The 263,574-nt window shown below is 39.3% G+C and overlaps 16 protein-coding genes across 37 annotated transcripts; 10 read left to right on the top strand and 6 right to left on the bottom strand.

Moving 5' to 3' along the window:
- Positions 1-29,283: 29,283 nt before the first annotated feature.
- On the top strand, positions 29,284-42,868 carry LOC112564114 (ceramide synthase 2-like). The gene is made up of 10 exons (XM_025238717.1): positions 29,284-29,504; positions 32,222-32,351; positions 32,634-32,740; positions 33,408-33,465; positions 33,872-33,922; positions 34,333-34,431; positions 34,861-34,989; positions 35,425-35,531; positions 36,151-36,307; positions 37,061-42,868. The coding sequence occupies exons 1-10, from the start codon at positions 29,320-29,322 to the stop codon at positions 37,208-37,210; spliced, it is 1,173 nt and encodes a 390-aa protein (XP_025094502.1). The 5' UTR covers positions 29,284-29,319; the 3' UTR covers positions 37,211-42,868.
- LOC112564115 (TM2 domain-containing protein CG11103-like) lies at positions 39,700-49,116 on the bottom strand. The gene is made up of 5 exons (XM_025238718.1): positions 48,672-49,116; positions 48,336-48,429; positions 47,949-48,064; positions 46,916-47,004; positions 39,700-46,487 (listed from the first exon to the last, which is right to left on the bottom strand). Exons 1-5 carry the CDS (start codon positions 48,839-48,841, stop codon positions 46,363-46,365), a joined length of 594 nt encoding a protein of 197 aa, XP_025094503.1. The 5' UTR covers positions 48,842-49,116; the 3' UTR covers positions 39,700-46,362.
- Positions 49,117-49,537: 421 nt separating this feature from the next.
- On the top strand, positions 49,538-69,229 carry LOC112564404 (ATP-citrate synthase-like). 3 transcript variants are annotated; one of them, XM_025239191.1, is made up of 31 exons: positions 49,538-49,747; positions 52,496-52,584; positions 53,022-53,209; positions 53,478-53,600; positions 53,946-54,008; positions 54,264-54,362; positions 54,533-54,624; positions 54,858-54,937; positions 56,088-56,218; positions 56,530-56,648; positions 57,193-57,329; positions 57,959-58,020; positions 58,376-58,493; positions 58,716-58,861; positions 59,281-59,531; positions 59,736-59,788; positions 60,241-60,356; positions 60,798-60,902; positions 61,203-61,294; positions 61,524-61,628; positions 62,202-62,283; positions 62,405-62,515; positions 62,840-62,967; positions 63,799-63,892; positions 65,568-65,722; positions 66,034-66,184; positions 66,355-66,498; positions 66,897-67,010; positions 67,228-67,310; positions 67,421-67,497; positions 67,780-69,229. In XM_025239191.1, exons 3-31 carry the CDS (start codon positions 53,060-53,062, stop codon positions 67,875-67,877), a joined length of 3,279 nt encoding a protein of 1,092 aa, XP_025094976.1. In that variant the 5' UTR covers positions 49,538-49,747; positions 52,496-52,584; positions 53,022-53,059; the 3' UTR covers positions 67,878-69,229. The 3 variants fall into 3 exon arrangements, with proteins under 3 accessions (XP_025094976.1, XP_025094975.1, XP_025094977.1); XM_025239190.1 differs by lacking the exon at positions 52,496-52,584; XM_025239192.1 differs by lacking the exons at positions 49,538-49,747; positions 52,496-52,584; positions 53,022-53,209; ... (3 more) ...; positions 54,533-54,624; positions 54,858-54,937 and adding an exon at positions 55,289-55,316.
- On the bottom strand, positions 69,157-72,941 carry LOC112564405. 3 transcript variants are annotated; one of them, XM_025239193.1, is made up of 5 exons: positions 72,807-72,941; positions 71,987-72,087; positions 71,285-71,423; positions 70,167-70,467; positions 69,157-69,822 (listed from the first exon to the last, which is right to left on the bottom strand). In XM_025239193.1, exons 1-5 carry the CDS (start codon positions 72,893-72,895, stop codon positions 69,676-69,678), a joined length of 777 nt encoding a protein of 258 aa, XP_025094978.1. In that variant the 5' UTR covers positions 72,896-72,941; the 3' UTR covers positions 69,157-69,675. The 3 variants fall into 3 exon arrangements, with proteins under 3 accessions (XP_025094978.1, XP_025094980.1, XP_025094979.1); XM_025239195.1 differs by having other exon boundaries at positions 72,770-72,874; XM_025239194.1 differs by having other exon boundaries at positions 71,987-72,089; positions 72,760-72,863.
- Positions 72,942-73,303: 362 nt separating this feature from the next.
- Positions 73,304-80,077, top strand: LOC112564999. Of its 2 annotated transcripts, none has more exons than XM_025240204.1 (6): positions 73,304-75,441; positions 75,689-75,831; positions 77,602-77,722; positions 77,856-77,954; positions 78,420-78,585; positions 79,033-80,077. In XM_025240204.1, exons 1-6 carry the CDS (start codon positions 73,635-73,637, stop codon positions 79,052-79,054), a joined length of 2,358 nt encoding a protein of 785 aa, XP_025095989.1. In that variant the 5' UTR covers positions 73,304-73,634; the 3' UTR covers positions 79,055-80,077. The 2 variants fall into 2 exon arrangements, with proteins under 2 accessions (XP_025095989.1, XP_025095988.1); XM_025240203.1 differs by having other exon boundaries at positions 73,306-75,441; positions 79,030-80,077.
- Positions 80,078-81,194: 1,117 nt separating this feature from the next.
- On the top strand, positions 81,195-97,752 carry LOC112564635 (PAN2-PAN3 deadenylation complex catalytic subunit PAN2-like). The gene is made up of 29 exons (XM_025239591.1): positions 81,195-81,250; positions 82,055-82,346; positions 82,578-82,759; positions 83,167-83,287; positions 83,584-83,661; positions 83,935-84,053; positions 84,418-84,562; positions 84,737-84,875; positions 85,466-85,542; positions 86,104-86,234; positions 86,409-86,578; positions 86,789-86,943; positions 87,355-87,483; positions 87,789-87,938; positions 88,236-88,441; positions 88,848-88,886; positions 89,141-89,274; positions 89,416-89,528; positions 90,601-90,699; positions 91,121-91,257; positions 91,936-92,050; positions 92,428-92,628; positions 94,041-94,131; positions 94,361-94,515; positions 94,758-94,843; positions 95,099-95,156; positions 95,365-95,544; positions 95,788-95,881; positions 96,060-97,752. Exons 2-29 carry the CDS (start codon positions 82,080-82,082, stop codon positions 96,347-96,349), a joined length of 3,861 nt encoding a protein of 1,286 aa, XP_025095376.1. The 5' UTR covers positions 81,195-81,250; positions 82,055-82,079; the 3' UTR covers positions 96,350-97,752.
- A 1,693-nt stretch (positions 97,753-99,445) lies between these two features.
- On the top strand, positions 99,446-128,096 carry LOC112563487. 5 transcript variants are annotated; one of them, XM_025237395.1, is made up of 24 exons: positions 99,446-99,636; positions 100,963-101,048; positions 101,307-102,802; positions 103,040-103,228; positions 104,142-104,402; positions 104,829-105,056; positions 106,951-107,229; positions 107,687-107,962; positions 108,714-108,992; positions 109,680-109,913; positions 110,236-110,478; positions 111,181-112,872; positions 113,046-113,143; positions 113,527-113,757; positions 114,432-114,653; positions 115,120-115,183; positions 115,698-115,748; positions 116,620-116,783; positions 122,001-122,183; positions 122,357-122,448; positions 123,204-123,348; positions 123,953-124,104; positions 124,853-125,024; positions 125,594-128,096. In XM_025237395.1, the coding sequence occupies exons 3-21, from the start codon at positions 101,311-101,313 to the stop codon at positions 123,319-123,321; spliced, it is 6,396 nt and encodes a 2,131-aa protein (XP_025093180.1). In that variant the 5' UTR covers positions 99,446-99,636; positions 100,963-101,048; positions 101,307-101,310; the 3' UTR covers positions 123,322-123,348; positions 123,953-124,104; positions 124,853-125,024; positions 125,594-128,096. The 5 variants fall into 5 exon arrangements, with proteins under 5 accessions (XP_025093180.1, XP_025093177.1, XP_025093178.1 ...); XM_025237392.1 differs by having other exon boundaries at positions 115,695-115,748; XM_025237393.1 differs by lacking the exon at positions 100,963-101,048 and having other exon boundaries at positions 115,695-115,748.
- On the top strand, positions 123,994-125,877 carry LOC112563947 (poly [ADP-ribose] polymerase 15-like). Its single transcript, XM_025238422.1, has 3 exons — positions 123,994-124,104; positions 124,853-125,024; positions 125,594-125,877. The coding sequence occupies exons 1-3, from the start codon at positions 123,994-123,996 to the stop codon at positions 125,875-125,877; spliced, it is 567 nt and encodes a 188-aa protein (XP_025094207.1).
- A 1,506-nt stretch (positions 128,097-129,602) lies between the features above and the next one.
- Positions 129,603-142,248, top strand: LOC112563488 (poly [ADP-ribose] polymerase 14-like). Of its 2 annotated transcripts, none has more exons than XM_025237397.1 (19): positions 129,603-129,939; positions 131,150-131,208; positions 131,511-131,702; positions 132,101-132,379; positions 133,018-133,248; positions 133,549-133,791; positions 134,161-135,792; positions 135,994-136,073; positions 136,358-136,597; positions 136,897-137,118; positions 137,403-137,445; positions 137,791-137,841; positions 138,121-138,284; positions 138,603-138,785; positions 139,262-139,353; positions 139,703-139,851; positions 140,291-140,445; positions 141,098-141,278; positions 141,766-142,248. In XM_025237397.1, exons 2-19 carry the CDS (start codon positions 131,160-131,162, stop codon positions 142,053-142,055), a joined length of 4,476 nt encoding a protein of 1,491 aa, XP_025093182.1. In that variant the 5' UTR covers positions 129,603-129,939; positions 131,150-131,159; the 3' UTR covers positions 142,056-142,248. The 2 variants fall into 2 exon arrangements, with proteins under 2 accessions (XP_025093182.1, XP_025093183.1); XM_025237398.1 differs by having other exon boundaries at positions 131,037-131,208.
- Positions 142,249-143,953: 1,705 nt separating this feature from the next.
- On the top strand, positions 143,954-154,764 carry LOC112563489 (poly [ADP-ribose] polymerase 14-like). Of its 2 annotated transcripts, XM_025237399.1 has the most exons (17): positions 143,954-144,324; positions 145,098-145,164; positions 145,930-146,142; positions 146,538-146,780; positions 146,952-148,169; positions 148,365-148,432; positions 148,700-148,939; positions 149,426-149,647; positions 150,049-150,091; positions 150,417-150,467; positions 150,629-150,792; positions 151,176-151,358; positions 151,805-151,896; positions 152,336-152,475; positions 152,907-153,052; positions 153,506-153,686; positions 153,889-154,764. In XM_025237399.1, exons 2-17 carry the CDS (start codon positions 145,104-145,106, stop codon positions 154,176-154,178), a joined length of 3,555 nt encoding a protein of 1,184 aa, XP_025093184.1. In that variant the 5' UTR covers positions 143,954-144,324; positions 145,098-145,103; the 3' UTR covers positions 154,179-154,764. The 2 variants fall into 2 exon arrangements, with proteins under 2 accessions (XP_025093184.1, XP_025093185.1); XM_025237400.1 differs by lacking the exons at positions 143,954-144,324; positions 145,098-145,164; positions 145,930-146,142 and having other exon boundaries at positions 146,586-146,716; positions 153,889-154,763.
- A 380-nt stretch (positions 154,765-155,144) lies between these two features.
- On the bottom strand, positions 155,145-190,381 carry LOC112563491 (hemicentin-1-like). 5 transcript variants are annotated; one of them, XM_025237402.1, is made up of 11 exons: positions 190,016-190,381; positions 167,867-167,994; positions 164,677-164,936; positions 163,625-163,793; positions 163,054-163,224; positions 160,864-160,971; positions 159,981-160,221; positions 159,609-159,790; positions 159,045-159,149; positions 158,544-158,738; positions 155,145-158,341 (listed from the first exon to the last, which is right to left on the bottom strand). In XM_025237402.1, exons 2-11 carry the CDS (start codon positions 167,967-167,969, stop codon positions 158,295-158,297), a joined length of 1,581 nt encoding a protein of 526 aa, XP_025093187.1. In that variant the 5' UTR covers positions 167,970-167,994; positions 190,016-190,381; the 3' UTR covers positions 155,145-158,294. The 5 variants fall into 5 exon arrangements, with proteins under 5 accessions (XP_025093187.1, XP_025093190.1, XP_025093188.1 ...); XM_025237405.1 differs by lacking the exon at positions 190,016-190,381 and adding an exon at positions 184,378-184,521; XM_025237403.1 differs by lacking the exon at positions 190,016-190,381 and adding an exon at positions 182,664-182,759.
- Positions 190,382-202,182: 11,801 nt separating this feature from the next.
- LOC112565348 (multiple epidermal growth factor-like domains protein 10) lies at positions 202,183-203,402 on the top strand. Its single transcript, XM_025240755.1, has 3 exons — positions 202,183-202,543; positions 202,799-202,905; positions 203,294-203,402. Exons 1-3 carry the CDS (start codon positions 202,226-202,228, stop codon positions 203,388-203,390), a joined length of 522 nt encoding a protein of 173 aa, XP_025096540.1. The 5' UTR covers positions 202,183-202,225; the 3' UTR covers positions 203,391-203,402.
- A 10,073-nt stretch (positions 203,403-213,475) lies between these two features.
- On the bottom strand, positions 213,476-220,892 carry LOC112563666 (ectonucleotide pyrophosphatase/phosphodiesterase family member 5-like). 2 transcript variants are annotated; one of them, XM_025237882.1, is made up of 6 exons: positions 219,560-219,671; positions 219,333-219,482; positions 217,615-217,832; positions 217,269-217,394; positions 215,858-216,100; positions 213,476-214,808 (listed from the first exon to the last, which is right to left on the bottom strand). In XM_025237882.1, exons 2-6 carry the CDS (start codon positions 219,442-219,444, stop codon positions 214,506-214,508), a joined length of 1,002 nt encoding a protein of 333 aa, XP_025093667.1. In that variant the 5' UTR covers positions 219,445-219,482; positions 219,560-219,671; the 3' UTR covers positions 213,476-214,505. The 2 variants fall into 2 exon arrangements, with proteins under 2 accessions (XP_025093667.1, XP_025093666.1); XM_025237881.1 differs by lacking the exon at positions 219,560-219,671 and adding an exon at positions 220,572-220,892 and having other exon boundaries at positions 213,481-214,808.
- Positions 220,893-221,467: 575 nt separating this feature from the next.
- LOC112563667 (ectonucleotide pyrophosphatase/phosphodiesterase family member 5-like) lies at positions 221,468-231,001 on the bottom strand. 3 transcript variants are annotated; one of them, XM_025237886.1, is made up of 6 exons: positions 230,870-231,001; positions 226,007-226,156; positions 225,379-225,593; positions 225,023-225,148; positions 223,655-223,897; positions 221,468-222,835 (listed from the first exon to the last, which is right to left on the bottom strand). In XM_025237886.1, the coding sequence occupies exons 2-6, from the start codon at positions 226,116-226,118 to the stop codon at positions 222,527-222,529; spliced, it is 1,005 nt and encodes a 334-aa protein (XP_025093671.1). In that variant the 5' UTR covers positions 226,119-226,156; positions 230,870-231,001; the 3' UTR covers positions 221,468-222,526. The 3 variants fall into 3 exon arrangements, with proteins under 3 accessions (XP_025093671.1, XP_025093670.1, XP_025093669.1); XM_025237885.1 differs by lacking the exon at positions 230,870-231,001 and adding an exon at positions 229,846-230,855; XM_025237884.1 differs by lacking the exon at positions 230,870-231,001 and adding an exon at positions 228,279-229,352.
- A 1,217-nt stretch (positions 231,002-232,218) lies between these two features.
- Positions 232,219-239,223, top strand: LOC112563946. The gene is made up of 7 exons (XM_025238421.1): positions 232,219-232,361; positions 234,605-234,747; positions 235,023-235,186; positions 235,831-236,532; positions 237,443-237,645; positions 238,762-238,870; positions 239,053-239,223. Exons 1-7 carry the CDS (start codon positions 232,234-232,236, stop codon positions 239,221-239,223), a joined length of 1,620 nt encoding a protein of 539 aa, XP_025094206.1. The 5' UTR covers positions 232,219-232,233.
- Positions 239,224-248,098: 8,875 nt separating this feature from the next.
- LOC112563668 (mitoferrin-2-like) lies at positions 248,099-260,534 on the bottom strand. Of its 4 annotated transcripts, none has more exons than XM_025237889.1 (5): positions 260,277-260,534; positions 259,044-259,263; positions 257,814-257,870; positions 256,734-257,321; positions 248,099-255,549 (listed from the first exon to the last, which is right to left on the bottom strand). In XM_025237889.1, the coding sequence occupies exons 1-4, from the start codon at positions 260,397-260,399 to the stop codon at positions 256,741-256,743; spliced, it is 981 nt and encodes a 326-aa protein (XP_025093674.1). In that variant the 5' UTR covers positions 260,400-260,534; the 3' UTR covers positions 248,099-255,549; positions 256,734-256,740. The 4 variants fall into 4 exon arrangements, with proteins under 4 accessions (XP_025093674.1, XP_025093675.1, XP_025093672.1 ...); XM_025237890.1 differs by having other exon boundaries at positions 248,099-253,750; XM_025237887.1 differs by having other exon boundaries at positions 256,745-257,321.
- Positions 260,535-263,574: the final 3,040 nt, after the last annotated feature.

Genomic DNA, 263,574 nt, shown 5'->3' with positions numbered 1-263,574 from the left:
CTTGAGCTGCCACAAACTGCGTCACAGCGACACAAACAGGACACTTCGGGTCGAGCAGTGCGATTCCCTTTCTCTTGATAACTGCACATAATTATAATCTACTCAAAATGTCACAAGTGCGGTTAAAAACTCCCCGATTTCAAATGAGATTTTACATGTTTATTTCCTTTGAGTTCTTGCCGGGTGTTTCCTGATAAGTTTTGTGTGTAAGAGTATCTTCATGTATTAATTCTTTCTTATGTGTACAACAATGAGTGAAAGAAATGCATTACTGCAAGAAGATGGTCAAAGGGAGATAACTATTTCTTAGACAGAAGTAGTTTACGTTTCTCGACTACCTCCCCTGTTCTACACCAGTCGGACGAGATTACTGCCAAACTAGAACCAAACCTCGAGAGAACAGTTTTTATATTTTTGTATTTGTATCCGTGAAGTTTCTTCGACAATATTTGCACAGGTATTCAGAAAACCAGATGACTCAAACTGTCTATTCTTCTCACTCCTCGTTTTTATAAATGCGTGAGACTATGAAGGCCCGTGCGCGCTCGCACGCACACACTGACAAAAATAAGAAAGAGAGAGAGAGAGAAGATTGAGATAAAAAAAGGAAAAAGAAACGAAGAATTTTTTATCTAGTCAGAAGACAGAGCAGCAAGGAAGAAAACAATTTCAAAAGATTTCTTTTGCAACTACCTAAAAGGGCAAAAATATTAATTTTTTCTGACTTCGGCTGACTATTTCTGTTGTAATATCAAAGTTTTATAAAAATGTGATTAAATAAGCAGACAATAGCGCTACCCTATCAATTAACCACAGAGTAAGAAGCAACTGAAAAACTCAGAAACCGACAATTTAAAGTGAAGTAGGAGCAACAGAGGGACATCGATAAGAAGACAGGGTGCATTGATGCAAAAAAAAAAAAAAGTCAGACGTTCATCTTGCGTGAGATGTGAATGTGAGTAAAATAACAATATTATTTAAAATGTCTGGGGAAAACACTTTAATACCGTATAGACTTTAAGCTTCCATCAGGGAAAACAAAACAAACGAAACCAACTTCAAAGCTTTATTTTGTGTACCTCAACAAGAAAAGATATTTAAATTTCAGTATCACTGAGCATAAAAATCGTGACTGAGCAATGCCAGATATGTCCGAACATGTTTAACTGGAGTTTAACAAGATAATTCACTGTTGTGCACTTCAGTTTCGTTTAGGAAGCATATTCTACGATCAGTTGGGTGACTATGGTTATGGAGAAAGGCGAAGATGAAATTGGATACACTTGCTCCCAATCTTCTGTCGAACCAATCAGTCGCTGGTTGATCTGTCAAGGGTTTAAGAACAATTAGATGTAAGACTTTTATGCGTCGTTTAATGGATCTTTTAAAGTGCAGATTAAAAGCACGTCGCATTATTTCATCGCAGTTCTACGAGACTGAAAAAATAAAAATTGAAGGGAATTTGGTCCAATCCTTTGACGGAGGATTAATAAATCCGAATCTATGAAATCACACACACACACACACACACACACACACACACACACACACACACACACACACACACACACACACACACACACACACACACACACACACACACACACACACACACACACACACACGCGCAGATTAAACATGTCTATGAAGCATTATACAGGTTAATTAAAAGGTGGAGTTATGTGGTGAATACAATAGTGCATAGGGGAAACAACAATGTATAGACTAAAGTTATATTCACGACACAGATAATACAAGATGCCTGGACAAGAAATGTTGATGTAACGGAGTGTCTGGGGAGAGTGATGTTAAATAGTTTTTTAAAAATTTGTGTGATAGCAATTTCACAGAGGACGTGAAAGGACCAAGGCAAGAACCGCCGTTAATGAGCAAACGTAGATTTGACACTGCATCGTCTGCTCACTTACCCCCCGTCCCAGCATGTGTTCAGCGCTTGCCGATGTTGTTGAGGTTGGGCAGGTTGTAAAGCGTGTCCAGGGTACCTCCGTTTCGCTTAAGTGACGATCCCAGATCAAGCGGGTGTTCACTCATAGCCAGTTTGATGATGCGTGCAGCGTATGTGATGATGTCCTAAGACAAACAACGACCAGGGGCATCAAAGCCACACAACAAACTCTCCTCCCTCCCCTCATGTATAGCTCTTAAGAACTCTTCCATATGTGCATGCTTATTCTGCATGAGCGAACACGAAAGGACACACTTTCGTGCGAGCGCGAGTAAAGTATTTGTGTAGGCGCTGTCATTATTTGTGGTTACGGGCACAATCGCAAAAGGGGAACCACTCAGTCACAACACGTCAGTCCTAAGCAGTTCATGATTATTTCCCCTCGCTTGGAGCTGATTTGCCCCCTTACTCTTCTCGCTCTCCCTACCCTCAAGCGAACTTATGTGCTAGTCAGCTAGTGGCATCGGCGTACAGATAATTATTTCAAGAAACAGGTGCGGATGATGTTCTTCAGTTTTGTACTGTCTGATGTACTATTTTCTTAATTCCACTGAGAGAGCAGCACCCACTTCCATCATCTCCCCTTGCTCTCTCAAACTTTTTTCTTTGTGAATACTTGTGCGACATTTCATCTTAAACTGGGAGGCTTAACATCATACCAAGGGACACTACGGGTAATTAACCTCTCCTGTATTCTGAGATGTCTGTAACATCTTTCTACAACTGAAGGAGGGTCACTAGTTCTGAATTTCACATCTTTTTTGCAGGGTACAGAAGCTGCGATAGCAAATCTGATCAGCATCATGGAGCGTGATGAAATGGACTATTGTACAGTCGGTTTCTGTAAACATATCTGTGTTTGTGAAATATACTTCAGAAATGAATGAAGTGATGAATGCGAAGCTGACAACTAGAACGAGAAGTGTGTGGGCTTTCATCTTCACAAGTAAACCTTGTCTGCCACGAAACCTGTGTAGCACGAGAAGCTCTTCACATGTGAGAACTGCATCTGATGAGTTCCCGCCAGTCAAACACTTAGTGTCTAGCAGAGGGCTTTCGGTGAGGAAAGGGTTTTTGGGTGATGTGATAGGCGTTTGCTTATTAGCTGAACTTTGTGAAGCCTCGAAACAGAGATCAGGCTGTAATTGGTATGGACTGTGAAGGATTTTAGAGGACAACACCACAAGCGACCTTATGGGAGGGAAATGGCCTCGGCTGAAAAAAAAAATACTCTTCTCTCCTTCTTTCTTTAATCATTATAACTAGATTAGGAAGAAAAGACCTGTCTTTCATCCGGTTCTTATAATGTAACAGTAAAGTCATACAAGTGATTTTGTTCTTGTGCAGATTCTTCTGCCGGCTGCGGCCCTTCACATCACGGTAGGACACGACAACCTACACCTAATGATGGATCGCAGGCTTCTGGTTCTGGTCTCATTTTACTGCACGCTAGTCCTCCTGCAAGTTGACAAGCCATGGTCACCGCCACGCAGACCTCTCTGTAACCCTGACAGATTTTACTGAGAAGGTTTTACTCTACATTCAGTTTTTGTTGCTGGACCTACTCTAAATTTTGACACTTGCTTTTTTTTTTTTTTACTGCCTTACTCTAATCGAGACAGTTTTGACGAAAACCTTGACATCTTTTTTATGCAAACCTTTCTTTTGGCATCTATTGTCAACACGTCTGCCGAGAGACTACGACAGCCTGGTGTGGGAAACATCTGCCAGATAAAGACAGGTAACTATAGTAACTAAGAAATGAATTTTTTTTTTACTAGCATTCACATCATGGCTATAAGGTGTGGTCCAAGATAAATCAAATCCACAATGTCTCCATCAAGCTGATCTTGTGCAGTCAATACAGAGCATTAGTAAAATCATAAACCATTGTAATAGTAGCTGAGGCTGACAAGTACAGGGTGAGCCTTCACTGCACTGCCTCTGGCGCGGGCACCATCTTCTGCTCCCTGTCCTATTGCTAATTATTTCTTTGATATATATCGGAACCCAGCGTTTTCTTCGCATAGTATTGCTTATCACATCATTGTGTACCTGTCTGGCTCTCTCCTCCAATCCTGCAGGGTAGGGTGCAAGGGGCGTGGCTGCAGTCTCTTGTGCCACCCAGCTCACCATTAGCGTCACCATGGCGACCAAGACTGCGATTTTGTGGAAGGATGACATAGTCTGAAAGGAAAAATAACTAAACTTATGCAACTACCTTGCTAGCATTTGTTTCCTGGACTTACTGGTAAGACTTGTTGGTCAAAAGGGAGGAAGAAGAACCAAGAAAAGAACAAAGAGCTGATGGAGCAAGAGAAAAAAAGTATAAAGGGCTATTTAATTAATTAGAGAGCGCGTGCAGGTAGGCAAGTGCACAGACAGGGTGCAAGGAGTCACATAGATACAAGATATGTTGACCCGATTCACAGAGGGAGACAATCATCAAAATTTATGTGAGTGGCATGGCTAACCTAGAAAAGAATTAATGCGTCGGTTGAAAAGGCAAAAGATACACGAGAACTTAAAATTTCATGACTGTATTCAGTAAGAAATTGTAGAGATGTATTAAGTGTTGATTTACCACAACATAAAGTAAGAACAGTCTGAAGTTGGAACTACGAGACAAACTGAGAAAGAGTTGGAGAGCGAGAGCGAAAGGACGGTGGCTCTTGATCTCCTTAGTTGCTGTGTAACTTGGTTTTATTTCGTGATAAATAAATTTTGGAACTATATTTTGATAAAATATGGTCTTTGCCTTGTTGAGGAAAATTGTGGCTCGAATTTTATCTATATCTCCCATACATCTCCCCTCACCCTTTCTTTATGCTTTCTCTTTCTCTTCCTAGTCTATCCTATCCTATAGATTTATTCTCTAGTTTTATTTCTGCATGTAATGAAACACGCACTCCGAAACTCTCATTGTGAAAGAAAGAAACAAGACTTGACATTTTGTGATACCGAGGGTTTCCTGAGGTTTTATATTGTTCAAAGGCGCCCTTCTCTTTCTAAATATAATGTTTGCAAATAAGTTTGATTCATACCGGACATCAGCACGGGAACAACAACAGCAGCAGAAACAACAAAATCATCTCTCCCTGTGACCAAAATCGAACCGCCTGCTTACCCGCGGTGCACGGGTCGGCGAGGCATCAGACTTCAAAGCATTTCAAGCACAATGCGCCGGCATCCTTGCGCCCCTTCGGACCAAGGCCTCTTCGTTTTTTTGAAGTCCAGTTAGCTCACCCTTCAGAGAAAATTGTATTTCTTTGCTGGAATTTCAAACCTCTAGAGTATAAGCGTAAGGCTGGCTTCCTTTTTAACGGATCCTTCGATCTGAGGTTCGGTCTGTTCATTTTAAAGTCTTCCATTTCCCCGGCGTGAGATCCTTCAGAGGAGAAGCGACAGTTTCAGACATGTGCTACTAGGCATTGAATTTTCCATCTCGATCTCATGTTGGGAAGGCGCGAAAGCTAATTAATTTACTATCTTAGCTTAATTTTTGTTTCCGTGCATTAGTCTTGAGATAACTGAATGACGGTCATGTGACGGGATTTTGAAGTTGTGGGCGAACCACTTGAAATTTGAACTTTTGTTTTATGTTCTCAATTGAATAATGAGTATTCCTTGTTTAGTATTGTGTCTATTTCTGTGTTTTCTGTCTTGTTTTCTGTGGCTTTAATTCAGTATTCCGTGTTCTGGAAAAACTGCAAGGCGATTCCTGCACACGGTTAATGGGTTAAGGATGATGTTAAACATACAGATGTAAAGCATTGAATCTTAAATCAAAAGCTTGTATTTTTCGGATTGATTTTTCTGTTTACAAAAGAAACCATAAGAAACCGTACTACCGTGAACCAGCTCTTTCCTAGGACGTGCAGTGTGGAGGACTGCCAGAGCCTCACTTGTTTACTACCTTGCAGTCCAGGTGTCTAATGCAAAATACAAAGTCCTCTGGTGATGTCATTTCAGGAGCGGATAACTCAGTCACTGAATAATATTATCGTCTGATCATGTGGAAACTACTAGCTTTTGCTCGACACACAGCAGTAGTAATTAATGTCTTAAACTTCTAAACTGACATTTTTGTTCAAAGGTTTGGTTTAACCATTTTGTAAAATGCTTTGATCATAAAAGGACACCAGAGTTATTAAAAATCTGAAAACAACGAAGCAGAAGCAGGAGGAAGAAAAGAATTTATGTAGAAAGTAATACACTGTACAACCAAAAAAAATTATACAATCGGTATTCTGCTCAATTCAATCTCCTACAACACACGGGGGAACACGATACGCAAGTCGTTTTGTGTATTTCTGCCCAGATCAATAGTCAGTTATTCAGTAAACACAGCCACACATCACTTGTTAATCCGGTCAAAGAACCCAGAGGAAAAGGCCAACAACTCGAGAGCAAAAGAGAAAAAGAACTCGGTAATATTTCCCAAATCTGTTTAGTACTCAGGGCTCCTTGTGAGGCTGTTTGACAGCAAATCCTGGCAAGGCAGACAACTCCAGCGTCTTTACGGCTGGGGCAGACCACTCGCTGTGCGCCGCGAGAGCATCCTTAAATTGAAGCAGTGTGTGGAGTAGGCGGTGAGAGACAAAGCAGTCATTTCCGAGATTTCCTCCGAGCACTCCCCATGAAAGCCCAGCTCTGGTCCACTAGGCAGCCCTCACCTTCAAGTATCCGATTAAGTCCCTTTTATCGCTCTTGTATCTGATTACGTGTTGTCAGCATAATGATCATAAGTAATCAAGTATAAATAAGTGTTCACCAACAAAGTGTACAAGCAGTATCACAACAAAAGATGTTGAGATTTCTTCCATTTTGTGAATCTTTCGGGAAAAAAGTTTTTGTCAAAAAGCGCCGAAAATAATGCCAAACAGTGTCATGTACAAAATGTCAGGGTTAGACAAAATAACACTAAACGCAAGAAATTTGTTTTAAAAAATACAGAAAACAAATTTTCAGAACTATTCCCTGAAAATACGGATTTAGGGCAAAAACAATCTATGTTTCTTATGTTAATTGAGACAACCACAGTGTGTACTCACATTAAACAACACATGTAAGTAAAAAACAAACACGCACAGAAAACTAAGCATAGTTGCCATGAATTGAACATGCTCCACATACTGTCGTCTCTCGTCGATACTTCCCCTGAAATACGTCAAGCGACTAATTACAGTTTTGTTATGACTACTATAGGAGTCATTACCATAAACATAAATGCTGTTGTCACAGAGGGCATTACAACAAAAGGAGTCCATCCAACTAAACATAAATAATGAAGGTTAATAATATTATGAGTAACAAGTCTAAAGAAAGTAGTTTATATAATGGCAGTAGTTTAGATTAATAAAAGTACAGGAGAAATTAGAGGATTGTGTTACGCGAAAAATACATTGCATACTTCGTACACCTAAGTGCTGCAAGATTTGTTTTTGAAAAAAATGCTATTAGAGTGATTAAAACGAAGCTTACTATCATTAAGTAATACTATTGTTGAACCACATCTGGCGACGACAAAGGTCAATAATTTATAAATGAAATGAAGAACAGGTAAATAATACGTGTCACAGCTGGTGATTTTAAGCGGGTGATGTTCCTGTTTCATGTCAGTTCTCATCACCAAAGCCTTTTCCCATTCATCTGTCATTTCTCTTACCAAGCCGTCAGCCAAAGCAGACCGACCACAAAGTGGCCAACTCTGATGAGGCCAGCGTGGGCCCAAATAATCAATCAAATCAAATTAAATTAACGCGAAGAACTGATCGACAGCAGCAGGGCTCGTTGGAAGAGAGGAACACGAACTCAGCATTTGAAATGGCGGACTCCACTCTCTGCCCTCGCACTACCATCAGCAACCACCGCTACTGCGTTGGAGGAACTTCATTTCCCAAAGTTAAAAATTATACTGCTTGTATTTTTTATCAGACTTGTTCGGAATCGAAACCTGTACATCTTGGACAAATCTCATATTAGTTTCAGATTTTATTTTATATTTTTTTATACTCGCTACCAGATTCTATGGAGACGGATGGCGGCATTGCCACCCAGCCCTCGTCCAGGCATGTCCCCTGGGGAGTTAATTAAGTTTGGAGTGACGCTGCTGTCAGTAACATCATTCATCGAACGTCGCCGGCTTGCTAGACATTCACGGCAGTGTCCTGCTCCAAGTCCTCCAGGAACTTCCTTGCCCACAGCGGAGGACACAGTCGGAAGTCGGGTCCCAAGGGCTAGTTACTTAACTGATACGTAACGCCTTCTGAACGGTGACAACATGTCACAACTTGCTCTGCCTCACATCACAGAGATGACTTATCTACTCGCCCGGACCTCAGGAAGAGGATGATAACAACGATGATGACTGATGTATTTGGCTTCTGTTGCCAGCACTCGCTACATCAACTGGTATTCGCATTCAGTCCGCAACCTACAGTCCTCTAAATTTCACACAGTACTGAGAAGACCTCAGAACTACACACATTAAAATTGTTTTACTATGTCAGTGTTGTACATACTGCTTCAGTTTTCGTAACACTATGCCTACTACACATAGTATACCTACTGCATCAATTTTCTATACATTTCATCCATTTTCTCTAAGCCATATCTATTGTCTGCATCAATATTCTATTGAAATATATACTGTTTAGACTAAATCTCATTTTTATACAATGCAGCAATTTTATATTAATCTTATCGGATTTCAGTTTGCTACATCAAATCTTCATATATACAGATATTTTCTATGCTTCTTAAATTTCCTGTCAGGTATCTCTCTCTTGTCAAAAGTTTGCTTGACGGCATTTCATTTTTATTCTTTAGTCTATGTTTTTTCTTTTAAACAGACAGAAATCCGAATGGTATTTTCGGACAGCAGCAGAAAGAATAAGTGCAACCACACTGTAATAACTTGTTTCTACTTTTGTTTAGAAAGGCTGTGCATTTATTACATTATTCCTACTTTTACTATTATGTTAGTATTACTTTACGCTTTCCTTATTGTCTGATATGATTTGGTAAGTTATTTTCTTGAGTCTAGGAACTCTAAGAGATGTTATCCATATAAAATAATGGTAATTTCTTCTTCGCTTTACTATATGTCGGCTTCTGAAAGACTTCATAGGAACCGTCTACTTATGTATTGAGAGGGAAACTTTACTTCATCAATGTCCTCACACCTGTGAGAAAGAAAATCATAACTAATATCAATAAGACGATGGTCAGAGGTGCTAAACCCGACTTTACCTGTGTGTAGGTGGACTGTGAGCTAAAAATGAGAACAAGCCCTGCAAGGTAGTGGCTGGGAAGATTGTAACAGAAGATACGATTGGTCAAAAAATAACTAGCACTAATTAAAAAATTGTTGTAGCTCGCATTCTTTTAAGAGAGTTGTGAATTGCTATAAATGTTTTGTTGTGTCGCGAGAGTAGAAAGCTACATCGTGTGAGTTCAACAGGACTACGGCAAGATGACCTTTGGTCTCTAACCAGCCGAGGTGACAACGAAAACAAATGACAACTTTTAACAAAATCGTACTATAAAAATTCAGTGCTTATTAAGAAAAGAAAACAACAAAAATAAAAGCAGCGGCACTAGCAGCAGAAAGAAGATGAGGACGAACAACAAGGTCAAATCGTCGACGACGACGACGGCGATGATGATGATGAACTATTCTATTATTGATAAGTTTTAGGCATCTTGCATGAAGTAAACATAAGCTTGTGACCCATTAAAAATATTTTTCAAACCTCCGCCGCTTGCTTTACAGCAGGTGTGTAACATGAACAAAAATCTATGACAACTTGAATAAATTAACAGCGTCAACCATAATGTAATGAAAGAAAAACAGACATTTCCTTTTTTTCTAACTTCAAATTGACACGTACAGTCAAAAAGCGAAGACAATTATGATAAACTGATAAGGGTCCACTGTCGACAGACAAACAAGGTTTGTAAAAGAAAGTTACACTCGTATAGCAAAAATCAAGCAACATGCCAAACAAACATAAATAAATCTTGATTGCAACACAACAAATTGTGTTTTTTCAAACAAAACAAAATCTGACAGGAAATGACATCTTGCGACACAATCACCTTTTTTCGGAGCGCAAACTGTGATGGACGGATGACAGGAGGAGCCAGGCCGTCAGTGCCGACAGAGAAATCTTCCGGTTGCTAGGCGCTTGTTGTCGGCGAAGGGTACCAGACGTCGAGCCTCCTGTCGCTGCCGCAGTCGTTGACGCTGTCTGTGCTGTAGTCGTGCTCTAGACGCGGGGGCACCGAGCGGCTGATGCTGTCGGAGGCCGTAGTTTTGTGGTCGAGGCTGTCGCTTCAATTCATTTATATACATCGGGCATCAGTGGGAGGTGTGGTAGGGTAGCTGCGACTTTGTTAGGAGCGTGAAGGTAGGTGGTGCCGGCGCTGGTAGGTTTCGTGGTAGGTGGTGGTGGTGGCGGTGGTGGTGGTGTTTGCGGTGGTGGTGTTGGTGTTACACTCGATTTCAACTGACCTGCTGTAGAACCTGGCAGATCTCGGAGGAGCGGGGGAGGGAGAGAGTGAGGTAGATTGAGCCTGTGTGAGGTAACATGGCGACTCCAGTCATCTATTCAGTTAAAAATCAAGCGCCCCCTGTGTTGAGGCGGTTAGAACTCGCGATGACGCGAAAGGTGTGCAGATGAACTCACGGGAGGCAATTAACTGAAAATGAAAGAGAATCGGTACAAAGTAAGGGAAACAAGAGCAGGAAGTCTGGTCACTGAGGTGTTTTGATGACAGGAAACAAGTGGGAAGCCGAGTCTCGCTGGGTGCGCGAAGCCGCCGCTTGATGGCGCACCGTGGAGCAGGAAATGAAGTTGGGTGTGACGGTACTCCTACAAGAGCTCCACACCTCCGAAATGGCAAACTTGCTGCTGTAGTCTATTGCTTTCTTATTTTCAAGCAAAAGGGTAAAAGAGCAAAAGCTTTTCAAAACAGCAAACCCTGATGTCATCTACCTCACATAACAAAACCCTACTTAAGGTTCTGTAGTCGCTCGATGAACCTTCTCGTAATTAGGTGAAAGGTATGAGGAGAAAATTACCGTGTTACTTCCGGTTTGTATAACATCTTTGTTTTCAGCATGGCCAAAGCACAGGCAGTCTGTCCTCGGTCCTGTATCTTTCCTTCAGAGAGGCGGATCACATATTGTTAAATTTTTGACCGAACTGAGGAAAGCGTGATTTTGCGCCCAAAGACAATATTTAATTTTTAAAAAACTTAGTTTGATATCGCCATATACACATTAGAGAGGACTGTAAAATTATACCAGTGTCGATTAAATTAAATAAGAGCACGAGACGCATCTCAAGAATGCAATTAATTAAACATCTTGTCCATTACACATCAAACAAGACAAGCAACAAGTAACACAGTATTAAGTGTCGTCTGCTGTTGTTGTTCATTTTCCTACTGATATGGTATTACAGAAGGACTGGAACGACAAGTTTTCTGTTAAGTTGTGAGATGTTTTGAAGCACATCTGCCAAAAAAAATTCTGCAAAAGTAGCATGTACATGTTGAAATTTACAATTATTTGTTTTATATCTGGTTAATGGCAGGATTGGAGAGAATGAAAATGGAACGAATCATGAAAATGGGGGGAGGGGGGCAAAAATTCCTTCGTCACATCTAAAAGTTCTGGTTGATTTTTACGTACAACAAATTAAAATAGTTTTATTTCAATACTTAAACAGTTGGTAAAAATTACAGTAAAGGAAAATGTGCATGCCTGTAGTCGCATCCCACTAAAAATTTAAAGCGTGATTTTCTTGCTTACCAACAATGTGCACCGAAGTAAATGTTTGTCAATAGGGATAAGTGTGACACAACCGCAAAATTGATAGGGAAAAAAATTCTACGCCAAGAAAATAAATACAACTGCTGCCTGGATTGAAAGAAACTTAAAATAATAACAATCTTGCTCCAAAACAGTACTTTTCAGTCATTAAGTCAACACAATCTCACTGATATCAAACGTTATTCGTTCTCGTCAAGTGAAAGGCGATGCCGATGTCGACGAAGTATCATCAGGCTTTGCTGAAACTAGAGGCGACCGTCGTCTGCTGCGAACTTTCACCTTCGTATCAGTCACAAAATTTTGTGTTTTCTTAATTAGAAAATTCTCAGGAAACAAGGCTGGAAATTTGAATCTAACCGAAGTTGAGTGTAGTTTTCTAACGACGCTTCAATGATAATAAACTTCGTAGCAAACAAAGTGTTGTTCGGAGATTGCAAACGGAACGATGAGCCGACATCAAAACCAGAAGCCCTGGGGTCAGGGAGGGGTCTGGTGTTTTATACCGAGCCAGCAACCATATTCATCTCAGATGAAAGCAGCCAGCACTCTAAACAGATGTCACATGCAGACAAAAAACACTAGAACAGGTCAAACCAATAGTTTGGGTTAGGGTCACATGCATGTATAATTGTCCGTAAAGGTCAATAAACTGTTTGCTCGAATGCGTGACGACGTATCAAGAAGCATGCTGGGATTATTTTATATATCAGATTTTATTTATCTGTAATTGCATTCTCTGTTTTGGAGAAAAGTCACGAATCCGTTTATTTCAAACTTTAATACTCCGTTCGTTTGATAATCGAGAATTATTTCATTATCATTGGGTGTCAGATGCCCTGAAAGTTGAGTATAGGAACTCACACACGCACACATACTCAGATAGACAAGAATACTTGTCATCGAAAACTACTATAGAATCTAACAGGTGTGCTCGAATGTTCCAGTCTACCTCTCTCTGCCCCTGGTGTAGCACAAGACTGTGCATCAACCTCTCGCTTTTCGTTTCCTGCAGTGCCAACACTACCCCTGGGGTGTTCATGCACTCAGAACCTTACAAACAGTTAAAGACTAACCCGAGACTAGAATTATTTTGAATGCACTGGCTTAAGCTCATTTGAAGATTACTAAATCTCAGTCGTTAAACGCTTAATTGTGTCGTTATTTTCCCGCAAAGCTAGCCTTTCAACCTTTTTTCAATTTTTTTCCCCTTCACTTTAGAAAATGGCCACAACCTTATTTCCCCCTAAGACACAAACATTCTTCCTGTTATCGAAATATTTCACTCACAGCATTAACTGTAGCATGCAAGGATGTAAAGGAGTTAGAACTTCCGGCTCCTCCATCCCACCCCTGAAATAGAAACTCACAAAACTCTTTCACAACAAAGTATTGGCAAGGCTTCGATGTATTGTCTTCACAGCAACTCCAAGGTTCATGTCCTGCTCGGCCTGACCTGGCCTTTAACCGCCTCATCCAGGATGGCTAGGCTTACAGGGAGTCAGGTGCACAGCCAGGTAGGGGCGGGTGGGTTACTAATTTGTGTCAACACCTGAGTGCTCTCACTTGCCCTTCCTAGGTCACGTGACTGATAGCTGGAAGGTTGGAGAAGGTGTTAGCTTTCCAACGGGAAAGCTGGGGACTCAAAACAGCCATGAGGATAACTGGGAGGATGATTCCTGATGGTGCGACTGCTCAGACAGTTCTCGGATGACGCGGATCATTAACGATAACGCTTCGTCATCGTCGTCGATCCTCAACTGACATAAAAGTGACGTCATAATTTTTTTTTTCGTCCAGCGTCGTCACCTTAGCAACAGACATGCCTTGTTGCCTTTCCTGCCATATCTGTATCATTATCGGAGTGAATTTTTTTTCTGCTTTGACACCAATATTTCAGCAAGGCAACATAACAGTTGTTGTTCACTTGCAAATGCGCTGGGCAATGTTTGTCAGTGTGAGAAGTGTTGACCGAAATAGAGGCAAGCAGCTCTGAGACTCAGAGAAACTGGTCAACTGGCGCCCACCATGACATGTCCGCCACACCTGACTGTAGTTTCTGTGGAAAACCCAAACAATTGTCTCCGCCATTTAAAACCGAAACTTAGAAAATAATTTTTTGGTAGGTTTTCGAGCGTGATGATCACACAGCCTCCTGAGGTCTCCCATATAGTCAAGCCCAGTCAAGAAAAGTTAGGGATAGGATGCATTACTCCCCACCTTCTCAAAACCGTCTTCTCATTCACCTCAAAGTCCTGCTATTAATATAACGAAAGCATGTCAAACTATATTTGCCAAATATTTTTAAACTTCCTGTAGTACGCGATACATAAATAGATTTATAACACAGTATGAAGATATTTTAAAACGCAATATAAAAGTATTTTGAAAGGCGGTGTCTACCTGTGGCTGTGAGTTCTAAGCGCGGCTGATCAAAGGGATCGAACACGTCCGCCAAACACGTTATAACCGGATCCAGATAGGTTATTTATTGCAATTATAGATAATGAGATTGGTATCCTAGCTCTCGGCTGTCATAGAATCTTATTTCTAGGGATCTTATTTTGTGTAAATCAGGAAGTAGCTACTCAACCTTGGCATTACTTTGTTCAGGAAGGAACATGAAAGTGCAGGCTTAGGTTGTCATGTTTAATTCTGAGCAGAGCTGTGTAGCTTATTTCCGAAAATAGATATTTTGATCTTCTTTAAAATGATATTCCATCGCCACCTGACCACGGGACAAAAAAAGCACGAGCTGTGTAGTGAGACAATCCTTCTGGAGGGTGGGACTGTTAAGTAGGTAGTTAGATAGTAGTTACTCAAGAGTTGCTCCATGTTTCTTTCTGTTTGGTGGTTAGCTGTCGGTTTGCTACTCTCACAAATTATCTGGGTCCGTCTTACACTTCACAGTCACACAAATATACTTCCATGACTTATCTCTGCTCACACGGATACACCAACACCTGGGTGAACGTTAAACACCTTGTCTACCTCTATATGCTTCTGTCCTACAAACTAACCGGGATGAGGATTTGATCAAGCACCCTTTATGTTTGGTCGCAGACCGTGACCGAAGCTCTGTGTGGTGGGTTTCTTCAAAGTTGTTTGTGGAACTGAAGTCGTGGCGACGTTGTCTGATGTTGACGGCGTCGTCTTTCCAATTGTGACGTAGTTTAAAGCTAACGTCCTCCTCGCCTCAACGGTTCAAGTTCAGACGGCTTTTCATCGCTTCCAACCAGAATAATTACCAAGGCGGGTTTTTAAAGATGGTGTCTGTTCGAGAGTCGTTTAAAGTGACTTCAAGGTGGGTTGTGCGAGTGCACGCTGGTCGTACAATCCTTTTAACGGAACACGAAACGTGTTGCCGACACAAAAGGTCAAGACAACTTTAATTGTTTGTTCGTTCGTTTGTTTATTTACTGGATGGAGAATTGGGGCTTAATCTGACTCATAATCTACTGATGACCTGGAAAAATTGGGGTTTTTTTTTTACTGAATACCGCCGAATAGTAAGTGATGTTTCTTCTTGTTCCTAATCACCCAAAGTGGAGCATAGAGCCGCAACTACACCCCGCCATCGCACCCGGTTATGGGACCATGCCATGCCAGCTGCCACCTCCTCGCTGTGGACCCTATTTCTTCCAAGGTGATGTTTACTAACAGCAATTATCTCATTATAAAATTGTAATTAATTATCCTATTGTCTCACGTTTAGTATCTCCGCCTTCTTGACCCATACCCAGGACTTCAGGACCTCAGCATTACATGTTGTATTACAATCTGCTTCAGTCACAGAAAGCAAAGGAAACCCTTAGTCACCATCATTGGAATAGGGACATTACCAAATACACTAGTATGTTGACTTTGGTGGTGGTTGCAGTATCCATGGGGTGATCTTGTGTGTGGACACATAAGGTCAGAAGGGTTAACCCAGTCATAACAAGGACGTGCGTGCCTTTCCCATGTGACAAAAGGATTCCGTGAGTAATCCCCTCTACTTGCTGAGTGATGCACGCAGGAGTCTCCTTTGTTCTAAAGCTGTTGTGTTCGGTGTTCTGAGTGCCGATCAACAACAGCGTCTACAAAACATTTTTGTAACCTTCGTCACAGAGAACGACGTCAGGATCTATTTTTAGGCGAATCGCTCACCTGTGGACACGCTGAACCCAAGCTGCCACACCTGTATTCCGGTTCAAGCAAAAACTTCTTTTCTGTTTCGATCGATTTTAAAACCGTTTTTAGAAAAGAGTAGAGGTAGTCTCATAATAAGGTCGTGGGAAAAGTGGGGTGTCTGAGCCCTCACTTAGTTTAGGGGAAGGGGGACAGCTGTATAAGGGAGGCGCCCATCTCCTCTCCCTACTCCTTCCCCACCCTACAGCCGGGTCAACCGGGGCAAGTACGCTGCGTCATACGGGTATCGAAGCACCTATCGCGTGCGCTCTTCAGGTCGGGTGTCGTTGCCCTAACCAGTAGACACTCCCTTCCCTACCCTATAATGATGACAACGCGGGTGATAAGATTTTCCGCTTTCAAGACACCCGCTTGTCACCATGTCATGCTGTTTGGGTAAGAGTGCACAAAGAACAAAGAACGTTCTAGCACGCCATCTGATAATGAAATAAATGGTGGAGAAAGAACAAACCCGAAAGACAGAGAGGGACAGCGACGAAGTCCTCTTGTAGTCCCGTTGGGTCATGAACCTCTCAGTCCTTTGGAAAGTCAAAGTAGTAACAGTTTATGTGTTATGTATTGTATCCAAAACACTAGATATAACTATCTACCAGAGATCAGTGAACTTTGAGCACCGTTATCTGAGCAACAACAGTAGCCACAGCTCAGTCATTCTGCAAGTTACCGCCAACCTGATGTGACACAGGTTATCAACCAGGACAGATAGCACTGGGCGTAGAGACAACAGATGAGGTATCCGCCGATACAAAGCAATGAATATATAGTATTATGAGGAGAAACCTAATTTTCACCTTGCTCTTGACAAGAAGGCTGCTGTAACCAGACTGGACATTAATACAGCGATGGAGTAGGAGGAGAAGAGGGGTCAGGCGCGTGTCATTACCACTGGCCACCAAGATGGAAAACAAAGGTCTCGAAATAATTCACTGGGACTGACTAAGCTGCGACTAGGGTCTTCGGGCTTTGTTCCTGAAAATAAATAAGTAAACAAATATTTTTAACACTAAATGATTAAATGAATATATATATAACTGAATTAATAAATAAATGGATAACAAAGTGATTAAATAAATTAATGAACGAATAACTAAATCAACAAATAAATAAAGACATAGCTAGATAATAAGTAAACAACAGTGCGAAGAAAGTAAGCAACTTTTCATCATTGTAGTTAACACACATATCATAAAGGCTGATCGGTATTTTACAAATCAATGTGACCATAATTATTGTAAATGCTTTGTGACCCATTGTAATAATTGCTTTGACAAATTGGTTTGGGCTGCAGTTGAGGGCTATGAAGAGAACTCGGCATGACCTTTGCCCTGTAACCGGTCATTAAATACACGAGCGCCGTGCTGTAATGTGCTCGTTGCTGCCTGCTTGTGGATCTCCACGGTCTGGGTAACCTTCATTACCACAACCCGACCACCTCACTGGGACCACTTTGAAAAAGTTCAAGGTTGGCTTAGATAACGATAAATAGACTGTTTACATGTATGGATATTTCTAGTCTCATTGCCACAGCTACCGTTCTACAGAAGTGAAGGCTGATGAAACATGGCGGGTATCACCGTCCCTCTCTCAGCCCACCCTTCACTTTTTTTTTCGTTATAACACCTTTCTGCTTCCCTCTCTCTCTCACAACGAGGCTCACCTTGTGATATTGGGATTAATGACCAGATGTCAATAAAGAGTTCTCTCTCTCTCACTCACACCCTCTCTCTCATTCTTTCTTTCCTTTGTGTCTGGGGACAGCAAGGAAGTTTAATTGAACCAATAAAGATCTCAAATCACAGTCTCATTATTCTAGGTTCATAAAATGTGCATTAATCTTCATTGTTAATATTTTTTGCTTGCCTGTCGTGTAAAGGAATGAGAATACAATATTTATTGGTTGTTACCGTCATCTGTCACAGTGTATGTACTGGCACAGTACAGTTCAAGTCCTCTGTGCAAGTTTATTCCTAGCGACCGGCGAGGGCCGTAGTCAGAATCACTGGGTGGAGGCGAAGCCAAGTTTCAACAGAACACTTTCAGTCAGACGAGTTTCTCGATACAATAAAGTTTGTTGATAAGATTACCACACTTCCATGTACACGTGGAAGGCAAGCCTCTTAGCCCCGGACATGGGTGGACCTCTCTCTCTCTCTCGATCTCTCTATTCCGTATGTTCTATTCAACAGTTTCAAGTAAGCAAGATGCTTTATGGTGGGGCTATAGCGACATCAGTTTATATGTTTTAGTCGAGACTTTACCTGGAAATAAAGACATCCATTTGTTAGTTCACCAGGAAAGAACAGCTGGCCTAAGCTCAGCCAAATAAAGACAGAACAGAAATTTAAAAGTGTAAGCTGAAAGAATATATTTGTATTTGTGTAGAACTACTGCTAGAGGTCGATCAATGTTGTATAGATCAGCCATAACGAAAACGGACGTGGATGGTCCCTCGCGCCAGCATCGGAACCGGCGGATCACGTGACATGATTCCTTGCCGGAGTCGGAGGTGAGCTCTCGTGATGTCAGCTGTCTTTTGTAGTACAGTGAGCATCTTGCCCTCTGCTGCTTACACTCCGTCCTTTCAGTCGGGTGATTCAATGTCTACCTTCCGTGGCGGAGTCGGGTGTAACAGCTACCCTCTCGCGTGAGGTCATGAATGGTTAGTGCGTCGACAAGCCGGGTAGAGTGTTGACACGTGCTGCTTATGTTATATTAGTTCATTCATTGCTGGTGTTTTACTGAGAATACCACGGTCATCTAGTCCTGTAGAAAAGAGCATATTTAAAAAGAAACTGTGATGCAGACGACATATAAACCTACATCCCTCTCTCTTGGTGATAAACACTCATAAAACTGAAAGAGCGCCTTATCCCACAAACAAAGACGGACTCAAAGCATACACATAAATGAAGTCTCATCAGTTGGTATAAAATCGTCTTTCAAATTTATTCACTATCATTCAAATCAACTCTCTCAGTCTCTCTCGTTCTGTCTGTGCACACGCACACGCACACGCACACGCACACGCACACGCACACGCACACGCACACGCACACGCACACGCACACGCACACGCACACGCACACGCACACAGAATGGAAGAAAACGGCGAAGACCACTGAAAGGTTAGCCCTGTAAACAGGTGTCACATTCACAAAGAGGTATGTCGGAGACGAAAGACGAACCGATACGACTACGACACCCGATTCTCACTCTCGTGGCGACATCACCACTGCTACAGCGCCCTACTTTTGCCCTTGGAGTACACTCTACCCCAAATGAGTACGACCCTCTGACTGCTAGGGAATCACTCCCAGAATCCTACACTCAGTCCCTATGGTGTTGTGGTCCTACTCTCTGAACTTGGCGGATAGGAATGCATGTAGGGCAAGCTGATAAAGGATTCCTGTGTGACCTGATGAGTAAACATTCCCTCTGTGAGTAATTGAAATGAAAGATGAAATAAGGACACTGAACTATTCTCCCTCTCTTCTTTTTTGTTTCTTTTTTGTATTTTTAGCTGTGGAACTGCTGTGACATAACCCTTTTTTATTCCTTCGTCTCCTTGGAGAAAGGCGTCTGGCCTACTAAGTAGACAAGTTGGAAGCTCTCTCTGTCTCTCACAACAGCCAAACAGTCACAATAAACTAAAGCCTTGTACTGCATCCGTCTCTGTCGGAAGTAACTGATCACCGGAGCAGCCGGAAGGACGAAATGTTCACAACACGCAATAATAAACTCCAAAGGCCAGCATCTAGGACTAACAATGAAACTGGCCTTGGCGGTATGTACAGTAAAGGGAGATAAAAAGACAGCAAAAGGATGAAAACGTGTTGCTGTTGTTGTCTTCTTTGCCAAGGTCCAAGTCATAAACATACATCATCCTAGTTAAATATTCAATCTCTACTGTTTTATGTTCAATTCTCATATAATGTTTAAGGTCTGTTGACCATGTGTTCTTATTCACTCTCTCCGTTTTTCTGTCTTTTCAAAGCACTTTACTGTAATGCACACTCTCGAAGTCTTCTTAGAATATTCAAACTGATTATGCTTAAAAAAAAAAAAAACTACACTAAACGTGGGCACAGGCAGACAGCTTTCCCATTCATGGGATTCTTGATTAGAAAAGAAGCCACATATGACTTGTTTCATTGACAGCAGTGGAAGAATAGTTTAATTCCTATTTAAATTCTTCACTTGCTCTGTTATTTCGTAGCTTGCATTGAACTTCTTAAACGAATTATCTGGGATGCTGTCAAGTATCTCCATTCTTTTTGTCTGGTAATCCAAATAGGATGCTCTCCTCTGCCAGAGGACCGAGGATGGTATTCATGGAGTCCTCGGGTTACATACAACCTGTGAAACCCAAACGGTTACAGAGACTTGAGCAATCGCCGGCCTCTTTTCTGTACATAGTCCGTTTCTTCATGTAGAGAAGATAAATAATAAATAAACGTAACCAACCAATCAGTGGCATGAAGTACTGAAGGCAATTATACCTCACCAACCTTTGACCTGTAACTGGATTACAGCCTTGACGTGAATGCCAGCTCTTATTTGTAGATTACTCCGCCTTCACTGCATTTGCCGGCAGGGGAACGGCTCGCAGTATCGCAGATCATGGCTGGCGCGGTCCAGCGATGAATCCTCGTCCCTCCATCGACTTTTCTGCCTGAGCCATTCTTCCCGGCTGCATCACTTCATCACCTCTGTCCACGTGACAAAGGAGGACGCTAGCCAGTCCGTTCGTCTCCACGCACTGTCTTGGCTGGACAAGCAATAAGGCGAGGGTTTCTGGGCCGGGCAGCACCACTACTCGTACTTCCTCTCAGTGCCCATAAAATTGCCCATAAAACATGTTTGTGAAATTTATTGTCCCTCTTTTCAACCAGAGAGACTAGGTTATTGTTTCGATTCTTAGACTGTTAAAATATTTCTTCTGCCAAAGCCTCAAGAAGAACGTGAGAAAAAATCTTTGAAAGAAAGTCAATGCTCCTGTTTCTGACCTACGTCTGTCTGTTATCTATTGAACATGTAATCATTGTAACACTTTCTTTATCACATCGCCTTATGTCAGCGTGAAATCTGTTCCCTTCACCTATCTTTTGATACTAACGAGGGTCACAAGGATCCTTCTAACTTCCCACAAAAACTACATCACCAGTGAGGAAGTAGACAAGAGAATGAGTCAACTAATTGGATCCTGTCCTCCTTTCCGCAATGAAAAGGCGCAAACTGAAGTGGCATGGACACAACTCGAGGTCATAAGGACTCGTCAATATGATCCTGCAATGAACAGTACAGGAAGGTAGAAGAGATAGGCAGACAAAAGAAGAAATGGGAAGACAACCCTAAGAGATGACAGGCCCGTCTTTCAGCACAGGTTAAAGAACTGTGGAAGATGGTGATCATATCACCAGATGTACACACGGTCGTTTACTAGTAAGCCGGTCATCGGAAGACAGGACCTGGTGGACTAACTCCACCTCGCCCCACCGCTACCATACTATCTCTAGCCGCTATTATGTGTAAGAAGAGAAAAATTATTATAAAATTCAACGTCAAACAGGCGATAGTCGGGGTCCAATAAAAAAAAAAAAAACAAAACAACACAACAACAGAGGTAAAAATATGCCCTGCCGGAAACGGCCGCGAGTTATTTCTTTAGTATTTCCAGAAGTGACCGGGGTCGAGAAAACGATTTACAGAACAGATTCAACAAAGCGAGGCCCGTCTTTCTGAGTGTCAATCAGCAGTCAGTGAGATGTGAGCCCAGCTGCAGTACTAAAAATATTCTTTTAAAACACTTTTGTGGTAAGTTGGTCACATTCTGTCACGAGAAACTGAGAAGAGTTCTGAGGCCAGAACTACGAACTAACGGTAAAATCCACCTTGGAGACAGTTACGCCTCTTCCGATGTTAGATCCGGGTACTGAGGGCAAAACGGAGAGAAGTGGACAAAAGGTGCTGAACAGATGAGGGAGAAATGAAGATCAGGAGCCAAATGCGAGGAAAGACATTGGAGACAAGTCATCCATTAATCTTGCTTAGTATCACCTAGGAATTCTTCTGGTACAGGATTATATGTGGGATGACAATAGTCTTGGATTAAAGGCTAGACTAATCTCGTATCCATACAAATAAAATGACAACTGACCAGCTTTATTAACCCTAATGGGCAAATAATTTTGGAAAATGTGCTGATACAAAAACAGACAGAAAAAGTACTAACGACAAGATAAAGCAAGGGGTGTGTCTTAGCCATTCACAAAAAACATGCAATATTATATCTAAAACTGGTTTATCTATGGTTGAGCAGTGGTACTGCTGAGGGTTCAAGTTTGAAATTACCAAACAGCAGGAGTTAGCAATCAGACCGGAAGAGCCGCAGATGAATAAAGTCCATTATAAAACAGATTGTTCATCTCATCCTTCTCTGCCTGTCACTGATTATTTCACACCACTGCAGGCCTAACTTTTACTGCTGGCACAACCATTTGCTATGCTCTTCGCACACAAGCTCATCGCACTCATTACAGATGAATTTGGTTTTCTTTTCCTTTAATCTCGGACAAATGTAGCATCTCTTGGGCTGTCCTGGGTGGTGCTTGGAGTTGATGAGGGTATCTATGATGAAATGCCGCTAATGAGAATGACCTGTGTGGCATCTTGCGGTGTCTTTGGCGTGCATGTGAAATCATTGAAGCATGGACCAGTTCCTTCAAAATTTGTGTCGCTTGCCTTTCTCCAAAGTTGGGCAAATTTTCAGTTAAAACAGCAAACAGGAGAATAAAATAACTTATGGAAGGTGGTATGGGGTCCTCAAACAAAAATAAACATAACTTAAAAGATAAGCAGAAAGACACTGAAACTAGCAAAAATGTGTCGCATACTTAGCAAGGCCTTACGGAAAAAAATGTCTGTAAGGCGAGGTCACTGACTGATGAGCCAAAGAGGGCTGGGGTCACAGAGACCACATGGCAACACAACAGAGTTAGAATGGCACCACATCGCAGTCTAGAACAATAATGCATGTGACCACCGTGTCTAGACACTGGCTCTAGTTTGAGGGTTCGGGGTGGTCGAGGGACTGGGGGTGTGGATGGGCGCTAGCGACAGAGGGAAGATGCTGAAAAAGGACAAATAAAGACTTCATAAAAACCTGACTGGCTTTCCCAATCAAACCAGCCATCAACCACATGGAAAGCAATGTTTGTGTGCTGTTCTTAATACCTTTATCTGATAAGCCAGGTCACGTGGTCTTCCAAAAAACTCCATTGGCCAAGCTCACAAACCTGTTAGCATTTTTCATATAAGGGATTAAATTTACCATAAGGAAAAAAAACCTTAGCCATTATCACCACTGTTGACGTCCTGTTGATCTTCATTACCGTGAGGATTTTTTGAAACTTTAAAAAGTGAATTCCGGAATCTGCTTGCTGTTCATCGAACGTGCACGGTCCACGACGGAATACGTTAAGCTATTGTAAGCTTACATTCTTGTGTTGTCCGCCGAGTGCCAGCGGCAACAAATCCTTTTTCAGCCCGGGAACTCAAGTCCTAACACTGAATTTTTCGCCGAGGCTTGAAACTAGCCAGTGACTAAATGATTGTAGTTCTTCCGTGCTTTCCCCATCCCACCACCACCCGGAGTTAGCACTAGTCGCGAGTAAATCGTGCAGAAACTGCCTGCGACGTGCTTGGCCACCGGGTTTTTCTTTTAAGCACTCCGGTGGTCGACCAGTAGAAAATATGTTCTTGCCATTGTCAGAATTAGTTGTACATACTGCTGTAACAAAAAAGCTTTTCTCCTCTAGAGCCTGGAGACTAAAGTACTCGACGCTGATGCTGTTTATGCTCTCGTTAAGACCGAGAGACGACAGAGCATTGTACTGAATGTTCACAAGCCAGTCGCCGTTGTCCCTTCTTTCAAACATTCCCCCTTTCCCAAGATTCCCTCTCTTCTCCTTTTACGTCAATTTTTCCGTTACTCCACGCATTTCCCTTTTTCAAAACGACAGAAATTTCAAGAAAATCTCCTTTCTTTTCGACATTTTCCTTTCACTTGTCTTTTTCATGCTCTCCTCCTCTGTCTACGCTGAGTTGTCATGGCGATAATAAAGATGAGACATTATGCTATAGCGATAACAACAGCGTTGACAGTGTTGATAATGCTTTGGGGCAAATCGAATGATTATTTTTAATCAGTGAAATATTATGCGAACAATTATGGTACAAAACCCTAATTCAAATATTTATTGCTCTCATGAATAAATAATTATTTTTGTAAGAATACAAACTCAACATTAACACCTGAACTTCCGGTCCCAACTGTGTCATCTTTGAGTCAGAAACTTGAAATAGAAGGAATATCTCCTGTCGAAATCCTTCTTGTTCGAGACTCTCGGGGTGACTCTTTGAAAGAAGGAACTAAGCCACTTGGCTCTGGACCCTTGTGCGAAGAAGACCAACATAAATAAAGCTTTGAGGCGGTAGCTGTCAATTGTGTACTGCCAGTCCTGATGTTTCCCGATGTAAACCTACTACTTCCTGAGGATTTGGCAAGTCGATGCACTGCTTCATCTCGTTTATACCCGACTGGCAATATGAGCAGATAACACACTCACACCATTTTCGTGCTTTTAAGGTCTTTTCACTCGAGAACAGGGCGAGACACACGGGATTAAACAAGGATGGCATTCATGAGAATAATCTTGTTTCATCACAACTCAGGAACTTGCTTGTTGGCAGACACATCTAAGACGGCCAAAAAAAAAAAAAAAGCCTCTGAAACAACCAAATTCTAGATCACATTAACCCCGGAAGTCCCACTGTAGTGAACTCGTCGTTAGACTTGTAGATAAGCCACTAGAAAGATGTTGGGAGCAAACCTGCTGCAAAAAGAAAAAAAAAACCAACAGTGTGAAGAAGAGTGTTGTACTTTAAGGGTCAACTAATAAAACAGGAGAAGAAAGAAAGAATAGTTAATCAGCACATATTCTTCTATCTGTCTGGCTGGCTGGTTGGCAGGATGGCTATCTGTCTGTCTGTCTATTTATCTATTTATTTGCTACATTTCAGGTTATTTTTCTGGATAAACCAACATTTTTTTTTTATATTTCTTCGTTTTTGAGTGTGTCTGATCATCCATCCGTTGTTTGTCTGTATGTTTTTCTACCTTTTTATCTTCGTTTGTGACTTTCTTAAACTTCATCTTCCCGTCATCACCTCTCTGTTCATATTTACACCGTTATGTTTCCTGAACTTGTTTCTTCCATACACCCTCCCCTCTTCCCAACACACACACTCGTCCTTCTTTTTCTAAGAGTGCTTATGTGCATGCAAGTGTGCACGATGTACACGGCCTAATCCAATAAAACTCTTCTCCCTACATGGGCATGTGTTGAGACTAGGGATGTAACTGGTCTGTTTCCATCTTATCTCGCAGCTTCCCCTCCTCCTCTCTTCACTTCCAACACACTCGATCTTTCACTTCTGTTGTAAACTGAGCAGGGAGAGAAGCAGCAGCGGTATGTTTGTCGCCCTTCCCTCCTCATCCACTCTCACTCTCCACCCCACCCCACCCGGCACTCGTTCATTTCAGCTTTAAATTGAGCAGCAAGAGGAGGTAATGTCTGCGAGAACAAAATCAAGTTAGATTTACGTTGACCGGGTACGTCACACAGCGCCCCCTGCTGGTGCGACCATCCCGCTCTGCTAACTACGAAGACCTTCGAGCGACCCGGGCGCGGCGCTCAAAAATGAGAATGATTACAGGGAAGTCTGCTAAGGGAATAACCCTCGCTAGGACCAAACGTCACAAGGCAGGTTTTTTTTTTTTTTTTTCATTTTTGAAGAATGGAAGGGGGAGTAGAGGAGGAACACAACGGTTGCGAGAACCCTTTATTAAAAACTATTTCAAACGATGAGGCTGGAAACCTCCCTGTGCCCTCCCCGTAACCTACGCCGCTGTTTGGATTGTTGGCCTAAGTATAGAAATTCAATGAGATCACCACACCCTTTCGATTCCTCTTCTGTTGTTCGTCCTTTCTTTTCTGATTTGAGCTGAAAGGCTATAACCAGCGTGCTAGATATGTTTGTTTGAAGCCACTGCTTTTAGTTCATTGTATTTGTAGTTCATTAGTAATCTCCTACAGCTGAACGAGTAACGAATCGTTTTTAAAAGAGATCAAGCTCTTGTTTTCCGTGAGTTGAGTGCTTTCGTTGCTATGACAACATTTGAATAACGTGAGTTTAAAGTCAGAAGTTACAATTTAGGACAACCTGTCAGTGCATTTATCCCATCAAAGTGATTTTTTTTAAATTAACGAAAAACATTTTTGGTTCAAAGAGAGTGCCACGCTCTCTAAAGTCAGACCCTGAGAACGGCGACATGTGGCGTGCGCCAGGTGGAGAGGGTTCAATCTACTACCAGTCTCAGGAAGGATCTTGTGTAGGATCCTGCTACAGAGTATCAGACAAACCATCGAAAAGATCCCGAGAGAAAAGCAGGCAGGAGTCAGAAGCGGAAGGAGCTACACAGACCGGGTCTTTGGTCACACGTGCCGTGGTGGATCAGGCACTTAAATGGAACTCCTCACTCTACATAACTACAACGACTTTGGGTAGAAAAAAAAGCATTGACAGCATTCACCACCCCTACCCCTACCCCGTTCTGGGAGATTCTCGGAGGATACGGATTTCCATCAAAGGTAATCAACATCCTGAAAGACATGGACACCATAAGCCAGTGCTGCATGCGTCAGGACAGGCAGCAAAGCCAGTGGTTCCACGTGAGGTCGGGAGTCAGGCAGGGATGCGTGATCTCACCCTTCTTTCTTCCCCTTATCATCGACTGGGTGATGAAGAGAGCCACTGGAGACAAACCAATAGGTATCGTATGGGTACTGACAGCCTGGCTGGAAGATTGCGACTTTGCGGACGACATCACTCAGCTTTCACGCCTTCAGAATGACATCCAGGAAAAGACAGACAGGGTCGACAAAGCAACAAGAAGTGAGGGGCTCAATATCGACAATTACTAGACAGAGCTGATGAAAGTTTTCTTTTTAAAGGAAGTAAATAAAGAGCACAACAAAAACAAAGGTAAGTGGTGAGGAGCTGGAAGAAGTGCATGACTTAGAGTGTCTTGACAGTCACATTTCAGCTGACAGCAACATTGAAAAGGAGATAACTACCAGAACTGTTTTCTCGCAGCACAAGCTTTCAATAGGCTGAAGAACGCCTGTAGACCATTACCAAACTTAAAATATACAAATCAAATGTGAGCTCAATTCTCCTACCTGCCTCAGAAACCCAGAGAGCCAACAAGAAGATCGAGAACCAACTCACAGGCTAAGAGAGGCGATGCCTCCCATCGTATTCTCAGATTTAGGAACATCGAGCCACGATCAAAGAAATTAACAGACGCACAGGCATCAATGACATCGTAGAAGAAGAGAAACAGAGGCGAAGAAGGCGGCTGGGCCGTGTCCCGCGGATGGACAAGACCAAGTGTCACACGCTGCCCTCAGACGGACATCACCAGGAGGAAGAAAGAGAGGCAAGCCACTGAGTACTTGGCGGCGAACTGGCGAGGAGGAGATGGAAGTGGCAGACAAAACCTAGAAGGAAATCAGCATCTCACCCAGGACCGAGATGGATGGGGTAGATTCGTTGGCGCCTTTGGCTTCGGAGCGATGAGGGTTAACTAACGCTCTACTAACATTCTAACGACTTCGAGCTTTGTGGATGACGGGTTACCTTAGGCTTTAAAAATCGACAGACAGCAGTGTTCAAGAACGGCTCCTACATTAAATGGCTGGGAAAGAAAGAAAAAGTGTAGATGGCGCAAACAATAAAAAGATGTCTCCGCCGTCCTTGCCAATAAAGCCACAAACCTGAGTGAACTCGCAAACCTTCGTACCTCAACCACTCAAGGTATGCATGTGCTTCATTTTGAAACAGCGCAGACAACTTTCTTAGGGACCAAGATTATTACAGTATGCCATTAATATATAATGTCCTTTATATACTTAAATGCAAGTAAACAATGTCATTACGAAACTCAGACATCTATATCTCTGGCTGTATTGTGATTGGACGCAAGTCTCTTGTTCCTGCTACCCGTCACTTGTATTTTTCAAAACAAAAAATGAGTTTGTTTGTGCGCATTGGACGTGGCTTCTTATTAAACCTTTGCCCCAGCTTCTGACTAAACCAATTATTCGAGCACAGTAGGAATGTTTTTAAAACCGTGAAGAGGGGTCTACTCGTAATGTGATCATACGTTTCAGTTTACATGCATACATTTAAATAATGTATTATGAATAGATATTATTCTGAGGATTATAAAAATTACCCCTTGGGGCCTCATTCAATTCAATTGAAACTGGCGACTGCGGATATCTAAACAAAATATACACACAGCGTATTTTGTGCTTGCAAAAACAAACAAAACGGTTGCTGAAAATTTATCCAATTTCCATCTTATCCTTAGATTTGGACATTAGAAAAAAAAATGGAATTCGTTGAAATGAAAACCTTTTCTTCTCGAATAAAGTCTGATTTAAGTGGTCAGACACAATTATAATAGTATGTTTCTCCTCTTTGTGACTGCAAAGTCCATTAATTATCCCATCATGTGCTGCGCAAAACAGTGTCCGGATCCCGCAATTGTTGTTTTAGCCCTGGGGCTGTAGTTATAAAGCGGTGGTAAAGGTGCCCTGGGATAAAATAACATGAAGTAGTGTCCGCGGGGTCTGGGGAAAGTAATTCTGTAGTCAAGAGCTGACCGTTCACAACAGCTTCAATCGAGAAATTTCCCCTATGAAACCACGGACGGATATTTATAGTTCGTGATGAAACCTCTTCCCCGAGACTATATAATTATCGTAAATTTGCGTCTGCACAAAAGATTAAAAAAAAAATCACAGTTTCACAACGTATGTGCTACACAATCTGACTTAAGTTTTGTATTTGAGGAAAGGGGTTTAAGAATGCTCCTCCACCCGTCAGAGCATATAGGAAGTTTTCACTGCGAGTGTCACAGTAACTTTCTCCCCCAAACAACGGCATTGTTTTTGGTGTTTTGTTGTTAAATACACATGCATAAACACCACACCGCGCACTCTGGTATTTTCAGACTATTAACGTGGCTGCTCCTCTGTACATGTGCTAGCGAGTGCACATGTGTCAGTCATTAGTTGCAGCTATATACATACATAGCTACATACATAGCTTCATACATCGCTGAGCAGAAGGCAGGGTGCTCTGCCCCTTGTTCACCTACACTGGCAAGAGTAGCGACCCTTGCCGAAACATGGCGACGCTTGTGGACAAGTTAAACAGTATAGTGTGGAACGAGAAGTGGTGGCTAGGCGACGACGCAAAATGGGACGATTTTTTAAGTTCAGACCCAAATATCTACTACCCCAGGGTAAAGGATATGAACTGGTCACTTGCTGTCGGAGTTGGACTTCTGGCTGTGCGATATGTTTATGAAAAGTGAGTCAGTGCTAATAATCATGACAATAGACTTTGTGTAGTGAACAAATCGTTGATATATGTTAAAGGATGAAAAAATATACAAATGTTTTATTATTTTAGCCTGAAACTAGTGACAAACGATTAGGTTAAAGTTACACGCACAGTGATAATATATCTATTTTTTTTTAATTACATAACAGTGCACTTTTGTTTGGAAGTGGGATGATAACATTGTACACTTACAGCACACAAACAGACGATCAGTAGTTTTTTTTATAGGATACATGTTATATACAAACGTACATTGAATGGTAACAACTGATGACCAGTTATGCTGGCTCATGAGTACTGGTCGGCGGGAAGAACAGTAGGATAGACTCATCGACTGACAAAGTTCGCCAGTCAGGTCTGTCGTCAGCGGTGGTGATTAGGACCATGTGACGACCAGTCTATTCGTACACTTTAGTCACCTAGCTCTTCCTGTGCCTACCTCCCATACAAAATATCCGGAAGGACGGTTTTAGACAAGAGTTTCGAACTTGTTAAATCGCTGAACTAGACAGGCATGCACTACTTGAGATGTATTTTATAATCAAATAAATTTGGTGTTAAAATTGGGTTCTTTTGAATTGTTGATCATTATGAATATTTGCAGGGTCTTATCTCAATTCCTGTTACTGATTATATAGGGCTCACAGACTATTTAAGCAAAATCAGTAAATATCAAGGGCACCCTCTGCAACCTCCTTTATTATGGTATTTGCTTTTTTTTAATATGGAAGATTGCTTTGGTTATTTCAACATCAGACATACTGCAAGCATGAACAACAGATTAGAAACATTGATTGATGCCCTAATATTAATACATACATCTGAATATCATGTCATGTTAGTGTTAATTGTTATGTTGATCACAATTAAAAATACATATTTACTAAAACCTATAAGTAAAATACAATAGCTGTATTGGTCTTAATTTTTTTTGTATTCTTTTTAATGTGTTTTCAAAACTGGTGTGTTCATTCAGTGTTGATGTCCTGTTATTTTAATACTGTTAGCATGTGCATATTATATATACATGAAAGGGAAAGAGGACCAAGACTCATATTATCATAAACATTGGATTGTGCTAGGGGTATAACATGAGATTCCATCTTTCATTTTCTCTTTGGAGATTGATACATGTATGTGCATAAGTGTGTGTGTGGGTCCATGTTTTGTATGTGATGTGCATGCAAGCATGTTGACATGTACAATAGAGCAAGAGGAAAAGAAGTGGAGGTACAGAGTTATCAATAGCTGACCATTGTTGACTAGTAATTTGCTTTAATTTATTGTTTTTATTTTACTTTTTATTGGGCATTGTTTCAATGAATAGCTATAAAGTATTGATTGTTGTGTAGTTTTTTTAGTAACATTATATTTCTGTAACATTATAACATTGCATGCCTGAGTAGCAAATTGCAGTATGCTTTTTTCATTCACCACAATTCCTGGAGTATACAAGTGGGGCATGAGCATATGCAATTATAATCTCTAAAGTAAATAAAATAGATAAAGTCAAAAGTCAAAACTCACTCCCATGAAGACAAATAGCCTCTCTGGTAAAGATTCATTACAAATATTCCTTGAACATCATTCGGCATGTAAAAATTGTGTGAAACTCTTAACTAGCAAACAATGTTTGCCATACTGCAGACAGTGACTTCACTTACAAGAGATCAGGATCATCTTCTGGTGCAGCAGTCCCAGAATTGTATGCAGTTATAAATCATAGTTCACTTGGAAAAGAAAAATAGTTTCTTTTAAGTAAAGCTTAAGAATGGTGAAAGTTGTCTCCACTCCTGTCTAAGCCCATGTTCAGCTATTTACTGCTATTTGATCAGCACACCTTCATGCAACACTGCTTTTCATTCAAGTTTGTATTTCTGATCCTCTACTATAAAACCTGTCTCCAACCTATAAGCTAACCGTGGTTCGGATCTGTTAATTTTTTTCCAATTTACTTGAGCACATGGTCATAAGTTTATCAAGATCTGGACATGCTTGTTCTCCTAAAACTAAAGATTTATGCATTGCTCTGTCCACTATGCTCTCACCTATTTAGAGCTTGTGGTTAACATCTGCCACACATAGTAATATGTCTTACGCTGAATTTGATTCTTGTAAAGAAGCTTAGTTTTAAAGAAGGGTGGGTTGAGGAGAAGAAGTTGTATGTGTTAAAATAAGGCTTCAGTGGCAAGGGTTTGCACTTTCATGCCTTTTTATGTTTAGTCCTTCGATAAGTGACAAATCTTTTATATTTAACAACTGCCATAATCCAACCATGGTAATCAATAAAATTAACACTATCACCATGCATTTGTTAGAAATCTTAAAATTTTATAGGTATCCCATTATTAACAAATAAATCCCCAACTTTTGTAATACTATAATCTAACCATTTTCCTACTACCTTTAGGGTGTCATTTTTGGACAAAATATTATGAAAGTATAATGGTTCATGCAGAGGAGGGGGGTAAATCGATTGCAAAAATCTGTATAAAAAGTAAATACAATTTTTCAAAACATGTTTCTTTCAGTAACATTTTCCAGAAAATATCTTCTAAATGCCTGAAAAGTTGAAATCTGTGGATGAATTTAAAAGGCATTTCCAACATTCTTCTGCACAGCTGTAGTACTTTATACATCAAAATGCAATGTACCCTTATACTGCCTTATTGCTTGTTTTGCAGCGTGCTCATTGTTCCCCTTGCAAACTACTTAGGAATTTATGAACGTAAGAAAAGGCCACTGGCACCAAATGCTCCACTTGAAGCTGCTTTCAGAAAACATCGAGGCAAGGTTCCACAAGTAGAAACAGAGGTGAGTCTTACCCCTTACCCCAGAAGCAGTTTGGCAGATCATCTCTGCAAGTGCAATGTCATGGTTAGATGTTGGAAATTTAATTTTTATAAAATGTGGAACTTGATACTTCTCCCTTAATTCTCCATATTTTTGTAATCAAGATATGTAAAACTTAAATGTTCTCCTGTAATAATTATGAACACTCTTTGGTCATTGATCATCATAAAAAATGTGTACTGATGCTCATTTAAACAGCAATATTAAAGTATGTGCATGAGGAACAAGTTGTGTCTATTCCAGAAATTGATCAAGCAGACAGATTTGACAGAAAGACAGATACAGAGGTGGTTATTCCGAAGGAGGATTCAGTCATCACCATCATCTATGTACAAATTTAAAGAATGCAGGTGAAACATTTAATTTTTAAATCTTGCAGCCCAAAATAAATGTTGGAGTGTGTTCATCTGTTTCTTAGTTTTGTTTGTTTCCCCCCGACACACACACACACTGAGTTGTTGAAAACGAAGTAACTTTTTATGCATAAAGAATAATATTTAAATGTAACCATTAGTAAATTAGTAGTTGTTTATGAATTTTATTGAGGTGTTGCTGATTCACTAGATTTTAAATACATTCTGTTTCTAATGTCTGACTTGATGAGTAGTTAAAGAACGCAAATTTATTTATTCAAACAATCTGTCATTGTAAATCTTTTATGGCAGTGTTATTAGGATGACTTCATTTTCTTGAGGAGTTTGAAAGAAAAATCAATACAGTAGAAATCAATGATGCCCGTTCACACAGTGTTGTTGCTCTTAAGAGAAAATATCCTGTTTCGGTAGCATTGCCTTTAGGTGTGTGTTCTGTATTCAGTATTTGCCAATTCATACACTTTAGAGGTGGGCACCAAGCTTAGGTGGCTAGTCTTTATGGTGTTTATAAATAGCTTCATGATTTTTATTAATGCATTGGAAAAAGCCCAATTGAAGTAAATGCCTGAGTATTTATTCAAGTTCCCTTATTACTAGAACCACATTTAAAACATTCTAAGGTCAAAACATTCAATGTTCACAGCTGGCATTTGCTGTTCTACACATTTGCCTTTCTGTATGGTATGTGGAGTCTTTGGAATGTAAGTGTCATGACAATTACACTATTATTATTATTCCTATTAAAGAAGAAAATATATTGCATTAAAAAAAAATTTGCTGATCTCAGTGTTTTAGTGCTGTCATGTGTCTGTTTATTGTCCCTTTTAATCTAAAATATTAGCTATCATTATTTGTTAGAGCTATCTTATTTTTATTTACAGAGTTTAACAAAGTTGATGCCTACATCTGTTTGACATTGAGCTTTAACGTTGTCAATATTTATTTAGGTTTTTTTAAAACTTATTAATGTATTTTTAAAATAATTTTAATGCAGTTTTAGCAAATATTGAGTTGATCTTTGTCTATGCTTCTCTTAATACAAAATATACTAAAGATGCTAATGACCTGTTTTCTTTTTGTCATTTATTTTAAAATACTTTCTTGCAGAAATCTTGGCTGTATGTGACAGTTAACTGCTGGATTAATTGGCCTAAACAGGTAAGAGATATTTACGTGATGGGGTAGATTGATGCTTTGTGTGCTGCTCACATAAAACAAGACAGAAGATGAGACATCTGCTGATTAAATTTCCGAATAATTATCATCAAATATGACCATGTAAAATATTGCTGAAAATACAGGAGTAACAGTGTGTTTGCTGGCGGATAGAAATAAACACTCTAGTGGTGGATGAGAAGTCAATATTATCAACAGAGATCTATGGGACAGAGGCAAAAATGGGCAGATAACAAAAATAGTCTTGGATTCCATATTTGCCCTTGATATTAAGTCCATTCCTATGTTCAGATACCTCATAGCTAACCATGAACCTCCATGGCTGTTACCAACTGTGGATTTGGTGACAAGACTAAAGTTTTCATATGTTATATAATAGGCATCTGTTGCAGCACATTGATACAGAAATTTATACATTCTACTTGTTGGAACTGAGTTTTTACTGGAGTCTACTGTTTGCAATCATCTTCCAGAAAGACTATCAGAAAAAGGCAAGAACAAATACCTTCCAGATTTTTAAATATCTTTTTTTTCTCATTGACTTTTTCTGAATGATCGATTGGAGAAATTTCTGGTGTAATATAAATAACTAAGATAAATGCCATTCCCATCTTTTTTTTTTCCATCTCTCTAGTCTCTACCCCACTTCTCTTTCACTCTGTGTGTGTGTGTTGAGGGGGAGAGGGGGTTGGAGAGAGCTATAACAGATTAGTGGGCAAAGAAAGGCATTTCCTTTGCAAAATGTGTTCAGTGCACTCCTGTTTTCCTCGGAAATTATTATTCGTTGTTCTTTATAACCTGCAAATATTCTGGAAGGTTGTGAAATTCTGTCTTGGTCCCATTGTGACAGTCACTAGTGCCAGGTATGAGGTTTGGGTCAGTATATGTCAAGTCACAGTTCTTTGCATCTATACTTGCAGGACAAGAATGAGATGATACTTCACCACTGTGTCACAATCTTATTAATTTACTTTTCCTGGGCCTGCAACTTTGTTCGTGTTGGAACGCTAGTGCTGGTTGTTCATGATGTTGCTGATCCGTGGCTAGCTGTAAGTTGGAGACCCATTTACATTGTCCTCTTTTTGGCAGCCGTGTTTGTTTGCAAAGGCATACAGAATAAAATGAACTTAATAATTCTTTTGATTGCATTATAGATAACCATGGAAACAGATAACTGCATTTTAATTGTTGTTTTGTTTTAACTGGTACTGTTCATAATTGTTTGTAAATTTCCTTATTTTTCATGAAAAGAATTTGTAAAGAAACATTTTTTATGATTTGCATCAAATGGAGGAATTGGTGAACAACTCTAAAGGGAGAGAAGCAAGTAAAAAAGAGAAGTTATGTGATGCATTTCAGAACTGTTTTAGACAATTCAAGTACCAGATGCAGACTGTATAGAAATATCTATGGAGAACAATTTTTGGCCTACAACTTTTCTTTGCATTTAAAGTTGCAAAATTGTTGACAAATATTTTTGTCAGGTTGCAAAAATGGCTAAGTATGCTAAGAAGCAAGCCACGTGTGAAGCTTTCTTTGGCATCTTCAGTGTGGTGTGGATCATCTCACGGTGTTGTATATATCCACTTTGGTGAGATATTGTTGTTTTTGTTTTTTTGTTGTCTGGTAACTATGGCTTATGGTTAGCTTATTTTAGTGTTTGTCTGGCTGTATATTTTGTGCTGTGTAAGTTGAGATATGGCACCATCAGCATTGTGGGGTACATGTTAATATGTAGTGTCCCTTGTATGCTGTCCATGTTTGGTTCTTGTTCCTAAGCGCTAAGAGCATACTCCTTAGGAGTGTGAGTATGCACTTTACAAATTTTGCATTTATTATTATTTATTATTATGAGCTATTACCTTTTCTCAATTGGGATTGGGGAGAAGTGAATATAACATTCCTGGTTAAAAGATGGCACTTTACATGATGTCCTCTCAAATCAGTGTTGAGAATGGCTTAAAGGAAATTTTCTTACCTCTCTGTTGTTTTGAGGGCATGAGGGCACCTTGATGAAATCTGCAGTCATGATTTAAAGCATGTAACTGTTTGACTGCTTTTCTCTGATTGAACATGTTTTGCACTGCAGATGTATGAAGATGGCAGAAGAATGAAAATAGAGGAGTTTGCAGATGAGCCGTTTGAATATTTCTTATGTTAAAAGTTGAACTATACTGATCTACATTGCCCTGATGTGCTTGTTTCTGTAGGGTCCTTAATACATCTGCTGTTGAGATCCATGACTATGTGACCACCTTCCCAGCCTATTGGTTCTTCAATGGGTTACTGTTCGTCCTGCAGATCCTGCACCTCCTATGGACCTACCTCATCTTGCGCATTGCCTTCCAGAAGTTTCAACATGGTTCTGTGAGTACATCATTCATTTATATGCTTACGACCATTTACTCATGTCATCATGACATCATGGATAACTAGGCCTTACAATGTCACTATTATTTAGCTTACACTTTGACTTCTATGCATGTAGACTGCAAAGTGGAGGAGTTTGACAAATAGAGGAAAAGGATCATAAAGGAAGGATAATCTAGTAATAATTGGTGACATGAAAGCCAAGATGCCTACCAACTATTTGCCGTTACAGTAGATAAATTTGGCCTTGGTGAAATAGGCCTAAGACCTAAGATTCATATAGTTTGCACAAAGCTGCTAATCTTCCATCCTTGCAGGGAATCCAAGGTGACAGCTTGGCATTCTCCCAATAATTTGGTCCATAGCCAAATTGATTTCATCCTTCTGCTAGATCTAGCATCAATAAAGCCAAACCAGGATTTGACATAGGCAGTGACCATAATTTTGTCCCATATAGTTAGTAAACAATATGTGTGTGACTTTATTAATAGATGAGCAATGTGAGATTTATTGTTTGTTTAAAGTGTTCTTTAAATGTATGGCCATCTGTGTTCCGTAAACCAGGCTTAGCATATAAACATATTGTAGCTAGGAATAAGTAATATTTGACCTGAAGTGTGTGCTTATAAGCAGAGTGCCCAATAGTACCTTTATTACAATAACTCTCATGAAAGTAAGTTATCTATTCTTAATATTTTTGTTAGCTGCAAAAGAAGAATTTGAAAACAAATGACTCATGTTTCTTTTCAGCTCCAGAAAGATGAACGCAGTGAATCAGAAAGTGAGACAGATGAAACCTCCAGTGATGAAGATGAAGATAACAACAAAATTTCCAAGCGAGTTATCAGCAATGGTATTCTTGGAAACCAGTACAAGTCTCAACTGACTGCAGAACAGTAGGCAGACTCAGCTATCTTCTTCTTTCTCATTTTATCACAACATTCTTTTATTTACTTGACACAGTGTTAACGGTCTAGCATCTGATTTGCTGGTAGATGTCTGTATGCTTGCAAAAGTTTTTCTCTCTTCATATAAAACTCACAAGATTTTTTTTGGTTTTGTTTTTTAGGGTTTATATTTTTTATTATTTATTTTGTCCTAGGTGCTTCTGTATCAGAGATGTACCAAGGCAAAACCTCTCTGTACATGCTATTACCATTGTTTGTCATGTTACCTGCATGTGTGTTCTAGCAATAAGCTGGCAATTTTGTTTGATCTGTGCTTAGACTGATTTTTAGTCCCTTCAGCCTATGATTGAATGAGTGCATCAGAAGTTTTTGAAAGCAAAAAAACCCCAGGTTGACCACCATTGATGTTGCTTCTTTGTGATAAACTTGCATAATTTTGTTAGTAAAGCCTTGGTTTATCTGTAAAGAAAATCATGCTGTTGAAAGGATAGAATTTGCATTTAACATTTTTGATCTAGTGTATGTTCAGAAAAAAAAGCTGTGAATAAATAGTAGCAAAAATTCTGTCGGCTACTTCATTTATAGTAGCAAAAATTCTGTCGGCTACTTCATTTTCAAGTGCCCTTTTTAAATTTTTGTTTATTCTTTTGCTTAATATCAGAAGACTGACTGGTAAATATGCACTGTTAGATGACAATGATAGTTATATGCTTTGAAATATGAAACTATAGCCTTTAGGGAAATTTCTGTCTGCTTTCTGCATTCCTTTCCATGCTGATTGGTTGGTTTGGAGAGAGAGTGCTTCAAGTTATGGAGCACTTCTATCTGTGTGTGAACTAGTTTTGTATATCTACTGTATTTTTTTTTCCTGCTTATTTTCACCTTTCATTTATCCATCTTTTAATATCATCATTTATACACAAGTATTTGTTAGTCTTGTTGCTGTTTATTCATATTTAAAACACGAAGTTTCTGTTGTTTTGATCACTTGTGACCTTCGATCTTTTTTAAGTACTTGAAATTTAGAAGTTTCCCCATTTGGTTGTGCATATTTTTTACCCCTTTCCAACTTTACATTATAGGAAGGGAATAATCTGTTCACAGTACGTTGGACTTTGAAAGTAATCATGTGAAAGTGCCTGCTTTGATAAACAACAGACTCGCTTAGTTTGAAAACTTCATGACCCCCGTCTGTTGTCAAATTGTTTTATGTTCATCATCATCATTTCTGGACTAGTCTTAAATCATTCTTGTACTATTTCAGATATTGTTGTCATTTTCTTTCATAGAACTTCCAGTGAAATTATTCTCATTTAAATATGATTGCTATAACCATGCATTAATGCTTGCATTTGTTCACCGGATACCCTTCCTGTATAACTTTTTTCTAAAAGTTTTTGTGGGAAGGTTAAGAAGTGCTGATAATTTTAAAAGATAAATCTTTCTTTTGACTTTAAAAGCTCAACACCTTTATTTAACACTTTTGGCTTGATCATCATCAACCTTTTTCATCTGATCAGCTGTTTTTGAAAAGAAACAAAAAATGTTTCAGCTTTATAGAAAGATCACATTTGAATATGACTTCCTTTTCATTTCATTCCTTATTTCCTGTCATTGTATTTATGAAGAAATATATTTTAATATTTTTTATTTTTACTGCTAATAGAGTGTCTTCTGACAAGATGTTGATTACTACCAAGCGAAATCGTCATGTTTTCTGTCCAGTCTTGTGTTCTTTTCAGATACTTTAAATGTTTTCTTCCCACCTTTATTAACCCTTTTTTCTTCCCGAATTATCACTTTTATGTAGCCTGAATGATACTAAAGATCCAGGTTAGACAAGATCCGAAGATTTCATCAAACATATTTATTTAATTAAAATAATGCATGCCATAAATTTGTGTAAATTAAGTACTTCATTTTTTAGTCTATTCTTTAACTTTAAATATTGCTGAACACATCTACATGAGCACTTGACGATTTCAAAACAATCAGATTATAGATTTCAATAATCCTGCCTAACACACAAAGAAAGTTTTTGTATTCTGCTGGAGCCTGTCTTTCAGATTTTGGTTTCACCATCATCTATTTCTTCCTTACAGTTACTGTGTCCCCAAGCATTCAGAATATTAGAAAATCCTTCTGAAACTGCTTGCTCAAAAAGATGTATGTGTGCTTCCATTGGGAAACGGGGGGAGGAAGGATGTGTGATGCATGATTGTGTAGTGCATCTAGTCATAATATTATTTGATAAAATTTAATGTTTAAAAGGAGTGCTGCCTGAGCAGAAAAAAAGCAGATTGAATTCATATATGTCACATAAACATAAAACTAGTCAAATACATTTTGGAGTCAGAATTAGTTTTGATGAAGCAGTCATCAGATGCTGAAATTTTATCAGTTTTTGTTGTGGAGCATAACTCTAAGGTTGTTCATACAAATAAAATAACCAACTTCAGTTTTTTTGTTTTTTTTGTTTTGTTTTTTTTTTTTTTTAATGCATTCAGTTGAATTTTAAGAAGTTGTTGCAAAAAACCCAGATGCAATATTTAATAGTTTTATTGATTCTTTTCTCATACATTTTTGGTATATATGCAGATGTATATGTCATTGCTATAGGTAAACATTTAAAAAAATACACTCCCCAACCACTGTATCAACTCTGATTTCATTTGTATTTGATAATTGTTGGTGTCATTTTTAGGTTTTTTTTTATTATTGGTTGATTGTAAAACCCATAACTGTTGAAAAGCAACTTAACCTAAAGAGCACAGCCAGAGAAAAAGATAAAACAGCTAATCACTTACACTTCACTTGAATTGTGCATTTACTTTAATGAAATGAAAGAAGATACATCTTTCTCTGGCTTCCTTATTTTCTGCTTTTTAACTTAGAAAGGTAAAAGGTTTTTACATGCATATTTATAATTACAACAAAAAATACTTTTGTGTATTTTGTTAGTGGTTAGGAAGGAATTGATGTGCTGAGGATTAGCATGGGATTGCAATCAAGGCAATCTGTTTGTGATAAAAATGTCATTTCATTGTATCAAGGAGTGCAGTTTCTCATTTACCTGTTTCATTCATTTCTTTTTCAGATTCATTTTTTTAACTAGTTGAATTGCAAAATTATGTGACTATTAAGTGGTTGTTTGCTCTTAACAGTATTGATTTATGCTTTTATACCTGTTTTCACTCTGTCACAATGCATCCAAGTGCTTAATTTAGTTTACTTTCATGGTGATTAGCTTTTCCTTCACCGTCAAACAACGGAGAGTAGGTGACAAAAAACTTGCTGGTCTGTCATTTCTTTAGAGAAGTATGATCAAATAGTTTACATCAAGAAAAAGGTTTTCATTTTAACCGGTTTATGACCCTTGTTGTTCATGCATGTCTAAATGGGAGCATTTATTCACATAAGGGCAGGAACATGTTTTAAACTTGTTTTCAAAAGTTCCCTCTGCTGCTTTATTCATAGCTTCCAGGCTATGTTCATTTGCTGCATTTCTGTACATATTTTTTTATTTTTGAAAGAAGGAAGTGTGAAGTGACTATTTGTTATCAACTGCTATACATTGCTGTGATTAGTCAGGAATTGTTTTGCAATGTCTGCATGCAGGAAATTGTATTTCCATTAAGTTAGTATTGTACTGCTGATGAGTTCTGTTCCTAGTCAAATACAATCATACAAATGCTGGTGGGGCTTTTAATATACAACTCATTTTTAGGCTTGATCATCTCAGGCTTTTAAGTATTTGCATTTTTTTTAAAAGTTGAATACTTTTACCTTAAAGTGCTATGTAATGTAGTAATATGCAAAACATTATAATAAAATACACATTAATAAAAACTGTCATAAGTACAAACAATAAGTTTAACATTCTGAAAATTTTGTTTTCTCCTTACAGTGACTAGAAGAATATTGCAAGTTAACCACTCATTTGATCAACTAGTACAAAAAGAGATTACCATGCTTTAAACATAGGTGTATTAGATTTGTTTGCTTACATGCTTGCAGCATAGCAAGGGCTGCACCGCACTAGCTGTTGCATTTTCTAGTTGTAAACAGCAAAGATGGATGATGACGTTAAGGCACACTACATGTATATTGTGTTTCTTGTTCAACAGTCTCTGTGATATCTTCTAGCATTGCTTCTCTTCATCATGAGTTTAGGTTTTCTGAAAGCACCCCCGGTCATTTAATACATTGCTTCCAAGTACTGTCTCAGGATTTTGTTAACCTTTTAATTTGTACTTTTCTCTAATTATTCCATTTGTCAACCACTTCTGTCTTATATCCAATGTGGGTGTTTAGCCTGAACTGAGTCACTTTGACAGACAAGTGCAAATTGCCTACTTATGACTCTTCCACTCCAGTGATGACATACATTTTTCGTGGGTTTTGTGGTAACTTAACAGGTGGGTTTTTTTTCAGATATATCGACCTAGTATCATACTAACAAGAAAAACAGATGTATACCATACACAGAGTGTGTACATTTTTTCAAAGGTTTAAAGGGAAATTAAGCACCCTTGGAATAATTTGATGGGTTATATTTATCTGTGTGATCAGGTGTTGCTAAGCATCTTTAGTATATGTTTCATGTGCATTATGCTTCCTGACATGTTTCCTCTGAGTTCGTAATCTATTACTATATTTAATGAGTTTCATGTTGCTACTATTAATCAAGTGTTTTAGAACACAAATTTTTTCATGCAAAGGAATCAAAATGAGGTTTTGAGAATAGAGAGGAAGATAAGTTAGGAAATAATCAGTATTCAGTCATAGAAAAGTTTGTATAATATGTTGATGTCTGCCATTTCATACTTCCATGATATTATTTGCGTCTATGAAACTGTCACACATAAACATAAAGGAAAAGATCGTAAAGATACTTTTTCTATTGAGAAGATTTTTGTTTCTACAGTATCTTTGGAAACAAAATGCTTATTCCATAGTATGTATAAAAAATGACTTCCTAGTCATTTTCCATATAAAGTTACTGGTTTAACGGTGTGCTTGTCATTCCTTTTTTAATTATGTTTTCTGCTTTAGGTTTTTATGATTATGGTTTTTGTTTTGTTACATATGATTGAGTGTAAAATAAAACACAGAATGCATTCTACTCGCATTTTATGGCACATTTTTATTTCAAACTATTATGTTGTCCACCATTTACATTAGTTTTGATAGTAAGAGTGATTAACAGATTCTGGTCTGATTTCACTTGAGCAGTGCAAATAACTGAAACTGACATTTCCAATAAAGAGCTATAAATGACAAGTCATTGATAGTTACTTGTGGAGGTGAAAAAAATAGTTTAAAAAACTGCGTTATCAGCTACATAATGTCAACATCCTATAGTACTGAGATAACTTTACCATTTCAAAGAAAATAATTGCAGGACATGTCATCACCAAAACAGGCCACCTGTTGTCTGTATAGAAAATGGTGTTATTTTAACTTGTCATGTTGAAAATGCAACTCAAGAGATTATTGGCTAACATATTTTGTTTGATAAAGTAGACTTAGAAGAATCTTCATGAATACATGCTATGAATCTTGCATGCCCCTATCCAAAATTTGCACCACCATGCATATTTGCCAAAAAATAAAAATAATAAAATGAATGTCCATGGATGAACTGCAAGCAAGACTATAGTCATTTGTGCATGTGCATATGCAAGTTTTGAGTGCTTTCTCTTCTCCACTACTGATGTGTGCTTTTTCTTTTTTTGCCACCAGTTTTCACTGACAAGTTTAACAGTTCACACATTTTTTGCAGATCTGAAGTGCTCTCAAGCTTATTTTTTATTAATTTTATGCAATTTCTTTTCTGCTTTTGAAATATTGAACAGTTTCTTCACACCACAATCAAAATGTAGATTCATCACTGTAATTCATTCATTACCTGCAGAAGTAATCCTCAAGGCAGCACCCACATAGTTTGAGAGCTTAACCATTTGTAAAAGTACTATAGCTGGTACGCATTTGAACATACAGTGTGACACAAACGAGCATTAGCCGACTTATCTTCCCTTGGTGGTATAAGTCGGGAAACAGAGGGTATGAGAAGCAGTTCAGAAAGTATTTGATGATCCCCTGTTGAAATTAAGAACTTCCATGAAATTAGATGGATTTCCTTCTTTGAAGATGCAAGAGCTGTCCAGTCCTGCTGGTCATCAATTTTAACCTTTTTTAGTACTCATAAAGATACTGATAGTAAGATAAGGGCACTCTATCATTTCTTCAGTCAGTACAGATTTCTGGAAGTTCTTGCATTGCTTATGGACATTATGCAGTTTCCAGTTGACTATAATTCTTCAGCAGCAGGATCTAGATATTGGCGATGCATATTCAGCACTGTCAAATTTGCAGGCTAGACTCAAGTATTCAAAGAAAACTTCTCCAGCTTGACTGAATAAGAAACTAGTTAAGAAAAAGAATGATGAGGGTGATACAGTGGACAGATTTAGGGATATTAAAATGGAATTAGGCAACACCATAGAGCATAGAAGCTGTCAGAGTTGCTTTTTAAAAGATAATTCAAGAACATAAATGGCAGCTTCCTGAAAGATGCTGGTGATGTTGCTTCTGCTTTATTGGTACTCTCCATGTATCCCATCTCTTCCCTGTCTGCATAAAGAACAAGCTATAGAGACAAACCCCTTTGGACAAATGGCACAAGTGGACAGCAAAAATCATGTTACCTAGGTTGTTCTGGTGACAAGAATAGTTAGGAGATGGTAGTCGGACAAGGAGAGGAGTTTTTTAACTGGGATGTAAGGGAAGAGAAGTTCACAGAAACACTCAGGCCAAGGTTTAGTACAAACTATTAAGTGTCGCGAAAAGAACAGAGGGCAAGGCTGAAGGGGGCTGCCAAAACCGGGTCCGTTGGCGAGGTTTTGGTGCGGCCCTATGCTCCTCAGAGGAGCAACAATACTAAACTAATTAAGTGTCGCTCAAAAATGAAATAAGTGGTATGTTGCTGTTGGTTGATTTGTGAAGTTTCTCTCTCAGTCCTAAGGGAGTAAAAATTAAAAGAAATCACATCTAAAGTGAGGTGGGTTTTTTTTAAAGTCGTTAGCTATAAACACATTTTCATTTATCAACTGTCGTGCACAGATAACGAACATGAGTTGTTTGACAAGCTTTGTGATGAAATTACATGACAACATAAACCTATTACTTTCTTCCCTAAAACTAGATACACCTGACTCAGCAACAACTGATGACACTTTCATGTTAGTGAGTGAACATGGACTGCAGTGACAAATGTGCAGTTTAATATTGCATCTAGTTGCACAGACAGCTCATTTAGTGGAAAACAAGAAATCTAGGCAACAAACTGGGGTCAGTTTCATATGGATAAATCAATTATGAAATGAGAATGACAGAGTTTTAAGATCTTTCTTATCAGCAATTTGCTTTTGTAATTTACCTTCCCATAGCTCCAAATATTGAACATTGTGAAGATATGCCAGTGATAATCTCATAGACAAGAATAATTTATAAAGGATTAATTTTTTCTGGCACATTTTGTAATCGATAATTAATTAAACTCTTTTTTTAAACAAAGCATGTGGCAAGATAACTGTTCATTCCCTGAATGAACTAAAAAGTTTTTTTTTTAAGTTGAGTTTTTTTTGTTTTCTTTTTAAGAGACTTGAGATTGAATCTTTCTTTTGTTGTACTTTTATTTCCGGCCACATTTCCTGCAAACATATTTTGATTGAAATGAACTGCTGTACACTCTAAGAAAACTTGATGGAATTTGCCATCAAGCACATAAAATACACAAAATACACAAATGGAATTTGCCATAAAGCACATTAAATAAACAAAACATGCACTTAAAATTTTAGTTCTCTTTAGGTACTTGTGTTTTCAACATCAGTATTTCAGACAATTTTCATGTAATGGCAACCTTTGTTTTAAATAATTAGACCTCACGACCCTTAATACAGCCTACAAACTAACATAGCAACTATTTTTACTTTTACAAGTGATATACATGAAAATTTCATAAAGATGTCATTTAATTCTGGTTTTGCAGCTGAAATGTAATATACGCTCCTTTTTTTTCTATTCTTGATAATGCAAAACACTTTTTCATGTTTTCATATGTGCTCTTAATCACCCATTCCTTTAACACAAACATAAACATTGAAATAAAGAAACCTAACCAATCTTGACATTTTTTTAAACAATTTTATGCAGTCAGCCCTCTGTACCTGCAGGATCTAATCCAACCTAAACATACTGAAAATATACAGGAGGAAAAATTCCAGAAAGTTCCATAAAGCAAACTCGAATTTGCTGCATGATGAGCATTGCCCTAAATCTACTTGAATGAAGTGATGTGTAGGAATACCTAGGTGTAGCCTCCTGCCAATATATTCAGTAATGTTAGTAATCTAGACATGATTTAAAATATACAGAAGACATGCACAGGTAATAAGCAAATACTGCATCATTTTAATAAGGGATTTTAACATCTATGGATTCTTGTATCTGCCAGGGGTCCTGGAACCTCATAAAACAAATTTCAGCAAATACATACAATGCACTATTTCTTTTATATATATATATTCATTGCTGCATTCTGTCTTTGTCTAGCCCTCAAAGGTGACTTTGAAAATTTTTCTTGCTTGAATGCACAATAAATAAAATAATTGCTGATATCTTGATAATTTTAACTGAAAAACACCTAGATAATGTACTAATGATGAAGCAATTTGAAACCATTCACAACATTTAAATGAAAATGAAATGAAAATAAATGACTAAAAAGGAAGTACAGATGAAAATGTAAAGAATTATGTTATAAAGTTAAAACATTTTTTTTTAAATACACACATACAGATAAGTCTGTAAAGTCCTCACAAATGTAAAATTTAATATTGTCCATGTTTCCTTTCATCCAAATAGAGGACACCGATATCTAAATGAAAAACATTTTTGTTTTTCACATACATAAGTTCACTAATATCACAATACTTTCACCTGATCTGTCTTCTTTTTTTCTCATTATTAGCTGTATATGTTGATACCTCACAGCATATTTTTAGGAAGAATAAAACACATATTGTAATTGTAAAGGAACTCCATATTTCACTGATAATATGTTGAAGGTGAGCTGTTTCAGAAGTAAGGAACCCAGCTGCTGTCGTCAGCAGGCTTTAGCATGCCTGTGACTAGAAGGATAATGTCAATAATCCACCAGATGCCACACCCACCAAGAGTAATCAGTTTTCCCACAGCAGTCCCTGGAATGCAATTTGAATAATAAAGAACCTAAACTGGTAACTGTTTACAATAAAAGTGCAGGAAAGGAATAAGTTCAAATACACATGATTTCATATAATCTTTTATCAACGAAGCAATTTTTTTCTATTAGAAACATTGTTTAGTTACAGATTCATTCTGCGAACTTCACAATATCTGTAATGAAGGTGCACTGACAACACAAAGTAAATAAAAGAACAGATTTGATAATCATAACAGAACAATGCTTACCTGAAACATGAACAGGTAAATATCTAGGTGATTAAAGTTGTTACAGATAAAACAGAATACACAAAGTCCAGACTATTGGGTGAGACAGACCAGATAGATGGGTATGGGCATGAAGACTGGAATTATCTTCAATCAGCAACAACAAATCACCAAAAAATCATAACTACTAAAACTGTACCTGTATGGCCAAGGCAAAATCTGTCCATTCCAAGAAATCCAAGCAAAACAGAATACATCAGTGTTGTGACGAAGTAGTGGCCATTGTATCTGTGAAAAAATTATTAATTGTTCTCTATCACGCCTTCGTAAGAGGTTAATTTTGTAAACTGAATCTATGTATATACTTTATTCCTGATAACATTAGGTAAGTGGAATAGTCCCACTATGAGAAAAGGAGATGCCCCACTACTGGAAGTATCCATGAAAGAGATGGGTCTTCGAGTCAGCCTAGAAAGTTATTACTGCAGGAATTGGGGGGGGGGGAGGAAACTGGTGTTTTACGCAACTAAGGTTATATCACAGCAAGGCAGCCAGCCCTGTAAACAGATGCCACATGCAGAGAAAGAAGAGTGTGCCTAAGATGAAAGCTGAACATAGGACAGCCAACCCTCACTGTATTGGTGACAGGCGTTAACTGTTGCGCCACTGGACTGCCCATCATTGCAGGAAAGCAATAATAATAATGATGATGATGATGTTGGATGATGACATAACAACTAGACATTTGTAACCAGTACATTAGGTGATCTGCATGTGACACCTGTTTACAATGCCAGCTACTAAGTGGTGCTGCTCTGAATCCTGATCACTATATGTCAACATCTGTTTTCTTCGCTCTTTTCATTTTAAGAAGTTTTTATTGATATGTTGTTCCTTCCACCCGAGGTATCAACTTACTACATATTGTTGATGATATGCCCTGGCTGAAATTTGAACAGGATCAACTATAGTACAATTCTACATCGTTGTTAAGTTCACCATATCCAGAACAGAGTTTAGAGTGAGACTCTGTGAAAACACGATCAACCTGGCCAGTGGTCAAAAGTTAACTCATGTTATTATTTATTATTAAATATGACATATTTAACACTCGATACCTGTACATTGCTAAGCAGAAATGGAGAATTCAATTATCCCTATCAACAATATGAGGACTGACAAGTGCTCACTTTTTTTTTTTCTTAAATTATACAAGAGGTGATTCTACTCACTTGATGCATGGTATGCCACCTCGAAAAAATGTTCTGTTACCATAACACTCAATGCCTGGAAGTGCTGTGCATATAACTTTGGTCTTTTCCACATCTTCAAATCTTTCTCCTCCCCACTGAAATAAAGCAATATAAGATGCAAGCTTTAAATCTGTAGAAATTTTATAATCAAAATAAATAGATAAATAAATGTGAAATCAGTGTGATTATACCTTCAATAAATACCACCAGATAAAAATAATATTGTATTATTATATTTCTCTAGACTGTATTGAGATTTCTTTTGACAGTAGTTTAAAAATATGGAACAAAGTAATGTAGACCCTGTTAATAAACAAATAATTATTGAGAATTAACCAGATGCATCTTCTATGCCTGAGTGAATACCTTTGAACATCCGAAACCTTGCTCTCCCTTTTCTGAAGTGTTACTGATGTCTCTACGATCAATAGGATCACTGCAGTTTAAGTATTCCATAGGTCTGCACAAAGCAAAACACAATGAAGAAATACAAGTTTGTCACTAAAAATAATTTTGACTTTTGATGGATAACATAATTTGCTGGAAACTCCCATTACTTATTTTTTCTAATTCTAGCATGACTATTCTAGCACAATATCACACTTTTCATCATGAAGAAAAATCTCAAGGAAACATTGTAATAAGAGTATCGATTAAAATTTCAATGCTTGTTTCTATATATATCAACGGGAAAATGCTTACAAAAAACTGCACATGACTAAAGGGCCATCGGGGTTGTATGTGTAGTTTCCCGTACTCTCGTTCATGGTGTAGTCGATGTTTAAAAGTGGACCTACAAATTGGCAGGAACATAACACCAGCGAGGATCCAATTAATATAATGAAATGAAGAAATTCTGGTAAGGCAAACATCGTCCCTATAGTCTGCAGCAACTGTTTTCGCTTTGTGTCCTGTCCTCGCCGTTACACTCAACACTGCTAAGAAACAGACACTACTCCAGATCAATCCCATAACCCAGACAACAGCTTCACAACCAATGTTGTTCCAAATTCATATAGCGGCTGAACCTATAGTCTTTTCCTACATGATGTAGGGTGTATGACACTTCCCATATTTAAATGTATATCCGTGCTAAGTACTCTCTGCTGCTTCGTATTTATTTAATGACTATTGCTGAGAGTAGCGTCCCCTATTAACAAACTGCAAACAATGAAATCTTCAGATTTTAGTCAATCTAGAGTTAACCCTTGAAAAAAAAGAGCTTCTATATTCAAATATCTATATAGCATGATGAAAATAAAAAGAATGAGTAAAATAAAACAGTTAAATGATTTTTGTTACTCACACTAGCAATTACATTATTTACTAACTCAATGAATAACAAATAAAGTGTGCTTTTATTTTTCGTTCTTCAGGAATTGCTTGTAGTCTCGACTATCACACACATTCAAATCAATTTCTTTTCTGTTTATTCAATTAAACTTAATGTGTACAATATTTTTTAATATCTCAACAGAATTTTAATAGCTTGTGTTAAAGATTAAACAATTGATTGGATAGAGTATGATAACGTTTTCAGGAAACTAAATGTTAGGGGATGCCAAGATGAATCGCGTCATCGCCTGACACGCACCAAGCCACTCGCAGCGAGCGCGGTCGACACTGGCAGAGCGCTGGACTATGTTGATAGAAGTGGCGTGAGGGCTTCCCGAGTCATCGCGTGGTCGTCAGAGAAGATCGAGCATTGACAACGTTTTCCAACCTTGCACAAGTAGCAGCACTGTCCTGCACAGACTGTCTCTGTGGCATCTTTTCAGGTAAGACTGATAATACCACGAAACTTATAAATCTGATTGTGGCATTGCTGTTGTAGTTTTAAGGTTAGCTGTTATTATGATTATCGCGGTACGTTTGCAACGACATGCACTGAATATCATTCAAATCTGATCGCTGACCTGAAACTGTGCAGTGTTTACATTATCAACTCGTATATCACCGAGTTGTTTAGAAAGGTTTTTCATATCTTCATCAGCGCTAGAACCAGAAGTAAAAATTAGTCTTCGGTTTCTCATTTATCATTTTAACCTTTTGTCGCAAGCAAGATAAATTTTCTACCTTTATTTGGAAAAGATTTTGCCGTGCGGCTATAGAAGTCAGCGGGACAATGACACTTGAATCAGACCGATATCTAATGGTCACCTTTAAAGATAGGAATAGCCACATATCGGTCTTTTCAATTGTCTGAATCTTTGTGCTCTGACAGTTATGCAAAAAAACACCGCGACAGTGACGGTCCGCACATTTAACAACCGGCTGGCTTCTATGTTTTAATATTTTGCATCAAAATACATTATATGTGTTTGCAAGTGCAATGTAGCTTTTCAACTGGCATTACCTTGAGCTTGACCAAAAAAAAAAAGCTAATTAGGAGAAAGTATTGTATTTAAAGAGTATAGATTAATGCATGGTGAAAATTGTTTCATTAGTTCAATGCTATTGAATTTTAGTAACATCATGATCTATGGCATAGATGTAACTGTTGAAAGGAGTAGGATGAAATAAATGTTTTTGCCTAGTTGTGCAGTATACAGCTTTTTTGGGGGGTGGGGTGGAGGGGGGTCAGAGGGGTAGCTCTCTGTTTCAGCCTCATACTGTGCTGACAGTATTGATGAGGGGTATTTTGATATGTTGGCTGATTATTTTAGGGCACCAGATTTCTTTAAAAGAATGTCACTCATTTTGTTTTGTTGATTTTTGTTATAAATCAGCATCCATTCCACCATGTCACTGTGCTCCCAATAGATTAAACAGACTCCAGGTCCTCTAGGATGTAACTGTCCAGTTCTACTGGTTCTTCCTTATTCAGTTAATGTTCATGTGTGATGTAAATTTTCTTATCACTTTACTTGTAGGTGGTAGGCCAAAGGGGATTGGTTCTCTGATTTAAGGAGTGTCCATTATGTGCCTCTCACACCCATATGGGGTCGTTCTAATTTTGGACAGTTATTACATAAATTAAGATTTCCAAGAAAGTCTTAAAGTTTGCAGTTCTTATTTGCACATTCTTAAGCATTACAACTAATTATTTTGTTGGTTGACTGTTCTTTGTGCTTTTCAACTAACAGAAAGTATGCTGGATCATTTATATCCTGGTTGTAAAAAAAAAAATCAATGGCCCTTAATATAAGGTGGTGTTATCACTCAAGTTTTTAAGGAGAAAACTAATACTACTACCTGCTTGCAGCATTTTATACCTTGTAGTTCAAGCCACCTTATAGGTTTTCAGTTGAGATCCGGGTCTGGATGTGTGCTTTGAGGTGGGTGGGTGAGGGTATAGTTGTGTGTATGTGCTTGAATGAAACTGTTCACCTTTCACCCAAAGTACTGGTTTTATGATTCCTTGCCTGTTTGTAGCTGCTATGTTAAAGTCATCTAATCGTAGAATTGCTGCAAAATTAATTATGACTGTTATATTATGTGACAAATGGATGACTCATAATAAGATTTTGTGTTCATAGACTTTTAAATGCACTGATGCTTCACTTATGATATTTGATATTTATTTTTCTTCCTGTTCTGTGGCTTTTTATAGTTAAAAAGAATAGTGAATTTTAGACTTGCTATTGAAGTCCTTTCCCTTACTTTCTGCAGTAGTTATTTTACGGTCCTACTTGACTTGCATAATCAATAAACATTGATAACCATTTCTGCTGTAACAATAATATGACTTGGTTCAAACTCACTGTTGTATTTTTTTTTAAACGGTCATAATCTTGTTTAAAATGTTGATGAAGGCTTTACTGCATGCTGATACAAGTAATATAGGTTTCAGAGTGTAGGTAGTGAAACTTAAATAATTGAAAATTAAATTTTTTTTATGAATATACAGCTTTGATTTCACATAATAAGTGCCCAAAAGTTTGAACCAGGCCTTATTATTTCAAGGACTGTAAAATTACTACTGCAGAGCATGTCTGGCTGAAACATTTTTTGTAGCACGCTTGTTCACACTCTAAAGCTTACACTACAGATCAGCTCAGCCATCATTGATCTCCAGAACTTGGATTGATTCCAGAAAGGAAGTGCTGCAAAAATTGCTGTAATCTGTGTAATAACTCTTTTCTCAGGCAACAACAGGCAAAGCAGTTCTTCATTGTGTCTGGAATCAACCGGTTTCTGTGATTTGATGCTAACTCAGCCAGTTGTGTTGCACTCAATCTTAGTAAACATCTAGATGATAATGGATTTTAAAAAGACTACATTTATTTGACAAGTATGACAAACAGTGGGTCTGGGTGCTGCAGTTGGATTTATTACAGTGGAGTAAACTTTCATTGGGAAAAAAAACACACCCTCATGCATTACATTTTATAGTGTAGCCTCCTTATCCTGCCACTAGTTTTAGCAAAACTGATTTTCCCCCAAGATTTTTTTTTTTTCCATAAAGCCACTAATCCTACTTCTTGCCCTGCCATCCATGCATCTCTCACCATGTTTTATCTAAAAATGCAGTGCAATTCCTATCATTAACTACTACTGCTGTCATCTAGACTTGAATTGTCAAGGGCAAGGTTCTAGTCCCTGTCTGTGCTGCTGTTGGCTTTTATCATTCTTGTGTTGAGGATAGTGTGTGCCTGGGCAGTGGCAGAGAAAGGCAAGAACCTTTTCTTATCATGCCTTAGGCTTAAATGCTGGTCCCTTGCTATTTGTTCTGTGTCATCCTGAGCCTCCCACAGGCTGTAGACCTAGCATGTTTTCTTGTTCGTTAGGAGGGATTGAATGTGTTGGGAACCAAGTTAACAAAGCCAAAATATTTCCTTTAAGCAATCAGTAATGAATGAGTAGTAAATGCTACTTTCAAGAATTTACTAATAACATGTCTACAAAAGCATGTTCAGTTGATGGTCTTATGGCTATGTAGCTGTTAAAAAGATTTTAAGGTAAAGATATTTTTCTCATTCCACTCCTAGCTTCCCCTTATCTCCCTGAACAATCATTGATTATAAAATACATGTAGCAGTTAAAACTGTCCTTTAAAAAATTTTATTTTTGACAGCTGCAAAATGAAGTGTATTTTTTTTCTTTGTTTAGATTTACATAGGTGAAGATAGTCATACAACAATCAAACAATGTCTGCCAAGGCAGTCAGTGAAGCCAAGGGCAAGGAACTGCTAAACAAATTTTTAGAGGGTGCAGCTATGCAAAACAGAGTAGTAACTGTCACCCAGGATGTCAACTGGAATCAACTTGTTGCAGACAATCCCTGGCTCAACGAAAAGGTGAGAAGTTGGCACAGTGTTCTTTCTAAAAATGAATTTAAAGGGCAGCCAACATTCAAGAAAAGAAGTTTTAACAACTGTGATCAGCATTGTTTGTGTAGTGTGAAAGTTCTTTCACATTAATAGTAGACATCTTTTTTTCCTTTATTAATATGTACCTTTCCCTGAAAAAAATTAAGTAGCTTGTTCACATAGTTAAAATTGACAGTTTGATAATGATAGTGTCTGTTTAATTTATTAAAGTTTTCCCCTGTCTTGTAATTTTTAGAAACTAGTAGTTAAGCCAGATCAGCTGATTAAAAGAAGAGGAAAGCTTGGACTCATCAAGGCTGGAGTTGACCTTCAAGGAGTTAAGGAATGGCTAGAAAACAAACTGGGCAAAAATTTCAAGGTTAGAGTGTGATTTCTTGGTATTTTGTGATTGCTTTTGAGTGTCTGCCATTAGTAAATAAAGGCTAGCTGCTGGCAAGAGTCTAACAGATAAGATGCTTGGGATGGACACTAGCCTCTGCAACTCTTTGTTTGCGTATCTTATCCAGGGTGGGTGGTATGTTCAGAAAGATAAGTGAGTTTGTGTAGGCATCTCAACTGCTGCATTCTTTGCAAATCTCACACCTATAGTAAGTGGGTTACACAGCAATTTTAATATTTCTCTGTAGCTTTGTGTCCATCCCTGATAATAGAAGGTTTAAGAGCTTTGCTTCTGAATCATAATCAGAGCTGATTTTGTTCACAGATTGGAGCTGCTGAAGGAAAACTAAAAAATTTCATTATAGAACCTTTTGTTGAGCACAAACAAGTAAGAAATGTTCTCTGTTTTAAATGTTTTGTTGTGTACTTTATGTTGATTAAATTTAATGAACTTTAGTGATGAAGAAAAGTGTTTTCACAATACAGGTACTTTATTAGGTGTACTGACATAATTACTGTTTGTGATTTTAAAGCATGTTAACACATTTTTATTTTATTGTGTATTAGATTTGTGGTGGAAAATTCTTTCTTTATACTTCAATATCGTGAGTAAAATATTTTGTGTGCTGCATCTACATTTCAGGATGAAGAGTACTATGTGTGCATCCACTCACATCGCTATGCTGATACCATATTGTTTCATCATGAAGGTGGTGTTGACATTGGAGATGTGGATGCTAAGGTGATGCTAACATTCTGTAGATTTTTCTATCTTTTCAAAGGGAAAATGATTTTAATCCGTAATGTTGTACACAGGTTGAGGAGAAATTAGTGTACCATTGGATAGGGCTTTTTATCTTGTGCTACGATTATTTTTTTTTTAATGAAATGATTTTTGGTTATATTCTATAGGCAGTGAAGCTTGATGTACTTGTGGATACTGAAACCAGTGCTGAAGCCATTAAAAGCACATTGCTGGCTAATGTTCCTGAGAAGGACAGAGAGTGAGTTGTACTGCATTTGAATATTTTTGGTTGGCCTATATTGCTGTTGTACAAAAAGTAAGCACATATTCAATCTGTTTTCACAAGCTTTCTGTTTTATAAAAAAATTTGTAGTTATTTTCTTTAGGATTATGAGCTAAAATAAGAAAGGTGAAATGGCTGCTGAAGACCTTTTCTGATTTACCACCCAGGAGCTTCTCTTTGTCATATGCACTTTATCTGATTGTCCTCAGAGTTCTAACTAACTTCATACTGAAACTGTATGCAGTTTACAAGGATCTGTACTTCACATATTTGGAGATAAATCCTCTAGGTGAGATTGTCTGAGTGTTCATTGTCTGTGGTGTTTAGTACAGTAATTGAACTTCCATTTTGCTTCCAAAATATTAAAGCTCTTTGGCATAATGGCTGTGTCTGGAAGTCATGGAGCTGTGAAATTCAGTACCTTCCAAAGTTATCCGCCATCTAGACCAGGTGAACTTATTTTCTGTTAAGGGCCATGTACATATTACATCATTTGTGCGCCATACAAAATTATCAACTTAAAAATTGTCCTGCTATATTTGGTCAAGCCATAGTTTCACCACAATGTGTTAACACTTTTTGCAACGTGTACACTCTCAGCTTGCCTGACATTGACTGTCTTCTGAGTCACCGCAATACAGGCCACTGGCAGTGAATGAGAAGCATAGGTGTGTTTTGCATCATGCATTTGTATGTATCCTATCTGTCCCGTACTGGATGCTTCTTGCTTGTCCCTTAAAATTTATGCTATTAATATGATTCACTTTATATAAATTTCTGCTGCTAGATTATTGAATTTCAAATCAACCCTGTTTTTTTCTTGGCAAAGACAAACCAAATGATTTCACAGTGCAGACATTCCCCACCCCTGATCAAGACTGTGCTTCTGGCACATTTTGACAATGACATAGCACATTGTTGTTTGTTTCTATACACATCCAGTGCAGCTTCTGTCCACTCAGAGCCTAAACCCACAACACATTTGCTAGCCCACACTTTTGTGTCTGCATCATTTCTTGACAACCTGCTTCTGTATGACAGCTCTTTCAGCATCATTGCCTTCTATGAGATTATGCCTTTCTGTGTACATTTGCATGTTTATTAAAATATTAAATACTTATTTCCATATACATGTTTGTAAATTATGTTTAATATATATTTAAATAGATGTGTTTGCACACAGAGATGTGCATGTGCACATATTCTGATGCTATGTAAATCTGATTTATTATTTGTTGCTGTATAAATACCTATAAGTGCACTCAGCTGTGAAGATATGGGTGCACATTACTCTAGTCAGCACCTCTGATTGTGTGTTAGTGTTTCATTTAAAACTATTATTTTTTAATACAACCGTATTTTTGTATCATTTGTGCAGTCATTTCTTTAGTGAGTTTTCACTGAAGATTAAATTTTTATGCTGGATTTGATTTTTATAGTGGTCACAGACGGTAAAATCTACATACTGGACTTGGCTGCAAAAATTGACCAATGTGCTGAGTTCCTTTGCAAAGCCAAATGGGGTGACATAGACTTCCCCCCACCTTTTGGACGAGATGCTTGGCCAGAAGTAAGTTTTACTGGCTAGTAAAAGATAAATGAATATCTTTGGGGGTGAATGTTAGGAATATAAAAGCAAATGCATAAATTATTGGCACTAAGCAGTAAAATAAATCTCATCAGATAAGGTCTTCCAGGTTTGGCATCTTCTTGAGTCCACCAATTATAGAGAAGTAAACACATGTTTGGCAGTTTGCAACTCTTTATTTGAAAAAAGGATGCATGTTTGGTATTATACCTGAACTATGTGTGTGGGAAGTGAGTGTGTGGTTGAGTATAAATCAAAAGAAAGTGATATTTTTACATTTGTATTTATTACAGGAAGCCTATATTGCTGAACTTGATGCAAAGAGTGGAGCATCTTTAAAACTGACAGTATTGAATAGAGCTGGTCGCATTTGGACCATGGTTGCTGGTGGTGGTGCCTCGGTCATTTATGCGTAAGCATTTTTAATTAACACTCTTATCTAAGAAACATTTTAAATAAAATGTTTATATGCTTATAGTCTTTTGCCTGCAGCACAATAGCTTGTTAATTCATTTATAACCTCTTCAAGGGCTAAGTGCATTGTAAATTATTTCAATGGGACTCTCTCTTCCCCCAGCTCTCACCCTTATTAACAAATATAACACATTAGAATACATTTAAAAACCAGAATGATTGTAATAGGCAAGTCTACAATCACCGCATGCTAATCATTTTTGTAACTCCCTTGTCTTGGGGCTGACAAAGCTGAGGCAATAAGCAGTTTCAATCTCTCTATCTCTCTGATCACTATGCAGATTCTCACCCTTGGGTAAACATGAAGCCATGCTTCATTGGCTGCTGCATCTCATTATGTTCAAAAACGTATAGTACTTTTTGGGGTGTTTTGGTTGTTTGGGGTTTTTTCTTGTGGGCCAGCTGTATAAAAAGATGTTCACTCTGCAGTAGGTCTTACTATAAAAGCTTGTACTAACATTTTTTTTATTATTATTATGTAGAGACACTATCTGTGATCTTGGAGGGGCTTCAGAACTGGCCAACTATGGCGAGTATTCAGGAGCACCCAGTGAGCAGCAGACATATGAGTATGCCAAAACAGTGCTGAGCCTCATGACAGAAGTGCATGATTCCAGAGGTTAGTGTTTTGTGCATGAACAGAAGGGAGAGAGCTGCTCTTTTTTAAGAGTTCCATCCAGTTCCCTCCACCCTGTCCATGTGGGTGTGTGTGCGAAAGAGACTAAGTAGTTATGATTTAAATGATGGTTAATAAATTTCTGACTCATTTGATAAGAGTGTGCTTATGCAACTTTATGCATGTTAGCACCTTTAGCCTACCTTTGTTGGTGATAAACAATTATTTATAAGTATGCCTAATCACATGGTTGAAAATAAAAAAGCTTATAAAGCTGATATTATTGTCTAAAGACTAAGAAATAGGCCACAATCCTTCCTACTATATACAGCCTAAATTTTAGTCTAAGCAAGCCAGATAAACTAATTATTAGTATTTAGTCAGCAGGTTCACAGTTGCAGCACTAAAAATCTGAAAAATAACCTGAAACAATTCATTTTGTTTTACATGTCAGTCTCTGCAGATTTGTTTGAATATCACAACTCTCAGTGCAAACCCTCATTGTTCAAAATAGAACCACACAGTCAATGTGTGCAGTCACATCAAATCTGCATTAATACTGTCTTGTTTGACAACATGTGTGTTGGTGTATTTTTTGTTAAAATCACATCTTTATATCTTTTTATCTGCAGGCAAAATACTTATCATAGGAGGTGGCATTGCAAACTTCACAAACGTAGCTACCACTTTTAAGGTAACTTTCAGAAAAATCAGTGTACATGCATACATTGATAGTCATTACAGTCACTTGGCAGTAATTATTTTTCTGTGACAGTATGGAAACACAAGGATAAGAAAGGATACACAAGTGTGCATGCGAGTATATTTCCTTGTGAATTAATGATTCTGAATAAGGAGTGCATACTTTAATTGCTGATTCTCAATGTTTATTTCAAGTAAGTGTGTGTGTCACAAAGGAAATAGGCTTCCACTGTGCACATTAAGCAGTTCATCATGAACATGTGTAATAGACAAAAACCTGCTGTTTTTCTGCAAAGGGAAGTATCATTGTATGATTTTCAATAAATTTTGATTATGTTTGCTTATAGGGTATTGTACGTGCATTACGGGAGTACCAGTTGAAACTCATAGAAGGCAAAGTTTCTGTGTATGTGAGACGTGCTGGACCAAACTATCAAGAGGGTCTGAGAATCATGAGAGAACTTGGTAAGTACTTTCAACCCAGTTCTCTCTTACATAAATATTTTAATTTTTACAAATTAAAGCTTTTTATTAGACTTTTAATTGTTTGCACAGATGTCATTCCTTTGTTTTCATTCTTAGTATTGTCAGAGCAGTTATACATTTTTATATATTTAACCTTTACTTTATGGAGAATATGATTTGTATGTCACATTTTTTAAAATAACGTTTTTCCATCAAATGTAGGAGACAGCCTGGGGGTTCCTATCCATGTCTTTGGTCCAGAAACTCACATGACAGCCATTGTCAGTATGGCTTTAGGCAAGAGGAACATTCCTACAAACCCTCAGCCTCTACCCACAACAGCAAATTTCTTATTGCCAGGGTCAACGGTATTTCCCCTTTTTTTTTGCAACTTATAGCCTGATCATAAACATTGTGCTTGAAACATTTTTTAAGGCTTGATTTTGCAATATTTTCAGATTTGTTTTAAATGAGACATCAGTTCTGTTTGAATCATGTCACACGAAGACTTACCCTTTGCAATTGGACTTTCTTGCTCATCAGCTCAGAGGCAGTTTTTCAACTAGATGTGGTTTGTTTGTTTTGTTTTCTGTTTTTTGCTGTTGTTGTTTGTTTTGTATTTTTTTTTAAGGTGGGGGTGGGGGCTCTGAAGCAGTTTGGGCTTATGATATCTTGTTAGGTTTTGGGGTTCTATTTTGATTTGGAATGGAATTGTCTCTGGCTTTTCTTGGTAGTATGACTAACCAATCAAGATAGTGTGGTCAGAGATCTTGTAATGTGTGTGCAGCAATCTCCAGTGTCCAGCAGGCGTGGGTCAGCTGATGCAAACTCCAAAGCTGTGTCCATTGCTAGTGCAGGACCTCTTTTAGGACAGGCAGCTGGGGATGGAACAGTGGAGCAGCAGCAGCCTCTTTTCACCAGCAATACAAAGTCTATCATCTGGGGCATGCAGTCAAAGGCTGTCCAGGGAATGATGGATTTTGACTACGTCTGCTCTCGCAAGGAACCTTCTGTCGTTGCTATGATCTACCCATTTGTGTGAGTTTGCACAGGGTCCCTTGGTTCAAATTTTGTATTCTTTTCAAAATACATTTTCTGCTTTGAGGTTTCTGCACACACAATCACAATCATACATTTGTCATAATTATTTTTGTGCACAAACAAGAGGCTGAAGGGTGTGGAGAGAGAGATTTGGTGAATTTACAGATGCATTAATGGGGGGAAAAATGCATTTCTTTTCAGGGGAGATCATAAACAAAAGTTTTATTGGGGTCACAAAGAGGTCCTTATTCCAGGTGAGGGTGTATTTATTTTTTAATTAGCTAAAATGATTATTAAATAATGGTCATAGCCTGGTAAACAGACATATCTTCTGCATACAAGCATTATCTTCATTAAAGAACTAGGGATTGAATGTTTCTTCAACATGAGGAATGAGCGCTTTATTTATGAACATATATTTAAACACATCCCTTAGCTGTGGTATACATGGTGCTTCTGTTAGTATGTGGCATAGAAATGACTTATGATACAAAATCCATTACAGACAAAAGTGCACACTTCAAGCTTTGTATTCTGTGAAATCTTTTTTATGTTTACATTCAGTATATCTTTGCTAATTATTTCATTTCTGCTGTAATGTAGCTCAGATTGTCTGTGAAAATGAGTACATAATTGTTTTTAAGAATTGTTTAGTGAATGATCAAATTACTTCCTTTTGACTAACAAGTGCTGATATGTGAAACAGTTTACAAAAACATGGATGATTGCATGAAGAAACACCCAGATGCTGATGTGTTGGTCAATTTTGCCTCTCTACGTTCAGCATATGAGAGCACAATGGATGCACTCAACTACAAGCAGGTACAAAAAGTAGAGTTTGGTTATTTCTGCACTATGTGATGTTTGTGGAGTTGTCTCCCAATGAATTTTCCTCACTTTGATGATCTACATCATATATAGAAAAATCCTCGTCGATGCTGCTGTCATCATTTTCCAGCTCATGGGGTGAATCAAGCACTCTAAGAGTTAAAAAGTTTCCTTTACTGCATACCACTTGGCATGTGTGATCTCACTTGACGACAGTTTTCACATTTCATGTCATTAATATTGTAATAGCATGCTGCACACATATGCAGTAATGAGCTACAGTTTAGGCAGAGGGAGTAATCCATATACACATGAAAGGGTTAGAATGAGTTAAAGAGCACAAAGATTTAATATTACTTCTAAAAATAAAGTTTTGCAAGAAAGCGTGCATTGTCAAAATTGAGAAATTGTGTATGTATATTGTTTGTATTGCAGATACGAACCATTGCCATCATTGCAGAAGGAATCCCAGAGAATCTCACTCGTCACATGATTCATGTTGCACAAGAAAAGGGGGTGACCATCATTGGACCTGCTACAGTAAGTTTTGTCTTTAACTCAAAAGTATCTTGATCTGGAGATTTGTGGGAACTGAAAGTTAATGTAACAGGTTTTTATAAAGAGTTTTCATTGCAATCTACTACTTATGGTGGTCACTTTAGTTTAGAGTTCTACTCATTAATACATCTAGTCATCATTATACCCACTTGGTTACAATTTAGTCTCTCTCTCTCTTTTTTTTTTTTTTTTTTTTGTGAAAAAAAAATTAACAAAGAGGGGAAAGTTTGGAAAGTTTAAATATCCCTTTTGGGGTTTTGTTTTGTTTTCTTTTTTATTTAGGTAGGTGGCGTCAAACCTGGCTGCTTTAAGATTGGTAACACTGGGGGCATGCTGGACAATATCTTGTCTTCTAAACTTTACAGGCCTGGCAGGTATATTAAAATCAAAATATTGCAATGTTTTATTCATATCCACTTTTCACTAGTATTATATACCAAAAGGCAAAGATCCTGTATGAGAGCCGAGAGGTCACATAGGTAGTAAACCTGTAATAGGCTTGTTATGACTAGGCTGTTTTTGTTTTGTTTCTTAGCAATTTGAGCTTAAGTTTTCTTCTTTAATTTTTTGTGAAATTTACATTGAAAATGATTTAATCTCCAGTGTGGCTTATGTTTCACGATCGGGTGGAATGTCCAATGAACTGAACAACATTATAGCTCTGAATACTGATGGTGTCTATGAAGGTGTGGCCATTGGCGGTGACAGGTATGATGCCTGAATATTTGTAATTTTGAGCATGTAAAAGTTACAAAATCCATGCAAAACCTGTGCTGAGCTTGAATGAGTGAAGGTTTTACTTTGTTCCGTAGCAGGTAACCTGTGTGAAAGATGACCGGGAAACAGATTCAGAAGATTAAGAAACATCTAGACAACAAGATCATGAAGATATACTCCCACACTTTCAACAGCATTTGAATATGTAATAATAAAAGTTTAAATTTTCATGAAACATGGGTATTCCTATTTGCTTCGGTGAGGGACGACAAAGAGGTCTAAACATGGTCAAGGGGGGAGAATAAAACAAAAAAAATATAGTCCTTTAATAGACAGCATTATCTTCCCTTTAACCACATCTCGGCAATGTGATGTGTAAACATCGTGCTTGTATTTTCGCTCAGCATTTGCCATTTGGGAAAGTAATGGCTTGTGACAAGGGCTATAAACTTGCCTTAAAAGATTCCTTGTGTTCAATGTTTAGAGTATTCATATTCAGAATATTCTAGAAGCAATGTTCTTTCATGTCTAGATTTATCCAGAGGATAAATATTACGTTGGCAGGTACCCCGGCACCACTTTCATAGATCACATATTGCGTTATCAAGATGACCCCAATGTCCAAATGATCGTCCTTCTTGGAGAGGTATGAATGCTTTTTGTTATCCACAAATTGTTTGACTGATTGTAATGTTTTACATAATTTTTTTTATGAAAAGCTTTCACTTACATGTCCAGAGTCAGACATCTCTAGTTTTTTTATGCAGGTTGGTGGTGTAGAAGAATATCAAATTGTGAGAGCCATAAAAAGTGGACGCATCTCCAAGCCTGTAATTGCCTGGTGCATTGGTACATGTGCCAAAATGTTTACTTCTGAGGTATTCGGTTTTTTTGTGTATTTATTCTGTAACCTCATATAGAGTATAAACTGCTTCATACACACTTGAGTTTAGTCTTGAAAGTTAATTATCAGATGTATTTGTATGACTGCAATAATAACACTATTTCAAGAGACAGTGCTGCTGCTGTAGTCTTGAGCAATTCTCTCCATTATAGCATTTTTTCTCCACATTGAGACTAGGAGAAATCTGAATCTGTTTGTCTGTTATGATTTGGTAGTTCTTCAGCAGGCTGTAAAGAAAGAAGTGCACATTGTAGATTCTATCATGATCTTACCGCTTTCTTTTCCTTTCCTCTGTCAGGTCCAGTTTGGTCATGCTGGTTCCTGTGCCAATGCTGCCGATGAGACAGCAGATGCCAAGAACAAAGCCTTGAAGGAAGCAGGAGCCATTGTACCTCACAGTTTTGATGAACTAGGAGATGCTATCCGGTATTTCCACCTCGTTTTGTTTCTTAAGTAACAATAATCAAATGTAGTAAAGTTATTATTAATTCAATGTCTATTAACTACTATATAGTTCAGGGTCTCTTGCTCAGTCACTAAGCTTTCTCTTTTTTTGTGTGTGGAACTAGACATGTTTTAGTAAACTATAAAGAATTAAATATTAAACTGTTCATGTTTTAGGATTACATATTCTTTTGGCAAGCCAAAATGCTTTATAAGCCATAGGGGCATTTAGTGTTTTAGCAGTAATTATATCAGAACTCATTTATGCTAAAATTAATGAAAAAAAGGGTGAAAAGATGTATGTGTATGTGATGCACCATCACAAAATGTCTTAACTTGCACACAGCAGCTTAGTAACAGAGACCTGGAAAGTTGATTAGGGTCAACTAGGTGGAGTTTCATTTTTAAAAATAACTCATTGGTCATTAAACTAACAGGGAAATACACTTTTGAGTTAAAATAGAAGTGATCTTAACATAAATTTTAATCAAGGTACCCCAAGGAAAACAGGCCTGATTTCCACAGGAAATGTGTTGCAAAAGGAAAACCTTGTTGAATTGCTAAGAAACTTTGAATTTTACAACATGTTTGTATCCGAACTGAATCAAGCTGTTTGTAAAACAGCCCATCTATTTCATCATCATCAACTATTATTTATTGTTTTTATCAAACATTTAGTGCTGCATGCTGCTGCATAGAATTGGTTAAGCAGACTAGGGTGCTAAGTGAGAATTATTTTGTAACTTAAAATTCTGCTTAGTATGCAGTAGAACACAATTGTTGTAGCAGCTAAAACTACTTTTCTATCAAAAGGGAAGTATACAACAAACTTGTGGCTGATGGAATCATCATTCCACGACCTGAAGTTACCCCACCTACTGTTCCCATGGACTTCAACTGGGCTAGAGTGAGTGCTCTTTTATTATGTTTGGGATTTTTTTTAAGGGATGAGAAAGAGGGCACAATAAAAAGCAAGTTTTTATTTAACTTCCTTTTGTAGAATGTGCTTTGTCTAGACTCTAGAGCAGGGGTGTCAAACTCAATTACCCAGGGGGCCAAATCTGACATCCTACACAAAGTGGCGGGCCGAAGGTTATTATTAAGTCTGATAACTTTTTATTGAACAGTAGAAAACTAAACGTTTTGTTATCAATTTTGTGTAAACAAAATCATACATTAAAACAAAATTAAAATAATAACAAAACAAGGCTTAGCAGTTTTTCTTCTTAATTTACTTTGTCCACTTTCTTCAGCTTCCGTTCTGTATTCAGGCTTTTCAACTTGTCCTGATGTTTAGTCTCGTAATGCCGTCTCAGATTATATTCTTTGGTCACAGCTATTGTGTCTCCACAAAGTAGACACACTGGTCTACCGCTGATATTAGTAAACATGTAGTCAGCCTCCCATTCGCTTTGAAAGACTCTGTTTTCAAAATCAACTTTTCTCTTGGCCATTTTAACGGCTAGCTTTAATTTGAAGTTTGATTGGTATTGAAATTACAAAAATCCCTTCAATACACAGTGTAATGTTCTCGATCTTTATTATGTAAAAGTCTTTAGAAAAGTCACAACACGTGCTTAGCTCTGATCATCTGCCTTTGTTCCCCGACAGATGGCGCACCAGTACCTACGACTAGCGTTAAGTTCGCACACTACACACAGCTTTCAATTAATTCTAATAAACAATCGCGTGATCTGCTCTGCTCTGTACTATTTGCTATGACATGTGATGTTATTGCATCAGTATATGTATGTAAAAGAAGATATAATTAGGCAAAAAAGACACAAATCATCAATAGACAAGCAGCAACTATTTCAACACCGTGGCTTGCTGTTTATACTCGGATACTTATCTCCCTGGCGACAGTCATTCCCTCTTGACGACGCAGGAACTGGACAGTCAGTATTCCACAGTTGGCACTTATCATCCAGTCCGCGTGTGTAATTCAGTTACACGTATTATGCACAGTTTGCACATATCATTCCAGTTGGTAGGTATATATATATAATCCCCTATCCTTGCAGAAGCTATACTCCCACCAACTTGATCTCCACAAGTTTGCTTCTCACAACTTCTCATCGAGACGACTTCCGCTCGCCAACCCGCACATTCAGAAAGTGACGAGTTTTTACTAGTCTGAGGATGAGCTGCCTCATCATACACGTGGGTTTCCCCTAGTCACCCTTTGATCTCGGACCGATTCAGGGAAGTTAACAGGTACTAAAAATCTTCGACCCGCGGCCCGTGTTCAGGCCAGCGTGTCCCGTGTCAAAGGTCAGATTTATGGGCCCCGCCTTCACCCTCCCTTCAGGTCATCAACAGGAGCGGTGGTAACTTGACCAGTGCACTGTTGGTGGTCTGTACAAACTTCACTAAACTCATCCCATCGCTTGTTTTGCTCGACGGGAACTTTTCTGTTCTTTGCCTTCTAACTGTCACCGTCGCCGGGCCATTAACAATGATTAACTAAAATTCTTTCGCGGGCCAGGTAAAATTTCATGGCGGGCCGGGTGTTTGACACCCCTGCTCTAGAGAGTAGAAGAAGACTGTGTCTTTCTATAATGCTTGCTTTTCTTGTCTAGGAGCTTGGTTTGATTCGGAAGCCTGCATCCTTCATGACTAGCATTTGCGATGAACGAGGACAAGAGCTGCTGTATGCTGGTATTCCTATCACAGACATTTTTAAGGAGGACATGGGCATTGGTGGAGTGCTCTCTCTTCTTTGGTTCCAGCGCAGGTCAGAGAAATGCTGACTGTACTTCATTTTTCCACCTCTTGAGTCTTCTGACTTTTTCATAAATGCTATGTTGTTTCCTTTAAAGATTTTCAATTACACCTTACCAAACCCTGACACTTAAGGGTGGAGAAAAGGGACTTGCTGAATTTAAAAGGGGTCACCTATGAGATTTTAAGCATATACTTTGAGCTTTTTAAATATACTGTCAAAAGAGAGATAGAAGAAGAAAGAAAATTACCATTACTTAATTTTGTATTACATGGATTGTAAAATATTTTGTGCATATATATGCGTGTGTATTTGTGTGACAGGCTTCCCCGCTATGCCACCAAATTTATTGAGATGTGTTTGATGGTAACGGCTGATCATGGACCAGCTGTTTCGGGAGCCCACAACACAATTGTGTGTGCACGTGCTGGAAAGGACCTTATTTCTTGCTTGGCTTCAGGTCTTCTCACCATTGTAAGAATTGTTTAAAAAAAAAATGTTTGCTAATTTCTTAATGTACTAGAATTTATTCATCAATCTTGCTCTTGTTTGCATTGTCTGGTTATTATTATTTTTATTTTTTTTTATTTATTTATTTTTTTTTTTTTGGTAACTTGTTATCATTGCTTTTTATTTATATATAGGGTGACAGGTTTGGAGGAGCACTAGATGCAGCAGCCAGACAGTTTTCGGAAGCATATGACAAGGGGCAGATCCCAATGGAGTTTGTTAATGACATGCGCAAGAAGGGCAAGCTGATCATGGGCATAGGTCACCGAGTCAAATCAGTAGGTTGAGCCATTGGGAGTATTTTGTTGTCCTCCATGCTAACATTTTACAACAGTTTGTATTGAGTCATGCACACAAGCCAAACATTTACAGATGCAAATCAAGTTAAGTAAATCTAGATGACAGGTAAATTAAACAGTTGATATTCTATATCACCAGACCAGTGCAGTAAATGCTGACAACCATTCTGCCTGCTTTTTTCATTATTGAATTCTGGATGCATATGTGCCCCCGTTTATCACACATTGCCTTCTGACCTGCATCCAGTCTCTCATGTAATTATTCTTCTAATTAGTGAAATCATATTATTTTAGCATCATGTGATTGCTACTAACTCATCTTTAGTTCTAAAGTGCACACAAAGTTCATTAACATATTTTCAATTGATCTTCCACAGCTAAACAACCCAGACATGCGTGTTGTCATCTTGAAGGAGTATGCTCAGAAACATTTCCCAGCTACACCACTCCTCAACTATGCCCTTGAAGTTGAAAAGATCACTACCTCCAAGGTCTAGAGACTTGCCAGTCCATTCCAATTGTCCTGTGTATAGGCCATCACAAATATATTACTTTAATTTAATAAGCAGTGAGAATGGATAATGGAAGAAAAACCAAAGAAAATTAAAGAACTGCTTTGCAAAGAATTAAAAGATATTGTATTGTATAGAAAAAATACACTTGATAACTTGTGGCTATTGTGAACATTTGACTGCTGTATGTTTTCAGAAACCTAACTTGATACTAAACGTTGATGGCTTCATTGGAGTTGGTTTTGTTGACTTGTTGAGGAACTGTGGATGCTTCACGCGGTAAGCTTTTTTTTTTTTTTCCCTTGGGTGTATCATCCTACATTCTGAAATGGAATGGATATTCAAAGAAATTGCAAAATGCTGAAATTTTTCAAACACTTATTTTTTAGGGAAGAAGCTCAGGAATACGTTGAGATGGGGGCACTCAATGCTCTTTTTGTACTGGGTCGCAGCATGGGCTTCATTGGTGAGTTCTTTTCTTTTCAGGTTTTTGATTTAGTCATATCTAGAAAAAAAGGCTATTATACAGACTTACAAAATGTTGAGAATGGAGAAATCATCATAAAGGGGAGAAAAACTAACTAGTATTGGTCGGTGATTCAAATTTGCGACTTAAAAAAGAATTAGTTGCATGTATTTTATTTTAAACTTTAAAAATGTCTGCTTCCAAGCAGTTTGAAGCAAGAGGTGGGTATATCTTATTCTACAAGTGCTTCAGTAAACGTCTTATAAAACTTTCTTGTTACAGGCCACTACCTTGACCAGAAGAGACTGAAACAGGGTCTGTATCGCCACCCATGGGATGACATCTCTTACATTATGCCTGACAGCATGGAACAACAGTAAAAAAGACCAAAACATCCATCTCTCTTGGGCACTGATGTCATTCCATGCATGACAGTGTTGGATTCTCAGCTGTCAGTGGGACTTAATGTTTGTTCTCAATCATTCCATGAGAATGTAAGACCAGCAGCATTTGCCTATTCTTCCTCTGATTTATCTGACCCTTGAAAATGATATTAAGGCTGGCTATAGTGAATGAGAAGGTTGTGAATAGCATTTTATGTCTTCACAGGGTTCCTTTAATCAGCGCAGACAATTTTGGAATGGTAATTTGTATTTTGGTCCTTTTTTTTTTTTTAAATCAATTTTTTTATATATATATAGGAGGGAAATGTGTTCTTGTTAATACCCTCAATCCAAGATACTTTAGTCCACTGTTCACATTTTTGGCTACAGGTTGATGATAATGAAACTGTTTTGTAATATGCAATAACCACTATCACTTGTATCATTTTCTAGTTGAGGCAACCTGTCACTTGTGATGTGCTTTAACTGATTTAGTTCAGCAACCTTAAAATATTCTCATTGATGTATACATATCGCAATCATGCAGTGACATTCAGGGTGGGTGGTTTTACTAATGGTTTGTTGGTTTTGTTTGGTTTTTTTTTTTTTTTTCATTTCATTACATGTTCATTGAGTGAAGGCTTCTTTAAGCATGAAATTTATAGTTGTTTAGATGTTGCAGTGTGTTTCAAAGTAATTATTGATCTGGGAAGTAACTTGATATGATGAATGTGTCTGTGCGTGTGCCTGCTGATATTGCAAATGCTGACCAGCCACATTTTCATATCCTTTTACAGCATAGACATTAAAACAGCTTCTTCCTCATTCTGCATTGTCTAGTAAATTCTCAAGTAGACCTGTTTAACAAGTAGCTCTAATGAAGTTCATGGAGCTTTTGTCTGCCATTTAGTAAAATTATGTCCTAGGCCAGACTAAGCTCTTGACTCATACAGTCTTAAGTTCTCTCATTATAATTCTGTGTCTTTTGCATCAGCAGTTTGTTGTTCAGAAGAGAGTGGTTTGATTAAACTGTCTGAAAATATTTCAGTGTTTTGAGCTTTTAAGTTAAACAAAACCACATTGTTATGCTCTAGTCTTCGTAGATATTTATATGGAAATTTTGTTTACGAAAAAAAGATCAGCACCACTGTGGATTAGTTTATGGTACATATTAGTGATGTATGATGCACACTTCGAGCCAAACAGATCTTTGTATATTTACACCATTCACTGTCAACTGGTGGGTTTGCCGATGACAAAATAAAAAGTTAAGTATTGCAAGAGGGTTTTAATTAGCTGATTGATGTTGTATTATCAAATTGGGAAACAAGTAAACATGCTAAAACAAGGTTTGCTCATCTTTCATTTATGTTCATTTGGGTTTGATTCTATTTTTTCCAAATAATAAAGGTTTGAGAGCTAAGAGAGACTGCATTGCAGATGACAGATCTGTGACATTGTGTGTGAGTGCAGTCCTAACTGAAGGATAGGTGATTTGGAACATATAAGTTTGTGAAAATATATTAAGCCTTGCAAACATTGGCTGATTATAATAAAGCTCTGTATGGAGTGACAATACACACCGATGGAAAACTCATTATGGCAGTGAGGGCAAGACATTGATAAACCTTGAGAATGCTATCTATGCTTCATAAAAATTCAGAATCTTTTAAACAGAAAAACATGCACTGATGTAATTGACTTTAAATAATCCATTATTCTAAGCCAGAAAGAGCTGACCTCAAAGGTCATACATTTTAACAAGCAGAATAATGGTGTGCTTTATTTTTTAAGTTTATTTGGCTCTAGACAGTATGGGACACAATACTGCCCAGTCACAAACAATTGAAAAGGATAGCACTTGGGTTCTCGGTCTAATTGGAAAATTGAACTCGAATTCTTGATTCACAGACCGGGCAACTCGAGGTTGGGGACCAGCACCCTGCAAAGAGCGATTACGCATTGTGTGAGACATTTGCAAAGAAAACAGTCATCACCCGTAAGTAATATCTTTGGTGGTATACTGTCAAAAAGAGCATTCGTCGTCAAATAGCAAGTCCTGCGATTAGGTTGTTTTTTTTTTTTTTTTTGGCTCGAAGTTTACCAGATGGTTGCTATAACCCTATGCACCAAGAGAGTTGACACTGAACGGGAATAAAAGCAGAAAAACGAGAATATCATTAGAAGTGATACTACCAATGGATTTTAAAAACCACCTCAAAGGACAATAATGAACATGATCAAGTTTAACTGTGTAAGGGTCGAGGGTAGGACACCGTGACTCACCAGCAGGCTGTGGATCTTGTTGTCACTTTCTTCCGTTATCCAATTGATCAAAGACTGGATGGCGTTGCCGTTCAGCAGAGACCCACTTTGGGATTTGCTTGGACGGCCGGCCGGCAGTGTCTCGGTGATGGATTCAGCGGCTGGAGGCGTCGATGTTTCGATGCTGACAACACCCTCTGGACAGCCGGTGATGAAGAACCACGCACCGCAACCTTTCTCCACCCACCAGTGCGTACCGTTGTGCCCAAAGCGTCGGCGCACTTGCATGCTGCCGTCCATGTCCACCATCTTCAGTTCGCACCTGCGGTCATAACACTTTTGACCCTAGAACCAACCTGCTTCTGACTGCTACTCTTGTCAAGACCATAAACTTTTAACTTCCGAATTGAATACATGTATATTTATCGTCAGCTTACACTAGTGTTCAACCTTGCTCCTGACCTCGGACTATTGCTGATATTTTCGTCTCGAGCCTATCAAAAATTAAGTTAAGAAGGTAACATTTTGAGAAAGCTGCTAAGGGTTTACTCTTCATTTCGTTGAATACAAAACAGAACCTGATATATACTAGCACTGTTCACTTCGGTGCATGTGCTTCAGTAGAAGTCCAGAGTGTAAACTAATATTGAACAAAGTAAAAAAACACATTCAGTATGTTAAGACCAGCAGTTTTGCAACGGTTTGTAAGAATTTAAGCTGTCTAGTTACGAGTACCTTTGCAAAAAAATGCGAGTTGAAGAGTTTTCTTTTTTGCCTATATAATATACAGCATACAGAAATATTTAAACTTGTTATAAAAATCTATCTTAATAAAGTTATCTTAATTGCATGCGTGGCATGAAACAAAAATTCATGAGCGAACTTTCTGTGGGTTTTGTCGTTTACTTGTTTTACCAGTGACTGCACTACACTCTTAGCGAGAACCATGGAGTTAAAACAGCTTTGTTGAAAAGAAAAATATGGCATGAAAGATCGACTTCATATTAGACTATGCCGATGCGGTTAGGGCGGGAGTATTTTATTAACGCACACATAAGGGAATTGCAGGAGAAAAAGTTTCCCGTGTCGGCGAAATAAAGCAGTAAACAAAAATCGTGTAATGCTGCTATCATACCGACCAGTAGAACGATCTAGGCCGTTTGTTGTCCACCTTGACAGACTGAATGAAGAATCCCGGAGGTAGGATGCTGGCCTGGTACACCGTTTTGTGCGTGAAGTCTGGACGTGACTGCAGTTCAGCTTCGTATGTTACGCATTCTGAGGAAGTAAGCAAAGGGAGAGGTGAGTCGGGATGTATCGAGGAGAGGAAAAGATTCAGGAAAGGATAAAAAGGGAGGAAGAATGTAAGAAAGGAAAAGGACAGAGAGAGAGAGGGGGGGGGGGCAGTTTTGGGCATTTACAAAACACATGGCACGTCTTACACCGCTAACACAATAGTCATATATGCAACATGAATTTGTGGGGCATGTCTTCCACAGTTTTTTCCCATGCTACCTTAAATACCTGCAAATACTTTCGTACATTCGCGATCACAAATGTTTGTCTTATTCATTACTTCATGTTCCCAGATCAGTTCTGAAGTATAATATCTCTACAGAAAGCACTGGATAAATAAATGAAAATAATGCCCTTTCCATCTTCAAACATATGATGCAGACTTGTTGTTGCTAGCAAGATTAATAAAATAATAATAATAATAATAATAATAATAATAATAATAATAATAATAATAATAATAATAATTAGTCTTGACGATTCTTTAAACATGCACGATTAAAATTTACTCTTTTAAATCAAACACACGGTTGTCAAATACATACGTTGCTGTTTGTCCGCCGTCATCACGGCAGGAGTGAGCAAAAAGATGACACCCACAAACAGAATCATGGCCATGTCGATCACTGCCCTGGATGTTCTGAGACTGATACACACACACACAAAACCAACAAAAACTAAACGAGAGCTTCGTCGTCTTAATACCGGTTATAACGACATCCATGTTAACATCACAAACCGTTTAAATGATAGTAGATGTGGTGACGGGGACAGTCTATTCAGGTTTCTTCGTACGTTTCTGAACAATGTAATGAAAGGCAAATTCTTTTTTTTTTCTCTCTCTGTCTTCTAGCTTTTCTCTTTCACACACACACACACCTCTTTCACACACACACACACCTATGGGCTGAAAGGATCGATCGAAGTACTGTGAAGAACGAAGAAATGAAAATATGAATACTGGAGAGGAAGGAAAAGATTGAGGAAGAGACGCGCTGTGTGTGTGGATAATAAAAAAAATTCATTGTTTTTTAAGAAAGCATAAGTAAAAAAGTGAGAGAGAGATCGAGTTATAGTTTAGATTCGAACTCTTTGCGCTTTTTAAGTCCAAAAATTCGTTTAAAATTATCTGACAGACAGCCTTCTATCTCCCGCTACACAAATCAACCATATGTGAGCCCAGTAATTATACTAAAAATTATTTACCTACCTCCTGCTCTTGCGAACGTTAGTAACGCTCTTAGAGTACGATTGGTCGTAAATTTTTGCAGGCTTGGAAAAAATTTTTCGTTTAAAAAGCCGTGAGATTACTTACCTAACGTTCTCGCCGATTCAAATGGTTAAAATCACAGCAGCAACGCTCACCTGAAGCACTGAGCCTGGATTAGCTGTTTAGTTGAACCGCAGCGTGAAACGACTTTCATTAATGCAACCATACTGTCATCAATCATCATTCACCGGCCAGATGAAGCACAAACTTCCGCGAAGACGACAGGACAGGAGGAAGGGGGTCGAGTGGCAAAGAGGATTCCCTCCACCCAGACACTTTTTTGAAATTTAACTGAGACATTATTAATTATTATTGGCTCTTGGAAAAGTTTGTAATCATTTAATTATAGCTGGCTTGTAATATATATATACGGGGTCTTATCCCCCCTCTCGCTTCACAAAAGCATATTTTCAGTGTTTTGATGTTACCTACTTTATTTTTCCTTTATTTAGAGGAACATTATATATATGTGTGTGCGTGAGAGAGATCGAGAGATTAACTTTTTGCTAGTTTAATTACCGTCTGCGATCGACGTGTTTCTTACTCATGGAGTTTAACGGACCATGGGAACTTTCCACGCTACCTTTGGGGGTATAGATTACATCTTGGGCTTAGTTATGTTAATTCCAGACTGTTATCCAACAATCTCTGATACGCATGAGTTCCAAAACAACAGTGCTTGTGACATCGAGCCCGAGCCGCGACCTTACGACCTACGTGACGTGCGGACAAGTGATTGCGGCGAAGCGTAGATGCAAGGGGAGACTACTCCCACTCACACCAGCTAAGTTGCAACAGTTTGATAAATCTATTACTGACGTGAATGTCGATTAGGATTTCCATTTGGAGGCGGAGAACGAGAAGTGTCTGACATGGAAATAGGAGTGACGTGATAGCTTTCTCGACAGTTTTTCGGTTACGAAATGGCAAACACAAACTTGTGTAGTGCTACTGAAGTTATTCATAGCGAACGTGAAACTGAAGCTAACATTCGTAACTCGAATATCCTATCCCCAGACGCCCCCAGTTTCAGGAGTTTGACTACGGTAGAAAACAGTAATGAAGCAACTGATGCCCATCCTTTCACGGAAGAATCCAGATTCGACCCTGAATATATATTGGGTGCATCATATCCTTTAAATGGATTCTCACTCGATCACACATCTTCTACTGTGCTTAGCAACGCAAACACAGCGCCGCGAGGAATATTGATAGATGATTTACAGAGTTCAGCATTTGTGACTAATACTTTTCCTGGAAACATCCAAATTCCTGATAAGATTATGTGGGCAACACCCCAAATGTTAGCGATGTCAGGCAACAATATACCACACGTTCACGGCAGCCTGATGGAACACCAGGGAACGAGCAGGCTGCAGGGTCTACCAGAAGCTCCATCACCAACGATGCCTTCACATCCAGTGATAATTGGTAACCCTCACGCCTCAGATTTCGTACAAAAAGTGATGAAAAATGTTGCAGGCTTCAAGTCGCCCAACCCTGATCTTTTACAACATACAGCTCCTGATGTTTATGCATCTTCCACACCTAGCTATGTCCTGCTTGGCAAGCACACCCTTGTACCAGATGTAGTCAGTATTGTTCCACCGTCATCACACTTTGGCAGCTTGCCTGTCTTCATTCAGTTGTCATCAGATGTGGTGCCATCGTTAGGCTCGGACATAAATTCAAAACCTGAATATGAAGACATGGGCAAGCATATTTCTACAGAAACTTTGCTCGAAGTTAATTCCACTGCTACTGCAGCTGATCAAGCCATCAAAGCAAAACATTTTGATGTAGAGCATCATTTGCAGCAAGCAGACTTTAAGCATGCAGTGGTAATTAGTGTTGTGAGACCTAACAGTCTTGGAGGGAAAGGAATACAGCAGATGATAAACCACTTTATTGAACAAAACTCTTTGCTGAAAGACACTCAAACACAACATTTAGAGTGTCCTCATCTGGGTTCTGACATAAACTGTTCTTCACTTACTTCACTTGAAGGTGACAGCAAGAGTTTGAGAGATCTTCAGTGTAGATATGAATCCCAAGATGCTCTACATTCTAATCAGAGGGATGTTCCAAAATTATCAGATGGAATGATTGGTGGATTGACCATACATAATGGATCAACACCACTTATTAGTTGCAGAAGTGAAGAGCAGGACCAGCCCTTGAGTCAGGTACTTTTACCCAATGAAGAATGTGCAGATTTGAGACTTCAAAATGACAATCAGTTAACAAAAGGAAACATTGGCATTAATTCTTCAAGTGATGTTCATGATGAAGAACTGGCTTGTGTTGGAAAGGTTTCATGTAGCAGGTATCATGAACATTCTAGTGATGAAGTAGATGGTTCTGTTGTCACAGACTCACAGTTAAAGGAAGTTCATCTATGTGAAGTTGCTTGTCCAGGAGGACTGGATCATGTCTCTAAAGCACAAAATACAAATGATGAGTCATCTAAAGATACTCTTATATCTCAACAAGTGGTACAAACAACAGAAGAACAAACTCTTTACAAATCATTAGTAACTACAAACAAGAGCATACCTGCAACTGTGTCTCATTTACTGTTGGACACAGTAGCCAATAAGCAAAAAGAAAAAGAAAATGGCTGTTCAGTCATAATTAGTATTGTTCCTGGAAATGGAACAGCAGCCAAAGTTACAGTCCATAGAGTTGAGTCTTGTAGCAGTACCAGTGGTGCCAGTGGCGATAAACAATGTAAGCAAATTGAAGATAATGTATTGCTTTTACTGAATCAAAAGAAATTACCCTTCATGAACATCCATTAATACACATTGTACTGAAGTAGTTATAAACTGTGTCTATGTATGCACATTTCAGCCAGACATACAGACTGAGACAATATATGCACTGTACTGTTTAATTCCTGATTTTAGAAAGTCTTTATCTTCAAGGCACTTTTTATATTTTTTTCCTAAGTGTATGTATTTTGTGTTGGCAAAAGATACAAGAGAAAAGACTCAGATTTCAAAGCCAGACATAAGTGGTGGACATAACAAGCTTATCAGATGTGATTTCTGCACAGCCACTTTTACCAGGCAAAATAACCTAACCCGCCATAAGAAAATACACACAGTCAATCTGCAGGTAAGACCATACTGCTTCGTTTTAGATGTGTAAAACATGTTGCTCCATTTATTGTAACTGTACAACCCCTTCAGTCTCCTGTTCACCATGTGGTTATGATAAAACTAAAGGAAAAATTATATACTTCTTAAGTTTGTGTACTCGTAATAAAATTAAAGAGCTCGTTACTGCATGTAGAGGGAAAACCCTTTTTTACCAATAACTGCTGCAGGGGTAATATTTAAATGTTTATCCATGCTGCTAGTTTATAAACATGCTTTACATATAAATACAAGTTATAAATATAAGTTATAAATTTACATATAAATGCTCATTCTCAGTCGTATTTATATTATCAGCCTTACAGACAACTAACAGTAGATGCTTACGCAAAGCTCTTAAGGGCTTAGTGGGGAGAAAAATGTTTCTCTCATTACTAGATAAATGGTGGTAAATACTTCCACTTTCCATTCTTGATATATATAAATGCCTACCAATACTATACACAAAAAGGTCAAAATTGTGATGTCACATTTTTATACATAGATATGCCTAGTAAATATAAGAGTCTATTTCTCCAATGGGATAAAGCCTTCACAAGGTAAATATATCCATATGCAATCTTAACATTTGTGGTGTCAACCTCTTTCTGTGCATAGTGATGTTTGTGGGCATTTATCTTGAGAAAGGAAGATGGATATTCAAAGGCACTGGGTTTTACCTATTAGAAAAAGAAATTGCACCCAGCGTCCATGCCCACTAGATCTTTAAGTATTTGTATATCTACATAACCTTTACTTAAAAGGAAAAGGTAATGCATTTGATGATTAATGAAAGCTTACAGAATTTCAGTGCAACATTATGTGCAAAATAAGTCTTCAAGTTTTTTTTATTCATTAATAATATTAATAAATGCAAAATTTTTAAAGTGCATACTCACACTCCTAAGGAGGATACTCTTAGCGCTTAAGAACAAGAACGAAACATAGACAGCATACGAGGTACAGGAAAACAAACAAATACCATATGAACTATAAAAGAATAAACAACCATACTACATGAAGAATAAAATCAAATACAGAAAACACAAAGAGGAACCAAAGAACAAGAAGAAGAGCTGAGAGTTACAGGATATTGAAAAAAGAAGAGTGTGAAAAAGAACTAGCATTATGGGAAAGGTTGTTAGGAGTAATGTTTATGGAAGAGGTGCTTTTCAGTGGATGTTTAAAGGATTCAATAGTGGGTAGGTGGCAGATATGGAAAGGGAGAGAGTTTCATTTTTTTTCTGCACAATGACCAAAAATCATGTGTCCATATGTTGTTGTTTTGGTGACAGGAAGAGTAAGGAGACAATCGTCAGACGAGGAGCGGAGTTGTCTAGCTGGGACATAAGGGAAAACAGTTCATAGAAATAATCAGGGCAGCTGCCAGCAAAGATATCAAAAAACATCACAGTTTTACTGGATGCAAGAATAGATGGGAAGCCAGTGTAGAAAATGAAGGAGAGGGGTGGCATGGTCTTGTTTCCTATGCAGCAGAGTTCTGTACTTTATACACTAAGGACATGTTTACATCAGATATCCTTTTGAATTGCTCTGCTTTTTAACATGAGCATATCCTGTGGTACTTTCAACAAATGCTGCTGTAAGAATCATTCAAAACTATGTAAGTATAAGGCCTATTAAAAGTGAAAGTAAATTTGAAGAAAAAAACACCACTCCAGACTGAGTTTGACCATGATAGGAGTTTTAAAAAACTGACTTCTTCCATTTTGCTTATTGTCTTGTATAGGAAGAGAAATACTACCAATGCCTTTATTGTAAACGACCATTCCTTCAGCGATGTGACATGAACCGACACATGCAGATTCACACAAAGCAGGAGCCATTCCGATGTAACACATGTGGCAAAGGTAAGTCTTTTTCCCCCTCAGTGTTTATAAAGCAGTTCTTTGTTTCTGAACATTTCTGGTGTTAGACATTGTTATATTCTTAGTTACAGTATATTCATCACACAGCAGATTCATTATGCAATGTTTCTAATAGGATACATTCGAAAGAGTGATTTGGTTGTCCACGAAAGATTCCATGCAAAGAGTCGAGTCTTCAAGTGTGACAAATGTGAACGTTGCTTCTGCCAGTCAGGTTTGAATTCCATTTTTGATACATTTTGTATCATAATCAGAACTTTATAAATAAATTTCAACATATAGTATATGGAAATGTAATATCTGGGCTTGGTACCCAATACTTTTAGTGGGTGATATATATTGCTTCTAATTAACTTTTTTCAGAAAGTAAGAAGGTATATAACATTTACTATAAAAAAAACCTTGGATAAATTTAAGACAAACATTGCAAAATGTGATTATTTTCTTTTAGCTTGCATAAATATTGTCTAGGTAAGTGCAGGTGTACATTGTCACTACTCACTTGTGTCTGTGCAGCAACTTGGGAAATTCTTATGTCGAGGTAACATTTTGCAATATTCTTTAAATATATTTCTCTCTTGTATATGTCTATGTGTACATATACATATTTGTTACAGAAAATATTCAAATAATTTTTAACCAGTGAAGTTAAAAGTAAGAGTTAAGTTATTTGTTACAGGTGATCTGAAGCGACATATTCGCTTTGTTCATGCGGAGAAATCACTGCTAACATGTGTCCATTGCCATCACAAGTATGCAAAAGAAACCACATTAATCCACCATATGAAGATAGCTCATAATGACATTCTTTTACAGTCAGCATCACACCAGCCAAATGCATCCAGGTAGACTATGATTTTTCTAAAAACATTGATTATTAATAAAATAATCTTATTTTATTATTATGAGATTTAACTTTTATATCTTAGTAATAATCTTATTATTATGAGACATAAATTTTATATCATGAGGTGTAACATTTTGTTTTAGTATTTTCACTTTTACTGATTATAGATTCTTTTCATTGCCTTAGAAGATCTGTTTTTGTTTTATATGGAATGAACTTACACCACTTTGTTTCAACCTTTGGCAGTCCACTAAAATCTTATATAGTGGGCTGAGATAAATATGGTGAATGGAGATGTCATGCAGCCTCAACCACAGTGACAACACCTCACCACTGTACATTATTTAGTTGATTGGCAATCATAAATTGTGTGTGGGTCATGTGCTTGTTGCTTCAAAAGATAAGAACATCCAAGTCTACCACATATATTTTTTTTTTTCAGCAGTGGAAATTCACTTTCCAAGTAGGGTGAACATCTCGAGATGTGCTGGTGAACCTGCCTCATCAGTTTAGGAAAAAAATATAGGACGTGCGTAGGCTAGAAAAATCATGCATTAAGATTTCTATAAGATTTCATATTCTAGAAAAAAATGTGGGAACTCTTCCATGATGAGTTTCAGGTTTTCAAGTTTTATGAACTGTACATCATTTGGTTTCCTGTGCAAGAAAATTCGATGAGACTTGTTGATATCCTTTTAGTTGATATACAACCACATAACACACCTTTTATGTTACCTCTTAAGGGTCAGAGCACATGTATTTTGATAGTTTTGATACAGTATTTGTGTATCACTCAAATGTTCATTGTTATGAAGTTATTGTGTTTAGCAGACGGAAATATGTTTGCATGTATTTTAAGACTTTTTATTTGACAATTTTATTTTGCACATTTGTGCATATGTATTAGTACGAGCAAATGTATATGTATACCTGTGTATGCAAGCAGCTGGATGAAGAGGCAAAGTTTTTGTGCAAATTATAGTTCCAGAATGTTAAATATTTTTTGCAGTCCCTCCCCTCTCCCTCATAAAAAAGAAAGTGCAAACAATATTAAGAAATAAAAGAATCTGTGATTTGTAAAATTCAGGCAGTTAACATGACTGTGATGATTTATTCTCAGGTGGGGAATCTTGACAGATAAAAAGTGTATTTATCTGTCTCAAATAGAAAGTGTTATGTTGGTGACAGTTTATTTATGTTACTGAAAGTTTTTTTTTTTTATCCATTCTGTTTCTAAGATTATTTACTGATCTTTGGACCTACAAAGATATGATTACATTTTTGTATATAATTATGCTGTAAACTAATTTAGATTTGAAGGTGGCAGAAAAGTGCTGTGACAAGATTCATTTACAATGTGTTATTTTTAATTGTTATAGTTCTTTTAGTTTTAAGTTTTTACTTAACGTACATGGTTGTTACACTATTTGGGCTTTTAATAGTAAAACCTGGTTAACTCACTTTGAGAATAAAGTGTGCTTACTGTAATAGTTAATGTGTTTGATTAATAGTGGATTGCTCACCTTTAATAGCAAAGTAGTGTTTCAAAAAAATGTGTATTTGTTCTCAGCACTTTCTTAACATTTCAGATTAACTTTCCCAAAGTGATACATCAAGAAGATGACTCGATCACTGTTTCCAAATAATAATGAAATCCTTTTTAAAGGCAATAATAGTACGTTAAATGTGTGCACTCACATTCCATATATACACACATTCCCTTGATCTGAACTGGTTGACCATACGCTGGGCAGCCCATTCTAGATCTTGGAACATAATGGCCTACAAAATAAAGAAATACTGCATCACTATTCCCCACCCCCAAAAACTTGGGGATGGGTGGGATGCATACCCAAGACAACACTTTTTGAGCTGTTTTACTTGCATTGTATGCATATAGTGTTTTCTTGGTCAGTAGAGTTTATTTTCAAAAATCATCCTAACTAGTCATCCATGCCAATTGATCACGTGTAAGTCCGTGAATTGATGCTCGAAGTCATCTTAAATGACCGCCGATTTGCTACCATATCGGGCTAACAGTGAGAACAGCTGAAGAAGCACGGTTGACATGCGTCCGTGCTTCAACTATAGCATCTCAATTGAAAAGCATCTGTATGATATCAGTTATAACTCTTCCATAACTGCATCAACTTTAATGAAGAAAGCACAACATAATCTCGCACGAAGGGCTGTGCCATTTTGCGTGAAAATTCAACATTGAAAAGGGGCCTCAAAGAAGTCATCTGTACCAAATTACCTCGACAAACATTGCTATATCTTCTAAACACACACACACCACAAACTTGTGTTACACGTTTGTACAAGGTGTATAATACAAGTTCGTGTACTCCATGGAGTTACATTACTATAATTTCTATAAATCTCTTTGGAGCACACTAATCACGGATAACCCCACTAACACCTGTGCGTGAGGCGACGCACCTTTACGGATAAAACTATATTAAATGTTTCCTTCCTCCCCCGAAAAAACTTTAAACGATACTTGAAGTTCAACTCATAAAATAAACACACAAACTATAGTCTACACATATATTGAAAAACATTTAATAGATTTATTCGAAACTGACGTATCTAAACTCTGTATTACTTTAATTTAAAATGGCGCCTAATCTGTTGCAGACGCTAAGAGTATTGTGAATTAGGTAAAGAGATTTCTCGTGTCCTTTAGAGAGAAAAAGAAAATAAGCAACGTCATGCGTGAACACTGACAAAGAAAATGCAGAAACAAAGATATTTCCTAGTCTTGTCGAATGGTAGCATTGTGTTCAAAAGACCAAGTTAAAAGGGAAAAAAAGGCATTTTCTGATTTGATGATTGCAATCTGCCGAGTCTAAAATTAATAAATAACAGTCGTGGATGATGATTATCATTGATAAGTCTTTCTGATGCACATCATTCCGAAGTAAATCAAATCCCTATTCCACTCTTTCCTTATTCTTCTTGAACACGTAGCGACTGTTATCCCATGTTTAGGATGTTCAGACAACGAATTTTTGACAATATCCAGCGGTCACAATCCTTTGAAAGTTGGTAAATGACAATAAGAACAGCAACGATTATAATAATAATAATGATGATGATGCAAGCAGATATTTATAGTTTGAGTAGAAACACTTTCAATCATAAATTTAGGGATTTCTGCAAGTCGATGACCGAGTGAAAAATGCACTTTTGTTAACAGCATATGTTAGAGGTATCCCTGAATAAATGATACAAATATAGAGGTTTGAAGTAATATTTATATAAAAGATTAAAAAATTTATATTATTTTGAAATGCAAAGGTTCATTCGTAATAGCAAAAACTGTACAAACAAGTAACTAATAAGCTTTGGTTTTTTTTCTGCCTGTGGTAAATTATTACAAAAGTATTGCAACCACATCTAGATATGAATAAAATTCGAATTTTTAAAATAGACAAAGCATCTATAGGTATTTAATTTTGCAGCTCAGAGACAGAAGAGTTGCTGAAGATGAACTTCCGAGGCATCCCTGGGGCTGGAAATTTTCATGGTAGAAGAGGTGTGCCGGGCCGACAAGACATCCTAATGGATTCTCACTTGATGGGACAAGAAGCCTTTCATGAACCCCGCCAAGGAGTTTCATCCATGTTTCCTGAACCTATTCCACCTGAAATGGATTACCGGACTGTGCACAGAGTTCTAGACTGTCTAAGTCACTATTCAGTGTCTTCAGTTTGCTTTGACAGAGAGGAACTTCTTTGGACAGGAACACATAGAGTAAGTAATGATCTTTTGGCAGCTGACAGTGATAAGTCAAACATGTTTTATCTTTTCTTAACAACTTTTATTATAGACATCATTCTTGATTATTAACTGAACAAAAAATGCTAAAAGTACAAATTTAATGGCATAATAAATTCACTGTAGAAAGAAATGATTGGTGCATTTATAGAGAAGGCATTTCCTTTTAATTTCTTGCTTCCTTGTTATCAATATTCTCACACACAGGGTCATGTCTCTTCATACTATGGAATGGACTTTCACAAGCACACAGCATTTCAAGTCTCTCCAGCTGACATAGCGGAGCCAGAGGTGCGTCAGATCCTTACTATTGATTCAGGGGTTTTGTCCTTGACAAGTACCAATCTGAGGTTGACTCTGCGCCGTGGTCTGCCGGTGTACAATTTCAGGTAATGTAAAAATTTCAGTTGGTTTATTTTTTTTTATATTTTAGAGTTGACATCAACATTGCAGCTCGTAACATCTGAAGGTGAGCCGGATGAAGCTGGTAAAATAACTCATCTTATTTGGAGTCCCATAGGATGTCTTCCACTAAGGCTGTAGGATAATGCAACATGCTCTTGAGTCTGGTAGTCAAGTATGTAAAGAATAGGTATAGATGGTGGTCTGTGTGAAGCACTGTAAATGAAGTGTCCACACTTTAGAATCTGAGTTAAGATTTTCATTCATTTCTTTTTACACTGTGCTGTTGGACCAGAGTTTTGGTCCCATAGTCATTATATTAAATCTGGTGCTTGACCTCTTTATATGACATTAGCTTTTTCAGAACCTGTCATCTTATTTGAAATGCTTGCAGTGATAATGACATGCAGCAGATGCAGTGTATGATTGAGATTGGTCCAGACTCAATTCGTCTTGGAGGTCATCATAATAAGGTTATTGAATTTAACACCCGAAAAGGTCAAGTTGTCAGTAAGGTAAGGAGCACAGAAATATTAAACAGTAGCAGCAGACTCATGAAATGCTTTTTGGTAGTTATTCCAAGACTCCTGAGTGCCTCAAATAAAAATTACACATAGGTGTGTAAAAATCCCTTATTTATTTCTGATGTGATCGGTGGCCTTATCGTGTTACGTGTCTTATGCAAAAAAAAAAAAACCAACATAAATTTATTTATAATCCAGCAAATTTCAATCCAGACACAACTTTTAACCTTGTTTAACATTGATTCACATAATGGAACTAAGTGTTGATTAGCATTTGCATATAATAGTTTGAAGTGGACAATGCTGGATGTGCTATCTTCCGACAAGCTGGAAAATATCTGTGTGCTGGAGATGCTGCAGGCAAGGTATGTCAACATAACTATGTTAATCATAATAATAATCATGTTTCTTCAATAAAGATAAAATATTGTAATCATCTGTAAGATGTTTCATAAATTACTAAGTCTTTATTTTATCTTCTAATTATAGGAAAACAATTTTCATTATATAATATATTGCATAATGTTTGTCCGTATTTAGAATTATTTGTACCAGTACAGAATAAAGTAACCTGTATCCAGGAACCATTACATAAAATATTAATGTTTCTTATTGTAACTATTTGTATCTGTTGCAAGGTTACTCTGTATGATGTCAGCACTATGCACAAGGAGCATGTGTTGGATGCTCACAGCAGCATGTTGTCAGACTTTGACATACAGGGGCACCTTCTTGTCACTTGTGGTTTCTCAAGAAGGTATGAACATTCTCAGTAAAAATCTATCAGCTGTGAAAGTTTGCAAAAAATTGCATAATTGGTCTTTTCTGTTTTTATCATTCTGAAATGTCTTGATGTCTGTTTCATTCATGCTCCTAGATGGACAACAAGGTCTTGGTCTAATGGAATCTAAACCTTTTAGCTTAGTTTCTTGTTCATTTAGGCTGGTTAAAGAACGAGCTGTCTCAGTGTATTGTAAAGTATGTTTTACTTGCATTGCATGCATATAGTGTTGTCTTGGTCAGGTAGACTTTATTTTTGATCGTAGGCAGTTTGCATAAAGAAGATTGAGTACTTTGCTGCAGAATCAGATACATTAAACTATATAATTAAATATTTGCAGAATGAATAACCTTGTGGCTGATCGCCTGTTGATGGTATACGACATGAGAGTAATGCGAGCCATGGCACCAATTCAAGTCTCCATTGATCCTACATTCCTGCGATTTGTACCTACTCTTTCCAATCATCTCATTGTGGTTTCACAGGTAATTATGTTAGTTAAATATGCACTATCTTTTAACATTGACTGTTTCTTGTAGTAACTTGATGGTTGTTGTAGTTTGACCTGTTTATAATTTTATTCAATCAGATATAATTTTTTTTATTCTCTTTATAGACTTTAAAAACAAATTATCCAAAAATATGTTACTTTGACACAGATGGGGAGTTTTCAGCTTACAGAAACCACTGCCATGACACCATCTATGATGATTTTCCCTATTGACACTCATGGTGCAGGTATCAGCAGTTTTGACATCTCAGAGACTTGCCAGGCTCTGGCCTTTGGAGATACAGCAGGTGGGATGATTGTGACTTTGTGAAGATCATAAAGGATTGTAGGAGGAGACAAATATAAAGATTGTAAACTTCACAATTCAAGAATTTTACAGAGAAGATGTTATCAAAATCAGAGAAATGTGTCTGATAAATGTTTTAGGTTTTTTTTTTTAAAACATTTCTGGAAAAGATTTTAGTATAAGATAGAATTTAGAAATTTTTTTTTGTAAGGCATGTAATTAAATTTGTTTATTTTATTAGCTAATATAGCCTCACGTTTACTCACAACAGGCTCGAGTATAAAAGTCCTTTTGTCTTGCTGCTATGGCTGGTAAATGGAACAGTATCACTTAACTGTTATAGTTAGGCATATGAGCATCCTTGTGACATCGCTATGACATCATAGTTGCAACTTCTACAACTAGTGGACCAAATCATTCATATAATATGGTATAGAATGATATGAAACATCACCTCTAACTATTTTAGTTATATGAACGTCCTTGATATCTAAAATATGCACAGCATGGTTCCAGCTTCTGCAACCAGTGGGGCATATCATTCTTGATGGCATATTACAACTTAGCAGTAAATGAAATTTCTTCTGACAGGATATGTGCACTTGTTTGCCAACAATGAACATGCTGTGTTCAACAGTTACGATCGACCAACAGAGTTTGCCGTTCCTGTAAGTGTTCTTCTTTGAAAGATTGTGCTCTCACACACACACACATCATTTGTGCTTACATGAGTGAAAGTCTAGTGGTGAGCTTGCTAATTATATGCATCATACATACATCTTATATACATGTACCCACATGAAATAGGGCCAGAAGCCTAAATCATTAAAGAATATTGCATCACACACACACACCCCTTCACATTTCCTTTCTTACACATACATTTGCACTCGTATTATCACGCTCACTTTTTCTCTGATACTCTGAATCTCTGTCACAACACTGTCACTCTCACACACACTTGCATACTCTTTTATACACATCCTCCCTCTCACACTTACATTCTTGCACATTTGTCGCACTCTCTTTCTCACACACACATACTCAAGCACCCACATGCAGTTTGTCTCGCACACAAACATCCTCTCTCATACACTCAATCTGTTAAATTGTATAATTTAAAAATGAAACTATAAAAATTTTTTTTATTTTCTTCCTGTGAGTAGCTTTTTTAAATGTTCACAAATTATTGTTTATGTGGATTTAAAAAAAAAAACGTCTCATTTCAGTTTGAACCACCTCTTCGAGGAATTCACATAACTGATGACCTGGCTTCATTGTCCACAGTTCCCATGATCTACCCTGTTAATGAACCACTTCTTTCAGACTGGCCATCTAGCATGACGGCCAAAATATATAGGTATGTTTCACTTGACAATATCATCCCTTATGTTCTTACCATGGTTTTTAACTTTTTTTTTCACAGTATGAGATGACATGGCCATAGGAGATAATAGGCTATATTTGCTCTTTAACCATCATACGGTTATTTCTTGCTTCTTAGTATTATTTTGCTTGCATTTGTGATTTTCAGAAAGCCAAAGCCTATTGATCCTGATATTCTTCGCTCCATGAAAGTTGTTCACAATGTTCATTGTGTTCCCAATCCTGGAAAGACACGCCGAAATCAGGTGCCCTACAAACTGGGTAAGGAAAATACATCCAACAGGACAGCCAGCATTCCAGAATCTCCTATTGGGCGAGGTAAGTTTATGATTCTCCACTTCCTCCCCCACTGCTTACCAAACAAAAAGTTTGAAGTAAGAAGAAACTTTACTAGAATGCATGTCTACTGGTGTATGTTAAGGTGAGGGTTAGGGTTAGAGTGAGGAACACAGTATATTGTAATTTTTATATATTAAAACAGACATTTATGGTATTAGAATTAGATACATTGTAAAATGTTTTTTGCAGGTGAAGATCCATTTGTAACAGTTCCCAAACATTATCAGCGCATGTTAATGCGCTATACTAAGCTTGATGACTTTGACTTCAGGCATTACAACAAAACCAATTATGCCGGGTTGATAGCCGAGCAAGCAAATTCCTACTGTAATGGTATGCTACAGGTAAAGAAACAAAAATGTCCTTGGTTAAAAAAAATGACAATCACCACTATAATGACAATACTACTGCGAAAGTTTAATCAAGACATGCTTTAATTTATTATTATTATTATGCCCAACATTTTTTTATTTAGTACAGTTTTGAAACTGTCTGCTTTATTGCTGCAAAAAGAACATTTCCATTACCACATATGCTTTAATGGACAATAAAATATGATAAAATTGTTTCTATTTTCATTTTTTAGATGAGCAGCTGTTGGGCCCCTTCTCTCATGATTACTATTAAAAGTATTAGTAAAGGATTAATTATTAAAACCCAATGGTTTGTCGTGAGCTGGATATTTTAGAAAGAAGCTTTTACACTTGCATTATCATTTATATTAAGACAGAAGTGACGATTTAATTTTCTTGCAGACATTGTATTTCATTGAGCCACTGAGAGCAACACTGTTGAGTCACATATGTCAGCGGGAGTTCTGCCTAGCATGTGAGTTGGGTTTCCTGTTCCACATGCTGGACACAAAAAAGGGGGAAGCATGCCAGGTAGGTAGACCATCACATGACTTCCTCCATGCAGTACACGTTTCACAGACTTTGAGTGCTTTTTGAAATGCCCATTCATAACAAAAGGACATGGTTCTCCAGTCTCAGATAAAGATTTTACGAGTAAGTTAGCTATTGATAGAACTCCAGTGGGGGTTTTCTACTTTATAGTTTTTTCCAATTCATTTGATTGCTTGGTGCAAAAATTATCCTCTTACTATACAATCTATAATGGAAGTTATTTCACAACATACAGTTTCTAACCCTTGACATTCCTGCCCAGATTTTTTTTTTCCCACTTGTAGGCAAAAAACTTTTTGAGAGCTTTTCGCACAATACCAGAGGCATCTGCTTTGAGTCTGGTATTAACAGAGACAGAGGAGGCCAATGGTCAGGCCAATATTCCTCGCCTTATTCCCAGCTGGCATCGCTTTGTCCTGCATCAGATTCATTCGGTACTGTGGCATCTTCCTGCTTGTTGCTGCACATTTTTAATATAGATATATGTCATATGTGTGTCTAAGAAAGTGATGTGTGCTTGAAATTGTGTGTGAATGAAGAGTTTAATGTGGCAATTTTATGTTTTTTATTGGTTTTCAGTTTTCCATTGCTGGCATAGCTTTATTTCATGCATTTTCATAAAAATACTGGAATATTCTTTTCATTCTTTATTTTTCGAACAGTGTACAGCAGGGATTTTAGTCTGAAAGATCTGTTAATTAATAATAAAGAATTAATTTTGCAAACAATAGGAAACCTGCCAGCAAGCAGATGTGACAACAGATGCAAGTGAAGCAGGTAGAAACAAAGAAGCTACAGCAACAGAAACTGTCCCCGAGAAAAAGCAAGAGAGCAGTGCTAGCAAAGCCAAGAAAAAGAAGAAGAAAAACAAGAAGAAGGAAGACAACAAAGTAGAGTCTGTGGATCCTGGAGAGGAAGGTGCAGTGAGGGAGGACAGGTGAGTGTCAAGACAAAAATTTTATTTCTTATCCCAGTGATGATGATGACAAATATTACTAGACAAAAGTCTTTTTTTCTCATCCTTGTAACCTTATGAAGAAGATATGAGTGAGTTGAGCTAAGAAATATTGTAGCTGCACAGCACATTAACATAGGTGGGGTTATTGCACATAAGCACGTGTACAAGAAATAGAATGAATGGGATGACATTGTGTGCATTGATTTTATTATTGTGCTTCTTCGTGTTTCTGCAGCATCTTTTGGAATACAATATATACTTGTTCCATCTACTTTTTTGTGTCACATGACAAATGGCGCATGTGTTTTGTGCAGTTTCCATTTGGCAGTGAAAACTGTACAGCTGACAGTGATTTTCCTAAAAATGAACTTTGTTTTCCAATTAGTGCAAGGGCAGTGGAGGACCAGCAAGATGAACCGGTGAAGTAAGTGCATGGCAGACATTTTGTGACTCCATATCTATAATAAAATTTTTTGGAGAGGAGAAATTAAAAAAATTTTTCTCTTTTATTTTGTATTTCTTGCTGACATGTTCTTGTAAATATGGAGATTCTCTACTGATAATTGGGTATTTTGAAGTGGCTCTAACAAATAATTTACAAATGTCAAATAATGTCAGAAGACAGCTATGTATTAATTCCACAATGTTTGATAGAGCCTCAAAAATATTTTTTTCCAGATCAGAGGAGGTGTCCTTGGTTCTCGAGCTTTTTGCAATAAAATTCAAGTCATCATTTCAATGCCGATGTGGAGTGGAAACATGGCGTGACATGCAGACCATGCTTATCACTCTCAACTACCCATCTCCAGCAGGTATTGTTTTGCTGTGCACACTTCACTAATGCCTAAGAGCATATCACGTGGACAAAGCATCAGATAAGGATTGTTTCTCTTACATCCTTGTCAAAAGAGTGAAATAAATGTTTGAACTCTCTATTTTTCTGGACATCACAGCTTCAGGAAATGCAATACAGCAGATGACCTTTGCAGAAGTGCTACATCATAGCCTGACAGGACAGAGTACGATGCAGACATGGTGCAATGAGTGTGATCGCTACCAACAGCACGTAAGATGGCTGTTCTTTTAACACTTTGCAGTGTAAAAGTAGTAGCCACTCAGCTCAATATCCTTAATACTATTTCATTGCATATTCAAAAAGAGATAAGGAGCAATAATAACTTATGCAGTAGCTATGAATTCATTTTTTTTAACGTCTTTGATCCATTTAATAAATAATAACAATGTAAGATTTGTGAAGTGCTTACTCACACTCATAAGGAGCATATCTTAAGAACAAGAATGAGACATGGACAACATACCCAGGAAGAAGAGCAAACATGTGAACGATGGAAGGATAAACAACAGAACTGATGATGAATAAAAGACAAATGCAGAAAATGCAAAGAGAAATCAAGTAACAAGGACTGAGAATATATTAATTCTGCAAAGGAAGATGAATAGAGAAGTAGCAATAAGTATAAAAGGGAAAAGGGTGTGAAAAAGGACTAGCATTTTGTAGACTGTAGTTAGGAGTAATACTTAAGGAAGATTACTAGAATTATTCCAGATTTAAGCCATTTTCTGCCCTGTACATTTGTAAAGGGATTCAGGCTAGACTCAAACACATTTTGTGTCATGTTTGTTTGAATTCATTAAAGTCTGTGATGTTACTTTGCAGACAGTGTGATTCTTCTCCATATTTACACAAATTCATGAAAACAGTTGTGAAGATGACGAATTTTGATGGTGGTGAAGGTTGGGGTCATGTGACACGTGGTTTCCTCTTTAAATGTTTAACATCATGCATTTCGCTGTTCAGAATGCTTTGCCAGTGTGTGAGGGAGTAAAGGATAACTTTATGTATCCATCAGCAGCTTTTTTGTTTCAGCAGATCACTACAGAATTTCTTTTCAACAGATCAAATAGAGTTTATTGTAGGAATATATATATATTAATCACCCATGTTTTGTTTATGTAGAGTAAATATAGTATATGCTACATATTATAAAATTTTTTCAGTACCTTCTGGTTTAATATTCATTTGTATTTTGGATGAATTATAATTTGTTACTGTTTTTGTTCGTTGTGTTTTTGAGTTAATGCTTTGGCTGTATTGTGACTGAAACAGTTTCTTGCAGATACAGAGAAGAAGGGTTACTTCTCTGCCAGACATCCTAGCCATAGATTGTCATCTGGAGAATGAGAAGGAGCTTAACTTTTGGAAAGCACAACTACAGGTAGTTTTCATGTTTATTATTTCAGCCATTTTTCATACTTTGGTAAATAAGAAAAAAACATTTTTGTGAAGTATACAATAAGTGCAGACTTTAAACTAAATTTAATGGGGTTTCAATGACTCAAAGTACCTTTTATTTTCATTATTCAGTCATTCCTGTATTGTATGTGTTAAAACATTGTTGTATTGAAATCATTTTAAAATACATGAAAGTGTTTAGCTGAAAAAAAAACTTAAATTTTGCTTGTTTTAGTTCTTTCATACTCATTTACAATTGTTACCTTTTGGTAAATGTAATTGCATATAATTTATAATTTTGCAAGCAAGTAAACAGCTTGAAGGCAATGCAAAACAATGTTTTTATAATTTTTTCATAGATTATAGTTTGCCATCCAAATTTTACTCATTCCATATAACTCTAGATTTTAAAGAGCCAAGATGAAGAAGCAGGGGACTCTGAAAGTCTTAAGTCAATCTCAAGACCCAGAACAAAGTGTCGTTATGGAGCTGCCTGCAGAAGGAAAGATTGTCGCTACTGGCACGGGGGAGACAGGAACAAGTTTGTATTTTTAATTACTTACATGTGCAGTTAAAGTTATCAAAAAGTGGATTTGATTCTGTGACTCTTTTCAGTGGAAGAAACAGATTTTCACATGCTTACACATTTGTATATTTTTTTTTTTGTGCTAGAGATTAATTGCCTTTTTTAAAAAAAATCCTGTCTCAAGACACCAGTTTGGTCTGATCATCATAACTTCTGACATTATGTCGTCTTGAGCTGTGACATAAAAGTTGTTGCAGCAAGTTCCAAAACCTAATGGAGATGAAAATAGTTACAATATTTGTTAGTGCTTGGCATAGGTTACTGGACAAGCTCATTGCATCAATGAAGTATTCTCATGATCATAAGGTGGGTAAGCATCTATATACTCAACTGTATGATCATTTATGCAAGTTTAAGTTACTTTTGTTAACATTGATGTAATAATGATAAAAAAGAAAATTGGGTTTTCGGAGATTATCTTGAATTTCTTAATGCTTCTGGACTTTCTTATATTATGCCTGGTGCAAAGAAATCCTAGAAGGTATTATTTTTTTATTGATATATATTTATATACACAGATGGTGTGGACTGAAATTCCTGATTTGTCATCCTTGGAATTTTGCATGGTTAGCAAGGGCAAAGAATCAACTAGAGAATAGAGACAGTTATCTGATTTTTTTTGTTGTTTTGCAGTGATCGCCAGGCTGATAGCTTTGGAGGACAATATGGTCCCAGCTGGATTCCCATGGGACTACAAATTAAGCTTCAGGAGGATGGAGATGTTTCCATTCAGGAAATTTCTGATGAGGTAAGATTTGTGAACTTTTGAACCGTTCCATGTTTGTTTCTAGAGAGTCTGAACAGATTTTAACTTGGCTCAATTACATGAACTTAAATTTTTGCTAAAGGATCCAGGCCATATCAGTTTCAGACTGATGCTATATGTTTAGAAATGATATCTTGTATCAGACATATTGAATGTATTCATAATACTAGCCTGGATGTCCATCTAGACCTAATGACAGATGTAAAATAACACTATTTGTAACCAAAAATATTCCATTTTTTAATGGTGTCTTTATATTTCTGTGAAAGGTGTGACAATTTTTTGGATTGATTAGATGTGAAGAAGAGTTTTGTCATTTTGGTAACTAGCTTTTTAAATTGTGTTACATTTACACCTAGGAACCACTGCCTGAAGATGAGAATAGACGGAAGGAGATATACGAAGTATATGCTGTGGTATATTGCATCCATCAGCAAGATACAGGTCGCCATCTGGTTACCAGTGTTAAAGTGGGTGAACCATACCATCAGCGTAAAGAAGGTGTCACTTGTCATCAGTGGTATCTCTTCAATGATTTCAGCATTACTCCCATTGAAAAGGTAGAAAAACCATGTTTGCTGCAGTTGGCAAAATAACTGCAACTAGTAATAGATAAATAATTGTTCTTTATGGCGTGCTTATGGTTGCCGCCTGTATAAATTTGTATAAATCTGTATAAATATCACACATTTGAACATGCTGTGATGCACTTTTAAAGTAATTTTTAGCATTTTCTAGGTTAAAATCTGATAACAGTTTGAAATTGGCCAGCTGCTGTCCGTAGACTTGTATTAAATTTTGCCGCAGGAAGTAAATGGCAAAGCATTAGCATCCTCTGGGGTGGTGGGGGATGTCAAGAGCCTGTGCCTGATTTCTAAAAAGCTTTAAAGTCTTACCACCTCTGTGTTTAGGGCAAAGGTGTTTAGGGAGGGAGTGTCTTAACAATGCCAGAAAATGTTATGCTGAAGAATGGGGGGCCCAGGGAGTTGAAAGGTGAAAGTTGATTTGTGTGGGCTGGAGGAATGACTAAAAGAAGTTAGACACAGCTACCATGTCTCACACAGGTCATATCAGTTAAAGAAAAGAAACTGGATAAACTGAGGAAGCAATGAGAGGACATGGTGTGGAATATGTTTGTCCAAAACAATGTAATATAGTTTAATATATTAATATACATATAATTAATATACATATTAATATAATTTGATAATGGGAGAGTGAGTCTTTGACAACAGACAATCTATACAATGTCAAAAAAGGGACCCATCAAAGCAAAAGAGGGTCCCAACAAAACTAAAACAATTTGTCAATTTCACTTTATATATTTGAAATGTAGTAGAATAAAGTGCAAACTCCTTTAATAATTTAAAAGAAATTGAAGATACAGATGAAGTCAATATGATGCCCTTCTTGAAATCTAAAAGTGTTCAAAGTCTGAGGAAGTGTTATGGACAAATATACAGTTATTCACCAGTTAAGAATATTTTGACAATATGGCTTATAAAGCATTACAGTTAAAGTTAGCTACTACCCTCCCTTTGTTTAGTTTTGGGCGGTCCGGTGGCACAATGGTTAGCGCCTGTCTCTGATACACTGAAGGTTGAGTTTCCTGGGTTCAGCTCTTATCTCAGGCATGCCATTTTTTCTTTGCATGTGGCATTTGTTTACAGGGCTGACTGCCTTGGTGTCATATAACCTTAGTTGCTGGTTTGGCATAAAACACCAATTCCCATCCCTACCCCCTCTTAGTTTAGTTTCAGTTCTCTTTGAAATACCCAGCATGGCTGAACAATTACAGCTGTGTTTGCCTTATAGTGAGTCTCCGTTAGCCTGGGCCCAGTTTTTGAAATCTTAGAATAATCCCTGAAGGCATCTTCATTTACCACAAAGTACTTGCTTTGTCATACTGTGACCCACCTTAGTTGGTATTGGATGTATGCCTTCATGTCGAGCTCATGCTCTTGCTTTGCAGCCTGAGAATGTGGCTGTAGACCTTGCCTGGAGATTGCCTTGCATTGTTTATTTCTCACGCCGTACAATCTTGCAGCATCATGATACAACAGGTACTATTTCTTGGTAAATATTTTCCTTTGTGTAGTTAAGCATGTCTGAAGCTCTTAGATATATTAATGTGTCAGAATTACATTCAGTTTTATCACAGTGACCAGGATAATGATCATCTGTATTAACTGAAGATACCCCCTTTCATAACAGAAATCAGATTATAAATGTCACCATGTTGGCTTGAAATCCCGCTTTCTTAGGGTTGCTCTTTTCTGTCCATTTATACAGTACGTAGCTGGTGCAAGCCTGACATTTTGTACAATGACCCAGCATTGATAAATCCCAAGAGACGAAAGATTACATTCCTACCACTACAGCATGATGAGGTGCTTGTTAAGGGAGATCTGGTTGGTCTGGATGCCGAGTTTATTTCTCTCAAGGAGGTAAGGCCATTGATGTTGTGGTCAAGGAGATGGGCTTAAATGAAGGCAGTAGTTCACTACAGTATTTTGCTGTCCTAAATGGTTTGTCACTCTGTTTGATCAAAAAAGGGATAGATAGGGTTCTTTTGCATGGAATCCCTTTGTCATATTTTATTAACATTTGTGATTACCTGATGCTGAAAACATTTAAAGAAAATTTTTTATGAAAGTTTTTCAAATACTTTGAAAACTTTTGCAAACAGGAGGAAGCAGAGCTGCGTAGTGATGGCACAAAGTCTACAATAAGGCCATCACATAACAGCCCTGGACGGATCACATGCATTCGAGGGTAAAGTAAAATGTCTTTTGATCTTTATTTAGTGACAGAGCCATAGAAGGTGCATCTTTAATCCTTTGTATAAGCTGGTACTAGCTCCGATGGTTGAATTTCTCACCACACAGTAGATTGCCTTTAAAGATAAAAGGTCTCCACTTTTAATATTACAGTCATGATAATTAATTGGGTCTTTTGCATCTTAGTGTGCCAAAGCTTTTTAGATATTTTATCTCTCTGCTTTTAACCCATTTGAGTCTCTTTTTTCAGACAAGGTGAACATGTTGGAGAACCATTTATTGATGACTACATTCTTACCCCAGAACATGTAAGTTGAAAACAGATAACAAATGATTTATTTTTGTTCTCAATTGCCTCATATTTGCCTGTCCTAGGAATTATTCAGTGTGAATGAGTCCTTTTTCACCATTTCTAGAATAGCAGACAGTCATGGAAACAAGTTTCTTGCCACTATTTATGTACTCTAGATCTTTGGTTTTAATATTTACTCAGGATTTATTAACATTTAATTTTAGGTGACAGACTATCTGACTGAATTTTCTGGCATTGAGCCGAGTGAGTTAGATCCGAGTACATCTACCAAGCATTTGACCACGTTGAAGTCTTCCTACCAAAAATTGAGGTGTCTGCTTAACATTGGTGTGGTCTTTGTTGGTCATGGGCTTAAGAAGGATTTCAAAGTCATCAATCTCCAAGCAAGTAGTTTTTATTTTTAAATATCTTATAAAACTGAATGAATAAATCAACAAACACTAGTAACGTTATTAACGATTGGTTGAATATTCATCCTAATAACCTTATCCTTTTGTAGACCTAGTCCGAGACTTTCTTTTTTTATTTTCTAGCAAGAATTGTGAAAATATTTTTGCTAAAAAAAAAATCAAAACTGAAAAACTAAACTATCTTCCATCATTGCTTAATTTTTATTATATTCACAGGTACCCAAAGAACAAAACATTGATACTGTGCAGCTATTTCATCTTCCTCGTCAGCGTTTTGTCTCCCTGAGATTTCTTGCTTGGTACTTCCTGGGTGAGTATTAAAGATCTTTACAAAGAAGCAGCAGTAGAAATTTATTGTATTATCTTGGAGTTTGAAATAATTGTCATGTTATGTTGTAAATGGTGCTAATAAAAGTCACTTCAGAGAAATAACTTCAACAGTTTAATAAAATTTTATGATTTATGGGTAAAATTGTTTGCCTGAACAGATAAGAACATCCAGTCCGGAGGCCATGACTCCGCTGAAGATGCCCGCACAGCGCTGCAGCTATACCGCAGGTATCGTGAACTTGAGACTGAGGGACCAGAACAACTTCATGCAGCCATCAAAGATTTGTATGAGACAGGCCGCAAGATGTCATGGAAGATTCCAGATTCAGAACTTGTTGATCCAGATACCTGGAAAGGACCTGACCCTGATGCAGGCGATTCTGCTAGCCCTTGGCCTGCTCCGGATTCTGAGGATGACTTGTTGGACAACCTCATGGGCTATTTGTGAGCTGTAATGGGTGAACTGCAGTCCCATTTACAAAGATGCCATGACCAATAGCTGGTGATCTTCAACCTCAGTTCTTCACATTAAAATGTTCTGTCTTGCGTGTGGCTGGCTGACAGTAGCAGCCTTACATGCCTGTCATCAATGGTTTTAGCTATTGCTTTGAGATACATAGATGTCTCTGAAATTAGGCCAAGAGAACCTCCTATGGCAAATCTATCACAAGACTGAACCTCAAGGCATGTGCTGGATATTACCAAGAGGATCATGATTTACTTCCAGTCCTCTCTCAAAAACAGATCTGCCTCAGTCTCTAGCTATAAAGTTTATGCAATGTATGCTGTTCACAAAGGAAGACAATTAGAATGGACAGAGAACTATAATCTTTTGTCAGACCTGCAACATCTTCACATCGTTTTCAAACCGTGACATCATTGGATCTGTGGCTACCCTCCCCTTTCTTTTATTTCCCTATGTATTAAAATGCATAGGATGTACATATAGTAATACTGATTTATCATCTGGTGTTGACAAGATGAAAGCTCACTGCCTGCTGCAGTTCTCATGTCGTATATTACACAGCAGTCCATTTAGGGTCCATTAAAGAAGAGAGTAGGATTTTTTTCTATTAGCAGACTTTCACATTGTCATTGTATTATAAAGGAAAGGTTCCCCACCCACCCAAAAAAAAAACCCCAAAAAACAAAACTGTAATTGTTTAATAAAGTTCTTGGTTCCATATAGCAATATGGGCAGCTAAATCTTGTCGCATTTATAAAGAGAGCAGCATTAAGATGTTTTTGATTGTGTAAGTGGATGGCAGATCTTTAAAAATAAGCTTATTTCTATATTTCATTTGCCAACCAGGGTTTTCAATTGGTTGCAACACTTGATGGAGTGCTATGTTCACAGTTTGGACAGAAAGTGTTCAAATACCCATGTTCATTTGAACGATTTGTTGAAAAATATTGTAATAAATTCATCAAAAGACCTTACTTGCAGAGTTTCATTTTTAACCATGTATGTTGAGCATATATTTTAAAAAGAGATTGTGCCCAGCTTTAAGTCAGTTTTATGACTGAATAGCTTAGTGTTAGAGAATTGTGACTGCTTCAACCATCACAAAGAACGAACTATGGCATCATCTTTAGATTTTGAATTTCACTAACCATGTAACAGCAACTCATGACTGCAGCATAACAGGTATGGACAGTAAACGGAACCTTACGACTGAAGCAGCAAGGGTTTTTTAAAAATTTATTACTCCTGCCCACATTCTCTCGTTTTGTCATTGGGTGCATGCAAGCTGTAATTTTTCAGGATTTGGGATTTTGGCAATATCACTTCTGTAAGATTATATTTTAATAAGAACATGTATTTGTAAAATATCTATTTACTTTTAAAAATAAAAAAACCTTGCTTGACAAGTTGCTCTGATCTTTATTGAAGAGATCTTTGAGTGAAGGAGTAGAATGCATGTTATGCACATTTGTGAGGTGATGCATAATTTTCCATACTTGGTAGGGAACTTGATCTTATGGCTGTGTCAGATCCTATTGTAGTATGTTTTCAATCTCAAGGAGATAAGCTTATATAAGACCATAAGCTTACATTTTTTATCACTATGACTGGCCATAGTTTAAATGGTCATGTGGCGGTAAGCGGTCGACACAAATACTACCAATCCTAGCCAAGATGGCTACAAACTGTGGTACAGTGGGGAAGATGCCAGACATGAGTACATCTTGGGCTGCCTCGTGCACAGTAAGGTGATCAGAGTCATCAGATGTACCCGTATTCAGCTTAGCCAACTCCTTACCCCCTCCCCCCAAACAAAAAATCAAGGAGGGCCACATGGCACTCACCAAACCGACTTTATCCTGCTGCCAACGCTTCAAATCCAGCAAATTATTTCAGAAACCCATGGGATAAAAACTTGGTTTTGAAAGCTTTGGATAAAAGTTAACTGGCTTAACTGGTCAAGCCCCTTTGTGTCGCTCTTCCCTAGTGAGCTTGTATGCATTTTATTTTTCTGTACTGTTTTTCTAACTGTAGCTTGAATCATTATTTCTATTTTTGTTTTCTGTTCTTTGAGATGTATATTCACTTTGAGATTTGTTTACTCTTGCATCGCTTTACGTTCTCCTCCCCTCTACCTGTCCATGGCTATGACAGTAATTATAAGGGACTGAAGTGAAGCATGATCCTCCCCCACTGCGACTCCCCACAGTTTCTGCTCATCTTGTCTTCAGATTACTTCCCCAACCCCCTTTCTTCAAACCAACACACAGTGAATGTCACACTAATGTCAGAAGGGAGGGGCGAGAGACCAAGAGAAGTGATGGGAACTGAAATATAACGGGGCGGGGGAGGTGAATAACGAAAGGAAGTTAATTTACACCTTCCCTACAGTCTAAGATCTCTCTCACTTCATCGTTTTTGTCCGTTTTTGATAATCGCATGATTTGAAAATACTCAGTGAAAGGTCACGATCGTAGCCTGTAAACCTTTAAAAGGAAGTAATATATCAGCGATAGTAGGTCAGGCTATTTTTATCGTCACGTCATCGAAATCAGGACGATTGTCTGCGTTCAGCGACAGTAGATATTGTTTGATACTTATAGTCGTGTACGTATACCTCTGTACCCGTCCATGATGCAAAGATTAAACAGAATTTTTGCACATATCAAGCTGTCAGTGTTCAATAGCAAAAACCCACAAGGATGCAAATGTTGTTTCCCTCTGTTAGTCGAAGACATTTGTCTTTTTCTCTCTTCATTGCTGGCGATGAAGCGGGCTGCGGCTGTTGCAACGTGTGTTACATCTCGGCATTTTGTTACAGAGTTTGTATTCAGCTTCTGGTACACATTTGACAGAAAGTGAGCTATATGATTTACTTTGATTTTATTTCTAAATTATCAACACCACGACGAAGGAAAGATCGGGCCGAGGGGTGAGTTCTGTCAGTGCTTGTGCTGATGTGCACTACTAGTCACCGTGCGGAGTTTCCACTGAACGCACTCGCACACGGCTACTTTCGTTTTCTCTGTTTCCAGAAGATGTACTGATTACGGGAAATCCAGAGATAAAATCGACGATTCATTTTACTCTTTACAAAACCGTTTTATTTGGCGAGAAATGCCACAGAGGAAATAATTTCGACCTAACCAACATTTTTTGTGTGCTTTTCACTACTATAGTGTTTGATCTTCTATAGATAATATCAAAATCATATCAGCGGTGTACTGCAGGTTTGTTACAGCATTCGGAACACACCTCCATGGACTCAGGTGAGTGAGAGCTAAATTTAATGTAAGTATTTTTTTGCGCTGTAACTTTAATCAACAGTTTACATAATGCTCCAAATATACATTATCATACCTACTTAATTGCTGGAAAGCAAACACCACCTTTACACGCAGCACTGCATTTTATTTATAAGCATTTTAAATGAACAAAAAGTAAACAACTTTAACATTTCTTGTCCACAACGTTTGTAGTTAACATGACTTAATTTCTGCTAAAGGCACAAACTTTAGTAAAGTATAGTTTTGTAAGTTAAACATTAATTACCTGCAGTAGGTCAAATAAGTTTATGGTGATTTACTTATGTGTATTCATTTAATATTAACCTGGACAATTTAGGTGTAACACATCCAGTGACATACTACATAATATTGTTCACTAAGTTCATGTTTTACAGAAAAGGTATAATGGTGCTTTGTTGTAGAGGTCAGTATATCAGTCACTATCAGAGTACAAACCTATAAATATATATCCATATTTTACTGAAAGGGTTAAGTAGTTGTCTGCGTAATTGCTACTTTCAGTTTGACATTCAGTTTCAGAAAAACAGTGAGTTCTTATATATTTACAAGAACAATGACTCACTTTTGTTTTGGTTTCATTTCAAATAAATTGTTATTAATTTTATGAACTATATACATAGTCCAGTATGTAGGAACTACCCTTTTCATGCCACAATAAATTTTCAGCTCATGAAACCCTAGTTGAAATAAACTTTTTGAAATTGCTATATTACATTTCTGATTTGACACTTCAGTGTTTATTTTTTTTAATAGATATTATTTTTTGCGCCAACCATGAGCTGGGAACACTGATCAATTAAAATTCTAGTTTGATTTATTTTGATCATGTCTAGAAGTTTTTTTTAAAAATTCATAGACAGTAAACATTTTATGGTAGTGGAAACTTAAAGGGGGTAATGTTAGATTATATCCCTTGTTGCATGTATTATTTTGGGTATAATAAAAGACGAGCATTGTAGTTTACATTTAGTTTAATCCAATGAGAAATAAATTTTTAAAAAGTGCAAAATATACGGGCAAGAAGACTCTATGTGAAGACGAAACATTTTGATAAAGTTCACACACAGGATGTAGTCACCTGAAGTGGTGTGCATTAGTCAATTTGAGGAGTTTATGAAGAAAACAGTGCCTGTGCTTACGTGTACATTTTATGTCCAATAAAGTTTCCATGTTCATAATGAAGCATCTTCGACAATGATCAACCAATGTGTATCACTAATAATACAGAGTTTGCACATAATTGAAACAGTAATCTGAAGATCTCCCAAAATTGTTTTTCTAATGCAGAAAGCAAGGACATATGTAGGACAACTATGCATGGTTATTGGTAAAAGAGGAAATCTTTGTCAACAGCAAGAGTGACTTCAGTGCAGGTACAAAGGAGACTTCTAGATGATATAAGATTCAGATATGGGATGATTTATATGTTGCATATACAGTTTGACCTTAAGGCTTGTGTGTAATTTTTTAATGAGCATTATTCTAGGTTTAACTTGATGCTTTATATTTTTGGGCTTTTTTTAAAATCAAAGTCAGTGCATTATTCCTATTCAGGTCTGCATTTAAACCATACTATTCTTTTACTGCTATGCAAATGTTTATATTGTAACTGTTTGGGTATTCTCTTGTAGAAAAATGGCATCTGTCAGTGAAGAAGATGCGTCTATGCTGGTGAGCGAAGACGAAGAGGACTTTATGGATTCTGTTTCAACACAATCTTCATCTCCACGCTTTGAAAACAGAGACATAAAACTAAATGATAATCAGCCACCTGATTGTGACTTTGAAAGTTTTGTGATGCTTAGCACAGACAGACAGTCTCCTTTTGAGGCTGACTCTGAAATGAGTCAAGGCAAGCACCATAATGTTGATGAAAAAAACTCTGAGCAGTATGCACCTGCCACAAAAACATCGGCATCAGAGTGCAGCACAGAAGAAAAGACTGAGGAGAAACCTATCTCAGTGAAGTCTATGATTAACAAATTTGGTGGTGGAGTAAAGGCAACAGCTTCTGATGTGTTTTCCAAACCCAAAGCAACATTGCCTACTTCAGGTCACAAAAAGCCCCATGATAAGACCTTTGCTGCTGTAGATGATGGTGGTATCCATTTGCATGAAAAAGGGACAGGTAGTTCAGAAAAGGATGGAAGCTGCATCTTAACTGCTGATAGTTCAGTGGACTCTGAATTGTGCACAAAGCTGACAGAAATTGATCCAGATAACAATGGGTTGATGAGGAATACCAGGACAGCTCAAGGTAAGTGTTTCAAAATTACCACAGAAGTAGGAAACCAAGAAAATGAAGCAGAAGTTAGTTGGCAGGAAAGTTTCAAGGATAGGTCAGAAACTTTAGATGGGCAGGCTGTACCAGCTGTGCTGCCAGGTGACTCAGTTGAGAGAATACTTGAAACACATGTACCAGGTGAACAAGAGGACAACTGGAAAGTTGAGGAGGAAGGTGACATTAATTGTGAAGAACCTCATGCAGATCTGGAAGACAGCATCAGTCTACCTGGTTCTTTCACAAGCTCGTCATCTAGACAAGAAGAGCAAAAAGATAACTGGAAAGCTGAGCAGGACGATGACATTAATTATGAGGACCTGTCCATAAATCTACCCGAAGAGGATCTGTCCCTAAATCTACCCCAGACCATCTGCAGTGAAACAGGAGTATTTGTAAGCCCAGCTGGCACTTTTCCACAAGCTAGCTTTCAAGAAAATTTACCCGAAGTTCAGGAGCCAGTGCACAGAATGTCCCCTTCAGAAATGTGTGAGTCTCAAAAGAGAGAAAGGTACCTGCAAAGCCCCTCAGAATTAAAACCCATTCCCTCACATCAAAACCAGCACCAAATTTCAGGGGCCCAGCAATATTATATACCTTCAAAGGACACAACTCATCATTTTGTACCTAAGGAATGCAAAGGCAGCAGTCCAGGACATGAACAAATCCGCATGCAGCAGGTGGGGATACAGGAACAGCACCAGAAGTCTCCAAGAAGAGAACAAACACCAGCTCACCTTCAGGTGACTGGTTTTCCCAGAGAAACAAGCCCAGCAGCATATTTCAGACAACAAGGTGTGCCAGACAACCCAGTTCCTCAATCTAAGTGTGCAGGAAGCCCACCAGGTTAGAATATTAATTCTACATATCATTTATGCATAAACACGAGTAAATATATTTGCGTGAATAATCAATAGACACTACTGCACTACACAACTAGTATATATGTTCCAGAAGCAAACTTTGGCAGCCATAAGTGAAAAAATTAACGTAAAACAGTATAACATATAGAAAAGTGGAATGCGTGCGTGCGTGTGTGTGTGTATTTTAGTGTTAATGATAATGGTTTTGTTGTCATTCCAGGCCCTCATCAAAGCAAATCAGCTAACAATGATTCAGCCACTGTGCGTGTAGATGGTGTTGATGAGAACATGGAGCTTGACTTGATTAAACTGTACTTTGAGAGCGCAAAATCAGGAGGTGGGGATGTCATCAGTGTGGAAGACTACCGCAGTGAAGGCTACGTACTTGTGATGTTTGAAGACACAGAAGGTAATTCTGTGTCTTGTTATACCATTCTTGCCAAGATCAAATAATGTGTTGGAAGACACACAACATAACACACACAGAGTATAGGAAACGAGGAGAACTTCTGTAGCTGGGGACTGTGTAAATACCTGTGCATTTGGTTTTTTTATATATTTTTTGACATGAATATTTTAGGGAAAACGTCAAAGCATTACACCTGGATTGAGATGAGTTTCAAGACAGCAGTGGGTTATGCCCAGGCCTCATGGAGTAGGGTAAAGCTGGGGGATGAAAGAAATGGCCTTCTAGTGCTGGGGAGTCCTAGCAGTGCTTGAATGTGCTTGGTGTTGGAATGCTGCTTTACACCAACTATTTATAGGGCACAGGTAGTGTCTGAAATACAGAGATAGGGACCAGTGTCGGTCATAGACTCATGATTTCTTATAGATCATTCTTATGACACCTACCACTGGAAACTTACTACAGTCTCAACAATACTCACTGTTTGGAGGTGGGGGGGAGGGGGAGGAGCACATTAAAAAGAAGGAATAAACATACTGACGCTTACTAAACAACAAATAATATTCTCCTTCCATTTTTCTATCATCAAACATACATAACAGCAGCCCTTGGATTAGTGCCAGCATTAAAAAATAACCAAACAAGAACAAACATATATTACTGTTGAATGTGGTTTTTTTTTTGGCAAAATAGCCGAGTACTGGCTTTGTAGCTGACCTTCTATTTTACTAAAAGAAGTAGAAACAAAAGGGGTTTCATTGGTTGTTGTTGCACATTTAGCTTGTCTTTTAATTGATGAAAGAAATGATTGATGTGCTTTGTTGTGTGTAGCAAGTGATTGCATTCTTGAGTGTGAGTGGTCACGTTAGAATATTTTAGTTTGTCTGATGATATTCACACATATGTATCTTTACAGCTGCTGAAAATGTCACCCATCGTCCTCATACAGTGGGCAAAAAATCACTTATTGCTAGCCTACACAAAGTTCAATCACCTGAGGAGAAATCACCTGCACAAAGCTGCACAGTTGAAGTGCGTGGTGGAAGCATTGTCGAAAAAGAAGAGCTACTACAGCTGTATTTTGAGAATTCTAAAAAATCTGGTGGAGGTCCCATTAAAAGCTTTAGAATGGATGCAGAATCCAGTGTTGCTTTCATTACTTTTGAAGATGAAACAGGTAAAGTTGTATAAAATCTGTCTTTAAAATGCTGGCTTAAAAAATATCCCAGCTTACTTTGCAAATTTTACTTAATTTCAGTCCTAGTTCTATTGTGCTTTTCTTAGAATAAATTTTTTTTACGGTTATATAGTGCACTTGCAACTTTTTAACTCATTTAATATGGATGGATGAATTAAAGCAACTGAGCTGTAGCTACGAACATGTTCGCATCTGCAGATGTGAACTGTAAAGGAAAAATTTAGTATTTTGAAACCCTCATCAATGTATGCATGCATAGTGATGTTATTATAAAAAGCAGTAGCCGAAATTGTAAGAATGAGCTGCTTTCTGGCTATGACATAAATTTCTTTATACGCCTCAAGGAGGGAATGAATAAAACTAATATTTAATATCTAATGGGCATTATAAACAATCTGTGAACAGCTGTAGCTGAGGTACTGAGTAGATCACACAGCCTGACGGGAGTAAGCTTGAGTGTTACACCACACAGACCATCTAGAACTATCAGAGTGCGTGGCCTGAAAAAGAATACCAGCACAGATTTACTGGAAATGTACTTTGAGAGCAAGAGAGCTGGTGGCAATGAAGTGGAGAAAGTTGTTCTGAATGATGGAAAGGGAGAAGCTTTGGTCACATTTAAAGATGAGTCAGGTAAATTGAATTTTATGCCAGTTTCATTATTTTGAAGGGATTACTTCCCATTTCACCATCATGTAAGTTGACTAAAGATAGAAGAAGTTATTGGTTGATGCATTACAAAACAGCTAAGTGTAAAATCACAGGTATTCACATGTTCACTGGATGGAACAGAATGATATCGTGAGAAATATTTCTGGAAAAATTTCAGCCAAACACAAGACAGCAAAACATTCCATCATGCATGTACGTGGAGTTATCATTATTTGGATGGCACTGAGTCATTTGTATAGTCTATCAATATCATAACAATTTTAAAATACTAGCCCTGGTTAGTATCACAATAACAAAGTTATTTGTTCAGGAGCCAGTGCACAGAATGTCCCCTTCAGAAATGTGTGAGTCTCAATAATAGTCTCACAATAACAAAAATCACATTATAACAAAGCCACAGACACTGTTACTTCTGGCACCACAGGCATTGTCACAAGAGTTCTGTGGTGATGGTTTGGAAGAGTAGCATACCACCCTGGCGTTTCCTCTTCACTGTCGTCATCCTGAAGGTATGGCGCCTCCCGCAGTTGAATGTCCTTTATCTTGGAGTATACCAAATGATCGTCTAGGTACACAAGAAGGACTGAAATTAAAAAGTTCGGCATGGTGGTCTGCATTAACCTCTGGAAAGTGGCTGGTGTGGACGTCAGACCCATTGGCATCCTGGAACGGGCGTGTTGCCAGCGGCCCTAGCCAGTCCTTTTGTTGACAATGTCTTCTCAAGATGAGCTTCATGCACGGCTGCCTGTACTGCCTGCGCCACATCTGCGGTAGAGTCCATTATCTGATCAAGGACGTTCTTCCCTAGTAGAAGCGACACGCGTCTCCTGCGCTCACTTGTGACCACATCGACCAGGTCCTTGACCACCAGGATAGGAACGTCCTCAGACGCTGGCCGTAAACATGTCCACCACCGCCACTCCTGAGTTTGTTTTAGCTGTAAGTCCTGTATGTGCCCTCGTGCCACTCGTCAGTGACCGTCGTTACCTCACTGCCGGTGTCGAGCAACGCCATCACTCAACTGCCATAAATGACAACCTCCGCGTCGGACACTTTCCAGTCAGGCCAGCTACACTTTATTTCCCTGTCATCCTGTTACGGACGACGGGGGCAGTCACTTTCCCTGACCGGTCGGGCTGCAGTCCTCCGAGATGGTGTCAATCGCCGCCACTTCGACGCTCTGCGCCGCCTTCTACCTCGCCTGCTTAAATTCTGGAGCTTCGCGGCGTATTCGTCGACCACCTCATCACGTTGCTGTGGCACTGATGTTCCGTTCGCCGTACGCCTCCACTAGGACACCCAAGATCTTTCTCGGCGTATCTCTTGTGTCATGCGGAAGCATCATAACTCGACGTCTGGCAGGTCCCTCCAGCGAGCTCAAGATGTAACCACGAGCCGCATTCTGACACATCGGGTTTATGGCGAGAGCTAACTCGACCTCTGTTTCAATCTCGTCGACACTCGTTGGTCCACCGGCAAACTACTGAAAGCGGACTAACTAGTATGCTCGTAGAGCCTCTGCCCACCCAACGGATAGCATCATGGTCCTCTCTATGTACTAATCTTCTGTCGTGGGCTTCTGCGTGATGAACAAATGTTTCTTTTTGTTCAGCAGTGCTTTTAGGCCCTTGGTCACCCAAGGTTTGTTGTTAGGATAAACATACACTGCTTTGATGGACTGGTGCAATCAACACTATTTTACTCCTCACTTTTACTTCTAACTGTGTGTTAAATGTCTGTATGGGTGTGTGAGCAAAGACAAATTTCTGCCCTGGGTCTCCTGGGCAGACAATAAAGTCTGTTTTGATTTTGATTTGATTTTGATCATTATTTTTATTTGGATTTCTTTTTATAGCTGTTCATGATGTACTACAAAAAGAACATGTGATTGGAGGAACCAAAGTAACAGTCAATTTACATGAAGGTGCCACCAAAGCTTCAGCTTCAGAAACAGAGCAGATGATGAGCAAAGAAAGTTGCACAGTTGAGGTGTGTGGCCTCAGTAAACAGACCTCAGAAGAAACAGTGGTTTTCTATTTTGAAAACAAAAGACGGTCTGGAGGTGGTCCAATCCAGGAAATCAAAAGAGATTTGCAGCACGGTAGAGCATTGATAACATTTGAAGACCATGAAGGTAAAATCTTCTTTTGCAACTTGGTAACCTTTTGTTGTAGTCTGCTCTGTACAGTTTTCTTCATCTTGCTATTCTTGTTCAGTTTAACATTGATAGCTACTATAAGCTTGGAGAAGAAAGGAGGAGCAGATGTGAAGAACTTTGAGAAATACTTAATGATGTTGCCAATTTTTGAAAACCTTTTTTATGCTTAGAAAAGAGCTTAAGCCTTCCTAAGGAAATAGGGAAAGTTCAAGAAGAGAAGACAGATGCATTGTGGCAGTACAAAAAAAAAAGCATTGAAAAGTCCAAAATCATGGTGTTCTTCACTAGGTGATGAAGCTGTAGATAAAAATAATGGTGAGTGTGTACTCATAAAGCTTTAGAGGCTGACTTTGTTGAAAAAGTGAAGGGCATTGTATAATTATGAAAATGTTATACTGCTTTACTTAAATCTCACTTGTGTATTGTTTGATAGCTGTGCAGAATGTACTACAAAAAGAACATACAATTGAAGGAGCCAAAGTGACAGTTCGTTTACATGAAGGCGCTACCGAAGCTTCAACTTCAGGAACAGAACAGACGAACAAAGAAAGTTGCACAGTTGAGGTGTGTGGCCTCAGTAAACAGACCTCAGAAGAAACAGTGGTTTTCTATTTTGAAAACAAAAGACGGTCAGGAGGTGGCCCAATCCAGGAAATCAAAAGAGACTTGCAGTCCGGAAGAGCATTAATAACATTTGAAGATCATGAAGGTAAAATCTTGTTTAACATTATATACTATATTGCATAAGTGAAAACTCATTTTGTGTGCATCTTGGGGCAGTTGGTAATGCAGTGTCTAATGCCCCTGTCACCACAACACTGAGAATTGGATGTCATGGTTTCTATCTTGACTCCGATATACCTCTCCATGAATATGACAGGGCTGACCATCCGTGGTTTTCTTTTTTGGGTGCTCTGGTTTCCTCTACCCTGTGTGTGTGCATGCTATTGTATATGCATGTTTGTGTGTGTGTGCATGTTTAAGAGAGTGCATGCATGTAATGCCATCCCTTAAAAAGTGTGTGCTCATGCACCAGTGCATATGTAAAGCTCTTTGAGTCCAGCTGTTGCCAGAGAAAAGGTGTTATATAAGTGCGCTGACTGATTGATCTTGCCATTCCTCCTGATACCAGTTAAACACTGTAGATAGTTTCAAGAAGGAGATGTGAATAACTTTGTGCGAGAAAACCTTAAGATGCTAGCCCTGTTTAAGTGTATAGTTTGTTAGAAAAGACAATAAAACTTCAGTTAATAAAAGTTGTAGAAGCAGAAAATGTGCATTCTAACAACAAAACAAGATTTGGAAAAAACTTTTAGAGAAAATAATCAATGTTTGTGTTGATGAAAACTTAAGCCTAAAGATTGAAAGAAACATTTAGAGACTGGCTTAGTTTGTATTTGAATCTCTTTAAATTTACTGATTTACGTTTCATTGGTATCTTCTTCATTTTCTTTGGAAAGCTGTTAAAAGAGTACTTGAGAAAAAACATACAATTGATGGAAAGGAACTCCAGGTGAACGTGTACATTCCACCAACAGACAGGGTTGTCTCAAGCTATGACAGGTGTGATGATCAGGAACTGAACAGTGTGGTCATTGATGGCCTTGGTAAATCAACCAGTAAAGATACTTTATGGAACTACTTTGAAAACAATCGGCGTTCAGGTGGTGGACCTGTCACAGATGTCAGGTTTGATGACAAGAGAGGAGTGGTGTACATCACCTTTGAACATGACGCTGGTAAGAAATTTGTGCAAAATAATTTTGAAAGATTTAAAATTAAAATCAAGATATTCTCTATTTTCTAGTTCACCACAGCAAATAATGAGAGACAGTTAGTGGATAAGTGCTATCTTTCTCAGCTGTGATAAATAGAAGAGTTACTTTAGGGCTTTACACCTTGAAGATATACTTACAGAGGTACTTTAATCATACTCTTCCTGCTTATGCTTTTGTGCAACTCTCCCTATTTTGTTGTTTTAGATCATTTAGTTAAAAGGCTGTAATGGTCCCCATGGTAAATTTTAAAACATTTTGTCATTGCTTGTTTACTTTCACCACCCCAATTATCAAGAATGCATTGCTTACCATGATGAGAAGTGCTATTTCCTTTGAGTTATTTAAAGGAAAAGAATTTACCACTATAATTGGTGTTGACATTATTGTGATACACGTCGTGTACATGGCTCCTTTTTATGTATGGCTGTTGATATGTGGTATCTGTACACTTTTGCATGCTATGTTGTAGTTTGTTAGCATGTTATGTACATTTTCTATTGTTACTTCTATCCGTAAAGCACTGTTAACTCTTTTTATTTAAGAATCAGCTGGCATAAAAGTACTTTATTGTTGTTATTACAGGAGCTGACAGTATACTATTTGCTTGTCACCTTGCATTCTAAAGAGGCTACATTTTTATTCACACAGATGCTTCAAATGTGGCTTCACGTAAACACAAGCTGGATGGGAAAGAAGTGACTGTCAACATTTACAGACCTCCAGAAATGATGAAAGATCGTGTCGTGCTAACTGAGCTAGAAGATGTAAGCTCAGTGGATGAACTGTTAAATTTTGTGGAAGCAAAGACTGGAGAGGATGTGTCATCCATTCTGTTTGGCAATGATGGCGAAGCAGCTGTTGTTATATTTGAAAATGTCATAGGCAAGTACAAACTGATTTGATTTGCTCAAAATATTTGTTTCTTGTTTAAACTATTGCAGTTGTTTTCTTTTTTAAAGATTTAATTGGCAGATTCTTTGATAGACTTTGCATTTAGGTATCTGCTGTGTATTCCATACCACCATTGCATCAGTGGAGAGTGACCAAAATTTGCATGATAGCTATAGTCAATAGCCAAAGCCAGTATGTTATCACAGATTACATTGATAAAAATAATGTTTTCCTGATATGTGCTATGTACGTTAGTGATCTTACAATACAGTGTATTGGCATGCTCTAATTTATACAAGTATATTTTTCATAGATTTCCATGAAGTGCAGTCAGCTTTGACTAAAAAGCTTTTCAAAGGAAGAACACTGGTTGTTGAGCCAGTGCCAGTGAGTGCAACTGTGCTTGTGCAAAACTTGCCCCAAAACCCACCTTCATCTACAGACATGCTGTCCAACTATTTTGAGAACAAGCGGCGCAGTGGAGGAGGTGATGTGACAAATGTTGAGCTCGGAGATCATGGAAAATATGCTCTGATCACTTTTGCTGATGCCAAAGGTGAGCTTTGGTGATAGCACTAGGGTGAACAGTATGAAGTTACACCAGACAGGTTTAGTCGTCAGTACCATATAGGTGGGCTTGTACAGTCATGGCGAGGATTTGGTGTAGTTTTTGAGACAGATGAAAGAATGCTAAGGTGTTAAGATGAGTTAGAGTTGAAAAATTTCCAATAGAACTTTTGGGTATCAGTAGCTGAGTAAGTGGAGATCACTTTAATAAAGACAAGTATTACTAGCTTTCATAAGAGTTAACTTTTATGCAATGGTAAGTGTGACCAAACCAGCTTCTAGCAAACCCACTTACAGCTACAATACTGTTTAGCAGACAGTGAATCACATGAGACAAACATAGCCCAGAATGACCAAAATACACTGGTCCCCTGGTGAAGGACATTAGTCTCATGTACTTTTTATGGGACTCATATGTTTTTGGTATTCTGTGATGCTAGAGGCCATACCTTCTGGGAGTTCAAGCTTACTAAATTTATAACAAATCTTTAAACCATGTAAAAAGCACTTTCATGCATCTAAAAGACCGCCCTAAAACAATCTTCTAAAAAAACAAAGAGATTTGTGAGATTCCATCCATAATTTGAATTCAAGTGGCTAAATTCCTAGGCACTGATTTGGATTTTTTAGCAGTTTGGTAGAGCACTTTACTTTGAGTGGGTAGTATTAATTTTGATTCTCATGATTACAGATGCTGAGGCTGTGACCAAAAGGAAACACATAATTAATGAGCACCAAGTGGATGTCACTCTCTATTGTGAATGTTTGGGAATAAGAGGGGGAGAACTAGAGCCCAATGTAAGATTACCAGAGCCAGCTGCTTTGTCCGAATCTACTCAAGTCAAGATTTCAGCCATTAAAATGGCCCCTCGTGTGATGAAAAGCCTCATCTCTTTACTGGAAGAGCAAAATGCTCATCTGAGCATGGCAGGTCTACCAGAAGAAATTTGCCTGACCTGCTCTTTGACTCCAGAGACTGAAGGAGTCAGACAACTTGTAAAATCATGGGAAGAAAAAGTGACGGGGGCTTTGGACAGCTATTTAAAAAGTGTTGAGATGGAAGAACTTAGTGTTTCCGAAGAAGAGTATGCTGAAGTGACTGAGCAACTAAAGGAAGTGTCTGAGCATGCTGAAATAGATATTAACTTCGATCCTCAGAGAAGCATCCTTATCATTATCTGGGTTGGAGAAGATAAAAGGGAAATTACTAAGGAAGTGAAGAAAATTATTGAAGGGGCTCAAGTTAATGTGAAGAGAAAACACGAAGTCAAAAAGGAGCAGATGAAAATACCCAAAGGAAAAATTTTACTACTAAAAACACATTTAACTAACACAAGAGAGAAGTTTCCAGATTTGTCCATTCATTTTGATGATGAGAATGAGTGTATTGAATTTACAGGAGTTGGTGAAGTGATCACAGAGATGAAGCTCATAATAAGTGATTTCATGAACAACATGACATGTAATTCCCACATCTGGGATTCCCAGCTTATATCACAGCTGTTTGCTTTTCCTAAAGCAAGAGAAATGTTTGAGAGGGAGTGTATGAAGCAGGATCAAGACGGTGCTGTTGTGATTTTACCAGGTGGCTTTGAAGTGTACTCTTTTGATGAAATACTCGCTGAAAAGATGCTTCTTGCTGGTCGTAAATCAGTGCAGCGCAGAGTTGTCAAATTTGAAGATGGCATGGAAGATATAATTAAACTGGAGAGATGGGCACAAATGAAAGAGTCTGTTTTAGAGGCAAACAAAGAGCTCATGGTAATGGATGAAGATAAAACGGCCTTAACAATTGTCAGTTTAAACACAAACATCAACACATGCATCCAGCAGCTGAAGAGCTTCCTGGATGAAAACTTCATTCAGGAAGATACCCTTACAGTGGCAAAACCCTTCAAGACACTGTTCCAAAAGTACTTTTGGAAGAATTTTGAGAGAAAACGTGCTGAAGACAAAAGGATTAGGCTTGACCTCATGAATTTAAATGAAGATGATGACAGAGTTGTTATAAAAGGGAATGCATCCGCCATTCAAGAAGCAAAAGCTGTTGCAGTCAGCTTTATCAGAAGTTTGAAGTGCACAGCAAAGACTGTAAAGAAGCCTCTTTTCGATCAGTTCCTTCAGTCTTCTGACTGGAAACTTGTTCGTGAGGAGATAGAACAGAATCTAATGTGCAAGATTCTGATGCCAGAAGACAAATTTGATTGCTTTTTCTCTAGTTATGATTCAGATTATAGACAGTTTGGGGAAACAAGCTATCTCCCTGAAGATGTTGATGAAATTCCAGATGTTAGACAGTATGATGCCAATGCCTTTTCAGCAACATCTTTACCAGCAGGAGGAAAAGGACGCAGAAGCTTTGGCAGTACAAAGTTTCAAGCAGGTATATCAACAATTTAGCAACAATTATATATACTTCTCACTCACTCTTACTTGTTTACTCACTAATCACTATGCAAATAAAGATGTGCGACTTCTTTGCTTACTCAGCTGTATACACTCATTCATTAACATCATTTCTGTTATATTTTAATATATCAGAATATTTGTCTCCAGATATTAAAATCAAGGTTCCTGCAACAACGCCTAAGCTGATAAAACCTCCAAGGCCAAGAATCTACTTAAGCATCATGTCAGATATCACCAAAGAAGAAGTAAGAACTTAAAAAGCAAATATGTATTCATCCAAATTCTTTTAAATACTTTCTTATTTGATGATGTTCTTATCTTCTAGATACATTACTTATCTAGAAAAATCTACCTTTTTTCGTTTGTGAAAGGGGTTTTTGTGAAGGGATACTAAGCTGATCATAAATGTAAAATTATTTAGAAAGGAAGAATTTATGGTTTGTGAGAAAACCATTTTTCAAATAAGTGTGCATGTATCTAGACAAAGTTTCACACCACTTATTATAGTCATACACCTATGCCTGTTAAAATGGGATGGATCTTAAGAAATTCCCTCAGTGTACTGTCATTGTTGTTAAGGAAACATGATCAGGATTGAAGTTGATGATGTTAATTTTTTTTTTAATAGCATGATGTGCTGGTGAACTCAGCATCAGCGTCACTGCACCTGAACCATGGGCAAGTTTCCACAGCCTTGCTCACTGTTGGAGGGGACACAATACAGGCAGAATGCACTCAGCAATATCCACAGGGCATCCAGCCAGGCGAGCTTGCAATAACTTCTGGAGGAAAACTTTTTTGCAAGAATATTTTTCACTGCTGTCTGCCAGAAAAGAAAGATGAACAACAAATGAAAGATGTAACTATATGATATGACAATTAAATACTTGATTGTTAGTCATTTTATGGATTAAAATATCATAGTTAACCCAGGAGCTCATTATTAAGTGTTAGGCGCAGTGAATACTGACAGATTGAAATGGATGGATAGAGAGCAAGCTGTTTTATTAACCTGAGTGAATGAAGTCATTATAAATAAAACGATAAATAAATAAAAGAATAAGTATAGTGCATTCTTATTTGGCAAAGCCAGAAAAAGCTTATTTCCAGATAATGCATGTCAATAAAGTTTTGTTTATCAAATGGAATTCAAAGCTTATGCACATGATGTATCCACACTGTCTTAAGATTTCTTTCTTGGCTGCTGTCATTCTTCCAAAAGAATGATAAGTATCATTCATTTCATTGTCATCATTCATTATTTGACTAGTACCAGCTGTAAACCAGTATTTTACACTCTTTTTAATTCACACTTTATTAGGTGATGCATGAAGTGTTTATAAACAGATTGAGATTTTTAGGCAGGTAAGAGATGCCAAAATTACACAATATTCACTTCTAATATGAATTTGATAGATTAGTTAATTAAAGGATAGGTTTTATGTTGGTTACATTACTTAACCTGTATATATATTGAAAAACATTACAATATTTAATAGCTTGTTTTTTTGCACTTTTACTCTCTATTAACAGATTCTCACAAAAACCATGATGAAATGCCTTTCCGAGGCAGACACACGAGGCCACAGATCCATTGGTTTCCCAGCTCTAGGTGCAGGAAATCTTGGCTATCCCTCAGATCTTGTAGCTGAGACTATGTTCCAAGCCACTGTGGACTTTGGCCTCAAGAACCCGCAGTGCAAGCTATCAGATGTCTTTTTCATCCTGCACAAAAAAGATACCCAAAACAGAAATGTAAAAAAAAAGAAAAGATTTATAATTAAAACAACTGAAACTATATGTATATATGATTGATATATATATATACACAGAGAGAAAGAAAGCCTAAACTGTACAGACTGTACCATGTAAGCCTGGTAATATCAATAAATTTGACATTAATATGTATAGACCGGTAGCAATGGCATATTTTAACATTGTAGGTCAGGTCATAATACCATTTTTAAAGCTCTTTGCTCACATCCTAAAGCCTATTAATAGAAAGTAATACCTCATACTCAGTGACAAATGATAATAAGCATAAAAATTATAGGGAAATTATAGCTTTGTATGTAAAAATCTTTTGTATAAAAAAGGTGGTCTTGATATCTCTGTGTAAAAAGGAAATTCTGATGTATTCCACACACAGGTGTGCATACATCAGTATGTGTGTAGTAATAGAGAGTAAGTGCAAGCACTCATGTATACATGTTGGTTTCAGGCTTTTGAAGAGGAAAATGAGAGATGGAGGCAGGATAATACACAGGAGGAAGAAGTCACTCAAGGTAAACAGTTTAATCAGGTGGCCATATTATCATAAAATGCTTGTGCTTTGAAAAATGAGCCATCGACATCTACAATTTTTCAAGTCTGTCATCTACAAGTTGGTCGGTTCGCTGGGCAAGGAAAACCACTGTTGAAAGGAACCAAGATGTATACTTTGGCTTTGTGTATTTATCTGACCTTGGAATCCACAAAAGACTTTGTTTCATTCAGTATTGGCATAATCTGAAAAATACACTTTCTATTAAGTTTTACAGCAAACAGATCACTTAATTGTGGCTTAGCTTCACAATATAATATTTAAAAATACAGTTTCTTTTGGGATAGAAAAGTGTTAATTTTCATTAAATGCCTTACAAGAGCAGAATGTGTATATAGGCATATGTACATGTGCTTTTGAGAAATGAATGTAATGTAAAAGGATTTCTTTTAAACACTCATTTCCACAGTAAAGGTGACTGTGCATTTAACAGGTGAGATATGGATTTATTAAAATTCTTTGATTTGTTTCAGAAGATGAAGAAGACATTTCACAAAGAAATCCAGATGCCATGGGAACTAAGCGCTGTAAGTTAATGGGTTTTTTTTTTTACCTTCTTTGGCTAGGAGACCAACCCTAAAGATTGTTTAATCTTCTGACATCTTTCTGCATTGTAAACAATGACTATTATGCTAGTTAGGTGTTGGTGCTTATCAGCCATGCTGATTGTGAATTAACTTTGAAATGCTGTATGTCTCCCATAGCACCCACTAATATGTTGCATGACGAACCTGACAAAGCAACAGACTTGCCATGTTGCCCCAAACCAAAATCAATTCCTCATCAACACTCCTGCTGAGCTTCCTCTGATCTACATCCCTAGAATGGACAATACAAAAATCTCAGGGTCTTCACAATAGTTCTCCTTTCATCATCTGTAGACCCCAGGATGACATTGTAAAGTGCACCTGATACTGGCCATTATATCAGAGGAATCTCGGCATAATCTTGGATCTATGTGTTTACTGATGGGTCAGAAACAAAAACCATAACAAGTGGAAGAGCAGGACGTGTACACATCCAAAAGGATAGACAGACACCTCTGTAACAATAAAATAAAGTATTGCTTGAGCTACACTGGAGATGTTCAGGCCCTCTTATAGGCAACATTCATGAGACAGTCCTTAGAGTGACTACCCAAAAGTTGTCATCTTTGTGTTGTTTATTCTGGAGACCCTTTCAAGAAATAAATTCTTGCAAAAGCTCTGAGGTATCCAGAATGTAGTGGCTATATCCCTGTGGATTCCAGCTCACCATGGAATGCTGAAGGCAGCCTCATTGAATTTCAAGAGGATACCAGCCTACATTTTCATTTTTCCTGAGAAGAAGATTTTGTGAAATTAGAAATGCAAGATAAATTGCTGCCATTATTTTTATTTATTTATTTTTTCCTTTCAGGGTTATTTTTTAATGAGACTGCAAAGACAGTGAAGCTGATGTTTGTTACTCAGGATGCTGTCACAATGGATAAGGCTGAAGAAGAACTTATGAACCACTACCGAAAGACAATTGTTGTTAGCCAGTTTGATGTGCCTGACCTTGAGAGGTGGCAAGAGGATTTCGTAAGTTTCTAGGACATGACCTTGAAATATGTTAAAAGCAAGAATTAATGAAAAATATATAATGGTTTTAACTCTTGCAGCATTATTAACAAACTCTGGTGAATACAAGCATAATGAAATAATTTATGTACCCAGCAAAGTCATTAAGTGTTTTCAACTCGGAGAACTACAAGAGGAAATTGTTATGAGACCAGTCCAGTCATTTTCAGTTTGCTTATGCTAATGTCATCTCCATTTATGAAAGATGGATAATTCATAATTTCATTCATTGTGTACTCACCTGTGGATCTGATGGTGTATATTTAATGGTGAATTTGTCCTTCTTAATGGTTACACCCTAGACCACATAGCTCAAGGTTGATGATAATTTCTTGACTTTTTTAGTAATAGTAATTATCTGACACTTGTTTAATTGCCTTATTCCTTTCTAGGTCACAGTTAAAACTTCTATATTATAGAGATGACAGTGGTGCACATGTAATGGAGTAGGTGATAATGTAAATTCTACTTGAGTCTATTTGAATCCCCTTACTGTTGATAGTATCCTTGAGGCAAAATAGCAGCTCACCACCCATTCACAAACAACTCATCTTCTAAACACCTCTGATTTCACATGTAGGCAGGACAATGCTTATTCCTGTTCTCTCTTAATGTGTCTAGTCTCTATAACACAGCCTTCTTTTTCCCCTGACTTGTCTACCTCCTTTCTCTTTTGTCATGTGGCAGAGTGGTGACCTTCCTCTTCCTCCCAGAGCCAGAAATGTGTACTCGCCCCAGACAGTGCTCAGAGCAAATTAGTTTTACAGAGTATTAGTGCTATGAAAGCACAAGAAAAATTTTTTTTAATTGCTTATCAGTCTACCCAAGTATGTCAAGATAGGCAACACCAATATCACCCTCTTGTTACCTGTAGCCGGACTGACTGACCCTCTCGCTAACACCCTCTACCTTAGCTTAGTGCCAAATCAGTCCGTTCCTCTTTGGTCTTACAGGTCTTCGAAGAGGACGGAAGTTCCCAAGGAGAATTTTCCACTCTAAAAATTCTAGCTCTCGTTAGTCGGGTGTGTTGTCTAGTCTTTTACCTGCCTCGCGTTGTGTTCTTTTTTTACCAATCCATTTCACGCACCCAAACTCAGCCGACCTTGGAGTCCACAAAAGACCCTGCTTTACTTTCTCACACTAATTAAAGTGTCTTTTCAATTCCGCCGGACCTTCAAGCGTGTTCTTTCTCTGCTGCTGTGTCTCGACTACATACAATGACAATACACAGACCTCACTCGCACTAGCAGTATGCGTTCGCACGACGGAGACATATGTATGACACACTAGCACCCGTTGGCACTAACACGCTCACACAGGTATTTAGAGTTCAAAGACATAAATTTATTTACATAATTTACATAAACAACTACCGTACCTATTCTAACCTACCTGCCTATCTCGTCAAAACCTAACACCTATAACTCCGTGGGGTGGGGAAAAGGAGATGCTAAAGTTTGTGTGGAAACAAGTGATAGCAAAGTGGAAATATTTAATCACCGAAACATAAAGGAAACACTGCAGTATGAGTTCTCCTCTGTGTTTGACAAGACAAGCACTCAGCAGGACATATTCAACTCTTCCATCCATCCCCTACTGGAGCATGCCATCAATGGTGAGAATATCTCCATTTTTGCATATGGACCAAGTGGAGCAGGCAAAATCTACTCTACGCTGGGCACAGAGAAGGACCCTGACATGATACTCAGAGTTGTCCGCAAAGTGGAAATATTTAATCACCGAAATATATAGGAGACACTGCAACATGAGTTCTCCTCTGTTTGACAAGACAAGCACTCAGAAGGACATGGAGCAGGCAAAACCTACACTACGCTGGGCACAGAGAAGGACCCTGGCATGATACCCAGAGTTGTCCACACCCTTTTCCAAAGCCTGCACACACAAGGCAAACCTTGTGAAAAGCACATGGTCACATTTTCATTATTGGAAATCTACAATGAGAAGGTCCAAGACTTATTGAACCCAAATGAGACAGATCTGCCTATTGGAGAAGACAGCAGTCATAACATATTTGTGGCAGGACTTACAGAGAAGCTCACTGGTAGTTATAGAGTTCTTCATTGTTGTTTGGACCAGCATCTCATAACAGGACAGTGGCAACCACAAAGTTAAATGACCATTCCAGCCGCAGCCTCAGCATTGTTCAGCTTAAGGTTCATTACCTGGAAAGACAGCAAAGTGTTTCATGGCAAAATTTACCTGATTGACTCGGCTGGCTCTGAAGACAACAGGCGAACTGGAAACAGTGGTGTCAGGTTGAAGGAGAGTGGAGCCATCAATAAGTCCTTATTTGTCTTGGGAGAGGTGGATGATGCTATCAACAATGGCCTGACCAGAATTCCATACAGAAATAGCAAGCTTACACGTCTTTGTCAGGATTCTATTGGTGGCACCTGTCACTCAGTTATGATTACCAACATTTCACCTGAAGAGTCATTCTATTTTGACACATACTGCACACTCAACTTGGCCAGCAAAAGCTGAAGGGCGATTAACAACAAACTACCTTCCATCTCTGAAGTCCAGCCTCCGAGTGAGAAACCAAGAGACTTGAAGCTTAAGGCTTAAGCCACAAATTCGATACCATCAACGACTTGGATGAGCTAAGGCGAATCATGCAGCAGTTTGAATGGACATCGGACCACCAACCGCGAAAATAGACAGCTACGACGAAGGCGGCACAATCAGTGGACGAAGTGACGGCTTGAAGGCGCAGCTGTGTCAGTTACAGCGAGAAATGGCAGAGATGAGAGGCAGGCAACCCGACGATGACCAATGACCCTGCCACCCGGTCCGCGACCACCCTCCTTGGGTGCATGATGTCTTCCATCCTATATACACCTCCCCACCCCCAATAAAGAAATGTCCTCCTCGGCATTTGACCCCATGCTTTAAGCCATGAAAAGTAAAAAAAAAAAAAAAACCAAACTGATAGACCTGCTACCCTATAACATACAACTAAAACTACCGTGAATCATGAAAACAAGATAGAAATAAAAAAAAATAAAAAAACATTATATACACATGTGACGAGAGTTTGTAGCACTGAACGTTAGTCCTTCTCTAACATGCAGGCTTTGATGGCTGCTGCTACAAGCCAGTCCGACACATAGTTCATGTTCACGAGTGCCCTAAACAATATTGTAGTCTGCCTACAATTGTCTTCACTGCTCCTGCGGATGCCGGTGAAGGTATTGTCTGCTGCTGGCTTAAGTACTCCCCAGAGCGTTGCCAGGCCGGTGCAGTTACCTGTAGCAAGATAGAACGTTGAGCAAAACTCGATGTTGAAAGCGGGGCACGCGAAGAGAATGTACTGAACCTTACAAGAAATAAAATACTACAAAGTTACATTTAACAGTTGAGAAACAAATGAAACTTTTAGGTTAAAATTATTATAGCTTTCAAGTGATGTGGATAGTGGACTATGTTTGATATCCTTGCGCGAGAGGGTGTTTGATCGTCTGCTAAAGAGTAATAAGTCAAATTTAAATAAAAATAACATGAAAAAGCTAAACACATTAAACTCACGCTTTATAATTTGTTTTACTCTAGAAAAATACTACGAACATGTCTGCTAATCCATTCAACGACAATAGAAGATCCATAGTTTCTAAGCATGAGCATACCTCGCTTCAACGTCGAGTCCAACGTCGACACCAAGGCGCAAGGTGCGCATGCGCAGACAGGGCAATTTGTGGGCTTGAGACGAGCATGAGTCCGAGATGAGGTGTTGACCATGTGTTAGGACAGAATATGTCTTGAATTTAACAATATTGTCAATTGTGGTCAGTATCGCAATTCGCAAAGTTCAAACATTCGAATTAGACAGCCAACACTGTTCAGTGCGCACTGTGAGAAGGCAATTCGTGGGCTCGTGACATCGGTCATACGCTGCGTCCGCCCTACAGTTGACTTCGAACTTCCACAGTTCGTACGAAGCTTCACTGTCCTTTGGCTGATGCGCACCACTGAAAACCGAAATTCTCGGCATTCTTGCAGGGACAATAAGATTTGCCCCATGCACCCTTGTATCGTGTTCTGTCTCCATTCTTTCACCACCAATAAGTCCCAGACAACACTGCCCACCCGCTCACCTCTCTCTCTTCCCGCTTTCTCCCGCTCTTTCCTCGTCACGTGGCTGTCCCCCTGCCAGCGACCCCGTCGCCCGGTGTCACGTGCTCACGAATTGCCTGAGCCCACGATGGTTAGCAAAAATAAAAAATGCTTAGATCAGTATCGCAATTCGCAAAGTTCAAAAATCCGAATAAGACAGCCAACGCTGTTGTTGTGCTCAGTGCTATCTTGGCGGAAATGACCCGTCAGTGGTGGACATGACCTGTTGACCCCTGCTCCTGCGCACTGCCACCCGGCCAGCGACCACCCACCCCCCCATCGCCAGCCTCCACCCTTCTTGGGTGCGTGCTGTACGTCTTCCATCCTACTATATACCTTCTTCACGAACTCCAGAAATTACAGAATTCTGCTGCTTAGAGCTAGGAAATGGGACTATGTCTTTCCTCTCCTTTGTTTTCTGCATTGGCTATTCATCCGTTCTTGCATTCAGTGTAAACTGTGCTGTTTTAATTTCTTTGCTGGCTTTTGCCCTAATTCTCTGAACTTCACTTCCCCTATATCTCAGCCACACTCTTCTTCTCTTCGTTTGACGACCATATGCTGCCTATCCCTGTCACCAGAAGAACCACATATGGTCACTAGATTTTTAGCTACTGTGCTGCAAAACAGTGGAACTCTCATCCCTTCCATATCCGCCATCTATCCAATATTGAGTCCTTTAAATGTGTGCTGAAACACATTTGTTTAATGAGCATTATACCTTACACCAATCAACATTAACTATCAATAGTTATGATTATAGCTAATTGACTAGTTTGCCTACTTGTCTTCCTTTTCAGGTTTATAACACTCTCCATCCTTACCATTTGTTTCCTGACTCCTCTTTGTTTTATTACTTGTATTTATAGTTGTTTCTCCTTCTTTCATTGGTATATTGTCCGTGTCTCCTACTTGTCTCAAGCACTGAGAGCATTCTACTTTGTGAGCATGATTATGTGCTACATAAATCACATATGTTTATTACTTATTATATATCAACTTGGCCATGGCAAGAGGTCACATTTATCTTGTTTTCATTTGCAGATTAATGATCTTGTCAATGGTTGCAAGGTAGCGCTTGTTGATCTCACAATCAACTATGACTTAGGAAGACTTAAACTAGAAGGACTACGTGAAAAAGTAGACAGTGTACCTGTAAACATTATAATGAAACAGGCAGGGGATCGCATTCAAGAAGACAAACTAGCACATCTAATGGCTAAGCAGGTGAAAATTTTAACTTCTACCTTTTTTTGAATGTCCAATTTTGTCTCTGAACTACCTCCCATCAAGATCTTTATGCTGTTTTATTTATTAAAATGTAGCTTAGATAGGATCTTACGTTTAATACTTACAATAATTTTCATTGTCTGCAATATTTGTTGCTGTTTTCTGAGCAGATTAGATGGTACTTTGTTGAGGTTTACCAAGCAGATGAAGAGCTATTGGAATATGATGTCCGAACAAGTTACAGAATAGAAAGGGCATACAGGTCAGTAAAATATATTTGCTATATTTTGCTTTAAAGGATAGTGATTTCCAATTAATTTTTATGTTAAAACAAATTAAGCTATGTTCAGAACTGAAGTACATTAATTGTGAAGCATATCGTAATTTAAATATTAGAAACTTATGAGAATTTTAAAGAATTTTTTTGTGTCTTGTTTGCTTATTAATGTACGACATATAATTTATGTTGCTGCTTTAAGATTGCAGTATCTAAGTTTACTATATTAAAACATGGGATTGCAGTAAGTTTGATTTGAATTTTTAAAAACAGTGTTAAACAAATAATTAAAGGACGGGTGAAACCATCATTATGACTTATGAGCATGTTTGTAGAGATTTTTTTCTCTACATGATGACCAGTTTGCATTTAAAAGAATGATTGTGACAGTTCAAAATCTTAAAAGTCATTCCTAGAATTAAAGTCATTTTATTTTTTTATACTTAAAGGAATTCTTTTCAAACTGAATGCATAGGTTTAGAATGTTATTGTTCCATGCTGAAAAGATGTGACACTTAGAGCTTAGACACTCTGTGCTTGACTGTTTATGTAATGAAGAATCTTGTTACACTAATTTTATTATCACTGTATATTTTTATCTGCTCTTGCAGTCTCATGAGCCATTAGAGAATGGTGCTATATAAGTAATTTTTGTTGATTGATAGATGTCCCTTTTAGTGGGAAAGCAAAACAGATGTCCAACCAGCAAATTAATTTATAATATATTAATTTATTTTCAGGGATGGAAAGCATAAAGAATTCATCTTTGATGACCAAAACCAGGCTTATGTTGTTGATTTTACCAAGATGGAAGAGAAGCCAGAGAATCCTATGGTTGCAGATGAGGTGACCCTTTAAGAATTGTGAGGAAAAATTTGATACAAGGCAAGTCTTTTAAAAAGTTCATGTAGAATATTAATCATCTGATTATGAAAAATGAAAGACTATTTCTCATTTGTTTGGAGTCTCTCTACCAAACTTCAGTTAATTGCAGTCCATGTATAAATTGATGACCATCTTTGCTAATCAGACTTTTGTTTCTGTGTTCATCTTGTCCTGGCATGTGATCATTATGCAATGCTGATAAACAAGTTTTTTTTTGGCCTTAATATAAAAGACTAATGATTTTTACAGTAGTTTCCAAAATTGTGCTTTCTTCTAGAAAAAAGTTAGGACTATATATAATTCTCTAAACTAGAGAGCATTTTAGTGTTCAGAGAACGGAGAAAGTTTGTTCATGGTAATATCATCCGGTGCCCCTTTGGTCAGTCAAGGCTAAGGAACTGATGATCTTCCAAATCTGACACAATGTAATTTCTTATTTCAGACAGGACAAGAAGTTTGGTAATGTGTTTAGCATTGATTTTCTGCAGACTTGTGGAATTAGTTTGCTCTGCCACAAGTGCCAAGCGTTTACTTAAAAAGGCCAGTAATTTTCATAGGACTGTTTACATAAAAATATTTAAGAAATGATAACTTGTCTGTGCAGATATGTTGTTGGATGCCCCACTACCTGACACTTGGAGTAAGATGGGAAATGCTGATTTGGATGTTGTACCTGTTAAGTCAGGCACTAGAGACTATGAACGTGTAACAGAGCTGTTCAAACAAACATGTACCCAAATGACAGAAATCCTGAAGGTATATATGGTTATACAATTGTATAAAATTGTAAATACAAAAGTTATTTTAAGGCTTGCATGCCTGCATATATGCTGTCTGCCTCAGAGGGCAACAAGTCAGCATGAAGTGTGCTGAAGGATTCCTGTACAAATTTGAATTCTAGTTCAATTCCTATTGAATTTTCCTTTTTTTATTTCAGGCTAATACATTGTGAATAGCAGTAGAGTGGATAGAGTGTCAGTTGTAATTTTTGGTGCTAGCATACTGGGTAACCAGAGCCCTAATTATACAAAATAATCTTAAAAGTTAGACAAAAATATGAAACAATCTATTTTAGGAAACTTTGCAGTAGTCCATGTGCAGCAGAATTTCGATTCTGCCCTTTTATGAAATCTTGAAGTCTGCTTCGGGAAAATTCTGACATCTGTAAGGTGCATGCTGTACTTGTATTTTTATTAAAAGTTGTGGTTCTTGTATAGAGAAATACAATATACTTGCATGGAGCTATACAATATAGTGGTACAGAGCTTGTATTGAGCTATACAATATACTTGTTGACAAATAAAAATAATTGTCATGGCAAGGATAAAAGACTTGACAAGAAGCCATGTTTGTCTATGGTTGACACTTTGGACAGAGTGAGAGGTGGAGATACTTGTGGTTAATTATCACGTAACTCTAACAGGTAAACATCAAAGAATGTGATAATGTAATCCATGAGGCTAGAAGTGATCTTATGATATTTATGACTAATTTACTATTTCAGATTGAAAGAGTTCAGAACAAAACACTGTACAAGCAGTATATGGCCATGAGGCAGCAAATGCTGAAGACATGCAAGAAACCAGAAAAAGAGAACTTATGGCATGGAACCAATGAAGAGGCAGCACAGGGCATCATCAAACATGGTTTCAACAGAAGCTACTGTAATCTAAAATGTATGTCCCATACATACCTATTATTGAAAGTAAAGTGATGAATAACAAAAGAAACAGTCATGTGCAAGTTTTTACTAACATATTTTATCATTATTGGTCTGCACAGAGAGTGCAGTCTATCATGGTAGTGATGCTGCACATTATAAATTCACATTATCATTATATTCTTGCATTTGCATCAGCTGATTCCTATACATTATAAAAGTATTTTTTCAATGTCAGCTAAAGGCATACTATTTACTTTCTTATGTCAGATTATTATTAAAGACTGTTGTGTATGACAGCTTACAGTCTGTATATGAACATGTAACAGATGTAAATAGTTTATTAAGAAATGCCAGTGCTGCTATGGTGAAGTGTTGCCTAACCCTGTTCCCAACTTTGCAGTTCTTATCTGATGATTTTTTAGCTAATGAAGTGACTGGATATTAAATGATACATGTAATCTTCATAATGGAACACAAAGCACCTGATAAAGTAAACTACTTTTGTAAAAGCATTTTACCACAGAGACATGTAAGTTAACAAAAGACCAAAGCAGTATTTGCAAATTTTGGTTCTTTTAACAGTTTGCGCCTATGGACAAGGTGTTTACTTTGCCACAAAAGCAGACTACTCCAGCAGAGATCAGTATGCAAAGGCAGACAGCAGTGGGGCCCGCAACATCTTCATGTGCAGGGTTCTTGTTGGTCAGTACGTGGCAGGATCCAAAGAAATGCGGGTGCCACCACCCATACCTTCTACAGATGGCAAACACTATGACAGCACAGTTGATGACGTCAATGAACCAAATATTTTTGCTGTCTACAGTGATGTGCAAGCATATCCAGAATATCTGATCAAGTTCAAATAAATTCAAAGACAAATTCTGAGATAAAGTTACATGGCTGCTCCTGAAATTTCCTACAAAGTTTATGTTGTATTTTTAAAAATCATTTTGTAGGTGATTTATATTTTCATATTTTTTGATTGCATTCCATACTTGTGCCACTTACCTATAGGTACAGATAATAACTTGCACCAAAGAATGTGGATGGTATTATTCAAATTATTAAACAGTATAGTTAATGGAATGTTAGAGTTTGATTTATTTTGGACAGTCTAGTGTACACATTTCCAGTTATAACATGGTAAACATAGTAGGCACATACTTTCTTTTCAAAAAATGTAGTGATTATCACTGACATTCCAGTAAACAGTTAAAAAAAATTAGAATAATCATCATGGGTCAAAGTCACTTATTACAGTATTTGCAACATTTTGTATTTATGGCTGAAACTGTATACTTCTTCAAGAAGACAGGCTTTAGTTCTTAAAATCTTTTAGACCATATGCTATTTTCAAATTAACTGCATAGTTTTGATATACCCTCTACTTTTCTATTCCCTGTGTTTCTTCAGCAAAGTTGTTTGTAATTTCTGTAGATGTTAAAAGGAAACTTCTACTTGGACAATTAAGATGACTTTTAAATATGAGAGGTTGTGCAGTCTGTGTAATGTTCAAGAAATAGGAGTTATTTCTTTACCCCTACGAGCTATGCAGGAGCAGCGCCATCCATCACATTCTGTCTACGAGCACTTCCAACACTCTTTTCTGTGCATTTGTTCTATCCAGGCTTGATTACTGTGACTCCTTGCTTACTGGGTGTCCTGCTATTCCTTTTTCACACCCTTCCCTGCTCATCTTTATCATGCTACTCTCAGTTCTTGTTATTTGGTTCTTCTTTTATGTTTTCTGTACTTGTTTTTATTCATCATTAGTACTGTTGCTTTCTTAGTTCATGTGTTATTTGTTTGTCTTCCTGTCCCTCGGATGCTGTCCATGTCTATTTTAGTAGAGGCCCAAACGTTTTGAAGTTCCATGATCTGCTCAATTTAAACAATATCTTATTAACTGAAAGGGCACATTTCATTCAAATAAAATATTTTATTACCATAACAGGTGTTTGAAATAAACATTTTTTGTTGTGAAAATGTTATTTGAAGGATTTGTTTTCACATGCTGCTTTATCATAAGTTTCATTACTTCTATTATAAGTAACAGCAATATCTACTTTATAGTATTAGCCATGTCATTTGGTGGTGTGGAAATATGTATGATGAAGGATATAGAATATAGTAGAATAGTGCTTGTATTTGTGGAACTGTAAACCTGATGCTATTGAAGAATATGTTGAAATGCACAAGTTTCCTGGAAGAAAATATCGAGCTGCCTGAATTGGCTGTGAACTGATAGCAAACATAAAACAAATTTTGTACAAGTTTCTAGGCTGTTGGATAAGCATCTAAGTTTTCTTCAAACCATGAAGGGTATTAAGACTTTTGAAAATATTACTTTATACAGTATGTATATAGCATTTTGCTTCTAAATGATATGACAGGGAAATGACAACTATGTAGATGTACAAGAGTGGCTGGATATTTTTTTATAGGCAACATTAAGCAGTCCAGGATATGTATATAGATGAATATGTATTTGCAATATTTTGTCTTTCATTATTAAAATTTAACTGATCATTTTACAAATTTTCAAAAACCTTTATAAACTTTTGTAAATCAATAAAAGTGCTGTTTACTGAGGGAAAATAAAAAAATATAAATGCTTACATTCATTAGCAATTTTATAGTTATATGAATATGAATTTTATAATATTTGCTTTTATTTAAATTTACTGAGATTTGTGTACTACAATATAATGATATGTAACCATTTAATTTCAGATAGTGCTTTGTGTGACCTTTTAAACTTCATCTAAATACATAAAGTGAACATACTGAGAGAATGAGACTAGTCCTTCTAGCTTTGCAGGTTTGCATGTATGTGCAAGTGCGGAGACCTATGAGACCAAACGCCTGATTGATCAGTCTTTTGGTTAAATTACATTAGGACTCAAAACGAAAAAAAACCTGCACTCAAGAAATAATTATATGGTACCTGTTCCACAGAAAGAGTTCAAAATTCATGTGGATATATAATTTTCATTTATTTGTATCCAGTGTATGCAGCTCATTGAAGTTTATAAATAAAAACAATTCATTTTATTGGAAAACAGAAAAATAAATGTCCCTTAAACTTGTATGTTTTGACATGTATGAGCCTACAATGAATATTCTATTTTACAATATGAACTAAGTATACCTTTTGCTCTTACTGTTACTTGAATGCTGCATATGACATGCTTAACCATGACCTTATGGAAGTGATCGCAAAGGGACTGGTAGTGGTTCTCCTTTTACCTCGGCACTCAGAGTTGGCGCTGGTTAATTCTGAGTCACAGTTCTCTTAATATGCAGATTCCATTAGCACCAGTGTTTTCATACTACGCCTCTCAGATAGGAACAGTTATTTAATAACAGAATATTTGATGAAAGTCCCTTGCTAATGATCGCTCGTTCCTCAGACTTTACCCACAGCCCCTTTTAGTAGAAAATCAGGCAACAAAAAGACTTGCACTAGTAATATTGTGTAGCTGTTTATTTTGAATCTTCAAACTGAACAACGATAAGACAGAGGCCTTGTGAGGTCTCAACACTATTAGGCATAAACTAGATTAGTATCAACAGAGTTCAAATGGGAGATACCTCCATCATCGGCTTCATACTGTTCATCAATACCCAACTGACCAACTCTGTGCGCAGTTTTGAGAATCTTCGTCCCATTCCTACCCAGATTGCATCCAATTGTGTGGCTCTGGCTACTGTGGTGTCCATAGTAGATAGTGCAATCAAAGAGAATCAACAAGAGCGACTCCTGTTATATGAACTGAGAGGTCTTTCTGCTGTACACAGCCAAGTTTGTAAAGCCTCCGAACACATCACACCTGTACTCAAGTCAGTCCACTGGCTCCTAGTACCTAAGCGCATATAGTCTATAAAATCATTTCAAAACCAGTTCCAGCTCAAGGGGAAGGTTATTTGCGACTTTTGAAGTGCGCATATCTTCAGCTTCCAGATTATATATAAAAAAATCCCAATTTGGGAGAAACGTCTAGAACATCCTTAAACGAAAGAGGGGCAGGAACAGAAAAATTCCAGGTCCAAAAATAGCAAAGTGGCTCAATCTATGGACACCACAACACTGTTGCCCCTACGGTCAACTGTGCATCCACAAACGCTCCACAGACTCAAAGAACCACACTAGGTGATAATCTGTTATATCAGTATCTCATGTTCAGGTGTTTGTAAATGTCCAGCTCCTACCAATGCCTGCTTGCCTGCCGTGCTTCTCCCTCGGTCTGTTTGTGCGCGTGCATGGGTGGGTAGATTTTTTCCCCATAATACACCTCTAATATACATAATACACAATGTACACCTCTAGCTACTACCCACGATTGCTTATATTCCGGCAAAGACCGTATGACTAGATGTCATTCCACATTCCACGTTCTACTAAGATGACTAGACTGCCTTGGATGCTTTTTATAGCACCTTGAGGCATTGCATAGCTAACCAAAACAGGCTGGGGCACTGCAGCTCACTGCAACTGCTTGGCTGAATGTGAGATGTGAGATTTAATAATCGAGCTACAAACATTTGTGTCGCTGCTTAAAGATCAGAATTTAGCATTCTTTTCACTTGGAGCAAGAGTGGACTACATGTAACTGTTGTAGCTCTTCCAGGTTGAGTACAGGTGAACGTACTGCTGGTGATCAACACCTGATTATTCGCCTTTCCGGGAAATTCCAATGACTAGATCAGTGCGTTAAAATAAGTGCTACAGAAATGACTAGACAGCTTCTGATAGCAAGTTCAGCCATTAGCTCATCTAAAAGAAGCAGCTGTTACTCTCCGTGATATTCTAGTCCATCTGTGCAAACATAGAAGTCATAACACGAGCTAAGAAACACCGAGGTGGAGCAGCAGAAGATATTCAATGTGTTAAATTCAGCTGGAAGTGGTTAACAGCAATCGGTGAGGTAAGCAGTCAACATGTATTCTTATAGCTGTCAACATCTTTAAATAGCACCAATAAGATTTATTGCCAATAATTATTGTTACCATTCAAATATTATCTTTGTACTTTATTTTAGTGAATGGGCCTGTGCCTACATGCACAATATAAATATCCATTACATAGTGACGATGAGAGATGTAGGTTACAGGATTTTCAGAGCTCCACCCCATTCTCGATTGTCAAGAGCAAGTAAATATCTCCAAAAAAAAAAAAAAAGAAAGAAAGAAAAATTCTTATGCTTAATTTCTTTAAATGAACTGGTAAAAGCTCATGTAAATAAATAAGTACATAACCCGTTTTAGTTATTTGATATTGTAATTGTAACTATTGGTTTATAGATCGGACTGCAGTGATTCGTATGTTACTAAAGACACAATTAACGAAACAGGTATTCACCATTAACGGGGGGTACAGAAGTACTTAGTGTTCAAACACGAACGCAGTGGCCCTTGGAATGTTCGGCTTTGACGGGAGGGGGGCAAAGTTCATGGTGTCAGTGAACGACGTTCACATTCTTGTACATCAGTATATCTCTTTACTGCCCTTTGACCCCTTCCTTTCCTGGTTCCTTCGCCACTGAGACATACAAACCTATAATAAAGACAACAAGAATCCACTCATCATTTAAAGAGCTTTTTTAAAAATCTTTTAATTATTGTACTTTGCTATAAATATTTGGTTTTCTTGTAGTTAATGTGCGTGAAACAAGATAAAAGAGGGAGAGACCTGCGATCACAAATTAAAAAAAAAAAAAAGAAAAGAAAAACAAATGTACACACTGTGCGTTGATATCAAGGTTAGATAATGGTGATAGGCCTCCATGTCACGCAGGATAACCCTGGGTGTTGACAACTCCACTTGAAATACGTGTTGTGAGAAGTCCTTCGATGTTTACTTAGCAATCTGTGTCGACATTGTTTAGTTGACAAGACACATTTCAGTTCATTTTATTTTCACCCTGAATGTTTGATCCAGTAGACCCTGACGTAGACAGCTTGGTCTGAGTTTCTAAAAAAAAGTTCTGTTTTTCTTAGTATTTCTTTCTTTTGTTTTTCCCAGACAAAGGATAATTCTTTCTTACGGTTAACCCAGTTCAACTGTAGTTGCTATAAAAAGAGTTCATCTGATGGTGTTAATAAACGTTCATAACACCTTTGTCGTTGTTGCTCCAGTGATTGGCATATGATGGAATCCGAGCAGGAAGATGACTTCTTGTTTGTCTTCACAGAAGGTAAATTATGTTGCTTTAAATTCTCGCATTTTTGCATTTCATTCCCCTTTTCCGTTTTCCGCTAAGAGTATGCTTCTTAGGAGTGTTGTATGCGATTTAAAAATTTGACATTATTATTTTATGTTCTGTGTGGTGTGTAAATAATAATGTGTGCGTTATAGTATGTGGTGTGTGAGGGAGACAGACAGGGAGAATGAGAGAGTGTGTGTGTACGCCTAAGCATGAGTAAAAGACAAAATAAAGAATTTCTTTCGGTTAACTTTAGAATGTAAAATGACTTTTTATTCTTCGGGTTTGCGCAGAGGCATCTTTGGACACGTCTCTGATATCAGTCATGTCCGCCATTCGTGTGGATGGAGTACTTCCCAGCATGTCCATGGACTACATTCAGCTGCACTTTGAGAGCAAAAAGAAATCTGGAGGAGGGGACATAGTGCAGTCACATGACTTTCGTAGCAAAGGCTTTGTGATTTTCGTTTATGAAACTTCTGAAGGTTAATAAAGTAATTGTATTCTTGAGCAATTCATGATTCTAAAATGTGTTTGGGGCCTTATACTGGGATTATACTCAGCTCAACGTTTTGGACACTGGGAAGGAATTTTAAAACACCTTGATGACGTTTGCGAACGTTTGATGTTTGATTAACATGACGGCTGCTTATTGTTCAGTCCATCGACAGTATCAAAGCTGGCGACTAGAACAACTCAGGTTTAAACATTGCTTCTATATTTCCTTTTTTTCTCTCATCTGGACATAACTTAAATATCATTTAAACTTAAATTTAAACTTCCCCACAACAAGTACAGATACGCTACAATACTATATGATTTGTCTGTATGGACTAACACAGTCACTATTTCCAACCATAAAATGAACTTCTTTGTTGTGTAGTTGTGAAGGAAGTTTTGAAACGACCCCAGGTAATCGACGGACATCATCTGAAAGTGAGCAGATACGAAGAACACATACCTGCACAAGAAACAGATATCGTCCAAGAGAAGCTGGAAAAGCCGAGGACTGTGAGTGTCCGGGGTGTGCCGACAACATTCAGCACAGAGATTGTCACTTACTACTTTGAGAACAAACGTCGGTCTAAGGGGGGACCAGTTGAGGGGGTCACAAAATCTCTCGAGGAAGATGTTTTCTTCGTCAAGTTCGATAACCCTGAAGGTAAAATGACACCGCACTCAGCCACATCAGATTCGTGCTATCAGTTATAAACCAGACTATTCCAGAATTTAATATATGGTTACTTACACACACATATATAATAAATGGAGAAATACCAAATCATCTACTTAAGTTGTTTTTTGTGCTCATTTATTGACGTTATTATGTAACAGTGATGTGGATACCTCTGAAGCAATGTGGAAACGACATATGGACTTGTTACTATAATTTTAGCTTGTGTGATTGGGTAATCAGGCTCTATGCAAACAATCGGTGGCTGTTGCCAGGAACAATTTAGTTCCCCCATCGTTACTATTCTCTTCTATCTTTTTTCATATCTTCTGTCTTTCCGTCTACACGTATATTTGTGTTCGATAGATTCTTTCAATGGAAATTTTAATTACAAATGCATGATATGTGCAAATCACCAGTATCATCATCGTGATTACCGCTGCTGACCTAAGGTCGTGCACTTTGAAGCACTGAGGTCTCTTTATCTTTATCAGCAGCATTTCAGTGTTTGTTATGTACACACAGACTGAATGCGTAGCAGAATATGAATTTATCATCGCCTTATCGCCTGAAGTGGCTATAGTTATCCCACCTGCTGTTAAATTTTTTTTCCACTTCCGGTACAGACGCAGCTCGTGTGGCATCGCATGAACACATTCTAGAGGGACGAAAGCTCCAAGTATGTATCTACACTCCACCACAGATGATTCCCGATCGTCTGCTCGTGCGAGGTCTCCCAGACGTGAGCGTTGGCGAGGAGCTGAAGTTGTACATGGAAGCTAGAAGCGACACTGACGTGGACTCTATTCTATATGGGGATGGAGGTGTGGCGGTTGTCATCTTTGCTGGCAATATTGGCAAGTATCTTTTGATATTAAACAGGGTATCAGGTAGCAACATTTTTAGAATTAAAATTCCTTTCTTGTGTTATTAGGTTAATCGGGAAAAGATTTTTCTTAAACAGGGACAATGCATATTTTTTAAAAAGCAGAAATAAATCAAAGCATAGATAATTAAATTCTAGTCTACAACGAAAAATGTAAATTTTTGTTGATAAAAGCATTTACAAGAAGGAGATATATCAAATACAAAATAGTATTTTGGGAGAGCTAAAAACTATATTTCATTATTATTTTTTCATATTTTGTATTTTGCAGATATTCAGAAGTTACAGGAAGGTTTCAAAAAGAGACAGTTCAAAAATGTGACGCTGGAAGTTGAACCCATCCCATGCATGTGCACAATTCAGGTGTATAACTTACCTGAAAAGCCCTCTCCCTCGGAAGACATGTTGAGAAACTACTTTGAGAGCGAACACAGCAGCGGTGGGGGTGAAGTGACACGTGTGCAGATTGACGAAAAGAGAAACTATGCATTAATCACCTTTAAGGATGCTACAGGTATGATTCCTCCCCTCCCCTCCCCCCAAGAAATATTCTCAGAAAAGAATATATTATCGTATCTTGTACTTTTCTTGTATTCAAACAGACTTTAAATTTATTTATTTTTACTTTTTTTTCATTCGTAAGTCATCTGATTAGATATTTACAGTACTTGGATTTTAGTATCTTATTTCTTCACATTTTTCTGTGGGAAAAGAGGGAGGAGGAAGAAAAAAGCAGAAGAAGGAATAAAATCAGTTTATGGAGAAATTATGAACAACAGTAGTAGCAATAGAAGCAGCAACAACAGGAATGGCAGCTGCAACTCCAGTGGAGAAGATGCATTAACAGCATAGATTTTTCATGTCAATGGTTTTTATTTTGCAGCTGCATCAAAGGCTCTCAGTCGAAGCCACACTATCCAAGGAAAAAAGGTAGAGTTGTTGCCTTTTTACACCTGTCTCGGTCCTACCGGTGGAAGGTCCAGTCCTCCCGTTAAGATCCCGGGGAAGCAAAGTCTTTCCGAAACTGCGCGACAAAAGATCGTTCACCTGAAAGGAATCCATGAACTGTGGCAGGAGTTTGACTCGTTGTTACAACAACACCATGCTTGTTTTATAGAAGCTTGTTCTACAGAATCCGTTTACATTGAATGCAGCCTGACTCAGGATACAGCAGGAGTCCGTCAGCTTGCGGCAGCATGGACACAGGATGCGAAGAACGCCGTTGAAGACTATCTGAGCAAGATTACAATAGAAGAGGTCATGGTCATGTCAAAGGTATTTTCAGAAACAGGAGCCACCATCAGAGATTTGGCAGAAAGGGCAGGTGCTTTCATAAAATATGACTCAACTCAAGGTCTATTATTTCTTATCACTAAGGAGGCCAGTACTGATCTGGTGACGGATATAAAGAAAACCTTTGCTGAAGCCGAAGAGATGTTGAATAGAAAGTCCAGAGAAAGATGCGAAGACTTTCCTTTAGAAGTACGCACATACGATTTCTTTGTAAAGAACCACGTAAAAATGAAGGAAATCCAAGAGACGCATTCAAAGCTAAAGGTTTGTTATGATCATCAGAGGAAGATGCTAAGACTTACAGGATCCGAAGCTGAAATAGAGGAGGTGAAGAAATTTTGTCAAAGAATCGCCATCTGTCAACATATGTGGGACAATGAGGCCACAAGAGAGTTATTTCGTCACCCCGAAGCTCAAAAAGTTATTCAAACTGTCTGCAGAGAGTCAGATCCAGAAGGAGATGTTGAATTTACAGAAGACGGCGTAGTTATTTATTCCCTCGACAAAAATAAAATGGGAACGATGAAAGAAACTTGCTTGGGGCACGTTCGTAGGGAAAAGATTGTTCTCTCCGAAGAATTTGGAGAAGCTTGCAAAACAGATAAATGGAAAAAATTCAAAGAAAAATTTCAGCAGCTTGGTAAAGGAACTGTTCTTATCAAAGAAGAACAGACAAACTTGATTGTTGTTGGCGTTGGCTCAAAATTCAATATTTGCTACGAAGAAGCAAAAAAATTTTTTCAAGAAAACGTCTTCTTAAAGAGAACTTTCTTTATTGAAGACGAGGATCTGGCCCCTTTGTACAAATACAGCATTCAGGATTATGTAGCTTCGAATATGAAGCTAACTGCTAAAGAGGTTCTATTGGGAAAAGGTTGCCTTTCTATAACAGGGAATATGCTAGAGATTTCAGCTTTTGAACGGGCTATGGAGAGCCTGAACACGAAGAAAACGTTGAAGGAAAAAACATTTAATGAACCATCTTTGTTTCGGTTTCTCAAATCTTCCGAGGGAAAACGAGAAAGGAAGGATATCGAAGGAAGGCTAAAGTGCAAAATTCGTATTCCAAGCGAGCAAAGCTTGACGTCTGCTCAAGGTAGTGGTAGTTTACAGTCCGGTGACCAGGGACCAACGCAGACGACTGGGGCAACAGGTGGTTCTCCTCCTAGCGATGGACAACAGAGACAGACAAGAAAATTTGCAGACCCCCAAACACAAACAAGTAGGTGAACCCTCCCTTTCTTATTCCTTTGAAAGCGATATTTATATAACACTTTCCCCCTTTAAATCTCTTTATTTAATCGGGTATTGAAAAGTTGGAAACATTTGAAGCAATTGTGATTCTTGATATGGCTTATAATAAAATTGTGCTTTTGAATAGAAATGCACTGTAACGATTGATGACACATGAATAACATTTCAGAACCTGACAAAAAACCTGACAGTTTACCCGCAAAGCCCAGGATTTTCTTAAATCCCATGAGTGACATCACAAAGGAAGAGGTACCTATTCCTTGTCTTACATAGCCATTAGCAACGATAATAGGGAAAGTTCTGATAAACCTGGACGACAACGATGAAAATGATGATGAGGATGCAAACGTGAATGGATTTGAATGTGCACACAATTTTTAATATTCGGGAGGAATAGTAAAGCAATGTGTTTTCTGAGTAATCTTTGCAATAACCGGTAAAGTTATGTAATGGTTCAGACATTGATAAATAAAAACAGACTAAGCCAGCCACATAAGCATGAACCATACAACAGTCTGCTGCATATTTTACAGCATAATGTGCTGGTGAACTCCAGCAATAGAACCCTGGATATGTCAAAGGGTCAAGTGTCGAGGGACTTGTTGAGGGTTGGAGGACCTCAGCTGCAAGAAGAATGCAAAACGAAATATCCGAATGGCATTAATTTTGGAGAAATCGCAGTCACTGGCAAAGGAGGTCCAAAGGGATTGTTCTGCAAGAACATCTTTCACTGTTGCTTAAAGGAAGAAAAGGATAAAAAGAAAATCGAAAAGGTAAGTTTAGAATATTTTCCTATTGGAGACAGACATATTTTAAATTAGCTTATAGCACTGGTTTGGAAATTAAAGTTGATATAGACTTGAGGCTCGGTAGCCATGTGGTAGTATTCTTGTATTCGACGGCCAAACATCTCCAGTCTGCAATAGAGAGAAAACCTGGATGGGCTGTGAGGCTGGTATGGCAACACAAGTTCAGTGTAATGGATTTCAGCGAGCTTGGGTAATGTTCAGTGCTTTTTTAGTTTTACTTCTTTTATGTTCTTTTAACTCATTTTGGTATGTACTGATAACAGATAATCAAAGAGACTACGATCAAATGTCTGGATAAAGCGAATGAGATGGGACACTCTTCAATCGGATTTCCTGCCATTGGAACAGGGACTTTAAAGTTTCCACCCAGGACCGTAGCTGAAGCCATGTTTAAAGCCATTATCAAATTCGGGCGCCAAAATCCTGACTGTAGTGTCAATGATGTGGTAATTATCCTCCACAAGAAAGACCAGGAAGTCAAAAAGGTCAGTTTTATCATCTTGTCCATCGTCTTTATGAAGAGTTCAGTTTACTACTTCGGAAACATCAATGAAACTTTAACTTTAGTAATAGGTTTATGTTTGAATGCTAGCTTTCTAGTTTAGAATACAAAAAAACTTATTTATCCTCCTCCTCCTCCTCTTGAATGCAACTTTTAAACACACTTTTAACACAATTTTATGTTGTAGTTATCTAATAAATAATAACGCCGGCAATATTAGCGGTAACTTGAAAACAACACCTAATCAAACAGTTTTTTCAAATTCAGGCATTCCAAGAAGTAAAAGAAGAGTATACCGCAGTAACGGAAGGTAAGAGTACAGTTTCACATGTCCTTCAACTATTAAATAAAATTAGAACGTGATATATTTTTGATTGCTGGCTTAGTGTAAAACTAGAAACCATCAACTTTACTGTTAAAGGAAAAGGAAGGCAAGCGGCAGGTTTGGCTGACATACTGGAGTCTTCGTGTTGCGTAACTCGTTTAAAACGTATTGTGTAAATTTTGGGTAGCATCCCTCCAAATAGAAAGTCATTAACCATGTGACATTGCGAACAGTCGCATACTGTTGAAATGGTTAATATGTGTTTATATAAAAGTATAGTTTGTGTCTGAAGTTTCAATTTTAAAAAAGTTTTTTTTTTCCTTCTCCAAGATGTCGCCAGTGATTTGCAAACCAACCCAAACTTGAAAGGAAGCAAGAGTTGTAAGTCATAGTCTATTTATCAGTCTGTGTGTGTGTGTGTGTGCGTGTGTGTTTAATAACATTACTATGATTTTATGTCTTTGCCTAGAATTGCTGTAAGGTCTGACAGTGACTTTTTTCAACTTTTTCAACCTGCAGAAATTGTATTTTAAGATCCAGACGATTCTTTTATGCTTTTAGGATTTTTTCCCTCACCATTAACCACTTTTATCAAATTTTTAAACAAATCCACGCCAGAGACACTTTCTGGGTCTTTATTAAAATGCAATGCTTTTTCAGATTCGTTCTTTGAAGAAACCTCGAGGCCTTTGACTCTGGTATTTGTGGGACTCGATGAGGGTGTTACAGACCAAGCGGCAGCAGCACTTCTCGATGTGTACAAAGCTGCCATCAGAAAACATTCCGTCGATGCTCCCTTTTTACAGTACTGGGATGATTTTCACGTAAGAAACACGTAGCCCAACAGTCATTGGCAGTTTAGCTGTGCATGATACTGATTTGTTGAAAGGGATTTAAACCTACATGCTTCCACCAAATGTAATGACAAAACTGTGCGAGGTTGTGTACGTGTGTGCGTGTGCACACAACTTGCCAACTGTGTATTGACCCCTAAGTAGTCATTGGAAATCAAACAAAAAACGAAGAAAAAAATAAAGTACCTTAGAGTTAATTTTATTAAATTAAAGGCTCAGTTACAAACAGTGAAATCATTTTGTTTTTCATGATTTCTGACTTAAATGTTTTTAAAAAATATGTTTCAGGTCAGCCAGCTCGTGCATGCTTGCAAGGTGGCAATGGTAGACTTGACTTTCAATTTCGAGTTAGACAGAATTGTCTTGGGTGGTTTCACGACAGATATAGACAGAGTACCCTACAGCACCATCATGAAGGAGGCGGAGGAATATTTACAACAGAAAAAGTTCGTTCATCTGATTAGCAAGCAGGTTTGTGACATTTCTTATACAAAGTTCTAAAAATTTCAACACAGACCAAACACGTCTTGTTTGATTGAAAAATATTTGTTCCTTTTTTTGTGAAGAGCTTTCTTTTTGAGTGGATTATATTGAGAATAGATAATATATTTCAGGGTCAGCGTTCGTTATTAGGGTCACTCCCTAGTTGTATGTTAGAGCTCTTATTTTAGAAGAATTTTAACTGTTTGAGTGAGCCTCCAATCTCAGGGCTGGTATTTACATACATCATTACACGTTTACACGTTTTAATTCAAGCAACAAGTTGATTGATGCCAGCGATTCATGGAACTTATTTTGTATACCACCCGTTGAGGTGACATGTACCAGGTGACATATGAAGTGAACTTCAGTCACGACTTCTTAGTATGATTTGTATTTGGCAATTATTCACTATATTTACACTTGCTGACAAAAACTCTGTAGAATTAGGTCCGTTTTGCATGCAGGTGAGATGGAATTGGGTGGAGGTGGACATGACTGGAAAAAGGCTGATTCCATACGACGATACTAACAATTACATGATTGAGATGAATTACAGGTGTGTGTAAAATGTATAAAATAGATATAATGACAGGTTCTTTGCATCATTTTTGTTTGTTAAGCTAACAGTATGCAAAGTTTAAATCCCTTTGGCGAAGTGTAGAATTTTCTATAAGATGCAAGTAGGCTTCAGAATATAATGCATAATGAACTTCATCTTCTTCAACTGCATTCTAAATTACATCTGGCATTTTCCTCAGTGTTAAAACACAAGCACACACACACACATAAGAAAGGGAAAGGGAAAAGAAGAGATGTGATCGACCTGGTTTTCTGTATGTACAGATATTTTAATGACACCAAATTAGTTTGGTTGAAATTTATGTGAATTAATTTGAATATGACAGAGATGGAAAACCCTCGGTGTTTGTTTACGATACAAACAACCAAGGCTTTATGATAAGATTTCACACTATGGATGAGATCCCTGAACTTCTCCCAAATACAGAAGACCAGGAGGACTCTGTGGAAGTCTTTCGCCATGATCTCATTCATGGTAAGGAATACTCGTTTCCGCCAAAAATATGGTGGCACTAATGAAAAATGTAAAGTAGAATTTCATTTTTAGAAGAACGTATTCATTGTAACGTTTGTCTAGAACAAAAAAAACCTCATTGATCAAAAGATTATTGTTTGCAGAACTTTTGTAAGATATCAGCTTTAGTAAGAGTTATTTTGATGTAGAATTGAAATTTCGATCTCACTGAGAGAATGTTAGTTTGCTACAAAATTACAATTTGGCCACACACTTTTGTACACACACTTGGATGTTGCTAAACATAACTTGCTTCATATTACACCTTCAGAAAGCTTTTTCAAAGACCTTTGAGACGCTATGTAACACTAACAGACTACTTTTAAAATATTTAACATAATCGCTGTGAGAGATATGCGTGTTTACACCTGAACAAATTATTCGTTTTCTGCTTTGACAGATGTACCAAATGCTCCTCTACCTCCGCATTGGACCCCTATGGGCAATGATGATCTCTTTGCTGAAGTTCCACTGAAAGAAGATTCTTCTGACTATACGAGGACCGCCAATCTCTTCCGCACTAGCTATGGACAGCCTCATCTTGTGATCGAAAAGGTACAGGCATCGTCTAAGTTCCTGACCTTTCGTCTTATGGAATCCAACATTGGTCATTGTGTGGCCTTATCTGCAGTCCTTGAGATAATGTTCATAGCCAGAAAGTTATTAAAAAATAATCTTCATCATAAAAATATTTCATACTTAAAAAATAAAATTATATTAATAAATTATTTAAAGTATAGAAAATATGTCTCGAGGTTCATAGTAAAATTTTAGGTTGAGTTTTGACACCGTACCGCTCAACTGAGTACACCCAGAAACTGCTTCTTAATAGGAGATGAAAGTATCTTCAAAGTAACTTTAAAGAGTTTATGGCGAACACAATTTTCTTTGACAAAAATGCTTAACATAACTACCATGTGCACTTTAGTCGTTTGAAGAAATACTGCATACATTTTAGTATAATACTTCTTTCGCTATTCTATTACGGGTACCTCTATAGGGTATGTTCAGAACAGTGAAATAGATACTCTTTGTTTGGAAATTACTGGTTGCTATAGAAACGATCCAATGTGCTCGCCAAACAATACGTTTCAAAATTTAATTGTATCGCAACCATGCTAGATACTGCAAATCTGTTTGGTGTTGTTTGTTGCTGCATGCAGTGCCTCCAAATTATGAATTGTGTGAAATACTCTTAACATTTCAGATTGCTCGCATCCAGAACCCGACACTCTACAGACAATACATGGCTAAGATGATGGAGCTCAAAAACTCTCTACCCGAGAATGCTCTTGTCGAGCGAAAATCGCTGTGGCATGGCACAAAGAGTGACTGTGTCACTAGTATCGTCAGTCTGGGCTTCAACAGAAGCTACAGTTGGCAAAAAGGTAAGTGGCATGGTCATACCACTGCGATGCTCACTTTAGCTCAGTTCGAAAAAGATCGCGGGGTCGACTACTCTAGCAGGGCCGAAGCTTTCTCAGCCCCGACCAACGGCCAGATGCCACGCTTCCAGGCGCCGTCTTCTCTTCTCGAGAAGCGCGCGCGTACGGGACTGACTAGCGAGAAGGACCGAGCCCAACGCCCTCGATATCAGAGTGTTCAAAAGCTTGAAACATCTGTAAACTGACACTTAGACGTTTTATACAAGCACCCATCGAAGAAGAAAAAAAAAAGTCCTCTTTTATGTCTCAATTATCTATAGTCGGTAAATGAAAAAAGTCATTTTTGTAACAATTAAGCGTTAGTATACGTTAGTATATAATTATAGCTTTTTTTTATTAAATAGGGCAAGCCTGAAAATGATTTCATATAAATAGGTTGTAGGTTTGCGGGCCATCGAACATGAATGCTGACGTGTTCTTTGTTTCTCAGATCAAGACAACGCTTACGGAGACGGCGTCTACTTCGCCACGTCAGCGCAGTACGCGGCACGTCAGGAATACGCCGCAGCTGATGGTCTGGGAAGTCGACACGTGTTTCTGTGCCGGGTGCTTGTGGGCCAGTACACCCAGGGTGCGAGAGGCATGCGCTTTCTTCCCGAAATCCCCAACTCCAGGGGAAGGTGCTACAACAGTGCTGTCGACGACCAAGCTGATCCCACGATGTTTGTCATCTTCAACGACACTCAGGCCTACCCGAAATACCTGATTGTCTTCAAGTAGACTGACAAGTGTTTCCTTGAACCTTTTTGAACTGAAGTTTAAGAGAGAGAAAGGAAACGCCAGACTTCTCGGTTATCAAGAAGGATTTTATCACCATACTGACTATTAGCGCTGAAAATATTCAGTGAACTCTATATCTCATAGCAAAAAGCTCAGTTTGATTAAGATGTCTATGATAGTAATGTATTCTATATATTATACAGAAATATAAATATAATCAATAGTGTGCTGTACTATAAGCAATATAAACAGTCTATGCTTTTTTTTTACAAATAGCCATTTTATTATATAATTTATGTATATATATATGCTGTGTATGTATTCTATATTTTTTCATTAATCTGTAAGGAGTTTATAGAGGTTGCTATAGTGTATCGTGCTCTTGTGACACACTGAATCATGTTATGAAGTTATTGTTTTATCTGATAAATCCTTTATAAATGATAAATGATACACGACACATTGACATTTTAAGGGCGAGTGAAGGCCAGATGATGTATTGCCAGTTACTTATGTAATGTTGGTTTATATATTATTTAAGTGTATTCAGTCTTTATATGTCTTTGTAGTGAGTGCTCCCTTTCGACATGGTCATTTAAATTGTCAACAAATTTATAATTATAGAGCATAATAATAGAGCAGTAATTCTCAAAAGTTCTCTCCGCACAAGCCACTGAATACGTCAGTTGTACGTGCGTGGGAATAAGGCCACCCTTGCCAACAAATGGGGTAGCTACGATGGTAGTAAGAATGTTTGGTCAATCCACCTCTGGATTTCTAAAAATACTGCTTGAAAATTCTGAGAGCATTATATAACAACTAAGCAAAGAGCGCAACGCTCTGTTTACGTTCCAACGACGTTGAGTTTGATAATGTGCTTGAGTCTCAGCATCACTGGAAAAAATGAACAAGAAAAACGGGCATCTGAGAGAAAGAGAGAGAGAGGAGCAGGAAAGGAGAAAAAAAAGCCAACATGCATATGTTTGTGTGCAAAAGTTTGCTTCACCCACCTGTGGCTTTGTTTGCGTGCGGATACGCACGTCGCGTGGACACACACACGCACACATTATTGTGTATTATTCCATTTAACCTCAATATCGAGGGAGTTGAGCCTCAAACTTTGTATCTTGTTCTTATTTTAAATCAGTGATTCTACTTCAGTCTTTATGACAAGATTGATGTTTAAACAACCTGGAATTTAAGAAATAGGAGTGAATCTTTATGCATGTCACCATTATTGTAGCGAATGGTTTTTAAACAGCTTATTTATTTTCAAATTTCCATATAGTTGTTTTTAATACGTATTTTATTCTCACTGTTCACGTAGTTTATCTTTATTATTATTTAGGTGTTTTTAATGATTTATTATTCACGTATTTATTCATTATTTATTATTCGCGTATGTTTATTTTCCCTCTCCACACCTATGCCGTCTCTTACTTTAGGAAGTAGAGAGGTGAAGATCTTGTTTTGTGAATGCCGAGCACAACTCTATGTCGGTAGTCAAGTGTTATATGTGTCACATCAGGTCTGATTATTCCTAACTCGAGACGAATAACAGGTCTGTGGGGAAAAAGTCTGGTTATTATATTTTCTTAGCAAAAGGATAAAGGTATTTTGTCTACATAGCAAAGTGAGGGGCATCGAAAGAAGTAACATGATGTCTGTGCCCTACTTCCATAAATAAAATACTTCATTTGCAGTTCATTTGTGGTTATTGTCAATGAGTCAGAAAAGGGCTGTTTTGTGTTTGAAAATGTTGTTAAGGAAACCTGCTAGTCATCAGGTTGTGTGTGTGTGAACCCTTATTTCTATGATCACAAGCATTTTATATGCTTCTTTCTCACATTCCTGACCTATTTCACGCACAAAGGACCAAATCTCATTTAACACACCCATGACCTAAGTTGAGCACGAATAAGCACAGAGCATCGTGTAACTGTCGTTATCTTCCCAGGGACGAGTGTGAGTGCACCTTCTCTAGTGACAGGTATTTTCGCACCTCGCTAATGTGAAGAATTCCGTATGACTAGACCTGTCCTTTGGACTGTCTGCTGTGATGACTAGACTGGATGTGCTATATATAGTAACACCTTCAGCCATAACCCCACAGGCATCTTTCATCGCCATGTTCTAGCTGACGGTTGTTTGGTGAGCACCAAGTCCATACTAAGTGAAACTGAGACAAAAAGAGTTATGATTAATCATCTTCGAAAAGAAGATACTTGAAGTGTGGCGTCCAGCTTGATGTGTCTCAACAGGGAGTCAGGTGAGACAGCATACGAATTTATCTAATATAAATATGTTGTCAGATACATCTTCGATGAAGATTCATAAAATGCATTGCCGATAATAGATGTAATCTTTCCCGTTTCCTCTGTGTGGGTGAAGGCCAGACTGTCAGTGAATGTGCGCAGATGCGTGCGTGTGGAGAAGGGAAATATCTAGTGACCGTGAGGAACATGAGTGTCAGCCTAAATAATGTGCAACCCTTCCACGGTGCAACCTTGACATTGGCATGGGGCTCGCGTGCCTACTGAGCAGAAATCGTTAAAGAAATGAAAAAATGGCGAAGACGTTTGTTGGTATCTTAGTTTAATTTTTTGATAAATCGCAATAAATAAATATATAATAAACTTGTACACAAGGGCCGTTGCAACAGATCGAAATGAGGGCAGCCCGTTTCACCTTCTAGCCTCAAAGAATAAACAACGCAGGAAAAAATGAAACCTGATATAATTTGTTTTGTTTTTGCACATATTTGATTTGAACATCTATTTATAATGAAAGACAAAAGTCATTCACCGCATCCCAGAAAATCTCAGAAAACCGAGAAAGTTGGCGAGTAGTATTATCGATGGTCCTTGTTCGCTGTTTCTTGACAAAACGAATTCTCTCTGGTATTTAAAAGTTACTTTATGCTTTATACAGGCTAAAGAAAATTGGACACTAACAGCTAGTCTGCCATTCCTATCATTGTCACATTTAATGCTTTCACCTCGCCGCTGATAATGTCTTCTTTATGATCCATCCTGTATCTAGCTTACGATGGCATCAAAGCAGGAAGACGATGTCGTAACAGCGAACCCGGGAAATAAATACTCTGCAGGTAAGTTATATCGCTTTTTATTTATTGTGTATTGTGTATTGTTTATTTGTGTATTGTTTGTTGTATTTTGTGTATTGTTTGTTGTGTTTTGTGTATTGTTTGTTGTGTTTTGTGTATTGTTTGTTGTGTTTTGTGCAGTTTGTTGTGTTTTGTGTATTGTTTGTTGCATTTTGTGTATTGTTTGTTGTGTTTTGTGTATTGTTTGTTGCGTTTTGTGTATTGTTTGTTGTGTTTTGTGTATTGTTTGTTGTGTTTTGTGTATTGTTTGTTGCGTTTTGTGTATTGTTTGTTGTGTTTTGTGTATTGTTTGTTGTGTTTTGTGTATTGTTTGTTGCGTTTTGTGTATTGTTTGTTGCATTTTGTGTATTGTTTGTTGTGTTTTGTGTATTGTTTGTTGCGTTTTGTGTATTGTTTGTTGCGTTTTGTGTATTGTTTGTTGTGTTTTGTGTATTGTTTGTTGCGTTTTGTGTATTGTTTGTTGCGTTTTGTGTATTGTTTGTTGTGTTTTGTGTATTGTTTGTTGTATTTTGTGCATTGTTTGTTGCGTTTTGTGTATTGTTTGTTGTATTTTGTGCATTGTTTGTTGCGTTTTGTGTATTGTTTGTTGTATTTTGTGTATTGTTTGTTGTGTTTTGTGCAGTTTGTTGTGTTTTGTGTATTGTTTGTTGTGTTGTGTGTGTTGAATTGCATTTTTAATAATGTGGCATTATTTACAGTAATTATTCAAACTATTTTCATTAAAGAGGTTTTGAACTTCCGGTACAGGTTCTGCTCACGTGGCTTCTAGTGAACACTGTCCGGATGGAAGTGTCCACACTCCGCCGCAGGTGATGGCGGATCGCGTGCTGGTCAAAGGTCTCCGGCACGTTAACGCTTATGAACTGGAGTTGTATATGGAAGGTAGAGCTGACGCTTATGTAAAATCTATTCTCTATGGAGATGATGGAATGGCAATTGTCATCTTTGCCGGTACCATTGGCAAGTATCTTTTGAAAATAATTACAACAATCAGTGAAAAATGATGAGAAAGAGTGTGAGATGATAACATATAAACGAAAGAAAGGCAGACATCGAAGATCGTGTTCTTGCCTGTTTGTCCTCCTCTGTGACTTATTTAACTGATACTTCTTTCTTGTGGAGCAATGTTCTTATCTTTGTAGCGATAAAAAGAAAGACATTATAGTATATAGGTATCAAAAGGTGTGGCTACAAATGTGTTTGTATAAATTGCTGTCCTTCAAGGATCAAAACCACAAAAAGCACATAAAACAAATAAAACATATTCTTGAGGAAGAAAGAGAAGAAAGTAATATTATCATTTATTTAATTTAGTTTTCTTTCTAAATTTGTAAATAAATTTCTGTATTTTGTAGATTTGCAAAAGATACAAGAGAGTATCATAAAAAGACAGTTCAAAAACATGACGCTGGAAGTTGAACCCATCACGGGTTGCCGCATGATTCAGGTTCTTGGTTTGCCTGAAAGTCCCGATCTGTCTGAAGACTTGTTGAAGAAGTACTTCGAGAACCAGGACCTCAGCGGTGGCGGGAAGGTAACTCGTGTGCAGCTTGGCGATAAGGGAGATTTCGCAGTAATAACCTTTGCAGACGATAAAGGTATGTTTTTATAATTCCAAAAATACTGCAGAAAGAAAGAGAAATAAAATATAAAATGTGGAAAATGAACATAAAAGCAGCTACAGTTGCAGCACCAGTAATGGTTCACTAATATAAATTTTAGATGCACGTGAAGAACACTTTCCCATATCTCTGGCTTTTATTTTCCAGTGGCATCAGACGTTCTCGGCAAAAGCCACACTCTGGAACAAAAGAGTCTGACCTTACTGCCCTTTTATCACTGTCTTGGGCCAAGCGGTGGGAGGATCAATCCTCCTGTGAATATCACTGAAAGACAAAGTCAGTCCGAATCTGCTCAACACAGAATGAAGAAAAGATTCAATGAAAGATGCGAGGAAGTACCGGTAGACGTAAACACGTATTCTCTTTTTGTCAAAAACCACACGGCGATGAAAGAAATTCGGGAGAGGAGTCCACAGTTAAAAGTAACTTACGATGAACTAAACGAATTGCTTAGACTGACAGGAACAGAAAGTGAAATAGATGAGGTGAAGAAGTTCTGCCAGAAAATTAATGTCAGTCACCATACCTGGGACATGGAAGTCACAAGAGAATTGTTTCATCAGACCGAGGCACAAAGCAGTCTTCAAACTATGTGTCATGAGTCAGATCCGGAAGGTGGTATTGCATTCACAGAAGATGGCATAATCATCTATTCTCTGTGCAAAACTCAAGTGAAAGTGGTAAAAGATGCTTGCCTAAAACACGTTCGTCGAGAAAAAATTTACCTGTCCGAAGAATTCGCAGACGTTTGCAGAACAGCTGCATGGAATGATTTCCAAGAAAAGCTCAAGCATCGGAGCAAAGGAACGGTTCTGATTAGAGAAGAACCAACATGTTTGACTGTTGTAGGTGTTGGTGAAAGCTTTGATACTTTCTATACAGAAGCGAAACAATTTCTCGCAGAAAATGCCATCACAACAAGACATACTCCTGTTGAAGAGGATCTTATTTCTTTGTACCACTATTATCTTGAGGGCAATGCAGCTTCACATGGACAGAAAAAAGCTAGAAAAATCACATATTTAAAAAGTTGTATTTCTGTAACAGGAACTGTGCAAGTGGTTTCAGCCTATCAACGGGCCATAGAAAGCATTAAAATGATGATTGTGTCTACTGAACAAACACTCAATCTTCCATTATTGTCTCGGTTTCTCACCTCTGCCGAAGGAAAGAAAGAAGTAGCGGGTATCGAGAAAGGATTAAAATGCAAAATTCTTTATTCAAACAACCAAGATTTCACGTCTGCTCAGAGTGGAGGAAGTGGTCTCAGTGGTTTACAGATCGGGGACCAGGGGGCGACTTTTACAACTGGAGCAACAGGTGGTTTCATTCCAAGAAACTTTGCAGAGCCTAAAATACCAGCAAGTATGTGAAATACCTCTTTCTTATTCCTTTGAAAGCAGCTTCTCCTGAAATCTCTTTACTTTAAAATGATAGTCGAATACGGAATCGAACACTGGAACCATCGAGTATATGTATGTGTAATTCTTGTTATGGCTTAAATCATGCCCATAAAATTCAACGCTTAGAGCAACTAATGCCACATTTATAACATTTCAGAGGGTAAAATATTGCCTGCAAAACCCAGGATTTCGGTAAACACCATGAGTGACATCACAAAAGAAAAGGTATGATAAGAGAAGTAACTTTAAAAAACACCAAAATATTATAAATGGAATACAGTTTAGGCGATGCAATAAAGCCTCAATTAATGTAAATGGCTTACATCCTTGTAATTTCTGCAACCACGTGTACAGAAGGATATGTAAACACACACATGATCGGAACTCTTTAGACTACGAACTAAGTACACAACAAATATTTTCTTTCTAAGAAGACAAAAGTAACAACATAAAAAGAGATGCACAAACGTCTGCTGTTTGTTTTATTTACAGCAAGATGTACTGGTCAACTCCAGCAATAAATCCCTCAACTTGTCATGGGGTCAAGTGTCAAAGGATTTGCTGAGGGTTGGAGGACGTCAGCTGCAACAAGATTGCACAAAGAAATATCCAAAAGGTATTAATTTTGGAGAAATTGCTGTCACTGGCAAAGGACACCCAGTGGGACTGTTTTGCAAGAACGTCATCCACTGCTGCCTAAAGGAAGAAAAGGATCAGAAGAAGATCGAAGAAGTATGTTATATAGGTTTTACAGCAGAACATAAACGATCGTAATTTAAGTTTTTTCAACACACTGTTTTTGATAAAAACAAAAGTAGAAGATGACAATGTGTCTTTGCCCTCTCGCTACTTTACCTTTCTTCAACCCTGTATGAGTCAGGTACCCGTTCCTGACATCTTGGTCGACTTGGGAAAGTTTTGTGCATGGTGATGTTTGTTGGCATACCTCTAAAAAAACTGACAGGGGTTTATTTACCATACCCAGGGAAATAGTATATCTTACATTATGTCTTGAAAGTGCATGGAACAGTTTTATTTTATGAAATTTTTCATTTACAGATTTGATTGTATTTGTACTGGTTGATAAGAGATTACATGAAAAGTAAACCTACTCTATCATTTGTTTGTAGCATATTTTCCATAAGCAATGTTCTGCAGTTGCATTCAGCTTTAGTTTTTCCAAGCCAGTTTATTCATTCTTGGGTATAATGAGAGCAGATGATCAAAGAGACGACAAGCAAGTGTCTACAAAAAGTCAATGAGATGGGCCACTCCTCCATCGGGTTTCCCGCCATCGGGACTGGCACTCTGAAATTTCCACCCAAGATCGTAGCTAAAGCTATGTTTGAAGCTGCTGTAGAATTTGGACACAAGAATCCCTATTGTCATGTCAAGGATGTTGTGTTTATCCTCCACGAGAAAGACCAGGTAGTGGCAAAGGTGAGTCTTGTCTGCTCATCCTACTCATCGTTTGAGTTCCAGAGAGATTACGATACTCGAAAATTAGTCGCTTAATTTTAGTCCCATTTTTATTGTCAGATTGGTGAACTTTAGCTTTCTAGGTTATCATTCCCGTGCTAAACTACTTTTGGATATGCATTTGAATGCGATGGCTAATTCTAAAGAACAAAACATTAGTTGCTGGAGTATTTTATTTTGTGGTAATTAGCTGTATAAGAAAAGTGTAGTTATAATTTTTTATGTAAGTGTTAATGCCACAAAATAAAAGCAATTTAACAAAATGATTAGAATGTTTAATGTGTAATTAAATAGTGGTTTTGAAATATAATGATTGAAGAAACCTTGGAAGTAAACCCTAATCTCAGTTTTCATACATTCAGGCCTTTAACGAAGTGAAAGACGAGTATGCAGAAGTATCAGAAGGTAAGGCTGCACTTCCACTTGTTCTTCGACTAATTATAAAATGTGCAATTAATTCGTGATTACTGATTCATTGAGAATCAACACACACACACACACACACACAGAGAATTGAAAATTAAAAAGCTTGAGAACGAGGGAGATGCACATGGTTTGGTGTTGCATCACTGAAACTGCCAGGACACGTGATTTAACACAAGATGTACACCTCCATTATTGAAATATTAAAATGTGCATCATGTCAAAAGGATATCACCATAGGCTTGTATAAACAAACTGAGTCACATTTAAGAAAATGTATAATTTTGTTTAATTTTGTCTGTACAAGATTCTGAGAGCGACTTGCAAGCCAACCCAAATTTACAGGGAACCAAGAAATGTGAGTTATCTATCTTACTTACTGGTAACATATTTCTTCGAGATTACAGATAATCTTTTATTGTATGTTTTTCTTGTATTTGGCTGTGTATACTTTCATAAGAAAATGTCTATGCTTGGGAAAAGACTTCTGATTTCATTAAAATGCACAACTTATTTCAGATGGTTTCTTTGAAGAAACATCAAGACCTCTGGCGGTGGTATTCGTGGGGCTCGACCCAGGTATTCCACAACAAGCGGAAAAAGCACTTATTCGGTCTTACGAGGCTGGGATCAAGCATCTGACGATTCCGGCACAGGACCTTAATTGCTGGGATGATTTGCATGTAGGAAACTTAAGTTTGACTTATTCCTTGTTGCTTCTTTGAGGAGCATAGGTCCCCAACAACACCTGGCGTAGGAAACTTTAGAAGTTGACTAATTGAACCGGCTGTATCTGATGCTGATTTTACGAAATGATTTAGATACACGTCTCTTGACTATTGAGTGCTCTCATGTTTCATTCATTAATTCATTCATTAGTACCAGGTGACAAACAGTTATGCTGCTCCACCGACACTAGTCATCGGGTGGAGGGATGAACAATTGGATAGACGTGAAGTAGAATCTGGAAAATAAGGATGAAGGATATAAAAGAAAGTGATGTTAATTAAAGGATAAGTTGAAAAAGTGAAGTACCCCAGACTATCAAAAGATGTTTGTATTTCAGATCAGTCATCTCATACACACTTGCAAGGTTCATTCCGTAGATTTGACTTTAATGTTCGAGTCCAAGACGATTGGCTTGTGTGGCTTCCTGGAAGATGTGAGCAACGTGCGAGACAGCGAAATCATGAAGGTGGCCCAGCAATATACACATGTACGAAGACATGCACGCCTGATGAGCAAGCAGGTTAGTAATGTTGCTGATTTACAACACACAATATCGAAATATCAAACATTCCTAGGGCAGTTCACTCACATCACTCAAACATAATAACAATTTAGACAAGTATTTGTCACAGTCTTCGCCCCTTCTCAACGGTTGCAGCACCTCTCACTATCTGGGGTGGATACACCGGCTCGGCGATCCTGTCACAGAATAGGGTAGCATGGTAATATTAGTCCCGGTAAACCGCGGTTAAACAGACTTTTGTTTAAAACGTCTTACCTGGGAGAGGGAGGTATTCTGGGGTACTAGAAATTATCTTTCTTACTATCAGATAAATAGAATATTGGTTTGTCTGGACGGATTACTTGTTTAGTTGTTGATCTCTTACTGTTTTTACATTAAAGCTCATAATTTCTTAGATAGATTAGCGTGAAGATGTTAAATTTAGTTTATTTGTTTGCTTCTAGGTGAGATGGTGCTGGATAGAGGTGGATACTGCTCGGGAAAAAGTACGGCCATATGATGAGACGAACAATTACATGATTGAAAAGAGTTACAGGTGTGATAGTCTATAAATAGTTTTCTCTCTGTTGTCATGTCACTTCAAGAATACTTGCAGGCACAGAACATTTTCTCATGCAGAAACTAATTAGAGAGAGAGAAAGAAAAAATAGAACTAGAAAATGTATAACATCTCACCTACATGCAAGCGAAAGCTGCATATTGACTGGCCTAGGGATGAGTGGTGACATCTTTGTTGCAGAGACAGTACATGAAAATATCCGGTTTTCTGGATACCAGCAGCAGCTGCTAGGTGGTTACAGAAAGTGTAGTTCACTTTCCCAAGAAGACGGACAGGGAGACGATGTGACAGCAGCGACAGAGAGCGTTGGGAAAGGGAGAGAATAAAGAAGGGTTGCAATATTTTGTCATGATATCTACACAAATATTTTGATTATCAAACAAATCATTTGTTCAAATTTATCTTACCATTATAGAGAAGGACATCTAACGGTGTTCGTTTCCGACGTGAACCACCAGGTCTTCCAGGTGAGGTTCAATACTATGGATGAGATCCCCGAGCACATCTCAAACACCAGCGCCCCCGTGCGGGTCATTCGTCAGGATCTTGTTTACGGTAAAAGTTCCTTAACTCCGTCAAAATATAACTATAATAAAAGGTATCTAGAACAAAATTACATTATTTTTTTCAGAAAATACGCATTTTAGGGGATTTTCCTGCAATATTTGTAACTCATCTGCCATCTCTTTCAGTGTAAAAGACGTGTTTTCATGTGGAATTGAAATTATGTCCTCATGTTTTCACAAAATCATGTTTAAATTTACTTCAACATTTTGATTTATCCACGAGAATCCACCTTACTATGTCACGGTAATCTGTTGCAGAGTTTGTCATACAGCCCCTAAAAGTTCGTAAAGAAACTTTATTTTACAAATGCGTTTCAGACATCTTGAAACACTATGTATTTACTAGTAGTCAATCCTGTGGAAGCGCTGTGAAAATTTACTTAAAACTGCAAAAGATTTATTTCCTTTCTGGTTTAACAGATGTACCAGACGCTCCCCTGCCGTTGGAGTGGTCGCCGATGGGCACTGACTATAAAGTTGAGGTGACCAAGGATTCTCCAGACTACTCGAGGACTGTCGAGCTTTTCCGTAGCAGCTATCGTCAACCCAGTTGTAAGATCCTAGAGGTACGACAACCACCTCAGAGTTCCTAGCCTTTTACCTTTTAGAATAAAATCAGGGCAATTGTGCGAAAGAAGATAAGATAATTTTTCAACCAAAAGGTTACTAAAAGAACACTCATAATTAAATGCAACAATGTCTAATAACTAAGATAATGATTCTAAAGAAACAAAATTAATTTTTCAGTTTGTATGGCAGATCTATTTTGCTGTGAAAAGAGAAACTGTTTAACTATTAATAACTGTTTGTCTGAGTCATAGTTTTATATAACTGACACACATGATGGGGATGGAAGAACGTTCAGAAGAAAAGCGGAAAAGGTGGCACGAACTTTACGGGTTAAATGAATTCATGTGATCAAAAAGCTTCTTGTAGGTTTTGACATTTTTCATTAAATCCGACTGCTTTCCACAACCCCAGCTCAGCAAGTAAAGTATAAACTGTTTGAAACTCTGCAGGTTTATCGCATTGAAAACCCAACACTCCACAGACAATACATAGCGAAGATGGCAGAGCTCAGAAACTCTCTTCCCTTCGACACCCTCGTGGAGCGAGTGCCGCTGTGGCATGGTACAAAGAGGGACAGAGTACACAGCATCATAACACATGGCTTCAACAGAAGCTACTGTGAACAAAAAGGTAGGTTAAAGTATCTTAAGTGAAAGCTAAAGAAACCAGAGGAAGTATAATTTGCTGCATGTGCTTTGGACTTTGGAGACAAAAATTACTTGCTTACTTGTTTTCAATGGGAAACGCATGAAAGTGATGTTATAGAGACTTGGTTCACACCTGTGGGTCAGGTGGCCATGGTTCGTGACTGCACGTGCTCTTCTTGTCCCAGACTCGAGAAACGTTTACGGCAACGGCGTCTACTTCGCCACGTCAGCGGAGCACGCGGCACGTCAGGAATACGCCGCCGCTGACGATCAGGGGCGTCGACGTGTCTTCCTGTGCCGGGTGCTTGTGGGCCAGTACACCCGGGGTCAGAAAGGTATGCGCTTTCTTCCGCCGATCCCCGACTCCAAGGAGAGGTACTACAACAGTGCTGTTGACGATCCAAAAGATCCTTCTCTATTTGTTGTCTTTAACGACACTCAGGCCTACCCGAAATACCTGATTGTCTTCCAGTAGACTAGAACTAGCTTAAGCTTCTTCTTTACTTGTTCTGTCCTTTATTTTGTTCCTCGAGGCTGTAAAGTTGTAAAAGTCTGATTTTACTTTATGCAGGATATCTAACTCGTCTTGTCGGCGTTTGAAATAGTAGTTAAAACTGATGCGCATTTAGAAATGATATAAAAGTCTTATTTTGGTGTCAAATAACGACGTATAAACTAAAATGTGAAGTAAAGTCTAATGTTTCTTTCTGAAAGACACAAAACTATTCTAGATACCCTTAAAAAAACAATCAATGAAACAAAAAATTTAAAAACCAGATTCTGTTGTATGGCCGCTTACTTTTCTCCATTCTTTATGCAATGTTGTTTATGTATTGCTTAGAAGTAATTTGTCGCTAAAATATAACTTGACTGTGTGTCTTATTTATACATTTATATATGAGGGTAAACAATGTCCATGTGCCAGTGAAATGCGAGGATTTGAAACTCAAAACGGGTTTTAAGATAAATAAATGTATCGCGTTTATTGATAGAGATCTACATAAACCAGTATTTTCAGTTATAAAACTTGTAATATACTCTTACGTGTGTTGACTTTATTCCACTGGTTGATATATAAAAAGAGAGAGAGAGGGGGGGGGGTTATTGTGAAAACACTAATATACAAGATATAATGAACCAGCAAGAAAAGGAGAAACAGAGTGGAAAACATCAAGTAATGATGTGGTAATCAAGTTATTTCTATACATGAAAAATCAGTACTAGTATTATCCTCAAAATGGGGACATGTAGCTTATTAAGGACGATATTTGGCAAATATTTTCACAATGTAACAAGAACAACTACTACTACTAACAACGCAGATTCCAAAAGACCCTGTCGCCCCCAAAACGATTTCAAAAAGTGACGTCACTCTAATTCTATATACATTAAACTTTAAACATTAGGAAAAATCAAAACAAAGATGACACTGAAGATAATAAAAATGTATACAACATTTATTTCGTCTAGATCTTTACTGCACAAAGTTATGACATTAACCGTTAAACTGACTTTCAAAAATGAAGACTTCTGAAGGAAACAGTGCATCCAAACATTGAATCCACTTCACACTTTCGTGAAATGACACACATTGCTCAAGAATTGACAGAATTAAGTTTTGTTCATAATTTAAAAAAGAGTTCAAAGGGTAAAGGTTGAGTATTACAGATGCCCACGCTCGTCATTTTGTTGACACGGATGTGGACAGGACACAACTGTTTGTGGCAGTTTCCAGTGTGAGCATCATTCAGTGCCAGATACAAAGCATTTACTTCTAGTGCATGTTTATGTTTTACAGATCATCGACTTGTTCTGACTTTTTAATTTTTTAATTAATAGTGCAGCCTGTAGAACTCACTGTTTATGTGCATCAACAAAGTATAAAGCTGCAATGAATAATTACACAACATAACTACAACCCACCCACCAAAAGGTTTCAAAAATATGAACATTATACTTCGGTGCAGTACTAGGAGTTATAATCATAGGATGAGTACTAGACAGAAATATCGAATCCAAGAGTTAATGGACTTCGAATCTTAATTAAAGTCGTTGCGTAAAGATGTTTACAATGTTCTGCTCCATCTCACCACTGTCGAGAGGACGGAGTGTTTCAGTAAATACACAGCAATTTCTGATATCAGTCGGTTGTGATGCCTTTATCAAACTCCATGGACATCAAACTTCATTGCTAAATAATAGGAGTATCAGCTGATTAAAGCATTACTCCTACTGTTACAAATTGACCGATGGTCAAGGTTCTAACAGACGGATTTTTCTGGATAATTTACAAAGATTATTTTCCAGAATCACTGTATATCTACTCTTATTGTAACAAGAGAAAAGAGCCAGAAAGGTTGTCACAAATACTGTGCAGGATAGTAATAAAGTCAGATCAGATTTAAACTTTTCATCTAAAACAACATCAATGCCTATGACAAAGTAAATCTTTTTTATTATTTAGGTTTTTGTTTTCTCCAACATAAGGACAAATATAGTTTTTACTACGCAGCAAAGGTGAAATGTCATAACAAGGGGAAACATGAATATACAACATGAATACATTTAAACGGTCCCAAAATGTTGATGACGATACATATACAATAAATAAAGTTCAAAAAATTATACACATTTTTATTATGTATAATGCGTTTCTTCAATAGTTTATGATGTTCCACGAATGCTTCATTATTTTACTGTTCTGTGTTTACTTCATTCGTAAAAAGAACTTGAGGGGAGCTTATTTACCATCATAAAATGATACTAATGGTGATATGTGCTCCTCACTCTTACATTGTTTAACTTGACTAAATGTCGCAGTGTACTTAACCTGTACTCTGTAGAACTAGACTTAGCTTTAGATGTTTTGTGTGATATCAATTGAACCTTCTTTGTGTATACAATTTTGTGCGTTGCTAGTGCAAATAAAGTGTGTAGAGCGCATTGTGAGAAAGCGAGCTCAATATACAGACTCTACCAACAAATCGACAGTCAACAACACAATGTAACAAAAGCTGGATTTGCTTATGTACAAGATTTATCTACTGAACGTGCGATTTAAAAATTAAAGATGTGAATCGTAATTGCAATAGACATTTCAGAGTAGACTCAGGAGAATTTTAAATGACCTTACTACCACATTTATGTCCCTAAATTTCTTTATGCCTTTGTGCTCATTGAAAAGGCTGACTATCGGTAACTTAAGGCGAAAGGGTCTAAAGGCTATCCTTAACAGGATTTAAATAAGGTTTATCATGCATGAAATCGAAGAAGAATTTAACAATTATACAAATAAACAGTAAATACCCTTAAGTGATTCAAAAAATCTCACGAGGTATTGATAATATTTTCGATCTTTTTAAACGTAGGACTAAACGTGTTAGTAGACACTGGAAAGGTATAAAAATGACATTCGATAGAAACTAAGAACTACCAGTATTTCAAAATATTAAACACTTTCGAAAGGATCTTTGCAGAACTGGAGTCTGAGGACAAAGGTATTCTACCTCTCTCACCCTCGCCCTGACACAGGCACACGCAGGAACACAGTACCCACGAGGGCGCACACACACACACATACACACTATTATTGTCACGCATAGACGCATTATACAGATACATAGTCCATTCTTGAAAGATTCACTCTCAATACCTGTAGCAATATTTGTGTGTGTTCAAACAAGCAGGTGAAACAAGAACGGAAGCGGGAGACAACTACACCGTGCAGAGTTCCCACAATCACAAGGGTTGTACAGGCCCCACGCTGTAGTTGTTGTACCATACCTATGTTCTTGTATATATATATACATTCCTGTACGACTCCAACGAAAGTTTTATTAGCGATGTTCGAATTCTTCAGTTTGCTTGGGTAATGTCTGGCAGCGACAGTCTGTGACGGTCCAGGGAAAAATCAAGATATTACAGGTGAGACAACTCCTGGCAAGTCTGAGTGTAACATGTCTGCACACGATCAGAAAATGTTGTTCAATGTTAATATCGCCAAGTTTGAACACATTTAAACAGAAGATCTCACACATCTGAGCTGCATTTGGCTGAGTCTTGTATGCACGATCTTCATTGATATTTCTGTTCTGCCATTCATGAACTCTCAGTCATAGAAGGCGCTGGTGCTTAATGAAGGATTGGTCTTTGTAATGTCTGATTCTAATCAGTACCATACGTAGACTTGCTGTGTGTTCAGCACAGTAATTGTCAGACTGAGGATCACAAGCACATCCAAGCTTCATGTCCATGCCAGCCATTGTCCTCTTGAATGGATTCAATGTCTTGCCGACAACAAGTTCAGGCAAGAAAAGCTCATTCGTGGCAGCATCACTCCTAGGAGTTTGATGTAAACACAGTTAACCAGGTCTGGTCCATCATGATTCTAACCAGGGGTTGAGTCTTTATGAAAGTTGTTTGTGGGCAATGTCCTCTGACTTTCTCTTCTCCACAAGCGACGGTGTAAAACCACAAACAAACTAGAAGAAATGGCAGTGTTACATCAGTACTGCTACTTCCATTGTATATATATATACAGCAGGAGGGACCTCAGTCACATAGCTGCTCCAGGTCTATGTCCACACAGCTCCTATCTCTCTGTTCTGTTTAAACTAGAGAGGAGATCATGATGAGTCGCTGAAACACACCATGTCAAGAAATTATTACAAGAACTCGTTTGCTACAGATTTTTTAACTCTATCAACGAAACACATGTAAAGATGCCAACCACTTGCAGTAAATTATAATCAGCATAGACACAGAAACATTTTACTCATTTGAATGTTTACTTTACGTGGTAGAGGGCAATGACAACACCCGGGGTACAGTAGTCACGTACCATGCTGGCAGCTTCCACCCGTGTAGTCTGCCGGACATTTACACTTTCCACGCTGGCACCGGCCGCCATTAAGACATGGCTGTTGGCACTTGTTGACCTTTTGTCGACACAGTTTGCCACTGTAACCATGGTGACATCTGCACTTGTTGGGCTTGATACAGATGCCTTTTGTGCCACAGTCCGGCTCACAGATGGCTAGAAGAAGCAATGAACTCTACGATGAACCCAATAAGCTCGGGTATCATGAAATGATCTAATGTGCGAGTTAAAAACAATTTATACATTTTTGTTGTTTCATCTTCATTCCCTCCCTTGAGTGAAGAGCTGTAAAGAACAGGAAGCTAAATGCCTGAACAACAGATACATCCGAACAAATTAAAAGGACTAAAAGAAATAATACAATGAATCATTATGAAAAAATATACTTTACAGAATTTGATGATCTGTAGTCTAGAAATACAGAAACAAAGAGAAGAAGAAAATGACACAAAGTCTACTGACCATTCTGACACCGGGCGCCTTTGTAGCCGGAGGCACACTGACATCTGTTGGGACCAATGCATGTTCCACCATTTTCACACTCGGGCTTGCACACAGAGTTCTTTCCTGAAATCAGAAGAAAGAGTAATGGTGATAGTGATGAGAATAGTGATGACGACTAACTAGACTGCAAAAAAGTCTATGATGTGTGCATATGAGAGAGAGAAGTAGTCGCAGGCACACGGTAAACGCGAGGCACCTGGTGATAAAAGTTGTCAGCCTTTCTTATTATTATCTCCCTTACTCCATATTATATGCGTCTATAATGCCCCAATAATGGGAAAATGTTTAAAATCAACTTTGCTGTGTAGGGATAAAATGGCGATAGCAATAAAGGTGGTACGGAATATTATACACCGGCTACATAAATGTTCAAGCAAGAAGTTCGCGTTTTAATAAAATATACTTACAGGACACAGAAAAAGAAGGCTTTATAGGTCTAGTGGGGGTAGCTTGTTATTATTTTAATGATTAGGTAACTCTCTTACAACCTCTCTATGAAACCAAAGTCCACGACATCCTTACCTGTCTTCTTGCTTTTCCGCCTGCAGCACAGCACCCCCGAGGTAACGCCATCGACATAATTACAACCTGTGCCGTTGCGAGGGTCCAGGACATCCACCCGACCACGTGACAAACAGGAGGGTCGGGTGTGGCGCATCCACATACAGTTACGCCCAACGCCCGCCATCTTATCGTTCTTGCATCTGTTAGTGTACATAAAATGCAAACCCTGAGCACATTTTATTCCAGTTACGAAGTTTTAGGAGATAGGAAACATCAGGAAACTTTTATAGGAGAGACAAACAAACTCAGAATAGATATTATCCGCACCCCACCATCCGTTCACTCTCTCACACACACACACACAAACACATCTTAAACGTTGCCGCTCACTTTTGGCATTGACCATGGCGGCTGGCGCCGTTGTAAGCATAACATCCGGGTAAGTCGTAGATGTCCGACCACGTCAACAGCTCCAGAAAGTCTTTGTCCTTAGGGTTACAGGCGCGCCACCCACGCTTACACAGGGCCTTGCCGTTGCGCACGTGCCCTTCCCAGCGTCCTGCGCATGCGTGAATGTCTCGGAAGAGATGTAAACCCTCTGTACTGTCGTCTGCGCAACCAGACGTATACTCTGCCAATCAAACACACAGGACAAAGAAATTATAAATGTTCTCTCTATTCTTTTCACATACGGCAAGAACAAATATTGTTTTCTGACTCGTCCTCCTTCACTCATTCCTACTACGAAAAACGAATCCCCGATGTTTATCAATAATAAGTTAACTCAGAATCCGCCATATTTCACCTTAATTACGGTTCGTGAAATTGTTTTGCTTGCAACATCAGCCTTTCCACTGTTTTGACATTTTTTGAAAGCTTTGTGGTTCATTTCGTTATAGCTAATCGGCTAAGTCTCCTGAATAACTTCATTTTGTAGATTTGAACCAACTGACTTTAACGGTAAGGTGTTGACGCAAATAACAGAATTGCATGCTTCGTGGGTTTTACAGCCACAGGCCCTTCGTACAGGTGAACTTAATCTTTTTGTACTTCTTAACACTGCGCATTCCACAGAATTATCGTGGTTCGGGTACGGAAAAGGGTGGAACGCTGTGAATTCCCGTGTTTCTCAGTGCGAGGTGGTCAGGTACAAACATTGTCTAGAATTCCAGTCGTGACATCCTTGCCTTTGTGTCCAGGGTGACTGGTCCAGTTCTGGGATTTTAATTAATTTGCGACTGCGATTTGAATGCAAACCTGCAAAGCAACTTACCCAAGACGCTGACAAAGGAGCTGGCCATGTCAACGCCTTCTTCGTTGATGACTTCACAGGTGTACAGGCCGGTGTCGGACTTCCTCGCCAGGGTGACAAGCAGGTCGCCTGTCAGAGAAAACAAAATCATGTTGACAAATAAGAAAAAGAAAGACCAAATAACAATGCAAATGAGAAGTTTTGTATGTGCAACATACGTATCTACGACACTGATTATTTTCTTTTCCATTTGGTCTAATTAATAAATATTTCAGTGATTCTGTTAAACAAAGGGAGGACTGATGCAGGCACACCTGGTATTTTGATGATCAAATTTACTGGAGTAAACTTTTGTTCAGTAAATGAAAATTGCCCTAATGTGACAAAGTATTGTATACTAAACAAGATTTTCAAATTGTTTCTAATTACAGTTCTATTTTATATTTATAGCTGTAAATTATTGAGTATGTAACTAAACTGAGATTCGTTTGTGAAGGAAAGGCAGTAGAGATAGTTTGACAGAAATATGATATTGTACTGTCAGGTGTAATACAGACAACTCCTGAAAACAATGGCTGCCATTTTCAAATTTTGAGTGTTTATGGTTCTAATCTCAACTTCTGATCTTTGTGCCGAGTATCGAGAGGAAATAAACCTTGAACTACTCTGACAGAGTTACCGATCTCAGCTCTAAACGAATTCATTTTTTTATTATTATTCCAAGACGAACGTAGGAAAGAAAACCACGTGAATGATAAAAGCCGCTTGCGCAAACAACCTATATAAACAAATCAGTTCATAAAAACCTGATAACAAGAAAAGACATAACCCCTATAATAAACATCGAATTTATGTTGTCTGGAAAAAGAAAAATCACGGCACAGCAAGAGCTATAAACCCTCGACTACGAAAGCAAACTCGAGACAAATCGAAAAGTATGGCGCCTCAATGCAATCTAAAAACGAAAGATAGTGAACGGCGCAGAATGTTTTGGAAATTCGGTTTCATAAGCAGATGATGACACGTGCAAGAAGAGCTTCTTGTCTCTTGAAGTGCATCATCACCTGGAATGTTTGGAGAGAAAAGCACAAGGCGGGGAATGCCGGCCGGAGACAGCGAGATAATCAAGCAACAGCCGTGTCTTTCTACGAGTCGGGTGTGACATGGCTATCAGCGACAGATCTCAGGCAACTATCACAAGCTCCCCCAAGTCCCAGACCCGCTCGTCGAGGAGATCAAAGATGGAAGCAAGCTCCTACTTTAACTGCCTTATGACTTCGTCGACCCGAGCCTCATCACTCGTGCCAAACCCATTTACAGCGGAGTGCACCGGAGGGTCAAAGGTAAGGCGTCTCCTGCAGGCGGGGTGCACGGCAAGCGGTGATGTGAACACTGCGCCTGAGGCACATCTCGGAGGAACTGTATCCCGCCGACCTGAGGGCTAATAAGGCACGGAGGGCCGCCTGCTTGCGTGGTGTTCTGTTTGTTTGGCAGCTTGTACAACAAGCGCAGATGCCTGCTTTCCCACCCACAGACTGCGCCTCCACGACTGAATTCACTGTCGTTTGCGGGAAAACGAAATTTTTGTCTTGATATTTGAACGAGAACCAGCACGAGAGACTGTTGTAATACAAGTATTCCTTCCACTGTTAAACCAATGTGTGTGTATTTTGTGTGTGCATCCATCAGAAAGTTTGCGTGGGAGAGACCAATGTGTATCTGTAACAGTTGCTGTCTGTTTACATCAGACTTTCCTGAGAGCATGCTCCTGAGGAGTGCGAGTAGGAGCTTCACAAATTTTCAATTATTATTTTATTATTATTATTCCAAGTAACTGGATCCTCCCAGTATTTACTTCAGTAAGCAAAGACATTCCGTAAGACAGACGTCCGAAATAAGAAGCAAGCAGGATGGAGGGAATAAGTCTTGCGCTAGCAGCCGGCAGGATTATTTAAAATTATTTTAAATCGCATATTAGACCTCATCAATGCGTTTCTACCACCTTATGGTCTTCAATGCAAGACTGACATACAATACCTGTGTTTATACATACGTTTGTCAATGTGCGTCTCTGTCTGTTCGTCCTCGTGTCCATCTCTCTGTCTACTAACAAAGGACGAATTTCAAATGCAAGTGACAGACAAGAATTGTTGAGGGTGTAAATATTTGGATAATAAACATTATCGTCGATGAAGATGATTATCGTCAGACCTGACGACAGGGCGGTGGTTCTGAGGTTGTTGCTGGACAGCTGCTGGCCGTCTTTGTACCACTGAGTTCGAGGCGGGGGCGTGCCGGTCGCCTGGCAGTTGAGGAGGAAGATGAAACCAGTGTAGACGTTCATGCGCTCCGGGGGTCTCACAACGATCACCGGCGGCTTCACTGCCGAACGCGAGATACCACGTGACATTGGTCAACTATTGCCCTCGTTATCACTTACACCAGATTACAATATAAATAAATTTATACGAGTAAACTATAACATTTTTTTTATTAAGAACGTCAAAAAGACTCTCACTAACATATTTTTATTACTTTTCTTAAGTTTTAAAAAAATCAACAAACACGAAACTGGACCAAAAACAAACTAAAAACAACAACCAAAATTCACCCCCAAAAAAAAAAAAAACAAACCAAAAAACAAAACACCAAAAACAAAAGCAAAAGCAAAAAAACCCCAAGAAATCCTAAAAAAAAAAAATAAAAAAAAAATAAAATAAAGACTTTAAAGACTGAAGAAAAAGCTGTGAAAAAGTCAATAAATCTACTGTCGTGTCCCTACCTGGCATGCGGCAGCAGAGAACACCTGTCATAAGAGAAGCTTGGAAAGCGCATGCGCGCTGGAAGTGAGCGTCGACGCAGCAGCTGGCATCGATGCGGCCGCCGGCGATGCAGGAGGACTGGCCGCGGTGCTGGTGAGCGCAGTCCTTGCCCACCCCCGCCACGTCATCCTGCAATGTCAACAAACGATGTGTTACCTCCTTCATCAGTCGTCACTTGTGGCGGTTTGTTTGGGCGGACGGCTGATTAAAACCGCGGGGAAATAATTCCTCGGAGAACCGATTCAGGACATATAGCTAACGAGTTGTCTTTAGGGTTTGGTCCTCAGTCCTGTATCCATTTGTATTAGATATTATTTGTATTATTTTGTTGAGCAGCCGGTTCTTTGATGTCATACGTGTAATCATTGGTGATTGCAGGTAGAAAAGCACTAGTAATGGCTTCCTCACCCACACTGAATGTACAAGAAATGATGGAGAAGCATTTACGATTCGCGAGAAAGCAAGTCATTTGGACACAATAGAACCAAAGGTTGATTACACTTTTGAAAGTTCGTTATAAAGATACTTTATGGTGATTGCTCATAAAAGACTAATCGTCTGAGCCCATAACAATGAAACTCTACGACAGTTTTTCATTGCCACCATTAACTTAGTCGTTTGTAACATCAGGAGCTCCCTGAAAACTAACTGCCGGATCATTTGGAGAAAGACTTCTCTGATCTTTGATGCAATCAACAAAGTTCCAACAAGTTCTCAGGAGTAATAACTAAACTGCATCTCATTTGAAAATAAAACTTCCAAGTGAAACACTCTACAATTAAAGTCACAAAAACTATTTATTGCGAATACCGTAACATGAAAGCAGAAAATCTGTGTTTAATAATGAAGTTATTTAAACATCGGAACCGAATCAATTAAGCGATGATTTGAGGAGCACCGTACCTGCAATGACTTCAGAAATAATCATTAATTAGGACCAAAAAATAAATAAAGACAGGAGGACATCTATTGCAAAATTGACCAGCGTCCCCTCCCTCTCCCCCCGACTCACGTGTTCCAGATCGTCCCTACATTCCCGGCAGCGTCCGCCATCTTGTGCGGCGTTGTAGGCAAAGCATCCTGGGAAGGAGGTAGCATTCTTCCAGGTGATGGTGCGCAGCAAGGTGTGGTCGTACCAAGAACACACTCGCCAACCAGGTGCGCATAACGTGGAGGCGTTATGCACGTGACCCTCCCACGTCCCTGCGCAGGCCGCTAGCCGAGCGTGACCGCCCAGACCCTCCTGGGTACCATCCGCGCACCCCACTTGACCTGCGATAAAAATAGCGATGACGTCAATGACGTATTCTTGTACTTTCAAGCACAAGATTTCTTAGTCAAGAATGTTCACAGAAGATACTAGCAATCTCATTAACGTATTTTAAATTAATAAAGGTCGATCAACGTTTCGGCTTTAGAGGAAAGATTCACGAGCGAGAGCGGAAGGCCACCCGAGGATCTCAAAGCAACAATAAACAGAAGCGAACTGCAGACTGGCAGTCGCACGCTGCCGCACATGCACTACCATTCCTTATTTTCTTATTTACTTTATTCACTTTCCAGACTACCATTGCCTTATTTTTTTATTTACTTTGTTCACTTTCCAGACTGTGGAAACGCTGAGATAAATTCGTTGTACTTTCGGTCTAATCGGAAAGTTGTCTGAAAGTCTTCTTTAAAAATTGTTAAAGATAAGACCGTGTCGCAGTTCTCGCTCCCACTGAGAGAAGTCTCGACTAGAATTATTGCAGATGGCTTCGTTATCGTGGGCAGACAATGGCCTGATACTGGCTCGTGTCCTGTAATTCAAGGACAGCATTCATTATTTCCCTCCTTAGTCTTCAAGTCTAGGTCTACAGTATATCTCTACATCCTTACACCAGTCACTCTACAGCCTTTAATTTTACACGGCCAATTAACAATACACCGTCAGGGATGAGAGAGAGAAGAGAAGGGAGAGGGTGACGGGATGGTGGATTGAGATTGGAAAAGGCGGGAAAAGATTATAAACAGGTGAGAAACTTGCTTCTTCAGGTATGTGTGAGGGAAAGGGGTAGACGTTGAACCGTTCTTGTTTCCAAACCCTGACAGGTGTATTAGCACGAAGTCAGGTTCAGAAAATCGTGCACATGCCTGTTTAGTGGAGATCGACAAGTGGGCCGACCTGCCTGTGATGGATACCCGAGCTGGTGTGTGAGACGGTGATTTACCGCTCCCATCCCCTCCACTTCCACCTGCGACTGTTGGTTGGTGCACAAGGTGCGAGTGCAGCAGACATTTCCTGCCACCTTCTGTGCATTTAAATTTCTAAAGCTGCATTTATTCATTTATAAACATTACAAAAAGGAAACCTCATACAAGAAATTGTGGGAAATGTTGCTGAAAATATTTATGGGGAGGCCACCATGTTGTGAGTCGGTGCACAAACTTAGATGATTGAATGCTGATTATGATGGTCATTGGTGTTGAATATATTCTCAGCTTGTCGGTACTATACACTGAAGGCTTGTTTCCTTTAAAAAGAATAACCAAGATACCAGACAATGGTGGAAGCAACTCAATGTTTTCGTATTTATCCTCGAATTGCAAGCAGTTGTGAGCAGTGTTTGTTGTAGGCTTGACATCAGAGATTAGAAGCACGATTGCTGCCATCCCCTCCAATTTTTTAACAGGAGCTGAGTGTATAGGATTTAAATAATTAAACTAGAGTGGACCGCACAACAGAAATTAAAATATTTGTTTAATCGTAGATATCAGAGCGTCAGGTTAAAAAATGTTTTATTCCTCGCTTATTTCCCGATAAATAGAAATATTACTTAAAGAGCAACTTAAACAGTTTATTTAATTTAGTTTAATTTATTCTTTTTCTCCTCCTACTCAACCTCCGTCCTCCTTCTCACTATCTCTTTCTACTCCATTTTTACGATCAATCACATTTCGTCTCATTTTATACATCAACAATATATATATGGTATGTATACATCGTAAAACCATTCCACAGAGAAGTCTGTCTAACAGACAAACATCACTCTCAGACTTGTGAGGCAGTGCAAGACGGAAAAAAAAAGAAGAAAAAAAGACTGAGAACCGCGCCAGATATGCGGCTATCAAAATAGATTCTCTTTTAAAAAATAATAAACAGCTGACAGAAGTTGAAAGGAAGCAGCTGGGAGGTCTGCGAGTGGTTGATTATTAACCCTCTCTGCCACGTAGCCTACTAATCTGCACGGGAAGTGTGAAAAGAAGACACTCGCAGACCTCGCGCAGTTCCCGGCATCGGGTGAGCAGGTGCTCGCCACCGGAGCATTGATGTGAACTTTGTATAATAATTTGTCTTTAAACTATTCACAGCAAATAACCTGCTTGGGACGGCTACTTTCAAGCAGAATATCTTTAGAACAAAGTATAAACAATTTAATAGGATTAGGATAGAATTCTAACAGCGTTTTAAGATATAGCAAACTAAAAAGGAAAATAATAAATAATTAAAGGTAACATCGTTTTTAACGCGAGATGTTGGGGGAGAGTGCAGAATATCTAGTTACAAGCGGATGGAAGTAAATTTTGACAATTATGAAAAGATAAGATTTTCATTGCAAAACCAAGTAAGAAGTAAGAGTGGGCACCATAATTTTCCCATTTTGTTACATTGTATAGTTCATTAATTTATTTGTTTATATATTTATAATATCATATCTTTTCAAGCCAAATATATTATACTTCAACGGATGGAAAGATACAATAAAAATAAGGATATTGAGATTTAATTGAAGTTGTGAACTATTCGCTATAATATTTCGACTAAGGATCAAGTTAGCGTTTATCATATAAAACACGATTTATAGAAATATTTCTGCTTATGATAGAGTGTACACGATTTGTATAAATTATGTTAGTTATACTATGACTAAAATATTCTAATTATGTATGAAGTAACAGCAGCAGTTGTGGAGAAAACGCTACCGTTCTCAATTTTATTTTTTAATGTCGTATTCCAGACTAATTAATATGTGTGTTCGGATGCTTGTTCCTATCGCCCATCTAACACTCGGACCGACTAGAGGTCTCTATACTCATTCGTTATCACCTGCATGTCCTCGACTATGTCTCAGCGCTTGTAAAAACAGTTTTTTTAGCGTGACGTGTATCAGCTTGAGCTATTTATAGCACTGGTGACGTATTGGTGCAGCACAACGACTCACTCGCTGCACTGTCTTGCAGAGGCAGCAGCAGCAACAACTGCAGGACGGTGCGCCATAGGATGTCCCGTGACCACGCTGGGTACCTGGTCCGTGGTCCCACCATTCCTGGCCGTCCTCCTCATCTATAGCTGCACACACAGACACACACACACACACGCACAGACACGACACACATATACACACACATAATTAGCACACATTTATAAACCAGATTTAAACAGGAAAAATCATGGCATATCAAAGAAAGCACTTGATGAAGTCGGGAATAGTTGTGATATTTATCAGAAAGTAATAAGAAGTTAAGAATAAGACCCTTGAGGCGTAAAACACCACCAACAACAAAACAATTCAAAACCAAATACAAATCCCCTTCTCCTTAAAAATAATAAAATAAATAAAACCTAAAAGTACTTTGAAAGTAAACTTTGTGTGACTACACCACCTCAAACAGACCACAAACACATCAAAACGTGTGTGACGAGTACCTGAAAATTTCAGCTAATAAACAAAAGCTCCCCGATTCAAAAAGGGAACATACAGAGCCTGATGTAGGTGTATAACATCTACTTAGCCATACACATATGTATCACTCCGGCATCGTTACATTCCCTTTGCTCTACCCACAATTCAACATCCCACTCCATCACCTTTAAATACACTATGGCTGCGGCTAGAGATAAATAAACAAATAGGGCAAAGAGGTAAGCCATCAAAAGTTGAGATAAATTCATTTGCAAAAGAGACTGTTCGAGTCTTTCAGGAGGTCCATTGTCAGGGATCACCTGTTCCAACTGACACACTCAGACTGAGGTACCCTGACGCCGCACCCGCAGCTAAAGAGCAAGAAGTTTGCTTTCATAACATTTTCTGTCTTAATGAAGGGCGAGCCTGTCTCAGTTCTTCTCTCTCTCTTGGGAGCCGACACCTCAATCGTCTGGTAATTGGTGAGGCTGATGAAGCCCCCGACTTCCGCGCCGCCACCGAGACTGCTACTTTGGCAATAGGCACCACCGGCACCTTGATTGCTGCAAGCATTTCATTTCCAAATGGGACTTTTTTAAAAGGGAAAAAATCCTCTCAAAGCATTAGTTTTATTTTTTCTCAAGCGATGAGTTGAGGAATAGCTTCGTGTTGCTCAACTTGGTTTAAGAAAAGTTGGTTAATGATGATTGGTGTGTTACAAACACATATACTGTCAAAATGTAATGCAAATACAGGAAGTGGGATATTGTGAAGATGATGTATTTCCTGCTTTCTGTACATATTATGCTTCCATACAACTTAAGAATAGAGAAAGAAACAAAGAACTAATAAAAAAGAAGAAAAGAGAGAAAACCGAAGAAACGAACGAACAAAACAAAGAAAGAAAAAGGAATAGAGTGTAGACGTTGAAGCAATGAACAGCATGACGAGAACAGCAAGAACAGCTCATAAGGCCAGATGTTTTATCTCATCACAGAGGCGCAGCCCTGGTATTCGGTTGATGCAACGGATCCTCCATATATGTACCGCAGGACGCCCACGCATACACCCAAGGCCAGTCATCGACTTCGGCCTCCTGATGACAATACCCGGCTGATGAAGCCAGTAGCTGCTAACAAGGATGCCTACCCTCTCCCATCACCACCTTCTCCCAGAAGCCCGGCCTAGGAGTAAGAATAGAATACACTTCCGGTACAGGATTCACCTCGGGCCTGTCGGGAGTCCTCGTGCTGGGTCCGATGGGGGAGGCTGATGAAGAATGCTTCAGCAAATGCTGAGCACGCCGCCAGAGGTGCCAGGACAGTTTTAAACAGTCGACCTTACAGAGGCGAAAGGTCAAGGAAGCAGGTAAGACAACATGCCGGACGAGGAGGGGGCGGGCAAAATGGTTGCCACCTGTCCTTCGTTGGTTGCTCATAGCGCTGCATGCCATTGTCTGCAATCTGTCGCACCAGTCATCATACCTGGGGCAAGGACGAGTGCCTTGGTCTGGAGAAGGTGCGAAGAGCGGCAAAGAGGTCATCACTATCACAGCAACCATCGGGAACTGCTGATCAACATGGGGTCTGACACCAACACTATGGCGATAGAGGGAGGAGCCAGCAAGGCTACGAAAGACTGAACCATCAAACGAAGCCCACAGTCTGCAAGGTAGCAGAACATAGTTTTTCGGAACGTAATATTTTTTTTTGGCTTAGGAAATCTGAAAAATGAGTATTTTTCGGTGAATTAAACCTACTCAAAATTTATTTGCACACTTAAAGCTGTTGATGGATCGGAAGGAAATCAGTTCAGGCGTCTGCTCTCAGTCATAACCAAAGCAATGGAGATAAATGATAAGGAGACTCGTCTCGCAGCTCTTCTATCGTTGCGAAGAAAATGGATGGGGTGAAGGCAGGTAAACAAGTTTGTCATGTCCGTGGTGCGGGGAGTTTTTAGTCTATGTAAACAAAGGTTGTCTTAGGACCACGTTCACGGAAAATGACCAGTGAACAGTAGCGTAACCAAACACCAAACCAAAACAGAGAATCCTTTAGTAAGAAGAAAAGTGTGACCAATCTTTGAGCTGCTGGGCTTAAAAAAAATTCTAGATACACGGCATTTAAAGAGAAAAACGAATTTAACAGGAAGAAAAAAAAGAAAGAAAGAAGAGACGAAAGAAGTGGACGAGAAGAAGAGGAGCTGGAGAACGAATAAAAAGAAGCACAGGGAAGGGGATTGATGTTTTACACAGACCAAGCAAGACTTTATCGGCAAAGCAGCCAGACCCTTTAAAAAAAAAAGGTTACATGAAGAAAAAGGACTGCACGTCCTGGATGAGATCTGAACCCAGGACCGCCAATCAACACTGTATTGGACCGCCCGAGTAAATAGAAGTAGAAAACGAAAATGTTGAAGACGTAGAAAAGTTGAAAAAGTAAGATAGAAAAAAGAAGTGGAAGAAGAAAAAAAAGAAAAAAAGAAATGGAAAATAAGTTGAAAAAGAAGACGTAGAATAAGTATAATAGAGAAAGAAGAAGAAATAACAAAGAAGAACAAAGAAGTTAAAAGAATTGTAAAGGAGGAAGAGGCTGGATGGAGAAGGGCGGGTGGGTAGTTGTGGTGGTAAAGGAGGTGGCTCAGCAGGTGCGTAGAGAAAATACAGAGGATGTAAAGTAATTGTATCCACTTCAAGTGTGTGCCAGTCTCAGTCCTTTCTCGTCTTCAATTTAAAAGATCACTGACTCCTCGCTGTGTGGCTTCTAATAAATATTCCACCCGCCTGGATCGCTACCCTGCCAAAGGCTACAACTGCAGCACATCACCGGGGTATTCAGGAAAGTTCGGAATTGATTTCTACCTGATTTCTATCTCTGTCTTCTTATATTCACATTTCTTCTTCTCCTTGTTGGCGTGCATATCTCTTGCTATCCATCCTCACTATCCGTAATGGATGATGTTCATGTCTTACACCGCCTGCAACTTGGAAATGTTACACTTGGAAAATTTGATGTAGGATGAATACTAGCACCTGCTAATAAGATGTTGTAGAGAAATTGTAGATTTTATAGAGAAATGTGTGGACGAGACAGCTAACCGTTTTACCGAGTAAACAAAGACATGTTGTGGTTGCATGTAGGCGTGAAGGAAAGTATTTTATCGCGAGGATATCTGGAGTTTACATAATTTATGTAAACTGCGACTTTACAAAGGGTAAATGTAGACTTTTTACAGGCTAAAAAATGTGTCTTAACAGCGACTGCAGCACAGCAGATAACACAGACAGGTGTTATAAATGACAGACACGTGACTTAAAGACCTCAGGGAGTGGTGACACAAACCGCGCTCAGCAAATATCCTTTCATGTCGCTTAGTGAATGCCTCCAACAACAAATCGCAAAGAGAAACACAAATCTCGAGAAATTAAATGATGATGATTCCCCTCATCCAATCGAATCTCTATCTGTTTTATGGCTGAGCACAGCAATTCTGTCGAAACAAAAAAATACGAATCGCAAAAACAAAGTGTATCTGGTTAATATGCGATCTCCTTTCACATGTTGGGGAAAACGATGTGAGGTCAAAGGGGAAAATATTATAGGGATTATGAAAAAAAAAACCTGGTTCTTCATTAAATACATTACAACTTTAGCCAAGCTTGTAGCAGATGATAACACGAAGATTACAGCAAAAACAAAATTAAATAAACAAAAGCCGCAGAATTTCAGAATCTTTCATGTCAATGTGTAAAAGTGTAAATTATTAATCCTAACCTAAAAGAAATGAACACAGATTTTTAGTGTAAGTGAGAAAAAAGTAAAAGGAATCTGATCAACTTCTCAGACCGCTGGGCATTGTTGGTGTGATTATTGGGGACTGGAACAGCTCTCACGTGGCCGTTATTCACGGTCAGGACTTGCTGATTACAGGTGCAAATCCCCAACTTTGAAATTATATAATATATAAAAGGATTGTTTTACAACCGCTGTATTTGCATTGTCCCTACCTACCAGTTTTCTCTACCTACCAGAATCAGTTTATACTCTGACCACTCAGGGAGGTCTTTAAAAGTGACTGCAACAAGCAAGACGAATCAGAGGAAAACTTAAAAGAGATTGCCACAAGAAAATAGATGCACGACCTCCTGTATGGACTGCAGAAACACCCATAAGATTACAGGTGGTGAAAAAGTTAGATAAAGGGTAGTATACATCCAAGGTTTAGTGATAACAAGATCTCCATCGGGAGAAAAATTATTACCTTCATATATTAGTTTCAAAAAATATACACACATGTAAAATAGCATATATATAAACAATATAACTGTGTGTGTGTGAATCTCCTGTTCAACAAATCATTATTGGATTACCTAAACGATAAAGTTCAATCTAAAACATTTAACATGATTCCTGTCTTTCAAGAACTAGCATCTCATCCCCGCCTCTAGCTGTGCAAGGTCCACAAGTCTTTACGACCCACAATCCTTCACGGTCCACACCCATGGCCGACCTAGAAGCGCGTTTATGCAGAGAGGAAACAGTCTTATCAGGCGTAAACTTGGAGGACTGGGCTAATCTAAGTGAGCCAGTCTTTACTACCTGCTTGTGTTTACCAACTCTATCCCCAGACCCAACCTTACTGACAGCAACACAGTTCCCTAGACAGCCAGCCACACGGTTCTCCACGATGTGGTGAAGGCTGTAATGTACTTTTCGTTCCAGGAAACTCAAATTTCGTGCAGACCGACAATGGACAGTCACTGCACGGAGAAAAGGGATTCACAGGTGTTGATTCTTCTTGTCCTCCATGAACTTCGGTCTCTTGGCATTGTCTCGAAAATCCGCTTCACCGCCATTTATCATAGTCAGATCTCTCTATCTCTCCTAGACACACACAGAGGCACACGCACACATACACCTACACACAGACACACACATACACACACACACATACATACACACACACTAATGCCTGCATACCCGCACACACAAACGCAAAGACCGATCTCATCATCCGCACATGCGCAGTAACTTCTAATCAGCCTAAACCCTTGAGTTAAACCTAACCCTCGTGCCTAAGTTACAATACTGCGAGAGGCCACAGGTCACTAACCCACGTTTCAACCGTAATAACAGTGTTGAATAATGACACACCATGAAGGTCTGTAAGTTGAAGCTAATGGCCTGACGAGTGTTGGCGAGGTGGTGAAGCACGTGTTTATGATCGCAAAGGAATTCCCAATCGAAGTCGCCGCTTTTTAACCAGGAATAAGTAACTCTATCATTACATTCCACAAACTGCAGGACCAGAACGACCCGGGGTAGACGAGAGGAGAATCAGCAAGAAATAGGTACAACATTGTTTCTCGCTAATCTTCGTGCTCAAATAACATCTGGATTCAAAGTTAGCTAAGAATTACTGATCAAGAAATCAGAATTATTGATAAGGAAATCAGGATTATTAATTTTTAAAAAAACAGAATTACTGAGATAAAACGTTTTAAAAATAAAAACCAACAACATATACCAAGTACCAAACAGTACACAACTCTCGTGTACCTGTAATTCATAACTCCCTTCTTTGGCGCACCAAACAAAAATAAAATTGTTCATAAATCTTGTAACTTGGACAGTCCAAAGCAAATTGTATATTACCTTTCACACTATTTATTCTTATGCGTGTTTCATTATTCTGAAAACCTCAGGAGCAGTACTTACTCGGAGGACTTAAAAAACAAGCAGTATTTAACCGTTTTTCTTACACCTGCACCTCCAGCAAGAGGCGCATCATTCCTTTTTCAATTTTTTTACACCGACGACTTCCAGCAAGTGGCACATATCTGTTTTTACGGGGTGGACCTATAGCTAGTCGTACATAATTCTAGATTCCTCTACATGAAGGATGTGAGAGGAGGTTTATCGCTCCAGCATGCAGCAACACCTGCAACTCGCAACTCGTCTTTGCACCAGCGAGAAGACTGCAGCAGGCAGCGCCATAACTCCTCCTCCCTGCTGAGGAACTATATAAATCTCCTATTACACCCGGGGTGATTACATTCAGTCTTCTTCACACGCATCTGTTTACAAAGGCGAAATCGCTCGTCTTAAAAAGTGGCGAAGACACCAGGGCTTTAATGTCTTTCTACACACAGCGACTGTGGCATGTCCAACATACGGGCTCTTTTGTTTACAAAACTGCTTACACCAACACCTGAGACTTCAAAGCTTAGAAAGTGTTTTTAAATTGAGATATCTTCCATAAAAGATTCTTCATCATTTTCCTAGAGTTTACGGTTCACGTGCTTCTAATACATAACTCAGGAGCCGAGTATTTTGTAGGAAAATATAATTACCATCATCTTTCCTGAACTAGATACAGTGGATGTCATCCCAAACGAACTTTATAGCAGTCGTTGATTCGTAATATTCCTGTCGTAGTCAAAAATTCCTCCCCACTATTCAACGCCAGAATATTCAAACAGTATTTCGTGTCGCAAAATCCTGATCATAATATTAAATGTTAAATTAAATTTAAAATTAAATATTAAAAGCATGACTAGCTCGTCTGAGAACAAACATTTGACGAGGTTTCTAATTGGTTGCTTGGCTGATTTATTTGATAGAGGGGAAGGGGTGATTAAGGTAAAGGAATTTGGTGTCGCATCCAGAAATTTGTATTTTGGTCCCGAGACGAGACCTGAACCTGAAAGAGTTACGATGTTCACAGCAGGGATGAGAGGTGAGCAGTTCTCTTATGGACCAGCTCGACCACAAAGTTTACCACCACATCTCCGGGTATCACAAAGTTACAAACTTCATCTCTACAATCTGTTCTATCAGTAAAGGCCAGTCTTAACAGTATAGATACCTACAAATGTTTGGCAAAGTTTCTAAAATCTGTTCCAAACTTTCGTCGGTATCTGTGTTCGTCGGACAATGATTATGAAAGAACTGATATTTGTTAATGTACATGGCGGCAGGAAGATCCGGTTTAACCCTAACTTTCCCAACTTTACTCCCCTGCTGCTTTTTGTTCCCTCCGCAGCCTTGATATTCCCCCTCCCTCCCTATTTTGCACTCAGGTACTTCTCATTCAGTCCCCGCCTCTTGACAGCGCCAGACCAAGGCTGTGATCACAGGTGGAACAAAGAGGAAATTGTCCACCCGAATAATCACCTTGCCGATGGCAGTTTAGACCTGAGAGTATTTGGGGACAGGGTGGGGGCTACACTTAACAGGTAGCCTTCGAAGTTGTCAGGGAGGAACTTGTCATCACCGGAGGTAATGCAGTTGTTCGCGGGGCAGTTCACTCCTCTTGGTGTCCCATGCCGCCAATGTTTCCCAAGGTTTTTGCTACCCTGCATGTGTCTTTATTCGGGTAGGATAGCTCACCCTGAACAGAGCAGACGCCATCAAGGCCTTAAGACTGTAATTTGAGATAGAGAGATAGATGGAGGCAGCATCCTAAACAACCAACTAAAAAATTGGAATAGAGTGAAGGAAAAAACTCACATTTATCCACTCGTGAGGAAATGAAACACCAACAGACATTTAGGTTTTACAATCTCCACCTTTCTACTTTGTAGTTCGCTACCAATTCATGTGTAAATGTGAAATGATAATGAAAAAAAAAAAAAAAAAAAAAAAAGAGAGACAGATTTCCATGAGACAATTAAGGCTTCAATGTGCTGAAGAAAATGAACTCAACAGCTAGGATGGTCCTGTCTGCATCGGAAGGTGCAGTAAGTGTTCCATCTCGAATGGATTTTTGAGAAAATGAAGCAAGGACTTTTTCAGGTTGCTGAACGAGTTACTTTTTTCATACTATTAGTCTTTTCATAGGTTTATCTTTTCATACATCAGCCATCCTTTACAATCTTCTCTCAATTATGCACAAAGACAAAACCTTCAGAAGTGTGTTAGAAAGCGAAGATGCCAAGTCAATAAAATACAATAAAATCAGTCACCTTCACGCTCAAATAAGAATGATAAGCAAAAATAAAACAAGAATTTTTCTTCTCAAAACGACTTTTAAAGAGCAATCTGCGAGCAGCTTATCAGAAGAAGAGATAAAGGCGCCGCCGTGCCGCAGACGGTCTTCACCTGCTGGACCCGACATCGCGGGCTGGGTGATGGCGAGAGTAAAATTACACCCGAGAAAAAGAAAAAACAGATGGATCGTGAGTCAAAGTACCCTGGGTACAGTTGTAAAAACTTGGCAACATTGAATATTCTTAAGAAAAAATAATGTTTATCTGGAATCCCGCCTGCTGATGACGCAAAGTGCTCTTACATACATTATTTCGCTCATAATCGCGATCCTTCGGTGTTACTGACAGCATGGGGTGTAGACAAGTAGCAGTTCCTACTTGTTCCATTTTTTTATTTACCCCTACACAGCCTTGATATTTCGCGCTCTTACACTCCGGTAATTTTCGTAGATAAGCGAGGTGATAGCTGCAGAATTGTTTTTTCCCGCAGACGATTCTCTTAATGTGCGATTTAAGATACAAAAGCGTGGAAAATATAGAGAAAGTAAGAAAAGGGTGTGCTGCGAAGAGATCGGACAAAAAGCCACTGTTGCAGGAAACCGCAAAAATAATGAGGAAACAAAGCTTTGCAAGAGGTAGTCCCACGATCAGAACCAATCTGCAAATTGAAACCAGAAGTCGCAGCTGCATGGCCAACCATTTAGCGTCTGGCACAAGCGATTCAGCCTCCGTCTGTCTGTATCTCTCTCCTCTCTTTTTCTCTCTCTCTCTCACACACAAAGTCTGATGACTCGGCAGTCTGTCAAATCGCAGTCGGAAGCAGTCTAATGGTTATCTAATCGGACCGGTCCCTGGGCTCCAGTCATGCGTGAAACATCCGCCGCCAGCCGTGGGAGACCGAGTGACCAAACTGCCACAAACGCGTTCACTCGGAAACCTGCCCTAACGACTACCTGTCCACAGTGAAAAGATCCCAAGAGTTTTCACACCCGGTTAGCCTCCTCCTGCGGACACCCGAGGTGGAAGGCGGCGGATCAAGCCTCGGCGGCTTGCACAACGGGATCGTAAAGGTTTGAACTCGTCACAAACCTGCCGCGGACCGGAGACCAAAGCCTCGGCGTGGATGAAGGGACTAGAGGTGGCCACACCTATCCAGGGTAGCATCCATTGTTTGGGATTGTGAAGGACTAAAGATGCGCAGCCGAGCACGCAAAGCCCAGACAGCCTGCTGAGACCCACACCGGCGGCTCGACATCGACAATAGGCACGGTGAGCCACTCCTCACTGTTGAGCGCCGCTCACCCATCACTAACCTGCTGCCTCTTTGAACTCGCCACGTCGTTAGTCATCTTTATATTGGTCGTTTCCGAGAAAAACATTAGTGAGTCAGTTAAGGCCGTGTCTCCATCTCTTAGGGTCTCTTTTGTTATTCACATTGCTTGCGAGGGGAGGGGAGGGATGTCTCTCTGTGCTTGTTTGCTGACCCAAGTTGTTCCCTGCCCCTTCCTTGAAAGCCTTTCTTTCCCGAGTACTATTATGTACTTGATGTCTTAGAAAGCTGGCTGTTCTATCTGTAACTGAAAAGTCTTCTGAATCTTTCCCCTCGTAATCTTGTCTTAGCAGAGGATTTGTAGCCTGGTGGGCTTGCGTTCTACTAAAGACCAGAAGGTCGCTGAGTCGAGGCCTGCTCCGGCCTGTGGCTAGAAACCAACGCACGCCCACCCATCAGCTTTTTAGTAGAAATGGGTACCTGATTATATCAGGGGAGGTAACAGTGCCGAAGGGACGGGCTGGGGTCCACATGCTGTCGTAGACACAATTCACCACTTACATCAGGGCCCCTAAGGCCAGGAAATTGTGATAACGGGGTCTGCAGTCATTTCGTCCTTAGCACGGTTTTCAATAAAGAGCCACGCAATGTATTTGAACCGAAATCGCCGAAATTCATGTAAAAGGCTATTTCAAAGTCTGGAAGAACGGTTTGGACATGTGTGTGGGGTTTTCTTTGGTGGGATGGAGGGATTGTAACATGAGGGTGCAATAACGCACACAAAACCAACACAGCACCTACCTAAACTGTCAGTACAAGAGACACGAACCCTTGCCATTGAGTTGTATTATGGGATACAAGACCCTGCACTACGACCCCCACGTGAAAAAGGAGGATGAAAGGGGGAAACAGAAGTTCATTGACAGAAAACACGCTCTCACGCACTGAGCAGGCTCAGAGCGGCAACAAACCTACCTCCCAATGAAGAGCTCCGTTTGAGAGACTGACGAAAGGTGTACATCCTCTTAAAGATATGAGTATTTATGAAGGTTAGCAGGACTACAAGTGATATCGCAATCTGTCAACACACAATTAGCTTAACTGAGGACTTTTTCTTCGAGAGAGCGAGGCCTCCTGAAAGTTGTAATAAGCAGGTAAACGAAATGTCTTTGAAGTTGCTATCAATCAGATAGCGCCACCACTATTGCTTGTTTCCAACAGAACAAGGCCCATTGACAACATTTTCATGAGCTTCTTTTTACTTTGAAAACTGCGAGGTCAGGGTTAAGGTGGGGAGTACGGGGTTGGCCACATTAACGCACAAGCTAGTGAGAGGCCCGGATGGTGGAGGTAGGGTGGTGGGAGGTGCGACTGTGCAAGACGACAGGACGCAGACATCAGCAGGGAATAATGGAATCGACAGCTGAGATAATTACGGGGTGTCGGGTGGCGCACCAGCGTCCCCTGGGTTTCCCCTTCGCCATTTCCCGCGCAGCCGCTACAACTTTCATTCACTCCACCGCAGAGAAAATTAATACTTACCTACCCCGGGTGAGTCCCGAGCACCCGTTTGCAAACAAGCGTGGTGAATGGTTGGCAGCTCCGCCTCCCGTGGTAAATCTCGGAATTAGTTCGTCGCCGACGACGGACTTGTCCTCTCTGTTATTATCACCCTCAACGCCTGTGAAGTCAGCTTCCGGTTTCCTATGGCGTGGCGGTGAAGACACAGTCGACCACCTGGATGTCACCAAGACTACAGCCGATCACACGATCACTACAGCACATAATCGATCACCTTGATGTCATCGGCACACACCTAGTCAGATCCTGGTCATCTTCATCTAAAATACTACAGGTGTCCTTCTCGAAGTAGTCAATGAAACTCAACACAGCTGCTCTTACCTAGCACACCCGTTCGACACGCCCCTCCTTCAGTTTGAAAATAGAAAACACGAAGAGTAATGTTCTTTTCTAAGCCAACTCCTCTCCTTGAAAAACGCGTTGACATTTCGCATTAAGCATGTTTTTACATCAACAGGTTCACAAAAAAAGCCGGGTACACTCCGTGGTATAATTTGCTGCCAGTATGAATAAGGTGAGTAGGCTGCCAGTATCTTACCGCTGTGATTTTTCCCCTTCACACGGAATGCAACCACCCGACTTTATTTCCTTTTGACATTAGTTAAACCACTCCTCCGTGCTCTTTTAAATATACAAGACGATGAGCTACAAGTCAAAAGTCCTTCGTGAACTGTTATACAGGGTAGGTGTCACCAGGTTGAGGGGACGGGTGTTCTCGGCAACCCCGCTGCTGAGGTGTGGGGAGGAAGCTGTGGAGTTCCCGCTGTCCTGCAGCTGCACCAGGACACGAACCGTATGTTACCTCCTGCTGCAGTGCTCACCCTCCCGCTCGCCGCCTGCATCCCATGGTAGACGGAAGGCAGGATGCTGAAAGTTACAGCAGCTGAAGATGAGGCTCGCAAGAAAGGTAGCGGACCTGTGACCGACACCGCACGCGCAGCAACAAAAATAAAAATGTGGAGGAGAAGCGGAAGCGGGTGGCGGGTGGCGGGCTTTTGTGTCGGAGAGCCGTGAAGACGACGTGGCCCGTGACTTCTGGCACCCACCCGCCCACGTGCGAGAGGTAGAGGAGAGAAATGAGATGAGAGGGAAACCACCTCACTGCCATGGCAGTGTGTGTGTGTTGGGGGGACTTTAATGTGTGGGCTCGCCTGGCAGGTTTCACGGGTACTTCTTCCACTGAATGCCTAACACGCAAGGAAGATGACGGCTGGGACGGAGACTCCACGGGCAGTCGGGTGAGACACTGTGCTTGCGGGTATGTGGGTGGGATGGGGGTGGATTCCTTGTGAATCACGTACATCTCCTTCCTCTCTCTCTCACACACTCACGTGGAAATATGTTAAACTATGAAAGTTCTTAAGAGATTAAAATCAACCGAAGTAATATCACAGAGAGATGAGAGAGAGGAGGGTAGACTATCGTACAGTGTGTTTGTGTGTCTGTATACTTCTTCCTGCCCTTTCAGTCTTGCATGTTCCCACGCATACCTATGTGCTTGAGCACGTGCTTGTCTGATTCTAGAAAGCGAAAGAGAAGGCGGGGGTGGAGGAGGAGAGACTGTTGTTTACAAGCCATCGCTGCTTCATCTCCGTGTTCAACCTTCCAGTCCCTCCCCATCCCTTTCCCAGCAGAAGCCACGCTGCTGTCTTTAATCTAGTTTATCTCCCGTGCACTCTACCGATACCCGTGTTCCTCCTCTCCTGGGGATACCACTTGAGTCTGTGCTGGACTACTACCCCTGGTGGAGGGTTTTTGTGGTGTGTGGCCTGCCCGCCTCATTTACCTCAGCCCACCTGGATGCCTTGGATCTTTTTCTCCCGTTCATAACTTTTTCTCCCTCGTCTTTCATTTACAGCTAGAGTTCTTAAATATCAGTTTCTAAGAGCGACACGCTAACACTACATATCCTCGTACAAATATTTCAAGTATCTGATTGTAAGAGTAAAGAATCAACAGAATTGTGGAGCCAGGGTACTTTTTTTCACACTGAACCTGACAGCGTGGCTAACATACACCTGATTAACAAGGCCTTTAACATGCACTAATCACATTACCCTGAATGATTCATGGGACTTTCACTACGGGTTCTCCTGCGAGTTCAGGGTTCTGGAATTAGAGAGCAGAAAATTCAAGGTGTGGCTTGACTAGAGCAGAAACTACCCGCTACCTCCAGCAGGTAGCAAGCTGGTGTTTTCCCTGTGCCGTTCAAATATTTCATTCAGCATTATTCCTAGATCACCACAATGTCAATACACCTTCAATATTATTAGTAGAAGAGATAGGGTGTCAGTGCACATTTACTTCACTCAGTTTATTCATTTCTTGGCCATTTTGATGCTTTGTTTATTTTCTGAACATAATAACAGTACATTTTAATTGAAAAACCTTTGTTAGAAACTTTGCAAGTCTGCAGATGGTAGTAAAGTTTTATTAGTCGCTCTACACCTTTGAATTTTGTATACAATGTACGTAGATGATGGACGACTTTCTGAATAATGTTGACAGTCTACTTTCGATATAATGACAGTCTACCATCACCTTCACTGTGACATGGCCGCGACACCTGACACTGCAGTCTGCTTCCCTCTCGTGCAGTCAACAACATGTCTAGTGACACTTGTAAACACACCTGATCGCCCGTTGCCCATTGATTATGCACGGTGGATGCCATTGTCATCGATCTGGCCTACCTGTACACAGGGTCCTGCTTACCTGACAATACAAACAACTTTCGCGACTTCAAGGCACATTGCAAGATTCCTCCAACACCTTCTTTCGGAGCAAAGGAGGGAAGAACAACTCGTGATTTGCATTATCATGTCACTAATCATAATTTTCATTATTGTTTCTGCTGATGGTCCACATTCCCCACGATACCAAGAAGAGCAAGAATTTATGTAAGGCCGACCGAACTATTTTTTTGATGTTTTGAATACATCCGCGAGTACCTTTCGCTGGACAAAGGAGTAAAGAGTTCATTTTCACATTCCCAAATGTGAAAGTGATACTGGCTGGTGCTGAAATAATGACATGCTTCTAGGTCAGACAGCTGATCAAGTTTTAATCAGTATAACCGACACCCCAGTGACAGTCACTGGACAGGTTGTCTGTCGTCTGTCTGCTGCGAACCTCATTCTTTATTCAGTTGGCATTTCCCCCCAGGACAGCAGTCATGCATACACATGGACATCAAAGACAGCCACACCATGTCAGTGAAATAAATTTCGCTGTCATCTAACGAACGAATCTTTGCAGCAACGACAGCTGAGGTGTATGAACGACATTCAAAGACATCGATGAAAAAATTTGACAAAAGCTTTGTTTCAACTCTGAGACTTTAACACTTGATGTGTACATACTATGTGAAAAATACTAATGTGTACGTGTGGCATCATGTACCCACATAACACTTATACAAATAAATATAAAATGCACCGCAAATGACTTTAAACACAACACCTGGTTATTACAAAGAACTATTCCGTTCTTACCTGGAGAACCGTGAAGAAAAACGTTTGCTAGTCTCGGGCGGAGCATAGACAGGTGCTGTCTACTCCTGTACCTGTGATGTACCTCCTGTACCTGTGGTATACCTGCTGTACCTGTGATATACCTGCTGGCGGGGACGAGTTTGGTTAATGTGGACGGCGCATGGATCCACACGCACTGCGCATACCTGTCGTCGTTTGCATCGTCACATAACGAGCGACACACTGACGAGCGCGCCGTGCTATTCTACCATCTGTGTCGACATTTCAGTTTTCACCTGTGTGTGTTTGCGTGTGTCCGTGTGTAAATAATTAATAGTACTTGGGATATGAGTAATAATACTTATTAGTACATTGAAAATAAATAATAATACTTTGAATATTTACGAATAATAATATTATATGAATAATAATACTTTGACTATAAATAACATTAATTTTGGAAGTAAATAATAGTTCTTCAATATTGATAATAGTACATTGAATTACTTTTTTCCCTCCCTTTCTGAAGCATCCTTCGCAGTTTCTATAATCCCGCTTCACAGACGACTGTCTGGCATAACCTAGTGACAGTGAGGATCTCAAGCTTGGGTCATGCCCCTATCCCCAGGTTTCTAATTGTCCAGCCGTGACAACCTTTCTCAACAGGCGGATTTCACCTGCTACTGTGCGGCCAGGTGAACATGGACTGATCCCCCGCCCCTCTCCCGTGAAATACAACCCCCAGTAACCAATGCAGTGATGAGGGATGAGGCCGAGGGAAGCCTGGACCATAAGACTCGAGAAGACATGGAAGTCATGCTCGTCTGACTGGCGTGTGCACGTGACATGGAAAGGTCACGCGCTGCTTTGTCAGGTAGACTCCTTTGCGGTTCCCAGGTGTGAAAGAAGTGAAGATTAACAGGAAGTACAGGGTCACCTGTATTCCTCTAAATTGCGAGCAGTTTGTCTTGGGTTTAAACTGATTTATAACAATTTTCCAGGGAATATTGCTGGAATATATTAAAATGTTTTTGTAGTGTTCTTAGACTGTGGGATACAGGTAAACCTAGCCTCCATGGTTACTACCGATAGTCTTGTCCTAGCAGTGACAGAAAGATCAAATGAACACTAAATATCCGAAAGTTTAACCTATTATTTTTATTATTTTTTTCAAAATTATTTTTGAAAAGCCTATGCTTCATGCCGATATTCAGATTTCTCTGTTTCCTTCAGTCTTGTGAGCGTGTCAGTCAGTGGGTCATTGTTATCCGACAGATGACAAAACAGAAAACTAGAGTATCACTTACTGTTTGTCTCGGTCTGTGTTCTCACACTTGGAGTGTAAACTCTTCCTTAGTGAACGGTTTACATTACTTTCTTACATATTTATTTGTTTTTGGAGATGAGCATGATCCAATCAGTGACAGGAGGTGCTTCTATTACACGAAGAGACAAGATATGAAATAACCGGGTGTAATGAAATACTGGTTAAAAATAAGACAAAACGTTAAAATAATATTTTTAAAAATCAGATAAATAAAATAAAGGTGATGTTCACATGCTCGCACATAAAACTTTCATGGCGCTTTAAACCGTTTTTTCTGTTAGTCTGCTTCATAGAAACATTCGACTGTAGAGGGAAAATGTTTTCACACAGTAAAGACATCTGAATAAAAGATTATGATTATGATTATGAGAGGCATCTGCTCGGATGTCTAAAGGTAGAATTACTGACCATCCATGCTGCATTGTGGTTCCTTCCTTCTCAGTAGAAAGGTCTCCCAGAATGTTCTGACAACGGCTTAAACTCCAGGAAATGCACAGACGGTGACATACCCCGCCGCTCCTTTCTCGTTTGTATTTTTTTTTCCTTCTTAAATCTTTTCCCTGTTGTGTCGTCGTCGTCTCTCGTAGCAGCAGTCCGTGACGTTGCCTTGACTTCTACGGTGAAGCGAGCTAACCAACCAGCTGAAGTCACGTGGTCATCAACGATCCCCCGAGGTCGACAGTGACTGGTAGGAAGAACAAGACTCCGCACTCGTTACACTCCTCTCTGGGACTGACAGCGGCCGGCACCCCATCCACCCGACCTCCTCCCTACCTGGCATAGACGGCGGTCGGGCGATGTTTGTACAACAAACGTCGGTCACTTGTAACAACACCTCGACTGCACGCCGTGCAATAACATGTTTACCTTTCACTGAGAGACCAAAACAATGGCAGGTCCTTGCTGACCCAGACTGGGGGTCACCTGTTGGGGAGGATGGGTTGAGGGAGGGATAGTGTATCGTACATCGCGGCAATGTGCAAAGAGCACACAAGAGATGACAGGCTGTAAAGCTAATGTATCTATCAATCTGGATCCAGGTTTTACTTATTTCTAAGAGCTTCTCCTCACATGTTTATGCCACGTATAAACGGAGCGATGGCAGTACTATTAAAAGTTGTGTCAAGATCGCAGCAACGGTCCAACGGATCTGTCTTTCTGTAATCTTTAAGTCCCTAGGGACAAGCATAAAACTTATTTTATCCTATGGTAGCACCCAACCAAACAGCCACTTTCTTAAACGGCGGCTATTTATATATATTTTTTACTCATCTGTGTGAAGCGGAAATGCCGAGATTTCTTCATTCCCCTTAAATCTGTCTGTAGTGGACGATAGGATGGATGGTGAAGTCGTGTGGTTATGCTGGCTGCATAAATCTGTCACGCTTACCACTGACACTGTTATTCTATCTTCATGTTTCGCATCTCGTGTGTCAGGCGGACAGCTTTCAGCGGCAGGAGCCTCGGATTATGAATTCCCAATCTCTCTCCCCCCTAACCCTCCTCTATGTGTGCGTGAGTGCGTACGCGAGTGTGTGTGTGGTGAAGGTATATGCGTTCGTCAGTGAGATATAGAGAGAGGTGATGAAGAGACGGTAGAAGAATGTGGATGTTGTGTCTCCGTGAGACATGTTACAAGTTTCTAAACCTGAAAGACTATTTATTTGTGTTTTCCTTGATACCGGTATGTCGGAGGGTGGGAGAAAGGGAGACGAACGAAGCATCACGGGATCAGTAGCCATGGCCACGTACCCGGAGGTAGGCCCCAGCAAGCAGGTAAAGACTCACCTGATGCCAACTGGTCTGTGGCACTTGCCAGTATACAGGTAAGTAAAAGATGTCGGCAAGGCATGAGGTCACAAGGTCAGCCGCTTATTGCTACCTTGTTTCGGGTCTCCTCTCACAAAGCCCTCGCAACACGTCCAGAGTGTGAAGTGGCTTTAAGTGGACGAAGGTGAGAGGTGGTGGGGTAGGAGGGAATGATCATCTGTGTGTGTGTGTGAAAGCGAGAGCAAGAGTATCCGTATGTGTGTGACAGTAAGGTGTGAGGGCACGAGGAGAGGTGAGGAGTAGTACTTTAAACCTTACCCGAGTGATTCTTTTGTCACTGATTTTGCTTCAAGCGATAATTATCATTAACAGAAATTATCCAGGTATTTTAGAAACAATTTGACCTGGTAAGGAACTAAATACTATGTCTGCTTAAAGACAGAAAGATAATTTTATAACAATCGAACGTCCCGTGAGACAAGTCGAGTATAATTGAATAAATAAAATTAACTGACCTCACTTTCACACAAGAAAATGTCCTCCTCAAATTGTTGTATTTGAATTACTTAATTAATTTAATTGCAATTCGAGGCAGGCAATCAGAACATGATACTGTCACTTTAGTAAAATACATAGTAACCACCCGACAAATCAATCAATGGATCAAGTCAACATTTTTCCGCTGCAATTTTGTCTCGCCTCAGATGAGAAACTACTTAAAATAGATGAGTTATTCAGGACATTGACTTTGCTTCCATAATGGTAAATGAGCTTTATAAATGTCCTCCTCCTCCTCCTCCTCCTCCTCCTCTCATCATCATCATCATCATCATCATCATCATCATCATCATCATCATCATCATAAGAGACCTGCTCGTTATACCACGCGAGGGGCAGGGGGCAGGAAGTGATGGGAGAATCAGGATTAGGATATAATTTATCATAACTGTACCCTGACAAGTGCACAAAAATGTAATGATATCACTCGCACTTAAGGACCACTCGGATAAAACACTCAACATTCTCCGTGAGATTAGGTTTCACTGACATTGAGTACAGACAGTGACCGCGATACTGAAGATGCAGGAGAGTCTCACCTTATGGTTACAACATTATTATGAACATACTATTACACCATTCTAGAAAATAAATTTTCATGTTATCATATATTTTTGATTACTATCTTCTGTCCTTATAATATGCTACCATTCGTATTAAAAGTAGTACTGTTTTTTTTTCTTGATGTCTTGATTTTTTATTTTTCTAGAATCTCCTTAAAAACTTTTTTACTTCTTGTAAATTTTTTCAAACATAAAATTGTTGAAATATCATTTAATCAACATCAAAGATAAAAACTGTGGTTTTTTTTTTTTTTTAAAAAAGGTAGCAGCCTAATTTCAACCAGGTTCTTCGTCGCATTTAAGCTTTACTTCTGGTGGTTGGACTATTTTCCCGCCGGTGGTCCGTTGTCAGCAAGGTTGAAGCCACCGGTGGAAGAAGACTTTGACAGGCGGAAGACCGGGGGCAGGAGAAAATTACAACGCACGGAGCATCAAAGCTGTGACCCGAGGACAAGGTGTGTGAGGTGGAGCTCGTTAGAGCCCGGCACCCAGCCCTCCACTACTTTCATCAACTCAGGTGGAGCGAATGCAGGTATTCGCTCACTCACACGAAAACCTCCCTCAGAGGTACCTGCCGACTCCACTGTCTGATGCCTGTTACCTCCAAGTGCTGATAAGCTCATACCGAACATTTTAAATGTTTTACACACACGTACACGTGTGTCCTCTCCCTATGTACGTGATTTGTCATTATTAATAGATATTCAGATTTTACATGTTTGATTTTTTGCGAATATTTTTGTAATGTGATCAGTGGGTATTTCAGGATACATGACTGTTATCTATCTAATGAGTAAATGTATGCTTGTGCACACATGCATGCACGTGCTGGTGGATGCAACTACGTGCTCGTGAGCACACAAAGGTGTCAGCTTATACACATGACCTTTGCCCCGCTGGAGTTGACTGAACGTGAGAACTAGAATGTCGAGCAAGTGTTTGAGTGTTTGTCAAGGGCTTTTTTTTAACTGGACTCACATGATCGAATATGTGAGTATGTTTGGGCAGTTGTTTTACACAGCAGTCATGTCAAAGATTTGTCAAATATACTCACATATTGGACATAGTGTGTCCATTTAAGTGGATCTTCCAGAAGAAAAGGAGTCGATAGTTGCTTAAAACTGTCTGTTTGTGAGCGTGTTTGGATGAATAGTTTTCTTAAATTTCAGAAGGTACCCTTTCCCCCGTTCCCATCCACGCAAACATCAAACCTCCCTAAAAGTGTTTGATTTCACTCCCCAAAATACCTCTTCGCTGGAAGCAACTAATACACTCAGAGCTCATTGGGGAAATAAACCCAGATAAGGGGGTCGACCATTGTACTCGATGTTAAAGATACAACCCTCTTGAGATGCTTCTACATGCTTGGCGACTTGAAAATTCCAAAGATAAACTTGTAAACTCTGGACTGGCATGTACGAGGTTTGCTATCATTATCCAATAGCAGCTCGGGCTGAGGATGTTTGAAGATATTGCAGGAGCTGCACATCATAGCCACCATCTGAAGGCGTAAAACACAGGAATGTCGACAGTTTGTGACGCTCACCCGCCTCTTGTTTAGGCGCCCGATAGCCGAGGGTGGTCTTCTTTACAGTTGCTGGTCCGGGTAGGTAGGCCCCGCATCGAGGTTAGCTCTCGGATGGAGATTCTGCTCCAGATGGAGGTTCTGCTAATGGGTCTTCTTAACCGAACACACACATCGCCGGGTATGTGACTGTGTGGCAAACATTGTGAAGGTCTTGTAAACATCCGGTTGGGAAGACTTTTCACGGCTGACTTTGACTATCTGACAATTTGAGTTTTCCTGTCCAATTTATAAATTAAAATATTTTTAATTCTAAGATGCTACCACCTAATCATCCGAGTAAACTACGTGTTATAATTTTTGTTGACAGAGTTGTTAAGCCAGGACGGAAATACTCAATTCAATATTTTATCCTGAAAATCCTTCTTGTTACAAATACAATTTCCTGTAATTTTACAAACATCACACACATGGATATACCAAAGTACAGCAAATGCAAAATCCCCGCTAAAGATTTGATTGAAGTCTGGTCTGACCATCTTCATGGCACAAGAAACATGACCGTGGACAGACTAGTGTACCATGTTCTGTGGGTACTGTTGCTCTATCTACCCTGGAGAAAATAATGACAACAGTAGGCTGTCAAGATGGACAGAAATGACACAATCCAATTTTTATCGCTTACCGGAAACATGACCGCCATAAATATTCAATACAACTCGTCATCTTAGTGGGTTTTCATTGGTATTTAATTTACTTTAATTTAGTAATTGGCCTTATAATAATTATAATTAATAAATAACAAATAATAATAACTATTATTTAGTAATGACTAAAGGCCAGGGATCAGCAAAACATAGAAATTATTAGTTTGACTACTGATATATTTCGTAAACTAATTGTTTCTATAGACGGCGACGTTTGGTTTTGTTTCTCTGCTAGCAAAACTTTATAAAGTTGTGCATCTGGTATGGTCTACTGCTTTTCACCTGGATAAACCCGTCGTCTATAGTAAATTATTGTGACTGTGTTCTTGACGGACTAATAAATAGCATGTATACTGTACATGGGCAAAGTCAGGTTGTTGCTAAACTAAATGTGCTAAAATATGAGAAAGATGTTTAGTTGTAAGTGAAAGTTAACTTTGGGGTTTACTTTTTGAAAGTCTATGAGTAGGTTGGAGAGAAAATGTTAGCAGAATGTTACATTGCACAAGATACTCATAAGCTAACAAATAGAACTTAGATATTAGAAAATGACATTAAAATCTCAGACAATGAGCATTGCACAGACAGGCAGGAGATAAGTGAGTGAGAGTCATGCTGTCTGTCTCTCTCTGTGTATCCCTCTTTCTCTCACACACACAGAGCCATACTGATGTTAGACTGATGTTTTTTGGTCATTCTGGTACTGTCTTTCCTTACTAAATTATTGTCACGGAGACGATCCCAAACCAGGCTCCCGAACAATGCCATGACTCATACAGACTATTCCACTGTTTGATGCGCCACTAACTCGACCTTTGTATGCATGGCGAGAATGGCGAGAACTGTGAGCAACGGAAGAAGAAAAGTGAAGAAGAAATTGCACAAAACAGAACATAAAATCTCGTATAATCTCGAGTACTTACCCTTACAGCAGCGATTCTGTACCCGGATCCAAACTTTAAATGTCCAAGCGAGGATCCCGCTTGTCGCAGAACTAACTGGACAGTATTCTCGCCACACACTTTGTCACCACCTTTCTTTCCTTCTAGTGGAAAACGAAAGCTTCTGGCATCGGTGATGAGGACAGAGGATGGATGACCTTCTACGACTGTCACCACTGCGAGTCTTGGTCAGCGTGACTGCCTCCTGAGAATTTTTTTTCTTTCTCTCCAATCTGTCGCGCATGGTCTGGGCTCGAGCATACCGAGCTGAGCGCGCGAGCGTGCTCGCAAACTTGTTCGCCGGCCGCACGCCGCACACCTCACCCAGCCTCCTCCACCCCGAACACCCGCACACACCCACACACAGTTATCTCCCCCACCCCTAACACCCACACAACCAGAGTTATCACCCCACCCCTTTAAAACAATCTTAAATTTCCACAAGAATCTTGTTGTTAGTAGGGTTTTCTCTCACTCGATATATCAACGAGGTCGGCATAGGGACCTCTGTCGTGTGACCCCTTTAAGTGCACTACAACGAAGGAAGATAATCATACCTGCAAAACTGAGAATGAGGGGAGGAAAAAAAAAAAAACTTTTTCCCGTGATGTTGCTCAGCGCGGGACAGCCCGCCCGCTTGTAGCGACCACCTCGACCACCTTTATCGCTCGTCGCCTCTTCTCACGCGCAGACCGTGGGGCGGTGGTCCAGGTCAGCCGACTGAATAATTCGAATCAGCAGCCGCCAATGAGGAGACGAAGGACGAACAGAGGCTTGGCAATCAACAACAGATCAAGTGGTCCAGCAAGGACCGTGATGTGTATCATCTCGTGTTACAAAATGCCCGATGTTCTCCCAGCGCACCGAGCGGACGATGAAGCATGGAATCTCGGTGTTAAAACTCGTCAAGCGTTGAGGCGATTTTTAGAAATCAAAAGAGTCTAATCAACGTCTGGTGTCGACTTCCGGTAGCCATTGACATTAACTTCCGGGTTAATGACATCGAGAATAATGGGTTTTGCTGGTTTTTTTTCCCCTTCTTTCCTCCAGCCAGCTCTGGTCCAGGTCTACTCGCAGAAAATGGTCGAGCAGTGGAGACGACCGGATTTTCCACACTATGGGAAGGGGTCATGATTCCCTTTGAACGATTATAAAAACGGTGGACAAAATAGTAATAGGAGTAAAAATTCTGTAGAACCGAGCAATGGGATAACAATCCCTTCAATTCTTTCCTTTACCTTTTCACCCAGGAAAAAATTCAATAAAATCAATGGAAGCCCACTCCCCGTCCCCCCTCCCAATCTTCCTTTTACCCCCCGAGGATACACAGTTCACAGGGAAAGATAATCTCGACAACAATCTTGTCGTCTTTAAATAACTTGTTTCTCCCCCACCTCTCTCTCTCTCTCCACCATGTGCTAAGACAAAACAAAGAAAACGAAACTTTTCTCTATCTCATCACAACCCTGGGTTTGCACCTCGCACCCAAGAATGTTCTCTTCCTGACCTTAATGAGTTTGTCGGCACGGAGCCGAGGTTACTCTCAGCGCGCGCTAATCCACGATCGGATTATCCGGACTCGCGCCGACGATTTCTCGCTCACCGGCGGCTTAACACTTTCCAAACGAGGCTGGCTCCCGCCGCACGAGAGTTGAACGAGTTCGGGGTGGAAGCCGAGAGCTGCGCGGCAAACAGAAGGCTAACCAGGAGACGCTTAGTCGTGTTGACACGTCTGACGAGAGTGTTGACGAGGGGCTGGAGCGGGCGTGAACACCCTCCTCACGATGACTACCGCCAGGTGATAGGCCAGGAGAAACCGTCGTCGCCTTTGAAATACCCGGTCAGATGACTCGTCCTGTCCAGGACCTTTTCGTTGTTCCAATTTTTTCATCACAACAGACAGATTGACTGGTTGTAGAGGCAGAGGCAACTTCTGGAATGCTAAATATGCGGAGAAAGATTGATTGACTGTATGGACAGAGGAAACGTCTGGTGTCTTACGTATGCTAAGAAAGATCGATTGAGTGAAGGACAGAACCATCTTCTGTTATGCTACATACCCTGACACTGATTGTAGGAACAGAGGCAGGTTCTGGTATTTTATCTATAATCAGATTTTCTGATAAACCTCCTGTACTCTCCCTCAAGCTGTACAAGCTTTTGAAGTCTATCCCTAGTGACTAGTTATTGTAAAGGAAAAGTGTTTCAGTGTTTGAAACGAAATGGTTTAAATCACAATAAGCCATATAGAAATAATAATTTGAAGATTGTAATAACTTAGTTAATGATACTCGTGAAGACATTTGAAGAGTGCGATTCTGAACAGAGAGACACAAATGCTGGTAAAATGGGGGTAGAGGCATATTCACTCTAGCCTGTACTTCCTTTGACCCTGATGTAGATACGAAAAGTCAGTCAAAACATACAACGGATCGGGTGCAAAAAAACACTAACATAATAATGAGGTATAATGTCTTTCTTTCCTTTTTGCAGGCGCATGCAGCAGGTGGTCGTCTTCATGGAACGAATACCGTCAGCTGGTTGAAGCAATGTTAACACTACTTACCATCGATACACCTGTCTTTCAGCACCTGGTATTTGCACCCACTACCGCCTCCACCACCACCACCACCGACACCACCATCACCACCCTCAATAGCCTGAATGTTGAGGTCTAGAAAGAGCCTGTCAGCTGATTGTACTCTAGACAAGCGAGGAAACAGAGGAAGGCGGATGTTGTCATCAATGCCATCGACTTGCTACCGGCGTTCGATGAAGAGGAAGAGAAAAGCAGACAGAAGAAGAAAAGGATCAACGAGTCGTTAGTCCTGACGCCATCGGCCCAGTCAGGCGCATGACTGCGATTCTGTTGCCCGGGTCACTGGCGAGGTCATCAACGTTTCGAAAGTCGAGCAGCAGTCGAGGGCGAGGAATGTCTCGACACCCGCGGGTCCAAACTCGCAATTGAACCGGCGCACCGTCGGCCCCGTTATCTTGCCGAGCTTCTCGCTCATCTCTTGCATGCTTTGATCGATGGTTCGAGTCCCGTATCGAGTTATTTCAATAATAACTGTAGTTTCTCGTCTTTTTTAATTTTTATTATTATTTTTGTTTTGTTTTGTTTGTTTTGTTTTTTACACCTTTCTAAGAAAAGCTGAATGACAACAAACCGTTACTATCATGACAAACACTGACAAAAAAGGAAAAAAGTCTAAAAATTCGATAAACCATCGTTTTAAATGCACACAATTAATTTGAAGATATTAAAATGTCGAAGTTGAAAGGTAAAGTGAGTGCGGATTTAATGTGTGAGTGATTATCGCAAAAATGATGGTTGCTACCTTGGTAAGATAAACTATTTCTATGATAGGCAGATTCATTATGTTATATGTAAATATTGTACGATAGATGCTTACACGCACGAAGTGTTTGACTAAAAGTAGATGGACATTCCAACGAGACGCCCGACTTGCTTGAAATCTCTTCATGGGTCCCGAGAAAAATGTGAATGGAGACTTTTGAAAATGCGAGTCAAAGTTCTTGTCCATTGAAATGTTAGTGTGTACCGCTGCATGTATGTCCATTCATTGTGTGTGTGTGTGTGTGCACGCCTTCACTTTCCATTCCTCACGTGACTGTTCATATATCTTTCAGAGAAAGAGAAAGTGAGTGAGAGAAAAGGATCGAAAAAGGCATCCAGAGTACAGCCTTAGCAACCTGGGATGATTTAGCTGAATGCTAAAACCTAGAAATCAGGTGAACGCTATTTCACGAGCATTTTAACTGATTGCTAGGAGTTAGCATTCAGCTATGCCATCCGTGCACCCGGCCTCTGGTCTACACACGGGCGACAAATTATTCGATGGATTCTAAAAGGTGAAAAAAAGTTTTTAAAAAATCTTGTCTGACTAGGGGGTCAGATCCATCATAAGCTGCCCGACAGGCCTTCACAGAAGGAAGCAAGCCTGAAAAGTCATTTTACTTTTTTTTTTCACCCTTGCGTTCACTTCTTGCCAGGAGGGGGCGTGGACCTGAGCAGAAAGAGCGTCGAAATACGGAGGAAGAAATTGTTTTTGAGTCGTGCATGCATCGGTGCCCTCTAAGCGAAACCATTGCCGACCCTGCAGTCGGCTTTCTGTTGCCCATCCGGCCCCATACCCCGAACAAGATCAACCAGGCGAAAAGTGGCCACGTCGCCAAACAGGCGATTTGATATACGAGGAGTCCTAAAAGGGTGAGGCTTTTATGATGCACCCGGCCATAAGTAACGCTTGCGACTGTCACCGTTGTAAGGACCCATAATGCTGCAGCAGGGGCTCGCCCGTTTCGCTGCGAATGCTAATCAACTTCACAGTAAATGATGGCCTGGCGGCAAGGCTCAGAATCTGCTCAGTGAGGCTCAGAGGCACGAGCGCTGCTGGAACCCTGGGCGATGAAATGTCTATAAAGACCTCGCCGTTTACAGGCTTTGGCTGGGGTAACAAGGGAAGCGTCGGAGCGCCCATCAAGGGACCCTATTCAACTTACTGTTTAGGGGCCCATGGTTTCGATGTTTTGTAAACAACGATTCCCGCGTCATCTGCCCTTCAAGCCGAGAGCCTCTTCAGACCCAGCCCTTGTTCGCCGACACCGAAAATGCTGTCGTTCGCTGCGGTCGTCTTCACTCGGCAGACGGCAAGACGAGCGCCACTTTATCTCCCTGTGTAAAGTCATCTAACTGCGGCTCCGCTCCCCCAAGCGTGGCCTGGACCGCCGGTAGGGGTCCGACAAAGTGGCATTGATAAATGTATCCTTGACTTGGACAACCTGTTGGTAAGAAAAGTCCGCTCAACCGACAAACGGATCACCCTACTACTGATATCCCTAAACAAATAGTGTCACCAAAGACATTTTGCGGGAAAATACTTCTTGATGGATCTCAGATGGCCGTTGCAGTCGTGTGAGGTCATGTGAGGTTATTTACCCGGTATTCTCTTTCAGTGACGCATGTGTGTGTGTGTTGGTCAGGCTTCTCATGAAAACTGAATCATTATTTTGACAGAATTCATGCTCTAAAAATCCTTGTTAAAGCATAAAAATAAAATGAAGACAGCGCATTGAGTAGATATAAGTAACGATGAGCACGCCAGAAAAACTTTAATTATCCAGCAAGAAAACTATTTTTTTAGAGGAAGAACCTACTGATAATCTGCGTAATCAATGATATTGTCGAACCAACAGCAAACCATAAACAAAGAGTGTGTATTAGTGTTCTAACTATTGTTGGAGATCACAATTCTTGTTCGATGCCAGAACCGGAAGTAGGGTAACTTTAAAGACATCAACTAAAGCTAACCTTTCCTTAACAGAGCCAAGTATCCGAGAAGTTTTATATAGTATATTATTTACAAAGTGTTTTAGCAAAGGCAAAGATATTTATCGTTAATTGCCCATTTAAGCAGAGACATTAATTGGATGCTCTAAGTAGCTTACGAATCATTATTTTTATTAATATACATATTTTCATATGAGAAACAAGAACCTCCTATTAATCCACCAGTAGAAACATCAGCGCTAAAAATAAATGCTAAGTGGCCCAAATGATCATTTCAGCCAAGCTTTTCTCCTTACGATTCATTTCGTCCAACCAGTTTTAGGTGGTATCTCCACGATGTTTGATGAGGAGTCTTCCATTAGAGGACAGCGCCACAACCGTACAGGGGTTATCTATACACAGGACAGGTACATACAGATATTACTTGCCTGGTTCTTTGGAATATCGATGATGCACATTAGAACCAGATGACTTAAAAAATTTGTTACAAATAAATGAATAACATGAACATGTACGAATACGTTTTAGTATCCAGGAGATGTGAAACAGAAAATCATGACAGATGACAGGTAAATGGGATGCATTGAAGCAAACTGAACTATCTGAACAGAGTATAAGTCTGGTATTCAATATTTTACCTTCATTCGAATTCATCGTCCTTTCGTTTAACCTCTTCTACTCAGGTATCTGACATCCTTCTCTTTTTATACTTCACAACCAGATCGTATCGCTATGCACTTTAAATCCCGAACATATCGTTGAACCTTCACGCACAAAAAATGAACCAGATCCGCTCTGTGGAGGTCACCGGCAAGTAGCAGTTTTCAGGCGAACTAATTGTGGACCAGCGGATCAGGGTTTGATGGTCAAAACTTGATTGGTAATCAATAGGAATCGCGAGGTTTTTCAAGTGGCCGCAGGCTGCTAGCACCAGAGACAGTGATTAGCCGCGACAACAGCAGGATGAGTGGACAGCGGCAATGAGCTGGTTGGGCCAAACCATCAGGACCACGGCTCAGACTAACTAAATGTCAGTCGAACCAATCAAGCGCCGTTAGGGGTCAATTAGGAGCAAAACGACGGAAATGCGGCGGTCTGTCTTCATTTTGTGTGGGTGATGGATGCGGCAAAACAAACAAACAAACAAACAAACAAACAAACAAACAAACAAACAAACAAACAAACAAACAAACAAACAAACAAACAAAAGTTTGTGAGTGTGAATATTAAAAAGGATTAGAATTTCTGACTTCTTGGTAAGATTTTTGCGTGTGAAGACCTGTTAGAGAGTTGTCTTGGAGTCTGCGGGTCGCTTTGTCCTGTGTTCTTAATGTCGTAGCCAGCATGTGATTCTCTTCATTGTTTGTGCAAGTGTTTTATTGTGTCTGAAGAAGAATAACACAGGTCTGTCACTTCTTCCCAGCACTGCTGTGCATCACGTGACAGATCAAGAGTCGTCTTTGTCTCGTGTTTCGCCTCGACTCTCTTGTTCTCTGTAAACATTTTTTTTTATGGACTTTTGCATCGTCTTCAGTTCGCTCTCTTGCGATCCCTTCCATGTGTCTTTACCACAAACATTTTTAAGGCTGTCCTTAGAGTTCTATGGTGTATTGCAAAAATGTTTTCCATGCTGTGTGCCGCCTCAAACTACCTAAGAAAAAAAAAAAAATCTTCCGCAGAGAAAAAGAACAGTATTCGGCAGTTCCATCTCATTGAAGAGGGCGCTTTTGTCAACTGACAGCGTGAGCAATGCTTCCTCTGACACTTAATTGTGCACTGAACTTGCTGAGAGTATTTTGATAATACTGTTGCTGAAGAGCACAGTGCTGAAACAGTCTGTACCTGATTAAGTACCCACTCACCAAGGGACAGGAAATGCACGCGCTTGTGTGTGAGAGAGAGAGACAGACAGGCAAACAAGATGCCTTTGGTCTTTTTTTCATCTGGAAATTTTGTTCAGTTTTTTTCCCTGTTAATTTAAAAATATTGTAATGCAACATTTTAAGGTTCAATGTATTAAAAATGGAAACAAGTTATAGATATATATGTGATGAACAAAGAGTGATTAAAAATAATGGTGACAATGAATCAAAAGAGCAGGAAGGTTGAAAATAGATAAAACTAAAGAAACTGACGATGAAGCTGAAGGTAAGAAATGAGAACTTACCTTCGTGGTACTGTAATCCATTTAATGTCACGTCTACGATGCTCATCGGAAGACGAGATTCTAGGCTGTCTTTGCTTGTACAGTTTGTTTACAACCACAAAAGTTTGGTTTTTCGTTCCAGCTTATTTCATAACACAAAATCCCAAACATTCTTTCCACTGACCTTTGTCAGCAACGATGTCTTTTGTGCTTCACAGTATCCCACCCTTGTGGTAACCACTTAGTGCATCAGACTTTGCAGGAAACTTTCATACGTAGTCCAGGTGAGTACTACCCTATCCACCCTTGTTAATGGCGGCTGCAGCATACCCGAAAAGTCACCCAAGTTTAGTTTCAGTCAACGACACTAGTCACAAAGAGGTCAACAGATGCACACACATACACACACGTACACGCGCACCCACGCACACACGCACGCACACCGAGATCGAGACTAGTTGTCCGTCATTCCATCAACTTCATTCAGCTAAGTCTCTGCGCGTGCCTTCCCCACAGGAATGTTCTAGGTTTACTGGGTTTACTGGGGTTAACATGAAACTGTGTCACAGCGTGACCTTTCGTCAATTTATATTCATCTGTCGAAGCAAGGGTCTCGTGTCTCTGTAGCCTTGAGGAATTATAGTGAAGATGGAAGAGTTTGTTTTCTTTGTTGTGGAAAATCTCTGATAAACTGCACATAGTCATTTCTACAAAGGAAATGCCTGACATTTTTTGTTTGCGCAGAGGAGAGGATGAAATAAATTTGAAATGGCTTTCGGCGATTGCATCGTTGTATTATACCAACCATTTAAGGCATATGCTTGGTGATTGAATTTAATTGACCATGTGTTTGTGTAACAATACTGCTTATATTGCACAGGGATCTCGCTAGAAACTGCTCAATGTCCACACACACAATTATAGAGATTTATAGATACACATTAATGAGTCAATCTGTTAATTAAGTGTTTTTGGAAAATTTGTACTTGTAAGTATTTTTTGAAGGTCCCGTATGTCTGTGTATACCGTAAATACACTGGCAGAGAATTCCAAATACAATGTTGATATTTGAATGCAGATGTATCTTCGTATACATGTGCCTGTGTGTATTTGTCACTTTGTACTCAGAAATAGAAATGTTTCACATAAATATATATTAATTCTGCCTATAAAGTGATAGCAGACGAGAACAGCTCACCCGCTCCTTTAAGACAACTTTCCTCTTTTTGTGTGTGTGATGCTGGGGCTAGCAGAACAAGCCGATCAGGAATGATGACCAAGTAGAAAGGGGAAGTCACTATCAACAATGGTGGAAAAGGGAAGTAACCAATGGAGCGGCTACGTTGGCTGAGATGATTTATTTACTCTGAAGTATATACTCTCTCTGGTCTGAAATATGATAAACGATAATTATAAATAAAAATAATTATTATTAAAATAAGAAAATGATCGACATTTGTAGGAGGTCATTCAATTTCGAAGTCGAAGACAAGACTCAGTATCGTAACTATGACCCCTATCCATGCTGCAGAAAAGCTCGCTGGCAATGTTAGCCTACAGTTGCTAATGTTTTCGTACTATTAAGTCGCTTATTTAGTCACTTTAAGCCGCCAGGATTGAGACAATGAGTAAAACCTTTGTGGACGCTGTATCGACTGTAATGATATGTTATAAAAGTACTAAAATATGGAATCGGAGAGGTGTAGGTATCTGGAGGTTTGCTACAAGAAGAGATTCCATCGCGGTAACTAGAGAGGCTAAGAATTTAATTTTTGTCACATGAAACACTTTTGTCCTTGATCGTCCGGTGACAGAAAACATGACGGCAGAAAAACATGGAAGGTACGAGGACAATGAAGCACCGCTAGGTGGGTCGGATCGTGTTCCACGGTCCGCTGTTTTTTGATACCCCGGGTACACGGGGGCGATGATGGTTGATGTGACTGCGACCTTTCTCATTCTATACAGACGGTGTCTATTGATATTTCTCATTCTATACAATGTCTCTAAAGTGTGTACACAGTGTCTATTGCGAACTCTGAGTATCGTAGTGTCTACTTAAAAAAAAAATCCTTGAAAGATTTCTTCCTTTTTTAAAGTTTCTTCTTGTTTTTCTTTTTAAAAATTTACTAAGGGGACGTTAAACTGATAGTGACAGGTGCACTTACATATTGCCCCAAATACATGAGCGTGCACTTGTTAACGCGCGCGCACACACACACACCCTCCCTCTGACGAGTTTACTTGCGGAGTTCAAACCTCTTCCTTTATGCAAGTAATTTATATTCAACTTCCAAACTGCAGTGCGTGTTACTGGATGAGATGTTTAGCTGTGCACACGTACGAGTAGAATCATAGAAAAGTTTTGTTATGGCTATGACAATTTATTATTATTTATTATTATTATCACTGCTGACGCTACAGCTTATGTTTCTTGTATTCTCGAGAAGAGAGGGTAGCCTGGGTGGCTGGAGAAAAGGTATGTGACCAAACAGGATCACAGATTTCGACAGAAAGGGCAAACACAAGGTCTCTGCACATTCATGAAGCTGTGTTGATACACGAGCCCACCCTGGCTTCCTTCTTTACCTTTCCTTTCTTGCTTCTCCCCTTTCCACAATCAAAAATCAAAAAGGTCAGAGTTGACACACCGCGAGTTGCTTTGTAATCACACCTCGGGTCTTCGTGCAATTAGAAATCAACCTCCATGTTTCGTTTCCACTTTGTCCTCAAACACCGGTGTCGAAGGTTCGCCTGACATTTGTAGGTCCGAAAAAGCAAACAAATGTGTCTTCTAACCGAAGAACGCGGCAGCATCCCCGCCACAGTGTAGTTATGCGCCTTTGTGTTTGTTCCTAACCACGATATAGAAGACACTTCCTTTCAGCGGTGGGTCAACGAGTCCGCACCTTGGATCTTTTTTTTCGCTTCTGTGTGTGTGAGAGAGAGATATGCAGCAATGAGCACACAGTCTTCTACCGTTTATATCAAGCTGAAATAGAGCACACGATTTCAAAGGAGAACCGCAGCAAGTGAACAGTGTTCTGTTTGGCTCAAAAAGGTTTCGAGAGGTTGAGCCCGAGAACAAAGCGTGGGGAGCATGAATAGAGCAAAATAGGAACATCCTGGTGTCAGCATGTCGCGACACTGACAATTGTTTGTGTGACAAAGTCTTTCAGCATGCAGCTGTCCACATAGAGTATCAGGCAATACAAGGCTCCACAGACACAGTAACAATTAGACAGACGATGAATCGCACATACACAACACTGGTGCCGTCGCTTTTCACAGATATAGGGAAGAAACTTTGTCAAAATATCCTAGAAGTGAGTCAGGCAAGTGTGATGTTGCTTCTGGTAATGACAGGAGTGAGTGGTTATTTCGTCTCTAAAAATGTCGCTGATTGAAAAGATGATGATGCGCACAACATATAGGATCGTCCCAGCATGCACCTCAGTCTGTGTAAGATGACACGAACGCGGGTTTTCAAGGCCTGGGTTACTAATTTCCATCTAGAATCTTTCATAAACTCGACTTGAATAGAAAGAGGGGGACGAATCAGAAAGTAAATTTAACAGGAGGACTAAAAACAATGCATTCACGGAGGAGAAACCATGCGTTCTGCAATACATGTATCGACTATTTGTCATACACTTTCTTGACACTAGGAGCCATGCATGGTGATAGGAATTATAAAAAAATACTATTTTTAAGATACGGTGGAAATAACTCAGACTGAGATTCATTTCTCCTCTCCTTCACTTACATTTTTGTAGCTCTATCACAAACGTGTTTTATATATTTACGCGTCCGTGGTCGTCACAGGCGCACAAGAAAGATAACCGCGTGTAGCCAGTGCGTGGATGCCATACAGAGTACAGTACCCTTAAAACACCCGGCAATAGCCAATGCGTGTAAAGAAGGAAAAGATAACCACGTCCGGAGTCTTTTCGAAGACCGAGTTCCTCCCCTTGAAATATTTGCATCGCTTGATTTTTGGCATGTAAAAGGATATAGAAGGAGATTTTAAGAGCTAGTTATTAACTCACACATCATTGCTAACAATATCATCACATATCAATAAAAAGAAACGCACAAGAACAAATGCAATGAGGTCGTTACACACAGCATTAATATTCAACTTTAATTTTTTTTCAGACCAGTTAGTAGTTCATTTATATGCTTTATAAAAATGAATTGACTTTACATAGCAGTTAATTAACAAATGAAGCGCCAGGTGCGATGGGCTTCATTGTTGTGGGATCTCACAAAAGCAGCATATCTTGCTGGGTCATCGGTCAACGATAATCCAATGCGGATATCAGAATTATAGAATCTGTCAACGCCGACGTAAACAAAACGTGATTACCGTCCATAAATAATAATATTGATTATCTAGCATCAAGTCGGCAGTTGCCGGATCTGTGGGAAAGTCAGACCACACAAACACTGTGTCGTAATAGTTGTAAGTCAACTGGGCATGCGCGGCGGTTTTATGAGCAGCGGCCAGGTGCCAGATTTCTGGAGGAACTAAACTGGGTTTTTGTTATTATAGCACTCAGTCCTCTGTGTATGTTTCGTGAGTCTCACATCCCGCAATAACATCAGCAAATTGTTCTTTCTTAGTTTAAAGTTGAACCCATATATCTGATAACAGCAAAGACACGTGGAATCAAAGCGCAGGCGGAGGAAATTTAAAACTCTTTGTGAAGTTCGTCACTAAAGTCTTGGGATGGAGTTTTTGCAAGAAACCCGAGTTGTTGCTTATTTCTTCGCTTTCGCTGCACCTTTCCTGCATACGGTGCAGTGCCCCTCGCCTGTTTCGTCCAAAAAGTATGAGTTGTGCCGGGTCGTGGAGTCTACACTTGCTGCTATTGGAGTGTACCCCGTGCGGTCAGTGCTCGAGTGCATCACCTTATGTGCAACTCAGGGATCCTGTCGGTCAGTCACCATCTGTGAACACGACCTTACGAAGACATGTTCTTTGTTGCCTACTTCACTGCCCTGCCCGTCCATGCCTTCTGGAGACACTTGTTTCCTTGCGCAGGTGGTGAGTTGTCTTTTTTTTCCTAATATATACCCGAATGTGAACATCATACAATGAAAGTCATAGACTATCCAGAAAGAAATAATTTTCTGTACGTCAGTACCATTTCTGGCACTCTTGATGTTTAATAATAATAATAACAACAACATGACAAATGATGAATGACAAATGATAACAACAACAACAACACTTAAATCAGTTGAAATCATTTGGTATATTTGAATGCTCACTGAAGAAAGCAGATGTTCTTGGGTACAGTATGACGTATGTCAGAACGGGGGCATCTTTAACACCACGACTGTCAGGTGCGACTGTTCGTTAGGATGGCAAGGAGACCATTGCCAGACACCGACAGCAACATCAACGTGGGTAGTTTATCCACAGTCTATGTCTTCGAGTCGGTTGGTTTAATTAAATAAAAAAATGGCGTTAAAAATTGTGTACTTCCATTTCCTTCTTTCTAAGTCAACCAGATTACAGAAACAAACTACAATGTCAAAACAGTATTTCTCTTGCGCAGTCGCTTTCTTACTAAAGCAAAATATCACGAGAGTTCAAATAAAGTGCATGACTCGATGTGCGCCAGAATGCGTTTGTTTCTATCAACATTTGTTGAGTGTACCCGCGTTTGATAATTCTGTTCTTGTCAAACCTCTTAAAGGCTACATGCTGGGCTTGAAAACTGAAAAAAAAAAGTAATAAAAAGTTCTGTAGGCTGGTCCACTAAAACCCTCGACTTCTGTCTTTCTCTAGAAACACCGTTCACCAGCTCTACAACTATGTCGACCTCAACAACCACTCCAACATCCACGATATCTACCACTGCGGCATATGGATCAACAGCTTCTAATTCTCCTTACGGTCGGTGTTTAACTAAAAAGAATATTCTTGAAAATGTCAGTTTATTTTACATAATAATCATTGCGTACTCTGAATGCTCATAAGAGCGACATGACCTCATCTTACACATTTTGCTTAATGCTTGCAAATATCATCATCATCATCATCGTCGTCGGGAAAATTGTTGAGAGCTGCACACTGGTCAAAGCTAGGCTGACTGTGCTTTACAAAGAAGACAAATTTAGAACGAGGTTAAAAGTAACTAAAGTTTCTTATCAACTTTATTGGGTTTATTCCAAACAGGATGCCTCAGTGGACCTGTCTGCTCAATGCTATTCTGAAGAACAATTACGGTGGAGTGTCTTACTGCTGTTCTGGATGGAACTGGCCAATAATCTCTTTAGACGGAGTCACATGCACTTGTTAATAACAGGCTTTTGTTACCCCGTTTACCAGAGACAAATAGATCATTTTTAACCATTGTACTTCTGTGGACTGCGAACTAAAGAGATGGCTTAGCATAGATAAGTACTAAACTGTGTGTAAAATGTAATCATGGTCGGCAACACAGGAAACAATGCTGACGACAGTGTAAAACATTCTTGCTGTAGACAGAATAAAAGACATACGGTAACACTCACTGTGTGATTTACTATGGAAGGGGTGTGTATTTTAATTATAAAGACTTTATTCTTTTCTTCCGTATGCATGGTTTTAATCCATAAGGACTCTTTTCTTTTTTTATAGTCAGATCCTAGCTGTAGCGGTCGTGATCAAAAGAATCCACCTAATATATAATTAATATATACATAATTAATTAATGTCGAGTCCTCATACATCTGCTGGATGATGTATGATGGCAATGAACTTTGCTGGAAATCAGCAGTGCTACATCAACTACCACATGGTCTCCCTGTCTACATAGCCTTATCAAAATCCACAAATGCATGTAGAGTGGCTATTGCCATTCGATGGACTGTTAAATAATATTTCGTAGTGTAGTGATATGGTCTGTGCGAAAAAGACACTGGAAGCTGTCTCTGTGAGGATGATGCCCCTTACTGCCTTTACCCAACAGTGTAAGAAGAATAAATGAGCTGTTCTACTCGGGTATCGAATCCTCGCACCTCTGTATTCGGACACCAGTGCTCTATCGTGTCAGATATCTTTTCTAAGCAACCCCTCGATGATTACCTCTAGGACGGAGTGGCCTCCAGTGATCTTTCCCTATTTCACGAATTACCTTGAATAGCATCAGAGTTGTAGCCGCGGATCTGTGGAGGATCTGTATCCACTTCATTTCATTAAGTTGGACAAGAATAGGTACTCATGTTAGAGGGAAAGCCATCAAGACTTCGCTGTCCCTGTCTTAGTAGGTTCCGAGTTCCCTTGTCAACTAACAGGGCGCAGGGAGAATCATCCGGGTCCTCCTTACTTTCAGACTAGGAGCGTTCCGCTCTAGTACATGAGTGCTAACTGTCTAAGCTAGTCGAGCTGGAGATGGGAAAGCGTGGCATCACGGGATCTGTGTGGGTTTTTTTTTACCTTTATGATATCAAATACAGCTTATTATGGTTTAGAATTTCGGGAAAAAGGCAGCTAACGTATTATCCGACCATCCAGGCTTTTAACGAAGGAAATGCTTCCCGGCGGAAACCGTTTTGCTGAGGAGTTTGGTTTCAGTAATAACAGCACGGGAAAGTCTGTCTAACAATGGAGAGGAGAAAAATGCTCAGTTTTCTTGAATCGAATTGGAGTTTCCACTTACATCGTCGCCGACCCTTCGACTTCCGCCACCTTTCACTGAAGCTTGCACTGTACTCCACTCTGTGTTCGGGAGCTGTCGACAGGAAATGTTCCAGAACAGCTGAGGGATAAAAAAGAAGACATAACTGTGAATGCACCTGTTCTAATGTTCATTCCTGTGTGAATTGTAAAGTTCTGTCTATACATTTGGATCAATGTTAAAATGATGACAGAAATTCTTAATGAATTTTTTTCTGAGCTTGAGTATGACTGGATTTTGGTACAGAGCTCTGTGTCGCTACAGAAATGTAGAGAATGACTATGTATTGAGAAAAGTAATGCCTGAGAACATTGCTTGTTTTACTGTGTCGGTATCAGCAAGAGTGTTAGGGGTTGTAGGCTTGTAGAGTGATGGGGATGGGTAAAGTCTCATCCTACAGATTTTCTCGATGAAGTTGCCTGTGATGATGATTCAGAAGTGCACAGGATACATAATTAATGAGAACTTCAGTGTTTGTTGTAGGTCACAAGAATGATCTGTTGAAGAAGAGGTCTCTTTGTCGGAGTAAAACTACTCTTCATGTAAGTCAACTTTTAACAAAGCCCGGTGTCTCTAAGACAACGGCATCACAAGCAAATAGTGGTCCCTACAGACAAACAGCAACAAGAATTGCTGGAGAATGATCGACCCGTGACGGTAGCGAGTACCCGGGTTCGACATTCGAAATAGTTTTCTCTGGACTTTGAACATTTTGTCTCTGGATGGGCACGGCGACTGCAATAGCACACCTAATCGCTGAGTGAAAGAAGCAGAGGCTGAGATTTTTTGTAGCTTCCTCTAAGTATCCTCTGATGGACCAACATATTTAGTAAGTAATCTAACCAATAAAACAAACTCATCTCCTGAAGTCACACACGTTTAAAGTCTTGCTCGTTCGAGGTGACTGATCGTAACCCCTCCTCCCTCCCAACCTCCGCTGATGGCGTCATGTCCCTGGCAACGGGTTTTCTGGTTGCTTCTCCTCCTGGCTTCCAAGTTCAATGGTGGCTCGACCCTCGTGTCTGATGCTGCTGCTGTGTCTCGCAGTTTTGACTTCGTGGTGTGTCCTCTCACCCAGTCATCAGTTGACATCTCCGAGGTCCAGGCGGCGAGCTCAGTGCTTGAATGCACCATGCTGTGTGCTCGGCACTCCACCTGTCGCTCGGCCACATTCTGCCAACAGAGACTGACCCAGGAGTGCTCCTTGTCGGCCTCATCACCTTCATGCCAGGCTCTGACATCAACGCAAGGATGTTCCTTCGTCTATATGGTAGGCTGTACCTTTACTACAAAATAAAATATGACAAGCCGTCCTATTTATTTTTCTTTCCTACTCTTTTGCTTTTATTTGTTCTTACGCAAATATTTCTTCTTTGTATTATTATATTCTTATTCTGTAATTGCTCTTGATGATAGCATTATATTTTTTTTATCTAAAGCTTTGTTTCTTATATTGTCTTTAATAAACTTTCTTTCTTTTGTGCTGAGCTTCCTAACCCTAGATTTTGTCACAAATGGTGAACACAATGATCAAAGCTTGGTTATCAAAATGTTTTATCGGTATCTCTCTTGTAAGGAAGAAATTCGTATCTACCGTCTGTCTAAATGGTGTTGCATCTTCAATGAATTTGAGATACTGTACACACAGAAAAGTGACGACAGTTGCACTTTGAACTATGACAGTCTCATCCTACAGAAAATGGTGTTATCAGTTCTTAGAAATATTAAAATGATTCTTCAATTACACAGAATAATTGGTGTGACAATGGCGGAGTTGTCAACAACGCGTCCACTGGATGTGATTGTCTTGCTGGCTGGCAAGGAACTCTTTGTCAGACTCCAGCTGCTACATCAGGTGAGTATTGTTATTAGTAGTATTGTTGTAGCATGAGAAAATGGTAGATTAGGCATCTCATTCAGTTCATTAATTATAGAAAATGTTAAAGATAACAAGCGTATTTTCTCAATATCCTCCATCCTTTAGCGTCATGCGCACTGTGCGTGTTCCGGTCTGCCGATTTTGATTGTGAACCCAACGATCAGCCACGCCTTTTATCTCACAGCACAACAGCTGTAACTCTTTGCTCATCATAATTAATGTTACAGTACACAGCAAGCCTGTAACTACTCAGCTCATCATACTGTTACAGCACACAATGGCTTCATCTGTTTGGATCAGTCAGCGATAATATTATCATCATCCGGGCTTTTTAACGGTACAGCACGAAGGACACGCTTGCTGGGAGAATCTAATCGTTTCGTTGTTCGAAAGCATGTGCTTCTGGTTTCAGTAATAATTGCTCAGGAAGGCGAGAATGTTGTAGAAGAGAGGACAGATAATGCGCAGTTATCATGAATCGAACGCACTCTCAACCTCGTGCGATCTCCACTTACATCGCTCCTGGTACTTCGACATCCGCCCTCACATCAACAGAGAGAAAACGATATTTGATTTATGTGCACGACTTCACACGGTCCTTGCACGGCTTGTCACATGATCTGCCAAGATGACAAGGGATTTATAGGATTTCCGGACCAATAGGGCCGCTGGAAATGACAACCACTTTCTTGTCCCTGCGTGTTTGGAGATTTTGTTTATTTACGTGTTTGTGCTAATGTTTGCTTGGACTAAGGTATAGGTATAGGACACAGTGTCTGTGTGTGTGTTGCCATTGCAACTGAAAATAGAATCATACTTAAATGTGAATGATGTTTCATTAATTTGTATGCAGGAACCGCTGTCTCTACAACCACCATCATGAGTACTACAGCATCGAAGCCTTTAACGACTACTCCCTTCGGTATGTGAGCAGCAACCTATATATATATATTTAGTCAGTGTCACAACACAATTCAACTTTTCCATTTACTCGTTGGTTTCATAGGTTATACTGACAGTGAAACCTTCCTGTTCATCGAACAAACCAGAAGATTCTATACCTGATATTCTTTAAGACTTAATGAACACCATTTGCTTAAGTGTAAATACATTACAGCATTACTATTGAAAATGTCTCATTCTAGTAAGTTTATTAAGAAAATGAATATAACGGCTGGCAAAAGTAAGTTTTCTGTTTATATCAGTCTATCTGAACTATAATGAGTTCAAAATTGTGAATTAGTTTCACATAGCGCATACTGAAGAACTCGTGTGATTATGTTTTTGCTTTCTTAACTGTCCCCTCTAAAAGTATTTGTTGTAACCTAATCACTGTATTGTTTACAGGATGCCTAAGCGACTATTCATGCTCTACTACATCACTCAAAACAGCATTGAACCAAGTCACATACTGTTGTCCTTCAGGCTACCAGCGCATCTCTGGCACCAGCAGCAACGGTGTGGTCACGTGCACATGTTCCTGAAAATTAAACTCTTTGCCATTTGAATTTTGCTCTCAACGAGTAAACATCGAGATACTTGCTGGCTGAGCATGTTGTAATATCGCTATCTTTTATATTGTTGTATTTGTTATATAATAACAAAGAAATGGAATTTTATTTAAGGGTGCGTTTAATCTTTGTTAGTATTACTTAGTCTTCTGCTGAAAAAGGAAGATGAGAGTTAAATATGATTAAAGTATTATAAATCGTCCATTATCGCTACTGCAATTCATGACTCACACATAAAAGATTTCAAACGCACGCGCATGCATACATACACACAAAACCGTACTGTTGGAGGATAAAAGGGTTTTAAGATGTTTTATAGGAAGAAAGAGTAGGTTTACAGCGATTATGATGTGGGAGTTTATTCCAGGTGTAAGGACTAAAGACAGAAAAGGGGCTGGTACTAAATGAGAAAAAAAATCTACACCGAGGAATGCAAAGCCTGATGGGAACGAGGCGGTGTGTAGATATGAAATGTGAAGGTAAAATCCAGGCCAGGTGACTACACGCCACACCTAGTGAAGATGGAATGGACAACAAATGATACATAAAGGTTATCGTCACTTCAGTTTATTCACAACAACTCAAAATCCTGTGAAAAACTGTGACTGACAATTTTTCTCTTTTATTTTTACCTGGAAACTCTGTGAGCCCGCAGCCCACGGTATCAGAGGTGCAAAAAGCGATGATTGTCCGCTCAAAGCTGAGCACAACTCATAGAGACATCAAATTAGAATTTTCTTTCTTTCTTTTTTTTTTTCCTGTACACTCAAGCAGACTGGGTCCTACCAGGTGTGGTGACCAGACGGCTGTTTGCCGGCGCCATTGTGTGGCTGTTGCCGCGCTGATTAACAGGGTATGTCTACACACACCCGCCTGATATATTACTCTGGATACGAGTCCACCTCTCGTTGTTAAGTGCGAATTCTCGGGGCTCACTCCAACAGGTCGGCCTGGGCAGAGTTATCACCGGTGTTAGTCTATCCCACTCTTTCGTTTCGCATTCGAGATACCGGGTGTAAGACAAGCGGTTACTTTATGGAACAACATTTATTGGATTCTGTGTTGACCAGAGAAGCGCCATGAGTACTCTGTGGGTCACTAGGCAGTGGAGTCGAGCTCTCCATCGGGCGGATCTGGGCATGTTTGGACAGCAGAAACACAATCTACTTCGGAACTCGCATGGGGTCGTTTTTTGTCAATGGTTTGCGTCAGTCATTACTGTACGGCGACCTACCCGTGTCATTAAAGACATTTTTACTCGTACACTCCACTATTACTTTCTTTAATATTTCGCGATTCCTCTCTTTACTATAACCATATCCCATTTGTACATAATAATTATGAACAATATTATTTCATGTCATATTTATAGTTTAGTGATTCTCTAAAAAATGTCTTTCTTTTGATCAATCTATTGACTAAAATTTTTCATCACAAAATATTAACCGTTACTCGCCTCTATTTAAAACGATCAAGCCAAGATAGACCTACCTAAGGCATCAAACTATTCGACAGTCAAACCAGCAGAAATATGTTAGCCATTCACGTTGTGTCTTGACTGAGAAAATAAGTTATAACTGACTAGTCACCCCACGGGGTAGAAATGACACCAGAGCTTAACACTTTATACAACGTACACGTCTCGCACCCAAACAGACGTCGGTTGGGGGTAGGGGTCAGTAAGGTGAAGCGGGTGGGGGAACGGCTTGTTGTTGCTCTACCGTAGAGTGGAGCCTCGAGTGCTCTCGGTCTCCACCAGTGGTCGGCCAGCCACCTACTGTCACACCTCAATCACGAGCGTTGCCAGAACACACAGCGTCTCGGCCGAACGCCTCTCAGTCGCTCCCTGTCCTTTGTCCTCAGCAGTGCTTGATGAGCTCTCCGCTGTGAGAGTCAGAAACACGTTCCTCTCCACTGCTTCTTCTCGGAGTCTGAATGCTGTTACCCACCCTGTCGTCTAGGGCCACGGGAAAAACACGACAAACATGAAAACCAGCGCTAGGTCTGCCGCACATCGCTCCAGCACCGGGTCCCTGACGGACGACTCCGTTAACTTCTCCACCCACGACGGCGACGGCGTCACGACGTCACCCCCGCAGTCGCCGACATCCGACAAAGAGGTGCAAGGATCCCTGGACCAGCTGTCCATGCTGTTCGGCATCGAGGAGGAAAAATGTCCCCCGGGCATCGTCCCAGGCAGGAGGCACAGCAGGTTGTCGAAAGGCGGCGTCCCGAGATCGGATCTCGCCAAGGCCTCCTTCATTTACCAGAGAATCGACTTCGGGGTCCTGGGCAAGTGCGTGCCTCCCTTCGTGCGCGCGCATCTGAACAGAAACGGTCGTTACCTGCCGGAGACGTTCATCCTGAGGGTCAACTACCTGAGACGACGGAAGCAGCTCGGCGATGACTCCACGGTGAAGAGGCCGACAAAAGAACCGACATCTCGCACTTGCAATGAAGCTGGACCCAGCCCAACTCCCAGAATAACAGTGGCGAAATCTTAACCACTCCTCCGATTTCTCTCTGTCTCCCCGCTACACTGGGGGTGGACTAGCGTGTGTGGATGACAAGGGTTCAGTTCCTTGACAACCTGGGCCACGTTCACCAGTGAGTCTCAAAGTGTGTTCATCCCTTTATGGCTTCTGTTCACCAGTTTGTCGAGGGACAGGACTTCATCTGTTCCTGTAAAAAGTGACCGTTAATTCATTGACAAAAAGCTGTCATGAAAAGGGGATTGTGATCGTGTGTTCAAGGAAGAAGTGATACATGACTGGCATTTCAAAACAAAACAAAAGATTCTCGAATTCATCGGATTATCAGGTAAAATCCTTTTTTCAATCACTTCACCCAAGAGGAGAAAGAAGATTATTTTTCCTGTTTTTCATGTTTGTCATTCAAAAATAAGAAAAAAACGGAACTAGAGGATCTTCTCGTACAAGGTATTGTAAAATGTTTGTTAAACAAACTTTACACTGAAATAATAGTATTATGCAAGAAAAACAAGCCACTAAAATAAACTTTATTTTACTCGTTTTTCCACATTGCTTGATATGTTATAGGGGAAGTCGTAAGCCAACCGATAATAAGATTTCAGTTACTAACAATAACAATCATAGACACTCCCCCTTATAGAAAGAGAATACTACACTCTCAGGAAAAGAGGAGGAGGGTCCAAGTCTTAATCGAGGAAAATGCCCTTTTTTCTCATTTGAATACAATGCTGCAAAATGCTTCCTTTGTTAGATACATATCGGATGAGCAGATTTTGACCTCTCTGACCATGTCAAAGGAAACGGTATACTAGCCAGGGGTCAGGTCATGTCAAACTCCACATCGCAAGTAACAAATTGTGAGGTTTGGTGATGAAGCCGCTGTTGGCTGTTTCAGACTGATGATGATGATGTGTGTGTGTTGGTTTCTAACTTTTAGATGGATTTTCTCACTCATTATTCTGTCACAATTTCTTTATTATTTTGTTTTTGTATTTTTGGCAATGACTTTCCCCCTTCCGTTGCTTTTATCATGTTGTAACATTTCCTAACGGTCATGAGTTCGATACACACGTTTAATCTTGCGAATTGCGGGTAAAGTATTTTGATAGCGAATAAATTGACTTATTTTTCTTGTCCTGTCAAGTTTTCAGATACCCTAGCCTAGCCGCTGCTTTGTAAGACTTTTTTCACAAGTATTTTTTTTATCCTCTTATCGTATAGACATGTTTAAGGATATAAGTATCTGTATGCATCTGTGACTTGGGTACGAACGAGAGTGAGAGAAGAGCAGAGACATCACAAAAGTTTGTTCTTTGTTTACATGTGTTTATATGCTTTGATTTATTTTATTACATACTCAGACATATATTAAAAATCTAAAAGGAAAGAACGAGGAATACAGAAAATTAGTTTTTAAGATATTAGCTATTATAAGTCGACCAGTGACTGTGTGTGTGTGTGTGTCGGGTGGGTGGGTATATAGGTATACATTTTTAATATCTCATTAAAGGGGTATTGAGAAGGTGAAAGAATAATTAAAAATACTGAATCTTGATTCCATATATACATGCTCATCTAAATTGCCTGAAATTGTGTCTAAAATGTTACAATGCCCAGTCATGTACAGATATTACTGCAATAAAATTATTGGTGTATTTTTTATGGATGTACAGATTGTTCTGTGTAAAAAAAAATATAGAAAGAAAGTGAGGCAGTGGTACAGTTACGGCTAGTGATTAAACAACCGACTCAGAGAACTATGTGATTATATGCCAGCTATGGAAAAACATTTGCAAACAGAGTCTTGCAAGGTAAAAATCTGTCATTGTTATCCCTGACTTGGTTTACTGCATAGAGAAAAACAATTAATATATCCTATTATTTTTTCATTAACTTAATTAATTGGTTGATTAAAGCGTACAAGCTTCAAAGTATAAGAACAAACATAACCATAAAGCTGCATTGGAAATGAGTAGAATTCGTAAATGGGGATTTAGACGTGTGTTCGTGAGAGCGTGCGTGCGTGCGAATAACATTCCCCTCAGCACCACAGAGAGAGAATTCAGACCTATCTACTGATCTCAGTGTGCAATAATTACCTGTGTTACACATGACTGCGGTTCGTGTGTGTGCATACCCGTAATATAACCGACACGTAGCGGTGTTGCCTTACAGACGGGAGCTGTGCCACCCCACGTGGCTCCTTCACGCGCATTGACAATAGCCAAGTCCTGCCACGGCCACCCTGAAGTAGATATACAGATCTTCGGCGCCTGCTGATACAGGTGTTACATTTGCTTTTTTCTTTATTGTTCAGATATTTAGCCTCGCACTGACATACGGGTACGGGTAGTTGCAAGTTAGTCCACGAGTATCAGCTTCAAACTCGGGGATGCATACAAATAAGACAAACGTAGCATGTATTTGCCAGACATTTTTTGCGGGTTTTTTTTTATATAAAAGTTATACCCCCTTCACAGCTACCACCACTCCTCTAAAACCTGTGCAAAACAACTATCAGATTAACCTGTGATCTGTAGCAGTGCAGGTAACCACCACCTCCACAAATAAAGGCGGATCCGGTTGTCGTCACGCAGACACAATGGCTTCCAACAGTCGCACACAAGTTTGTGTGTTGGTTGGGGGATAGGGGAGAGAAGGGAATTTAGTTGTTGTGTGTTTTCGTTCTTATATTCAGAATTGCTTTAATTGTGTTGTTGTTGTTGTTTGTTTGTTTGTTTGTTTCAGCCGCTCTTTCATTTGTTTACTTTCATTTCATCTCCGCATCCGCCTGGAAAATATGTTTTAACATTTCCTCCCTTTTTCTTCTGGTTTGTAGCTATCAGTCTACCTTGAATAAATGTAATCTAATCGTTTATTGTAGGTTTGAGTGGTAGGTCTCAGGGACGCCGGTATTAATTCTTCTGTTTGATGAGCACGTCTTCGTCCTATTCAGATATAATAAACGTCGCCATTCACCTTTCGAAAGCACTTACCTCCTCCAAGTGATCAATCAGCCACCTACTAAAATTCCGCTCTAGTCAAGCTGCTACAAATATTTCACATCCAGTGGATCAAAAAATTCCAAAAAAGAACTGTTTATGTGTAGACAAGACGAGAACAGTGACGACTGCTAAACCTGAGCTGCTGAACAGATTTGTCCACGCATGAACCCGAACTCACACTAGCTGCCACACACACTATCATAAGCTTGCACATCCATCAATTGTGTACACGCACAGTTATACACTTGTAGTGATGTATATAGTTACATATCATGAGGGGCAGATTACAAAGGGAAACAACATACGAGTTCCATTCTCACGGAAGACTACAGAGCCGTGCTCAAATCCTTCATTCAGAACAATTTTTAAATATGGTCAGTTTGTTTCCTGTCAGATTGTTGATAGTTATAAATTAAATTAAATTAAATTAGCAACAAATAAATGACCTGTGACTATAGGAAAAGAGGAGCCTTGATAAAAAACAAAACTGCACTAATTAGTGCCCAGTTAATGCTCAAATTAGCTGCGGGTGATAGGAGACTTCGCATGTTTTGAAGGTTGCCATCGTGGTTGGATGCCGGGACATTGAGGAGATGGCAAAGAAGTGGGTAGATGTCCACTAGCCTGACTTCCTGCACTGTAAAGTTCTGCTTAAAGCTGGGCCCTTTAGCAAAAAAGATTGTCTTCATGGACTGCAGGTCTGGATCGTAGCCATGCTCACCAAAGCTGTTTTTTTCGAAAACACCGTCTGAGCCCTGAAAATGTTGAAACAAATGACTTAATGTTTTGCTGGACATAACTGTCTTTTGCAGCTTTCTTTAAGTGTAGCTTAAAAAGAAACCAAACCTACATCCACTAAATCATATACCTATATTATGATACTAAGTAACGTGTGTATTGATGTGAATTATCTTCTGCAACTCGTCTATAAAGACCCTAACAACTTAAGGAGAGCAATTGAGGGTTTTAAAAACTCCTTGAATTATATTTTTTCATAATATTTCTATGACGTATGCACACAAACACATGCCCGACTATCCGCTCGTCAAAAGTATTCTAACGTTATATCCATATTTGCTGGTCTACAGTATCCCTACCATTCATCTGTTACACAAAAATGAAGAGACACATTGCGTGTTTAGGCACGTTCTTCCGCACTGAGATGTTCAGCACAAGAGCATGGTTAATCTCAGAGATCAGTCCTTAAGAGTGATTGACATTTTGAACATCCAATCAGTGGAAGGAGTAGATAGGGATGATGCAGTGTTACACGCAATCAGTGGAACACAAGAAGCGGTGTTCAGGATGATCAAAGAACTGTAAGCTGTGTTCTACAAGTAATGAATCAGACCTATGATACAGCTGATCCAAACATATCTATGCACCAGCACTTTGTCAGAAAGGAGCAGTTCCTTTAGTGTAATAGTGTAATCTGGAGAAAATCACACTATTGAAGAGCTACTACATTTGGTGTTACATAGTTTATTTGAAAATTTCGGGTAGCTCTTTACAACAGTCCTGGGTGTGTTTCAACTAGCCTCACAACGTCCAATCGACATAGGATTATGCCCTAAACATCATGACTCATCTATAGTTTGTTGACAATATGCTATTGTGTATTAACCTTATGTCATAATCTCTGATCTCAACATTTACATGTAAAATTGTAAAATAAAGTGTTTTATGTTTATAGACGCGTACAGATAAAAATATCTCAATGAGAACACACACAAACACACACACATGAACACAGTTAAAGGATAGTATGGTTTGGACATTTCAATCAATCCTGAATTTTTCGTACGTTTGTAAGCAGCCAGTGTTCGTCTGCCAGCAGGACTATGGGAGAAATGCGTGAGTTGTTCTTGTAGTGAAAGCGGTCAGGGATGTCCTTCTTCCGGTAGACGGTCACGTTACTCAAGGACTGCAGCTTTTGGACCACCTGGTCCTCCCTGCCAGGGGCTGGCCAGATGCCCATAACGGCGCCTTTCCCTGTGTACCTCAAGACCTCCGGACCAAGTGCGGCATCGCGAGGCACATGGACCAGCTGAAATGTAGAATGTACGTTTCTCTTTATTTGTATTTCAATTTCTGTAAATTAGTGGCTGACTTTCTTATGATGAGGGAAAATATATACTTCTGAATGGGTTGAGAGAGAATTCTCTATAGTCTATACCTCTATTTCTGTCTCGACTGGTTTTACATTACCTCCTTTTTTATTCGTTACCAAAGCAGGTCAACACAAGACTTCAACCATGACTTCACTGACAGACAAGCACCTTCAGAATAAGTGTGACCTCTACCACAAGTTGATGGACTTAAAGGCTTTTGACAGAGTCTGGCAAGCAGAGTTATCTAATGTGTTGCAAAATTCAACATAAAAAAGAGTGTTGTCTAATTCTTTGAAGCACTATATGACAGCTCAGCGAGCGCAGTACTGTTGAATAATCACATGGGAACTTACTTTTACACGACTGGAGGACTGCGTCAAGGATAACTATTATGACCTGGACTGTTCTATAACTGTTAGGTTGCTCCCAAGTACTACAACCCTTTCCAAAGACGGCAGATTCACGACAGATATCCGAATCAGGATAGAAACAGCAACAATTATGGCTAAGCTGGGCATGGTCTGATGCAGCCACAACATAAGGTTCACTACCAGGTACAACCTGCACTAGTCCCTCGTACTAATGATCCTGCTTTAAGAATATGAAACGTGGACTCTGTTCGCCGATGAAGAAAAGAGTATCCAGCATTCAAGAAGAAGTGCCTGAGGAAACTGCTCTGGATCTCGTAAAGAGAACAGAAAACTAAGTATCACACTTTGTCGAGGACTGCTCTTCTGGGCATCTTGGAGGGTCGTTGACGTCTTGGTGGCCGTAGAAGGAACTTGTATACGAATGAAAAGGAGTGGAGTGGTCGTCCTATGCATGCCTCTCTCATTATCGTCCAAGACAGGTGAGAGAGTCAGGTGCCGCGACTATTCATGTGTTCTCCCTTAACCACCTCTACCAGTCAAGGGCGAATGAAATGAAATGATTATTCTCCCTTCCATTCTAACAGACACGCGCACTGCCACATGTGTGTGTGTGTGTGAGGCGATAATTTATGTTCGTTCTTTTGAAAGTCAATCGTCATAGCATAGACCGGCAATATACGAAATGTGAAGCCTAGGACACCAATTTAAAAAGTGAAAAAGAAGCCAAACTCACTTTTTTGTTTACATCGCAAGAGGTCATTCCATGGTCTGATGTCAAAATGAAGTCTACAGCGTTTTCAAGATTTAGTTCATCAAGACCTCTCAAAATTGTTCCCAGCATCATGTCACATGTTATGATCTGAAACACATATTGTTTACATGTGCATTTTCCCTCATGAGCATTAAATACTTTTTCTGCCAATTCACCCTATAAACTGTCTTCGCTATTATTCTCCACATTTTGTTAACTTTCGTAAACTACTACTATTGGTCTCTTAACTTCAATTCTCAGAAATATCTATTGCTGTAACTTACCAACTAACCCCAAATCATAAACACGTAAATGTAAAACTGTTGACCTGTTGACGGATTTGTCCTTCACTGTCAAGACCAAAGACATGACCTGCTTTGTCAGGCTGATTAAAATACATGGCAACAAAATCATAGTTGTACGGTGGACGGAACCACGACAGGCCGACAGCGATGCGCAAAAAACTATCAACTGTCTCGTTGTAGAGCATCCGCGATTGAGGGGGGTAGCTCACATTTGCATAGCTGCCTGGCCAGTAGTAAACCCCTATGACAGAAATTTTAGAAAACTTCAAAACATAGTACCAATGTATGGATTTTTCACAATTACACAAAGAAATGTAAAGGTACAAAAATAAACAATGGATCTCTCTCCCTTTCCATATCCGCCACCTACCCACTATTGAATCATTTAAACGCGCACTGAAAACACACTTCTTCCGTAAACATTACTCCTAACATTTCCCAAAATGCTAGTCCTTTGTCACACCCTTCCTTTTGTAATATCAGGTTACTCTCAGCTCTTGTTCTTGTTAGTTGGTTCCTCTTTGTGTTTTCTGTATTTGATTTTATTCTTCATTAGTACTGTTGTTTATTCTTTTATAGTTCATATGCTATTTGTTTGTTTTCCTGTCACTCGTATGCTGTCCATGTTTCGCTCTTGTCTTTAGGCGTTAAGAGCATGGTCCTTAGGAGTGTGAGTATGCGCTTTACAAATTTTGATTTATTTTTATTATTAAAAGATTTTTAGTTCTTTGGTATTTCGTTTAAGGGCATGGTCTTTTCTTCTTTTATTTTTCATGTTGCTATCTTTACACCTAGCTTTTTGTAGCTTTTTACTTCGAGCACACATCAGCTGAAAGAAGAAATCCGGTCTTCGTTGGATGCATCTCTAAAGTTTTGACAGTGCCGAAGCAAAACACGTGATGCGTTCTTGCAGTACATCGTGTTCCAGCATGATGAAGGTAGTCTAATACTAAGCCATCAGTATTAATTTATAGAATTAATTAATTTATATACTTGTTATTTACAAAAGACATTATTTGAAAGCTCGTAATATTAATCCAGGCTACATCTGAAGAGAACCAGAGACTTTAAATGCTTGATTTTAACTGTAAGAAAATGGCATTCACTGATAAAGATGTCTCAAGTCTGCATCTGCTATGACACTGTAATCTTGAACTCATTTGTATTTTTATGATGGACTTTATGTAAAATTATTTTGATTGTACGTGACTTATTTCTCGCAAGGGAGTAGGATCTTATTAAAATATTATGTCTGCCGGTTTAAAAAAATCTTTCTTCATTTTTGCTCAAACTGTTCTTTTTATACTTTTTTCTTAACGACTTATGCAGTATAAAGATGGGAGAATTATTGGTTAATATTGTACATTATCTTACAACAGGCGATCACTATCCTTCATTGCTCTTTTTGCTTTTGTAGTCTGTTAAACAAAAAGTGGGGAACAAAGGGGCGTCAGAGAGGACAGATATAGAGAGGCTGCACTCTGGTAGCATCATGTTTCAAAGGGACGCAACTTCAGGACGTAAGGACAAAGAAGGAGTGCAGGCCCTTTAAATCTACCCTCTGGGGGCGTGTCACGCATGTCCCCTGTCACTCTTACACTGCTTTTCAAGAGAGGAGGGAAGAAGCAAGCTGCCTGCATTGCACAACACATTGTAGGACCTCATTCACTCATCACAACAGGCGAATAAGAGCGTTGATCTCCCCCGTCTCAACCCACCCCAACTCTTCACAACACCATACCTGCCTGTTTGCCGTTCCTCACCACCGTGGACCAGATAGGTTCTCTCTGGTTCCACCAGAAATCCTCCATGCTGTCTTTCGTGAAGTAGGCATCGTGTTCTGGGTCGTACATATTGTTTCCCACAATGCCATGACTTTCTTGATAGCATCCTGCAACAAGAAGAACTAATGAATAGCGTAAAAATGAAGAATGAGAAAAATGTGAATACTTGCAAAAATGTGTATACTTGGATGTAGTGATGTCCATGTGTGCCAATAAAATCAGGGTTTGTGCTGCTCATTCTGCTTTCATCAGAAGCCAGAGTTATGAAGTGAGGTATAACATTGCTCCGGGGGTAACTACGACCCCCAGGGCACTAAACTTTGAAAACAAATGACCACAAATCACACCAGGCGTCCACAAATATTTTTACTAATCTCTTCTGCATCTTCTTCCCACCATCGGTTTTGTCTTTTTCTTTTTTTCAAACCACTGGTGGTTGATAATCGTTTTTAAAAGTTATATCTTACCTTAGCCTATGAGTAAAAAAATCTGTATCTCTTGCGCTATTTCTCTTATCGTTACCAAAGCGACTACTAAGCGATGAGGCGGGTTATCAGTCAACAGCGTCTAAAAACTCGAATTGTGTAAAGTTAGCTCATTTATCGGTCTAGCAAAGTACGATTTTTCTGAGCAAGTAATCTGAGTTTCAGTACATCGTCAACCAAAACCTGAATGACCAGCTTCCTTCCAAAATGATGTAGGTGTTTCGCCTCTCACTACCAACAGTAATCATCGCAAGCTTGCTTCTTGAGAGTAGAAAGGGTTTATTTCACATCAGGATTTTTCCAAGTTTAAAATATTTTACATAACAAAAGCTAACCTCCGATAATCAGCGCTCATTTAATGTTCGGTATCCATGAACCAACATTTGGGTGGGCAACTTCTTTTTACTCAGTAAGGATTTAATGTTACAACTTTTCGTTTCTCTCTGTGGACGGCAATCATCGCAGGCTTGTTTCTTGAAAATAAAACAGGTTAATTCGTAAATATTTTGTGTGATAATACTTTCTACGAAGCCCAGCTCAGTCATTTGAAAAACATGTTCCGCTCTAGTAGACCTTTTAACCTGCTTAATTTCAAGATATCTCCAAGTCTAAAATATTCTTCGATTGCCAGGAGCAGCTACACAAATTTTCAACTCGTTCTGTTATTGGTGTACATGGTGAAACTTCACACAGTTGAGCGTTATGTCTTACCAGTGACGATGGTGTAGTGGTTGGGGAAAGACTTGGTGGTAAACGTAGCGTCTGCGAACTTTGCCGATACTCCAAGCTTTGCAAGATTGGTGAAGTTACTGGAGCTGGGCAACATATTCAGATAGTCAAACCGGAAACCATCCATCGATACCAACAACACTTTGCCTCCCACAGCATGAACGGTGAGAGAAAGGAGCAAGCAGACTGAAGTCACGAGCGAACAAGCGAGTGTCTTGACTGTATCCGCCATTTGCTTTTAATATACAACATGTCCGTGCTTGAGCTACTATCAGCGCTTCCCTGAGTCTGTTTCGGAGAAAATGAAGGATGTGGGGCGATAGATAATGCTGATGTCCTTTTCGCGAACGCTCACAGGATGGCAAACTCCTGTTTCCTCTTTACCGGAAAACGGTGACCGGAAACGTGTTGAAAACTGGCATTGTTTGAAGACCGTTATTATAGACTATAGAGTCTTCGTTCGAAGTCTTTGTAACAGTGATGTACGCTTTTTTTTTTTTTACCCACAATTACTCTCTTCCAACCACCCTTGAGGCATCTTGACATTCGAAGGGCGGTGATCGCAAAAAGTTATTTGAACAATTCTTACTTCAGTCTTGAACCTAAAAAAATGTTTATCTAGTTTTTATTCTCGACCTTAGCCGCAGCATCAACAAACAATAAATTTTTGACACGATCGTTTTCTCATAGGTTAAAGTGAAAGGTCACAGTAATGTTGGTATCGTTTAAACAGGAAAACTGTGCTTGTCCACCCATTGCCGGTACTACAACCGTACAGATGATAACGTTCACACTCAAGTTAACAATGCCACTTCCAAGGGATCATTCGATTTCTGCTACTATCATGTCACCATCATGCCATTCAGCCGACTCAACTGTGTCACATCCATTTCATTTATTGATTGGCTATATATGAAAGTCGTGACATCTTATACAGTGAGTTATTAAACACTTACAATGCACTACACATCTGTAACATTCAAACATATATTTTAATATCAACGCAGAGCTTAGACCAGAATCAAAGCAAACCGACATCTTGCTCGAGTAGGGAAAATTCAGTTCATGTCACAACGGGAGCAGCGCCATGAACTTCTTGATGACCGCCAGACCTGAATGAAGTTTCGTCCACATGAACACACACTAGCTGGCAAACACACTCGCGGGAACATGTGCACACAGTCATACAGCCATTCACCTGTACATTTGTTGTGGTACATACGAGAGGCACTCAAATAAAGCGAATCCACTCGAAAAACAGCCTCTAGCATCGTTGCGTCCGATGGAAAGTTCCTGCCTTTCATTTCACCGAACATGTTGAAATCGAATGGCGACAAATCTGGGCTACACGATGGGTGGTCCAGCATTTACCACCGGAACTGTGCCAGCCTGTTCTTTGTTGAGTTTGCCGTATGGAAGCGTGCATTATCATGTAACAAAATGACACCTTGTGTCAAGACTCCTGGGCGTTTGTTTTTGATTTTTGAACACAGGTACCCAAGAGTGCTCTCATACTCCTCCGCATTAATGGTGTCGCCATGTGACAATTATTTCTAAAAAAGATACCCTCGATGATAATAGAAAATGGACATGACTTTCCTAACTCGAATTATGATAGAGAATGGGATAAAGCCCCCATCACAGCGAACTATTTTATGCCGTCAAGGTATGATAATGAAAAGGATAAATACATTATTCTAACAATGTGTTACAAACAGGGCAATGGACAAAATCAAATGAACTATCTGACTAGACATCCGAAATGCATAAATTCTTTGCAAAAACAACTTTTCTGCTGGATACGAAATACCATTCAAAACATAAAAAAATTCTGTAATGACTGAAACCAAGACTAAGAAAAAAGTATGTTTCCTCAAACCCAGCGTAAAGGTACCGAAGGTTGAGCAACACGAATTAGTCTCAATGGTCTACTTAATTTAATGAATAACTGCTACTATTGTTGCTGCTGCTGCTATCACTATACTAATACTCGGTTTGGCTGCGGACGACACAATGCCGTCCACGAGGAGATCCTTCATGTTCTGAATGTTGCCATCGTGGTTGGATGCCGGGACTTTGAGGAGATGGCAAAGAAGTGAGTAGATGTCCACTAGCCTGACTCCCGCCACTCTAAAATTCTGCTTAAAGCTGGGCCCTTTAGCGAAAAAGATTGTCTTCATGGACTCCAGGTCTGGATCGTAGCCATGATCACCAAAGCTGTTTTTTTCGAAAACACGGTCCGAGCCCTGCAAAAGTTGAAAAAAAAAATGACATCGCCGTCAGTGGCTCAGTTTTTTGTGACAAACTTTTGTTGTGTCGTCTGCAAACATTTCGCATGATTGGGGAGGGGACAGTAGCAAAGAGTGGATGAGTGAACTGTGCCTTAAGATTCTAGTAAATGTAAGATTTTCTGCCTGTATTTTATGCATGACATTGAAAACTATGGAGGGTAAGGTAGGTGACTAACAGCAAAGAATTACAGAAAGATATTTGTTATACATCTTACGAAGATGAATTTTACTAACACCTGCCGAAGTTTGATGTGTAGTAAAGAAAGAAATCACTTTTGTTTTCCATTATCAGGTACCTGATAGAAAAATCAAATTTTGAGAGAACTTGTGCTTTTAGAGGACATGATATGGATTTTATTTCACGTATGTTGCAAAAAGAACAAAACCAGTGTCACTTCATAGTTATAAAGCTTACAGTTAGAAATTATTTCAGAAATAAATATCATAATTTCACAATTCTTGGTCAGGAAAAGTAAATGGTGGCGGAAAAGAAGACCTAGGTGAACCATTTACAACTCACCGCCCTTAGCCTACTAAGCTATGGAACTCCTTACCTATTTTATTTTCGTTCTTCAAGTGCTAGCATACTAAGCTCTGGAACTGTACCCAATTTTAAAAAAAAATCTTTCATCTAGTGTCACAAAAATATATGCATGAAGACATGGTATAAGAAAGCTTTGGTGCTGACAGATGTGTGGAGACAGACATGTATATCACGATGAAGACAGGTAGTCATGGTGACGGGAGTATAAGTCACTCAAGGCAGCGACTTACGTTTGTCAGCAGCCAGTGTTCGTCTGCTAACAGAATCACAGGAGCTATGCGCGAGTTGTTCTTGTAGTGAAAGCGGTCAGGGATGTCCTTCTTCCGGTAAACGGTCACGTGACTCAAGGACTGCAGCTTTTGGACGACCTGGTCCTCCATGCCAGGGGCTGGCCAGACGCCCATAATGGCGCCTTTCTCGGTGTACCTCACAACTTCCGGACCAAGATCGGCCTCGCGAGACACATTGATCAGCTGAAAATGAGTTTATTCGTTCTTTCATTTCTATAAACTATTAAAAGATTTTGTCTAGGAAAAAAATTAGGCTTTGCAAATATATTTTTTTCAGCCTCCCTCTCGTTTTCTATTCTCTGTCACTAAAACAAGGTTTGCTCACCGACTTTTAGCTATGGTGCCGCAAAATGGTGAAACTTCCTTTATTTCTACATCCGCCACTTACCCACCAGTCTTTGAAACATGTATAAAAACTATGATGTTGATAACAATAATAATAATCGTGATATCTATACAGTATATATATATCGCGTGTGATCAGGCTCACGATGGAGCATGCTCTTAGATCTTGAGATAAACAAGACATAGACATACAAAGGACGGAAGGATAAACAACATACAGATAAGTAATGAAAGCCAAACAAGAAGACGCAAAGAGGAATCGGGTAATAAACAGTAAGGAATGAGAGTTTCATGAATGAGACGAGTGGTGGGACTAGACGATAGACGAAAAAAAGGGAAAGAAAGGGTTAGAAGATAAACTGGCATTAGTGGATTGTTGTTAGGAGTAATGCTCATGGAACAGAAGTGTTGTAAGTGCATGTTTAAAGGATCCAATGGTGGATATGGAAGGAGAGAGATTTCTACTGTTTTGCAGAACAAAAGCTAAACATTCTGTGACCATCTGTTTGTGTTTGGTGACAGGAATAGCACACGGCCATCAGACAAAGAGAGTTGTCTTGCTGGGATGTAGGGGAAGATAAGCTCAGAGTAGTAGTCATGGCAGGAGAAATCAAAGACATTAAAATACCGCAGCAACAGCTTTTACCGAATGCAAGAACATCACTCATAAACACGTTCAATTAAACATTAACCTCTCTCTCTCTCTCTCTCATATTTTCTATCTTTTGATTCGTTGTCCTGCTGATATCCATTTGTTGATTACTTTTGTCATTACTACTACCTCTGTATCTCCTCTCTCCTTTGTGTTCCTTACTCATCGCTGCCAATCTTCCATGTACTAAGTTTTGCATGAGGCGCTGAGTGCGTGATTATAAGAGCGAAATTAATTGAACTTTATTATCATTGTTGTCGGTGATGGTGGTGGGGGTTGTGGTGAAACCTTGCTATGAGAAACAAACTCACTTTATCAGATATGTTGCAAGATGTCATACCATGATCTGAGGTCAAAATAAAGTCAACAACGTTTTCAAGATTTCTTTCTTGAAGAGTTTTCAGAATCGCCCCCAGTACCATGTCCATTTTTTGGATCTGAAATACAACCAACATAGTCATTGTCTCTCGTAATCATGAACTCTTTCACTCAGTTCTTACAATATACTGTCTTAGTTTTATTATTAGCATGATTGAGGTAACGTCTTATTTTCCTTTTAATGAACCTCAGCTAGTCATCAGCTTCGATTCTCACAAATATTTACTACTGTAGGTCATAACATGTATGATCAAATCGTATTTGACGACTTATATGTGCAAATGCTGACCTCGTCACGAAGCCCTGTGTGGTTGACACCGAAGACATGACCTGCGCCGTCAGGTTGATCAAAGTACATGGCCACAAAATCGTAGTTATTCGGTTCATTGAACCAAGACAGGGCGACAGCTATCCGCTCATAAGGATCAGCAGTTTCATCGTACACCCTGCGTTCAGTAGGAGGATAGCTCACATTAGCCATGCTGCCTGGCCAGAAGTTAACACCTAGGATATAAAATTAAAAAGCTGTAAGCAACCAATATTATAACAATCAAATTCATCCTAAACCCATTCGCAAGTAACCTTCCCTCGCCAAGGGCTACCGCTCAAAAAGGATGTTTTTCTGACAGGATCCCGAGGTCCGAAAAAGAATGGAATGCTTAATCATTTTCGTTTCTTGGTTTAGCACCCAAGAAAAAAAAAAAGGAAAAAATTGTTCATTTTGTTAAGAGTTGTCGATGATTTTCTACTACTAAGAGAAATCGTGGATGATTTGTTGTCTGTGAATCCACATCTTTCGACTCCTGAGTCAACTACATAATGATTGCTGGCACTTTAATCTTATTTTCCATTCCTGTTTGGCTCACAGCCCTCATGTACTAAGCATTTCTCATGTAAACTTTTATACAACAACTCACCCGCTTTTTTGCCGTTTCTCACCACCGTGGACCAAATAGGTTCTCTCTGGTTCCACCAGAATTCTTCCGTGCTGTCTTTGGTGAAGTAAGCATCGTGCTCTGGGTCGTACATATTGTTTCCCACAATGCCATGATTCTCCTGGTAGCATCCTGGAACGAGACGAGGTTAATGTAGGTTTTCATCTTTGCATGAAATGAATAGTGTCGAGTGGGGAGGTGGTCGTCAGTGAGTCTAGTCACGTGGTGTTTAGTGTGTGTGTGTGTGCATGCCAAAACAAAAAAAGACTCGTGCGGCTTCTTCTGCTTTAGCAACCATCGGTGTATGAAGCTATTATAACGACATCAAACTTCCACAATTGGTATTGAATCAGCAATTTGTTTCCCGCCTACTAAGGGTGCATAACTGGCCGATAACTATACAACTAAATATTTTTACAGAGGATCGGTATAAACTGTAGAGTTGTGTCATGGCCATGACAACATCATCCCCTTCGATATATATTTTCTAAGGCATGTGGAGTGGATCTGGTTCTTTTCTTTGCAGATCGCACATGACCACAAAATAAAATTCCTTTTGCGTGAACATCACACAACTCGGTGAGGGTAGGTCACCACCCCAGGTGGGTGGGGCTGGGGCGGGAAGGGAGAGTCACTTATTGAGAGAGAGATATTTGTCCAAACACGCCTGTCCTCCCAAACATGCACGCGCAGGAATATTACAAAAAATACACGGGAACTGATACTCCTGAAATGTGGTACACGGACGTTTCGCCGCCGAACGTTTCGGAGTCGGACGTTTTGCCGACCGGACGTTTCGCCGCGGTGCACTTCATTCCGGCATTTCACGCGGGACCTTTAGCCGAAGTCAAGTGTGTGACGCCCCTTAGCTCACACATTTCTCTCGCCATTGTATCAATGTATCAGTGAACTCTCTCTCACTATCCCTCCTCATGTGAACCGTTAGCTCACACATTTCTCTCGCCATTGTATCAAAGTTTTTTCTCAAAGCTGTTGCGCATAATCTGTGACAATCAAAGTGAACTGTCTGTGAAGTCTGTGTGTAAAATTTGTTTGAAATAAAGAATTATTGTGTAATCTAGTAGTTACTTTCATTCTTTGAGAAGTAAGTAAGCTCTCTCTCTCTGACATAATGCGGCGAAACGTCCGTCGGTGAAACGTCCGTCGGCAAACGTGAAATATTATAATAGCAGTATCGTATATATATATTATGTTTATGTGCACTGTTTCTTCACATACTCCTTCGCCTAACCTGGAGCTGAACTATTTCCGCTCGTGACACCCATGCGTTGCATTTAAGTCAAATCATGAATATTATGCCTGCGCAGTTTATGGGGAAATGGGGAGAGGGGAAGTCTCACGACTATTCACGTGAAGATCCGCTTTCTTAAACCATTGAATGCAGCTGTGTGGCAAACACTGGGGACTCCTTCCCTCTCATGTAATGGTGACGATAACAGTAACGCCCCGAGAGAGTGTTGTTTACTGTCTTTTGTTTTACATGACTGGTCTGAGTTTGTAACACGTGTATGTTGTTGTCAGTGCGTGAAAATAACTTCATTTTCGTCCGCAATCAATGTCTATGCCATTGACCCAATCGTTTACCAAGAAGTAAATGAACTCCCCAAGTATTCAGAAGTGTGTGTGTGCGCGGGGGTTGCCATTGACTCAATCAGTCTCATAAATATAATCGCGAAAAAATTGCATTCTTACACTAGAAATGTCTTGTTACATTACTGAGGTAGACTTGGGTGAGATAAAATGAATTTCAAGTAGCGAAAATGAAAACTTTTTGCGGTACATTGGCGTCTACCAGGTTGCTGTATGCGTACTGTTGACTGGTTGAGTAAGATCTTTTTCCTAATTCAAGACATTTTTGAGGTTGTGCAGTGAAAATACACGAATACAAACAATGAATATTTAGTATACACATACCTTCATCTGATCGAGGAGTTCATGCCATCGGCAGTCTACAAATATGCTACACACGAACAAATAACCCAATACAAGCAAACGAATTTTTACAAATCAAAACATCTTCATTTGATCTTCCTTTCAAAGGATGATTTGTAGGTTTGAACTGTGTACTTCAGGAGAATTGCTATCATTTTATTTATTTTTAGTAAGAACCAACATGCCCTATGACCTTTACGTATCAGCAGCCGACAAGAAGTGGTCTACGAACTGTCTGGCGTGAAGGGTCACATGCATCCATAATTCTCCCATAATCACACAGTCGAGCGCGCTGTCTTACCTGTGACAATGGAATAGTGGGTGGGGAAGGATTTGGTAACAAAGGTGGTGTTTGCGAACTTCGCCGACACCCCAAGCTTCGCTAGCCTCGTGAAGTTACTCAGGTCTGGCACCGTTTGTAGATAGTCCCACCGGAAACCGTCCATCGACACAAGCAACACTTTGCCTCCTGCAACGTGATCGGCGAACAAAACAAACCAACACATAGAGGCCACGAGTGAACAGCACGCTGTGTCCGCCATTTTGTTGTGTTTTATGTTCCTTGTCCGCCCCACAGGCTTCGCTGCACTTGTTTCTGAGAAAATGGGACACGGGAATGACACTGTATTTTCATTTTCAGAGCAAGCTCACGGGTCAACAGTTTGTTAAGTGGCAGCAACTGAGACAGGAAAAGCCCTCTTGTCGTCACCTCCACAGCCTTCCCTCGACCTGTCTACATCGCGCCATCATCTCGAAGGAGAGAAGGACTGCATGTCCGCTGGAAACAAACATTCCCAAGCTTCAGACACTGGGTCCTACCACGGTAGTTCTTTGAGGTCTCGTATCCCTCCCCCACCACCACTGTCCAAAACATTCATGATAGGGGAATAGGGGGTAGCTGAAGATCTGCCTGCATGGTAGCCAACCAAATTCTCCGTATGCTCACGTCCTCACTCACGAACACATGTGAACAAATGCACAGAGTCATTAGCATCTTATTATTTAATGTGATGACATGCTGCAGCAATGTCAGGTAAAAATTCTCTTTGTTGACTTGACATACGGCAGCATGACTGTGCCACCATAGCCCGACTACGAGAGGACCTGTACAGCTTGCAAAAACACTTCTGGAAGAGACTAGACTCGTTGCCCGACTTTTTTTGCTCTGAAATCAGTTAATGCAAAAAAAAAACTCTAGGTGTAAGGGGGTGGGGTTGTCTGCAGAGACGTTTAATCTTTTTCTGCTTGATTGACCTAGTTTACACATCCCGATCCCCTGAAGAAATGCACAGATCGCTGTTACCTGATGGCCATGAGATAGGATTATTTTACTTAGGTTGCAAAAAGAACAAAAACAGTGTCACTGCCGTGTGCGGACATTTTGCCGATGGACGTTTCGCCAACAGACTTTTCGACGCATTATGTCAGAGAGAGAGAGAGAGACAGAAAGACAGAGAGAGACAGACAGAGAGAGAGAGAGACAGACAGAGAGAGACAGAGACAGAGAGAGACAGACAGAGACAGAGAGAGCTTACTTACTTCTCAAAGAATGAAAGTAACTACTAGATTACACAACAATTCTTTATTTCAAACAAATTTTACACACAGACTTCACAGACAGTTCACTTTGATTGTCACAGATTATGCGCAACAGCTTTGAGAAAGTCTAAAACATCCTCCTGTGCGTACATTGCAACAAGCGCTTGCAGTCGTGTGTTGACTTTTTCGTACTGCTTGTTTTTTCGCATCCTGACGCCCATGGCAAGCTGTTCCTACAAAGGCACGGTGCCAGCCTTCGACCGAGCTGAAAGCTTTAAACGTTTAATTACTTCTCAGAGAGAGAGAGACAGAGAGAGATGCTTACTTACTTTCAGAATCTTGCACTTGTGTAACCAAGTGGTGCGTGGTGAGGGGAGTCGAACAGTGACCACAACAGTCCAGCACTCAAATCAGAAAGGCACGGCTGCGTCACTTGTCTCGAGCTTTCACTTCGCAGTTTTCTCTCCTGTCCTTGCGTCTCAGCTCTGCCCTTATATACCTATCGGGCGGGTACTTTTTGCGATCCTTCGCGATCGCATGCATCAGCACTTTTTTCCGCATGCATCAGCATCAGCACTTTCTTTTCATACATCAGCATCAGCACTTTTTTCTCCATGCATCAGCATCAGCACTTTTTTCTCCATGCATCAGCATCAGCACTTTTTTCTCCATGCATCAGCATCAGCACTTTTTTCGCGTGCATCAGCACTTCCGCCAAAACCTAACAAGCGCTGGACTACCGGCCCTCTACACATGAATGAATGAAGCACTATCTCGAGGGAACGTGAGACAGATGACAAACAGAAATATTGTCCAGGTGGAAGGTGAACGTGAGAACTGGCAGAGACACACATTGATACAATGGCGAGAGAAATGTGTGAGCTAACGGTTCACATGAGGAGGGATAGTGAGAGAGAGTTCACTGATACATTGATACAATGGCGAGAGAAATGTGTGAGCTAAGGGGCGTCCCACACTTGACTTCGGCTAAAGGTCTCGCGTGAAATGCCGAAATGTTAAAAAGTAAACATTTGAGCCCTCTAGTCCTCCCTACAACTGCCTTCAGATCTCTCATGTTTTTAACGAGCTGGAAGGCTTGAAAAAAATAGTGGCTTATCTGTATCCCCTGGGCCATATATATATATATGTTTGCCATAATTATACGTCTACCTTAGCGTTCAACATGCAATAATAATTATGCATCTACTTCCAGGATCTCTAATAGTATTATGGACTTTGTACTCGCATGAGCTAGCCAGAGGAACAATGAATGGCTACACTTTGTATTTTCACTAGCTAAGCAAGAGACATATCACCAGCATGATTTTATCAAGGTTTTTTAGAATGGATTACCTATACTGTCTCTGCACCGGGCCGACGTCAGTCAACACCGAGGACGAGCTGATATCTGGGGGTTGAAGCCCTGGAACCAGGGTGTTATGTGGGTGTGACGTCACAGCTTCCTGGTCGAGAGCTGAAAGCCAAGAGCCGTTGTCCTCCTGCTGAGAACGAGAATATCGAGTGTCAAGTACATGTTATACAACTAATACTTGTGTATGTGTGTATGTGTGTATGTGTGTATGTGTGTATGTGTGTATGTGTGCATGTGTGTATGTATGAAGTGTTTGTGGTGTGTGTGAAGTGTGACGAAGGTGTGGAGTGTGTGTGACGTGTGTCTCTGTAGTGTGTGGGGAGTGTGTCAATCACGCAATGTCCAGAGGAAGAACTGACTTACGAAGGTCAAAGACTGGACTGGTCGTCTGGTGCTTAGATCCAGGAAACGGGACCACGCCCCCTCGTGTTTTAATTTCTTTGCTGGCATCTGCCCTGATTATTTCTCTGAACTGCTCTTCCCTTACATCCCAGCTAGACAACTCCGCTTCTCGTCTGAAGATCGTTTTCTTACTCCTCCTGTCACCAGAACAACAACAACATATGGCCACAGGATGTTTAGTTATTGTGCAGTGAAACAACGGAACTCTCTCCCTTTCCATACCCACTATTGAATCCTTTAACACATACCCTACGCGGCTGGGATAACCCTCTGATAATATGTGACCTAACTGATAACTAGTCACCTAGCTGATAATCAAAGGCGACCTTTAGGTGTGGCAACTGGGGCAACCGCAATAAGAGAATGTGGTTTCATGGTGTACAGCCTACACTTACGGCTGTCGGCCCCACATATGACACTCGCCCAGAGCCCCGCAAGTCCCCACGAAAATGCTAAAGCAGTCTCCTAACTGATAACTAGCTCATTGACCTCATAGACATCATGTCTACATTGTCCTTTTGCACTCCATTTTCTCGTCATTCAAATTCCTGTTTCCATCAACAGCGTGCACATCTACTTCTGTGGCTTCACGTACAGCCACTCCCAGTAAAAACCTTTTCACTCGACCTCATAGTGCTGTACCCGAGTTTGATTACTGCACCCAACCAGCCGTTCAGCTTCGTCCAATGTGTCGTCGGGCTGTGGAATGTCTGTCCTCGGAGCGACTGGAATGTCATCAGTGTTCTCGTTCTTACCCTGCACTGTCACGTGACCCGCGAACCCCCGTGACGCAGTGTTACGTCCTTTGCAACATGTCACCGTTCATTAACCACGACAACGGCTGTCAGACTTTCTTATGCCCCAATGCATACGCAGACTACCCGGATGGCCAAGTATTACTAGACATGGGGGCTCACGGGGTGGGGGTGAGGGTGGGGATGGGATGAGGGCGGGGCTGGAGTGTGGCTCAAGTTGTGCAGTGCAGTACGTGACTTATCACGCGACTTACAGCACAAGACATGGACTCCCAGAGGTTTGTGAATCTTGTCTTCATGGAGAACACGCCATCAGGTGAGTCATGTGTAGTCAGTAGAAACACATGTGAACAGTAGTTGTACAAAGACTACACTTACAAGAGAATTGATAGTCAGGTCATGTTGCTTACTGACATAAACACCAAGAGTATTGACGAATATTGAAGTAACTTTGCTATTTCTCCGATAATCTGTCGATTTATTTGTCTATAATCTGTCGAGTGTATTTCTCTGCAATCTCTTGAGTCTTTTCATTGTTTTAATCATATTTTGTTCTGTTACTCTACAATCATTTGTAAAAGGTTGTGAGGTGAGAAAATGGTAAGAAGGAATGTCTTCCGACCCCATGACAATTTTCGTGACAACTGTCTCCTGTGATCACTTGTTTCATTCCACTGTCGTGCTAGTTGTTTGTATCGGTTAGCTTGGTCAGCTCATTGGAGGGTGGTTATCAAGGTTGATGTCGAAATAGTAAAATAGTAAAGTGTGGTTTGATAAAAAGAAGATTGATGATAAATCGATAAGGTGAAAATCACTCACCGACTGTTGTGCTTGTCATCCTGCCCCACATATTTGTGATCCTCCACGAAGAAATGAGTCTTAAGTCGCGAATTTCAGATTTGCCAAATTGCATATTTTTAAAAAGTAGAGATTCTGAACTTTCTTTTGATACAAAAGTTGTTTTTCTAGCCTTAAAATTGAGTGAGTTATAAACGTTTGAAGTGAGAAAGTACGATGGCGGCCATTTTGAGAAAAGCGGGTTCAAAGACTAGCGTCATGATGGCCGACCGGGTCTGTTTACTCCTAAACTTTTGCAGACAAATCTTTTGATCGGTTATTATTTGAATCGTTCTTCGAAGAAGATGAACATACAGACTCCGCGCTTTCTGTCAAGATATAACACGATGGGGTTATGACTGGGAAACAGTATCGAAACAGCGTTTGAATTTCGTCTGAAATCGGTACGGATGGTAGTAGGGTACCTCGATTAAAACGTATTTAAAGTCAAGTTCTAACTTTTATTTTAACATAGCAGTGTATTTTCCTGATAGTTTAATAACCAAGGAATCCATTTTTAAAGAAAAGTCAAACTGCACAAAATTGAACCCTATCACCTCTAGCACAAAACTGTTCCGCGCGAGTTAAGACTCATTTCGTCGTGGAGGGTCACATTTCATTTATACACACACCCCCGCACAGCATCCCCACGCATATAAAAAAAAAGCCTACTTTAATGAATTTTAGTTCAAAGCACATTACAGTGCAGTGACCGGTGCTGACTACTATAACAGTCTCCCATCTTTTGCAGTTGACAGTTCATGAGCAGTACATGTTGCCGTGATATACCCTAGTTGCTGACACGGCGTTAAACACAAACAAACATCATGAGCAGTTTACAACCAAACATGGAGCACCCACCTTCTTGTCCCCAGAAGTAAGACCAGACAGGTGAGACTTTAAAGATGTTAAAGGGGAGCCAGTGTCAGACATGTCTGCTCCTCACCCGTCTGCTTCCAAACCATTGTGAGGACTCAGTGCAGTCGTTATTAAACACAAACAACTTTGTTTAAGTATCTTAAAACTAAATGGTTCTAGAGATACTGTTTATAAGACATCAAGATGCCAGCAGACCCTGAAGTAATAACTTTAACCACAAAAGCATAAAAGAGTAAAATTATACCCTGTCATTACATAAAATTTTCCTCAGGCAGTATAGTTACAATACTCTTTAAAGATGTTTTACGATCAAAGACCACAATTATAGCAGGACATACATTTCTTATGCAAGAGGGAATGCATGTAATGAAAGTAAGGTCATCAACACCAGCGGAAACAACAGCTTGTGTGCTCTGAATTATTCACAAGCAAGTACATTGCTGCACAGAGCAGGTTATCAAGTAGCACCTACAAGTTGTGGAGTACCATCTGAAAGTTTTCAAGTACCACCTAAACGCCGTCTAGTACCATTAATAAATGCTGCCGAGTACCACCTAAAAGCTGCCAGTACCATCTAAAAGTTGTGGAGTACCACCTATATGTTTAACATGATTGCTGCACAGGTTGTCAAGTACCATCTAAATGAAAAGAAAGTTCTTTGCAGCACATGTGTACGTACGTGTGTCCCGGACGCTATAAGATCGAGTTATATGAAAGTTCAACTTTGAATCGCTGATGTCAAAGACTGATGTGTACATGCTATGAGTTGTATATGGTATGATGTGCATGTTATGAATTGTACATGGTATGATGAACATGTTATATGATGTAATGCTATGTTACGCTGAAGGAAGGGAGACAATCAGACGAGTCTGAGTTGCTGGCCATGGAGGAACAGACTCCAGTCAAAGAGGATGAATACAATGATATGGAAGATTACTTGATCTTTGTCACAGATACGCAAGCTACTCTTCTCAAAGGATCAGGTTAGCCTGTTAAGCAACATTATCTTTGTTTATCTTTATTAGCATATTATTATATTTTATTATCTTTATTATCTTTAAATCTTAGCAATGGCTTAGCAAACAAGGCGAAAGAACTCAGTGTAGTAACTTTGAAGGAGCCTGACTAATAACGACAGCGGCTCACAGGCTCCACCAACAACATGATGAGCCGGTAACAAGAGAAGTACGGGTGGTCAGTTATCAAACTGAAGCTAAAGTATTAGACAGGTATTTCAGTGGCTGGAGTTCTTTTTCAGAAGGTCAGGGCCTTCATCAAGAGGTCAGACAGACGACAGGTGCTGATGTACAGCTGTTTCCTCGTTTGCCGTCTGCTAGAGACACCAACACTGTCATCGTCAGGGGCTCGCGACTTCAGATTCAAAAGGCAGTCAGACTCATCTATCAAAAGACAGAAGCTCAGGTTTTGTACAAGATTTAACATATTCAGTTTGAGATTGAAGGCTTTCTTTTTTTACAAAATAAAATTGTATCTGCAGGATTTTTGAAGTGAAAAAAGATTAATTTATTTGTTCGCTTTTGTCAGTAGATATTGCTCTGTGGATTTGACTAGGACTAAGACTAGGTACCCAAATATTGAACCACAAGCCGTGTGTACTTTCAAAGAATACAATACAACTTCGAAAGGACAATTCCAGAAAGTGCTCTTAAGAAGGAGAAAATCATGATGATGAATACTATTCCTAATCATGATCATACAATATAATTAATAACTATCATAGAATAAAGGACACGAGTGGCGAGATGTTGTTTGCTAACTAACAAAGTTAGAAGGCCAGCAAATAGAGAGAAAACAGTTTCATGAAAGAAAGTAACCACGAATGGAAGGTTAGGACTGATCTTGGAACCACTAATTCGTACAATTTTAGTTTAAAGGAATAAAAGTGCTTTTTAATTGGAAGAAATGAGGAAGGCAAAGATGTTTAGTTCGTGCAAGTACATTTTTTATGCTCACTTATTTTGTTAAGATGTTTAAGTTTCAATATTTAGTAATCAATTTTAATAAATTGTTACATCTGTCGCCTGTCTTCATACAAATATACCCAGACATTCTGGCTAAAGTGGGTTGAGGCCGCCTTCCCTGATCTCGACTCTCGCGCCTACTTCGTGCCTCCTGTCTACTTCAACCGCGTGCCGATGACCAGAGAGTCGGTTGCTGGCCAGGATGTCAGGATTCTTCCACCAGAACCTGGAAAGACAGGTAATGCGCTAGTGATGATCGGTCTTTCTGCCATCACTGGGGCTAAAGTCCAGGAGAGTGACGTCAGGGATGACACAGCCATGCAGCGGGTGGTCGTCTGCCTACAGACGATGTTTGAAGACAAGAAGAAAGCTTTGGTTGGAATAAGTCAGCTGCGGTTCGGACAGTACCTGGGGGAATCTTGTTTCGCCGCCGCGGCGGCTCAGTTACCTAAGGCCACCAACCTTCCTTCTGCTCTGTCACGTGACTGGAAACAAGGAGACTTTGATGTGCTTCTCATTCATCCACATCATGGTTTTGTCGTCTTTGAGGTGAAGGCGTTTGGGGACAATTTACAGAAACTTAGCATGTCACAGCAGGATATCGACAAATGCATCAGAAAGAAGCTGAGAGAGGCTGCAGGTCAGCTGGACAAGGCGGAGGCCATGTTGTCTCACCTGGTGTCCGGCATCGCTCCCGGTCTGCGCATCACTAAGGTCATCGCACTCCCTAACCTCTTTGCTCGTCAGGTGCAAAAGGCCATCTCTCAGGACTCTCAACTGACTCAGGTAACAGTCCTTTTTTTCTATGTCCCTGAGACAAAAAAATCCGCCATTTTCAGAAGCACGTGTCACTCTTTGACCGCTGAAATATTTTTTAATCTAGTCACTTACAATTTGTTTTACTGCTCTTGTAGGTCGTGTTATGTCTGTTCGTGTAGCGATTGTTCCGACCTCTCTTTCAGGTCTGATTCTGGAATTGTTTCATAGAAATGCTCATCAATAGATATTATTTGCCTTGAAGAAAAAGGAAGGCAGTGAAAATTACGGATTTATCAAGAGACAGTAGACATATAGAATGGAGATCAAGAGACAGTAGACATATAGGTCTGACAAGAGCACAGTCATGGTTCACGGTTGAACAGAGTAGGGCGTGAGAAGGCCAAGAGCTTTAAGTATTTGAGAGCCATCTTCTCCAGAGATGTAAGCCGACGACAAACATCCGCAACAGCATCGCGACCGCAGCAGCAGCAGCAGCAATGGCCAGGGTTGACAGGGTCTGACAGCTTCGGACAAGGTCTGACAAAGCAACACCATCACGTTTGCTGCCAGTAATAGACTGTACATTGTACAAGTCCTGAACAACAACTTGTTGACAAATATAAAGGAATAAAGTGGTCATTCCATGCAGGACTCTCTCACCGCCGCTCAAGACGGACCCAAGGGGAGAGACTTGACAGTCATTGAGTTTACAGTTCTTCTCTCCCTTTTAGTTCTTCCCTCCCTTGAACAGTGGCGGTGGGCAAGCAGAACCTTCGAGAACTGCTACCAGGCAAGGGATTAATGAATGAAGGATCATTTATGTTTTTCAATTCACCTTTTGACTAACGAGCTTATACGTCCTTGTGCCCATATGCCAAAATACCACGTGGTCTACCAACAATTAGATTGATTTCGTCAAATATTTGTTTACATACAGGTCCTACGTCAGTGTCTAACAACAAAGTCCGCCAACATTGCTGACTTGTGTCTGTGCTGTGATCAGTTGTCTGACCCCAAGACGCCTTTGGAAGTCAGTAAGAAGGTCTTAAAGAAACTGGACAGCTGGTGGCATCGATGCGTGACTGATTATGGCCCCGACAGTCAAATGACTAGTGCTGTGTACCATATATTGCTAGCCAGGTGAGTAGTGAACTGTGTACCATATATTGCTAGCCAGGTGAGTAGTGGACTGTGTACCATATACTAATAGAGGAGCAGACTGTCAAACAGGTGAAAATGGCAACTCAGAATCAGTGGACCATGCCGTTTGTGTTTCTCATACAACTTTTACGATAATTTTGAAAACATACATTTCAAAGGATAAATTTATAAGAATTTGAGATAAGAGTTGAAAGAAAAAAAATCGAAAGATTTATTTACTAAAATTGAGTGTTGACCTATGCTACAATAACAGTTAATGTCTGACATGCAGATATGAAACAGGAATCTATTGACAATTGTCATCAGTCTAGTCATCCTTCCCCAAAGCCCAAAACTCTGTTGTTGTTGATCATTTTCTTTTGTCTCACAACTGATTTTTATTTGCTATAAACTTTGAACTCTTATTTCTGTCAACTGATCTCTGACGTACATCGTCTTATTGTAGTAACTTTGAAAAGGCCATCTATAATTAGCAAGAAAATGAAGGTGAAAACATCTGAATATTTGTCAAATCTGTATCAAGTATAAATGGAAAAGAGAATTCAAAACTCTCTTTATCCAAAAGCTCATCAGTGAAAAACGTAGTTAGAAAAGAATATAAAAAGATGCACTGGCGGAATTCAAGACATCACCATACTCCGAGTAGCAAACTAAAAACTTTAAAGAGTTGTGATCCAAGGACATTATGGAAGGTACCGAAAAAAAAAAAAAAGAAAAAGACCATGACTCGTAATACTAACATGCCATCTTGTTTAAAATTAAATGTCTAATGTGGTATGTTTACTACCCAGTGGTTGTACTGGCGACTATTCTGGTTTCCTGACGACGTATAAGTGGAAAAAGTTCCAAGAAAACTGACTGAGTGATGCCACACGTGGTATCATAACGGTTCGCCTCTGCAATCCAACCTCTTTACTTTAACCACTTTGGTATCCGCACCATAGTTGACACGGACTGTATTGTATACCATTAAAAGACCTCGAGACTAAATATGTAGAAAATGTGGAAAAGATGATGTTTTTAATGATATGCTGACATTAATTATAGTTCTGTGTGTGGTTGAAATCATTGTTGTTTATCCTTCGTTTGCTTCAGGTTCTGTGGTCCGGCGACAACAGTGACTGTGCCATGCACATGTCCTCCACGTGTGTGTATCAAGACCCTGGGTCAGGCTGTGTCACATACAGGAGAGTGCTATACTGCTGTAATAACACTCTTCCCGGAGCAAGTTCACCTGCTACACACGGCACCTCCCAGACTCTTTGTCACCGGACCGCCGGGCACAGGTAAAACTGTGGTGCTGCTGCTGATGGCCATAGAGTGGCTGCGATATGGTCACCACGTCTACATTCTGAGTACTAGCGACCAGAGTCACGCCGTGTGCAGCATGCTGCATCACGTGATGCTCAAGACATGGAAGGAGGAACAGGCAGCAAGTGCTTCCTCCGGTCAGCTTCACCTCCTGACCTTCAAGTTTTCCTCGCCATCAGACGTGGAGAAGGTGTTGAACGACTTGTCACAAGCAGCGAGGGAACGACCCTTGTACGTCATCGCTGATGAAGTGTATAAGTAAGTTGTTCCTGCCTGGTGAGGCTGTTTGTTGCTCTAATACTCCTGTCGGCGGCCTCCAAATGGTGATGTGAAGTTACTGAGAAGTTGGGGCACTAAGAGGTAATGATACTGTAACCCGGCCACCCTCTTCTGATACACCGGGCTGCACCCCGATTAACTGAAAGAGATAAGAGAGAATTGGTAAGCGAGAGTAGACGGAAGGGAGAAATGAAAGAAGAGCAAAACGGGAATAGAGACCTCAGCCTCACACTTACACATTCTACCCAGCTAACATCCTCCATACCCTTTAATACCCATGGACAGTAATCAACACTAATCATAGTCAGATATTAAAGGTGTAGAATTCCACCCGCCATACCAATGACAGGACGCATAAAACCCTAACAGAGCTGACAAGTTCCAGGCCCAGCTCCGATCCTGTTTCTGCCTCTCTTGCTGCCTACCAACTGATCTTTCTACAACTTTCTTCTTCCCTTTCCCGTCTTTTTCCACATCAGCTCTTATATCACAACCTACGGCCCGGGAGCCACATCCGGCCCGCTCATACACAGACAACATAATTTCATGATTAATGTCGTGATTCTGGCAAAACCGCCATCTTCTGGCCCGAGGGTTTCTATCATGTCCACTGCGGCCCTCGGGTGAGAAAAAGGTGGGAGACCTCTGTCAATGAATAAGATATCGGACTGAACAGTCTCTTGCAAGGCAGCCCGTAGTAGTAGTGACAACAACAACAACAACAGGTGTAGTGCGCGGTGTGGTAGGTGAGCAATAGGTGTTGTGTGACAAGCTGTGTGGATTAGTGGTCACAAGGTTTATCGCAGGACGCCTAAGACAATTAACTACTTCATTAATTATTAATGTACATGATCTTTAAATATGTCAGGCTCTCAACAGTTCATAATAATCTACCCCTCGTGTTTTTTGTGCGCCGGTGTTTACAAGGTAATTAAATCACCACTGCACAGCACTGGGGTCGAGAGGTCGGGACCGTGATTAGCTGCTTCTAACCATTAGCGATTAGACAACTGCTACTAGTGAATAGACACAGCTGCTATTTGCGAGTAGACACAGCTGCTCCATGTCAACGAGGTGATCCATCACAGGTGGCTGTTGCTGGTTTTACGAGAATGTTATTGTACAAACACCTGAGGTGAAATCGATTTGTCCCTGGGGTGGTTACAAGGGGACAACAGCTATCTTTGCAAGTACTTTGATATAATTATCTACAGCGCCGTCACAAAGACAAACTGCAATCTCATCAAACAGTGTAATGTGTAACTCATTACCATGTAACACCTATGTTTGTTAACAGGGGAGAAAGCTTCGTGACTTTCTGTGTCGACCTGCTGACACGAGTTCCTGACCTCCATCTTTGGGCGGCAAGTTGTTTCTACAGAGACCCACCGGCCGGGTGGTTAGTGGAAAGCTTAACCAGACCCCTCCGCTCTCCGCCGGTGGTTGTCAGAGAAGTGCAGAAAGATGTGAACATTTCTGCCGACTTCTTACGTACAGTCCACCCGTACAGAGAGCGCGGGGTACCCGACCACACAGACGGCCCACCGGTCATTCGTCTGTATCACCGAGGTCAGGGTCACCCATCTGACACCTCAGAGAATTGTGTCACGTGCGGTCGTGAGATCGCCAATGTTCTAAGCAGACTTGGAGTTGGTGTTGCAGGTATGTGTGGGTGTTACATGATGACAGTTTATTTGTTGACATTTCAACAGTTACCTGCGCAATAAATAGCAAGCAGACGATAAACGGTCATCAAACGACTTTGTGTTAGTGAGGTGTCTGTAAATTTACACCCTGACATTACACAGGACATTATTGTGACATCAGTCTGTCTGTCAGTGTGTACACTATATTTCAAAGTGATTTGACGAAGACACTCAATTGCATTGTTAACAGAAAATACTACAACATCCACGACCGTCACCTGCAGCAGAAGCGGCACAACGCCACCCTGCCTACAGTGGAGAGACGTCCTGGTGTTGTATTGTGTGGGCGTTAGTGACGACTCGGGTATATTGACGGGGCTCAAAGAAGCGGGTATCCCAGTACGGGTGATGAAGGATGATGACGTCGAGGACGTGGCCACAGCCCGCAGTGACGTGGTGTGGGTGACGGATGGAGATCGTGTTCGTGGTTTGGAGAGAAAAGTCGTCGTGTGTCTACAGCCTCATAACCCACTTGTCACCATGTCCAGGTGTATGTCACAACTGGTGATTGTCTTCCCTGATCGCTAGTCTCCTCCACATGAATGACACTCGCACACCTGTCACCTGTTGTAGTGTTGTGTCTGTCTTCCAACAGTCGTTGTCATTAATTCTTGTCTTTGTCTTCACGCCAGTCGCGATGTCTTTACTTGCTAGTTGTACAATGTTGTTTTTTTTCTCGTCGAATCCCAAACATTGTCATCCCAGTGCTGTCCGTCTTGTCCGTGCTTCCCATGATACACAGCTGTGAACACGTCACACTATTCACTCTGCCAAACACACGCACGTCAACTTCCCTCTTGTACATTTTACCTGCCAGTGTATTGCAAGTTCTTCCTCCTTCTCACTCTCTCTACGAGTGTGACGTCAGTTGCCCCACAGAATAGAAAAACCGAGATGAGTGTGACGTCACGTTGCCACCAAAACTGCAAACACAAAGAAACGAGCGTGACGTCCACACAGAAAGGGAGGGTCTGAAGTGGGAGCAAGTAGTTTGTCTGCATGCATGTGTCCATGAGCGGATTATCTCAATTGCAGTCCAGATGAATGAATGCAGATAACGTGTAATTCAAAGTCTGGAATCTCTAAAATACTTCCTCTGTGTCTGTCTGTCTGTCTGTGTGTCTGTCTGTTGTCTACTGTCAAATTCCTGTCGGAATAGATGCATATTGTCGGCTTAAATGGCATTCAGTTTGTTGATCAGCAGTTTGTTGTAATATTGCTTTTTCCCGACTGTCAACAGCCTGTTGTTGCTTTTTAAGCTGTTGTTGTTGAACTAATGTCTGTCCTGTATTGCAATGTGCACACCCCACCCCCACCCCACTCGACCAAAAGTCATGGCACTGCCTTCAACAGAACTCTAAGCTATTTACAGTATAAAGCACATGTGAAATGTAATTTTAAACTAGTTTCAATAATTACAGTTAGAAGAAATTAACTGTTCTCACATCTAGGAAGTTTTGGTGTTTATTGTACTAGAAAATTCCCAGATATCAGCTGACCGGCGTATTGCGAGTAGGGTCACCGGCTATATACCTAACTAATTAACTGTTCACGAAAGGAAGAACAAATAAAAGCTCTTTATGCAGGTGTACAGTGACTTTTAAAAATAAGGCAAGACAGTGACTGTGGCGTGAGAGTGTGATTACATGCTGTGAGACATGGTGTGATAGTGTGGCGTGAGAGTGTGATTACATGCTGTGAGACTGTGCCGTGAGAGTGTGATTACATGGTGTGATAGTGCGGCGTGAGACTGTAATTAAAGGCTGACATGTTTTGTGTGTAGACCTGTGTGTTTGTGGCGATGGTTTTGGATGACAACCTGTGACGACACCAATGGTTGCACCAACACACACCTGACCATTGCATGCTCTTTTAAAAAACAACACAACTATTCCTCCTCCATTCTTACATTCATTCTGCTCATATACTCAGCCCTTGTGTCACGGACTCACGAGCTGGTCCACAAGTAGTGGGATGGGACCTGAAGGGTTGTCTGCACCCTGACACCCGGACTCTCGCGTCCCCAAGACAGACTGAAAGGCAGTTTCTGTGATAAATGGGTTGAGCCTAGTGTAGTCACCACTTCCCAGAATTGAAGACTAACATGGCTTCCCACACTGTGATGTATATATCTATATAGCTTACACACAACAACATGGCAAGCGGTCAACAACCTCAACACCACAGATCTCATTACACGCCATGTGGTGTCAATGTGATGATTGTTATACCCACGTTGGTGGTGTATTGTGTTTATCATATATCGTGTTTTGACCCACTGTATCCTATTATCATACAACATGTTCATTTACATTGTGTGGTTGTGCACTGTGTCGTATTGTATTTGGCTTTAGTGTACTAAGTGGTATGGTGGACCCCATCTGTATGGTACCTCTATTGTCGCAAGGACTAGTGTCACCTGTAAACACCTCACGTGCCTCAACGTGTATCAACGAACACCGGTCATGACGTCATGGTCAGGGCTATCTCGGCTCTGACCCTTACAGAAGGCGCTGCCTGTCGACCTTGGTGACGCAAGGGTGATCTTGCTGAAAGCTGGGCTCACTGTGTAGGCGCAGGAGACCTCTAGGAAGTGGATGGTGACCATCTCATCGTTTTGTGGCGGATGGGCGGGGAAGCAGTTATGTGCTGCCGACGAACAGTCCTGGAAGCCAGATTTATTGTCTCTATGACTGGTAAATGATAAGTCTATGTAGATGTTTGATTTTCTAAGCTATTAGCTATAGTGCTGTTCATACTTCACATATGCCTATGTTCAAAGAGATTTATTTCACTAAAATTGCTAATGTGCACTACATGAGCAATTCACGGAAACATTAGTCTGTTCAAAGTTCAGAACACCAAGTCAAAACAGTCTGTGAAATGGATATTTAGTAAGAGGAATTTCAACACACCTGTACTGACAGTACACATGCAGAAAGCCCTGACATTGTGTCAGTGCATACTCTAACAGAGTCCACATCATTAGTTCTGACAGTGCATGTAGACCTTCAGCATGAAGGTGCTAACATAGCCATAGACTAACAGTCTTATATACTTTCTCTAACAGTGCTAACATAGCCATAAACAGTCTTTACTTATACTCTCTAACAGTGCTACCAGCCATAGACTAACAGTCTTATATAGCTGGTCTAACAGTGCTAGCATAGCTATAGACTAACAGTCTGTACATATTCTAACAGCGCTAACATAGCCATAGACTAGCAGTCTGTATATATTCTAACGGTGCTAACATAGCCATAGACTAGCAGTCTGTACATATTCTAACAGTGCTAACATTCCCCTGAGTGAGCAGCGGCTGAGTTCGGCTCATCTCCGGCGACAAGACATCGACTGGTGGTGGATGCCGACAACAACAGTGAGAGTAAAAGACAAATACACAAATACAAAACCAGAGACAGACAGCAATGCACGGTTGTGGACACAAAAACTATTTTTGCGATCATGTCAAACTCGAGCTTCAAACGTTACCAAAGGATTTGTTTATGTGTTTCAAATGCACTTCAGAAAAAAATCATTTGAAAACGAAGATAAAACTGTCCGATTCTATATTCTTTTTATGAGTCCCATGGGGGTTAGAGGATAACCTCTGTGTTGCAAGCAGATAACTGTGGTGTCCAGTCACTTAATCCCCAGACACTTCATCCCCGACACTTCATCCCCGACACTTCATCCCCTAGACTTTTAATCCCTAAGCACTTCATCCCCGACACTTAATCCTTATAAATCAAGTGCAACCTATACTAGATTGTTGGATGCAGTTAGAGAGCTAATGCCTAATGCAGCCTCAGAGACAATATATAGTAAAAGACTTTGAGAAAGTTGCGATGACCGCTTTTAGAGAGAAGTTTCAGTCATGTAGAGTAACGGGCTGTTACTGTCACTGAAGTCAAGCAGTATTATGCAAAGTCACTGAACTGGGGATGAGAAGTGACGATGAAGACGACGAGTGACGGGGAATGGTCAGATGCCTCCCAGCACTAGCCTATGTACGTGAAGAAGACATTGTCGATTCCTTCGAATTGCTTGCAGAGTCAATGCCACAAGCCCACAACATGATCGCATACCGGAACTTCTATCCTACTTCGAGCATAGGTATATACTGTATACAGTGGAACCTCGGTTAACGAACTTAATCCGTTCTGGAAAGCTGTTCGTTAACCGAAATGTTCGTTATCCGAAACAATTTTTTCCATAAGAAATAAAGGAAATAGATTTAATTGGTTCCCAGCCCCTGTTGACTCGCTATTTGAAAGTTACAGGCTGTATATATATAGGTATTTGTTTTAATGTGAACAGTTATAATACAATATAAATGGAGTTAAATAAACATAAAAACATTAACGAAAGCATTTAAACAGAAAACTTGCCGTTTTGACGGCGTGGTTGGAAACAGGTGTGGGGAGGAAGGAGTGGAATTACTGCTTTGAATCCCCTCTCCATGAGCACGTGACATTATAAAATCGGGGAGACTTCCCTTTTCTGTAGCTTTGAGGTTGAAGAAAAAAACTTGTCCAGTGTCTGCTTCTTCTGCCTTTTTTTTGTAAAACTCTTCGGTAATACGACATCACATTACGACAGACGCATGCCACCTTCATACTTTGAAATCATTTCCTTTTTCAATTCATTTGTTGGCCGCGTCCTTGTCATTACCTCACTACTATTAATTGCTCTTAATCTTCTTTGGAGCCATGATTGAGGATTATCTTATTAAAATAAAGCACAACAATCACTAAATAAGAAAGATGCGCACAGGTAAGGAACGACTGATCGTAACTGTCTCGAGCGCGAATGATGACATGCTGGTCGGTCACGTGTGGTTCACGTGGCTGTTCGTTATCCGAAATTTTGTTCGCTATCGGAGACAAATTTTTAACGAAATTTTTGTTCGTTATCCGAAATTTTGTTCGCTATCCGAGACAAATTTTTAGCGAAATTTTTGTTCGTTAACCGAAAAATTCGCTATCCGAGGCGTTCGCTAACCGAGGTTCCACTGTATATTGTTAAAGAACATTAAATTTACTAGCTTATATGAACTTTAACTAATGTTGTTGATGTTCAAATGACGTTGAAGTTAATAGCATGATTTGAATTTGAATTTTAATTAACTTTTTCGCTGACTTCATAATTTTTTTAGTTAAGGATTTAGTTTAGGGATTAAGTGTCTGGGGATTAAGTGCTTAGGGATTAAAAGTCTAGGGGATGAAGTGTCGGGGATGAAGTGTCTGGGGATTAAGTGACTGGGAACCGATAACTGTAGGCCCAGGCTTTGTATAATACGGGTAAATCGTCTTTGCTGTACCTTTTCTCACAAACCCGGACATGGAGCTGAGGTGTACTGTAAGACCTTGTCAACAATGCCACCGACTAGTGTCCCGGATGGAGGAACAGGGCAGACATTTACGTAACCCCAGTTATGGAGGGCAGGGAGCATGCAGGTCACGCGACTTTGCATGAGCTCTGTGTGTGTGTGTCACGTGGTTGTCGGCGACATTATGCAGTTGGTTTCTTCAGGGAATAATCCCTCGTCTAGTCATCTGGTAAACACACAGAATATCAACTTTCATGTTTACCTGTGTGACTGCAGGTAGGTGAACAGGTTGGTTGTTTTCCTTCACCGTCAATGAAACAGGTAAAAATGAGTTCATGTTCCTCAGACACAAATCACACGAAAACTAAGAAAATATGTCAGTTAGTTAAAAGCGAGAGTAATAGTAATAAAAAAATTTTCAACTAACGATATCTTATATTTTATGATCATGGGATATGATTTTGAGTTTTCAATAACAATAAAAAGGATTCTTTACAGTACAAGCAGAGTTTGTTGAGGGTACAACTGTAACACTGAGCCTTGCAGTAGACTAACTTTGACCCACAATAGACACCTTGACCCACAGCAGAAATAGTTTAAGAAGTCAGTGACTCATCGTTGTTTGTATTGTTGTATTCTCTAAGTCTAAGACAACACACGTCCAGTCACCACACGAGAAACCAAAAGCGAGTTGGCAAAACTGTTTTTCGAAGAGAGCAATTTGCCCGCTGGCCGACTGTTTCACAAACCAGTTGAGCGGACTGTTGGTCACACGGCAAAACGTTCAAATCCGCCGTTTCGAAAACTTTGTGGACGACAGTAGCTGATGACAGAGTGGATCTGAACTGCCCCTTTTAGTTTAGACATGTGTGTGTGTCTCAAAGCCAACATCTGGTGCATGTTTGTTTTCAGCACTTATACTTCACACTGGGTTTACGGTTCATTTTCTGCGACGGTTGTATTTGTTGAACTAAGGGGCGATTACCTTATAGCGTAACTGTAATTAATTATGTCTAATTGCGCTGCTCTATTTTAGCAATAAAACTTAAAAAAACAATACCCCTCATTTGTGTCACATTATAGACCCGTGGTTCTCAAACGGTGGGGTCATTTTTAAAAAGTTTCTTATACCGGTATTAGTGAAATTGCAACGTGAACGGTGAGCAAAACAAACCAGCACATAGAGGCCACGATGAACAACACGCTGTGTCCGCCATTTTGTTGTATTTTATGTTCCTTGTCCGCCCCACAGGCTTCGCTGAGTTCGCTTCTGAGAAAATGGGACACGGGAATGACACTGTATTTTCATTTCCCGAGCAAGCTCATAAGTAAATTGTTCGTTGTTCTCCGGTTTCCCGGTTACAGCCATTCGAAGATTTTTTTTTAAAGACTATATGCAGGCCGCGGTAATGACTTCGCCCTCCCTCGAGTTACATTTGAATAGCGCCCCCAGCAAATGCATTGCCAGACCCCTCCTTCCAGCGAATTGAAGTGGCAACAACTGAGACAGGAAAAGCCCTCTTGCCGTCACCTCCACAGCCTTCCCTCGACCTGTCTACATGGCGCCATCATCTCGAAGGAGAGAAGGACTGCATGCCCGCTGGAAACAAACATTCCCAAGCTTCAGACACTGGGTCGTACCACGGTAGTTCTTTGAGATCTCGTATCCCTCCCCCACCACCACTGTCCAAAACATTCATGATAGGGGAAAGGGGGTAGCTGAAGATCTGCCTGCATGGTAGCCAACGAAATTCTCCGTATGCTCACGTCCTCACTCACGAACACATGTGAACAAATGCACAGAGTCATTAGCATCTTATTATTTAATGTGATGACATGCTGCAGCAATGTCAGGTAAAAATTCTCTTTGTTGACTTGACATACGGCAGCATGACTGTGCCACCATAGCCCGACTACGAGAGGACCTGTACAGCTTGCAAAAACACTTCTGGAAGAGACTAGACTCGTTGCCCGAATTTTTTTGCTCTAAAATCAGTTAACGCCAAAAAAAATAAAATAAAAAATAAAAATAAATATATACTCTAGGTGTAAGGGGGTGGGGTTGTCTGAAGACTTTTAATCTTTTTCTGCTTGATTGACCTAGTCTGTACATCCCGATCCCCTGCAGAAATGCACAAATCGCTGTTATCTGAGGGCCATGAGATAAAGATGGCTCTCCTGATCATGCATGGAGATGTCAATATTCAAAGCATTCTAATGTGCCTGACATCACAGCACAGGTGTGTGGCTGCTGGTATGTTGAAAATTAATGTAAAATGATATTTTCATGAAATTTTATACTTTTTGAAAGAAAAGCTTGTTTCCGTTGGCTGAATCTAGTATCTTCCAAAATGAATATAAAAAAAAAACAAAAAACAAAAATGATCTCCAAAACTGCATAAACAAAAGAAAAATGATGCAAGGTATGGTTTCATGTGTATTTTTGACTGCTGCTCTTAAAGACTGAGATATAAAAATAAAGAACAAATCGAGCGCCAAATTTCTCAAGAAATGGCACCATATAAATGTCCTCTCTTTGATATGGCAGTCCAATCTTGAGATTCTGGAACGGTAAAGTGTAAACACAAGACAAGCCACTCTTCTGTGATCTCCAAGCATGGAAGATGCACACCATATAAAATGTCCTCATTTCGATATGGCAGTCCAAGCTTGAGATTCACTGTTGTAAATGCCCAGTTATTTAACCGAGAATAAAAAAAAAATATATATATATAACACTTGTATAAAGCTGTGACAAAAATCACATACTCAGAACCACTGCTTCACGACTTGAAGAGGAGTAACTGTTCTTCGAGTTGACCCCACTGCTTCAAAAAGCGAGCAAGGTCAATACCGGCGGCATCCGGGAGTCATGTAAAAGTCCTCTATTTGACATGACCGATATAAAATTTTAATTACATGCAGAGAGTTGGATGCAAGGGAACTCATGATGCACCTCTCATAATACTAAATCCCTTCTTGAAACAATCTTCTCAGCTTCCCTTTGACTTCTTGAAGCTGCCTCCTCTAAGAAAGTATCGCACAAAACATCACCTCCTGAATGCTACTCAAGAGTGGCAAATACAAAGGTTTGTCATGAAAACATTCTCAATTCCAGGAATCATGGTGCTGGCAGTTTTTCGTGATATAATTATGACACCACTGTCTGTTGTCCACAAGAATCTGCTGAACATGCATCTGTAGAAAACAGCTGCCACGTAAATGTCTTTCCTTTGACGTGATGCAGCTGTTGTCTCTATGCATCAATTATTCCCCTGTACACTTTGTATAAAAATAATAGCTAACACAGCGTAACACAGTTAGTCTACTAACCAGAGTTAACAATTACGATGGAAGCAAGAGAAACTGGGAAAGCTGCAATCAACAATGATCATAATAATAATAAATTGCTCACAACTCAAATCCAGCATAAAAACAAACTTTTAAAAAAATAGTAAAACTAATAAAAACACATCTTTAGAACCTAATTTACTATGCAAAATATGTGGCAATATTAAAAAGTCTACTTCAAAGGTTCCTTTACCTCTGACCTATTTCTAGTACAACTACAGGACTGAACACTGATTAGAATATTTGGCTGGGGTGGGGATAAGGAACTGGTGTTTTAAGCAGAGCGAGCAACTAAGACTATATCATGGTAAAGCAACTGGCCCTATAAATAGGTGCCATATTCATGAAAAAGAACACCATACTTGGGACGGCCAATCCTCACTGTATTTGTGACAGGCGCTAACCACAGTAACACCAGACTGCCCAGGGTATATGGCTATTCTCAAAGTAGATTTACTTCAAATCCATAACTAGGGTCATTGTTGAGCACCAATACTTCAGGCTTTGGACCTTTTATCAATAATGCTATTGTATACTGGCACTCACTTTTACTGATTTTTTGGCATCTTTTATGGGCTGTAAATCAATAAGATAAATTTGTCACTCACTGTGAGGTGTGTGTGGCAAAACTTTCTAAAGTGCAACTGTGGTCCATCTTTTTTAGTCCCTAAAATTGTATAGACTATGAGGTGCTTACTTTTGTGAGCCACACATTAATACAAGATTGTCTGATAAAGATACTCTCCAACCTAACTCTAAAGGCCCTTCTAACTGGACAAACATCAACTAACCAAGTTTTTACATTATGTTTAAAAAATATAAATTGCCAAACTTTGTTAATGGCATCATATCATAGCTTAATTTGGCTAAAAATGGCCATAACCCACTGAAGAATGTTCCTAAAAACTTTTCAAACAACAAACAGAATTAATTTTCTTTAAAGATGATGAAGAATATCAACACCACAGAAACAGTACATATTAAAAATTTCAATGTAGGAATTTCCTTATGCACTCAACATGGGCCAATATTGAGTGTCCTTTCAGTCATCTGACCACCTGCCCAAGCAAATATAGATTCCACTCAATATCAATTTCTGGATTGGATTAGTACATACCATCATTTTTCACATAGCGTTGCACTTTGTTTCTTGTCAAATGCAAGGTTGCGCATACAGAAAATACATGACGTGACACAAAACTATAGGGAATCTGAACATACAGAACAAAATGAATATAAATTCAATGACCCATTAATACTAAAAGTTCTCCAAAATCTGAATAAGCATTCTAAAAAACTGTACTTTGGATTAGTTCAAATATGCAGCATACCAGTGTTTCCCATCATGCAGAAATGTGTGCAAATCATTAAAGAGAGCTAATCATGTAAAAATAAAAAAAATCTAAGGGAGATAACAAAAATGTAGAGTTTGGTGTCTGGAGTAAAACACATCAGAGGTCTCACGGCGTAAATTATTTTGCTATAAACAAGCCAAAGGAAGTTTACATATTTCATCAATGCTTGTTATTTAATGTCAATATCACAGTTTATAAGAATAAAAGCATGCTGGTAATAATTACAGTAGTTTGTTGACATGAGAGATCATGATAGATGATTACATCTAATTCTTAACTACTATTAATTTTCAAATTATTCTTAAATAATTCTTAAAAAAATACAAGTCATACTTTTTTTCTGTGAAATATTTGTAAAATTTCCAATTTTAATCGAGGGTCTGTTCATTGTGTTCTTAAAACAAAACAAGGAATATTTATGGGAAACACTGGCATGCACTGTTCTTTGTGTTCTTTAAAAAAAAAAAAAAAAAAAAAAAAAAAAAGGAACATTTATGGGATGGAAGGAAGCTTCGCTACTTTTACTTTTAGACTTACAAAGTATGAAAGGCTTAACATTAATCTCATGTTAAGCCCTTAGACTGCTGCTAATGGCTGTCTGCAATAAATAAAAAAAACAAACTGTAGACAATTCTCTGATTATGAAAGCACCAGATTATTTCCCTACGTGTCTGCATGTTGTCCAAAAAGCTTTTAAAAAAACCAAAAACCATAAAAAAAACCACAATGAAATAATGTTTATACTTATCATCTGGGCACTAATATACCTTACTGCTTGACAGTGACAAATACCTACATGATTCTACTGTCCCTCTCTCTTACATTAATCCCCGCATTATACTGGACACAGATTCTTATGAAAGGTCAAGAAAACTATGCCAGTATAATTATAATACCATGCTTCATTCACACACAGAGAAAACAGACAAAGAAGTGGGGTTGGGAGAGACAAAGGCAGAATCTCCTACAAAATATTGCTTTGAAAATTATGCCAAACAATTTTAAAATATTGAAATTTTTTTTAAATGACTACATATCAACTGTGTTTTCCCCCAACATCACCAGTACTACAGTTATAGACTGCTATAGATGCTAAGTCTAGACAAAGACAACAGAATGGTCCTGAACCTTTTCTTCGATCATCTCAGAATAATGTCACTGTCTACACATTAAAAAAAATATCTGACTGAATGCATACTATTAAGAATACAATAAACACTATGTACATCAGGCATACACTAACAGTCCTCTTGTTGACTTTGCCTGAATTAATAAGGAGAAAACGGTGCAACATATTAGATATGCACAAGTTACAATAGAAAACCCTTTACTGGCTATTTCTGTTTAAGATTACTGGACAGAAAACAAAATGCAAGAAAACGAAAACCATCATCCCTGTGATTTGTGATAACACAAATAAACGCTGAAGTGGGCTATGAATGCTAGAAACCCAAAATAAAGTGATACTTGAGATTAAGATTTTGACCAATACATAACCCCTTTGGGAGGAATTTCAGTTAAAAATGAAGTAAGGTCAATGTCACAAAGCCTCTACTATATCAAAACTGATCATCATGACAAAAACTGTTAAATCAAAAGTGTAAACTTTGGACAAAACATCACTTTAAAATGCAAGCAAATCAGCATAAGATAGAAAAAGTTTTAGAGAAATTACGTTAAAAAGTTCATTCTTTAAAATACTGCTATAAGGCAGGAATAGCAAGTTTTTCTATGTCATCTTAGTTAAAGGTCACACCAATGAACATTGGTAAGGATCGGACTTTAAAGAGGACTGTCAACAAAGTCATAGAAGGGGTTATAATCTATATCTCTCAAATTTTGAAACCATAGATGGAAAGTCAACATGCAAAGTCAATGATTTCCTGGAAGCTTTGGACAAGAAATTAGATAATGTTGAAAATTTAAGGGGATTTCTTTTATTGTTACTAGTGAAATGTCTTTTAAAGGATGAGGAATGCAAAGCAAGAGCATGTGAACACAAAGTTAGAGAATGATGAAATTCTACGATAAAGTAATTACTGTAGTCCACACAAACCCAGCAAGTGGAGCTACAAGTAAACTGTAACACAGTACGATGGAAGAAGTGTAGATATAAATAATAAAAGGCAATTAATCAAAACCCAATAAAGTCAAAAGGCTGCATTACAAGGATAAAAGGGAGTCTATATTTGCTATGAAATGGAAAATGAAGGTATCTACTGATTATCCCACACTCCAAGATTTCCACATGGTTTGTTACGACACATAAATAAAAGCACTAGCATACTCTGTATACAGTGAAACAAAAATTATTACAAAACCTAACACCTACAAAAAATAAAAAGCATCGGCCTTTTAATCTTCCAAAACCAAGCAAAATCTCTCCTTCCCACAGGAAAAAAAAAAATCTAAAGCTGACAATACAAGAAATGCATAAAAAAACACACACAAAAAAAAGGGAGGGACCAAGGATTGGTAGCCAAATCAAAAATGCAACTAAAGATAAGCACACAGAAGAATGAAAACAAATACCTATTTCCAAGTATTTTAGGGAAAGTGCTGTTCTTAAAAATAGGAGACAACAAGGGGGAAAAACTTAAATAATAATAATCCTTAGATATCTCCTTGTTTCTCTGGCAATCCCTCACAAGTGATGAAGGACAAAGACTCTCATGCTCCCACTGGACTGCCTCTTCCCCGGCAGCAGCAACTGTTCAATGTTCAACAACTCCAGCAGGTTTCACTCTGGCCTTTAAATACAGGATATACACATATAAGAAAAACACCAACTATTGGTAACAAAAGCATCCTTACTTAGTTTTTTAATACTTTATTGACATATTCATACACATTCAAGTATCCCCAATCATGAAGAGTCAAAAATACTTTAACTTATATTCTGGTGAACTTTTAAAAATTACAAAATCATATTATTTTAAAATATAAAATTATATTTATTTTTCAAACCTCATACAAAGTGTATCTTATAAAGCTAGCAGAAGGAACATCTCTGATTTGAATAACCAGGGGAAGTAAACAGAAGAGAGATTTTGTTTGCCATTACATCCCTTGGAGGACTTTATTCTTATTTATACATTATAAACAAACAAAATATGCATTGACATCCTAACATTGCCTTCTCTTAATAACATGAATGTTTATTCTTGTCAGAGAAGGAAAAGAAAGTGTTAGCTGTCTCAGTACATCCACACCTGAAAGAATTTTACTTAAAATGTAGTGTTTTAAGCATGTGAATTCTTAAAACAATTTATGCACATATCTCATTTAGCCCTGAAGTTTAAATTTGAATTTTACTATTATATGTTTGTTATTAATCTATACTAAATCATTTTTAATTTTGAGAAATGTAAATTATGCTATCATTTATTTGGCAGATTTATACTGACACTAAAAGGCACAGATTTTTCTTTCAATTTCTTTTAAAGCAAATCTAGAAATTATGCTTTCCTTGTCATCAAGAAAAATTATAAAACCTCAAACATACAAAAACAACTTCCCATCAGTTTCTTTTAAAACCCCTGTTGTTATAGTGTGCTTGATAATCAATGCTTTCTCTTTTCAATAATTGAAACTCTCCTACTTATTCTTATTCCTGCACTATTATAGTTGATGCTAAAATTAATCCTGCTAAGCAGATGCTGACTTAAAACGCAAGCACATCAGGTAAAAGGCTTGTGACACCATATGTCTTATGTTTGAAGCTGAACTTCCCAAAATGTGTGAAATGCAAGCTCTGCTGGTAAGACATGGCATTTCTTTTAGCAACATGCTTTTACACCATGTCATTTTATAAGACTGTATTTAATTCTCAAAGAAACAGGTTAAGGGAAAACAGCTGCTTCAATTCAAATTAACATAAACCCCATGAGTGCAGATGAACTACATTGTGAGATATGTTTTAGTGATTTTGCTTAAGTCAATTTAAATTCATTGTTACATGGAAACAATATCCTAGTATGCTACTCAAGTTTTTATTTATTCTAAATGTTAACCAATCAGCAACAAGCTTAAAACTTTTGTTAAACAAGTCTGTTGGCCTTAGTACTAAAGATTATATTTTGTGGAGCCATCTTTCTCAAAACTGCTGATAAACAAAAATCATATATAGTATATATGCACATGCTTTTTCTGCTGTCAACCACAAGGCTGTATAATGCCAAGAACTTGTTCTTCCTTTGATTCAGTGCTTGAGAAGAAAAAACGAGGCGGAAGCACAAAGGTTACTGGAAAGAAAACATAGCAAAAGACACCACCCTTGATGCAGAGCTAAATCACTGGCAACTGCTTTCACTTCTGACATTTCATGTGTTCTGCTCCTAGACAAAAAGTGTGTCAGAATGTTCCCTACTTTTCTTCTGCACCACTTTATTTATCAAAAGCTGAGAAAGTATGTCTAGTCTAAAAGATATAAAATGACCACAAGATTTATTGCTGTAACTAAAAGTAGTTATTTTAATCACAATCTTTTCAATGATTCTTAAACTGGATCATTTTATCAGATTGCAATTTCAGAGGCAAATAATCCGTTCTGCAATAGAGAGAAAAAGAATAAAGAGACCCTAATTCTAGTAGTAATACAGGGAGTCTCCAGGTTATAAACAAGTTACATTTTTAAGTCCATTAAACTGATTTTGTAAGCCAGAAGACATGTATCATAAGTTACTTCCTATGCACATGAAACATTTCCAAATACCATAAAACACAAGAATAGTAGTGTTTTTTTTACAATAAACTACTGTCTATAATTTAAGACTTCTAATAATAGGCCTTATTACAGCCTTTCATAAGCACCAAGGTCAATAACTGGGACTGTTAACTAGGGAATGCTTGTAGCAATAACATTCATTTTTCACTCTTCACAATGAAGCCAATTTATCTTTCCCTCTATCTCTCCAACCTATTACAGTTACCTACTGATTATCATTAACAAGGTCAATTTATTATAATTTAGTGAAGCTGAAAAGTTGTGTTCATATTTGTCACAGGTTATCTAATGCTAAAGATGTGTCCTATTGCCATTAAAATAAACAGTCAAACTTATACAGATTTTCCTACACTCACACAAAAACATAAATATAAATAGATATTTAAGGTCTAGTCTTCTTCCCAGTCTTTCATTGGAAGTGGGGAGGGAAGGGAAAAGTTAACTCTATAGATTTCTTTTGTGACTGAAAAAAGAAAAATAAATTGCACAGCACTGAATGTAGTATATATAATCCTGTGTTGAAAGGTGGACACTAGGTTTGAGTAGTGTAACTTAGCATGTTAAATCATCTGGGATACAATGTCTGCATCTGTGTACTTAAAGTACCATTTATTTTCAGAAGACAAATGCATCCGAGTTCGTCTTGCCATAGTTTAGCTGCTACTCTGCTAGTGTTAACTCGCTAACTATCCATTTTCCTAGTTTAAACCTTTCTAAATGTATTTAAAAACAAGACTGGGGAAACAGGAAACAAGCCTGCATTTGTAAACTGACATTGGATGTAAAGCTTAATATTTTTCATAGCAATTAGCAAAAAAAAAAAAATCTGATTTCAATTAAATGAACCTAAATGTGGACATAACATATGCAATAATTTTAAAACACATAACACAGACATGCAGGGACACACATGACCACTACTTATGCTCGTCCACACATGTAAATACATGCACACACTCATCTACACACATTCATCTACAGATACATATGTGCACACCAACACACACCCTAAAATCACCTGAGTGATGTGGCAGCATGAACATTGACACCATTGACGTTAACGCTGCCAACTGCCGAGGACAGGTATCTCCCATCATCTTTGCTCTGATGTCGTCGTGTTATTGCAAACTTGAAAAACTCATAGACTGACCATGAAATGGCTGTGGAAGGCATCTGGTATATCACTCGTGCCTGCAGACCTCGGAAATAACCCTGTATGCCACAAAACTCGTAAACCGTCCTGAAAGCTGCAGCCATGCCATTGATGTATGACAAATGAGTCCTTGCACATGCTTCTTGAGTGTTCAGAAGAGTCTTGCAAACGTCCAGAGGCATTGTAACTGCTGCAGCCACAGCCCCTGCCATTCCTCCAGAGCACATGTGGGAAAATGGGTCGTAATGCCGATCTTTGTTTAAAAAGTCCTGCATGGCTTCATAGACAACAAACTGAATGCTCTGGAAGGGCACATTCATGAAAAGCTGTGTGGTGTAGCTGCGATAAAATGCTCTCACACCTTCTTCCTTGAGGACTGCATTAGCACAATGCAGACACGTCCTATAGCTGCTGTTGAACATTTGCATTCGTTGCTTCACCACTGCACAGACGATTAAATCCCAGAGAAGCATTAACAATAGGAGAATTTTGAGTAATATGTTGTTGTGATTTATTTTTCAAGCCCATATTATTTATGAGGTAAGAAATCCAACATTGCAGTGGAACAGATGTTACACGTATGAAAGCATTTCCACATTCCCAAAGTTTGAAGTCATCACAAGTAGTGTGATTCAATCCAAGGCAAAGGTTATTGGAAGACACCCATGGAGAAGGACATGCAAGAAAGAAAACAAGATTTTATACATTTCAAAAAAAAAAAAAAGCTAAATACAATGAATATCTAAAATATTCTTTAAGAAAGAGAAGTGGAATAGTAGAGAGAGTTTAAGTGGGTGAGTATGTGTATGTCTGTAAAATGACCATCAAGAATCTTTTCTTAATTTCTCAGTTAAAAATATTTTTACATCATTTCCCAAAGTGAAACAGATTTTTAAAAAAAAATGCATATTAAAAATTAAACAAGAAAACAAACCATCAGCAGGATTCATGACAGCATCATGAAGAAGAGTGGCTGCGCATCCTGCCATACCTTAAAAAAAGTAAAAAGATTTATATAGCATACTTTCAAATTTTGTTCCAATAATCAGTTTCACCACATTTCAGTTCACTGCAAAGTTTATCATTCATAGAGATGAAATGTCAAAATTAATGAAAATGCTATGCTGGGTTATTATCACACAGCTTTGTTCTTACATCAGCTTGATTTTGAGTACAATCAACAATCTCTGTATGAGGGAAAAAGACGTCCCATAGCCATAGCCATAGAACTGCAAAACCTTACCAACAGACAGACTGAATGCTTATGTAATGGAAACCAAAACTGACAATAGTAAAGTCGTGGCTGCTGGTGATGGCAAAAGAAATATCTACATGAACAATGGTACAGCTCAAAGAGCTTCAAGTAATTGGCAACCACCTTCTCCAAAGATAGCAGTTCCCCAATAGATCTTTGCATCAGGATTGTGACAGCAACAAGATCTGGTGCAGCCATAATATCTGGTTTACTAGAAAGTATAGTCTGTACATGTTACTTGCAGTACCGATCCTGCTTTATGTACCTTGACTGTTGTTACAAAGAGGAAAATCCTGGCATTCAAGAAAAAGTGCCTGAGGAGGCTGCTCCAAATACTGAGGACATAAAACCAATGTCTTTGTACAAAGCATGGTTGCCATTGTCAAAGGACACCAGAAATTCCTAGTTCCAACAGTCAAGCAATGTAAGCTGGTTTGGTTTGGCCATGTGACCTGGTAAAACAATTTGTTGAAGACTGTCCTTCAAGGTGACTTGGAACGTGAAGAAGTGGACTGATCATTCTGTGCAGGAATTACTCACTATTGCCCAAGACAGGCGGGAGAAGGTGGTCTTATCAGCTGCTGCGTTTATCTATGTGATCCCAAAGACTGGCAGTAGTCAAGGGATAAATTAATGAACGAATGACAGAATAACACAAATCAACATACAGCTATCAAACTTCAAACAGACATGACTTGTTATAAGCAACAGTACTGAAAACAAATAGAGGAGCAAGGCATAGTGATTCACACTATTCTTTCCCTGAGCTAAAAGTAGAATGAATGGGTTGAGATTCAGTGAGACTTAACACTGCTTGATGGATTTAGTTCACAATTCAAAATGTGAAGTAAATCTGCATTTGTGTCCGTGTATCATGGGGCTTAATGTATTACCAGAAACAGTACTTACCATTAGCTAAATGATTTCCTTGCTGTCCATTACTGAGTCTGTGTTTGACCTCTTCATAGCAAGCGAAATACATGGCATGAGCAGGACCTGCACCTGTTACCATTGCCCCGAATCCTCGCATAGTGCTACGAAGACCCTCATAACGCATGATTTTATGGGCTGCATCTAGTAAGCTGCGGTAGTCAGCTCTGGGATCAGGTACCAATGCTTGCATTCTGGTCTGAAACATCATATGATGATGCAAGTTTAATGCAATTATAAACTACTAGGCACTTCTAACATATTTTATAAAAGTTCCAATTACATGACAAAAATGTATGCTAAAACTTTAAGTCATTAAGTGTTTGAGGTATCAATCTTTCAAACACATTTAATATAGTGTATAAATACAAAAATATACCATTTCTATTTCGTGGATTTTCGGTTATAGCGGGTGGTTCTGGAAAGCATCTCCCGCGATAAACGAGGGATTACTGTATTAGATTATGAATCAGCAAACTGGTTTGCTAAAGAACCCCAGAAAACAATAACAACCTATAATAGGGGGCATCCTAAACATCTTTTGTAAAGGATTAATTACTTTAAAAGTCTTCTACAAAAAGTGATGGAAAATTGTAATCTTAGCCCACGTTTTTGTCAGATCTTGTTAACTCTGCATGTTGTCTGTTCTAACATTAGTTATGTTTTGCAAAATACAGGCATGCTAGTAAAACTAGATTTCTATCTTTTGACACATCATCAAATTCTGCTTTACATGAATCCGATTACTGTGATGACATATTGCCCTTCTGATGTCACTTGGGTCGTGGATTTTTATGTGCCTTAAGTTCCTCCCCTACCAGTTAGATCTGTCTGGGCAAAGCTACATTTTCTAACCTCTGGCTTGGTCTTGACACAAATCCCTCTTATTTTCAATATTAGTGCATGAGTATGAAGATGAATAATAGGCAGACGTTGTATCAGTATATGGAAAGAAGAAAAAAAAAACATTAAACACTAACCCGCTTCTGCCACATTCCATTTCCATCGCATGGACAGATAAAACACTAGTATCAAAACCCTAAAAGCAGTAAATGCAAGATAGCAACAGTAATTTCTAAACTTGACAAAAGATCTGAAAAAAATTTTTTAGAACATTTTTTCGAAGAACCACACCTCAAGTCATATCACTTTTGTAAAGGTCAATGCTACGTACTAGGTATCTTCAGACGATATAAGTGCAGTTACACGTACCTTTACGCAATCCACTGGGTACATCACGCTGTGCTCCATAACTCCAGCTGCGGCACCCGCAATCATATGTGTCGTCATTGTAGTTGATGGCGGCAGGCTTTCATAAGGATTTTCGTCCTCCATAATTTTTCGTAAGGACACGAAAGAAATATGTATTTAACAACTCACACTAATCCCATACATAAACTTCGGCCCTCATGTGCCTTAGGACACGACCACAGTCGCCATGTTGGCCTAAGGGTGTTGTTCAGCCAATGAGAGCGGGCGTTTTTTCGGGAGGGTCCACTGCAGCGGAAGGGTAGTTTTTCAGACATCGATTTCGTGGGCACGAAAAGTTAAAACAAAAAGCAAATGTGCAATTACACGTCTGGAAAACGTTTCAGTACTGAGAATAAATGCATCTCCATTTTACATTTATCATAGTTATTCAATAGGACAGCCACATCGAATTTTGACTTTGACAATAAAGCTGGTGCAGGTGATTTATATACATTATAGTCTTGATATGATGACTCGACACTTTACTTATCGGTTGATCGACGTATATATATATGTAACCTGTACCTTTTCTTCTAATAGTAAATAGATAACAAATAATTTAAATAATGTGCCAAAGAATTTTGATCAATGTCTACGTCTACGTCGCGCGTTTTAATTCACTTCGAGTTGAGGAAGTGTCATTTATATATATCCAGTCATCTTGCGAAGGTAGCTGGAGGGTGAATCGTGGTGACAATCGAGTGTTGGTGGAGCACAGTGGCGTAGGAACCAGGGGGGCAGCGGGGGCAGCCGCCCCCCCAAGGAAAATACAGGGGGGGGGAGAATATCCTTTTGCCCCCCCCCCCAATATTTGAGACGTAATTCCTCACAAAGAGCAAAGAACTGAAGAAAGGTAGGGGAACGTAGAGAGGAGACGGTCATCACCGTCACAAAAGCGGGCCCTGAGGCAAGTGGAGGCTCTTACACCTCCGACGATCAGATCTTGCGTGCGTGCAGTACCCCCCCCCACATCCTTTTTTACGAAATGTGCGAGTGCGAACGCCGCTCACTGTCAGCAGGGAGTTTGCCCCTCCAACGCCGAACATCTTCCTACGCCACTGGAGCATTAACAATAAAATATGGCATATGTATATTTAGTCTTGACTGTGACATCTTCGGGTACATTGCTGGCAAATAAGTTTAAAATAATGACTTTTTTTTCTCATAGGTTTAAAGACAACGTCGCGATGTCAGATTATTCCCACAAACCATGGTCAGGCAGACATGTATAGATAAATGGGAAGCAGAGAACACGTACACAGATCTTGCGGGGCTACGACAAGCAGTCAGAGGTGCGTTGACACCGTCAGAGCCCTCAACCACATACGGTCCAAACATTTATGCGTATGGCGTAACATTCTGTCATGTTTATAGGCCATATATAACCCATAATTGCAGAAGAAGCATCACGAATAATACTTGAAACGATTGACCATTAAATTTGCGAAAAACTTGAACATAAAAGAACAATTAGCCAGCATCCGTTCCTTCCAAGAGGATAGTTTTCATCATAGCTTTCAATCATGATCATCATCCATCCTCCCTTAGCCGGTATTAGGAGTTCCAGAAGCAGACCGGCCCACCTGAGGGGCTAACCTTTTCTTCTTTTTCCCAAAAGTAGGTGCAGTGTATGTAGTATGTATGCACGTGTATAATCTATAGCTGTTACCCACAACCTGTAAACTCCGAATTGTCGTCTGGGATAAAAAAAAAAAGTGTTATCTTATCTAAAACCCACTAATACACAAACCCTTTTCAAGTCTGCGTGATTATAGAGTACATTGCTCCATTATTCGACCTCACCTCCATCTGTTTGATCTCTAATGGTCACCGGTCGATTCGACCATTTACTGAGTCGTCCACGTACAACTCAATTCGACCACACGGTTCTCACATCGAGAGAGATTATTGTTGTTGTTGTTTGTTGTTGTTGTTGTTGTTGTTGTTTTGTTTTGTGTTTTTTTTTTTAGGAAGGGAAAGTGCTGCAACCTCGCGATGATTACTCATTGTGGGGGATGGGGATCTGGGAAATGTGATTATGGGGTAGTGAGGAGTTGGGGAGGGGTGTGTGTGTGGGGTGATGGTCGATGTTCTGAGGCGCAACAGGTGTTGTCTACTCTTGCTCTTGCCATCTTTTTCTGTTGGTGTCCATGTTTGCTGAGATTGCATTGGTGGTGGACTGTGTTTTTGCCCTCTTTAATTGCCTGTTGCTAGTCTATGAGATCTGCTAAGCTTGCATCGGTGGTATACTGTGTTGGTGCCCTCTTTTCCCGCTGCTGTTACTTGCTATCTGTGCGTAAGAGGCCTGTCGAGTCCCCCATGGTGGGGAGCTAATGGTTACCGCATTTCTGTGCTCTGTTGTACTTGTATTTCTTGGTTTAATGTGTTTGTCAAGATAGTATACTCCTAATCCAGTTGTATTTGTCTCTGGATCATGGGATCCATCAGTGTAGATTTGTGCATGGTCTTTGTGTATGGCAGGGTTATGAGCTTTGTTCCATCAGTGATTTGGTTTTGGTGTTGTTCTTTGTTATATTTTGTGGGGGCAATGTACGTGGTTGTGGGAGTGTCCAGGGTGGCGTTTGCATGTTGTTGAGCGTGTAAGGGACTGCATATTATGTATATTTCTGCCCCCTTTGTGTTTTCTATATATTGGATGTGTATCGTGTGTTGTGGGGTGGGGCAGTCTGTTCTGTACGTGTCTGTGGGGTTGTAAATGATCATGTCGGACTGGGTGGTCTGCTTCTTGTAGTAGTAATTGGTTTTCCTTTCCTTGATGATTAATTCTTTTTCTGACAATATACTGCAAGGTTTGGTGTGTACCAAGGTCAAGGTACTCCCAATATTTATAAGTATACTTAATTTTAGCGCCCTGCGCTGACTGAAGTTTATCTATCTGGTTTGATCTAAATGGGTTAGCAGTGGAGATGCCTATAGTAGTTTAGACATCAAGTGGGGCTGGTAAAGGGAAAGATGAGACTTTGGACTTGTCCCCCCGAGGAGTCACCATGCACGGACTTATATATAGCAGAAATATATATACGACCGTGATGTCACGATTTCTACGTACCAATTAGGTTCCTTTAAATTTTATTGGGTTCACACCCAATGAAACTGTCGTCACGGCTGCGTTTCAGGTCACTTTCTAAAAGAAGTGCACATATACTCTTTTGAACAAGCACGTAACCGGAATTCATATTAAAAAAGCAAAGAACATTCAAAAAGCACCATTAAAAAGCGAATTAAGCGTGAACTGCAG

The sequence above is a fragment of the Pomacea canaliculata genome, linkage group LG5 (assembly GCF_003073045.1).
Source record: "Pomacea canaliculata isolate SZHN2017 linkage group LG5, ASM307304v1, whole genome shotgun sequence".
In the NCBI taxonomy this organism is placed as follows: Eukaryota; Metazoa; Mollusca; class Gastropoda; order Architaenioglossa; family Ampullariidae; genus Pomacea; species Pomacea canaliculata.
The sequence above is the reverse complement of the archived record's forward strand: the minus strand, read 5'-3'. Positions and strand labels throughout refer to the sequence as shown.

Coding starts and splice junctions, on each gene's coding strand:
- LOC112564635 (XM_025239591.1), top strand. CDS start 82,080: ATGAACTTCCGAGGCATCCCTGGGGCTGGAAATTTTCATGGTAGAAGA. Junction 86,944..87,354: donor ACTGTAATGGTATGCTACAG/GTAAAGAAACAA, acceptor ATTTTCTTGCAG/ACATTGTATTTCATTGAGCC. Junction 88,887..89,140: donor CAGCAAGATGAACCGGTGAA/GTAAGTGCATGG, acceptor ATTTTTTTCCAG/ATCAGAGGAGGTGTCCTTGG.
- LOC112565348 (XM_025240755.1), top strand. CDS start 202,226: ATGGAGTTTTTGCAAGAAACCCGAGTTGTTGCTTATTTCTTCGCTTTC. Junction 202,544..202,798: donor CTTGTTTCCTTGCGCAGGTG/GTGAGTTGTCTT, acceptor TCTTGGGTACAG/TATGACGTATGTCAGAACGG. Junction 202,906..203,293: donor ACACCGACAGCAACATCAAC/GTGGGTAGTTTA, acceptor GTCTTTCTCTAG/AAACACCGTTCACCAGCTCT.
- LOC112564115 (XM_025238718.1), bottom strand. CDS start 48,841: ATGTTTGCCTTACCAGAATTTCTTCATTTCATTATATTAATTGGATCC. Junction 47,005..47,948: donor GGTGGCATACCATGCATCAA/GTGAGTAGAATC, acceptor ATTTTTTCACAG/ATACAATGGCCACTACTTCG. Junction 46,488..46,915: donor ATTTTGCCTTGGCCATACAG/GTACAGTTTTAG, acceptor ATTGCATTCCAG/GGACTGCTGTGGGAAAACTG.
- LOC112563666 (XM_025237881.1), bottom strand. CDS start 220,821: ATGGCGGATACAGTCAAGACACTCGCTTGTTCGCTCGTGACTTCAGTC. Junction 217,833..219,332: donor GAGGAACGGCAAACAGGCAG/GTATGGTGTTGT, acceptor TTTCTGTCATAG/GGGTTTACTACTGGCCAGGC. Junction 214,809..215,857: donor AACACTGGCTGCTTACAAAC/GTACGAAAAATT, acceptor CAACATTTTCAG/GGCTCAGACGGTGTTTTCGA.
- LOC112563667 (XM_025237884.1), bottom strand. CDS start 228,519: ATGGCGGACACAGCGTGCTGTTCACTCGTGGCCTCTATGTGTTGGTTT. Junction 226,157..228,278: donor CCACTATTCCATTGTCACAG/GTAAGACAGCGC, acceptor GTCTCGTTCCAG/GATGCTACCAGGAGAATCAT. Junction 225,594..226,006: donor GAGAAACGGCAAAAAAGCGG/GTGAGTTGTTGT, acceptor TTTATATCCTAG/GTGTTAACTTCTGGCCAGGC.
- LOC112564999 (XM_025240203.1), top strand. CDS start 73,635: ATGGCAAACACAAACTTGTGTAGTGCTACTGAAGTTATTCATAGCGAA. Junction 77,955..78,419: donor ACGTTGCTTCTGCCAGTCAG/GTTTGAATTCCA, acceptor TATTTGTTACAG/GTGATCTGAAGCGACATATT. Junction 78,586..79,029: donor CACCAGCCAAATGCATCCAG/GTAGACTATGAT, acceptor TTTTTTTTTCAG/CAGTGGAAATTCACTTTCCA.
- LOC112564405 (XM_025239193.1), bottom strand. CDS start 72,895: ATGATGATTGATGACAGTATGGTTGCATTAATGAAAGTCGTTTCACGC. Junction 72,088..72,806: donor ATCCAGGCTCAGTGCTTCAG/GTGAGCGTTGCT, acceptor TGTGTGTATCAG/TCTCAGAACATCCAGGGCAG. Junction 71,424..71,986: donor GACGGCGGACAAACAGCAAC/GTATGTATTTGA, acceptor TTACTTCCTCAG/AATGCGTAACATACGAAGCT.
- LOC112563487 (XM_025237393.1), top strand. CDS start 101,311: ATGGCATCTGTCAGTGAAGAAGATGCGTCTATGCTGGTGAGCGAAGAC. Junction 115,749..116,619: donor TGCCATGGGAACTAAGCGCT/GTAAGTTAATGG, acceptor TTTTCCTTTCAG/GGTTATTTTTTAATGAGACT. Junction 122,184..122,356: donor CACATCTAATGGCTAAGCAG/GTGAAAATTTTA, acceptor TTTTCTGAGCAG/ATTAGATGGTACTTTGTTGA.
- LOC112563489 (XM_025237399.1), top strand. CDS start 145,104: ATGGCATCAAAGCAGGAAGACGATGTCGTAACAGCGAACCCGGGAAAT. Junction 150,793..151,175: donor ATTGCTGGGATGATTTGCAT/GTAGGAAACTTA, acceptor TTTGTATTTCAG/ATCAGTCATCTCATACACAC. Junction 153,053..153,505: donor CCAGTTGTAAGATCCTAGAG/GTACGACAACCA, acceptor GAAACTCTGCAG/GTTTATCGCATTGAAAACCC.
- LOC112563491 (XM_025237402.1), bottom strand. CDS start 167,969: ATGGTGGGACCACGGACCAGGTACCCAGCGTGGTCACGGGACATCCTA. Junction 164,937..167,866: donor TCTGCAAGACAGTGCAGCGA/GTGAGTCGTTGT, acceptor TTTTTATCGCAG/GTCAAGTGGGGTGCGCGGAT. Junction 163,794..164,676: donor GTAGGGACGATCTGGAACAC/GTGAGTCGGGGG, acceptor TTGACATTGCAG/GATGACGTGGCGGGGGTGGG.
- LOC112563668 (XM_025237887.1), bottom strand. CDS start 260,399: ATGGAGGACGAAAATCCTTATGAAAGCCTGCCGCCATCAACTACAATG. Junction 259,264..260,276: donor ACCCAGTGGATTGCGTAAAG/GTACGTGTAACT, acceptor ATGATGTTTCAG/ACCAGAATGCAAGCATTGGT. Junction 255,550..256,744: donor CATGCTGCCACATCACTCAG/GTGATTTTAGGG, acceptor TCTCTATTGCAG/AACGGATTATTTGCCTCTGA.
- LOC112564404 (XM_025239190.1), top strand. CDS start 53,060: ATGTCTGCCAAGGCAGTCAGTGAAGCCAAGGGCAAGGAACTGCTAAAC. Junction 53,601..53,945: donor AACTGGGCAAAAATTTCAAG/GTTAGAGTGTGA, acceptor TTTTGTTCACAG/ATTGGAGCTGCTGAAGGAAA. Junction 67,311..67,420: donor AACTGTGGATGCTTCACGCG/GTAAGCTTTTTT, acceptor CTTATTTTTTAG/GGAAGAAGCTCAGGAATACG.
- LOC112563946 (XM_025238421.1), top strand. CDS start 232,234: ATGAGGGCGGGGCTGGAGTGTGGCTCAAGTTGTGCAGTGCAGTACGTG. Junction 234,748..235,022: donor TACTCTTCTCAAAGGATCAG/GTTAGCCTGTTA, acceptor GTTCTTTTTCAG/AAGGTCAGGGCCTTCATCAA. Junction 238,871..239,052: donor CAGGAGAGTGCTATACTGCT/GTAATAACACTC, acceptor CGCCGTGTGCAG/CATGCTGCATCACGTGATGC.
- LOC112563947 (XM_025238422.1), top strand. CDS start 123,994: ATGGGAAATGCTGATTTGGATGTTGTACCTGTTAAGTCAGGCACTAGA. Junction 124,105..124,852: donor AAATGACAGAAATCCTGAAG/GTATATATGGTT, acceptor TTACTATTTCAG/ATTGAAAGAGTTCAGAACAA. Junction 125,025..125,593: donor AAGCTACTGTAATCTAAAAT/GTATGTCCCATA, acceptor TTCTTTTAACAG/TTTGCGCCTATGGACAAGGT.
- LOC112563488 (XM_025237397.1), top strand. CDS start 131,160: ATGATGGAATCCGAGCAGGAAGATGACTTCTTGTTTGTCTTCACAGAA. Junction 138,285..138,602: donor AGTACTGGGATGATTTTCAC/GTAAGAAACACG, acceptor AATATGTTTCAG/GTCAGCCAGCTCGTGCATGC. Junction 139,852..140,290: donor TCGCCATGATCTCATTCATG/GTAAGGAATACT, acceptor CTGCTTTGACAG/ATGTACCAAATGCTCCTCTA.
- LOC112564114 (XM_025238717.1), top strand. CDS start 29,320: ATGGCGACGCTTGTGGACAAGTTAAACAGTATAGTGTGGAACGAGAAG. Junction 29,505..32,221: donor GTGCGATATGTTTATGAAAA/GTGAGTCAGTGC, acceptor CTTGTTTTGCAG/CGTGCTCATTGTTCCCCTTG. Junction 35,532..36,150: donor TGTTGTATATATCCACTTTG/GTGAGATATTGT, acceptor TTGTTTCTGTAG/GGTCCTTAATACATCTGCTG.